Source organism: Netta rufina (assembly GCF_964035555.1).
Source record: "Netta rufina genome assembly, chromosome: 3".
Classification (NCBI taxonomy): domain Eukaryota; kingdom Metazoa; phylum Chordata; class Aves; order Anseriformes; family Anatidae; genus Netta; species Netta rufina.
In genome coordinates this window covers 40,704,020-40,982,818 of record NC_140125.1, presented here as the reverse complement: position 1 = coordinate 40,982,818, position 278,799 = coordinate 40,704,020, and the positions used below count along the sequence as shown (strand labels likewise).

The window sequence follows — 278,799 nt, the reverse complement described above, 5'->3', positions numbered from 1 at the left end:
CTGTAAGACAGTGTGCTGTGTACACCAGAGCCAGCAACAGGGAAAGGGAGGGATAGGAACAATTTCTCAAAAATAAGCCACTAGATCCACTCAGTTACACTCCTGAGCCAAAGCACCCAGAAGTTTCTGCCCCTCTGCCACCATACAGACTGCTGGCAGAACAATAACAACAGAGTTTACATTTTCTCACCAGATATTCTATATATTAACTTGATGCCATGCATTTCTGGGGAGACTCTCACAATAAAGCGTATATCCAAGATGAGAGCAAGAGAGATGGAAGAATAGATGGAAGATGCTCTTTGATTAAAGTACTGATTGGTATTTGGGAGATCTGGGCTATTCTCTGTGTTTCTTTCTTGCACCCTGTATGACTGCAGATCACGTGATCTACTTTTTTTTTCCTTTTCTACATAATTGGCTTGTCTAGAGAGAATACAATCTCTTGTACTTTAACATAAGCTTTTCAGGGCAGAGTTTGCTTCTCAGTAGATTTATTTTAGGAGTGGGCTCATCTGTAGTGCATAAAAGTAGTTGGGCTCATCTGTAGTTTGCTCATCTATAGTGCAAAAAATAGCTGGGCTGGGAGGAAATATCAGAATTGGAAGAGGAAAGCATGTTTTAATTCCATTGCTTTATGTGGAGACATACTTCTAAAATAGTTCTCTCATGTTTTACACATGCAATCAAATCGTATTTTAGCAAACACAAAAAAGGCATGCAGTCCAATATACACCTATGTTAAATTGTTCCTATGCATAAAATAAGAACATTGTCCCTCTAAAGCAACAGTCTCCTCTGTTCTTTTGATGTATTTCCCATCCAAAGAAAGAACTAACTTCACAGAACCACAGCACTGACAAAAACCAATATATTGACTTGTAAGATGCAAGCCCAAACAAATTGCACAACACACATATTGGAGTTAAGCAGTGATGACGCACAGACTGTACTACACAAAAGGGAAGGGTCATAGCATGCAAATACACAAAGGGGCTGGAAATTAATTGTCAGACATTTAGATATTTGTTCCTTCTTTACATTCTTGGACCTTGGACCTAAGCACTTTGATGTTTATTAGTTTATTGTTTTTATCAGTTATAAAATTAACTAATCTGTCTGCAACAGTTAGCGTCTGTTATTTTAAGCAATCCTCATGAGAAGTGCAGAACAGAAAATTCAGACTCCATGGTCGAAGTATAATGCATTGCATATAAATAAACACAGACTCATCCATGCCACAAAACACAATGTTCATACCAAAGAATGCCAGTAGGCCAAGTTGTCCATCCTTACAGCACGTAACAACAGAGGACTACCAAGATTCCTCCCAACTTCATAATTCTCCAGCAGCGTGACTGAGTGAACACATCTGAAGGAGGAGGGATCCTGATGGAGAGATAGGCACGTGTAAGTTGATCAATGGTGAATGACCAACATGGTTGATTCACTCCAGACTCTCTGGCCTTTTGATGTTGATTGTAAGAATGAAGGCATCTATTTGTGTGTTTAAAATTGCAATAAAAGCCCTAATTTAGAGTTGCTTCTTTCAACACTTTTAATAGCAGGAGGCTGAAAGGTTCAAAGTAACGAGCTTCTCTCTCAGAGATCCAAGGTTAAGCAAATAAAGTTCCTGAAGTCTCAATAAGCTATTATCAGCAATAAAAAAACCAACCATATAATGATAGATATGGCCACATAAAAGCAACTAGACTGAAGAAACTGGAAAAGCTTATCAAAGTGAGGGGAGGAAAGCAATTCCTGGTCAATATCAGCCCTGATCCAGGACAGAAACCTTCATCTGTTGCTTTTATTTGTTGTTCTTCAGCCTATAAAAGGCACAAATAACCGGTAGATCACTGGTTTACATAGAGCCCCAATGATAATATTAGAAGTGATTCCACTTCTGAGGTGCAGAAAACTTAAAAAGCTTGTGTTTAGATGATGGAAGATTCACGCATGATTATAATATCACACTACCACCAACAACAGCATTTTACTTTCCAACGACACTCTCCTCAAGTACCTCAAAAGCTGTTGTGAACACCAGCGCACAAACCAGTGGGGCAGCTAAATGTTATCATTCCTCTTTATACCTTACTTCAGTGCAGAAGTAAGCCTAGAAAATAAATAAATAAATAAATATTTAGGTCTTCTGAATCCCAAAGCCTTTGCTGTCCTTCCCCAGTAACATAGATCTGAATCCAAGAGGAAAAGTGTTGAGACCTACCCATAATAGGCTGTGCTGAGGGAAGCAGCTGAAGCAGAATGGGAAAACTGCCCAGGAGATGCCAGCGTAAACAGAGCTGGCAAGGCCCCTGCCTTACGTGATGGAGAGGAAGAGCTGCATGATGCTTCAGACCCACGACTCTCCTGGCAGAGCCACGCCAGCCGGGCAGCTCAACAGACCTGCACCACTTCTGCAGGGATGCACACTGCCCCAAATGCTGACGTGATGCACACTCTGCCCAAAACGTCATCTGTGTAAGCGTGGGTAGTGACTGCCTCAGATGACCCTGCTGCAGCCAAGGAAAGGAAAGAGGCAAACAAACAAACAAACAAACTTAACTAGTCTTTCTTGTGTAGACAGGACTTTGCAAGTAATGCAGGGCTTCAACAAAGTGAGGTTCATACTCAGGCCTAATCTCACCATATTTTGGAGGCCACTCACATAGATGGTTTTATCCTTTTAAGTTATTACTTAATTTGGAGAATAATCATTTTTAGGTATCTCTAAAACCATATCTGTAATCTACTTAGTCTTGCAGACATTTCCTGTGGGGACTTGCATACAGACCTCTATCCACTGAGGATTTTAGGATTCTCTAATTGCCAAGGGGTTGCAAACAGCAAAGAGGAGTCTAAAAACCTTAATATTGACTGAAACATGAAAAACAAATCATATTATCCAGTTACAAAACATGTCATTCTACAACCTTCTAGAGGCTTCTTTCTTTCAGGAGCTGGCAGAATTCAGTATATTGGGGTGATGGCATACACTCGCTTCCCCATTGCTCCAAGAGTTAATCATTAGACTATTACCAGTAATGGTCAAAATACCGAGAAGAGAGCTAGTATTTTCTGTCAAAGGTCTGGGAAAATAACACAGTTGCAAAGTCCAAGCCCCATTAACTCAGGGAGATGAAAAATGCAGTTTGTTCCCACTGAGATGGCCTCCAAACATACAAAGCAGTTTCTAATTTGTTTGAGAATGCACTTTAGGTTTCATTTTAATAGGTGCTAAGTACATGCAAACAGACATACCATAATTAAGGTGATCAATCTGTAAGAAGGAAAGCACATAAAAAGAACATCATACTTAAAAGAGTTAAGTAATCATAACAGCAATTATTAATTGCATTATAATTAATAATTATAATGTAATAGATCCTTGGCTGTTCTTTTGCAAGGAGCTTAAAATCATTTCCAGGTACTACATTAAGTTGTGCAACTGAAAGGCATTCTTGAAACAGCTTTTCAGCAGCAAATCCCATTTCAGCAAAACTTTTTTTTTTTTTTCACAGAATAGCAAAACCCCAAATGAAGCATTTTACATAATACATAAGATGTTTTATGACTGAGCATTAACAGATCTCTAGAAGAGGAAATATTCTGTAATGAAATTTTTAATTATTTGTTTTTTCATTATGATTAAATTGGAGGCTAAGATTACATATTTACATACATCTATAAAGTTACGTTCTCTATTAAATAATTATATTCACATATGTATAACATTTTAATCTCCACAGGTTTTCTGGGACAAAAATCATTTTTCCCACCAGTTCTATTCTCAGACACTCCCAGAGACAAGCACTGCAGTTGTTAGTTTACAGATGAGTAAACTGAGACCCAGATTTAAGAACTTGTCCGAGAGTCAGTGGCAGCACAGAGAGCAAAGCCTGACTGGCTCTCCAGCTTGCTTTGCTGCAACAGGGCTGGAACTCATAAGGAGGTCTCCTGCGAAGTGTCAGAGGTGGTGCATTCATGTCATGCTGACCTGGCATTGTGCAGAGCCGCCTGCGTGCACAGGCTGTTTGAGCAAACACTGCTGCTTCGTCTCCCATGGCTGGCGGACGTGGGTTTGTGCAAGGGAGTAAGAAGGGGGGCGACGTGGGGACTGGCTCTCACAGACAGCACCCTAACATGGATTTTATATGATGAATGCAAGTATAAGATGAAAGCAAGTACCTTATCGTGCTTATTTGTCCAAATTAAAATCTATCATGCCAGGAAGTTGTGCACCTATTCTTTTTAAATGACCAAACAAAATATGATTTTGGAAAGTATAAAAGAAAAAAAGTAACTTTACTAGCATAGGCCTCATATTATGCATGTATCCAGTTCCAAACAGTGAAACCACTCAGTACATTTTGTTTAATTAGCATTTGAGTCTGCTCATGTTTGAATCCACTGTAAAATTGCATCAGTAGCTCAAGGACACGGCCAGCTTCTTTGCTGGAACCCTGGAGCGGTCCCCTGAGAATACACCAGCTACAGCCAGGAGAAGCAGCATCATAACTATCTTCTCCACCTCATGTATTAGAGAAATAAAAAGGAAAATGACACTTTTACATATTCATCTGCAACTCCTTTTTTTCTTCCCTCTCATGAAGTCATACAACCACATAACACACTTACATCACTGCCAAAATTCAAAACCTATAAATAGGGCTATATCCTTTGGTTCAAATTGAAATATGGGATTCTTTTGAAAAGACAGAGAGGAAAATGGAAAATTTATTACTCAGAAAAATAAACAATGTCCCTTCTATACAGGCATTGTAGCACATATGTTCAACAGTAACCAAATGTGATGTCAAAAACAAAACAAAACAAAAGAAATAAGAATTATGATTTTTGGGTGAGGATATAAACAGCAGGAACAGACGAGCAGTTAAAAATAAAGAGCCTATTATATTCAAATGAAACAAAGAATGAGGAGAGAAAATAATAGGCTATAAAAATATATCTGTCAGCGAAGCTGTTTTGGGACTGAACGTTTCCCCCGTGAGATTCTCAGGAAGCACCAGGCACCCTCCAGGTTTAAAGCTTTCATCCCTGGGCTCCCAGCTATATTGGTTTCCTGTATAAAAGGAATTGAGACGAGAAGAAAACATTTGAGCGACTGCCCCAGCAATCATACAATGTTTTATACTTTGTGGAGCCCTGCCTAACATAACAAAACTGAGTATTGTTACAGAGGACTCAAAGAGTCCAACCAATTATGTCCCTTCATGGGTTCGGCTATACTAGCCTTTGATCACCAGCTCTAACTACCAGCAGTAAAGCAAACACAAATCTGCAGACAGCATCAATAAACGTTGCAGTGGGAGGGAACAGAGATACTCTGTGCCCTGTTGGCTTTTTTTTTTTTTTTCTAAATCCCCAACAAAAATATCTACCATTTGTCTTTTCTAATTCACAGGCAGAGTCAAAGTGAGGGAAGGATAACTTTGCTCACTTTTTAAAGTCAATCACATGGCAACAAGCAGAAAATTTAGCACACATCTTCATAAGAATTCTCTAACCCAGGCAAAATCTGGTCTGCTAATTACCTAGAATTCATCTTTGCCCTTATTAAACTCTGGTTTTACACACACATACACACACAAATACATATATATATATATATTCATATGTAATATGTACATGTATTAATGATGAAACAGTTTGTAGAAACACTTCTGTCTTTACTTCAGTATTTAATGTGTCAGTCCTTTCCTGAAGATCTTCCTGCAAAACATCGCCTGAAAATGCCACATTTGCTGGCTATTTGTGCTATTTACACTGCAATCCCACAGCACAGTATTTAGGCAGTGAAGTGGTTTGGGGTGGCTGTGTGCTGAATATTGCTCACCTAGCACTGTAACTCGGGCTTCATGTTCCCACAAGGCTTAGGTTCAACAAGGCAGATCTCCCGTACCCAAGGAGCACTGAATCTTTTGAGGCTTGGAGGCACTGCTTCAGCATAAAACCACAGTGGTTTTCATCCTGCAGAACAGACAGGTTGGAAGCAGAGATCTGAACAAAAGATTAGGAAAGGCAGCCTGGTCCAGCGGTTAAGCCATCAGCCAGGGACCAGCAATCCCTGCACTGCCTGTGACAGTCTACGCAGCCAGTGTCAATGCACAGATGCACCTCGGCCTCGAGCCACAGAAATATGCTGGGCCTGCATGACCCTGAAACCATTTAGAGTCAGGCATCAAAGTACCTTGGAGGCTCTGGCGCTTGTTTACTCTGTGCTGCAATAACTGTCTATAAAATGCAAGATAATAACATTTGCCTATCTCATCAAGTGCACCAAACACCCACTGTGACAAGGACACCCCGCACACCTGCTAAAGCTAGGTGCTGTACTGCTCTGGAGAGGCATGAAAACAGCTGAGGCTTCACATCAGCCTCGTGCCACACATCTAGCCTGAGAGGGGCATGGTCCAAGTAAGAGCAGGAGGCTGCAACCTCACGGACTGGGAAGAATGAAACAAAAACCAACTCTGCCCCCCCTCATATCTGTGGGCAGATATTTCTTAATAACCGGTGGGTGCTAACTGCGCTCTGTGCCTGCTGTCTGCTTTGCCTGGCCCATGATTCAAGTCCTGCCATGGCACAAAGCACTCGGTTTATTCAGCTGCCTCTCCCTACTGGCAGAGCCAGTCCTCCCTGCCTTCTCTCCCAGCTCTGCTGCTTTACACACCTGACCGGGCACTGCGCTTGCGAGAGGCGCTGCTCCCATGGCTGGCTGGCAGGAGCCCTGTCTCTCATGTGTAAATAAAGGAGAGACAATGCTTTTCTAACCACATTGCCCAGAAAATAAGGATCTATTTAAAATTTTCCATGATCTCTTCAGGTAAAAATTTACATGCTGTTATTTAAAGTAGTCTGCAGCAACCCTGCCAATACAAAATGGAGGGTGGGGAAACCTGAAGGAATATACCTGCCATGGCAATGGGAGGTAATCCTGACTTGTAATGTGCTGAAACGGGAACGAGGTGACTTGGGTTCAATTTCCAACTCACTATAAACTTTGCACATGTTATCACCTCATCTTCCCAATACCCATGCTCCCCTTGTGCACGATCCGGATCATCTTTACTCTCATCATTTGTCTTATCTACTCTGAATATAATCGGGAAAGTAATAGTTTCTTTTTGCTGAGAGGATCTACAGCCCCTACCGCAAGAATTCAGAGAGTGAACACCTGAAGCATTACTATTAACACACAGCCACAGCCTTTTCACTTCAGTAGTGCTGCTTACATCTGAATGAAAAAGTAGTGCATGCCAAACAGGTAGTAAAAGCCAAAACACATGGGCAATAGCCAAAAAGGCAACTCAAGCTTTGTAATTTACAATCTGTTAAATTCATGTCTTTACATTGTTTAAGAGTCTGAATAACTTCTAAGCAAACCCCCATGAGAAAAGAAGAAACAAAGCACTAAGGAGAGAAAAGTCAAAGAAAAATCAGGCATAGAATGAAGACGGAGCAGAAATGAAAACCAAACCAAACCCTTATGTAGAAATGGGATAGGTAATACAGTATCTATAGCAAGCAAAGATGCATTTAAATAATTACAGCCCTATAATAAATTGGAAACGCAGTAGATTCATGAGTGAGACACATGGTGAAATTACATCTAATCTGCTGATTCATACTTACTCAGAAAACCTGGTTGTTACTATACAAGTTGATGCCAGGCTGCATTTTATTCAAACCAATAAAATCTTTTGTGTGGTCTCTTGACCTCACTAATTATCTAATTTACATTTAAGACAATAATGCTGCTTAGTAATTTAAAAAGGAAGTGTTCCCACCCCGGTGTGTTATCCCTGCATCTGCTCTGAAGAAACTTTAGGCTGCAGAATGCTGCAAGTGAATAGGAGTTCACTACAACCCAGTTCGTAATTATTGTTCTTAATTGGTTGAGCTCCAGAGTGTTTAAGGTTTTACATATCAATTCTAACCGGCATGCTCAGAAGAGACAAAATCTGGAGTTATCCTGAGTTACGTGATCCTGTGGAGTTTAGAGGAAAAGTAAAAGTCTCTCCCAAGCAGGCCCAGGGTACTAGGATGCAATCCATCAATGTGCAGACACTTATCACCTTTTCATGGCCTTGCATTTAAAGCCCCAAACCCACCTCAATAGTCTGATGGCCAAATGTCAGTACAGAATTCAAAGTATCAGAGGCTGGGACCAGCGTGCAGTGTTCCAGCTTCTCATCTTCAGCCAAACCTTACTGTACTAGAGACAGGAACTACACAGCCTGGGAGAAAAACATTATGCCTTTAAGATCATTCCATATTTCCTATACTAATAAGCAAAGGGCAGGAAAATGCTTCAGAAGTAGCTGCCTCTATCTTATAATAGCATTCCATATGATGTGGTGTCTTTTACCTGCAGAGGCTATAGTCCTTTCCAAAATCTAAGTTAGCATTGCTGCTGTGGCACACATGGAGAACTCAGTCAACTAAATACAAAGAAATGGAGCTGAAGTCAGTAGCCTGGTTTTTCAACTTCACATTTCCCTTCCAGTTGCTGTAAAGAACTGCAATGCATTATATATATATAATCATATATTATATATCATTATATATATATAATCATATATTATATATATGATTATATATATATAACACAGTTGGTTCCACTTAAAAAGTCTGTGAGAGACCACAAATGCTTTCTCACTAAACATAAAACAGGTATAAAAACATCTCAAAATGAAGTTGATCTCCTAAATGTGATGTTTGGTGAATGTTACCATGCTGACAGGTAGTCGTTCGACAGCTAGGGCCACTTCCACCTGGAGTCACTGCGTGTATATGAACTGAAAGCAGAAGCTGGTTCAGGCCACAGAGTGCATCAGGAATTACCAGTATCACTGGTTAACATGCTTCTGTTCAGTCTCCTGTTCTGCCACTCGGTTTCCCCAGGTGCAAGGCCACCCACCTCTACTCCATGCCACGTTCCAGTGCTGCCTCACTTGTATCAGTGCGTCTTCATGGGTTATCAATAAAACAGATTGGATTTGCAGATCTCAGCTGATAAGAAAGCAAAGTTTTTGCTGCTGGATTTTCTGTGCTTGATGTTTAACCTGGATCATTTCAGCACAGCCCTGTAAATGACTGCATCAGCACAACCAGAGTAGTGCAGGAACAGCAACAAGCATCACGGGTGGAAAGTGGGAACTTCTTAGAATTTGTCTCATGTCAAATCCAGTTTATTTAATGTCTCATTACGTCCTCAAAGTTGCCAAAGAAGGAGGGAAGGAAATAATAATTAGTCTTCAAGAAAAGATCTATATTGCTCATACTTACCCAGGAAACATGACATGGACATATATAAACTTTCAAATTCTGCTCTGTACAGAAATCAAGGAATTGCTCCTTAAATGATTCCTGGTAGCCAACTGATCATAACAGATTTAACCTTCTCAAACTTGCCAGTTCCTGATACGCTTCCTGTTTTTTTCCCCATGTGATGCTGCATTCCTCCAGAGTCATAGAGCTAAACCTGCAGCACCATGCAGAGGAACGCTTCCTTCAGCTTGCAGTGTAAAACTGCAAACATATCTCAACTCTCAGAGGTGCCAAAAGCAGCTCATACCACAGGGGTGAAGAGGACTCAGCCCTCTTATAAAGGAGTGTACACAGTTCCCACCCCTACAGCTGCAGTTTTCCCCTTCTAACAGCCCAGTCTGGGTCCTCTCTCACTTGAAAAATTTAATATGGCTCAGCACTGGTTCACAAATTTATAAAGGCTACAGAGAAGATGAATGAGAAGCAACCATTCACTTTATCTTGGATACAAGAAATAAGGTACACCTAATTAATTTTTAAAAGAGCACATTTGAAATAACACCGGATAAGACCAAAAGCCTCTGTAATGGGTTATTGCAGAGACATTCAAGATGGGACTTCGTCAATCCCCTTGTAGGATAAGTCCCCTGGTAACCACTACCATTTGGATGCAACCCACAGCACCAAAGTCCTGTTTTCCTGCAGCTATGAGAGCGTACCGCATAAGAGCAGCACTGTGCACACCACTTCTGCACCCTCACAAAGCTGTTGCCCCCGTAAGACAAAGTACAGGGTAAGAGGAGTGAGATGGACTTTTGGTCAGGAATAGCATGGCTTTTCTGACTGAAGTACATTTGTATTGTCATTGCTTGTGTTTGGCTGTCACATCTATGGAGACTGCAAACACTGGGCAATTTTCCTCTGGTGCGTACACAGAGCTAGGCACAGCAGTGCTCCTATCATGATTGCAGCCTCCTGATATTACTGCAGGGCAAACATGGTAATATTAACAATTAGTCAGTGACTCAGATAAGGCTCTCACAGATATAAATTCCCCATCCAAATCACTGAGGTTGCATGGTAGTATAAACTCTTCTGACAAAAAAAACTATAGCACTCTTCCTCACCATGTGTGTTCTCACCCTCTCCCACAATCACTTACATGATCCTACAGGGCAGGTTCACAGAGCTCAGCTCTTCCTTTTTCATGTTACTTTTTGGCTGGATCATCTCCCAGAAAAGTGCAATAGTCACATGAGCATTGGGGCTGGTGCAAAAGAAGTGATAATCGTGAATTACTGCAGAGGGGAAGTAAAGAAAGGATGAGACCTGACATGGAGTGTGTCCTAAAGCTTGATTAAAAGAGAAGGCTGTGGGCATTGTGAACCAAAGGGGGTTTTATAAACCACAGAATTGCATAGTCCCAGCCTCAGAGACTCCCATACTGAATTTCTCTGAAAAAAAAAAAAAAAAAAAAAAAAAAACATAGAAAAAAAATGTAGAACCAGGCTGTGGGGAGACAAGCAGATCAGAGACCTCCAGTGGGCATATACTTGGCAGACTGTGACAACCCCAGGCAATTACAAAGCAACAAAACTGCCAGAAATTAACTGCTATGCACAAGAGGAGTCCTTCCAAACACCTGTGTTTGGCCCCTAAAAACAAATTATAGTTGAGAGGTCTCTGATAACCCCCTCATCTTCAGAGGTTCCCATTGCATACAAAACTGATCAGCAAGAAACCAAGGGAAACAGATTTATCTCAGACATTTTCAGCAACTCATTTTGCTGCTACTCCAGCCTCCAAGTACAACTCTTGTCTGCAGAGCCTTCACACGGCCCAAGCACACCAGCTGCCCAAAAAGAAAATTGCTTATAATTTTACTGATAGACTTCTCTGCTCAGAGAAGCTTTTCATTTTTCAGATATACATAAACCCTTTCATTCTCAAAATGTACCTCTCAACAGAAATGGCCATCAAGAGTAGACAGTAATGAAAAGCTGTAAGTAATACTGGGCTACAATTTATATTAACCAAAACACTTGGAGCTATTTAAGGAAAAACTCAGGTACAAGTAATTCCTCCTCTGCAGAGAGCTGGGCCTAACCAACACTTCAAGAGGTTAGAAAATCTGCCCAAAACATATCTAAAGTCCCACAACCAGAACAAGAGTCTCTACAGACAAGTGGCTGGTCTCCTTGCTCCCGGTAGTCTGAGCACTTTCCATCAGTGGAAGGTGGAAAGCCCAAGGTTCAGCAGGAATGCTCTGGAGATAGGGAACCAACTCTGGTCAGTGCCAAAGGACTGTGATGCCTTTCTCCTGGGTGCCTCTGGAACTACCTTAAACCTTAACCTAGCTTTCTATTTAAACTGATTTACATTTGTTCTACTTGATAATGAACTTAGCCAAAGCTGTTTATAAACCCTGGGAGGATTCCCCAGCTGGCTTTGGCTCACATCCTTTTCTGATCACAGGGACAAAAGGCCCAGAGTTTGGCCGCCAGTCATATTTCAACAGCTATCGATCATGTGATTTTTGTACTACAGAGACTATTCCAAATAGTTAAAAAATTCCCCCTCTAACCCCTCAAGTTTAATTTCTCCCATAGGAAAAAAAAAAAAAAAAAAAAAAAAAACAGAATCAAAGAAACACTGACATGTTTCTTCAAATCAAAACATTGTCAGATCAGACACTGGCACAAGTTCAGACCTCACATTTGTGGGGCTGGATCAAAGCGGAGCCCCAGACCTAAAACCCAAGGAATGAACAAGTCTGGATCTCTGTGCTGGTTTTTTGTTTGTTTGTTTGTTTTTGGAAACTAACATCTTTCCTACCATGTACATTTCTTGAAGGTAAGGGCTTAGGTGTTTCCTAGCGCAGCAGGATGATACAGCTGTGCAGCATGGATACAGAACAACAACCAGCAGGACTTGGGGGAACTGGGAAGGAAAAGAAAGAAGCAGCCCAGAGAACCAGTGAGGGCAGATAGCTGGAGGAAAAACTGCCTGTATGGGGATTGCAATGCATCAAAGAGGTGTTGGGAGCCTTTGGCAGGCGGCTACTGCATCGGCCAGTAAGCAACAAACACCCTCTTTAACCACTTAAAATGATGATCTGAAGGGAGCTCCTGCGGCCCTGAGGCCCAGCTCAATACCTGCTCTGAAAGTCGCCCTTCTCCCCACCCTGCCTCCTGTGTAAAACACCAGTAAAGCACTGAGAAATGCAGCACAGGGACAGCACTTGTGGAGACCTGCCCAGGCATTTTTAATCACAGTGCTGTCTGAAGCTGCTGTGAGCAGATTACATATGCAGATGCAAAAGTGCCTGGGGTGAAATCCCAGCCCTGTCACATTAACGGCACCCATGCTCAAAGGCCTGCCAGGGCTTTTCACAAAAACAGGACTGTGCACACAATTTTGGCTGTATGCAGAGAAGCAAGGAAAACTATTTAAGCCTGGCCTAGACTAACATAAATAATACACAGTAAAATGCCACGAGGCTGAGACATTTAGGTCTATAGGCTCTGCAAGGGCCTGCACCTCATGCAAAGCCATCATAGGACTCTGCAAAAGGCTGACAACTGATGATATTGTTGGCACTTAGCTCTTTTCAAGATTTTATTTCTTGTATCAAGAAAAGCAGTGAAAGTTCTCTTATTCTTTGTGGACTGTTAAACACACACACACGTATATATTTATATGGTTTTCTTTCTTGTACTTCAGTCAGCCACAATTTGCTCTCCTCCTACAGAAACCCAAGGGTGACAACCTAGATAGTGTCACTGAAAGCATGCAGGACCAGGGGAAGGTAACTACAATGCTCTCTATTTAGTTTCCCTTAGCTCAAGTGAAACAACAACAAAAAAAAATGGGGGGGGGGAGGGAGGGAAGAAACATGTAAAACAGAAAAGGAGAACAGATCATTTTTGCATCTGCAAAGAGGGAAATGCTAAAGGGTCCCCATATAGACTGTCACTCTGAAGTCCACTCTAGCAAAGCTGAGGAAGAACATCATCAGGGGATTTGGGAAAGAGTATCAGCATACATCACATATTTCATAGCAATTCTTGGTTAAAACTGATGAGCTAGACTTAGTCCCATTGGGCTCCAAGTTCAGATTTTGTGGATACTCCCAATTTAATACAGATTTACCCAATTTCCAGCTTTAGAGCACACCCATCTTTTGGGAGGGCTTAATTGCGGAGACCAGGTGGCCTATGCCTGTGTATTTTAGCTAGGCTAGTCATCAATCCCTTTGCAAAGATGCAAACATACCACAATTCTGTAGCACATTTGCCTTACCCTGTAACGTTAGCAAACAAGGATGACCACAGAAAGCATGCCAGGCATTTCCATTCAGCTGCTAAATCTGAAACATTTTGCTTATAGAAAGTCTGCCAGTTATAAAAATAACTTCATTCCAGGTTGTTAGCGGTGGGTTGGGGGCAGTCAATGGGACATTGGTAATGCTGTCCACACACAAACATCATGTTTTTGCCAAGAACATTAAAAAAAAAATCTGGATGACATATGAGGAACACCTACAATTTTCTGTGCATGACCCACCAAATGTATTGCTCCAGCTGATCTGAATTATATCCTACATTTGCAGATTTATTTCAAAGGGCATTTATAACTAAAAGAGGAAAAACCTGAAATGAGAGTCTTATAATTTCCATAGAGTCCTCCTTTCTGTGAGTAAAAGCTATTGCTTCTTTTGAAGACAGGAGAGATCAAAATGCTAATACCAACACCATGTGAAAACTAACTTCCAGCTCAGGTCAGAGCAGAATACTTTCTGAGGCTTGATGAACTTTTCAAATGTTTGGCAAAGCCTTTCAACTTTGGCAAAGACAAAGGTTTCCTAAAGCCACAGCAGTATCTGATGAGACTTAAATCCTGAAGTTGCCACAAATGACTATATCAGGACAACTGTATGGTATCTGGCTCTTTCTGCTGTCTTTACCCTAATTGCTCCAGTTATTCAGTCTAATACAAGTTACAATCAAATTGAAAGAGTAATGAAGATGGGCTAGTGTATTACAATGAACAAAAGTGCATGCTTAATTTTTGAAGTGTAAGGGCTATCCCTTGACGTGTGACCAATGCAAAGATGTGGGGTTCATACCTTCCCTGATCCATCCCAGGCTGAGTGACCTTTGTGTGATGTCCCTTTCATCTGCCTGAAGTATGGAGCTGCGACTTGTATCTTCTTCAGCTGCCATTTCAGTCCTAGATTGCAAGTTCATGCAAACAGGTGCAGTTTCTCCAGACAGAGCTTTCCCTAGCCCACAGACTATCCCATCATATTCATGTCATGTGGTACCAGAACCTTTTCAAGGCAGGGTAGCATGAGTACTGCGCTTCTCTATGCAGCAAGCCCAGCATTGAAGCACTCGTATCTGGTCGGCCAAAGACCAGAGTTGTAAATGAAGCATCTGAATTCCCACAATTCACAATCTACAGAGTTTACTACTTGGAAGATGCTTTACTACTTTACGCTGCAAGCAAAGAAAACTTTCTAACGTTCATTCTCTGTTAGTTTTACCTATATCTTTTGAATAAAAGGGGATGTCAAGAAAAAAGCATGCAAGATGGGGATGAAAAGACAAGAGAAAGACACAGAAAGGTCAGAAAAATTAATGGAGAAAACCTCCGACCCTTTTTCCGTTCCTTTACTGCTGATATTAATTAAAGATTGTTTGTACTCACTGAAGCTGTGAACACACCATGAAATGCAAGCTTTCCCCTTCACATTTTAAAGAAATTAGAACTGAATTCTCTGCCCAGATTCCTGAGACACACCAAGACAAAGGTCTCAGTCCTGACCTCCAGCACAACACAACTAAATTGAACTTGGCTAGCTGATGTGAAACAGAGCTTCCAAAATGCTTGTCACATGAGCTTTAATAAAGCCACGATAAATGCTTCTCAGAACTGAAATAAATGAGAATCCCGGAGTACCCTGAATGTCCAGCCTAAGGAAATTAATCTATCATTAACACTTTTTCATCATGCTCTATAGGCACAACATTTCTTCTTTGGGGGGATTGTGCCTTCATAATGGTTTTTGGGAGACTGGGAATGAATCTCCCTTCATCTTGATTACTTATTGCCCCCTCCCCCAGTAAGTTCCAATATGCCCTTCACCATTACAATGCCAGAGTGACTTGCAGCAGTGCATTGTGGTGTGGTCAACCTCTACCATGTGTGCTTTGCTCTTCCTGTGAATGAATTTGTTTTACATATGACTGGTTATTTATGATAATGGCAGGCACCGGTGCAGCTTGTGCTAAAAGCAGTTCCTGTTTCATGGTGCAGCATTAAGACCCTCCTGGGGAAGTTGCATGTCAGGGTTGAATCACTCTCGCAGTTCATCACCACCAAAAGGAGCATGTCCTGCACTCCAGCCCTGCCCTTTCCTCTCTGTCCCAGTCATGCTAACGCACCCTTTCTCTTACATCAGACTCTAATGTTCATCTGAGCCTTCACTGAGCTGATTCAGTTCATTAACTCAGGAGCAAACAATTCACTTTTTTTGTCATGTTAGTTTTCTTCCAGGCCAGTGAATTGAATCTGTCTTGCTCAGGGCCTGACAGGCACTAGACTTGCTGCAGGCCAGGGGGAGCTGGCAGCCAGGAGCAGAGAAGAGGAGCAATGAGGATGGGGTGCAGGATGTCCCCAGTGCAGAGATATGACCAGCTGTTACACGCTGCTTTACCTTCAGCAATCTGACCCTGACTGAAGAAGGTTTCATGGCAGCTGAGGAGTGAAACCACCAGCTGCAGCTCTCCTCCTCAAGCTCTCAGCAGCCTTTCACAAACCCTTACTCCAGGCCATTACGGACCCTGACAACCAACAGGGAGACTTCAAACCTAATCTAATACCCTACGGAAAGCCAGGGCAAAGTAAAGTTGATGCACCCACAACAGATGCTGTTGCTCAAGAAATGCACATCACGGCTTTTTGACTGTTTTCTAATGGCTAACAATTTCAAGCCATATCATCACCTGCAACCAACTGGGAAAAAAAATAATAATAAAAAAAAATGGTCTGTTCAGAGTGATGGACAAAGGAGCTAATAGGAGGGTACAAAGTTTGCCATATTCTTCATCCTAAAGGTCTTCCTCTTTTTATGCCTATTGCAGATTGCCTGCTCTTCCTTGACTACTCCTGCTCCTTGCCAGCCTTCTACACAACTTCCTCCTATTTGCCTACCTCCTCATGCACAGAGACCTCCCTAAATATCTCTACAGCTGCTTCAGCCTATTCCTTTTATAAAGCCTCCAAAAGCATTCTTCTGCCATGTGTTTACAAGAAATCAACTATTAATTAAGGGCTGAGTAGCAAAAAGCTAACACTTACATAATTATGTTTGTATTTGTACATGAACATGTATCAAATGCATACTTACCTAAATATGCATAGTATATACTTAATACCATGTTTTCTTCCTCCCCCATTCATTGCATGCCAGGGCATCAATCTAAACTGCACTGGAGCTTAATTCCTTTGAATTGTTTGGAAATCTCATTTTAAGGTGCAATGCTTTAATACACTGGAGGTTTGCCTAACTCCATCCAGTTTATTCACATAAAAAATAACACACATCACTTAACCTGACTTTGTGTGAGCCAGCACTCCCTTCCAACAATGAAAGCGATTTGTTACTTTTTCTCCAACAATAGCTACGAGGGAAAGGTTCCGTTTCCACAGCTGTTTCTTGAAAACCTACCGGTATACTACAATGACTGACAGAGCTTTCAATAGAGTAGGTTGGACACTTATTCATCATGAATTGATCCAAGCCCTTGATAACCTGATAAAAGATGCAGTTGACTGCTTTGTAAAACAGCCAGGATTTCAAAGACTGTGTAAAACAGTGGATAGCATAGCATTTAACCAATTTTCTCAAAGGCAGAGTTAATCTGCATAACTCATTTGTTCAGTGATACTCATCTACATATTAGCCTTACACACAAAATCTGACCTCTGTTACATGTAAGGTTTCAGTTTAATTTTTGGCTTCTCTTCTTACTGTGTTTTGCCTCCCAATCACATTGCTTTAACTTCCTAGCTGAAGTAAATGGGTTCAATTCAGACATAGCATCTAGAGCTTGTGCAAGCGGCTCCCTTGAAACCTTTCTCTGCCACCACCACAGCATCCGTGATACCATCAGGCCTGGGTAGAGTTACCATCCATAGCAGAAAGGTTTCCAAAAGCCACTCTTGCCGCCTTTTAACTCCTCAGTGCATTGAAGCACTGCTACTATGCGGGGAAAACCCCTGCTGGAAAAGCATCTCTGAAGTTACAGAGGAGGAAAGCAGACAGGTCCCTTTAGGTGGTAAAAGAGGTTACGGTTTCCTTCCAATAACAGTGACCGTAGCCTTTGATATTCTATATACTTTATCATTTTCCCCCGCTTTTGTGGAATAGCAGCTGTGATAACACAGAGCTCATCTTCAGCACTGCCCATTGCTGCATGGAGGGAAACCAGTGAGGACGGAGAAAACACTTGTTGGGAGCTCTCAGCTTGCTTCAGCCAGGAGGCACGAGATGAGTCGCCATCCGACCTAGGAGTCAGAGGTCACCCCGCCGGGGAGCCACCGAGTTGTTCAGTCCACTCACAGCTAATCCCCGGTGAGTGCCTCTCGCTAAAGGATTTCTTTATTCCGCTGGCTGAAAAAAAAAAATAACAACAGAGTTAACAAGCCCAGTAAAAATCCATGACTCAGGCAAATCCTTAAGGATCAAGTGGGGAGGGGGAGGGAACATCTAACTAATCCGAGAGTCCAAAATGTCTTTTGCCAAAGCCTTTTAAAACACAAAAACTTCACTGGGGTCTCCTCGTTAGTGGCGATTACAGAGGAGGCATTTCTTTCTTTCTGAACTAAGAATCTCTCCTCAAGAACACAAACAAGGGTGCCCATTGACGTGGTGCAGTGCTTTCTAATCCATCTGACCAGCTGGCTTTGTATATCCTTTATGCATACTGTGGGAGGAGAAAGAAAGGCTTCTCAGGGAGGAGAGCCTCCGTCTCCACGGCGGAAATACTGGTTTTGCTGCTAGATGGCCTGCAGTGCTCCTGGGGAACAGATATAAACTTTTCTTAAATAGAAACACTTACAGGACATGGTTTAGAATATCATCAGTGACTCACCTAAGTTATAAATGATCTTTTCCTTTTTTCCCGCCCTAGAGAAAATTACAAATGTCTCAGACATTAGTTCTGCCGCTAGTTTCCGAATCTCAAAACACCAGCCATTAGCTGGCATGATGGACTCACTGTAACACTGAGCCTTCTGGGGGTTAAAGGAAAAGCATTAGAAGTCACTAAATTCTGGCAGATGCCTCACAAACGAGCATGAGGACAAGCCAGGCCAGCACGTACCCTGCAGAGAGAAGCAGAGGTACATGGCGAAGGCCTGGGCGACCTGTCACCACCAGTTCCCAGTGCTTGTCTTCCAGATCCATTTCTGGAGCTGGATGTGGGAGAGGTGCACCCTCAGCTGCTGTCACCCCTTCTGGTGGTTTCTAGCTTGGGGCAGCACCACTGTAAGAGCTCAGTGCTGCAGAAAACACGCACTGACCTCCATCCCGTCCCAGCCATGGGCCACGGCCCCTTCCCCAGGGCACCGTCTCCAGCATTCACTCCTCCTTTCACAGAGCCAATTTCATTTATTGCAGTAGCAATATCGCACCAGGTTTATGTCACTTTAGTGAGCTGAACCTTGGCACAGAGCTATCCAACACGTGCAGAAACCAGTACAAGGTGGCTGCCAGTACCACAACAGCTGGGAGTGAACACGGGCGTGGGGGCAGGATCTTCCCCTTTTCATAGCACTATTGGCTTTGGCTGATTCTGCCTTATGACACCATGCCCCAGGACATATCTTTACCTTCCCACTTCAAGTCCCTAGTCCACTTTTTTTCAAAGCAGCGTCTTTAGAAAGCACTTTGGCTGTTGACTTTCCTGTCCTACCACCCACGCACCTTCTTTCTCTTTTTTTTTTTTTCAAATACCAACAACAAACTATAGCAAGTGTTGCACCCAGCACAGCTCTTTTCACTGAAAATTAATTCTTGCAGAAAGAAAATTCAAATTTCTTTTCCAAAGTTTATTTATGGTCATGAATTTGCATGCAACATATTTCAGGAACATCCACTGGTACAGAACCCTGAACACACCTGAGGCAAATTAATCTGAAATCTTACAGGGGGACACAGCTTTTCCCCAAACACCTTCTCCCCACACAGCCTCTACTCAGTTAGCTCCAATTGCCCGATTTTTTCTGGACTTCAGAACTTTTGTTGTTATGTATCATTCACATAAAATAACACGGGTGTTGTCTCCCTTGCTGTCTCACACCTCATTCTGTTTCACAGATCATGTCTTTAACCAAAGAAATCATCTCCATTTTGCTTCACATCTGGGAGCAGAAAATTGGCAAAACCATTGTTTCCCTAGCAAAACTCTGACCCCTAAGCCTAATTTGAGGGGCACAGGTGTAAGCGCTGTCGGGGGCAGCACCAGTAGGTGCTGCAGCAGCGCTGAGCTGGGTTAGAGCAGGTGCAGGATGAGGCTTGGAGTCAACAGTTCACTGTTTTTTCGAAAGCAGTTAGAACTCACAGCTGTGTTTTGACCAGCTTCCATAACGTGATGCCTACGTGGGAGCCCTTCGCAGGCACCACTGCCACTGAGCCCCCAGCAGAACCAGAAGCATGGCAAAGCCTTTGACAGTACACACTTGGCAAGGCTAATGCAAACACAGCCTTTACGAGCTCTGGAGATATGAGTCAGAGCTCACCTCTTTCTGCAAACTCTTTCCCCTCCCTTCACATCAGAATTATTTCCATCTGCCTGCTGGTGAAAGGTGTCTTCTTAAGCAATATACATTCAGACACTTGTGTTACATCTGGAAGGACTATCCTGCCCTAACATTAAAAACAGTGCAGAAGGGTTCTTTTGAATGGTGCTAGCAAAGGAAATTCTAAGTTCATGAGCAATTCACAACTCATGTGGTTACTTCATTCTGTGTTTTCATGGAACAATGTGCCTAATCTATAATAAATCAGAAGGCATGACTGAGAACTTGTATTTAATTCTAGAAATGCTGAAGAACAATTTAATCATTGCTCTGATGGTCCCAATCCAGAGTTGACAGCTCTGAGGATAAAGTCATTTAGCATTGTGCAACGCAGGAGTGAAACAACACAGGGAAGTACTGCATGAGACAGCCTGGGTAGATACACATCTACCAAGAGCAGTCTGGCTATTCTTTTCCTCTTAAGCCAGTTTCCCCTCAAAGCTGTGAGTAAAAGAAACAAAAGGCTGGATACTTAAGACTTTTTAAACATAACTAGTCTGCTTCATTTTTCATGTCTTTCATTTTCTGAGGCTTTGCAATTTGCCTCCAACCTCCCCACTGTGAAGTCCTCAGTCAAGTCAAACCTGTTTGCCATTTGTGTGTGAGTGCCCTTAGACCCAAACCCAGCCAAGAGTTTAGAGTAAACAGATCTACCCAGGGAGGAGCTGGAATTTGAACAGCAAATCATGTATGTCCCAAACAATTACTCCCTCTCCAGGTGAGGGAACGCAGCAACATTTCTGGTGTCTAAGCAAATTTCTCTGCAGCAGTTGGAAAGATGGGAGATTGGTCTTTTTTCATCACGGGTAGGGCAGTGCCTTAGAGAGACTCATCAACAACAACAAAAAAAATTGCTTAGCTAACTAGTCTGCTCCTTTTGCTTGCCTACTGCTGATTTGTTGAGCAAATATTTTAAGAACAGTGGTTATGTAGGTACATCCTGGAACCACCCTCTTACCTCAACGATCGTGTCCAAATTGTTCTGCTGAGTATCTTACACAAGATGTGCATAAGTAATGCATTCTACTTCTGGTGAGTTTGGTTGTTCTAGCTAACGAGAAGCACCACACGGTGAGCTTCCCATACTGCAGAATGCCTCAAACTGCACTGCTTGACATAGGGCTCATCCTTCTTTTGCACAAAGCTGACCTTTCAAAGAAGATTAAACCTAGGCAAGCAATTGAAAAGCCTGAGCAAGCTGAGACCTGGCAACAAAGCCAAACACTAGCACAAAGGAACCACAAAGGGGAAAAAAAAAAAAAAGGTAGGAATAAATAGAGAAGAGCAGAGCAGAGACCAGAGAGAGCCTTCAGCATGGGAAGGTGACAATATGAAGCACTAAAATCACCCCTCTCCATTTCCCTTTCCCACCACCACCACCAGTTTAGGGATGCTCAGATTCAGACCTGTGAACCGTCCTGCTACACATGCACAATGTAATTACATTGGTTAGTCCACTCACCCCTTGATCATTTGAAATGTAAATGACAACTCTACCTCTGTGGGTAGAGTACATCCCATGCAAGACCTGCACATCCCATTCCCCACAGGAAAACATCTCCTTTCTAGGTTGTCACAGAAGATTTCTCTGAAGACAGGTCAGGGTGCTAGAGGCCAAGGCAGGTGAGCTACAGAATCAGTATGGAGGGGTATCAATGCCAGGCTGTAAACCAGAAGAGTAACTTCAAAGAGATCTACTGAAACACTGAGCATTGCTCATGATATCATCTTTTCTGCCTCTTTTCCCAAAGCCCAAGGATTCAGGATTTGTATGCACAGAAATGGAAGAAGATACCAAGATAATGTGCATAAACTACATGGCCCACATTTGTCACACACATCCTGTTATTCATAAACAAGAACCCATCACGAATTAAGACAGATAAAAGATTGATACTAGCCAACAATACCTTGATAATCATATAGATAATATGCATGGTTTTCTGTTTTAGAGAGTATGTAAAGTATTAGCTGAAACTTACATGAAAGATGTAAGGAAAGATGGCCAATGGGCCAATGGGACTACAAGTTAAAAAAAAAAAAAAAAAAACACTCAACACCTAACATAAAACTCAGAGATGTTGGGAAATACACTAATGAAGGTGGATGGTGCAACCATCATTTGCCTCCCTTGTCATTATGAGGTAGTCCTTATTACATGATCACACATTGTTTTTGCCTGGGCTCCTGCCTCATTCAGTGCATAATTGTAATGAAAATGAAGGTAAATGTTTTAATGCTAAATGTCTTGGAAGCTTAATGTAGGTGTCACTGCAGCTTTGCTTATGAGACATGTAGCATATGTTTCTGCCTACACTGAAACACAGTTAAAGCTGAGAAGCATATGTTAAGCACGAAGAATTTTATTCGGTGTGATCGGTCTGGTTATATAATCTCAATCTAGCCCGAGTGACGAGCAAACTTTGGATCTCTGATTAGCTTTGTTGTCAGCAGGTGTTACGCTCTGTTGTGACCTGTTTTAACCACACCTATAATCACATAGTGAGCTAAAGGTAACTCCTGAGATTGTCTTTTATCTTTAATCACTTCCTGTTCACACTTCATTCTGCCAACACCTCCTGTCAGGATTATTGCTGTTTATTTCCCATGAATATCTAAGAATATCATTCATCCTGGCAATAAAGGTTTCCATGCAGTGAGGTATGCTACAGAAGTGACCTGTAGTATTTCCTAAAAGGTTACTTGACTGACTTGTTAGTTGGGAAAATAAACAGGAAGACCTACATTGTCTGTCATAAAAAGCAATAGTATTAGGCGGTTGGAGATCATTGAGGCAGTTATTCCAGCGTAGTTCTCTAGAAATGAGAAAGTCTCATACACAGATTTAATCATCTACTGGTAGCACCAGTATTATGGGTCTGATCTTGAAAGTTCTTACTCATGTTGAGTTGCTTCCTCTTACAAATACTCAGATGAGCCCCAGTTGCAGATTTTAGATAAACTGTGTTGGTCATTTACTACTCAGATCCAAGATTTCTAAGAGGTGCTGGTTTTATCTAGTCTACGGGTCATAACTGCACATACAACAACTGAGTCATACCACCGCAGCCTCTTGGAAGTCCACGTCTTCCTCCCTCAGGTACACATAATGATACCTAACCTAAAAATACTTAAGTGGTCAGCCTAACCGCTTTAAAGACAGACCTGAAGAGCCTACTAAGTAAATTTTCTATCATGAGGACCTGCAGATGTCAGCAGTGGTAAGTCCCATCCTCCATGCTACGCTACATCTCACAACAAAACCAACAAAACTGATGGAAATCTCTTTCTAGAATCTCTTTGGGAGGCCACATGGCAATCCCACATTAGGTTATTTATCTGAAAACAAACTGTTTCTTATTGCCGTGAGAAATAATACAAAAATGAGTGCACACTATAAAAAATTATCGGAAGGTTGATCTGAAAGAGAGAAAAAGAGCATTTCTTGCACTATTTATTATTGAGCACAGAGCACATTGTCAAAGGACCCTGCAAACATCAGGACTGAAACAATCCAAAAGCAATTGCACAAAGTCACGTAACAGTGATCCACAAAGGGCTACTAACCTTGAGGATACCACCTCTAGCTCAGGGGTGCAACAGACTACTGACAACTGGGAAAAGATACTAAAACAGCATCACTATAAGTCTGTCCTGATCTTTTAGATCATTACTATCCACTGTCAGAGGCAGGACAACAGGAGCTATTTTTGTATTGGTATTATCAGGCACAGATTTCCATGCAAAGCTCAGCTTTCCACCCTTCTTCGTATGCCTTCTGTCTCTGTTGGGGCAGGTATAGCTGTGACAACCCCAATTCAGACGTGCTGTCCCTGTGAAGGACTGTCAACAAGCAGCAGCAAAATAATGGCCGCTGAATGCACTAGTTTTCAAGTCTCCACATTCAGCTCCTGCTCAACATCTCTGTTGGTCCCACCCAGTCTGACTACTGAGAATTATTCTGCACCTTCCACTTCATGCACTGTTTCTCTCTCATTTTCTCTCTCATGTCACAGTCTTGCCTTTGACCAGACTCATCTGCTCGCCAGGGTGCCAAAAGTAACACTTCAGCCTTACAGCAGTCTTCAGCACTTCCCAGCGTTGTTCTCTCTCTCTCTCTTTTTTTTTCCTTATGTTTAAAAACATCCTGCATTATGTCCATTGTTAGCTGGAGTGTTATTCACTGCTGTATGGAGCTTCCCATGCTGCCGTTACACACTTTCATAATGAAAGACTTCTCTGCCTGAGTCAACCAAAAACTACTGAAAATGACAAGTATTTCAAAACTACTGCCAGAAATAGTCACACTGCTTTCAGACAATCTTACCTCTGGCAGGCACCTCTTGAATGCAGAAAGTAAAGCATGTTTGAAATCTCCATCTATCTTGCCTGCTCCTTAGTATTTGACAACTCTGTTTTCTGCATAGCTCCATAATCAGTTGCAATTATACTTTTCAGAGGCTCATAAAGGGCCAGCCCTCTCTCCCTATGACATTTGTGTATATACTACAATCTGCCTTATCCCTTGCAAAAATGTGCTCGGCATTTACTTTCTCAATGACTCTCTTGCACCCTTACTTTACGCACACTAACCCATGCATTTGTCTAAGAGGTTCCCACACTGGCCTTACAAACCAGAAAAAAAAATCTCATCAACAAGGAGAAGGAGCTTGCCTCTTGCTTGAGCAGAGAGTTGGACCCTCCAGAGGTCCATTCTGTGATTCTGTGAAGTTTCTTGGGGGCTTGTAGGGAATGACAGATAGTGAAGGACAGATACACTAGCAGGTCAGAGCCTCTCTAATTCTGTGGGTACAATCTCTTGCACAGATAGCACTTCAGTCTTCACAGAAATGCAGCCACTCATGGACAGAAAACAATGTTTGGAAGGACCAACGTGATACGACGCCATAGTTCAAAGGAAAAAGTTTCCAGTTTTAGCAAGCTGGGAGATCTACTGGGCTAGGATCTGAGACTCTTCAACCCATCCAGTTCACCCTACACTGACAAGACAGAAAAGCAAACCCCACCAAATCAAAAACCCTGAATCTGTTAAGCATAGCAGAAAACATTTGACAATTATTATCCATATACTTTTTGATCAACAGCTACGGGTGGAATTACAGATATTATGGGTATGTGTTTATTAAGTTCATGTGAAAAACGAAAACCAGAACCCCTTATGTTCCTTCCACTTTGACATTCCATGTATGCAAGAAATAAGAAGAGCCACATGAAAGGATGAAACGAAAGTCCTGTTCTGTTAGTCGAATGGATTCACCACAGGCTTCAGAGATCTTCAGGCTCCACTCTACCCAATTTAATATGTTTTCTGCGCTTAGCACTATTGATCCTTCTACCTCTGCACCTAAAAATTATGACGACTTTCCTTGCAGATAAACAATCAAGCAATCAAGTGTGCTCAGCTTTTCCTTCTTAAGAGAAATCTTAGACAACAGTTAATGGCTGAAAGTAAAAAAAAAAATAAAAAAAAAAATCTTTTTTTTCATAGCAAGTTAAACCACAGTCTAAAGATAGCACATTCCTTATTTACCCTTATTTCACTCATGTCACATGAGTGACATGTTGGCGTTTTCATTATCACTACACCATGAGCCAAAGACACAAAGTTTTCAGTATCCTGTAAATTATGAAACCTTGTTCTGCACTCAAACCATTTATCTAGTTGAGGAGGTCCTTCCTAGAGCTGCTTTGCTTTGTATATAAGACAGAGATATCAGACCTTGCTAGTACTTGGAGAAGCAGCAGAAAAAAAGAAGACCAACTACTTTAGAAAAGCAACACTGGTTAATCAGTGAGTGTTTCTTCCTCTGCACTGCTACTGAAGAAAGCAGTTATCTGCAGACCAAATACGGAGAACCTGGACGATTCACAGGAAAACGATCAGTTATTCTCAGTCAGCCAGCCAACAGGACTCTGAAATTAAATTTTTTTCCCCCTTAAACTACCCTCAAAGGAAGATCTTATAAAATGGTGGGAACTCAATAAGGCTTGTACATTTCTCTAACATCTCATGGTGCAAGACACCTACAGAATTTTTAAAGATCACAAGTATTTGGACCTGCACAGGAAAAAAAAATACCATCAGCAATGATACTGTCAGCTTTTACCAGGATGGTTGGTCCAATATTTCAATAGACTTCCAGAGTGTATTCCCTACCTTGCCTCTTGCAATGGGAGTATGAAAACCCAAATGGTTTAATGGTTTCTTTTATCTTATCACCGAGGTACACAAATACCTCTTTTAAACAGTGCCCTGGGAACAGAACAAAATTAATCCTTTCCTTTGGGACACTTGATTCTTTAGGTCTTCCTTTCAAGCAGTGCAGTTCTGGTATCTGCTCCTACAAGACACAGAAGGAAACAACCCAAACCAGAGGCAATGTTGCCAAGCATGTTTCCTCTAGCTTTGGGTGAATCCTTCTGGCAGGCTTTGATATGCTCTGGAAAATATATGCTGTTATAACTTTGCAGCTACTGTTGTCTGCAGCAGTCCTGCCTGAATCTGGTCCAGTGTAGTTCACCAAGAGTCAGTGTTAGAGCAAGCATGCCTTAGCTGTTAGCTATTGTATCATCACATCATTTCCCAGCATAGTATCTTATCACTGATCATCTGGGGAAGCAGGACAGAGCTTTTTGTTAATTTGCCAGAAGGAGCCTCGTAGGGCAAGTTCCATCTGAAATACGTGCAGAAGAGAAAAGCTGTGTGGCCTTCATTCTCATTTTTATTTTTACTGAAAAGTAAAGCAATCAGTGCTAGCTTTGCAAGAAGATCCTCAGGGTTATCCACAAAACCAGAGAACCCCAAGTAAGTAAATGCCTAAAATAAAACGAAAACCAGTAACAAATGTATTGTTTTCCCTTGCTTCTAACACAATACATCCCACTACGCCCCTAAAACCAATACTGAATGTATTTAATTGTGATCATGCTGAACACAAGATTACCAGAGCCAGAAAATGTCTTGGATTTGAATCAACAATTGTTTTCCATTTTGAAAACTTCACAATGAACATGGCTGGAGACTTGGCTTCCACTCCCTGAATGAAAACCAACATCAGCTTTGGGTCCCCTGAGTCCCAAAACTGAAGTGACCCAGAGGCTGCAAAGGTCAGTGCAACCAAGCACCACCACTGAATTTACTATTTTTGCTATCATAATGCCCAAAGCCTTCAGTCCTGAGCCAGGGTCCCCACTGAATTAGGCAATGTGCACACAAACTTGAAAAAGCAGTCCCTGCACCAAAGACCTTACGGTACAAGTTTCAGCAGGCTCCATCAGCTACATAAAACAAGCAAGGGGGGCTGGAAGGGGACCTGGTAACCCAAAGGCAAGCACATAGTGGCACAATGAGCATTAGTCATGGCTTACCACCAACTAATCTCAAAACAACATTTTCCAGTAACAGTTCTCACTTTTACCAACAAACGACATAACAGAGCTTTTTTTCTCTCTGGGCTCTCAGTACTGAACCACCTACAGACAGAAAATCCCTCTTCTTTTTCACTAGCACTACACCATTTTGATGCATTTTGTGCACTGTGGGGAAAAAAAAAAAAAAAAAGAGCATCAGCAAAAAAAAATAAAACATATCAAGCCAATCATTTAGATGCAGGCTGGCCTTTCTTTTTACAGTGAAAGGTTCCCCCCCCCCAAGAGTAAGAGACTCCAAAACTTGGTCTTATAAGGAGGTGTCAATGAGGTCCTTTATGTAAAAGTTGCATTTAAGAGGGAAAACTCATGGTTCTCAAAAGTACATTGCTTTTTCCTCTTGCATGCTTTGTTCTGAGCCTGCTGCTAAATGTGTATTCACTAGACCAGCTTTTATTAATAAGACTTGTGGTACTCTGCATGGTAGCTCTGAGTCAGTGGGTGATCTTCTATGCAGTGTTTATTATTTTACTAAATTTGAAGGGCCCTAAGCTCACATGCTTATGCTCTCAAGTGTCCTGCTCAGTTGGAAAGGCAAACCACTGACGGCAGTACGAGGTGCAGCTTGGCTCCAGAGCTGGGGGCTGCGAATTCGCCATGAACGCTTTCTTCTGGTGGGATGTGAGCTTGGGAACTGAGCTATGTCTGCCAGGGATTATCCCATGTTGCCAGGAGGCTCTACCACTACATGCTTCAGTCCATCATTTCTTATTTTCACTTTGTGCCGTGAACTGTAGAAGGGGGCTGCCCTTTAGCTCCAGCAGCACAGGGATAGGTTCAGACCCCTGGAGTCCTTGGATCCTGAAGGAGATTTCAAAAATGCAGAAGGGGAGGCTGGACTCACCTTGCAAAGTAGCTCTACCACAGTGCACATGACCTTATATGCTATATTAAATTAGGAAGTGCTCCATTTCTCCCTAAGCTGAGCAATGCTAGGCGAGCCAAGCAAAGTAAGTGGATTCATGTGCTCTGAAAGCACACTGTCTAAGCAGATATGAATCCTTTTTCCACTCAGAGTAAGGCATTATTTATGAGTTAACCATATATTCCCCTGTGATCACAGTGCAAGAAAAACAGTCATTCACTCCTTGACATGATACGATAGTTCTCCAAGCTTCCTCAATATAGTGGGTTCAGGCTAAATTCCCCATTTGTCCTGCCTTTACAATTCCCAGCAAATGAGTCCTAGAATGACAGAACACCATTTTATTGAACTAACTAGCTGCTTTTGGCTTTCTTCTTATTTCTCCCCTATAACACTGAGGCTTTTATCTTGGGGCTGTCTCCTCCTGGGCATGCTTCCAGCTAGCTTTAGTGCCTGCTGCACATTAGCACTGTCTACGCAATATCATCATTGCTTTAAAAACGTACCAAATGCAGGAAAACAGTTTGTCTCTCTCTCTCTCTCTCTCTCCCCCCCTCCCTTCCCACCCCCCTCTTTTTAATAAGAATTTTTTCCATGTGGTTAGAGAAATAACATCTGGAATTACTGAAGGCTGCCAAAAAGAGAGAATGAAAACAATGAGTTGAGTCACACTTAAACCTGCCAACTTCATTTAATTTAGACCTTCTTGGGGTGCTTTGAAAAGAAAAAAAATATGGAAAATGTTTTAGTTTGCTTTTTATAATGCAACTTTTTTTTTTTTTAATCTGCTGATGTAAGTTGCAAAGTCAGCCTAGACACAGCACCATAGCATAGGCATTCATCCTTGCAGCACACTGGTATTAAAATCTCTGTAATTCATCTGCACGTATGCAGCATCATATCCAGGTATCACTTTCTGAGCGGAGTCCCACCGAACTAATGAAATTGCTCCCAGGAGTAGACATGGAGCTGCACTAGACCTTTTAATTCCATCTCACAATGCAGTGCAGAATAACATGGAAACTTCCTAAACTTCCCTTTTCCTTACCAATGAACAACACTGCTGGGTAAGTGCTGAAGAAGCACAAAACACCCTAATGTGGTAAAATTTAAGATTGCAAGCTGTAGCAATGCGATCCTCTTTCCTCAGTAAAAGATCAGTTCCTGCATGATTGCCCCAGCCCCATTTAAGGACACTATGCTTCTCTGCATAGTGTGGCAAAGGCCTGTAAGTGTTTCCATGTTCTGAATTTTTTATGTCTTTTTGCCTTCAACAGTTAAGTTATGCTAGGGCACGGTTGGTATGTCCACTGAAGCTGGTGATTACAATGCCATACAGATACACAGAGCAGGTTAACTTTTAATGAAATAGGGTACTCAGACAATAGGAACTGCCAGCAAAATATTCCATGGAGAAGTCACAAATAGGAACCACGCCAAGCAGTCTGAGCAGTTTTCCATGGGATTTATATGCAAACATATGTGCATCAGGTGGAGGAAGAAAAGAGCAAAGCTGGAGGCTGCCTGCTGCCTGCTGGAGCCTTGCACATGTGAGGGAAGACCAGCAAAGCACAGTAATCAATAGGCAACAGAGCGGGAAGCAATTGTGGCAACACTTCGGGAAACATCTGACAGAGACCTCTGCACAACAGGCTCAGCTAGAAAGAACGATGAGCCAGGAAACTTCCTCCTTCTGGTGGGTATGCAATATATTCAGGGATTTGTAGGTGCCGTTTGTAAACTGCCTGAACCCGAGATATACCCAACTACATCCTCCATCATTCCTCCTTAAAGAAACCACTCAGAAGGCTTTTAGCTCTCTCAAACTGCTAGGTCAAGCAGGCTTGCATGGTTTGTATCCCTAAAAAACATGTGCAATTATGATCACTCCATTACAGTATATCTGTATCATCTGACACTGGGGGAAAGGTGATGGTGAGTCAAAGCTGTATGACCACAGGAGATGCTACACTCTCCTCATAAGGGTAGCTGTAGTAGAAACTCCTTAACGCTTTTACAAGGGTACTTTTACAGGCATTTCAAAAGGCCCTTAGGAACGAACAGCCATACTAGCATTCATCCTGACATCACCCCTTTCTGACATTACCTTACCACTACTCCCGCAGGAGGAGCGCACAATGAAATAGCTTTCATAGCAGTGTCCCAGCAAGATAATTCCACCGTGGCTTCAGCAGCCCATTACTAGCTCAGGCAGAAGGTGTCTGCTCTCCTCCCTTCACTTCACCAAAGTTGCTATTTCATCAGGCTATGACAAACCGCCTTCCACACGGCTATCAGAGCTCCTTTCCCCCAGTGCCAAGCTCCTGGAAATTCTTATCGAGCTTGCCCACTTCATTGTTCCACGCTATCATGGGTTATCAGAGGAGTCACTTCACATTTAGCACACGTGGACTTTTTTCTTTTCACTAAGTCACTTGGCAGCGGTTCCAGCCACTCTCCTTGCCTCAAAGGCTTTGAACAATCCTACCAAGATGGCTGGGCAGCGAGAGATGTATTAACGAGACTACCTCACGTGGGCTGTATCCTTTGTTCCAGGATAAGGCTCACAGTTTAGTTAAAAAGCCTTCATAAATAGTAAGCTAAAATAACCCCAGCTTCATACCAAAACAGGAGTGTCTACAAGATGTGGCTACACTGATTTAATTTCACTTCTTATCTTATACCAAGAGCTTTCCCATTTAGACAAAATGTTGGCCTGCTAAATGGTAGTTAACCACCCACTATTTTGTACTTATTAACTTGCTGTCATTTAACATAAAATGTTTAGGCAAACCATGAGAGAGATCAGAATTCTGATCCTCATATTAAAAAGAAAAGGGCTCCGGGCATTAGATTGTGAAATATGATTTCCCAGGATAGATTAAATTCTGGTTTAATGCTCTTTTTGATATCACAGAAAGTCAAACCTCATTTCATAAGGGGGCACTTCAACATGCTTCGCATTCAGCGTGCTTTCCCTTGATAAAGACTCTGAGCTGCAGCAAACTTGGAATTTGATCAGAACCTCTGGAGCAGCAGCCAGCGGTGGGAGTGGAGGAGAGCAAAATCCACACCACGAACCTCATCTCACAGAAGTTCCTTGCATAGTTTTTCAGCAAACACAAACAAGAGGAATGAGCCAAGGGGCTCGGCAGAAAGCATCACAGACTTGAATTGTGCTGCAGGACAAACAGACTGCAGATGCGGAGTCTGGCTCATGCAGCAATGCCAAGTACAGCATACCCCACGTTTGTATCCGCATGTTGACTATGTTTCTGCAAGAGCCGTGGCAGAACGACAGAGAGAAGCATGCATTTAGGACCATCTGTAACCAAGAGGGTACTGAGGCCTGAACTTCTTCACATGGTAACTGTGTCTAATTATGGAAGAACTAAAGAGTCTAACTATAGAAGAACAGTTGAGAAACTTATGACCTAACCCAGGCTGCCATGTATCTGCCATGCCTCAGAGCTTCTCACAGCAGTGCAGTTTCAGGGGGGAAGTTCTCCTCTTTCCTCATGAGCTTGCATAATTTCTTCATACGTTCCCTTACCTTTTGCATACTTTAATAAGAACCAGTGAGTTGAAACATGAAAGCACCATTGTTTACAAGAAAACCTACCATGACTGATGGCATTACAGGAAATCAGCAGGAGACTGCAGAGTAGGAAAGTTTGGAATGAAATGGAAGGAGTACCCTGGAAATCTGGGAATGGACCATTTACCACAAGACATCACCTACCACTCCCAAGTTCTCTTCCTTCTCTGCTTGGGTACACAATTCCCTGGAAGCAGAAGATCTCTGCAACTGACAGGTGATATTCTGGATCTGGCAAAGTAGGTTTTGACCCTGCAACTTTATAGTGAAGGTCCACCACTGCCTTTTAAATTTATTACTTCCATTGTACCTCATTCTGGACCTACTCCCTTTTATTGGGAGTAGGTTGCCAAATGTGCAGGCTGACGCAGCCATGTGTAGCACATTATACCCCCTTGGGGCCACCCTTATCTGACTGCAATTGGTGAATAACATCATTTCTAAGCCCTGTGGGCAGCCAAGCAAAGGGTAAGATAGCAAAAAGCATTTAGCCATTCTCCAACTTGCCTCAAGTCCCACCATCCTCTTCGGTACACAATGCCACACTTCACATGTGCAGATTAGTGAGATGATGCTGGCAAAACACAGTATGCTGCAGTTCTGCCAATATCTGCTATTCTTTTGTGGAAAACTTTACCATTAAGCAACTAGGTCTTGATCTAATGTGATGAGTGTGGCTGAATATTTTTTGTGCTGCTTCCAGACAGTATACTCTCAGCAGACAAAAGTGAATTTTCAGGACAATCTTAATAGCGGATCATGACTCATACAGTAAAGGAAGGTTTCCATAGCACAGCATATGAACAAATAACCGATAATGCCAGGGCATGGCTTGGCCAGAGGCAAGTAATAGTAATAGTTTACTGCACAGGACTCCAGAAGTTGTCCATGTGTCATTTGGAGCCACAAGCAGTGGCTTTGAGTAATTAATTAGCCAAAGATCCCTGTATCTCATAGATCAGTTTATATACTGGCAAAAAAAAAAAAAAAAAAAAAAAAAGTTCTCACAGGCAATATAGATAAAAAGCAATAGTAAGTGATTAATTATAGTAGATTCATGTCAATTGTTATTTAATGAATTTCATTATGTTTTATAACTAATTAAGACTCTTCCATATTAATTCTTGCAAAATAAATTGCAAGTAACTCCAACATTTTTTTTTCTCATTCCTTCACCCTCCCACACAGTAGGTGCTTTTAAAATTTTGATTACCTTTTATCACACTTGTTTAATTTGTTATAACTCATTTTGACACGTCTTGTTGATGTGTTATGCAATACTTCTTTTAAAAAAAATACAAAAAAGAGAAGACAAACAAATGCAGTGTTGGAAAGTCACTTACAAGCAGGCACTGTTCACTTGCTTCTTCTCATATTCCGTGCTTCTCCATTGCCCTTCCCCAAGACAATTTACCCTCTCTAATTAGGGGCAGAGGAGTGAGGGAAAGTAGGGATAATATTTATGAATATCTGTCAGATTCACTATTCTCTGCAAGCTTATGTTTAGTCTGAAGAAATACATTAGACAGTTCAAAAATCTGTCTCCCTTTCTTCCTTTTAGCAGTCCCCACCATTGAAAAATGAGAGCATTTTCCAGGGAAAAATCATCATCACCAATTAGAAAAGGACTGCAGCTTTGTCAACTGGGCAAACTACTCTGTTATTATACTGATCTAGGAAATCACAACCTACGTGAAGGTCTTCCTTAGTGGAGCTACAAAAGCAGCCCATGTTCCCATGTAAAGAAGAAGGGTAAATTATCTATAGTAATCATTCCTGGGTTTAAGAATATATATATATATATACATTATATATATACATATATATATATGTATACAGTCAATATATCTGCCAAGTCTTTCAATCCATAAACCACTTATATTATGGGAAAAAAAATTAAAAATCTTTATGTAACATTTGGTAGTGGGTAGCAATACTTACTATTTTGTTGAAAAGTCTTCAATCTTTTAAAAAAAAAAAAAAAAAAAAGGAAAAAATGACTTTTTCTGTATAGACAGGTATGGCTTTGGCATAATCCTCCTATGTTCCTTTCTTAAATAATAATGCAATAGAATAGAGAGATCTAAAACTGATAGTATATCTTTATAATTTCCTTTAGCACAATGTACTGATATTTGAATATCTAACTCAGTTCTTTCTGTGGCAAATGAGTGGATTTTATTATGGAATGCAATGCTCTTATATGTTAGGAGCTAAAAAAAAAAAAAAAAAAAAAAAAAGTGGCTTATTTCATAAAATATCTGATGTCACATTGCAATACATTCCAAAGACACAGGTGCTGAAGATGATGAAATGGAGCTATAAAATGGAAAAACTTTAGGGAATGCAGAGCTCCAATCCACTGACATTTAATTTATTCATTTGAATAATTGATTTACTATACACATTGCCCAAACACACAAGCTATTAAGAAAAGTTAGAAAGCCATTAAGAAAAGTTAGAACTTAAACGTATCTTTGGGTTTATGACTACAGCTGAAGAGTTAGAGGAACGATATCCCAATTTTTACTTTTACATGTTCTTGAGGGTATTTTTTTTCTTTTATGCACAATTACACTGTTGAGCACAGTAATTCTTACTCAGAAAATAAACATGAGGAAAAAATTAGGCCTCTTTAGAAATAAACAATGAATAGGCATATAATGCACTTGCTCTGTTTATACACGTCCTCCTGAGTGCATTAGTGAAGGACACCAAATTACAAGATGACCTAAAAAAAAAAAAAAAGACTATTTAACAAAGAGTTAAGTGAGACATTGACATTGGAACAAACCACAAAGCTTTTAGTTCAGTTTTTGTGCACAATAGCTATTCAGAGACAGTAATAATGCAATTCAAGATAAAAAAAAAAAGTTTGAAAAATATTCCTGCTTCTACTTAATTTCACGTAAAAACACTTTTAAAACAGCTTGCAGGTTTTACAAGCCACTGACATTATTGCTTGTCAAGACCTTCACACTAAAGAAGAGGTGTTCTGTCATGAGCTTGAGCATAAATCTTATTTGGTTACCCTGCTTTAGTGATTTTCCTGTCATTGCAGGAGTTTCTTAAAATCTTCCATGCAGACGATGAGGGGAGCCACCCAGCTTTCACTTGGGGGGTGTGGGGGATTGTTTCGAAACAAATACATGTCTAGCCTTTGAGGTTTCGGCAAATAACTGAAAAACATGAGCAAAAGTGCACCCCCATGAACCTTAAATATATTTAAAAAAAAAAAGGAAAGAAAAAGGACTTTTTTTTTCCTCCTATTTAATTATTTGTGTGGGCTTGACAATACAAGGACATAGGGAGAAGAAATATGAGAAATATGAGTAATGTGAGAGAATTTTCCGTGTGTATAACACAGCTATAAAACAGAACCCTTCAAGCCCCATGAAGTGAAGCAAACTGAAGCTTACCTCACCCTCAGCCTGATGCTGCCTGGAGATACAACAGACAGTGGCATCCTACATCAGCCTGGCGCTGCTTCATGATTAAGCAATCCAGCCTTTTTTCATTCTTTTGCCTAAATTCTTTTCACTCTCTCCAGCAGGCAGCCCAGCTACAAGACACTAAAACAAAAGAACAAGGATTATAGTATTAATCCTCAGCAAATAGCCTCTAAAGCTACACGTGAACTCACGTTGAAGACATACTACAACCTGCAATAGTTTTTTCTCCATTAGCCAGTATGTCACTTCCATTTACATGCAGGACAGAAGATGCTGTAATTTAAATAAATAAATAAGGTTGGGGGGATCTCTTTGTATAAGGTCCTTTCTTGTTTTCGATAAACAAATCTCTTGACTCTTGGACAATTATGGAGCTTTTCCCAAGATATTCAAAATGTTTCAGCAATTACCTGTATTTCAGATAGTGTTGTATAATTATTACTAACAGGTAACTCCACATCACCAGGGGTGACAACATACAACAGTTTCTGCTTGTGAACTGTCAGATGTATAAAGTGCAGTGTCAGGAGCTGCTTTCATAACAAGAGAAATAAGAATTGCTGTCACTATTCACTGAAATTGAAGCTCACAAACAACTTAAATGCACACCAGTTTAAGATTCTGATCAGATGTTCCTGGACCCCAGCTTCCTCCCATATTCAGTGGGCAACACAGCCGGCCTGGCTGACAAGAACTTGGAAATATTTTGTAAAACTGATGAAAAAAGTGTCTGTGAGGGTTGAAACAGATTAGCAAGGAACTTCTAGGTGATGAATGGAGCCTGTCCCTGCAAGCATTCAAAGTTATCTTCATCTTCATGCCCACTGGGAATTGACTCACAGGTGTTTTAGGAAGAAGCAGCTGCCTACTTTGTGACATTTCAGCTTTTGCCTCCAGGTTGAGAAGGGATAAGATACACAACAGAGAGGAGACAGTCTGCTAGAGATATCAAACTGCATTTGCTACATCCAAGGTAGAGCCCGTCTGGCAAGTGAGCAGGAAGGTTTCCACATTTCAAATTCAAAAGGAGGCAGGTCCTGTCCCACTGACAAAGGGCTGAGAGTCTGAAAAGGCAAAAAGTATTTAAAGCAAATTAACGCCATTAGTTAACTTAGAGCTGCTGAAAGCTGCTTGACGTGGGCTGACATTTCTAGAGACTGGCGTCCTCTGGTTGCAGAGCAGACAAAGCAGAGAGAGGCACGGCTGGAGCCCTGGAAGGGGCAAAGGGTGGGAATGTGCACCCTCCAAATTCCTGCCCTGCATCACGTCCTGCCTGCCTCGCTCCGCACCAAGCTCCTCAGCCCTTCCTCCCGCAGTGGAGGCGCTCGAGGAAATTGCTCACCAATTGATAACACTTATCTTCTCAGTGCAATTTGAATCAATGAATTTAAATTTACATGTAATTACAGCAATGGATCAAGGAATCAATGCAATGTAAACCCATCTTTAGAGTTTGTGAGGGTTTCTAATAAACAACAGTCTGTCACCAGCAGAGTCGTAGCAGCATGTATGTAAGCAATATCACACTTCTGGTTGGAGTTTTCCTTTTTGTGAGCATAAAACAAACAAACAGGCTCACAGAGTATTTGTTAGTTAGAAGATAAGCACCAAAGATAACAATCTCTGACGCTTTATCTCACCTTGCCCTGATTTTTGCCCCCAAACAAATTAATATAGTGTCACTCCCTCTTCTAAGAATCACTGATGATTTATAAAGTAAGAATTGTCATTATTCCTATCTGACACACAGTGAAACTGAGGTATGTGGAGGTTAACTGGGAAGAAAGAAAACCAGAAAATGAGCTTTTAAGACAGCGCTGAGCTATTGACATCCACACCTGTAGTCTATTTACTGAATCCAGAGTTTGCTAGTTACATGTTTTTGCAGTTTTACTGTCACCTTTATCCTAGGAACATTAGTTATCTGCAAGTCAATAACAACTCAAATCTCACATTTTTATGAAGCGGGAGGCAAAATCCATGCAAACATTTTCTCCCTTCTTTCTTTTTTTTGCATACAACTTCAAACTCCAAACTCACTTTGTGGTCCAGAACCACAATAACACCCCCTGAGGAGCACACAAGTGGAGAAGAACAAGCCAAATGAGTGGCAGAGGGGCATGGCCCGGCTCAAAGAGTGACCGCATCCATTTATGAAGGCAGCTGAGGTCGGAGCAGGCTCCTTGCCGACGTCCAGAACTACCCCCGCTAGAAACAGAGGCTGCATCGCTTCACAGCATGCAGACCTTGTTCTATCAGTGAAACTATAGTAACTACATGACCACTGGGGATTAGCCTGACCCTGGGTCATAAAACTTGATCACAGCAGATTAGCAAACGACCAGGCCAGTAAGGAATAGGAGACCTTTTTTTCTTTCTTTCAAAGAGCGAGCATCACATACAAAACACTAATTCTGTTTCAAGTCAGACGTAAAACACACGCATGACAAAACAAATGTGTGCTTACAAATATTTTGTCATATTAGATTAAATTATAGCGCACAGACTAAACAGAGAAATCTGAAATCCAGGGCCTTGTGTTTGGGATAGCCTCGGAGCTTTTATACAAAGAGAGAGAGAAGTTTATACTTCGGCATTGCATGGCGCACAGTCATCTCATACCTGCCTCATAACACAAACACAGTTTGCTGTACAGCAGCGATGTATCTACCAGTGCAAGAACATGCTGGTTAAACTGTCAAAATCCTGCTCCTTTCCTACGGAGTTGCCTCCGCCACCCTTCTGTGGTGTTTCTTGCCATTTCCTGATAAATGACAGCCCAGCCTCTCTTCCTCGAGGCTTACTGTTGCATTCAACTACGCCTCCATCATTGTTCTCTCTATTTGCACTCTGGTTTTCTATTCCTTTCCTTTTTTTAATTTGTTTTATGTTTTTGTCGCTCCCTGCACATCCTGTCCAGGCCCTGTCTAATAGGTAAAGCCGCCTCCCATTCCCATGTTCCAGTACCTCAGTCTCCTGCGAACACCACTCCTTTTGTGAAGCTCTCTTCTGCCAACCTCCTTACCAAAAACATTTCCACACCTTCCTACGTGCCTATTGTTACCCTGCGCACTGAGCTGCTCTGAGTCAAGTGGCAGCCTGTTGGGGCAGACAGCCGGCGCACGCAGAGGTAGCAGAGCGAGCTGTAAATTAATTAGGTCAGGGAGGGAGCCAGCTCAGCCTGGCGGCAGGCACGGGGTGCAGGGGACAAGGGGCGCTCGGGCACTGGGTTCAGCTGGGTATGGCTGAGGAGCTCCTAGTGAAGGCTGAAAGGCAGCGGGGCTACCTCTGCCAGGCAGAAAGCACAGACAATGCTGATGTTTGAGGTCAGCTGGATGGGCTTTTTAGGCTACAAGTTATATGGAGGGTGGTAGTCACTAGATGTAGGGATCTGGCTCCAAAAAAACAACATATTGGGCTCTTAGAAGGGGCTTGATAAATTTGAGAAGGGGATCATGTAACATGCTTGCCAAGGCAGGAGTGCCTAGATTCATTAACCCACAGCTCCTTCCCAGTTCGGTGTCTTTATTTTCCAGGAAGTAAAGGGTGAGTGGTGAAGGAGCTTGTTGGACTGGTATAATTTTCACAAGGTGGAAGGAGGAGGAGAGAGCAAAACAGCTCCTGAGCTTCAGGGCTTTTTGGAGAAGGAAGTTCCAATCTTTTCTTCTCCTTTTTTGAAATCGTAATGGCCTGGGGCTTTCTGTCGCCTAACATCCTGGAAAGCAGTACGCACCAAACTCTGAACGAGTCCTCGGCTAACAGATCTCTTCTGATTCTAGGACTGATGACTGATGATGAGGAGCATGGAGGAGGTCCATGGGGCAGTGTATCCAAGGAGCTATACTGGGCAGCCGCCCAGGCTGACAGAACTGGAGGGGCAGCATTTCTGGGATGCTTTCTGCAGAGCTGCTGACTGGTCAGTACGGCTTACTATGCAAATGTGGGGGGAATAGCAACAAAATTGATTTTGCCAGAACCGCAAAATAATTAGGACAATTCCTGCCCTGCAGAAAAGGTATATAGAAGAAGTTAATTGCATCAGCGGAGGGCTGAAAACCTGCACACTAACTGTACTCAGAGCAGCGTGAGCAAGAAGAGGAGAGCTACGCCAGCCACGGGTGTCCTGAAAGAGCTCCTCTTATTTCTGCCGCCCACCACCCAGAGCACCCATTTCTACCTCACCTCCACCCACCGAGAGCCCCAGGATGCTTTCTTGGGAAGAGGATCCTCTCTCGGGGACATCCATAGGCAGCTGTGAGGCCTCTCAGACTGCAGCACTGAAGAGGCTCCCGACCAGAAGAAATAGCCCAGAACACATGGGTTTAACAGAGTCTCATGGAAGGCCTTGGTGGAGTCTCAACATCCCTCAGCAGGACCCAGCAAGAACAGGTGACTCCAGCGTATGTTTCTGCCCTTAACAAAAAATTCCCACAGAGCAGTTATATCAAAAAATTGTGTCACAACACCATACAACATCTTCCACCTTGCCCACCCTGGCGGCCCCTCCTTCAGTCCTAACATCTTCTCTGGTCCCATGCTGCTGCCACCCATGCCCAGCCAGGTGCCTCAGTGGCAGCAGCAGTCTCAGGGGACAAGGCCCCAAGCAAGTCGGGGTGACAACAGCATCGAGTTCAGGCTCGGACACATCTTGTAGCTTTGCCCTCATGGCCCAAAGCACAGTGCTCTGGCTGGAGGAGGCGGTTACTTTGTCACAAGTGATTTCAATCCTCACCCTGTCAGTAGCACCCAACACTGCTACCACAACCACGTCTGGGTCCTAAGGATGCTGCTACAATGCCCTTCGCTCCTGTTCACAGCAACGTACGCCCAAACCATCATTAACCTGCTGCTCTCCTGCCTTGCCCTAAGCTGCCTGGGTGGCTTTGAATCTCAGAGTGGCAAGGACCAAGCTGCAGGGGCGGTCACCCCCCAACACCAAGATCCTCCCCAGCAGAGCCAGCAGGAAACACCTTTGCACTTTCATGTGCAAATTCATGAAAGTGACTTCATGAACTGATCCCTGAAATACTGCAAGAGTTAATGAGCTAATATACAGGCTTTTTTTCTTTTTTTTTTTTTTTTTTTTTTTTTTTTTTTTTTTTGCTTTAAGGGAAAACTCCTGGAATTCTTCTAAAGTCCATTAATTACCTGAAATGCTGCTGATGTAGGAGCTGCACTCATGAAAACGGGAGAGAAAAACTGATGTCACGTCATGCCTTGGGCAGGTTGGATAGCTCAATGTGGAGCGGGGGATAAAGGGAAAGGCTTTTCCGGCAATGAGATCTGTGCTGCCGGCTACATCGCAACACCCCACTGGGGTCCCCATTCCCCACTGGCAGCACCCAGCCCAAATGTCCTCCAACAACCTGCCTCCACCAGTAGAGCTGCACCCCTGTGAGCATCTGCAAGCAGCTCCTCTTCTTTTCCTAGCCTCTGCTATAGGCCCTGAATAACCATTTCCCATGTGGGGTGTCAGTCCTGCTGGGCTCTCACCTCTGGGGTCCCATACCCACATACACACCCCTTGAGAAATGGTTAGTTTTCAGCTGACTATGCAGTCTTTGGTGCCTGATAACAATTTAAGATAAATAAATACATGACAGATTCTCTTCCTGATGTCTGTGGTTGAGAAATGTTTCTGACAAGTGCCATTCGTCTGGTAGTTATAGCTACAAATATATTTATATTTGACTTGCACTTGACTTAATACCACATGAACTGGTGAGAGTAAAAGGACATTGATCTTTGCTTTACTGCTTTGCTTCACAACAAAGGAGTAGGCTCAAGAGGTGGGTTCACCACAGAATATTCGTGGATTGCAGTTTGGGCAGGAACAGTTTGTAAACATCAGAAGAAACAGCAAAAAAAAAAAATATTTGTGTTGCGAAACAGTAACACATGTCATTAAAAGAGAGTTTACTTTTCAGACACATACAGTGCTCAACATTGTTCCCAAGCTTTTCAAAAGGAAATGATTAGTGTTATTAGCACAGCAGTCCTCTTTTTCAAAAGCAGCCCTAGCCAAGGTTAATGTTTAAGAAGGAATTAAATATTAACTCAAGGGAAAGCACAGAAGTCGTAATGGTTTCAGACCATACATCAGACGCGCAAAGAAATTTTGCTGTGAAAGCAAAAAAGGGCAAGTATGGTTCCCAAAGCTAAAAATTGTGGTCCTCCTGCCTCATCGCCATCATGGAAGGACAGCGCTGCCTCTCTGCCTTTCACCCCGGGACAGGTAATCTTTCTCCTGCCTTTGGTTTAGCAATGACTCCTTAACAATAGAAGGTGGATCACAGTGACTTACCCTGCTGAGGAGGGCTGCAATTTGATTCCCAGCCTGAGATTTGCAGGTAAGATAAAGTGCAAAGGTGACTAAACACCACAACAAGCAAGGTCTAGCCCTGTGGCTTTGCCTGGAAGGGAAAACGGATTATTATTATAGCAGCAGATCTAGCAAGATCTGTTCCTTTTCTCCTGTTCCAGCTCCAGTACATGAAAATCTTTGCAGCTGTCTGAAGATGGTTTTATGGTGGCAAAATGACTTGTTGGATTAGTCCACAACATGTATTCTGCCCTGTTCTACAATCATCCCTTACTCTCTCTCCCATCTTCATGTTCTTGCTGCAAACTTATGAGCAGAGAACAAAGCCATGAATATTAACTAAATGCACCACTATAAATACACTTTTTTTTTTTTTTTTTTACTGCATGTCGTGCTGAACTTCCAAAATCATACTCTCATTAATATGAATGCTTGGTCCTAGATTCTCAGCAGGGCTATATCAACACTATACTTTTCATCTTCAAAGCATTTTAAAGATATTAACTAATTAATTCACTCAACCCCTTTGGGGGAAGCCAATTATCATCATCACACTGTTCTTACATTTTTACAGATAGAGAAACTGAGGCAGAAAAGCAACTTATTCAGTGCCCCAGAGGAAAGGAGTGTGAGAAAGTTGTCAGGACTTGCAGACCCTCTGTCCTAAACCCAAGTTACTACTGGAGCTCATCTGCACTTCATCACTTGTCACTGCAGTGAGTGTACCCTCCTTCCATGCTCATGTAATCTTAAGGCAACTCTTCAATTCTCTAGTCATGGTAAGAAAGAAAAAAAGGGGGAAGAAAGGGGGGAAAAACAGGGGGAAAAGGGGGAAACAATGGAAAGAAAAAGAGAGAGAGAAAGGGAAAGAAAGAGAAACACCAAAATAAATTAATGAGGAAAGTGACAACTCGCTGAGGCCAACTCAGCCTGAAAAAAGACTTGCACTTACTGGCTGTTATGTGAGCAAGCGAAGGAAAACTCCTCTTCTCCAGGAGAGCAAAGCAGTACAAAATGAAATCTAAATTCTGGAAGTATTTATTCCTGGGAATGGTGATGTATGTGGGCTGTCTGTGGTACTCCAAATGACTAGGAACGCGTACAAATAGAAATCCTACACATTCCGGTTTGGAGGATGAAACTTGCATGGTTTTTGGTTGCCTGCTAAATAAATGCCTCTGTGAAACCCAGGATTCTTGAAAATCTCCTCTCAAGGGCCTGTCCCTCTTTCACCAGTGGATCCACATTTTCAAGTCTCTTTTATCCCTCCTAAGTGAAATCAGCAGAATTCTATGGAACAGTTTCTGGCCTGCACTTTGTCTTCTGGAAACCAGTACAAACTGCGTCCTGAGAGATGTAAAACTAACCTGGGCCTTAAAAAGCTAATTTTTAAGAGTGAAAGGCTAAATAAGAGATGTTCATAAGGAACAACCCATACATAGCTTGGAAAGATGAGTCTATGGACACCAGGTTACCTGGAAGTATCATTGCTCTGTCCATGACAATCACAATAATAACATCTAACAATTCAACTGAATTCTCAAAATCCAAACAGTAATTTACAACAATGAGGTATTGGTGAAAAGGTCTCCAAGGTCTTACAGAAATGATGTATATTTCATAGTCTTTTTCCCTTGGCTTCATTTTGTCATGTTTTACAGCTGTTCATCACTATTGGTTAACCTGTGTTATTATGACAAGAATATGAAATTGCTAGCATTTTAATCCATTGTATCACTGTATCTTTTTAAAATACTTTCTGCTCTCTGTAAACTGATCCATCTGCCTTCCGATGATGTTATTGTGGACTTTTTGCTCATTCGATAACTTTGAGCCATAAGCACAACTCCTCCCCTGTGCCCATCCCTTCTCACACGTCTGTCCGTGCTGAGCAGCTCAGTTCCCCAGCTCCTTCCAACCCCTGCCCACAAAGTGGCCGTATCTGGCTTGGCTTATCCTCTCTATCATGTGGAGGATCTCATCTTCTTGTTCAGTTGCACAATTTCTTGCTGCAAGCTCTTTTTTACAGAAGGTGTCAGACATGCACACATCAGCCTCTTTTTCAGTACTGTACATTTTATTTGAAACACTTTGTGGTTTACTATCAGAAGTTTCCACGATACCTTCTCTTGTGGCTGATGGCTACTTTCTGCACAAATGGCTTCACTCCTTTGCTGCATCCGGCCAGATCTGCAGCAAGACTGGCCGAGATAGGAGACCACAGATCTCTACAGCAGTACCAAGGGCAGCAGGGCCATCCCGACTGCTGCAGCCAAGCCTGCAGACAGGCACCCCAGGCTGCTGCTCCAGCCCCTGCCCTCTTCCGAGGGAAGAGCTGGGTTGAGGCAGGAGCAGGTACTTCCCCACCAACACTCTTCAGCAGCTCTTTGCAGAAAGTACAAAGTTGTCCAGTTCAGAGGCAGCATTTCCATTACAAATGTTCATAGGGCTTAACTTTAAAATTTCCTTGGGTGCTTACATCTCTGGTAGTCACTATGTTTGTGTTGCTCTCTCCACATAGGCCAGCGTAACAGTATAGTGGGCAGAGACAGCTGTCAAAAGAGAAACATACAAATATTTAATAGTCTCAGGAGTCGAATGGTTCAACATACCTATACCCGAAATTTAGATTTCTCACAAAATATCTTTACTGCTAAATATCCCTTTTCACTGTGAGCACTGGCTGAAGAACTCACGCTGCTGGGGTCAGGACATTTTAAGGTGGAAACAGCATCCCACACGTGGCACTGCAAACAGCCACTGCTTTATCTCTGGTTCTGCTAAGGAGGTACTTCCCTGGCCTTCCCAACAGGTTGATAAGCCTGAGATCTTAATTTGAGACAGCTTCCACTCTTGTCTGTGTGAGAATACCATCAGTACCAGACCCCATACGTTACTAGATGTTATTGGCAGCACTTTGACTTTGATCTCAAATGCCATCCTCAACCATCTCTGTTTACTTGCTGATGCCCAGAATGTGGCAAGGTAGGTGTTTTCCTCACCCACTTGCCAGTACCCTCAGCATTCAGTGCCAAAGATAACTGCTTTTCATTTTTGCCACTGAAGAGACTGGTTCCTCAATTGCAGACACTTCGTAGCGAGCTCCGAGGTGCTCAGCTTTGCACATCACAGCTTGGCTGGCTTCTCCATGATGACCACATGCCGATTCCCTTCATAGTCCTTTCAACTGGCAGCAGTATCTTTTCTTCTCTCTATTTCTCTTTAGCTCACGTTTTTTTCCCCCTCTTTAAGCAGCAATTACTCAGTGGGGCAAGTGCTATAGCAGCCAAATTCTTTAATCTTTTTCCAGGTGTAGGGTGCCTGGAAGAAATCTCAGACCTTCAAAAACATTTTGATAATCTTTCAGCAGTTTTGCTGTAGGGATACCACAATATATGTCTGTTCAGACTGGATTTCTGGAGTACCTAGTGTCTCTATAACATGAAACACTCGTCTGTCCCATTCTGAGTATCACTAGGTTTCTGCATGTACTCGTATTGACTGCAAGCAGTGACTTTGTCAGTACGAATTTTGTCAGTGACTAATTTTTGTCAGTGACTTAGTCAGTACTAATTCCACTTTCATCTGGTAAAAGCTCCTCTTGGTGCTTTCCCTGTGTTTTATGCTGGCATAGTGGAATGAGGACAATCCATTATAAATATTTTAATATTTGCAGTGCTTGATTACATTTTCACATTCTTCCCTTTAATAATGATTGCAATGACTTTACTGATAACTCACCATCTATGTGGCATAGTTTCCTGTTTGCATGCAGCTGTCCTGGGCTGGTGTTGGACTGAGGTTTACAACCGCTTCACGCTATTATTCCAGAGTTAGAGCACTGTTTTGTACGTACATTAACATGTTTCCTTTTTTGTTTGCTTGCATATGCTAACAAACTTTCCAGTAACGATACTGTCTGCCACAATCGATGTAGGCCGCGGTGTACTCAGAGCATTATTCAACACTTGCAGCATTGGTCCAAGTGGTCGTGTAGGCAACAGAAAGCTACCTTAGCAGTTCTCCAAGCACCAAACTACCTAACCTGGTACACTTCAGAGACAGTCTGATGGAGAAATAATTCTAATGCTGAGACTGCTAAATGCTTTTTTTCCCCAAAAAAATCTGCTTTGACAAGGCTCTCTGTATAATCTCTTACTGTACCAAACCATATTGGAGCACCAGAAAGCGATGGAAGACAAAAAGATATAACCCACTGGAAAAAAATATTAATAGGCCCTTTCGGTGGTAATACAGAATGTCTTCTCTGCCTTGGCAGTTCTATATGTAAAGGCCATAATCTTGCTGTGAAATACTATTTTACTTCCTGCATGCATGCACAAGACCATGTGAGAGAGGCAGCTGTGCATGTCTATCCTGAGCCTGGTCTGGAAAACCAATAGCATCTTCACGGAGCCATCCTCAGAACCGCAGCATTTCTATATTCCTGTTTCAATTAATCTAACGGCAGATCTGTTTATCTGCCTTGAGTAGATAAGGAAGTGAAACCATTTGAGTAGAAAATGACCATAAACCACAAGAGAACATATTGTAAGAGTTATTGATAGCAACCCCAAAACTCCTTTCAGAGTGTGTTACAAAAGCTATATACATACATACACAGCCACACATTGGAGTTCAATGGGACTTCTACCTGTGCTAGTAGAAGTAACAGACAAAAAGGAAGAGACATGCAAAGTTCAAAGTCTACGCTATCTGATAAGGCCTGTCAGAACTAAAACCAGGAGGCACTGCCAGAATTAAATTATTTCCTCAGGACAAGTCATGCATTCAGAATCAAGCAACATGGGTTGAACAGATAAAGCCCATTTGTGTAGCATAATAGTGGATGGGCATACAGTTCACCAAAATAGTAAATATATACACTCTCTACAAACACGGGGCAAAACCACAGACACGGCAGACAACATAACATCCTCTCTGCTGAGACTTGAACAGCAACAAAGAAAAAAGCCAAAAAGCAACTGGCTGATAGATATGCATATATCCTCCGAAAACTCTACACCTCTAAAAGAAAGGAGTTAAAACTATCTACCCCTCTTGCAAAGAGGGATTACGCTTGCTCCAACATGAAATCACCTTCAAAGACTACCCAAGAATTTCTGTAATACCAAGGCATGAAAAAATAACATATAGCCCTCCCTAACTAGAAAAATTTTTTTTTTTTACAGGTAAATGAGAGTTAGTCAAAACAAACAAACAGTTCAAGCAGAGACAGAGTAAGTGTCATACGTGTGAAGAGACAAATTTTAAGGGACTATCATATTTTATATGCAAACAGACTTCACTAATTACGCTGAATTTTCCTATCTTGATTGAGACGAAAGGGGTGTTGTAATAGACATCCCTGCAGGAGGGCTTTATGAACAAACAGGGCTGCATGTAGGAACTTGGAGCTCTCACATTTCAGAAAATCCCTGATAAGAACAGGAGCCTTCCTGGGTGAACTGTCTCAGTTCTTGCCCCCTTATTCACAAGCATGGAGCAGTTACAAAGAGAGTGCTACCAACCCTACAATCCGACCAAACAGCTCTCACAGACAGTTGCAATTATTAACTTAATCAGACTAACATATATTTTCCTGTGATAGGTGCTGGATCTCTTATTTTCTTCAAACATATAGCTACTGCCTTTCCCAGCTACATGCATATTGGAGAAACAGTACAACAAGGGGAAAGGAGAAGGATTTACAGGTATTTGTCCAAAAAAACCCTGCAAATTCATGGTGTTGAAGGTTCCTTTTCATGAGCTTACTGCAAACATTCACAGCAATTTAGTTCCATCTTCAAGAAGGTTCCGCAAACACAGATAAAACTGCAGGTTCTTGTGCAAACATATATCCATTAATGAAGATATGCTAAAAGACTGGCACAAGTATTTGCATTGAGAGCATTTGCAGAGCTAATGTAAAAGCTTCTTGTGGTTTGGGAATTCCCAAGGCAAGCACCAAAAAATGAAAAATATATAACAAAAAAAAGTACAGCACAGTGTGAGCAACCAATGGAGCTAAAGCAAACAGCAAATATTCAAACCATGTGCAAGTATACTCCAGACTCAGCTATGCTCCCTTTAACCGTTCACGGAACAAGATGAAAAGTAGGTTAGAAAAAAAATAAATAATAGTAAATCAAAGAATGTCTGCATGGTATTTGTAAACAGAAAGGATACATCTGCCAAATGCATTTTTGCTGCAGTTAGCTCACTATTCCTCACAGATTCCTCACACTTCTACCTACAAGAGCCTCTGCTTGCTCTTTGCTTGGTTCCGTGGAGGAAAGGAGCGCCAGGTTCAGGGAGTGAGGCTGGTACGCAGAGACAAACCTGTGCAGAAGGGCGCTGCAGAGATGGCCTTTAGCACCTCACAGTACACAAACACCGGAGAGCTTTTGTTGACTTTTCTCAAAATGCCCCTGTAAAATATGCAACCAACAGGAAAAAAAAAAAAAAAAAAAGAGTGAAGGACAGGCAGCACAGATCATTGCTGCCCGCAGAGACCTTGACAAGCATACTGCGAGACCAGGCACCCCTTTGTCCTCAGCACTGGGGAGCCACACACACTGTCGGCAGAGCAGTCAGCTTTGCAAACGCTCACCCCAGGTCCGCCGTGGTGGCCAGTTCCCCTCCTGACAGCAGCTCTAGTCTTGCTCTCTTCTTCCTCCCTCCTCCTCCCAAACCAGGGGACCAGCGATGATTTAATGCAGGGCATTCCTGGTCAGCCGGAGAGGAGAGGAGAGGAGAGGAGAGGAGAGGAGAGGAGAGGAGAGGAGAGGAGAGGAGAGGAGAGAATAGTTTCCAGCCAGGCCTACCGCTGAAGCCAACACATTGTGCAACCTCATCCTGAAAGGTTAGGGCAGCTCAGGATTCCTGGAGAAGTCATCTTTCGCTGCCAAGACATGCTTGTAGGAGAGACAGGGAATGAACTTTTGTCCTGCGTCTTGTGGACACATGAGGCTTGCTAAAACTGTCACCCGCTTATGACCTGCTGTCAGTAGTAGTTTCTGTAACAGAAGCAGCCACTTTTACTAACTGTTCAAAAGTAAAGTCAGGGCCAAAACAATCATAATATAACTTGAAATATTTTTCTGTTTAAAGTTATTAAAAAAAAAAAAAAAAAAAAAAAAAAAAGAACCAACCAACGACTCTGTGTTTTTATTTGCCTTGAGATTAAACCAAAAGCTGGCCACATTTGTTTAACCTCAGGCTTTGGTGGACTGACATGCCTGAACAGCCCTTCACAGTGTCATGGCTGCAGATGCTGAGGTAACAGGAGAAGAGCAGAAAGTTGTAGCCCGTTGCTAAGAAAAGGCAGTCTCCGAGTCCCAGCCATGACCACTGCAGATATCCAATGTGGAGGAGAAGCTCCAGTGAAGGAGAGGAGAGCTGGGCTTGTGCTGCGATCTTCAACAGCATTTGCAAATGCAAGGAGAAAAAGGGGGTTGGGGAGAGACGGAGACAAAGGGGTTACCACAGGGAAAGAACTAGGGGAAATTTCAGGGTATGCTTTAGCTGGCAAAGAAAGAAACGTATACACACACTGCTATTCACATACAGTGACCTACCCAATCACATACGCAGAGTGAGTGAGTTACAGATTGCAAGAATATAAAACAGTGGTCAAAAAACCACAATTTGCTCATAATCCTTAGTGACAATTAACGTCCCCTTCCCCAAATGTCCAATAGTGGAAGTATTTGCAATAACCAAGCCCAACACTGATACCCAGCACAGAGCCATGACACAAGAATAACGGGCTTAGGATGGAGCTGTGTGTCCTGCAGCAGTTACCACCCCTGGTCCCTCCCTGTTCTTCAAAACTTCTGGCTTGTGCCCAGCCAGCAAGGTCAGTCCAGAGGCAGTCAAGCAGGACAAGGTTAATGACACCGATTGCTGGTGTTGAAACAGCACCAGGAGAAACTATTTTAGAAGAAAATGCAGGTGGGAGAGAAAAGGAGTTCATCTGAAGGAGCCCCTCGTCCCATGGAAATGAATACACACACCCTTCCTGGTTGGGTCAGCTGAACTCAAATATCCTGCTCCTACTGAACTAAAACTTGTAAATATTTAAGCCAGATGGGACACCATACATATATATGCGTGTTGTTTTTTCCTCCCCAGCCCTCTGACCATGTGTGTTGATGCACCCCTGCCCCAGTTGCACAGATAGCAGGTAACACTCTCCTAGATATCTGCCAAAAAAAGGAACCAGCTCTGTTTACTGTTACCTGAGCTTGGGATTTCTCAGCTAAACAGACAACTGGCTTCCCTGCTTCCCTTCATGCTTTAACCGTATTTGATTTCACCACTTACAAAAATGTTTACATTCTGGAGGGGCAGGGGGAGAGAAGAAAATCAAAACTCATTAGACACATTTAAGTAGCAACATCTGTCCCCAGCAAGCGCAGCCCATCCACTTGGAAGCTCACGGGAGGGCAGCCCGGCTGTAGTGGAGCAGGAGGCTGAAGGATTGCACCCAAAGAGCTGTACACAAACTACAAACGACTCCAGTGTGCCGGGCTCCTGGGGCTGCAGCTGCATTCGCTGCCTTGGCTTGCGCATGCCCCGCGCCCTGCCAGCAGCTCCCCCACGCTCAGCAGTCATCGCCAGCACCCAGGGATGCGCGCTGACGATGATTCACTTATAAAGCCAAAAGCATCGCACAATTAAACAAACAAGCCCATTTAACTAGTCATTAAAATGCATGCTTGTGAAACAGGACTCGGGCAGAATTAGCACCAACCTGAACGCTCAGCCCAGCCATGCTGCGCCGTCCTGATTCCTCTCGCACGCCGCCTCCTTGCCCCGGGTTTTGGCTCTCTGGAAGATGCCCATGCTGGTTACGAGCAAGCTCACCAAGCCAGCCACGTCCTGTCTGCATCACAAAACCAAACCAGACCTGAAAAGGGTTAAGGGGACAAGTAAATTCTTCTGCCACTATTAAAATACCAGCAATCTTTATACAGCTTCAGGCCACAGCTACGATGGGAAAAGAGCTTTATTCTTACCAGTCTGTGTTTTATAAGCAGCACAGTTTTGAATACATATTACACCTTTTTATCAGAGGGGACAAATCACATTCAAAGAAGCTTTTTAAAACGCGTATGTATACCCACATTGTTTTAAATACTGTTTTAGATAGGCTGAACTTTTTTAACCCACATTAATTAAAGCATGCCAGCTGACATACGTAAAAAATGCTCTGTTTTCATGGTCTAAACATAACCTGAAGCAGAACATGTCTTTAATATGCTTTCTGATGGTGGTTAAGCCTTGGCTGAGATAAAATCTGTAGGAGACAAAAGATTGTTCCAGGAACTTGGGGAAACTTCTGTCCTACAACCAAAGCTGTTCATTGAAGCAGAGTAGGTGGGTCGCCCGTTTGGGGTTTGCTCTTTCTTTCTCTTATAACAATGCTGCAGTTACAAAGGTGGCTCAGCAGGTTCTCCTAATATCACAACCCATTCCCACTACCCACCCACTTTTTTAGCAAGCTTTTCATATGCAGAGTGACAGCAAATCAGATACAATCATCCTATCGGTGTTTCTCAGCATCTCCCTATATGACAGGCAGCCTCATAAAATATTGTCCTTGTGAGTGGCACGAATGCTTGGCTCAGCAGACTGTGCTACCAGACTCTTATTATTTTTTTATTATTATTTCTAAAATACTTTTGCCTCCCTTCCAGAGACCTCAATCTGTGACGGACCGATGCGCATTTTTCGCGCTTATTTTTCATGCTAATTTGCAGACAGGTCAGCAGGAGCTGCTCATACAAAGGTCACTTCCCCACCTGTGGCCCAGTCTCCTGGGCAATGAAGACGTGTGTTTGTGTCTCCAGGTAGCTGCTAAACCTGCGTCTCTTCATGTGCTCTGATTCATGCAGGGAAAGGGCTTACCCTGCAACTTCTGCAGTAGCTCCCCAGGTTTCCCTCCCACACCTAGACCGGAGATTTTCACCCTTCCTGCCAGGACAGCCCAGCTGCTCACCAAGAGCAGCTCATCTGCCACAGCTGACAGCCCAGCACATGACAGCAAACCAGTGCGTGCAAGGGCGCAGCGTCAGTCCTCACCCTGAGCTAACCTGTCCCCATTTCTGCACCAAACATCTCCAATGGGTGCTGCTTCTTCCGGGAGGGTGCCTACAAAGGGTTACTGCAGCTAAGAGCTCTGACTTGGACGATAGAAATACCACACTTGCAAAACACCATACCTACATTATTTTGAGTAAGGAGTCAGGACAGAAATCTCCCTTGAATCAGGTCACCTGGACATTTAGACCTCTGTAGGCAGAAGGTTTTATGTGCCATGGAAGCGATACAACAGCATATGAATACTCAGTCTTTGCTGACCCCAGGCAGTTAGCCAAAATTGTTTCCATTAAGTGGAAAAATTGATGACAGCCTGTTCTCTCATTGATGCAATGTTTCTGTACAAAAAAAAAAAAAAAAAAAAAAAAAAGATCATAATTCAAAGTCCTACTTTTTTCAAACAGAGAAAGACTCAACGAGAGATTGTTGCTTCGCCAAGCTTCAAGCCCTGTGCAGTGAGAACTTAACCCCAAAACCTCTCTCATTCTCTGCTGCTCTGTTGAAACAGGCTTTGGTAGCTATGTCTGGCTGGCGTTTATTGTTTCCCTCTGGCTCAGTTTCCCCAAGCAAAGCCCCATACAGCATCTCCCCCTTTCTGCTCAGTGAATGGTGGCTGTTACTCCTGTTAGCTTCAACTGGGCAAGAGCCCTGCCTGCAAAAGCAGGGTGCTTTTCATGCTGCTTTCCCATTCTGGCCTGCAGGATTTGCCTGTCCCCTTCATCCCTGCTGTAAGGAAGCACAGCATTTTCAAGCAATGCTCTGGGATGGTCACCGCTGTCCAGAAGTCACACTGTGATGTTAAAATATACAAATGCAAGCAATGTGGGTGGATCATCCCTGTGAGCTCCCTTCAAGCTTTGAAGAACCCAAGCATGGAGCAGAAAGAAGAGCTTGCTGTCCTACACCATGGGAAGGGGCTGTGGCCAGTGGGTACCATCCTCCTCTCCATTTTCAAAGGGCATCCTGAGATCAAGAAAGTTACAGGAAAAGAGCAGCTCATGTTTTTCCTTCTGTAACCAGTGACAGACCTAGCTGGCCGCCACACTGGGCTGAGCTCTCACCGACACAGCCCGACGACGGGGTTACGTCCTCCCAGTGCAGGGCTCGCGGCAGATCCTGCCCAAGCGCTCAGCATGCTGTGGGTACGGCGCTGCAGGATTTTCTTGCCTTTCTTCCTAGGCCTTTCCCGTCAGGTTACTCTTGCTCAACTACCTTCTCCTTGTAGCTGACTTGCACAACCTAACTATATTTTTTCCCTGTGGGGGAAAAGGCAACATTTTGATTTAAAAAAGAAGTCAAACTACACAGACTAACACAGGCATTCTGAAAAAGAGCAAAAGCGAAGCAAAATTTGAAATTCCCAGCCAATCAAAATTTCAAAATAGAGTGAATAATATCAAAGACAGAACTGAAGTAATTTCAAACCTTCAAAGGCTGACTGTAATGGTATGGAAATGGTTTTCAATCTCTCGTTCCAAATAAGGCTTATTTGAAATTAACACCTTTTTGTGAAGCGCTCGATGAATCAGCATTTTCCAGTGGAAAACCTTCCATCCAAAGATTTCCAACTCGTCCTACGGCTTTACTGAGCTTGACTTTCTTGCCTTTCCTGTACTATGTTTATTTTACCGTCCTTACATCATGTTTTGTCTCATTCTCGCAGTCATCCTTTCTGTTTCTTCCCAGCTTGACAGGCCCAATATTTAAATAATGCTAATAAAACTCAATATAAAAGCAAGAGGCTACTAGAAGAAACGAACGGCTAGGCACAGGGCTCAGCACATTCCCCAGTCACATGGGTGTAAATGCCGTAAGAGAGGAATGGCTACAACTGTCCCAATGAAGCCATTCGCACTCTGCTGCTGAGTGAAGATGCATCTTGATCATTTTTACAAAAGAGCCCTTCCACTCATGTAGTTTTATATATTGATCACAGGAACTGAAGAGTACTTTTATTTATATTAGAATGAGAACCAGCTAGAATACTGGTTGGTAGTGTACAGCTGTTGTACAAATCACACTGTAGACAGACTGAGGCACTACTGTATGCTCAGGGAAGGAAGAGAAAGGGGAAAAGTAAAGCAGGAAGGGCTGAAAGAGGAGTGATGGCCATCTAGAGAAAGAACTAAGTCTCGCGTATGGCAGGCCTGCACCTTCTTCACATAACTATGAATGTTCTGGTTCATCCGCCTGCATACAGATGAGCTTCTGCTTCTTTCCAAGATCCTGCTGAGACCTTGAGGTGCCTGACTCCTTGTGGCAGTAAGATCCCCAGCATCATTACCTGTTGTAACTTACAATTAATGGTAGCCAGCCCTGAGCAAGCTCAGGTCAAATTCGGCTCTGCCACATGTTAATAAGTGAGTAGTATTAGGCACAAGCAAGGGAGAACGACAACCCTGGAGACTGCTTTCTTCAAAAGCACTGCCACCAAGGCTGTAAAAGGAATTTCTGTGGCAGACAGAATGGAGCAATTGCCCGTATAACAATCACGCTGCAAGATTTTTGGCCTGATACGTAAAATGAGACAATGGCAATCTGATCTCTGTCTTACAGAAGTTCTGATCTAGATGCGTGATTTCACAAGCTGCTTTACGGAGGTGGTTCCCTGAGCTTTACGGAGTCCCACTAAAGACAACAGATCTTCGTAATTCACCTGGAGCCCACAGAGGGAAGCACAGCCCAGCGGCATGGTGGCCTTCGGCCAAAGGATGCATTTCTAGTAAAAGCCTGCAGCCATCCATCTTCCGCCCAGTCTGATACCCGGATTAGCCATCCAAAGGAATACGTGCATACCAAATAACTGCAGGGAACAACTGAAAGTGGCAAAAACCTGGTAAGTAGTAACCAAGACTCTTCTGGCTTGTTCTCTAATGTTAAATTAATGTTAAATTAATTTGAGTAACATGCTGCTAAAGTAGTCTTTCCTTTAGGAATGCTGTAAAAAGTGAGTTCCCTTGTGTATCCAGACCTAATGGGACCATTATTGGCCAAGTCTGGAGATCTGGAGAGGCTTGACATTGATAGATGTAAGAGGATCAGCACAGTACATCAACATAAAAGCTAAATATGTTTTACAGCTTTTTGTTTTCTAACCAGCAGGGAATGTGAATTCTCACAGAGATCATATAGATCTGTAACTCATCAGCAAAAGACAGCCTCTGGAAGCTGAAAGAAGAATACGCAGACCAGAAGAGATCAGCAAGCTCTTGAGCAGAGGGGTAAAAAAGTATCACTAGAATAACAGCTTGGATTGGCATAGCACTCCATCACCTGAGCTTCCTTACCACAGCTGATGTCTTTATAATCACCAAAAGCATCACCCTTCTCTCACAGAAACAGCCAAGTTCCTCCAGCCCGCGTAACGGAGCAGCTCACAGCAGGACGTGGCTATGGCCCATCATATCCCTCTTATGACACAAGTGACAAATGTTCCAAGCAGGAATCCATCAGGATATCCATGCTGGCATTTCTAGTGGTCTGGTCCTTGCCAGAGGCTCTTTAATGAATGCTAGTTTTCACTATTTAAATCTGATGTTTCAGTCAAAAAGTAAAAGGAAAAAAAAAAAAGGCAAAAAAATGGCATTTTTCAAAAGCAAGAAGTGAAAAACGCCAGCTGATGAGTATTAAATATGGTCAGAACAGCTTTCCAAAAGTCTGTTTTGATAAAACCACAATTTCTTCTTAAAATTCAATTAATGCTAGGGAAAGTCCCACAGGAAAAAGTATTTAAAATTTAATTGAGGAAACTTAAGAAATGTCATTTAAAATCCCATTATATGACCTTTCATGTTTCTCACCATTATAACATTGCCTACAATATGAGCACAGAATAGCTGCATTACTCTTTTTTTTTTTTTTCTGCCCCAGAAATCCAGTTATGGTTTCAATTCATCTATTGATTGAAACAACATTCCTTTCCTAATTCAAGATACCACACACGTTTGCAGCTGAAACACCTCGACGATATTTTGAACATCTAACAGACAAAATCTTAGAAATTAAAGCTTTGGGAAAATGAAGGTGAATGAGGAAGTCACAAAAGCAGTAATTTTAATCTCGACTTCAGACCAGCAGCAAATTTCAAAGCAGCAAGATTCTTCACAAAACATCTCATACATTTGACTGGTTCCACAAGACAGTACTTTTATTGTTTTTAGGGAAAAGCTGCCTGTTGCCGAGCAAAACAACCTTATTTCCTACGTGAGTTGTCTTGAAGAAAGATTTGCTTCAGTGATGGCCATTCCACACCCACTTAGCCTCAGGAAGACTGGTCAGACTATACCACCTATGGAAAAGTTACCTGCATCTGTGTGCATCCTCTTAGCTCCTACCTCTGTGAATCAGCAGATGAAACAGTGCCTGGCTAAAGGACTCCTTTCTTATCTTTCATCCTGTGACCTGAACAAAGACTTTTTATTGAAATCATGTTGAGCCAACTGGGGGAGTCAGAAAATTGAGACACATCTCTGTGTATGCCCAGGAATGCAAAGCTGGTTACAGTACAACCATAACCACAACCATATAAACACAACTTGCCATTTGAGGGTACACTTGTGCTCAACTCTCCCTTTGCATGTTGGTAGGATGCTGGGGAGACATGATTGCTGACAGAAGCAGCAGCCTCACTATTAAAAAGGGCATCGGTGCAAGGAAACATTGCTGGTTTCCTAGCGGTGGGAAGTGAGCGAAGACTGTTCCTGAGAGATGAAAAAGTCCAGCTGTAGGTTAGCAAGGAAAGAACAGAAAGAAAGGGGTGGGTCACCCTCATAATTTAACTTCATGTTCTGCACCCCCAAACTTATTGAAAGTCATAAAGTAAGTACAGTTTCTCTATTCTACACTATCCCACAGAACACTCTTCCCAGCATGTGGATTTCCATGGAGATGGTAAGAAGCTATATTACATATATATTGTGTCTAATTACACACAAAAGTGGGGTGGGCTAACAAGGAAAACACTTTTTTTTTTTCTTTTTTGTGTAACGTCCTGGACTATTAAAACATAGACATTTTGTTAATTATGGCTGTGTAAGGGGACTTTTTCTGTGTGTGTGTGTGCACGCACGCCTTGCCCTAAATCTCCTACAGACATGTTTATAGAAGGAAGGATAAATATTTTTCCATAGCTTCATGGAAAATTACTATGAGAAACCTTGGAGGAACACAGCTGTGGGGTCCTTCATTACCTCAGCACGAGCAGGGCCTTCTTACTCACTGACATTTCATTGTGCTTTGCTGGGTACGTGCTCCCAGGTGTATGCTCAACCCTTCTGAAACACCACACCAAAAGGATCAATATTTTTCCTTCCAGTTAGTATTTTTGAGAGAGCCATCAAGGAGAGCATTACTTTCTCACCCAACAGACCACATACTGATTCCCAGACTTATGCCCAATTTTATAACAAGAGACAAGGGGTCAAGGGAGATGCCCTAAGCCAGTACCCAGACACACAGCCCTTCTACATCCTCATTTAACTCCAGAAACCTAACAGCATCCTAGTATTTCACCTCCCTGTGCTCCACGCTCTGAGTTCAGGCAGATATTTTTGTCTTACACCTTGTCCCAAACTGCAAAAATAACACCTTACTCCTCAGAGGTGGCTGCATTTTTGCAGCATGTTAAAAACCGCTCTGGTGCTTCTCAGTAAATCTGCTAAAGATGCTGGGGATTCTCTGCAATGAAAGGCTCTTTATAGATGTAAAATACAGTGTAAACAAAAACCATGCAGTAAAAAAAAAATAAAAAAAAAAATGGGCAACCAAAAACACACACACAGAAACTGGGCATTTCTCACTGCCCCCCAGTTCATTGCCTCTGATCCCTCAGATGAGACTGACCAAGACTGGCATGAAGCTGATGGCCAAGCTGTAGAAATAAGGAAACAGGAAAAAATAAAACAAAATCAGGATAAGAAAACATTTATTATTAAGGGCTCACTGCCTACTAAACAGTTGCTAACAGATAAAAACACCCTTCACACCAAAAGACACTCAATCCACTGTTTCTTCATACCAGCTTTGTCAGTGCACATGTCAAAACAGCTGGCTGAATAATTAGAAGGATAGTGGGGTTTATATATTAAATTTTTATAGTGTGAATATTTTCATTCTGTATAAATATTGGTTTAAAGAAAAAAACGGAAGCTTCAGTATACCAGACAGGCCAGCAATTCTAGGAGTGAATAAGACTTTGATACCCAGGTCTTAATACCAGTAGCCTTCTTTAGCATCTTTGTATGTGTTTGCTGATACATCAGCCCACCTCACGAAAATTCTACATATTAATCATATTTCCTCAGTAATCTTCCAGTTCTGAGTTATCCTGTTGACGGTGACGTGCTGAATTTGAGAGACTGATGCTAATAAATAGAAAACTTTTTTCACAAATTTCATACTAAGCGGAGAACTGGCCTCTTTCTCTTCAAGATGATTTCATAAAATTCCTATGAACTCCATCCAAGTTAAAGGTGCTAAAGGTCAGAGGGAAGAAGTTGGTGACACGCTATACAAAGTGATAATTTTTTTCTTTGGGACTTTGAGGATGCTCAGTTTCAAATGGCTCCTCTTGAAAAAGAAATTTAGAATCACTCCTGTCATTCCTTCCCTTTTTAGCATCTAAAATAAATCAGGAATGTAAAACCAAGAAAAACTGGTTTGTATTGTTTTTCAATGCAATTATTAAAAGTTTTCTGAAAAAGCAAGCATTCTTTTGCTCTCTCTCTCACCCCTTGAAAAAAGAAAAAACTTTTAGTTTTAAAAAATATAATTTCTGGAAAGAACAAAACTTCCACTGACCCAAGTCAATTGCAAGGAAAGGAAGTAGGGCTGGCCAATTGCCTTCCCACCCACTGCCCAAATTCTAAGGTATTTGTAGAGGAAATAACTTGGCCCTAGAAGGCACAATCCGTTAAGTCAATAAGGTTGCACTGACTTTACTGGAGTTTAGACTAGCTCCTGCATAAGAAAAGGACAGCAATTAAGCACCCAGATGGTCAGACGTGTCCCTGCAAACGTAGCCAAAGTTCAGGGATTTGGTTTACCCACTCGAAAACAACACACTTGATCTATCTGCTGAAATGTAGTTCTGTGCAAATCGCTGCCATTCCATGGCCTCCTGAGATCCCTCCACCTCAGGGTTCCGCCAGGGCACTCATAGGGGCCAGGCCTCCACCTCCCCGCACCACCCGTCCTGTTCCCCAACATGTCCCACGCCACAGGCACCCCGTGCTCTCCCCTACTGCCCAGTGGGAGCCGGGCAAACCTTCCTTCTCCTCCTCCTCCCCCTAGCCACACAGAGAACAACTCCCTCACTGTGCTTCATGCTGGAAAGGCAACGTGTGAAGGGGGCTGGAGAAGCCCCAGGCACCCGTCTGAGAGAAACCACGGCCTGACCTAGCGAAGGCAGCAGAGGCACTCAGGGCTGGGCATCCCGCCTGGCCCCGGGTTTTCCCCTCGTTGACAGCTCTTCTGACTCTGCCCCAGATCAGCAGTGCACCAGAGGCTATTGAAACTTCAGTGCTGGTCAGAAACCACCGACAGATGTAACCACCAAGCACACGTGCGTGGGCACACCACCAGCAACGGAGGCCCTGGCTTGCGCCGAGCCAGCAGACGTAGCTAGGAGCTTCTGCTTCCTCCTCCTCTTCCTCACCTGCCCGCAGCAGCCGGTGACTGCAGCCTGCTGCTGAGTTTCCTCAGCTGGGCCGCAGCGCTTCACGCTATCACTCCTGCTTCTCTCATCCTATATAAATAGCAGGCAGCATTAAAATGATAAGATTGTCAGGGAGAAGGAAAAAAATGTTTTCTCTAGAGCCTCCCATTTCAGGCCTGTAATTGAGAAAAGCAAACACATATTACATTACTGTGATTAGTATTGAGTGAAACAAGCTCCCGTCTTCTGTTTCATCTAAGTCTCTTCACGGAAGGCTGAAGATAAGCTGGTTTCTGCCTATAGAATAGGCTTGGGTGGCTTTTTTCTACAAGCAGCTAGTCAGTCCACACCCTCACTAGAGGTCAAATTAATACATTAAAAGAAAAGAAAAAAAGGGGGAGGAAAAAAAAGCTTTCTACATGTGCTGTCAGTACTTATCTTTGCAGCAGAGCTGTGCTGAGTGCTGCGAAGCCCTTCTGCTAATAGCGCCGTGAGGCACAGATCGAGAGCCTGCCCCTTCCCTCACCGAGCTCTCCCGACGCCGGCAGCTCGTAGCCTCTAGCGCTTTGATGGTCTGGAGCTCCAGCTACGGGAGGGAAGCGAGCATTTAAGGCCTGAACTCTGCTAACGAGCTCACTGCTGTAATTTATTACCAGCACAGTCCTATTATAGCCATCAATGGCGAGCGCTGTTGCTTTATTTGAGGCCCTTCATGAAATGGCGCAGTTGCAATACCCCCTCAGATGATCCCAGGGCCTTCCCTTTTCCACAGGCTTTGGTCCACCTTCACGCTCTGAGTGCTGCCCACATCCCACCCCTGCCTTCCTTGCCCTGTGGGTGCCAGCGCTGCTCGTAAGACAGGTGGCTTGCCACCGAACTTCGATGTCTTCATGGGGAGCTTGCTGACCGTCTGGCCAGCCATTTTATGGCCTGGGGTGCGCACCAAGGCCAGCCCAGCCCCTGCCAAAACCACCCGAAGCCCCTGCAAGTAGATCCCCTGCTTCTCCTCGTGAGACAGGGAACTGTTTCCATGAGCATCTTGCAGTTCAAGGGATGGCTTTCCATCTCCCCAGCAGCCTGTGGCATCTCAAGTGGCTCAGAATTACCTACATGAATTTATTTATTTACTGGCAAAAATAGCCTTCTGAACTGGAAATGTCTGCCAACTTTTTTTTTTTTTTTAATCTTTGAAAGCCTTGTTTTCCTAACCAAACAAAGAAATGCCCAAAGAATTCAGTTGCATTAGTCACTACACATAACAGTTCTGTCTGTTAGGAACTTTCTTTTTTTAATATTTTCTTCTTCTTCTTCTCCACGGCTAAGAAAAAAATGAGGAAAAAAAAAAAAAAAAAGGAAAAATAGCGAGGAGAACATAAAAGGTATTCATTAAATTAGTTTTAATTTGTGCACAGCAGATTTCTTCCTGGCATTGCACATGTGCAGCTCCGTCTACGCTCTGTGGCATTCAGAGGAGGGGAAGACGCTGAGCACGCTGCAGCCCAGGCTGTTTAATGAGGCTGTGGTTGCAGCCACAGCTGAGCTTGGTCTAACAGCTACTGATGACTAAAGGGGTAATCCTCCCTGCTTGCCACTCCTCCTGCCTCTCTGCACCGGCTCCCCTGCTTGCAAGCAAACTTCCCGGAGTCAGCTCAGCTCATTAAACCAGGGGAAAAGAATAAATTCAGCCTGCCAAACATATATATATATATATTTTTTTTTTCTTCATAAGTGAACTGAACCACCTGATCAGCCAGGTGCTGCTGCCTGTGCCAGCAAGGGGCAGGACCAGAGCTGTGGGGTGAGAGGGAAGAGGGAACACGTCCCTTGCAGTGGCAAGAAGCTGCTCCATTGACACACCTGCAGCACGGCTGAGAAACCCTTGACAGTCTGCTGATGAAGGCTGGCTGAGCCACCACTGCTTGCCCAGAAGCAGCTGAGATGCACGCATCCCGTTCCACCTCCAGCTTTACCAGCCTGCAGTCTCCAGTGGAAAAGAAGTGAGAAACAGCTGTGAGAGCAATGTCTTCAAATCTCCCACTCCATTTCTTAGCCTACTCCGTGTCCCAGCACTGCCGGGGCGCTCAAAGCTTGCTAAATCCTGCACGTCAACAGAGAGATCCCAGGCTGCAGACATGCACTGTGATTTATTGTTTCTGTGCAATTTAATTAGAGGTATTTGGAGAAAGTCTTCAGAGGAAAGAAAAAAAGACCACAGTTGGCTCTTTGCAATATTTTTAACACTGTTTGCCAGAGGAAGAGGTTACGGTTGTGTGGTGTACCCGCCGCACAGGGCCAAGCGGCAGCGCAGAGCAGCGAGCAGCACTCCCAGCTCAGGGCGGGCTAGGCAAGGGGAAGCCCTCAGATGGGATGTCCCTCGGACCGGGACAAATGGCTGCAAGAATCCCCAAGTCAGAAGCAAAGCCATTGCCAGCACCTTCACTGGGCAGAGCTTCTCCTGCTTTCTGTGGGGAAAAAAATAATCAGCCTTGGTGCCAGGAGAAATTAAAGTTGCCAGCAACACAACCACCAGTGAAAGTGGTCCTACTCGAGTAGGACCCACAGAAGGCAGGTGGGCATTTTCAATGTGCCATTTCACTCGGGGTGCAACCAAAGTATCTCCCAGAGATGCCTTGCCTACTCCCCTTTCTTCATCTTTTCTGGCAATACATAACCAACGATACCTTCCCTGATCCATAAAACAAACGAGCACTTGAAGCACTGTCCAGCACAATGGGAATGGCAAGGTTGAAGGTCTCTGTCCTCTGTCTCCTACCTGCAGGGACGTGCCCCAGTAACCAGGCTGGAGGCTCTCCGAAGGCAGAGGGGAGGTTTCTGCACTTCCTTCCTAATTAAGCCACTTTACCTTACGTAGAACAACATTCATTGGGCTGGGGAAAGAGCAACACTGAGCCACACCGTCTGCCCTCGTGGCTGAGGTATGCAGGAGAAGGGTTTCTGTTCCCCGCCTAAGCACTCCTGCCAAAGCATCCTCTGGACTGGAAGCAGGAACCCAAATCCTCCCCTTTATAAATCACAATGGATGAGAAACTGGGGCAAGAGCCCCGGCCATTAAGCAGCCTCATAAAGGGGACACTGCCGCTTTTTCCTCTGCCTGCGTTTCCAGAGCAGCAGCCACCAAAGCGCCAGGAGCAGAGCGCAGCGCTGGCAGCACGCTGCAAGCAGGGCCACGGGGCCAGGCCGGGCTGGTTCACCCTGCTGAGACCAAGAAATATCTGGGCAGAAATGCACGTGCAGAAAAGAGCTCCTGGTGCCCGGGGAGGCGTGGAATCAAGGCTCCGGGGGAGCAGAAATATTCATAATTACAATTTTAGACTGCTACCCAGAGCTGCTCCTAGCTTCTGGCCCTGTCTCCCTAGGGCTGCCTAGACAGTGACTTTTTTTCCCCACGTATCTTTTGCACATCCAGGAAAGAGACTGTGTTATCTACGAACAAAACATAATATATTCTAATATCCTAGCAGCTGGCCTTGGGACATAATCTGTAGGGCTCTTGTCTCTTATGGCCTAGTTTACGGTCAGCTTCCCAGAAACATTTGCATGCTTGGGTAAAGTTGAGTACGACAATTAATTTCCAATTTAAACTAATCAGAAACATTTAGTCCGAGGCAAATTTAATGAAAGACAAAACAGGCTCCAGGACAGTCAGCAAAAACAGCATGAACTTCTGAAATATCATGTAGTTAATACTGTCCGCAACAATTTATTTAAAGACGTAAAACAAGAAATAGCGTATTCATTATCAGCAAAAAAAAACTTCTCATTTAACTGTAGCCAATACTTCAGAGCACAGAAGCGCCTTCAGGATTGTCGTTATCTGGTTAGAAAATATTTTCCTAACTATAGCTTATTTCCCATTTCACTGAAGTCCTTAGCTTTCTAAATAACCTTTCTGGATTTCAGAAGGGAAAAGGAGGGAGGACTGACCAAGATTAAAGGTCTCAATCTTTTTGCTCCTCAAAATATTCCTCTCATTTTCCTAGGAATAAGTGAACTCAGAGTTAAATTTCCAAAGACCGGCCCTTTCTGCCAGCAAAAAGAAGTTGTTTGCCAGGCTGTCTTTGGAACATCATCAACACCACCATGATCAAACATTCGGGAAGGAAATTGGCCCATCTATAAAGGATTTGGCCAGGACACAGAGAGCTCAGCTCTGCAAGCGGCTGTTCTCCTCTTCTTTACGATAGCAGCAAGGTGTGAAGCAGATACAGGGGAGTTCACAGCTCCCTGAAGTGTGATGGTTCTCACATCTACCAGGCCCGATGCTGACGCTGCAGACATCTGTTACCAGATTTTAGACCACATAACAGTGTCATGGAAGGCATAACAGTAACAACGAGGAAAAACTGTCCTTAAATTTTCTGAAGCTGTTTGGAATATAAGCCCTGTCATGCTGTTACAGTAAAATACCATAGTGAATAACTTCACCGCACTGTGGTGAAAATTGCATTCCCTAGTGCAGTATTAAGCCAAATGCCTTTTATCAGAGTAGCAATTAGGAAACTTTTATACTGGTTTAACAGTAGTAGTAAGCCTGGGGCTCCCATGATGCAAAAGACGTGACTTTTTGAATTATGGTTGTTGAAATTTTTTCCTGAAAGACATAAAAAGACAGATTTTCATCTGCTGTAAGAGTATAGCTCCTGTACAAAGCTAGGCAAAGTTTATACTAAGAATATATCCCAATGTCTCCAATTTGTCCAAATTAGCGCAATGCACCATTTTCATTAAATGATTTTACCGTAAAAGTGATTAAATTGTCTAATAATGCAACAAACTGCCCTAGCAATTAAAACAGTGCAAGATTTCTCCTTTGTTCCCTTCTGAACTAAAAATATCACGTGATGTTTCTGCTGTGACCAACATCTTCCTTTAGATGTGTTTTACTGTCTATTTACTGCCTTTCTCTTTGAAGGGGTGAGCCCTGTTCCTGCTGAAGCCCACGGTCAGATTGCTATTGACTGCAGTGGAATTTAGACCAGATCCTTCTCAGCCTACATTACCTGCTAGCTCATTAGGAGACCTCAGATTGTGTACCAAATTTACATAAGTTGCAAGAAATTGCAGATGCTTTATGTCATATGAGCGTAGGTTATGTAGAGAATAAACACGTGTGAATTTAAGCAGTGGTAATAATTAAAAGTAGAATGCATAAAAACTTTAAGACGAGACTATAGTGATGCTAGCACATATCCAACATACCATGAATTTGGCTGCTTAATGTCACCATAGTTTAGCCATCCCTGTCTGCTGGATTTACACAGCAGACCTTTAGCGAAGCAGTCACTGGCTGCATCTGTGAAGCTGGTGGGTGTAATAACTGTCTCCCATTCAGAACCAGCATAAAAAAAAAAAAAAAAAAAAAAAAGCACCGAGCCTACTTTATGAGATAGATAACCAAAACTGCAGAAGCCGCCACCCAAAACACGCGCCATGTGCAGGGCTGGAGCGGGAGCTGGGCTGCGCTGTGGTGGCCCCGGGGGTTTCTGGAGGGTTTGAGAATTACTGCTTGGAACTGTGTGCGTGTAGGAGATAAGCAGCAGAAAGTACCACACAGGAGCAGAAAGAAGGCGGCAAGAGCACGTCAGATACAGCCAAAGAGGCACTTGCCCGGGAATACTGAGAGGGAAATGACATTTCCACAAGAAAGCAGGCAGGAACCGTGAGAAAAGTCACTTTCCATGAGCACAGTGGGGCTCACACAGCAGGAGTAACTGGATTTTATGTACATCCTCTACAAAAATAATCAGTACTCAAACATATTTGACTATATCATCAACAAAGAGGCAACCCATGAAAGCCTCAACACTGGCTAGCCAGGAAGTAAAATAGCTTTAATAATAGTAATAAATAAATAAATAAACAGCTCTGTTGCTCCAATAACCCCAAACCTTTACTGAGAAAGAGCAGAGTCCAGGCCAGCAAGGACAGTTGGGTTGGATCTTGGTTGGCAGCCTCACAGCTATCTTTGTTCTCCAGACCCTTGAAAAGCACTTGCAAAAGTCTCCGTGGGCTACATTTGTCGGTCACCACAGCCACAGACCAGCCTGGCAGACACAGGGCTGGGCACCAGTGCCCAGTTCTTCTATAGATCAAGTTTAGAAGAAACCTTCCACATGGAAGGATTTTTAATGAGGTTCCCTAGTCTAAGTCAGCGCCTACAGGGGAGCAGGAGCCAAAGCACAACAAATAGGACCATCATCCAGAAAGAGATTTCACTAAGAGTCTTTGTCTAGGCACTGGGGTGAAGACGACAGGCCAGAAAGAGTTGCCAGAATTAGGGCAAAGTTGTTCTTGCCAGGAACTGAGGTTTCTGTGAGTAGCACTTCCTTTCAGCAACACCCAGAATAGCAATCTGCACGTTCAGGGCAGCTCCTTTGTCAGGAGGACCCAGAGAAAATACAAAGCCGCAGGAAGGAGACAGGTTTACCCAGCTCTGTACATGGACTCTGGTGTGTCCCGGGCACTCCTGCATCCCCAGGAGCTGCCTTTCAGCTCCTTTCCCCCTTCTCCTCCTCATGTCCTGCTGCTTCAGTTCCCATTTTATGAAACTGAAAACTTGGCTTTGCTGTTTGGGCTCCCCAGGACCAACCATAACCACAGCCTAACTTTGTTCCAGGGCTTGTTCTCCCCTTGCTGTCAAAGGGACACTACCTGAAGCAACGAGACAAGTTACTTAGGAGACAGAAAAGCGATTGTCCTGCTGCTGTGCAACACCAGGAGTGAACTCCAGTAACTCCAGTCAGCCTTTGCTAGAGTCAAAGTTGGTAACAAAGCAAAGCTTAGATCAGCAGACTCCCTCAGCACATTTATTAAGCATGTGTTTAAGCATTCAGCTAAAACGGGGACAAAGGTGCCATAGTATCAGCTAAGGAAGAGGCTTTTTTTCCTCATTTTGTCCATTTGGAAAAAAAGCACGATTGGAGCTAGATTTCCTATGTTGCACAATAATTGAAATTTTCATGGAGAATTCCAGAGCAAATTGTTAGCAGACTCTACTGCCACAAGCTTGTCAGCGTTTTTTGGTCGTTTAAATTCAGTTCAAAATTGTGTTCCATCTTTGTGCTGTTTTGTAATTTTTGCGTCATATAGTCTGGTCATCTGGGGAGCCTCTCATCTGAGATTTTTTATTTTTTATTTTTGGAAGTAAATAGGATTTTCCCCCTTCACTATTCCAGGAAACAGAAAAATTTCCCAAACCCATAATTAAGGAAAAGTCAGAAAGAGTTCAGATTTTATGAGGGAAGCAAATAAGCTGTTAAGTATTAAAAACACTGTGAAATTCAGCTTATGAAGCTCTAGATCTTTTTCTAGAAGAAAAACCACAGCCTGATAGTATTTCTTTTTCATGAAAATATATTTCACTCAAAGAACTTCAGGTAGCTTTTAAGTAGACTTACAATTAAAGATATGGAATATAAAAGTTTTGTGCTTGATTTTACTCCTCCTCCCTTCTATCTGCGATCATCTTATCTGAGGGTAGAGACTTCTCCTTGAAGCTTTGGGTTCTCGTCCATTTGAAGTGGAGATGTAGCCTCCCCCCTCTGGGCTGTGCCGACCCTTCACATTATCATGCCTCGTTTGTTTGTTTTCCTGTTTGTGCATCAATGCCCAAGCGAGGTCTTCTAAGGAAAATGGGGAGGCAGACTGAGAGCCAGCAGAAGGAGCATCACAATAGCTCCCATGTGGGATCATTTCTCGCAGAAGAATCCCGAGACTTCAGTTAGTCTCAGGACCCTATTGTGTTAAGCAACATACATGCCTACAGTAAGCACGCTTACATTGTTTCAGTACATTTTCCATGTTAGCAATGGATTTCTGTAAAGGTCATTGGATCCAAGCCAGTCACCACTGGGAATATAAATTGCGTGTTCTTAATATTGAATCATAAAGACCAGAGGGGGAAAAAAGAAAAAAAAAGTGAGAGAGATTTGCAACTTTCTTCTCTTTCCAACCAATCTTGCTATTTCTCTTTATAACATCAATATTCCGGCCTCTTCTGTAACGCCTACCATGCAGCAATCTCAGAATATTAGACGTGTTCTTCAACTACTGTCCTTTTTTTAGACTGAAGAAATCAAAGACCAGAAAAGCTAAATGATGTGCATAAACCCATTTACATATACCAGGAGGCAGAAAAGTAATTCAAGAATAAGTGCTCGATATGCCCCCAAAACATATGAAAACAGCTTTTGCCCTCTGATACAACTCAAGAGGTGCCAGGAGATATCCTGGCCTCCACCACTGGTAACAGGACTTCAGTTAAGTTGCCATTTCATAACCAGTAGGGTCTTCTACTGTTTCTGTATATCCCTGACTGCCTCCGTTGCAAGCATTTTCTTGGTGGTTCCATCTATTTCTTGAGCATCACCAACATCACAGAGGTTTGCAGGCACCCCCTTTCAGTTTTCCTCCTATTGGTGAAAATCAGCATTTAGGCAAAGGCTAAAGACCTTTAAGTCTTTTCAAGGCTAAGACCAAGTCTGCCACTGGGAGGAACGTGTCCCCAGCAAGCACTGCCGTGGAGGAGCCTGCAGGGGGACGCAGCACGGCGATTCCACCGCCCTTTCTAAAAGCTGAAAGTCCGGCTCTTATACATCCATCAAAGTCCATTTTAATTGGGAGCCTAAAGCTATTTTACTCATCAGCAATAAAGGAGCAATTAAGCTTGCAGCTGAAAATGAATTAATGAGATACTGCAAACAAGCTAATTAACTCCTTCATGGGTATTCAGATAGAAACCACACAAAAAACCCACAGGGTGTGCTAATTACTTCAGGGGTCTGGCTAAAATGAATCAAAAAAACAGAAAACCACAACATTTGGAGCAAAGGCTAGAAGTCTGTCATTAAGCTGTCTTCTCACATGTACAGCGAGTATAGGAAGCCATGTATGACACTGCGCATGGAAATGCCCACAGTCCTTGTGTACAACGATCAGGAACCACGTCAAGTTTGGTAAGGCTAAAACGGGACCTATTTGCTCTGCTTCCCTTGGCAGGTGCTCTGGGTGGCACTCTGCTCGCCATAAGCAGAAGGGTTTGGCAAAAGAGCTGGTCTCTGTAAACACGTTGCTGTTCTTGGGGCAACTGCACGGGAAAGCAGAGGCTTTGCACCCGTGGGCAGATAACCAGCAAAAGGCAGCGTGAGGTATGCGATGCTGCGCAGCGCCTGGCCTAGGCTGCCTGACACAGCACAGTCTGAGGAAAAACAAGAGGATTTCTGCGTATATGCTAAGGAGTTGAAGTACATGTTAAGTCATCCTTGGCAGTTCACATGAACTATTGGATATTTCATTGCCACCAGCTCAGGAGTTTGTAAAATCGTTGGCCCTGGTTTGCTTGTCCTCTTGCTCTGCCTTTGGTCATTTATGGCCATGCAACACACCAGCAAAATCCTGCTGTTCTGGCAGAGGAGAGTTTCACTGAGCCCTTTTTGCTCTAGTACAAACATTATGACTGAAATACAGAGAAGCAGAAAAACAAGCCCTTTCCACTAAGCCCGTGTGGTGGCAAAAGACAGCTGCTTTTCAAATCTCAAAACCTTGGCTATTTTTAAGGAAAAAGCCAGAAGTTCCCAATGCTCAGAGCAGAGTCTGAGCCTGCAGGATTCAATAACCAATCCAGGAAACCAATTTCAACATCAAGTTTCAAAGAGGTTATTGTAAACAAAGAGCAAGCCCACAGAACAATATGATTCTTGATCCCCATTTAAGTAGTAGGAGCACAGAAAAGCCTCAGAAGTGGAGACATCTGTATTTATGTAGAGTGTTTTCCCTGTCTCTTTGTACTCAATTAAATTGCAAATGGTCAAATGGAATTTCTTTTTTGTGTAGATTAGCCCTTGCATCTTAAACCACCCGGGCTACAACAATACTGCCACTAAAATATGAGAATGACACTTTCAGAATGCTGTGGAAGCATTACAGTATTTGTTTATAATTAGTATTATGGTAATTAAGCCTGACCCGAGCCTTATGGCAGTTCACAGCAGCCACTACCAGTGTTAGTGGAGTTCCTCTGAAGTTACAGAGGAACGAGATCAGAATCGGGCCCCAGGGACAGCATTTATATACAACAGCTTGTCCAGGGCCCAACCTCTTGAGTCCTTCTCTTCACTGGGATTTAGTTTGCAGCCAGGCTTTTGCTTCTCATCCACATACGCACACAATTTTTACTCTTCCCTGTTAAGGCAAGCCAGGGCTAGAAATCCATCACACAAAGCCAGGTGTAATATGCAACTGGACAATGAGTTCTTATTGACAGGATTAGAAAAACATCTTCGCCTTTTTTCTCTCTATGCTAGCTTAGATAAACAAAGTTCACCAAGCCCATAAAAGATTATTTTGCAAGAAAAAGAGCTCAGGACTTCCTTCACCTTGTCAAGATGACAGGTAGGTCTTCTCTTTGCCTGTCAGCACAAGTATTACCCATAGACTGACAGAAAGTTTGTCAACTAACCTGTTTCAGAATAGACAAACTATTGCATGCAACATGCTCTTCTACAGGAAATACGTTAATGCGTATTGTGGTCACTTAACCAATCTATCTAATGCTAAGTAGGTTGCACTTAGGAACACAGATACATGGTTTGTAATGCTGTAAATCACCTTCATTCCTAGCTCAAAATTATTCTGCTCACATGTATTTATTTTTCTTTCTAGTTTATTTTGGCTGATTTAAGAGGGAGGCTTATGAAGTCACCAGCACACCCAAAGCTCATATATGTTTTGAATACCGGACTGTGACCCCACTGTTTGCACGTGTGCGTTAGAGCTATAACTCTGCACCGTCCCAGTGAGGAGCGAGCTGCAGTTTGCCCTGGGGAAGATAAGCCAGAGCATAATCTATGCATCCCGCGGCTCCTGAGGCTGTTAAAATGCATATGCTATCTCTTGAAAAAAAACAGGGCTCCACACTGATCCTCAGCTATACTGAAGTGCGAAGTAAGCAAGTGAGGCAAAATAACTACTGGGTTCTGGTTTTATTTTTCTCATAAAGCTTCTTACTCACTGTTACAAGGAGAGGAACTAAAAAAAAAAAAAAAGAAAGAAAAACACAACCAGAGAGTTTTTGTGGCTCATGTGAAAAGAATGTGTGGTTATTGTTTGTTTAGTTATCAAGTCTCTAGCCCATCTAATGGCAGTGTCAAACTTGCGACTACTCTCTCTGGAAGTCTAAGAGAGGAGAAGGACTTCTTCCCTTGTGCAGAGAGAAACATCCCTGTGGCTGCCACCTCTGCTACTCAAGAAGGTGCAGTTATAAAAATATAACATCATAGTCATGCTAAATACAGCTTCGTGGAAAAACTGGAAGTGGAAGAACTAGGTTCAGGGGCACCTGGATTTTATTCCGGTTTGGTCACTGACTTTAAGAGGATGAAGTGACTGCCTCTTTGTCTGCTCCCCTCCTCCTCCCTCCAGTAAATAAATTATAGTCACAGCTTATTATAAATAACATTCACACTGCAGGAATATTACACTAACCTGCAAACATACTGTCAGGTCTGACTAACATTTAAAGAGCACACTGAGCAGGGCAAAGTACTGTTAACAGTCATAAAGTGCTGGGTTTTGAGCTGTACTGATAGGGCAGTGCTTTGGTCTCAATTTTATATTTTACAGCCACGCTCTTCTGCTCTTATCAAAGCGCGGTGTGTAACCGCCAGCCTTGCTGAGTTCCTGCGTGCAAGCTCCGGCCGAGCTCATGCCACATTCCCTGCACACTGGTTGTTCCTAGGCTTCTGCTCTGCACGCCTTTGCTTGTCAAAGCCAATGCCAGCTAAGTGTGAGGATTATTAAAAGCCTGAAGAAAGTCTTGCTTTCCTTGCAGCTCCTTCAGTTGGAATATTATTTACTTTCCTTGAAAGTGGAAAAGATGTGCTTAGGAAATTAGTTCCTCCTACTTCTCCAGTTTTTATATATATTTTTTCAGGTTAGATTGGTTTCTTGTTTTGTTTTTTAAGAAAAAATCTACACAAACTACAGAGTATGCTTATGAGCATCTGGGGAGAACAGGCCTGCTTTTCTCTTGAAGATCTATTTCAGTATTAATTCAACATAGCTAATAGAAAAAATCAAATCCTAGCCTAACAGCTGTAAGAGACCTTCCCAGCATACATGGGGGGAAAAAAAAAAAAAAAAAAAGAATAAAAATTAGTAACAAAGACCAAAACCCAAGAATGTTAAAATGTTTATATTTTCTAAAGAAAGCTTAAAGAAAATGCTATACAATTTGACATTTTGCCTTGCTGTGGGAGAAAAGTTTTAAATTAAATGATTATTCGAAATAGGTCAACATTATATATTCTCTCAATTTTTGTCACCGTGGTGCTGACTGTAGGCCACACCAGCATGCATTCCAGTTGTCTATAGGGGCAAGCCTGTGAAGAGGGGGAACTCCACATTTGCAACCAGTTATCACGTCAAAAATTTGTTAGTCTTACTTAGTCAGCATTTTCTCTTCCTGCATTCTCTCATTTTATCTTCCATCAAAAAAAAAATAAAATCAGCGCCATCAGAGAGAGATCTGCGACTTGTCACAAAGCGGGGCTTTCGGCCCTGCCCACTCCTCGCAGCGCAGGACTGCAAACCAGCGGGCCTGCTCTGCGCCCCCTCAGCTGTCTCCTGCTTACAGCAGCCGAGGCAAGGAAAATCTCTCCCCCTCTCCCCTACAGTAAAGGTTTATTTACACTGACTGACATGATTTAGACTGGGTTAAACTGCTGTGGAACCACATCTCAAGTTGACTTAAATCACTATGCGTTCCCCCTCCCTCCGTTGCTGGCAGAGTCGCCTCAAGCAGCCTCGGGGGCCCAAAGGTCCTTCTCCAAAAGAAAGCGGGCAGCTTTCGGCCAAGGCCAGGGCCACAGGCAGTGCTGGACAAGAGGGAAGGAACGGCTGGGGAAGAGCAGCCGCATTGAGGTAGCGATCTACCTGCTGCTCTGGCCCTTTGCTGAGGCGACCTGCCTGGGCCCTTAGCTCACCAGACCCCCAGTGTAGCCCTGAGGTCAAGGCAGCACGGGTCTAACCCTCTCGCCCTTGTAACTCAACTGCAGCTGCCTCATGTTTGCTAATGGTGTGCAGACAGACCAGCTGGCCTGGTGGCCTGCCACACAACCACATAGTCCACCTCAGATTTGAGGAATGCTTGCTCTGTTGTCAAGTCTCAAAGGGCTCTGAGAGACTGAGACCCATCCCCTGGAGCCTTTCGAAGGGGTCTGCAGAGCAGAGACTGCACTGCTCTAACAGGAGCAGGTCTTCAAAGGATAAACTTCTTTTATTTATTTATTTAAAGTTGAACTTTAAACGTTCCGAAATTTACTGAGAATTCTTCCCTTAAAAAAAAAAAAAAATAATAATAATAATAATTAAATTGAGCCATTCCAAGCAGTGTCCTATAGAAAATACATAAATAGACCATTATAAGCAAGAGCTGAACTATTTTAATCATTGTAAGCAGCAGTAGAAAAAGTAGCAGAGGAATAACAGGTTTCACTTGTCATTCCAGAATGAGCTTCTCTGCAGTTTATTAAAATATAACTTAAATACATTTTTCAAAACTATCTTGTGATCTCACTGAAGAAACAGACAGTTGCAGTTCAACATGACACTATAAAAACAGACATGCCATCCATGTGATCTATTGGGGTATCATATTAAATTCCCTTATATCCTCCAGAGAAGAAAAGGCCTGTTAGGATTATACAAACTAGTACCTTGCACCACCCCGTAATTTTAAAGACTTTAAAGAAACCCATCCATACTTAAGCTCAAGGTGTCAGAGCTGCCCTTTGCAACCGTTCCCTCACTGTGCTTCACAGCATTAAAAAAAAAAAAGAAAGAAAAAAAAAAAACACAAAACAAGCAACAAAAAAATCCCTATAGCAGCCAACAGAGCAGGGGGGAGAAAGAAAGGGAGACATGGAAAAAAAAGAAAAAAGAAAAACATATCCCAGAGAGCATTACATCAGTTCTCCTCCCAGTTTTATTTAAAATACACGTGCCATCACTCACAGTTCTGTGGTTAGTGGAAAATATGACTGCAACTTCGATGGTGTGTGGGTTGCATATAAAAAAAAACTTTCTTTGGCACAGCAGAATTTGGCTACTGATGGAAGGAAAAAGGGTGGCATATTTGTACAAAACCCTTGTGTTTTGGCATGGAGAATAGTCCTGGGTGAGCCACCTAGCTATTTATTTTTTGTTCTTTGGCAGGAGACACGCCATTTCAATTCAGTAAAAAGGATGATACAGAAAGAGCATAGCATAATGCATAACATAGTATGCTTCTACCCCGTGCAAACAATTATGTTAGGTTATTAATCAAAAAGCACTCCTTATAAAATAAATTATTTAGGTCAAAAAAAAAATTCAGCTTTGACTACCAGAGCAAGGATAGGTAGCATAAAACATTCATCACGAAACAAAAATACTGCTTGGGTTTATGCTCTAAAGATGAGTCAGCAAACATCCCTCACGTTTTTTATATATATAGAAATAGTTCATCAAAATCAGAACAAAAAAAAAAAAGCAGCATTCAAAATTGCAGAAAAGCCCACATTTTACCAGTTCAGAAACAATTGGGTTTTAGAGTATGTGAGATAGAAAGATAGAGGATGAAAAGCATCTTGATGATTTTCTGCACCGCAGAAAACCAGAATGGCTCTGTACCATCTGACAGTCTGCTTTTAGTCCCCGTGTCACCTGCACTTTGACTTCTGAGCATCTTCAGAAAGTCTCAAAGCTACCATTCAGAAGCCTTTAGCCAGCTATTTGGAGAGGAGCTTGGAAAATGGTAGGCTTTAAACAGTAAGACAGTGATTTTCTTCTGTTTGTCTTGTAGAGGTTTAGGTCTCCACATTTCCAACTTCTTCTCCAAAGCTGTTGTTTCTAAGCAAAAGGTGAAACATCCCTGGTTTCTGGGAGATCTTTTTTAAAAAAAGCACCAAAAGGCAAGAGAGAGCAGCAGTCCTGGCACCTGTGGGACTCCCCCAGTTGCAGCACTGTGCACTTTACCTAGATACCAGTTGGATAACAAAAGGAACCTGTACGTTAAATCTGCAAGCATCATGTTAAACACCAGCAAAACATAAACAATAAAATGCTGCAGCTGTGTGCAAAGTATCCCTCTACACTGGTGGTAGTAAAGATATTTAAAGTTATTGGATGTATGACTGATGTTTTCCCAGTGATGAGTTCTGGATCCAAAAGAAGAAAAACAGTGATGCAAAAAAAAAGAAGAAAAAGAGGAGAAAAAAAAAAAAAAAAAAGACTTTTTTCTTTAAGCTTCATGTAAATCTATTTTATAATCTTTGATCTATTTCACACAGCTCTGTTGATGTCTCTCGTATTATCATCCCAGTATATCATACAACAGCAGGAAAGAGAGAAATGCACATTTTTAAAAAATAAAAACCACACAACTTGAAAAAATGCAGTTGTAAACTCCCCCAAAATCACCAAATGTCAAAACATATGCCAGATCACACACTGCTTTTCTGTTGTATATTAGTATCTGCAAATATGATCAGAGTCTGAGGTTTACAATAACAAATTAACCAATGAAAGATATAAAGTTCTAACACAAGAATGTTTTTCTTTTTTTTTTTTTTTTTTTTTAACTTGAAAAAAAAAAAAAAGGCCTGTTCACTTGAGGCATTCACCATTGGACACTGAACCTTTGATGAGCGTCAAGAGGGCAATTATCTCTGAAATAAAGACTTTTGTATATTATGGGTCCCACATTCTAAATTCAGTCTGAGAAGCAGGAGGAAAAAACGATTCAGATGTCAACAGTGAATTGGCCAAAGGTCTCTGCATTACAGATATACCACTGTTACATTTTACATGGCATTAGGAAGCGTGGCAGTCATTTGACCTACCAAACATCAAGTACTTTTGATGCAAAGCCTAATTGTCACTTATACTTTGTCACGCCATTTAGTTTCAATGATTTCCTGAAGTCTTCAAGGAACTATGCTAATGTTCCGATTTTACTTTTGTCAGTATCAATGTGATCCTCATTAAAACGAAGCTGTCAAAAATTGTTTTGGTGCCATTTTCCTTGACAACATCTGCTCAGTTTCCCTGTTGTCACCTTGACTGCGGGAAATAAGATTAAAAAATCCTCCAAAATCTCATGACTACATTTTATCTGTAAGAGACATTATGCAGCGATGGGAATGGAGGCTTAAAGCCTGTTCCTCAAGAGTACAATACTTAAGTGAGGATGAATAGCATGTTATTCCATAAAGAGTCCTACTAGCTCTCATCCAGATTTTGTCTTCCTTAATGATGACTGCAAGAATGGATATCAGCGGTTAAACTTTATAAATCATATCCTTATCCACCTAGTTTTAGGGACACAGGGTGTTTTAGTTTACATTCTTCTTTTCACTGTTCCCCAATCAACTTTGGGAAGTGGAAAATTGACCTCACAAGACTACTGTCAAATTCAGTAGAGGTTAACCTCTAGCGTACACAGATGCAAATTGTCGAGGAGCAAAAGCACTCTTCATTCAGCTAGCGTTCTGGGAGCACAGCAATCTCAATGATAAGCACGCAGTCCATTGGGAGGGACAGCAGCTCCAGCTGCTCCAAAGCCACTAGCAAACACGAGTTGGGCTCCTAAGGATGGGCAACTGGCAGAATAAGGCTTCAGGGATGGTTTGCTTTTCTAGTGATGACATCCACTGCCATTTATAAAATCCTATGATCTCTTAACATGCCTTGAATCCTTTGAATTGTGTAAAATGAAGAATGATAATAGAATTCTCTAGAGCTCTTAAGCAAACTCAGATTGTTTTTGTTTGTTTTTCACAATACATGATTAATATAATCAAAAACATAGTCCATAGAACTCATAACATCTGTGAACTCCAGCCCGTAGATGGAGAGATTAAGAAATTTAGGATCCTATATGCTCAGTCCTTAGTCTTTGCATTAACCATCAAACATGGAAGTCTGTACTAAATAAATAATAACAACAATAAAAGCCAAGTGAACATTTACTGCTCAGCTAGCAGAATTGTAAGCATGGTTCAGTTGCTCATGGTTTCAATTTGAAGTCCCTTGTTGTGAAGTCACTGTTGTCTAACTGTGAAACAATACCTGCTTTGAAACAACACCCTGTTCTGTAAGCATTTGGCAGATGTTAAGTTTACAGTGAAAGGGAGTCTAAATAGTGCTGGTCTACTGAATTCAGCAGAAAGTTGGGATTAAATGGTTGTCACCTAAAAAAGTGTCAAGTAAATCAATAAACATTCGTTTTCAAAGGAAACTAATTGCAATTGCCTTTTGTTAAAGTCTAGTTGAGTCAGTGTTGCCTGACAGATTTTCTGTTTTTCAATGGTCTTCTCCAAAGCCAAGTATACCAGTATCCAGCCCGATACATTAGCCAATTTGTACTTTTCAAATTTTTAAAGAGGCCTGAAGGTGGTACGTCTTTTCTGTTCAAGTCCTGGATTCTGTATTTTTGTTACTGAGAATTTCAGCTTTTATTTAATATACAGGCAACATTAATGTTTTCATTTATTTAATATTTCCAAATGAAAATAGAAAATTCCAAAGGTGTGAACAGGAAAGGCTCAAAAGCCAGACAAAAACATCCACATTTCAAACTACCAAGTTCTCTAACACAATTTTATGACTCCTGAATGGATAAAATTGGTAATAATTACTAACACCAGCTAGTCCAATCAGAAGTCAACCCTAATCCCCAACCTTGCGTTCATGCAGCACCATGCATTTGTGAGTCGTAACCCAGCACTCAGCAGAAATACTGTCTCCACATTTTACAGCTCCTCTTAAGACTTCATTTAAAACATACAGGATTGCAATACGGCTCTGATTTTACTGCTTTCTACAATACTTCTTTCCAAGCAAAATATTTATGCAAGATGAACAAAATACCTTAAACATTGTTTTTGAATAAAACTATTGAGGATTCTCATAATACCTACATGTGGATATGTTCTGTTATGTACTGGAGTACACCTTCAGTGATCCCACCAGTGCCAAGATGTAGCACAGGTGTGGTCCAGGGAGAGGAGTGCCCTGCTCACAGGAGATGGAAGAGGTCAGCTGTAAAATATGGTAGCTTCTGACTTGGGCTCACCCAGTAACATGGAACAGCCCCAAGACTCAGAGCAATGCATGTGGTGAGAATACCAGTTCAGACAAGTCCTACAGGGAGCAACACAGGGCTACTAGTGACAGTGCCAGTACAACACTTACGCTGTGAAAACCTACCTGGTTGTGGGGTTTTTATGGTCCCAGCATGCTGTTGCATTGGTACATGGATTGCACCAGATTTCATCCTACTGAATGCGAGCAAGCTATCATTACAACTAAAACCTTAGTGTTTTGCTAACTACCTATGCAGAGTCCCAAGTGAAATCATTCTGCCTTCAGGTGGCCTCAAGGGTAAATTCTTTTAGAAGAACAGACTACTATTAAAATAAAAAGGGAGATGACTATGTAGCTACATGTCACCCAGTCACACAAACATTTCACACACATTACAGATAGCACTGGCCTACAACTAAGGTCACTCAGGCTTGGCATTGTAAAATTCTACCAGTTAACAACTTTGCTAAATACTTGTTGATGGTGCAGAAATGTTCCATACTAGCCATCTGCTTCTGGCTGATATTTCTGTTTTTAAGAGAAAACTTCAACTGTAACAGCTTTGCATTTTCTGAAAATGTGATTAACAAAACAGTCATAATCTCTTTCCTCCTCTCCTCCCACTATCATAATTTTTGTGATCTTTTCCTTCAAATAGTCCTAGGTATCTACCAGCTCCAAAGTAAAGAAATGAAACCTCTTCTCTGGTAGGTCAATCACCGAACAAAACAGAACAAAAGTTGAAAGAAACCAAACAGAGCTGCACAGTCATTAAAAGCATACTCTGATCTCCCGGGTGAACCATTTGACGCTATGATGCACTTTGCAAAACTGCTGAACATTCACATTAACTAACATCAACATATAATGTGCTTGGACAATATCCTAGATTTACAAAACACCACCAGCACAACTTTGGTCCATACTTTGGATCTACACAACAAGGACAAAGCATCTTTCTCTTCACTTATCATCTTACGTGAGGGAAAGAGCAAGTAGGCAAGAATTTAAAGATATCCACCTATTCACTCTTCCTTCTGCTAGAGATTATTGCCCCTGTTGCAGAAGCAAACATGACCTTGCTTCCACCTTTCCAAGTCAGAGCTGACTTTACTTGCCCTGGGAGGACGCTGCCTCCAGCTACCTACACCACCCTGCCACCCAGCCTAGCTACGTAGCAGACACAGCAGAAAGGGGAGCATATGCACCTTCCACCGTTGCAAGTCACAGATTAGCATACTTATTTAAACTGCTGGGAGCAGCTAACATTTGGCCATGTGCCTCCTTGCCACCTCTACTGGAGAGCAGCAAACCACAGCAGAGGAGCAGTTCAGACAGCCAGCAGCAATCCTGGCGGTGCCCCCTTCTTATCTAGGCAGCAATTTTGTACCTGCCTGGGGCAGTGGAAAAACCTTGCTCTGGCCCTGCAGATATGCTGTGTAACAAGGTGATATATTGTAGTGGTGACATGAATTATTTTAGCTGCTCTGAGCAAAAGCATAAGCTCCTGCAATGGCCTGTGGTGACATGGTGACTGTTTTGCTACAAAAGCAATGGCAGCAAGAAGGAACTCTACTAAAATGAACCATGCTACTCCCCAAGAAAGGAAATGTGCCACAGAAAGTGTATGTATAATGCATATATATATATATATATACACACACATGTTCCTTTACATCTGATCTAAACTACTCCAGCTCTGCACAAACATGATTAACATAAAGCACTGGAAGATGAATGCTTTAGACTCTGATAGCAACATCTGGGGACACCCTCCACCCCCCTATGCTGCCTGCAAAACTTCCCTCTGGTACTGTTAAAACGCCATCCTGTCACATCTTACCCAATTGTCCACTTTGGCTAACATCCATGTTTTTGAGTACGTGGCTCAGCCTTTCAGCTTAATTAACAGACAAGAGGGGAGTACTAAACAAGACTTCTCACTGTTCATTTTCACGAATTCTCTCACACCCCTTTCCCTAGTCACTGTCTGCATTTACTCTACTTCGACCGTTTCTGACACACAGAAGTAAATGAGCCCTAGATCTGCACAGCAACACATCTATCACCCGTTCCACATACACACACCGTCCTTTCACTGAGCCTACAAAATTCTCCTTCTTGACAGTGAGCAGCAACCACCCGCAGACCACACTGCTCCGTTCACACATCAGCACCCAAAGGTAGGAGTGTGACACCCAGCAGGAATGCAGCCAAGGAGCATTTGTGTTCAAGTCATGCTTATGGCAGGATTTCAAGTATTACTGGACCAGCTGTGCTGGGGCAAGATGAAGTCACCACATGTAACTACCTACAGACTCAGAATACAGGTGGCAGAAGAGCTGCACAGAAGTATGTTTGCTTTGCAGATTTCACTGGTGATGAGACATTTGTGATGGAAGAGACACACAAGTCTCCTTTCTGGTCTGCAGTATGAGACAGAGAAGGAAGCCTTTCGGAGGAAAAAATCGGTATCCAGATAAAATCTATTCTACCTGACACAGTCAATATCTTTGATACAAATTGCTTTGTGATGGATGAGATGTAACAATTCAGTAGATAAGGAAACAGTTGGAGAAACTTAGACACCTAAAACACAAAGGTCTTGTCCGTGAAATAGGTGCAGAAAGCCTTGCCTTCTGTTTTCTCACGCACTTTGGGATTTACAGTGAAGGATGCTATATATGGGTAGTATTTTACATACTTGAGCTGTTAGTGACTTAACTCCAATCTTCCCTCCCACGTGAGATGCAACTATGTTCCCCTCCTAGGGGACTTAGGCTTTTCAAACATGTCTCATTGGATAGTCCAGGTAGGAATAGTTGAGCAGGCTTAGCTGTGGTCAGAAGAGGTTGCCCGGGGTTTTATTTAGTCTGGTCTCTACAGCCTCCAAGGTCAGACTGCACAACCTCCCTCAGCACCTGCTGCACTGCCAGACTCACAACCCCAGGGCCTTTGCTGCCCCCAGCCCCTCTGTCCTTCTCACAAGCAGGACTTGGCATTTGTCCTTGCTGAGCTTCATGAGGTTCCTGCAGGCCCAGCCCACCAGCCTGCCCAGGTCCCTCTGGATGGCAGCCCAGCCCCCAGGTGTGTTGTCTGTCCACCCAGCCTGGTGCCACACAAACTGGATGAGGCGCACTCGTCACCTGCTCCGGCTCGCTGATGGAGGTGTCCAAGAGGGCAGGTCCCAGAGCAGACTCTCGCTGTGTCGCATTTCTCACTGGCATCCTGTGGAGTATAACCCATTAACCACCACCCCCTGAGCCTGATCATCCAACCAGACAATTGCCCATCTAGATGCCCACCCTAGTTTATGTACAGGAACACTTCAAGACAGTGTCATAAGGTGTGCTGAAGCAGACAGTAAATGACAACTCTCCCCTCATCCACAGGCACAGTCATTTCGTCAGAGAAAACAGTGAGGCTAATCATGATTTTCCACTGGTATATCCAGCCTGGCTGTCTCCAGTCACCTTCTTCTTCACATGCCCAGAAGTTTGCTCCAAGAGCTGGAAGGCCACATCCCCTGCTGCAGCCCCATCTGAGCCAAGGCCTCGGTGTCACCTGCTGGGGACAGCACCACCACCCACACCAGGCCCTGCTGTCCCCAGGGCAGAGGACATGAACCAAGGGGAACAGCTTTATGCCACACCAGCTGAGCGGGTGGGGACATGCCAGGCATTGCTGCAACCTCCAGCTGCCCAAAGCAAGCCCGAACCTTCCCCTCCCAGCCTCCAGTCCCCTGCTGGAAGTGTTACAGGACCTGACTGAAAGCAAGACCCTGAGGGGAGGGCCTGCTGGTTTTCTTTGTACGATGCCTCCGGCAGCACGCTGCTCCAGGACAGGGTGCCAACACCCCGCAGGACCACGGGCAGCCGGGATTTAGCGAGGAGAAGCGCGTCAGATGCGGCCCATTCAAGCAGCGAGACAGGAATATGCAGTGAAAAGGGAGAGGGGAAAAGGGTTCATCACCTGGCTGCGCTGAATAAAAACAATAAAAGGGAAAACAAAATGCTTTAATTGCCTTGGGACTTAGCAAACAAACAGTTGATTTTGAGTCTGGGAGTTAATGCCAACACAACAGCTGGCCTTCAGAAGGGATTTACTAATATAGCAACTTGTAATTAACACAAGGTCATCACTAAAAATTACCAGGCCAATTTGCTGTTAAATAGCTTCCTCCAGGGGATGTGGCCCTGCTGCGGTGCCCGTGAAGACAGACAGCCTGGGCAAGAGCCATGTTCCCCTGAGGAGACACCACGTGGGGCTCCACGTCCCCCCGCACCTCCTCACGCCAGGTCCCTCTCTCCCCTCGCTGCCCCACAGATCCAAGCAGCCTTCTGCTCCCTTGCAGACGGATGTGCTACGATACACACACACAGAAGAAAGCTGTGTGACAGCCTTGGGGCTTGTTCCACCTGAATTCCCTTCACCTTCACTTGCCCAGGCATCGCAGCTGCATAAGGAAATGGCGATCATAGCAGCAACATCCCTCACACAGCTCCCTGCGAGGCACTGCCACCGCAGGTTGGGGCTTTCCAAAGTAACCTGGTCCATAAATCACTTCAGCATGGAAACCTTCTGCTGGGGTGAAGTCCCTGTAAGTGCAAGTTTCAAGTAACCAATGGACAGGAATATTTAATTTCTTTGGCTGCAGAGTTTCTCCATTTCCCTCAGCTACACAAGTTTCTGTAGTTAATTTTAGGCAGAGGGCTGGATGGCACATCCACATCAGTGCTACCGCTTCCACACGTCCTTCCGCTCCTCTTGTGTTGGTTGACAAGAAGCTCAACACAAGCCAGCAATGTGCACTCACACCCCAGAAAGCCAACCATATCCTGGGCGGCATCAAAAGTAGCGTGGCCAGCAGGGTGAGGGAGGGGATTCTGCCCCTCTGCTCTTCTTTTGTGAGACCCCACCTGGAGTCCTGCATTCAGCTCTGGGGCCCCCAGCACTAGAAAGATGGGGACCTGTTGGAGCAAGGCCAGAGGAAGGCCACAAGAATGCTGGAACACCCCTCCTATGAAGACGGGCTGAGGGAGTTGTTCAGCCTGGAGAAGAGAAGGCTCCAGGGAGACTTTACAGCAGCTTTCCAGTGCCTAAAGGGAACCTGCAGGAAAGCATTGTCAGGGGGTGGAGTGATAGGACAACCAGTAACATTAGGAAGAAACTCTTCACTCAGAGTCTGGTGAGGCCCTGGCACAGGCTGCCCAGAGAAGCTGTGGATGCCCCATCCCTGGAGGTGTTCAAGGCCAGGCTGGATGGGGCTTTGGGCAGCCTGGTCTGGTGGGAGGTGTCCCTGCCCATAGCAGGGGGTTGGAAGTAGATGGGCTTTATGGTCCCTTCCAACCCAAACCGTTGTGTGATTCTTTTGCTCAGGAGAACAAACCTAGCTCTCCACATCCCAGCTGTTTGCCTAAACTTCCCTGCTGTCACTCACAGTTTTAGTGCACAGACCTTGATGTTGGAAAATTTCTTTCCCACAAGGGTGGTTAAACACTGGAACAGGCTTCCTGTAAGAGGTGGTTGATGCCCCCATGCCTGTCAGTGTTCAAGAGGCATTTGGATGCCTTCAATAATATGATTTAACTTCTGGGTAGCCCTGAAGCGGTCAGGCAGTTGGGCTAGATGGTCTTTGAAGGTCCTTCCAACTGAACTATTCTAAAACACCCAAATTATCTCTTATTTCCCAGAATTCAGAGAAATCTTCCTGTGAAGCCAGCAAAAAGTCCCTTTTATCTGCCCCAAGGCTGGAGGCAGCCTGTGTTGATAAGTGCCTTTTGTCTTTCAGCATCATGCTTCAATGTTTGATGAGGTTTCCAGCTCTCTGCAGTCGTAGGAAGCCTTCACAAGAGGGCAATTGCAGAGGCCATTCCTACTACCAGGAGGCAGATGAATGCTGAGCTATTCAATCACCATCCCCATGTGCTCCAATCAGTACAGAGGCAGGATAAAAGCTTCCACAGGTGGTTGCTAGATGACTTCTGCTCCTGATGGATGATGTTGCAGGACTGGTACCTGCTGCTCAGCTCTACCCACACAGTCTGCCGATGGCAGGCTGGGAGCAGAGGGAACACAGACAGACCAGCACTCTGGAGGCAACTGGAGGAGTTGGGGATAACTCCTACCCTCCAGGCTCCTACCAGGACTTTTGCAACTGGAAGGATCAAGTTGGTACAGTTGTAAAGCAGGGAGGCTAAGCAAAAAACAGAGGGCAAGTAACAGATGAGAAAAAAATAATCCGAGTCCATCCATTACTGCCATATGCCAGCAGGAATTGGCCCAGTAATTTCATCAGCTTTGCCCCAGCATCTAGCAGTACCCCAGCATATCAAGGTACAGGCTCATTACCTCTGTACACCCTTATGCAGAACAGAAAAAACATCAGATAACTTCAGAACACTTGAATATCAATTTCAGATGTGTTTCCTTTGACTGCCTCCCCTGTGCTTCATTTAAAAGTATTCAAAAAGGAATAGCACTAGCAGTTCAGAAGATATTAAAAAAAAAAAGTCTTTCTAGTAAAATAATTACTGTTCAAGTTGGTTTAGGCATGAGGAACTGGGTTGCTCAAGACCAAACCCTACTCTGTGCGTTTCCTCAAGTCAGTGGACTTGCTAAGGCCCTTGACTCTAGGGCAGCATTTCAAGTTGTATGTTTTCCAGTTCTGCAACAGACTTGACTTTAGGGGTAAATAAGCTCCTTTTCAGTCTTCATTCAACATGCAAAACACCTCCCAGTGATCTTGCTAAACCATTCCTCACAGGGCAAGCAAATAAGTGATTCTTTTTATCCTTTCTGAAAATTTCATATTCTTGAATCTCTTACAAGTCTGGGAAGGTGAAACTTGTTCGTAAATAAGGTCCTGGGAAACACACATTGCCACAGCTTGGCAGGACCACAGCCCTGAATGGGTTCTTTCATTTTCAGGGTGTTTGGTAAGGTGGGTCGAAGTGCAAATGGGGGTTTTGATAGAATATTTCAAACACAGAGCAACTAGACTGCTACAGTTACCTTTACCTAAAAGGGACTTGTATAATAACAATAGTGATTTTTCAAAGCATTCCTCCTCATACCTTCTAAAGTAAGCAAAAGTGCTTCAAAAACTCTAGCTGCAGTGGTATAATTTAGTCTGGTTAAGTACAAAGTTGGGAACAAAAAAAAAAATTAAAAAAAGAGGACTTGAAAAGGATTTGTAGCAGATTAAGCACAACAGAACCCACACGTGAAGTTGCAATTAGAAAGGTGTATTCATTTTCCAATTTCTTTCTGTAAATTGCCCTGTAGCACCGTTGGTTTGCCAAAACTGATGCACCTACTCCTGATCTCCACGAAACCTACGTAAATTTGTAGGTTTATGACCTTTATGAAGAATCTTTGTACCCTCACAGAGATCACCAAGCTGTTCTTGGTGGTTTGGCCACAAGAATTCAGTTGTAGCACTGGTGTCTGTATTTGGAAAAAACTTGTAAGACTTATAAGCAAGAACCAAAGTGATAAAATAGTTCAGACTGTTAATAAAGCTGTCTGATCTCCTCATGTGAGCATGCTGACAGTAAAACCACAGAAGGAAGTGACAGATTCAAGAGGATTAGGAGCATAACATACAGCAACAACCACTTGTCTCTCCACGGTGCCAAACACCCACTAAAAGACAACATAACCCGTAGCGATTCTTGCCCTTCAAGGAAGATCTTGGAGCATCCCAGGGAAAACACAGCCTCGTTAATGTGACACTGGTCTACATGCAACCTGACCTGAAAGAACCTGGAAATGAAGCTCACAGAGCTACAAGTCAACCCCCCGCCCCACAATGAACAGAGAAGAAACTGTTTCCCAAAAATGAATGAAACAGCCCAGTGCCTGAAGTTGCTGAAATATCAGCATCGAGTTAACGGTAGGTTGAGTCTGTTCCTCACAGACTCAGGTTATACAGTCCTCTTCAGGGAATATTTTTATCCTACCATGAACTGTATTTCTGCAGTTGTTTTTTTTTTTTTTTTTTTTTTTGAAAGGATTATTATTGCATGGCATATTCCAGGTCAGCTGTTTAAACTGTCAGATATCTAACTGAAGCTTAAACAGGAAGGAAAAATACATTTTTTTTTTTTTTTTGAACTTCTCCTGCCTATCTCAGGTAATTTTTCCCAGAATGTCAAAGCTAGAGAAGACATTAATAAATATAGCACCGATATCCTGTTGTAACTGTTTATTCTGGCCAGATAAAACCACATTTGGTGGAAAAACATTGATTTCCTTTCAGCATCATAGCCTGGAACAGCAAAAGCTTTGTTTATAAAAATCCAAATAGTTTTTGTTTTTTTTCTCCAACCTGTCCAGGTGGCTTAGACATAGCTCTTGCTGTAGGAGGACAGAATGACCATTTACACTCTGAATTGCAGACCACCTAATTCCTGCAACTGAACTATGCCCCACAACACTGGACTTATTCTGGCTATAGATTAGCAAGGGTTCAGCATCCTGCTTACCTGAACGTGGTAGATCACTAACTTTTAAAAATTATTTACTGTATTTATAGGAAGATGCTTTCACGAGATAGCTCAAGAAAGTCGCTGCTGTTGTTCAAAAGGCAATCTATGTGCAAGAGAGCCACTGGAGTTGGGGCAAGACCAGCTGCCAGGCATCTGGCAGGTTTGTTGGTATTGGCACACGTGCTGGATATCTGGCAGTTAGCTTTTGCATCTGTTAGTTTCAGCGAGAGCCATAGCTACATCAAAAGCCACAAAGGCATGTCCTGGTTATTTTTCATGGTGTCTGCATTGATCTAACACATTCTAGGTTCGTTGCCCAGGTTTGGCATTTGTTTTGTTTTTCTCCTGAAAAAGAAAGCGTGAAATAAGAATGCAAGTGCCCCAGCTTGCCTGGGATGTCTGGGTGATAACTGGAAGAGACCCACCACTTACACACCAGGACTTTGCATTTTGATGCAAATGTGTTTGTCAAGGTCCTCCTCTGCGGCAGGAATGGCCGTCTCAGAGACAAGGCTGCACATCACCTTCTCATACTGCAGTGTCCATGAACAATGAGTAATCCAGATTAAAAGATAAAAGGAAGTTTCTTTTAACGTAACTCCATGTGTTTTTAATTGATTTGGGGCAACATTATTCTCTATTGGTGTTTAATTATCCTGTAGGCTCAGTGCCGTGGTGAACATTGCTGGCCAGGCTACAGCTACTCATGCTCTTCCCTGGATGCCAGAGAAGAAAAGCGAACACTTCACTAAAAAACAGGAAACCACATTTTAGCAAATCTAGAGCCTAGTTTCACAAGCATCTCGAGGGCAGCAATAAGGCCACATTGATCCTGAGCACACAGCCTGGTCCCATCCAGCTGCTCACCCCACATCAAGACCAGCACAAACAACCGAGAGGCCACACAGCAAACTGGAGCAGGGGAGCCAGCCTCAGCAAAAGCCCAGTATTCGGGCCATATTTGCTGAGCTGGTTTCCTTTGGATCTGTTTCCTAAGGCATCTTCCAGGCACATCAGTGTGGGCACAGGCTGCTGATGCGCATGGGGCAGGGAGATGTTGGGACTGCTTTTGGCAGAGGGTGCAGACCCGGGGCTTGAAGGGACACCCAGCAGGAGCGCCACAAGCCAATACCATGGGGGACATTTAGCTCTGCAGAGGTGCCAGGGACCCCAGCCCCGCCGGTGCTCTGAATCACCTACTGTTGGCTTTAAACTTTGCAGTTCCAACAGGAAAGCATCGCATGGCTCAAGTCACACCAGTCACAACTCTGAGCATCTGATGGCTGAGCATTTTCAATGCTGAGGATCCCAAGTCTGTGCTCCTCACAAGCCCTGTGTGAACAGAAGTTGTCCTTGTGCCTGCTCCAGGGGTTTCAAGCACACACACGTTTTACCTTTCCAGTTAGAGGCTGCTCTCAGAAGTATAAGCCCTGTTAGCAATACCACCTCAGCATCTCCCCTCTGTAGCAGTGGGGTGCCTGAGATTTTCACACCATTATCAAAATATCCCTGCCACCCATCCTAACAACTCTACAATGTTTTACATTGACCCACTAGTGAAATGCAGCTCTATCAGGTGTCTAAAGTGATTTTGCTTAATACTCCATTGCTTGCCATCGCTACACAGCAGGTAACAATTTGTGATCACATCTATGCTAAGAGAAGTGAAGGAGATTTTCTTCGGAGTTGGACCATGAGGAAAAAGATAAGTTCTCATATTTGGAAAATATCTGGTAGAAGAAAGCAGAAGAACACCATCCCTGGTAACTTTATAGGACAAATATAGTTAAAACAAACAAACAAAAAAAAACATAAAGCTTTGTAGCTCAAACTCACTGCAAAGTAAGCCAAGACATCCAGATGTACAGCAGATACTCTGTACACTTCTGATCTGTTGTGTCTTCTTTGCAGCACACTCCATATTGCTCCCTGTTCAGTCACCTCAGTGCCACTTAATTTCTGATGCCCTTGATGGGACAGCAGGAAACCTTTTTCTCTTAGTTTTCTCAACTGGGCACCTGAGGTTCTTCAGAAAATGGGTACATCTCCTATATAGCCTCCTTGCACCCCAAAAGCAAGAGTTGTGGCAATTCCCCCTCCAGCGACCTCTTTCACTTGCATGCCTGAGCAAGAAGGGACGTTTTGGCCTTGCTCTGGTGGTTCCACCATCCACCTTCCACAGCCTTCTTGCCAGCCTGGGAACCAGGGAAACGAAGCTCAAACCTTAAGACAAACAACAGGCACCATTCAGGGATAGCTGTTTACACTAGCTAAAGCCTTACAGCTGCAAGCGAATGAATCTTGGGCAAGCAAAACAAGGCTTTTAACACTAAGCCACAGTAAGACCACACTCAGCAGCTCAGGTTTCAGTAACGGCTCCTGCGAAGCTGTGCACGCAGGCATCCACTGCAGGTGCCCCACAACCGACCGCCTAAAGGGGCACCCCTGGTATCACCCCAAAAACAGCCACCATGCTCACTTCATGCCCGAGCCTGGAGGGGATTTCTGCGTTGCTAAAGGTGCATCTCCAAAATCATAGGTATGCCCTCGGAGTTCACTGATAACAGCTTACACAATACGAGTTTGCAAGGAACTGTTTTTGGTGTCACGGGCCATTAGCCGCAAGGGATGGCGAACAATCAGACTCACTGGGAGAGAGTTCATTTACATTCTGCCACTTTTCATCTGTCTTTTCAGAGGCCTACAGTTAATCAAACCAACACCCCTGCTTTCTGTGTCACAAATGCAAGAGAGTAGCCACTGTACATCCTCCCCGCTATTCTCTTGCAAATGGAGCCACAGCAGAATTCAAAAGTGGTGCACAGAGGCTGAGTGAATTATGCATTTGGCTCCTCTCAAAAGCCAAGGAACAGCTCAAATGCCAGATTTTCTTAAAAGCAAAGCATCCCATCAGCAAAATGACACTGACTGTCTGTATCAGGGGTAGTGGGCTTTTTTTCCTTTCAGAAACAGCATCCATTCATCTCTTGTTGTTGTTTTTTAATTAGAAAAACTGATAAATACAAAACCAATGCGTGAAAACAAAAAAATAACAAAGACACATTTATCTGCTAAAGGGAAGTGGCAAAGAGCAGCTGTCCTTTAACGATCACCAGGCACGTGAAATTAATCCACATCTTCACTACAAATTTAAACCAACAAAATAAATTAAAACTCGAGTCAGAGCAGGAGCCCAGGTGGGGAAGGAAGAAGCAGAGCTCCCTTCACCCTCAGCCTGGCCCATCATCTCTGCAAAAATAAGTACCTTTGTGTGGTGCTGTTGCAATTACTCTCTCATCGCCATTTCTGAAGATGAGATAGGAAAGCCACTGCCCCGTCCTGAACAACGGGCGCTTTGCACCACTGCAGTAAATTAATAGCCCCAATTATTCATACAGGGTATGGAGACATGTGGTCTACAAGTTTAATTTTTAAATTTCCATGAAATACATGCGTTTAAATATAGCATAGGGAACAATAGCACATTGATCTGCTCCTTCCCCCCATGTAAGCCTTTTCCATCACTGGGATCCAGTCTTGCACTGGCAAAGTTCCCACCGAGTCCAGGGAGCTGTGCCCAAGGGAGCATTGCTGCGTTCAGCTGCTCATCTCGCCACCGGGTCCCACAGAGACGAACGAGGGATGAGGCATCGCACAAGGTTCAAAGCAGAGGAGCTACTGCTGAGGTGGAGTGAAGGATGGGATGAGCCTCCACTCACTCCCAGTAGCCCCATCCCACAGACAGAGATCCCCTAGAAGTGCTGTGGGGCGGATTAAGGGGCTCTGAGGCCAGAGCTGCCCCCACATCACATGCTCTGGGCTGCCCCTATGATCCAGCCTCCCCACCTTGATGTGCAAGCACTCAGACAGCACATTTTCCCCTCTGACTGACTGAACGAATTTGTTTCCAGCTTCACAAAAGCATATGGGGCCCTCTGAACACCATCCAGCCAAGGCTCCCACAACTTCAGCATTTACAAGTTATTCAGTTTTCAAACACTGGCAGAAGCAGCTTACCTAAGTTTTAAATCACAGATTACATGGGTGCAAGAAAGGTAGTTGAACACTTTAAAGAGCACTGTACACCTCATTTCAAGAGCAGCTACAGTGAGGAAAGGAATATGATTAGCCTTATTTATTTTGTGAAAAAAGTATCTCTGAAGATCCCTGCACCCAGATGTTTTCTTTCTTTGAAAAAAATAGGGTCTTTTTTTTTCCTGTGAAAATATCTCTTAAAATACAGACGATACCACACACAAGGACCAGTTGTTGCGTAGATCAGTAATTTTAACATGCTTATCTCAAAAAACAAACAGCAGAAAACTCCTGAAGGTTTTTTGTTTTTTTTTTTTTTTGTTTTGTTTTTAAGTTTCCTAAAATTTAAGAATTAGACCTAGGAATTTGTATTCCTTTACACAAAGCCTTGGATTCTATTATAGTATGAATGGCATTTGTAACCCTCATCTCACATTTTTTACATAATCAGAGTTCAAGGCAGAAGGACAAGTTTGTGTATGTAGACCAAGTGATGCAAGGAGAGGTAACAATTAGTGTCACATGGATCATATGCCTGTTTCCCACAGTTTTCCTTGAGCTGAAAAATATCCGCCACCACCCCCTCCACACACGCTGTCTGTGCAGTGGTACCCCCAGCTCCTCACCATAATCCGGGCATTTTACACTCAGCATGGCAGAAGCACACAAGTGCAAAACAACAACATCGAGAAGCTAATCCCTGTTCTGGTGGAATTGCAGCCTAAACAGGGAGGAGAAGATAACACTGTTAGCCCATTTCACAGAAGTGGAGCTGAAGAGCAGGCAGATTAAGGATTTGTATATACTACGGCATTTCACAGTTTTGCTTTCTTCCATGCTTTGTGTAGTTTGTTTATTTAGATTGCAACTCATCAAAACAGGATTATCTCTCATTTGTGTTTATAGGCTGCCTAACACAAAGAAGCCATGAATAAGTCCACAAGAATTGCTTTTCAGACAGCAATAGCTACAGGTGATTAATAATGATGCAACTACAAGCATGTAGCTGGCAATACTGTGTTTTCTTTTCTGGGTTACAGAGATTAATACTTACAGGCATGATCCAGAGATACTTATATAAACAACCTGCACAGAGAGGGAATACAAACAGTAAGTGCCTGCTCCTGGGAGCAGTGCAAGGACCAAATACCTGATGTCTCTTTTTGAGAAGAGAAAGTAAGCTAGGACAAAATGCCTCTCCAGAAGTGCAGGTCCACCAAGCCCTGTCTTGAGAATGGGAAATGGGAGGAGTGGAAAGGAAACTAGTATTAACCAGCACAGACCTGCTGAGAAGCAAAGATGACTGTTGCTACCCCTTGCTTACAAGGCATAATTATTATTATTGTAGTCCAGCCTCCTACCACTATCCATATTACCTACATGAAAATGCCAGTATGTTGGCATTTAGGGTCATCTGAGTGGCCCTGATGCACTTGAGATGTTTATGTAGGGTTTTTAGATATGCCAGATTTAGCTGCCCATACGCTAAGATGGATAAATGGCATTAAACACCTATGCTTAGGAAGCCAAACCACCCCCCATGCAGCACCTAGACATCAGCTGCATGCACATGTTGTGAGATGGGGCCCAGGCAGCGAGCTCACTGAAGAACAAAGCTGCCCAGCTTCCCACAGCGGGGTCCTGGGAAGGAGGGCAGCACAAGCAGGCAGCAGCACATAAACTCTGTGACAATTCAGAAGCCTTTGCCCGATTTGAAGCACAGAAAACTAACTCTTAGAATAGCAGAGATCCCTTCTGTAAAGCTTCTGGAGTATAAGGAAAGTAGAGTTTAATGGGGAAAGTTGTATGAAATGCAAATAATTAATCAGATTTAAATACAGTGACTACTCAGGGCATGAAAACACCCACTGTACTATTATATAACTGGACTTGAAAATACTATAGCATCATTTTTGTTAGAAATCATGGCTCAAACTCCCAGTCTTCCCACACAGAAGGTTTTGAAAGGAGTGACCTATGACAACTGAGATTATAAACAAAGGCAATACATTAAAAAATAAAAGCCAACAACAAAAACAACACAAAAAAATATTTCTTACTTATGACCCGGAGATCATTTACTTTGAAATCAGAACCTCGGGCAGATACTCCACCATGAGCACAGCCCTGAGGAATGCTGAGATCAGCCATCAATAACTCTTTTCACAAGACAAGTTCCCTGAGGGCAGAAGGATAATACCAAGCTGGGTGGTAGTTTTTGAGCAGCTGGACACAAATTGGGACTTGTCGGTTGTTGTTCCCAGGCGCTGCATGTCAAATTGGAATAACCTGTTGTGCTCTCCCTTATTTTTTTCATGACTGGCTGCAGAATCCACAAGAGGCACCTGTTGACTCCTGGATTAGTCTCCCTGTGATGAACAGCTCTTATCAATCATCACCCAAAGAAAGGTTTCAAAATAATAGTTCTCCTCCCTTTCCCCACAGTGAGAGACATTCAGCACAAATGGCAACTTAACTGCAACCTGCTTCTCTGACATCTGAGCTCTGCTGAGAAAATTTCTTTGCCAAGTGGATTTGGAGGCATCTTGCTGTTTCCAGTACAAGCTACAAAAGCCATTCCAGGAATCCAGTTCAAGAAGCTGCCCAGATGGAGCCGAGCAGCGCAGGGCACATCAATGCTGGAAGTGCCCGTGGCACATCTAGTCTCCCAGATGCACCAGGCCTGCACTGGGGTTTTCTGCAATTCCCATCGTGAAACACGTACAGCTGTCCCCGTCATGATCAACAAGCAAGTCAAACCCATCTATTCACATAGCCTTGAGAAATGCCCCATTTCATCTGGCTGCCCGCAGCACAGAAGGGGCAGCTGCCTGGAAGTGCTCTGTGGAAAGCACCGTGCCCCACATGGCATGACAGGCCACAGGACATCACAGCCAACAGCTCGCCTCCTCATCAACACCAGCTCGGTGACACCTTTGATTTAGGCCTTTCCATAGCTAAAGGCTCCCTAGGACAGATGAAGGCCGCAGGACACCTCAAGCACCAGTGCTGGTGAGGAGAGCTAACCCCAAGCTACCTCATGCACATGGCAGTGGTCACGTTGCTATTTGTTCCACACACAGACACCACCACTGAAACACGGTGGAAACCAAGCCCAGCATCTTCCACACCACCTGCTTGAGGAACGCTTATATAGCAATGAAGAATGGCCTTTCCCTTCTCCCTTTGCAAGGCAGGCCCACCTTGGAGTCAGTCCTTCTCTCATGAGAGCCTCTGAGACCCCCTCAGTGAGGAGCAGGCTCAGCATCCTCATCTGCTGTTTCTCTACATCTGCCCCTGTGGAGATCTAAGAGGGCTTTATAGGCAACTTGTTGCTGCTAAGCTGATGTTTTCATGTCCACGCAATTCCTCATCAGCATGTCATGTGTTTGACAGAGAGAAACACATTAAGAAATCCTACAGAGCACCATGAATTTCCCCAATAACTTGCTAGGCTGCTCTTAACAACAGCCTTACAAGCGACGGGGCTGCCGCAGGGGACAGCCCTTCTCAGGCCTCAAGTCTTAAGCCATGGAGAACACTGGCAGTAGGGCTTTCACCTTTGAAAAAAAACTTATTTTTTTCAGCTCCAGTTGTTGACTGCAAAATAATATCAATTGTAGACAAGTTCCATAGTGGGTAAGTCAAATTAGCACTTGGTCTTCTGAATTTATGAGACAGCTAAACTACTGTCAACAGAGCCCCATGGCAGGGGGCTGGAACTGGGTGGGCTTTAAGGTCCCTTCCAGCCCAAATCAGTCTGTGGCAAAACAGGGAGCAGGCATCAGTCCCTTAGCATGGACAAATCCATCTATTACTCCCTAGATGCAGCCTGTACCTGCTCAGCATCAGTGAGCTCTGTCAGACAAACATGAGCTCAAAGGAGCTCAGGCTAAATACCCCCTGTGGGTTTAGTAAATACAAGGAGGAGAGCAGCCACTCCCTTTCCTAATCCCCTAAGATCTCACATATAAAATAAAAGCTTTAATTAAAATATATATTTTTTTTCCTGATTCTTAGTAAATAAATAAATAAATGCTCATTCACTCGATGTGGCCTGCAGCTCAAGTACAGTTGTTCTGGGTGGTCTGCAAAGCACTCAGCTTGCTGTGCAAAAAGGAGTATTTTAAGAACAAACCAGTGGGGTACTGGAGTGTTAAAAAAGATGAATTAATGTTAAAAAAGTCCACTTTATGAAGCCATACACAGAATGCAAGTGTTGAAAAAATAAATAATAGCTTCCCCTACCTATTTATTTTCACTTGTTATGTCAAAGTCATAATTCCTTTTTATGTATTTTGAGGATAAATACTAATCTTAATATATCATCAACATTAGAAGGCTTATTCTCTGGGACACAGGGTCACTGGAAAGCAAAGACCTAGAGTCACAAAACACAGTGGTAATAAAAACCAAGAACTCAACAAGTCTCTTTTGTTTCAGACAATCAAAATGTTTTTGCATCCCAAATGTGCAAAACAGAGCTTAATCTCCACCTTAAGTCCTGAGAGAATTGCAAGATTCTTACCAAGGCTTTGGAGACTGCGCTTGCTTTCTGTATTTGTGGGTGCATATGCACACCAATTTAACAATGCTGAATCGGGAAATAAAATAATTAATTTTTCTACCTCCTTCCCATCAGAGTGTAGTAGCTCCTGCTCTAGGTATAAGGCTTCCTCTCCTAAAACTATGCTACACAGCTTCTCTCTTATTCACCAGAATTGTGACACTGTCTGCAGTAACAGCAGTTGGCTATTCTCATGTAGATGTGCAGTTCACATAATTTAGCCCCAAAAGGTGCGCACCTCCAGTATCTTAACAGCTGTAGAAGTGAATATGCCCGTAAGAGAAGAAACACAAACATTCATTTTTTCCTGTAGCTTTCAAAATGCTTTGAAGAAGCAGGTATGCAGTGGGCTGTCTATACTAAATAGAAATAAACAAAGGGAAAGGCAAGTCTGGACAAGATGACAAAAAATAATAATCCAGCAGCCTAAAGCCCATGTCCCAATACTCACACCACTATCTTCTACACTAGACACTGGGTATAAGTTTTGAACAAGTGCAGATTCCCCCAGAACTAGCATTAGAAATATTGAGGCAGCAAGTGAAAGAGTGAGCCGCTGTCTTCCCACTCTCACATTTAATGACATCCATTGCTTTTTCAAAGGGTGCCTGCTTATAACAGGTCACATCTCAGGTGGTCTCCCTTGCAGCCATGCACTGAGGATCACTCCAGGTGCAATTCCAATGCGGGGATGCACCTTCTCCGCGTTAAGGCCCAATTTGTACCTACAAGAGCTCAAAACACCCTGCATATGCTAACTGCAGTCAAAAACTTCCAGAGAGATACAAGTGCCAGGAATAAAATAGGATTTTTCTTCAGGTCACTGGAATAGATAAAATCCTGCAGCCCAGCTACAAAGACTGCAGACGCACTTGAATCAAAAAGTTAGGCTTCCCCTTACAAGCAAAATCTCAAGAGTTTCCAATAGTAGAAGCAGTTTCCAGAAGTAGAAGCAGGCACGATGACCTCTTGTTGGTTTCCAGCATCTTTAAATCCTTCAAAAGAACTACTCTCCCAAAATCTATGACAACTGAATAACCCCTTCTTAGAGGTGGCACCAGTAATAACATGTAAGTGCTGCAAGTCCACAGCCAAGCTGATAACCAGTGACAAACCACGCACCAATTATAACCACCAAATCTATGTACAGGAGACACCAACCTTTCCCATGTCCCATGGATGAGTCACTTGATGGAAGGAAGGAGAAGGAGTGAGGGGAAACGGCATACTCTTCTTAAACTAACCTGGTTTCCAGTATAGTACTGCAGATTGACAGGTGAATATTGTAATCCTGCCAGCAGATGCAAATCTATCACATCTACCTAGGAACTGGCTTATGATGAGGTCACCTCATCTCAATACTGACACAACAATGATCAAGTATTCATCATGGCAACCACCACAGTTTGTCCAAAAGCAAGCGCATCTAGATCTAAGTCAACACCCAATCTCTCCACTTATTTCAATATCAGACAGTGAAAATATAGGGATACAGCCTACCTGGTGTCTAATAGGAAGAAGAAACCTACTGTGAAGATTGTTCCAACATAGACTGACACGTGAAGCAGCCTTGTTACTGGTACAGGAGTAGTTCTCAGTTTCCTGCGCTGACAGGGGAACAAAAGTCACAATGAAATCTTCCTGAGTGTGCAGAGACGAGCCAGAACAGCAATTGCTTGAGAGCTGGGCAATGCCAAGCAAAATCCAGCACTCCAGGTTAAGTAATTAGGAGATTGGCAAGTTAATCATTTTGGGGCATGGCATGTACAAAGCTGAACTAGACTAGAAATAAATTGCATCAAGAATGGTAAAGCTGCCACTCCAAGGAAATGCCATGGAGCAGAATCAGATGCCTGGCAATTACCAAGTGATTAATAGATGTTCATGTATAAAAACCCTGGAAATACAAGTCAGATACACACTAACATTTTTCAGATGCAGGAAATTTGCCTCAGAACCATAGATGTTTCTTCTACCCCTTTACAAGTGATACAAAAGCTCACCTTGAACAGCACATCAGCATCTGCTGGGAATTCTACTGGCAGAAAATAATGCATTAGTCAAGTGCTGAACATCACTTGTTATATTGACAATGACTTTAAAGAGGATGCAGTCATAACTGTCTCATTCATGGGCCTGCAATAAGTGGTACGCGTTACCTGTCAGCAAAATACACAGCATGATGAGAGAACATCACGTAGCACAAGGGAAATAGTATCAGAAAAACGATGATTTTACATAGGACTCTTCAGGAAACAGAGCTGATGACTGAGATAATGAAACAGCCTTCCACAAGTCACTGGCTTGTGCAGTTAAGTGATTGGTCACTCATAACACCATCTATCTGTCCTGACACAAGAAGCATTACCTCTATGAGCATCTTGTGTCTCATAATGTGCCAGGCTGTTTGCCCAGATTGGAGCCAAACAGACAGCAGGATTCTCATGTTGCTATTATTAAGTACTTGTCTATTTATTTCATGTGTATTTATAATATATAATCTATATTTAAATATATAAACACATAAAATAAATATGTATGTGAATGTATACAGCCACATATAAACCAGCCCAGCTAAACAGAGGCAACTCTTTCATTTCTACAATCATGAGATCAATAAACTGCTCTGCATAACTTGGAGCAGGGTACAGCTTGCCCGCTACCAAAATCCAGAGTTCCTGTGAATAACACTGGGCCACATATTTTCCATAAGGGAATAAACAGAAAGATGAGGTTAATGCTCAGAATAACACGTTGCAAAGAAATACAGCAAATAGGTCTTGATGCACTTATGCATATCTTAGGTCAAATAAAGCAGAATGGAGTTTCACTTTAACACAACAGGTCTTAAAATGCCCATTGATGACTACACATTTGGAAACATGTCGATGACAGTTTAGTATATTCAATGATGGAAGGAAACGACCACTAAAGCTGCTGAACATCCACTTGAAGATGCAATTATTCCCAACTGCTTTTCCCATAAGTATGCCTGAATCAGAGTTGGCAAGACCACAGTAAGACACCAAAGCCAGGCATAGTGGCTGACACAAACAAAGGAAACCTGCCAGCATGGGACACCCTTAGGGTGTGGGGTCCAAGGACAGTGGCAGGCTGTGCACTTGGTTGGAGGAAAACCATGTAGCAGCGGTGATGGTGGCTGGGCACAAGAGTCAGCAGCCGGAGGCTTTAGTACTTATTGGGAAACAGACATTTCTCCATATTACCTTCTGTGCCAGCCCTGCTCAGTACACCCCCTGCAGAATGAGGGCAGAAAGAAATGTGCAAAATAGCTTCATCCGCAGCTAAATCCCTGTTGCACCTGAAAGAAGAGAGCACTTCTTCCCTGGCCTAGCCAAAGTTACAACTTTCGGAGTGAGCACCAGCAGGGACTGGGATGATTCAAGGGAATATATCCTGTTTAATTAAGAATTATCCCTTTCTCCTCCCTCGTTTATGTTCAGAAAGAAAATTCTCTAAAAAGTCCACAAATGCTAAAGAAATAAGAGCTCCAGTAGATGTTGATAAGAAGGTACCTCTAGCAACAGGGCAGTATCTGATGTAAGGGATATACACAAACAGTATCACCAGTAAGATGGACAGCACAGAAAGCATCACAGCCCTAAACATGCAGAAAGATGATAAACCATAAATAATCTGAGGTTCATCCCAGTCAAATGCCCCAAAGTTTAATCTTTATCCAGACTTGACCATTTTCTTCAGTATGGTTAAAAAACAAAAGACAAAACAAACACAACACACCACCGCACCTCAGGCAGATCGGATTTCTCCAAGACTTCCAGAATCTTCTAATTCCAGAAATACCACAGCCCACGCAGGCCGCTCCAACCCAGGCACAGAGCAAACTAGAAAGTCGTTTCATTTCAGAAAAATTAAGCAGATTTGGGGAAAGAATAAAAAAATAAAAAATAAAATAAAATAAAATAAAAATATAGATATATATTTAAAAAGCAACAAGTGTGGTAAGAGAGCTGAACTTGAGCCCAGGCTTGCCCTGGGCTCTGTCCAGTCTGGGTGCAGGTCCCCATCAGCCCTCTGAGGGAAAAGCTGGGAGCAGGCTTGGAGCCTCAACTCAGCTCTGCCCTGCAGGGCTCCTTGTTTGAAAGCAGCTCCTCCTCACCTCACAAAAGCAGTTTTATTTATCAGATGTCACCACATTTACCAAACAAGCTGGGACCTCTCTTTCTTACTTTTCTAAACCATCTCCCAACACCAGCTGCGTAGCTGTCGCACTGAGTACAGTCCAGTGCCATTTGCAGGAGTGGCCAAGGCTGAAGGCCTTCCCTCCTTCGCTCTTTCTCCTTCTCCCACACTAGAATCCAAACACACACCCGAGGCCAGATACGCTGCTGATGTTATGAAATGCCAGCAGCAGCAGGAGAGAGCTCCATCACCACAGATACCAGCGCTCCCCTAGCTTCTCCACCCTTCCTAACTGCTACAAAGAATTGCTCAGAAATCATAATTTCCATTCTCCAGAAAGCATAAAATTCCTTAGAAGTGAGCTATTAAGAAATCACGTACTTACGCATTTTAAGGAGAGGAAGCTGGAGGGTAGTAAATCCAACATTTCCAACCAAGTGCCTCCAGAAGTTTCCCCTGGGGAAGGTGGGGCAGCCAAAAGGCTGCAGGAGCTGCAGCAAGGCACGATGTGGTGGATGGGCACCTGCCTGGAGCCAAAGCCCAGGCTCCTGGCTTCCCAGCCCGCCGCCACAAAGCTGAAAGCCACAGCATGGCAGCACCCAGGCCTTACAGACACATGGCTCTGTGCAACCCTGAGATCCAGGCAGCACGCCCTGCAGCAGACAGCAAGGCAGGTTTCAGGAAAACCTTTACCTTCACTTTCCCCACCGCTCACCTGGACTGCTATGTCTCTGCATACTGTTTTGAAGAACAAGCATTTTCACCTGGGCTTGATTGAGCTCTATTTAACAAGATGGGGATCTGCTGGAACACTCCCATCCCTGAGCACTGTCCAGTTTGTAGAGTGATGGGCTGCTTGCCTAAAAAGCTGAATATACCAAGAAGCTGTGTGATACTAAATGCTGTTATGGATTACTTCTTTTATGTTGGATGTGGCAAAAGGGGAAGGGAAACTTGTATACAATAGTATTTACAGTTTCTTCCACTTTTCTCTGTGCAGTCAAGGCAACACGGCCATCCTGTGGTTTCTAACTTACAAGATGCTGTCCTTTGCTTGCATAATGCTGGCACAATCATGAAATATTAAGTTCTGTCTTTTTTTTTTTTCTTCTTTTTTTTTTTTTTTTTTTTAATTCTAACTGGCTGATTTCTCCCTACATCTTTTTTCTTTTCTACTACTAGTTCTGGAGTTACATAAAGTACACTTCCTGTAATTTCAAGGAAACTTTTTTGAGATGCTCAGTACTTGCTTTTCCACCTGGATAATACTATCTGCTCGACCTCCATGAATTCCCCACTGTCTGAACAATTGTTCTTTCCAATCAGTTTTTGGAGTTGTAAGGTGAAAACATTCCATACTACAAAGTACAATTCATTCAATACTACAAAAAAAAAAGTACAAAACATTCAATACTACAAAGTACAAAAAAGAAAGAAAAAAAAAAAAAAAAAGAGGGGAGAGGGAGCAATCAAAACCCAAACAGGTCTTTTTCCCCCTCATATCTCCTACATTATCAAAGGACTAAGAATTTAACTACACCAATGTTTTTTCTTGGTTTTTTCTGTATGCCTGTCCCTGCTTAAGTACCAAATTCCAGGCACTGTGTCAATAGCTTGAGGTGAGGGAGCATCCCACCTGGAACCAATGTTCCCTCATTTTAAACCAAATGAATAAACAGAATAGCAACCTGCACCTGGCAGGTTACTGCCTTCTCGAGACTTTGAGGTGCTCATTTGAGCCTCCTGCTATACATCTTGGTAAAAAACATAGCCAGCTGAGCTTGTAGAGGCCCTATGAGACCTCCTAGGCAACTTGTAGTAGAACTTTAAGTATTGGATTAAGATCCCCATGTTAAAGACTGCAGGAGCAGTCTCTGCAAAGGTAAATGGTATTTCTGAATAAGACAATTAAAATCAGTGAAACTGGGAGCAGGTATGTCTCTGATATGGTAGAGTAACAGTCACAAGTGTCCTGCAAGGATCTGAGCAGGATCCTGCCCCCCTTGGCCTTACTGTCTCAAAAGGGTCTCCTCCAGATTAAATCCTAACTCTACTCTGACTCGCACTCTTCCAAGTTCAGGTGATAGAAGCAAGCTGGGAGAACAGACCCATCCTGCTGCCTACTACCACCTTTCTGCAAGGGTTACAGTCCCTCTGACAACAGGCTGTACCTCTTTGAGAGCAAGATCTTCTGAAGGAAACACCTCAATACTGTTTTCCAGGATGTTGAACATGTGCAGATAATTCAGTGTTCTAAGATGTTTCAATAGCATGCATTTTAAGAAGTAAATCTACAGATCTCATTTAAACTGACTGTCTTTATACCTTTTATTTACACTGTTTCCCTTTTAAAAAGTAAATAAATAAATAAATTGTATTTTATTTGTTCACACCAAAGTAACAGCACCTATTCTGTATTAAACCACAAGCAACTGCTCCCTGGAGCAGCAGTTTAGTACTGCCTCATTGTATTTTGGTATACCTGCTGCCTCTTCAAAAGCTGGTATTTACCAGTGGTTTGAAAGAATCCCTTTCTAAAGAATTCACCATTGGTCTTGCAACAGTAGCTCTAGCTCAACAGCCAGGCTGCATTCCTGTAATTACTTAAAGAATAAGAAAAAATTAAGAATTTACTTAAGAATTCCCACCAAATCCTACTAACTCTGCAAGTCAGTATTTCGGGACGTACTTCTTTTAGTCATACTGCTCCCCAGGTGTCCCTCATCATGTACCCATACCCACTGTTGGATGGGAAAATGGAGAGAAACTCTATAATGAGCTACTGTCATCTTCCTCAGTAGAGCTGGAGGTTTCAAGTGTATCAGCCCTTCAGCTTTGGATTGTGCATTTGTGAAGACTGAAGGGTTGTATTATGGGAAATATTCACCAGCCCTACGCTTTGTTCACCATCACCAAAAAATATCCATTGCAAGCATGACAGCCATGAAATTCCTACCTTATATTTTGGCTTGCATTGTATTTGCAGATGGAAACGTTCCCCATAAACTGAGATGCTTATTTCTTGCTTTGTAATGCTCTTGCAGCAGTTTTAGTTGCAAATCATGTGCTATGAATTCTAAAACCCGTGTTGAATTCCAGTTTAAGATGTGGGTTACCATAGGAGACATTTTGAGTAGCCAGGACAGGCCATGCCTTTGTGTGCATGTTGACGCTAGCCAAGAGCTGCATGCCACTTCCAGGGGAGGTGGCTTTTCCAAGCGTCCAGACTAACCCTTCTTCAGCACCATTTCCACAGTCTTCCAAGCCACACTTCCCCAAATGCAAAATGGCCAAACTGAGGCAAAATGTTCAGGCTTAGCTCTAGAAAGCTCAGCATGGTTTGATGGATTGCTGCACAAGACTTTGCCTCTGCCTGTCTGTTGGGCATTATTTGGTACATCCTGGGATTTCAATTGCATATGCAGGGAAAAAAAAAAAAAAAAAAAAAAAAAAAAAAAAAAAAAAAAGAGAGAGAAAGAAAGAAAGAAAACTCAGAACATAACTTAGGATGTGGTTTCACAGGCAGTTCAAATCAATATAAAATTGCACTGATGCTGAAAGTGGAGGTCCTAGCCTCGCATTGCTCACATATTCCTGCCCTCTCTCACGCTTTTGTTCTGAAACCACGAGGCCATGGGATGAGTCCAGATCAGAGCACTAATCTAGCAGAAAACAAATTCTTGTCTTTTTAGAGTTGGCGTTCGTTTGGATTGGCAAATCGCTGCATTCCTCATCTAATCTGACCTTTTAAAAAAGTATTTGTTAACACTGAACTCATCTAAGATTTACAGGATGCTCTCCATCCCTATTAACACAACAGCACACGTTCTGTGTCAAACCCTCTCTGTTTATGTGCCACATCTCCACGCTGCAGCCAACATGAAGAAACAACTTGCCCTCATACAGGTACAGGTGCCTGATAGGCACACGCTGACCCAAGGCTCTGCTGCCCCAGAAAGAGGTGTCGTGGCCTTCCCTTTGATGCACTCCTACCATCCCGAGGAAGTGTTTTGGGCATACCTAAAAGGACAGAGACACTGCTCTTTTGTAACACAGCATGAGCTTTTATAAGTAGAAGTTGTATTAAAGGTTTCCATTTTGCCATCAGGTTGGTTTGTCAGCCACGTGGAAATTGCTAGCGTTAGCCATACTCCAAGGAAACAACATAATGCCAAACTGGGACAGGAGAAACCATCACTGGGGTGTGCTCATTAAATTACAAAATCTGTTTTCAGGTTCTGGTGATCTGAGGAGAGTTTCCAGAGCCTGCTGGGGCTATTGCTTCCCTTTTCTGGTGGCTGAACAGGGACAGGCAGAGCCCCACAGACATGTTTGGCGCACACATCTCCCTTTGATGGTTTCCATGTGCAGCAAAATCTGTTATTCTGCAAGAGTATCCAAAGGTGGTATAAAGCTTTCTGGTTGAAGCACAGGCTGTGAGTAAATACAGACAGAAATAGCCTGTCAAATCCTTTCAGAGCCAACGTAACGCATGACTGCATGCAGGTTCCTCTCCTCCCTTATTCCTTCTCCCTTCTCATTTACCCATGGGAAGAGCAAACCACCATCCAGTGTCATCAGCTGGATTACAGCCTTTACTGAAGCACACAAGTCTACTTTCAGGGTTGACAATATTTAGGAGATCCAGAGCTCCACATGCACCACCCCAGCCAGCAAGAGCTCTGAGACCACTGCAGGGGCCAGAGCTACTTGCCATCCACAGGCCAGCAAGGATTTATTTTTAAAGCAAATAAAAATGAAGGTGAAAAATGGTCATTGATGGAAGAGTCAGAAACCTCACGTATACATGGCTTAAGAAAGCCTTAATAACCACAAAACCCAGTGCTTCTCCGCAATGAGGGAACAGTTTCCATACTGCCGCTCAGCTTCCTTTGCATACAGTATAGTGAACCCTATCCCAACATTTATGTGCATTGAAGGCTAATCAAGATCCTGTAAGTTACCAGGCCTCTTACTGTTATTGAATTTCCCTCCATTCCTTATCTGGAGTAGCTATTACAATTCCAGGTATTCAAGTGAACGTCATTCAGAAAAGATAAGGTAATAAGGCATTGATATAGGACCCTTATATTTAGATTTCAGCATATCTGGCTCCCTGTGTATGTTATTAACCATGGTAGAAAAAGGGGTTTTAAATTACCCAGCGTTTCCTTCTGAAATGGGGTACAGAATAGAAATTGCTCAGCAGATGTCATCTATCCCTCTTCATCAACAGAGAAGAGAGTTATCAGGATAATTTTGCCTGGTTTTCTACAGGAATGCCAATTTTGGGGGTTCACTCCCACATGCCTCCATTAACACATCCATTATATTTCTTTGAAAGGAGAGATGAAATTACTTTCATCTGTTTGATGAAGCTTTGGGGAAAAAAATCCTTTTAGACACATGGTCCTCTAAACAATACTATCTTCTTAATATTAATTAAGGCATTAGACATAAAAATCAATGCTCTACAGTACATTCAGCAAAAATTACACAACCTGTTAAATCTATGCTAGCTGATAACGAGCGCTTCCTTTCACATTCAGAACTTCTCAGAAGATGCTGAGTTTTGCCACACAACCTGTATTTAATTTCAGGTAAATAAGACAAAATAACTGCTATGGGATGCACTCACATTAATTAGGACTACTTTTGAGGTGAGTTTTCCTTTAAACATTTAAATCTTTTCACATGGCACAAGAAATATTCAAGGTCCATGTGAGTCATTACATCACCAATACAGAAAAGAAGCCTTAAAATGCGCAAACCAAGAATTTCCCAAAGAATTTTGGATGAAATGGTGCTTCTCCAGACTTAGCAAAACCCACGGTGGATGGATAAGCCAATGCAGCAGCTTGCTGCAGAGGTGCCATGCCCTCCATCTCAACACTCCTGCCTCATCTCCTGGACGCAGAGCACCCTCCCTTGCACCAGCTCTGAAACTCATCAGACTCTTTGCTGACCTGATGCAACTCTAACCCAGCAGGAAGTACCTTTTTTTTTTTTTTTTTTTCCATTTCTGTCTGGTTGCTAAAACGCACTGACCTGCAGGCAGGTGTGGCACGTGCCAGGGCCGGCTGGGGTGGGTGGACCTGTTGGTGGCAGCGGACTGAGCGCCCAGCCCTGGTCACCTCGTGCAAGCTGTGAGCAGGCTGCCGGGCTCGGCTGGATCAGTGACCTGAACCGGCTCGGTGAGCAGCTCAGAAAGGGACAGGGAGGAGCAGAGCGGAGGAACTACTCTCTCTCAGTGAAGGCAGCCTGCTACATCATGCTTTTAAGAAGCATTTGGACTGTGCACTTAGTCACATGGTCTAAAATTTTGGGTAGACCTGTGCGGTGCCAGGAGTTGGACTCGATGATCCTTGTGGGTCCCTTCCAACTCGGGATATTCTATGATTCTATGATTACCTCGAGTCTACCAGTTTCATCCCAACTTTCTGCTTGCTTCTTTAGCAGATGAGCACTTACGGGTCTAGCTGTGGCCACATGGGACAGTCCTGCCTCCAGCTGCCAGCTCTGCCCTTGCTGGGCCACCACCACCCGGCTGCAGGGTCAGCAGAAGGGAAGCGGTGTCTTTATTGCAGAGGCCTTAAAGCACTGAGGAATGTGAGCTTAAGGTGAGGTGTCAGAAAGTGGAGGTTCAGCTTCCAGAGCTGATGTGTTGCCGTGCTCTGGGAGCTCAGCAGGCAAAACCTGAAACATCCCACCTTACCCGTGACAGAGCACTGCCACTAGAAGCTCTGTCAAGCAAGGTTCACTCTCAAGGGCAGCCAAACAAGACAGACCACACAATTACAATTACATAGTACAAGTCCCTTAGCTTTAATACCTTTCTAGCAAAATGACAGAATTAAACCAAGTACATCTTGATCACAAACAAAAATGAAATTTCAGGCCTTCTTTGAAAACGGGATTGTCAGATGCACACAGTATCTTCTTTAAAAGTAAGCCGCACATTCCAAAATGTGTTGAAAGACCTACGGGGTGGGATGAGATGGGATGGGATGGGGTAGGGCATGAGAGCAGAAAATGGCCAGGAGGCAACAATAACTTCTTTTCCAGAGTAATGGAAGTGTTGCATAGGTCACTTAAATGATATTTGGAAAGGGGTTCATACCCTACCTATCTTTAACCAACAAAGCATGAGTTTGTGACATTTCGTATTAGAAATATACTGAAGAGCTGACAGCCTACTGGCTCCTCCTGTGCTGGCGCAATGTCTTCCACAGGTTACACAGAGCATGCTGTAAATTTGACTTCCTACTCTTGAACAGGGAATAAATCATTACCAAAAAAAAAAAAAAAGAAAAAAAAAGCTTAAGTTAGAGCCACGACATGCTAAGTGAAAAGCAGCATTCCTGTGCTCTGTGGCACACTGCTGGGAACATTTTCCGTGTTGTGCAATCCATTCAGATGTGTGCTGAATCAGGTTTAGTTTTTCTATGAACTTGTGTCAGGCAGCAAGACCCAAAGCCAAGAGAAAGTAAAAGCACTGGAGTTTCAGCAATCCTGCTCTACCTGAAGAGGACAAAATGAAACAAACAAAGAGCCCCCCTAGAAATAGAGAGGACTCGGGATCAAAATCAAAACTGCTGAGTTGACATAGTTGAAAACCCCATAATTATCATACCGAGCCATCTTGAAACAGGTCCTTTTTCAAGGTCTGTGCCATTACACCTATTTCTATGAATGTGCAAGTCTTTGCTGCAATTTCTTTCAGATTATCAGCTGAAGCAAGCATTCAAGACTCAGCCCTAGCCAACAGGACTTTAAGCGTCCCAGCTACTGATGTGCAATAGCAGAGACCATGGAGCTCCTTCCCAGCCCATGGCTCTTGCAGAAAGAGTTTGTTTTCATGCAGAGCATATTGATTTATTGCAAGGTATCAGGAATTTCTGAATGGTCTGGTCAGCTTTACATGCTTCGCTGACTTTTGAAATGAAAGCAACAGAGCTTCTGCTTAAATCAACACTGTAAGTCACCAGTTTAAAGGTTAACACTTGATTGTGCAGCGCAAGAAAGAGACACTTATCTTCCCAGTCCAAGGACTTCTGGTTTTCTGACCAGTGGCACATAACATTGTAACGGGTTGTTTTGAAATACACTTTTGCAGAGATATAAACAAAGCAGGGTGCAAGAGAACTGGCCTCTGAGCCCTGGGGCAGGCTACAGGGCAGCCCGGGCCCTGCTTTCCCACATGCTGCAACTTCGGGGACTGGTCACCCAGGCTGTCCTGTCCCACTTTGGGCAGCTTCCAAATCCCAAAGGCGAGTTAAGACATTGGCTCGGCCACCCGCTGAGCTGAGAGCTGAAGCCACGGGCGCCCAGCTCCTGCTGGCGGGCACAGGGGCTGCCGCAGGACGAAGGAGGGACCCGGCCGTGCCAGGTGCCCCGCAGGCAGCGCGTGAAGCAGCTCCTCCAGGAGTCGTTTTGGGAAGCCACGGGAGCGATTCCAAGCACAAAGTGTCAGGCCGACCCACGAAAAAAAGGCGGACCGCTGCCACTGGCCTGTGTTGTCATACATTGCTTACGTTTGTTTTAATTTTAAACCCAGAGTCAGTCCAAGGTTTGTTACACAAACATATGGCACCCGTATTACATTCTGCCTCGTATTTATAGAAAGTACCGTGGCAGTCCAGACAGCGCAGAGATGCCACGATGTTAACAACATTTATTATTAGTCTGACAAAAGAACAAAAATATGCCTGTAGAAACCATGACTGAAAGTTTAAGGGATCAATTGGAGTAAGGAACCAAAGTGGGGAGTCTGGAGTGAAGAAAATCCCTCCAGCAATAACAAACGCGCAGTCCCCAGGCCACTGAGTTATTATTTTGTTATATAAATACACCCCCAGAAATGTAGTTTGTTGAAAAACCCAAGCCTTGAAAACCCTATTACCACGTTTAACACAGGCCCGATTAACACCAATATGCCCCAAGCCCCGGGAGCACCCAGGCAGGAACCCTCGCTCCTCCCGCTGAGGAAGGCAGCTTTTGGGACAAAGGGTAAGCCTTAATTACGCCTTTTTATGGCCCAAACTGCCATTTCCTCCTTATCCCAAGCAAGCAGGGAAGGCTAATGGCACGTTACTAGCCATGCTGGCGATAAATGCCATTACTAGATTTTTCCATTCCAGCTGCTAAGACAGAGGCAACAGGGGCCCGATCCTCCAGGCCTCTTCCTAAAGGAAGAGAAAAAAAAAAAAAAAAAAAAAAAAACCACAGGGAAAAAAAAAAAAAAAAGGGAAGCAGGACAGAGCACACCGGCGGCACCCGCAGGGCCGAACCTTCTGGAAGCATTTATTAGCTTTGGCCGCCGACCAGGGCTGGCTGCAGGAGTGGGCCGGGGCTGCAGGGCCTGGTTAATCTGCAGCCAGGCCCGGGCGTGAGGGGGGCGAGCGGGAAGCACGGCCTAGGCAGGGCTCCAAGAGTTGGGGTTGTGCTGGTTTTTTGTTCTTTTTTTTTTTTTTTTTCAAAAAAACTTTATTGGGAGAACTACAAAACATTTACAGTACAAAGTTTACAGTCTCACACAATTTGTAGTGAACTGACTCCCGAAAAATATATTACAACTCAAGTTGACTTATCCTTTAGTTACATTCAAAACATACTTCTGTTAAAGTAGTCCAAAAGAGTACATAGTGCTCAATCTGTACCTATGTACAAACAAAACTAAGCTACTGCTCATTCATCCACCGTCCAGGAAAGTTTCGGAAAACTCCCGACTTTCTACATAAGAAAAAAAAAATTACAAGTTTTGGAATTCAATTAAACAAGATATGCTCGTGTACTGTATAAAGTTTCAGATCCAAAGATGGCCTCCATTCTTATAAAATAAAGAGTGGTGAAATTTTGCTGTAGTTAAAACCCATCCCTACATTCAAATTATCATCTCAAGCATTAATAAAAATACTTATTTGGTTGAGAAATATTTAAGGCAAGCATGGACCCTCAAGAAGGCACTGTGAGACATAATACTGGGACCCCCAATTATTGCTACATACTTTGAGACTACATCACAGTGTGATTGGTGGAGTTAGGCAACAAGAAATACTTTTTGGTTACTTTCAACAACTCTGAAATTAGATTTGCCACTTTGAAGTCTGATTGCAAAGTAAGTCTTTTTTTTGTTTTGTTTTGTTGGTTTGTTCCCCCCCCCCTTTCTTCTACTTGTTTGTTTTTCAACTCGGACGGGCTACAACCATTTACATTCTAAAAAACCCATAGAAATTGCTCAAACTACTTCCACAGCATCGAGACCGATTTCTATAAAGAAACCATGCAATCTTTCAGATTTACGTAAACAAGGAAAGAAATTAATGAAATAAATATTACATACAATCTCTTAAATTAAGAATTTTACTCATTTACAATAAAATAACCAAGTGAAGTTACAAAAAGGCATATATTACTGTGAAAAGAACACACTCCACATTTCGCCGATTAATAATGGCAATCATAATTTAAACATAATAAAAGAATATATATCTATTGCTTTTCATCATACCCGATAAATACAGTATGAACAAATTACCAATGTATACTTTTCACAAGATAATAAATAAGTTAAATAGTTTCATATTGAGTTGTGTGCAGTGACTCATTCATGCAATCAACTCAAACAGCTAAAAAAAATTAAAAAAATCAGCAGTTATTCTCCAACAATTACAAACTAAACTCAGTTGAGTGCTTCCAAATAAAGCAACAACAAAAAAAATTGTTCTAAGCCAAACATCCACTAAGTGGTGGCAATGGAACCAATATTAAACTTTGGAATGAAGGTTTTAGCATTTGTTATAATAATAATATATAGATATATAAAAAAAGAAGGTTGTTATCAAGGCATATTCTTGGCAGGATGTTGGATTTCTCTTTTCTTAAAAAAAGCTTATAGGTTTTAGTTATGTTCTGTGTTTTTATTTGAACTGGATTGAAAGACAAGAACTGCTCGGTGGCTTTTCTGCGTGTGCCTGCAGATGTGGAGGAGCTGGAAAGGCAGAACCCGCGCTCCCCGGATTGTTTGTTGCTTTCTGGTGGTGTCTTTGCTAACGCTTTTTTGTTTTCTTTCTTTTTTTTGTTTTCTCTGAACACAGATGGAATGGCTGCTGCTGGTGCGTATCATAACTTGTCTCCAAAGAACAACAACGAAAAAAAAAAAAAAAAAAAAAAACAACCCCAAAACAAAAATCCCCTTCTTCCAAGGTCTCTCTATAAAAATAGGTTTGTTCAGTTCACGTCACTCGCCCTTTCGCAAAACGCTTTTTTTTTTTTGTTCAGCTCTCGGTGGATATATAGATAGATATACGTATAAAAAAACAAAAAACAACAAGAAGAAGAGCAGGGTTCTCTCTCTTCGCCCTGTGACTTACTTGCGCTCGCGGCTGCGGGGGGGGCGCGGGGCCGACCCGGGGGCGGCGGCGGGGGGCGCAGCGGGAGCAGCAGCAGCAGCAGCGGCAGGGGCAGGGGCAGCCGCCGGCCTAGTCGTCGGAGATGGAGAGGCGGCTGAAGATGGGCAGGCGGCGGCCCGAGTCCAGGCTGGGCGACTCGGAGCCGCTGAGCGAGCCGGAGCTGAGGGAGCCGCTCAGGTAGCTCTCGCGGTCCGACAGCGAGTCCGGCGGGCTGGGCGGCGCGTCGAAGACGGGCGACTCGGAGAGGCGGCGCAGGGGCTGGAAGCTGAAGGGCGGCGAGGCGGGGGGCGGCGGGCAGCCCCCCCCGGGGGGCGGCGGCGGCGGGGGCTGCTGCTGCTGCTGCTGCTGGCAGCGGTAATAGGCGGCGGCGGCGGCTGCCGCGGCGGCGGCGGCGGCGAAGCTGGGGGTGTGCAGGGCGAGGGGCGCGATGAGGCTGCCCAGCTCCTGGCCCGAGAAGGCGAAGGCGTTGTTGGCGCAGGGCGGCGAGAGCAGCTCCTCGCAGTACGACGAGGCCGAGGCGGGCGGCGGCGGCGTGCGCGACCCGCCGGGGCTCTCCAGCAGCGCGGCGTCCAGGCGGCCGCCGGGGGGCGGCGGGGGCGGCGGGGCGGCGGCGTGCGGGTGGTGGTGGTGGTGGTGGTGGGCGGAGAAGCCGGAGAAGCTCAGGCTGTGGTGCAGCTTGGGCCGCTCGCTGCCCCCCCCGCCGCCGCCGCCGCGGGGGTGCCCGAAGCCGCCGCCGCCTCCTCCTCCTCCTCCTCCCAGGGGGTGGTCGCGGGGGGCGAAGGCGCGGAGGTCGCCGGTGCTGCCGGCGGGGTGCGGGGCGTGCTGGTGGTGGTGGTGGTGGTGGTGCGGGGGGGCGGCCGAGGCGGGGGGAGCGGCGGCCGTGCCCCCGCCGGGCGCCGGGCGGCGCTCGTCGGCGTTGTGGATGAAGTGGCAGCGGGGGCCGTAGGGGCAGAAGCCGATGGTGTGGAAGGTGCGGCACAGCTCGGTCTTGTACTTGGGGTGGCGGGTGAGGCTGCGCAGCTCGTGGAAGCCGTGGGCGAACTGGCACTTCTCGCCGTACTTGCAGGCGCCGCTCTCCTCGAAGGGGCGGCACAGCTCCGTCTTGTAGCGCGTCGAGTTGATGGGCGCCCCCCCGCCGCCGCCCGAGCCGCCCCCCTTCTGCTGCTGCTGCTGCTGCTGGAGCTGCTGCATGAGGTGCTGGCTGCGCTCGCCGTTCTCGCTGAAGGAGCGGTCCCGGAACTTGTTCTCCTTGTTGAGCAGGGCCGTGGGGCTGCTGCTGCCGCCGCCTCCGCCGCCGGAGCCCGTCTCCTTCAGGCTGCCGAACGAGGAGGAGGAAGAGGAGGAGGAGGAGGAGGAGGAGGACGAGCTGGAGCCGGTGGGGCTGGGGAACTTGGAGCCGCCGGCCAGGGCCGGCAGGTTGCTGGTCGAGTGCCGCCGCAGGAAGCCCGGCGCGAAGCTGGAGCTGGGGGGGGTGACCGGGGTCCCCACGGCCTTCTTGTCCAGCATGCTGCTCAGGTTGGTCAGGGACTTCTCCGTCTGCGAGCGGGGCGGGAGAAGGGGGGGACGGGGAGCGGGAGAAGAGGAGGAGGAGAGAGCGGAGAGAGGCGGGTTGGCTCGCAGCGCGACCGCCGGCCCGCGCCGCCCCGGGCACGGCCCCGCAGCCGCAGCCGCGGCGGGGCAGGGACGGGGACGGGGACGGGGCTGGGGGCGCGGAGCAGCCCCGCGCCCCCCGGGAAGCCGCCCCCCTTGCCCCGGCCCGGCCCTTACCTTGCACAAGAAGTCGATGTCGTAGAAGGCCGATAACAGCGTCGTCGACATCGCTAGATCCTGTAATGGTCGGACACGCAGCAAGGACCGAAAGAGCCCGCTCCCCTCGGAGGGTTTGCAAAAGCCACGACTGGGCGGGAGGCGGCGGCGGCCGGGCCGGGGCGGGGTGGGTGTGGGTGCGGGGGGGGTGCCGGCCGCTCACGGGTCCGAATCGCTCCCGACTCCTTCCCGGCGGGGCGGCGGGAGCCGGGCCGGGGCGGCGGCGGCGGCTGCAGGGCAGCGGGCGACCGGCGGGAGCTCGGCGGGGCCCCGCGCCGCCCCCATATAAACGCCGCCGCCGAGGCACGGGGGGGAGGCGCCGGGGCACAGCGCCCCGCCCGCCGCCCGCCCCGCCCCGCCCCGCCGCTGGCCGCCATTTCGGGTCGGCGCGGAGCCGCCTCCTCCTCCTCCTCCTCCTCCTCCTCCTCCTCCTCCTCCTCCTCAGCCTCAGCCGCTTGTGCCACGTAATGGGCCCGAGACAAAAGCCCGGGGCCGCCCCGGGGCCGGGCCTGCTGGCTCCCGGCTGCCCGCAGCGCGCTGCTGCTCGCCCCCCCCCCCCCTTCCTCCTCCTCCTCCCGGCCGTGCCCGGCGCTGTGCCGCCCCCTGCCGCCCCCGCCCCGCCGCTGAGGGAAGTTGGCCCTGGAGGAGCCGCACTCCCCGAGTTACTCGGTTTCATGGGCACCGTGGACCTGTTGCTACGCTGCTCTGTCCGCATCTGCCCAGCGCTCAGTATAAACGTCCACACGCACTTCCCCTTCTTTCCAGCAAAGCACAAAAAAGCCAGGGCTAGCAGGCAGCCGTACACTCGCTGCTGAAGCAGCCGAGGGCACAGAGCCCAGCCGGCCTTTCGATACGCGACAGAGTTCCCCCTTCTGCCAGGCTTGCTGCTGCACCAGTCCCACAAGCTGGGAGCTGCGCTAGCGGGCAGCTGTCAAGCAGCCGTGCGGCTCCTGACTACCCTTAAAAGCGGCTTCCAGACCTAACCTGGGCTACTCTTTGCCCAGGAGCTGAAGGCAGATGCCAACGAATTAATTTCCAGGCCAGCTCCCAGCGTGGCTTTACTGCGTTAGGTAACACACACCCTGTGCAACACGCTGCCATCTCCGATTCTAACGTTCTCCTGCTGCTGCGTGAAGCCTCACGTTGCACTGTGCATTACTTACATAAGTAATCTCAAATCCTGGAAGCCTGCAGCGAGTACTTCCACTTCAGACGTGAGATTTTGCCTAGAGTGAGTTAGCCCGGTGCAGTTTGCACATGTTCATTAGGCTTAATTCGACAGTTTATCTTGTTTTACAGCAGATTCCTCCCCAAACTCACTCTGTCGCAAGGAGTGGGCGACACGAGTTAGGTGCCACAGGCAGGCCAGGACGGTCGCTCTTGGTGAAGAGCCCGGCCAGGAGCTGACACAGGGTCTCGGGCTGCAGCCCAGTGAGCGCTGCTCGCTGCAGGGCTGCGTTGCGTTGCGCTGTGTTGCATTGCCACCTCCCGGAGACCGGCAGCACGGCAGAGCCTGCAGCCCTCCCGACCGCTGCACGCTCACCGCATCGTCACCCGGACGCGCAGCTAGGCTGTGCTAACGTACAGCTACGAGCCGCGAGGCCGAAAGTGAGCAATGGTGTATTGCACATCACTCTAACTTCCAAGGAGACTGCAGTATCTATATATATCGACTTGCAGCTTTGTTTTGGCTATGTCCAGCTATGGCCGGACCAAATATAAAACCATAGCCCTCGACTGAAAGAACATAACAAATCCTTTTTAAAATAAGTATTTATTTTTGACGTCTCATTTTCACATCGCAGCCAAATCCAAATTCCCAGAAAAATAAATCCACAAAGTGCAACAAACGTTTTTGTACCTCGGACAATTAAACTGTTGAGCACTGGACACATTATTCCACGCGGCTCTTACCAAGGGCTCGCTGCAAAACCTCGGGAGGGAGAGCGCCATAGCACGAGGACACTTCCTACACATCTCCAGTGGCCTCATTCTACCGAACAGGACCTTCTTTTTCAAGACTGCTTGGAGAGCAAGGTGTTTTGAAGTAAAGACAAAACTATTCTGCTCTAAGTGGAATAGCTGCTTTGTTTTCAATGCTGCCAATTTCATTTGAGAGCAATTTTACCAAAGTAGTTATTTGATTTACAGGAAACACAGGCATGCGAAGCGTAACTAATGCTGTTTCCATCTACAAAACAAGGCTACTAGCAAAGTAAGGATCCTTGCCTTCCTCCAGAGAAGAATGCAGTAAAATTTAAACTGTAGTCTAGAATTTGTCACGGACAAAAAAGAAGGATACAAGGTTTAACTTAAAATAAAAACTTCCCTTATCAATTCAATAATTAACATTTTACCTGTCGAAATGAGCCTCCCTCCAAAAAACATATTTTTTTTCCTGGTATTAAAATACAGGAGGTAAAAATCCAGGATAAAACGACAGGTGGCCTGCACCTGGATGAATGGAAAATATTAGGCTTAGCTGCTTTACTTCCTACAGTAGCTACAATAAACCATACTCAGCTGAATGAAATTAGCAAATGCATTTAAAAGGAATGGTCTCCCACAGCACACCTGACCAAAAAAATAAATCAATGGACTCATATATGGAAAATGCGTTTTTAGCATGAATAGTGAATAGTTTGTTACAGGTTTACTGGGGTCGCCATAGCAATACCTTAACTCCTTGAATATCCATTGAATTCAGTCCCCTGCTAATCCACTATAAGGTCTGTAGTTCCCTGAGAATTAACTTCTAGTGGTTTTTGTTGGTTTGTTTTCTTTTTTCCTTTTTTTTTTTCTTTAGTTCAGTGTTTTTGGACTTTCGTTTTTGCAAATCTCATCAGACTTGAGCAAATTTATTATTTTAAGGCAGAGTGATATTCTTTCATTCTGAATAGCTAATTTTGTGAATTCTGAAGTTTTTGAAAATTCTGGAGTCGGAGGAAGCGCTCTAAGAAGGTGTGCAACAAGCTGGGCTTGGTCCTGTGCCCTTCTGGACAGTCGATTAAGTTCTTGATCTGGTAAGGTTAGATGAGTCACTTGTATAAGCTGTAAAAGGTGCTTACTAAGTTGTCTGACGTTAGTTAACTTCTCTTCCCAAAAATTAACTTCCCCTTTATCAAACAGGTTATCATCTTCTTCCTTAATGAAAAGAAAAACAACAGCAATTAGGAAACGACTTGTGGGCTGGATAACAATGAAAGCATTTTAAAGTATAAGAAAGATACAAAGAGAAGTAGAAAGTGGAGCCTGTTATAGAACAGCTTATTTCTGCTAAAAAATAAATAAATAAATAAATAAATAAAAGGAAGAAAAATTCATATGCATCATTTTCCACAGGTTTTCAATGCAATATGAAATTTCTTCCTTTGCCAAAGAAATTCTACCTTCAAAAATGAGGCAGTTGTGGTAGAACTCTTGGGGAATAGTGGAAATAAGTAGTAGTCCTAATCCTTAACATGTGCTTGCCTTCCACTCTAACTGTCTTGTATTTCACAGAGACTCCTGTAACCAGCATGGTAATTTGCTATCTCATGGAGCTTTTTGAGTGGATTAAATGAAAGAGAAAAATGGTATCAGCCAGTGAAATATCAGAAAGGCGTACGTAAACCACAGACTTAAGAGGTTTCGTAATACATTTTATGGTGTGTATTAATTGCCAACAAATGTCCCAAAGACGTGGCTGTTCCTGCTACTTCCGCGTTACCGTCTAGCCTGATTTTCATTTTTACAGCCTCGTCAAGGCAAAGGTAGCGCAGTGCTATGGCAGTAACCTCTACAGGACCAACATGGCAAAGCTTTGCTTTGCGTAAAGAATCCTTCTGAAGGCACTGGCTTAGGTAAGAGAGGCTAAGTGCTGTACAGAACCAGTCCTATGGAGATGGCACCAGGGTACCAAATCCGTAGCTGCAATCTCTGGACAAGCAGCTGGGGGAACACGGCTCTTGAATGCCAGATGTGCCTGGCACCCACAACAGCACTTCAGATTCAAGGCGGGCGGTCATCTGCAATGCCACTGAATGCAATTAGTTACAGCTGCAGTCAACAACAATTTGTTAAGTAACTCTTGATTTATTTCAATGTCTGTTTGTTGGTCTTTTTAATTTTATACTGATATTGCCAGGCCACTGACATCAACTCTATTTATTTATTCTAAATCTGTCCACGTGATTTTTATTATTACATGTAATTGTAAATACAATTAATACTGGAGTAATGACCGTCAGGGAATGGCTCCATCAGATTAGCCATTTCATTCTATGCCTACTGCAAGAAGCAGCCATCCCAGCGTGAGGGGGCAGCTGCATGTTACAATTACCAGAGCTGAAGCCTCCGAGCCTTGTTGTGGATCACTGTCTCCCAGCAGCCACTCCAGCAAGACCGGCACGCCGGCACGGGCTTCCCCCCACAGCTGAAGCAGCTCACACAGTGTGCCCAACGCTAAGTCCAAGGCCATCGGGGCATTCACTATCCTAAGTGCAAACTCTGTTGAGAGAAAATACGTGCAATGAGGTACAGCAAGACAGAAACATTTTCAAGTAAGATCAGCACAAAAATGATTTCTTGAAAGCAGATGCTGAATTTACACAAACACATCTAGAAGGATGAATCAGACTGCAAGTATGCCAGATGAGTATTTGTTTCTCTAACACCTGGAGCCTTTTTTCCAGTCCCAAAATCATACATGAAGCAAGTGAAACACTGATGCCTGGTATTTTTCCTGCTCATGTAGTGGCTTTCCATAACACAGGTTCAAGTATACCAAGATGTCTGTTAAAAATCTGTTCAGAGACAGTCCTGACACTATTACATGGTGACTATGCAAAATAGCAGCTATACCATAAATGTGACCTGGTGATTCACTGGATCTCAAAGCCTACAGCACATCATATGTTTTAAAGGGCTGAGATACAGAAGGAATCATTATTTGGTGTGCAATCTCTCTCTATGTAGTAGGTTATACATTTATATACGTGCACACATATGTAAGAGAGATCAAGCATGCAAGACAGGCTTAGAGAAGATGTTCAGGGAGGCAAAGACAGACACTGCTTACAGTATCATCACAGAGCTATATTTATACAGTTTTTGCTATCGCTGCTACAGTTTTTTCCCTTGGGACTAAGGAAATGGACAAATCATGCCAGAACTGTACACAAAGCCATCATCCACACCAGATTTCTTCCCTAAACTTCCCCACTGCTCTCATTTGTGCAGATGATGTTTTAACTATGTGGTTCCTAGGCCTGCTCTCAATAATGGAATACATAAAAATGCCAGCAGCCTTGTTTGCATTCAGATCCAACAACTGCCTTCACTGATACAAGTTTCTCCAGTGGTAATGTTAATTTAGTTTTTTTTTTTTTCTTTTTCTTTTTTTTTTTTTTTAAGGGGGAATGAAGCAAGAGGACTGGAGGAGGAGCACTAATGAACAAGTCCCTGTAAAATTCCTGATAGTGTAAAATGGATTTGGGCAAAATTTACCCTTGTGTCCACAGTCACCAGCATAAAACAGCTGTTCACAGAAGGGTCTTATTTCTAAGTAGGAAGGACACCTCATCCAGACACATCATCCTTGAAGACTGTCTTTTTTTGGGCAGGAAACGCAGCAGAGCCAGAATTACTCAGAAAAATCGATACAGACATGGAAGGCTGACCTTCCTTTTTGTGTCAGAGGGTCCTTAAACATTTCTCATGAAGGAAAACCGCCACTGGCATGCAGGAGGTACAGCAGTGCAGCCCAGCACCAACCACCCTTCACACCTCTGTTGTACAACACTCCCTGCTCCCTGTGCCAGCTGCAGATCTTCTTGGAGTACTGGCACAGAAGAGCAACGTACAGTAAAACACGGCCTGCATACCAGAGGTAGGGAAATAGGCATGCCAACAAATAAGGAAGAGCAAGAAACAACTGAAGGCCGAATAGGCCTAGAAAAAGATGGGTGCATGGTGTTTGACAGACCTGGCAAATACGGAGGACATCAGGGAGGAGGAATTAGGATTTGAGAGCACGAGAACAAAGGACTGTAATAAAGGAGGGAGTGAAGGAAAAAGAACAGATGGTCCCTTCTTTATCTTAGAGTTAGATGAGGGTAAATGGAAATCTCCTTCAACAAGCAACAGGAAGGTAGGCAGTCAATCTCTCGGTGACACTAATAACGTTACATATGCAGTTTGTCTCTGGTAGACAGTAAAATTAAATATTCAGGTCTGTTTTCTTCATGTCGAGAGTTAGCACTGTATCAGGACACCCCTCAGTTTTGTCAGGGAGGAAGATTTTGCAGGGGAGCACAGCGCGATGTCCCCACACCATTTATTTTAGGTGTTTTTGCTGGTGGTTCTTTACAAGATCCCCCCCCCCCCCCCCCCAAGCTTGCTTTCTCTGTTGCTGTGCCCTACTTTGAACACGTTTGCTACTCTGAAGGACAGGTGCTGTGAGCACCTGCACCCCCCAGAAATGCTGGCAGTCCCCAAGCTGCAAGGATACAAGTGGAGACAGCGCGGGGTGCTGAACTGGAAACGAGCACCCCGGTTACAAACACAAAGCACAGCATTTTCAGGACAGTTCTGAATCCTGATGATCCGTCAGAGTTTTACGGATGATTACTGAATGCCTGCGGTTGCCAATATTTATGTAATGTCCCTTGCTTGTGCCATTCGATCTGCCTGTGAGTATTCAGCAAATTAAGCAATGCTGGGAGCTAAAACCCAAACACGTCATATCCCACTGCTGTCTTCCTCAAGTTAGCTGTTGCTTTGGAGGACTTATTAGAGATACAACTGTACGTATCTAAAGTATCTGCCATTTCTGGGGCATTTTTTATTTATTTATTTATTTATTAAGATTTAGACTCCTGAATCGCAAACAAAATCATGTGGTCTTTGTGGATAGGAACACTGGGGTCCTGAGTAATGCACCAGAACATACACTGGGACTGAAAACTGACAAGGCAGCAAAACAAGTGATTGAACTTGCTTGCTAATAGTTTTTCAACAGAGCAATGCAGAAGAAAAGGCTGCTTTGTGGTCACAAACCATGGCAAGCTTGTAGGGAATCCTTGCATCCCAACACAATAAATTGTAAAGTTTTCCTTTTTTTTTTTTTTTTCCTCCTCCAAAGAGGAGGAGAGTAAAAATTGCACAGGTAACACATAAAGGAGGTCTAACACAGGAAAAGCATGAAAAGCCTCAACATGGCACTGGCCCAAAAGGTAGTGACCAACCTCCAGTGAACTGCTCTGCCAACCAACACATCAAATTCTGATGTGGAGACAAAGAAAAACCAAAGCAGTGCTCCTTTGATAAGGCTGAGACTTCAGCGATTTGGATAACAGACTGCCTACCTTGGGCCTCCAGTGGCCTCCTGGCACTTGAGGTGTGGGCACAGATTCAATGACAGATCAGGCTCTGGCAGCTGAGGAACTGAGGAATTTGTGCTTCCCCCTGCCCATCCCACCCCTGCTGCAGGGCTCCAGGGAGGGCTGTAAGGCTTTCCATCGCTGTCATTTCCAGCTGCTGTCGTTTACACAGTGCACTGACACCAACTGACTTTGATAGCAGTTCACACAAATATTTAATGCTAGAATAGTGCAGGAACTGGTGTGGAGACTCCCATTGCCACAAGGGCAACAAAAGGATGGTGTAAGTATCCAGAGAAGGTGCCGCAACCCCATAAGATTTTGACTGCTGAAGTTATCTAGATGAAGAACAGCAAGCACAGTTATGTGCATACCCCTGACTTAATAGGTATACAGTGCTTTCAGAGGGGAGAACGTGCTATTGCTCTCAAAGTAACAGCAATGGATGCCGTAAGCACGTACATGATCTTTAAAGATACCCACAGAAGGTGTTGTGTCTTCTGAAAACGAATGTACGTGTCTTCAGTGACGTATTAACTGGTGACAAGAGCTGCGCCTCACATCGCAGCTTGCCTGTAAAACTTGACTGATTTTCAAGAAGCCACGGATTAGAGATTATTTGATACTGTGCTCATGACTCATGCTAGGACTTCAGAAAGTGGTCTGAGCACGCTGAAGTTCACCGGGGGCAAAAAGGGCAGGTGGTTCTCCCACACACACCCCAGCCTCTGGTCACGGCCTCCCGATGCTTCCCGCGAGCCAGCTCAGGTACCCTGCTGAGCACGTGGTAAGCGAACGCTCAAAATAACAAAATAGGAATTTGGCACGCACCTCACTGCGTAGGTGCTGCTCGGCGAGCAAGCGGAGCTGGTGACCCTGCAGCCAGATCTGGTAGGGCTGGGAGCTGGGGAAGGGAAGGTCCCGTGTCCCCTTCGGAGCACAGGAGGGAGAGCAAGACCTCCCCCTCAGCAAGCTGCTAGGGCTGGCCAGCCATAACCCGAAACTCCACCATCAGTCATGTGAACAAAATACTAGCAGAGATGACTCAAGTGGCTATTAATAGCCTTTCATAATATATAAGTAACTATTTATTTTAAGAAACTGAAAAACAAACAAACAAAAAACCAAACAACTTCAAATGACAGATTTCTGGAAGCCGCTTACAGCTGATAGCCACAGGAACTAGAACAGCAGAAACCGAACCTGAAGATGTAGCGATTGCCAAGCGCTGGAAGTGTCGTAGTGCTCCCACCACAACAGTTCAACAGGCTATCAGACTGTGTCAGAATGATCACTTATCTGTTTTAAAAATTTTTAAACATATTTAAGTTCCAACACACAAAAACATCACAGGCAAGATAAGCATCTTGTTAAATAAGCCATCATAGGGGCTGAAATAGAAAAATTTCTCTGCACCTCCAACAAGTAACTACAAGCAGAATTAATACTACTCCTTGAAATGAAAAACAAGAGATAACCATCAGGTACTACATGTTTTTTTCATTTTCAGGAAGTGAATTTTCATAAAGGGAAAGGGGTTAAGTACTGCACTGTTTTAGTCTTCTTTGTTAATCCACCCACATAAAAATTAGACCTCCCACACGCACATTCATATACTCCAAAAGCTTTGATCATGCCAGATGTAAATATTTCTTCTAGTAGCCTATTACGTGTCCTCAAACTATACAATTGTTCTCTGTTAAACCCTCAGCGATATTATGGAGAGCTGAAAGGATATATTAAGAGCACACACACACAAGATTTCAGCAACAACCGTGATAAAATATAGGCAAAATAAAAAAGCAGAACAGATTCCTTGCTTAAGAAGCCATTTTGTAATTGTTTTTATATTGGAAACTGTTAACTGAAGTTAATTTTAGAACAAAGGGTAATGCAATTTGGAGAAGTGTATGCACTGTGTTCGGAGCAAACGCAAAGAGAAGCACTACGGGGGAGCTCAGTGCAGTAGTCTTGAGAGGAGGCCACACGACGAATAGTGTACCAACAGCAAGGATGTCTTCAAGGAAAACATAAAGGATAAATTGACATCAAAATTACAGAAAGCATTTTAGGTAGACCAGGCGTATTCTAATGTGGTAAAATCTTTTTTTTTTTTTTTTTTTTTTTTTTTTAACCTCTTTCCACAGAGTGTTGCCTACCTACCTAGGAATAGCCACTACTGCGTCACTATCAATACAGTACCTTGTAGCACCCCCGTAAAGTAAGGTGACAATACTCTTGCTTCAGAGACAAGCATGTACATTTACACCCACAAAAGCTCCAAGTTTTGCTTGGCAAAAATGGGGATTAATCTCAGGCTGATACATCACCTGAACAAGGTGATGAATATCAGCAAGAGATCTGTTTGCCATCCAAAAGATGGGAGGTCGAGCACCACAGTCATTAAAACCTGCAAGGTTAGATTTGCAAACTGAAAATTTCAGCTATTGAATCAATACTCACTTTTGATAGCATTGAAGGTTTTCTTTCTGGTGTTAAGTAATAATCAAGTTTACCCCTAATTCTTAACATATCAAGTAGAAGAGAGCCCAAGTGACACATAGCTGCAGATATATACACGTTTCCCCAAACTTAAAAAGTCTTAAGATTAAAATAAATAAACAAATCCCACTGGTCCATCCTAAAAGTTTCATAAACTGGTAAATAAAGTGAGGTTGGAAACCACATTTCTTATGCTGAGACCACCTGTTTGTGTGTTCTCATTGGAGTTAGACAGGAATCACGCAGCTCTGCAGCAGTGCAGCACACAAGTGTCTGACCACCAGGAAAACAACTGGAAAAAAGAAAGGCAGTGGCAGGGATGGAAAGTAAAGGGGTGTTCATTCCCACTCGGCCTCTACAGATTGAAAAAGGACAACTGAGAGGTAGAACAACACACACACACACACACAAAAAAAAAAAAAAAAAAAAAAAAAAAAAAAAAAAAAAGAACATAAAAACACTAACTGGGGCCTCCAGATAGTTCACAGATGACTGTTTGAAAGGGTGCTTGCTCATTGCACTGTGTCAGTTTAAGTTACAAACATCAAAATTTCCAGTTCTTAAAATGACCATTTATGTAAAATCTAATATATAAGCAGATTTCTTTTTATAGTGTTTCATAAAATCAAAGGCAATTAGATCACTTCTATCCTCTCGAGAAATACCATTCCCTAGATGACGTACAACTACCTCATCTGTTTTCCATTTTCTTGCCTGAATCTATTTTACAGCCACACTTTTTCAGGATGACTTTAAGAAGAGGCCCTTCCTGACATCATGCAACAGGATGTCAAAACACAACACTATTACAAAACAAACTAATCAAAACTAATTTCTTAATAGTTGCAGTCTCGGAGTATAGCGGCTGTAACGTTGCTCTCAGCTTTGCCTTTGATTATAAACAGATCTCAGTTAATAACATCTCTGATTATGATGGAAACTCACAGCTCAGGACCAAGCAGAAAATTAAGGTCCCTTCTTGAACAGAAAAGCATAAACATCTTATTCGTCTTTTCAAGCCCATGTTTGGAATGTGAACAGAACAGTATTTTCCATCTCCGAATTATTTTTTAAATGTATGTGCGTGTGTGTATAGACAAGCTCTTCCCATACATGCCATGCCTCCTTTGCACAAAGGGTTTTATTACAAAACAACCACAGCTAACAGATCTTTCACAGGAAATGAGCATTTGGACTTTACCACTTGCATTACCGTTTTTTCTGAAACATGCCTCCTGCCCCCCAAAGGCACGCTCCAATTTAAAGAGCAAAAAAAAACAATACCCCCTGCATAAACCCACAGAAACCCCCATTACTTTTGGGAAGGTAAAAAAAAAAATAAAATTATATATATATATATATGTGTATATATATATATATATATATATATATATATATATATTATTTTTCAGCTAATTGTTTAGAACATTGCCAATGAGAATATGTTTAACTCAAATTAGGTATGTGTTGGATAAACGAAGATGCATACTCTCAGTTTCTAAATTAGTTTCGCTAGAACTAAATGTATGACCAAAGTCGCTTATTATTGACATGTTCCAATTAAGGAACTTTTTGCTTAGCACCGAGGAAGATTACCAGATGTGACTGAGATGTGTGTTACAGCTGTGCTGCAGGAACATAGGGGGCCAGTTTGCAACCTAGCTGGGACTTTAGTGTCTGGAGATTGGTGGTAAAAGGTTCATTATAGAAGGGATAAAGGGATGAGGAATGTGTGGGTAATCAATGCAGGAGAATGTAGATAAAATTCTTCTCTCCATAGTGCCTGAAACCCAATATAATTCAGGGTTACATTAAAATAAATAAAAAGATTTTTAAAGCAGTAATGACAAGGCAGGCTTTCCTTCATTACTACGTGTCACAGCCACTGCCATCACAGCTTGCATAAGGAGCCTGTCGAGATCTGTAAGCTGCTGCCCTGTTTACTCAATTGCAATTAAAATGCTGATAAGAAAAAAAAACAAAACACTTAATAGATTATTCACATGAACACTCCATTTAACACTTACCACTTTTGGACTCCAGGACTGAGCACATACACTTATCTTTTGTGTGTTTTTTCTTAAGTTTCAGGACCATAACAACTCGTAATCTTTACGTAACGGTGTCACCGTGTAATTAATAGAGCTAAATGAAGCGCTGTCAGTAAATAATCAGTAGCCAGTCCTTGATGGATGAGCTGATTCTAATTCAGTCCATTCACTTTCAACTTTAATTAGTGGCATTGTATTCTACAAAGCAAACAGTTCCTTCACCCCTGTGATGATCTAGCATTGTATAAGAGGGCTGAGAATAACTTGCAAGGTGTGGAAATAAATTTGGGAATACAAAATAAGAAGCCGCAGTGATTACACATTTTTATATAACGTGATTTTAAAAATAATATTACTTTCCCGATGCAAAGCCAGTGATTTTAACAAGTACCATACAACCCAATAAATCTTCCTAAGGAACATGAGTTTTAATGATGTAGTTCTCCCTCCTTTTTCTTTAATTAAACTAAGTGATATGAAATACTAAAGTTATGTTAGTGGTTTTTGTTTGTTTGTTTTTGTTTGTTTGTTTTGTTTTTTTGCTAGATGCAAATACAGGCCTAAACATGCTCTGTATTTCTACATTTAAGTACCAATGCAACAACATACTGAGGTTTGTTTTTTTGTTACAATAGCCCGTGTTCAAACTCCATGCTTGCTGCAGCTGCTGACAACTGCTAAGCAAACTGTTCACTTTTGAGTTACTTGAATTTGGAGTAATTTTAGATTATTGGACATTTTTCAAATAAACATAGAAAAAAAATGAACTACTCAAGACCACTTCGGTTACGGTGTGCTTTGACCTTGTTCTACGTTTTCTCTGAATGTTAACTTACATCGGTATGCCTTGTCTTTCTTCCAGCAGTTCTGTGTAAAGGGTGGGACAATGCAGAGTAACGTATATTGCTGTAAGCAAGCTGGGGCTATTAAGCATGTCTGAGTAGAGAAGACCCTTGCCAACTGACTACAAATCATCTGAGGAGTATGAGGAGTACGTGCCATTTACTGAATGTACGTGTTCATGAGCAGAGGAGCAAAAAGTAAGTTGGGAACCTCAGCAATTCAGTCTTCCTGTCTGTACTGATATAATATATATCAGTATACCTTATAATTAAATAGTATAGGGAGAGGCTGTTTTTAGGTAAAGATGATTTGTATTTCATTTTATTTTTGTTTCATTTTACTTATTAAAAAGGATGACATTTGAAACGAACTAAGATTGTTCTTATGGAAAGGACCATAAATCTTACATAAAATATTTTTTGTCAAAAGGGTCATGATATATTTTCATCTTCTTTTGGTCAGTTCTCTAATCCCACGTATCTTCTCAGCATCTAAGAGTATAGACTTAAAAGTGCAAAACCCCACAGATGGTGTTCACTACACAAAGACCTGATGAAAAGAACCCTTGCATCAAACCCTTCCAACATACACAGTCCAGAGAGACAACAGATGAATACGACAAAGGGATGAAACTTGTGTTGAAAGAACAGCTCACAGGCAGTGTTATTTTTATCTTGTTGCTGGCATCTTCACACACATACACAATGCCATAGTACTATCATTAAGTTTGTGAACACACCCTTACTGTAGGAACTACCGTAACAACGAATTCATTCACACTGCAAGTGCGTGAGTAACAGGTGAGTGAGAGGACATTCTTCCTTTCCCTGTCAAGATCTTAATGCCCACTTGCAAGTAGCTCTCCATGCAGTCTATCGGATCTGCTGTTACATAGTTTGCTGGCATCTTGTTGAAGAAAGTCTACCTGACTGCACAGCTGTGGTCTACAGACAGGCTGATGTGCCAGGGTTCTTCCTTTCAACAGCTCCCCTCCAGTTCCTAGGCTAGTACAGACCCACAACTTCAAAAGGCTTAAAGGCTCCTCTATGATCATGGGGCATCTTTCAGTCCACCCCAAGGAAGAGATTCCACCTTTTACCAAGCTCAGGAGCCTCAGGAGGTGTCCCGATTCAGCACACCTCCGTAAGCAGCACTAGCAGAGAAGAGAGGCAGAAATGCTGCTGCTAGGGCACATGCACCACATGCCCGTCAACTCTACCAGGAGCTGATCTGCCCAAAGCAACCAGCTCTGAGAGCTTACGTGTCACTTAGCAGAAGTTCTCCTGCAGGTGTCTGATAGACAAATTACAAGCCCAGCTGCACGTCTCAATCCTGAATGAAAAATACCCAACTCAGAAAACATTTTCAACAGCATCCAGCCCATCAGAGATCTACCTGCCCTTCACAAAGGTAGGATGACACACCAGTGATTTCATCTGAGAGTTGGTTTCTAGGCTTCCTTTCAGATATACCACAGTGAAATGAAGCATTTCATGTACTCCTCACTCCTCTGCATCAACACAAAGGCTTCTTGATCCTAATCACACCAGTGTGGCTCAGGACATTCTGATATCAGGACTAAGACGATGAATTACCAAGATGATATTCAAATTTCACCCGAAAGCAAGAATCCCATTTTTCTTTCACACAACTCTTGCCTCCTAGGCAATTTCTGGATTTTGCAGCTTCCGCAACCCAGGACATTTCCCTTTCTTTATATGGGCATGTCCGCACCTCTCTGGAAATCTTTCAGCCTATTTATACCTCCAATTTAAGCTCCAACAACTGCAGTCAAATAAGTAACAGCTAGCTCAAGCCTTGCTAGCAAACTGCTGGCTGTCACGTCCCTATCCCAGACATCAGAGGGGTGGCTACCTGCAACTTCACCTGCATCTCCATCAGCCACACCACCACTTCAGGGCCTTCACACACTGAGGTGATCATTGAATCATAACATGGCTTGCATGAATCACTGTGAGATCTTCTCTCAAGTGAATTTACAGGAGAAGCAGGAACTGCTTGGTCCTGCATACAGTGTGAATATATACATGGACTCCTTGACTGATGAATACTATTCCATCAGTAATCAGAGTTCTTCAGTGGAAAGTCTAACACATATACAAATAGACTTGTATAGAACAGAATTTACGTTTGCCTTTTCCATTTCCTTCAAAGTCCTTTGAGGAATTGCATTGTGTCTCTTCAGCTGAGAGGGAACTGAGATAATGCTGAGTGCTCTCCCCAATATACTGATATACCCTGAAAATAAGTGGTCCTTGCACAAGATAACAAGAAAAAAATGTCTTGCATATGAACACAGATATCAACTGTGCAACACCAGGGAATTCCCAGTCACTGGAAAGAAACCTCTCTTTCTATTCTTTCCTCATTTAACACATAGCTTTGAACCTCTCATCCCACATATTTCTCAATAGTCCAAGCAGGTGAGGAAGACAGAATGGCTAGCTAGCATGTGACTCTCATTCATTCATCATTATGTGGAGTACTTACTTCCCAAGTCACTTGCTTTTGTACGATGTCCACAGAACGAAGAAATGGCACTACCTGTGTTCTGCCGACAGAGAGGAGAGACCTGAAGATTAAGATTAAAAAATCTTGACTGATTTTAGATGTCCAACCTTAGACATCATGACCTGTTTTCTGAGTATTCAGCATCCCGTGTTTTAATACTTGAAATGCATTTGCCTCTGGCTTCTGCTGTATGTGCTCTTAACTCCTGCAAATCATGCCTCCAAGGAATCTTGCTGAGCACTCAGCAAACAAGTGACCTCCTTTCCAAACTCTGGTTGAAGTGACTTGCTTACCTGCACAAAACAGCTCTCTGGGAGAGGCAGGGATACGATGCAAATCACAAGAGGAAAACTAAATGGCTTTGGCATGTTCCTTCTTGTGATCCTGTATTACTTTGTCACTTTCAGTTTTGCAAGTGAGGTAATAACTGTTGGAGATATTTCCTATGCTGTATGTTCCTGATTCATCATTAGAGCAAACCTGTCTTGCTTATTGAATTGTACAAGAACTTATTGAAAAAAAAAAAGAAAAAAAGAAAAAAACACACCAAAACAAAAACAACAAAACAATCAAATGAAAAAACGCCCTGTGATAAGGTAGCTAGTCCCTAGTACATGCAGCACACAATAATTAAGGTTGCATTTCCTTTTTCTTTTTTTTTTTTAAATACCTGGCTTTACAATCTCACATCTTACTAATATCCGTAGCGTAAGGAAAGGGGGAAGATGGCAATATATGTGTGTAATTTTTCAAATTTAAAAACAGAAAAAGAAATCTGTACCTTATCCAAGTAATATGACATTATATTGAAGCTCATGAGTCAGAGAAACAGTGGTACCACAAGCCTGGCCACTCAGACATCTGCAGCTGGAAACTAGTGGAGTAAGAGGGAATGGTAACATCGCAGAAGATGTGGGGTGTATGGACAGCACTGCTCCCGGGTCTATCTAATCCCTGTCAGCAGACCCCCCAGTATCATAACACATGTCTAATTATCTTGGCCAGGTAAGTTCTTCTTTTCCTTTGAAAACTCAGGGTTTGACACTCAGCCTCTTAACCACCTCCAGTCACACTATATCCCAAAATGCAGGAAAGTTCCCCTTTTATCCTCTACATTCTTCTTCTGCTGGACCCAGTCCAGCCTCCTCTCACCACGATTTTCATTAAAGATCTTTCTCCTCCTTTATTTCCTCCTCTCACACTGGCAAGAAGGCGGCTCCTCACCTAACCAGACCGGGGATCCAGCTCCAGCTCCCTTACTCTCACCAGTTCAGCTCGACTGTTTCAACAGCCCACAGAAATTTTTCTGATTAACCATTTTCCCTTCCCTAACCAGAAACGACAGCACATTTCTCGTATTTGCTGACCACCCACAGGTATTATTGAAAGTGCAGGAGCTTTCATTTCAAGCACGTAAAGGCAGCCTGGCCCACGGCTGCCCCCAGCAACAACTGCAGAGTCCTTTTGGGGCTCCTTCTGGGAGCACAGGTACGTGCTGCAGGAGCACAGAAATTTAAGCTGCTTAGTGAACACAAAAGTCTTTGCAGGTTTTAGCTTCTAGGCTCCTTAAAGTCTCTACCAAGACATTTTATAGTCCTACTTCTCAGTGAAATTTGTACATATTTTACCAGCGTAGCTTGCTTCAATGCATAAATGTTAGAGAATTCAAAAGAAAAGGCCTGAAATTCTTTTTGTGGCCTGCATAAAGAAAGCATACTTCCCTAACTTCACATATAGATTCATGTCTACCGTAATAAATAATAAAATAAAATAAAATAAAATTCTTCACAGTATGGCAAATGTCAGTACCAACTATTAAGAATTAACACGAGTAGTCGAAAAATAAGATTTTATGAGAAGTGTCAGGGAACGCTACCAATAGACCATCAACCCTGCTTATAAAAATACACAATTCATGCACAATCTGATTTACAAGACAAATTATAAAGAGAAGATGGAGACAAAAAAAAAAAAAAAAAGCAATAGGCTGTGAGCTAACAGAAGTCAAGGAAAGTTCTGCTGAGAAGGTGCTAGAAATTGGGAGGGTGAAGTCGGAGGAGGTGGAGATGTAGGTGGCACTTATTGCACAGAAAACAGTCACAGTGCTGGTCACGCTGCTGGTGTATTTTTTTTTCCAATCACATTGGCAGTCTGTAAGAGTAAACAACATCAAAGGGATTTCTGTCTGTCCCCCCCCTCCCCCTTTTAAAATAAAATAAAATAAAATAAAAAAATAAGGAAATCAGCAGGCATGCTCCTGCGTACGTGGTTTCCCACCACAACCTCTAAACCAGCTGCACAATTTCAACCCTGACGGACAAAAGGGATAAAGGAATCCAAAACATGAAGTCTTGCTTCTACGTAACCAGCCAGCTAGGTAGGGAAAAGAGACCCACTTACCATCCCACCTAGTGAAAAACTGAAACTTCAGTGATTAAACATGAGAAAATCCACTTATCCGCAAAACAAATCCATGAAAAAAAAAAAAAATCTCCTTTCATTCCACTGCTCAAGGAACTTTTAAAGATGCCACACGCAGTTACACCCCATATTGGCACAGGTCTCTAACACAGACATGTACATCTTTACCACAAAGACTCTTTCTGTCTGTAATATCTTATTTTTCAGTCCACCTGTTCCAAAGGAGCTTGCTCCAGGGAAGGCCATAACCTACCTCCCTAACTCCAGGATCTCCTTACATCCTGCTGAATTTCTATTCCAGGGTTTGTACCAACCTCACATTATGGGAGCTCGAAGTCATCAGCTCCATACTATCAAGTCCTCAGTACTTTGGGACATAACCCGAGAGACCATTTCTCATCTCACTATGATTTTCCCTGATTAAACTAGTCTGTGCATCACACATCGCTTTAGAAAAAGGAAAATAATATTGGAAACATCTTTTCTGAAGGACCGTTGATTTGTTCATTAATACCATTTATTTAACTCTACCCGTTAGACTTCAGAAATCACAGGACATACCTTGTTTTCTGGACATTTCTGAGATGTGGTGGTAAGAGAATATGGCGTGTTTGTATATACTATATTGCAATATGGTGATTTACTTGGATAACTTACGTTTGGGGAATATGAATTAAAGATATCATGGAATTTAAACTTTGTTGTGCATCTTTATGTCTGTACACTAGATAGGCCTTTCAGTAAGTAGGAGGAAATGAGAAAAAATCCATCTTTTAATGTTTACAGCAAATGTAGGTTAAGTTGAGCACCCTGTAGTCTAAACAGCTACATGCTAAGTTTTGTTTGGGAATGAATTTGTAAAAATGAGTATGGTGAGAAAAAATCTACTAAGTGTAACTGTGGTCTTCAACACAAACATGCAATAAGCTTTTGTGTGTGTCTGCACATGAGGGAAAGTAAAAGGGTAATTAACATAGAGCATGAAAAAATGAATGGGTTTTATTAGTCCTGGTAATAAGATATTGTAAGTCTAACCTCTGCTGTGATCAAGCCAAGTGTATAAGTTAATCAAGACCTTCACTGAAATATTTCTGTTAACACTTTCATCTTACCAGTGGGAATTATTTATACAAACGTTTTCCACTGCTAGCATGACAAGGTGATCATTAACACAGCACAGACCGTGCAAAAGACCAAAATTAAAAACATGCGAAAGTGGCATTACACTGGTACTGTAAGCAACTACCATAAATAATTCTGCTCCTCAAAATGATTTCAACAGTCTTGTTCTACATCTAACAATCAAAAGCCCTGTATGAAAAAAATCTAATTCTTGAAATTTAAATTTCTAGGCTTCCCAAGGATGTTTAACTTGACTTTCACATGCGTGAGAAATCAATTTGTTCAGCCAAGCCAGTTCCAAGTTCCCCTTGTAAGAGCTCATTTGGAACTGATTATAGGAAAAAAGAAGTTGACTTTTACACATCTTAGGTTTTGAAGTAAGGGCCCATTGTGTCCCATGACTGCTTTCACCCCCACCCCCGCCACACCACTAATTAAAGCAACCAAATGAGTGGAAAGGCTATGGCTTGGGGAATTGGTAATACACTAAAAGCATCTTTCATTCTACAGTGCTGCTTTGGCTCTGGCACTGGTAGGTTCTATCTCGGTCATTAAAAATGCTGAATGCTGACTTACGTGAAAACAAGGAGGTGGTTTAGGTTGGTCTGCAAAGATATTTACGTTCCCTGCCTCGCTCCCACCCACACATACCCAAATGAAATGGCGTGCAGAAATCTGCTCGCAGAAGTGCATTGTCTCCTCCTCCTTGGTGAAACACCTCTCGGTGCACAATGACATTGCAAATAAATATAAGTATGCTACGGGCCTGCCTTGGGCCTTGCAGGGGACAAATACTTTGTGCAGGCTATCAGTGTCATGTTTTCAGAGCTGGTGTTTTATGATGAAGTTTGATGCATAGGGCAGAACAAGAGGAAACATGCCCTGTTGACATCTCTGTTATACCTCTGTTGCTGAAAGACCTTCATTCTTCCGCAGCTGTCAATTAGGGTTTTCCATGAGCAATATATTTCCAAAAAATAATGGACCCATAGCATTAGACACGTATTTCTCAGCATACATCTTCCTAGTCTATGTATAATACAGATGAATATTTAAATTATAATCTACTTAACCTAAATATGAGCAGTGTGCAAACTAGATGCCTACAGTACTGAGATAAGACTTTAAAAGTTTTGCACACTTAGGGCTATGAGGTAACAAGGATATGAAATTAAGTAATTACAAACTTGTAAAATTTCGCAAGCTCTCCAGTGCATCACATGCTTTCAGTTGTTATCCCATCTGAGCATTTCCACAGCACACCACGTGTGCCCGCATGCACGTAGCCAAGCCTCTCGCTCATCTTTCACATCAGACCTTCCAGAATGCTGCTCTCCACTGCCCTGTGAGGGAGATGGTCAAGATACCAAAAATATCAGAGATGTTGGGCCACATCCATCTTGACTTTTTTCCTTCATGTGACCTTCTCTGTCTTAAGCAATCCGAGGAGGACGGGGACAGTTGCAGGTTATGAGTAACTCAAGACTTTGCGCACAGTCCTGCTTACACCAGCGCCAGCTTTCACCCATGCCAAATAATGAATGATTGACAAGTTACCACCAGCTTCCCTATCCCAGTTTTCAATCATGGCTAATGCCTGGTTGTATGCTACGAGACAGTGAGCTCCCTGTAAAAATAAGTTATTTTCTTTTGAATTGTATATAACTACCTTTCATAATTCTAGTGGTTTTCTTTCGCCTATTCCCCTTCCCTACTTGTTAATCATTGAACAATTCTTCTTAATGTAACAGGGTTTCTTTTCCATTGTTGTTTTTGTCTGACCGTTTTGCTACAATCTGCCTTAAAAAATATATTGTTTTTGAATAACTGTCCTGTATCAAATTGCTCAAGTTTGTAGCAACTGGTCTTTCAAAAATAAATATATTGGGATAGTTTCACCCTTTCCTAGCAAGAGTGAAAGGGAAAGAGCAGTATGAATAAAATTATGATTCTGTGAATTATAGAACTGTAGCAACTGGCCTCCAAACAGTGCAGTGTGTGCTCAGACTTCGCTTTTACAGATAAAGGACAACAGTATTTCAAATTTTCATTTCAGCTTTTCCAAACCAGTAAAGCTGGAGTCCATTTATTCAAGTAATACATTTGAATCTTGGTATGAATACTGAATACCACAGCAAAATGTCACACAGCTTTATGCTAGGGCTTGCAGTCTTCATATATCATGGAACTTCCATCACCTCTGTTGAGATCTCATCTCAAAATTCTAGATATGACGATGAAGCTGAACATTGTTGATTCTCAGCATGCTCCAAATTATGAATGTAGAATGCCAGCTACAGAAAGCAAAACAGAATAAAACCAACTGACTAAACAAACTAAAAATCCACCACAGCTCTTCATGACTTACCTTTAAGAACAAGTCGGTGTAGGGCAGATACTACAATTTCTTTTCCCCTAGCATCCCTTGACATTCTTCCACTCACTTATAAAGAGAATGCTTTTTTTCCATAGGCTTACAAAGCATCAGATTTTCTGCACTGTCAGCTCATTTAGAGAAAGCATGATTTAACTCTGTTCAGAAGAACATGATCAGTTCTTCAGTTTTTGTTTACTACTGGAGAGGCAGATTTTGCCTAGTTTAGTGGCCTGACCTGCAAACCTTTTTTCGATAAATACAATTATCACTGCTACTTGTTTTTTCTATAATTGGTCACAGTAAAGAGCAAGCCAATAAAACACACATGATTTTTTTTTTTTTTTTTTGAAGACTAAGATAGCATAGATCTCTCTCAGAAATAAAGTGCAGTGTTTTAAAGGCAGAAGATCAATAATGGTGCTAGTTTCCTTCTATCAAGAGGGCCCATGGCTGTTAACGGGGACAACACTTTTACAGAATACGTCAGAAAACCTGGTTTCATATGTCTATGAAGTGTCATAAATAGCTGTGGAAGGATGTGAATTCTCTCTGGCTTCAAGTAAATGGCTCTCCATTAATATTTCACTCAGGCAAAGACTCCAAGTTTAGCAGGTAAGGTGGGGATCATAAACAGCCTTCTTCTATTCTGGTTTTGTAAGTAAAGAAAGAAATGGCATCAGGAAAAAAAAAAAAAAAAAAAGCAGAGGGAAACAACACATTCAGTTATGGGTTCCTAAGCCCAAAGTTGACTTCCAAAGAGTTTTCTGAACAAAATATTGAAGCCCATTTTCTATCTTTTTCAGCCTATTTTTCCTCTGTATCTCGGGAAAATATCTAAAATTTGAATTCAAGAGTCACCACTGAAACAGGAAACAATCATGTTGTAAATACAATCTGATAGACCGCAATTACTTCCCTATCAGATTTTCCAAAAGTTTTCATTAAAATATGAGATTTTTGGGGTATAAAATTAGAACTTCAGCTGTAAAAGAAATGTTAAAGACCTTGAATACACATATTAGCATAAAAAGATGGTACAATTAGACTACAAGTCAAATCTGCTCCTGGAACAGCACCAAATTTGTTGTAGCAGAGAAACCAGATTCATTTACACTTCTAGACCTCAATTCTTTCATCCTTGCAACTGACCTGTAATTGTGCCCATCCTAGAACTATTACAGGAGATGTGAAAAACACCAAATTATAGCTTCTAGCCACAGTAAGTATTTCATAATCTCTACCACGTGTCATTTTGCTTTCTGGAACACGTTTCTTAAATGTAAGGTCATCATAGTCATGTCATCAGGTAGTCACTGACGAGCACTACTGTCTACTCAGTTTGCCAGGATTTAAACAGTCCTGCATAAATCCTACACTGTACAGTACTCACCTCTAAAAGTATGGAAGAGGAAAAAAATAGAAACGGCTAGAGGTATTGTCCCTTAAGTAGAAGGCCGACCATGCACCATTTTAAGCACCACGTTGTCCTCTGTGAACCCTACTCTACTTATGATCCTACAATTACCGACAGCATAAGGACGTTATCTGCAATGTTGCCTTACACAGCCTATGGTACTTTTTGGTAACATCCAGTGCACTTCAGAGCGCAGAGCCTTGCCGTCATTCCCAGCAGCGCCCCGCCCCCCCCCCCCCCCCATCAGTGCATCCCAGGAACACGCACACAGCTGCGTGACCTTTCCTCCCGTCCTCAACGCGCTTTATCTAACATAACTGAAGAGCTTTCACCTCCTTACAGTGTCTCTGAATACAGTCCTACACCGTGTTTGATTATAATACTGCAAACTGTCGCTGCTATTTCACACTTCGCCACTGAGGTTGCAAGAAGAACACAGCAACATCCTTTTAATATAGGATATTACACTGTCTCCACGCACAACATTTTTAAAATAAATGTCATTTGTGGAAAATCATCTTGTTCTGCAACAGGAGCAGCTCTGCTTTGCTGTGAGGTTTTTCTGCTTTTGGTTGTTTCTAGTTTTTATCGTGACCTCTTCTGCTTCTGCCTGGGTGGGTCTTGTCTATGTCCCTTCTCTGCTCTCCACTACTCTAGGGCCAGTTGGATAAACGCCTCCTCCCCTTTAATCCCAACATTTGGCTCAAACAACTCTTTTATAGCAGGTTTAGAAATCCAGCTCTTTCTGTTGAGTTGTGCATCTGGTTACCAGAATGCAGGTATGGAGACTGACAAAGCAAAATAAATACCGGAGCAGATCCCAGAAAAAAATTCCATTAACCTTCTTTCCACTTGTCTCCAATACCAGGAACGTGCCATCTTCTGGCTACCATGATGAGCAGCTTTCTTTCAATAACCCACACAGTGCTCTGAGAACTTGTGGACAGTTCCCAAGAGCCCTGCTACACATCACAGGATCTGAGGAGATTTTCCTAGCCAACAGACTCCAAAATTATAAAATACTCTCAAGGTAGCTTAAGAAGCACAGGTGCACAGGTGTTAGTAAGAACTCTGTAGATGAGCTTTCCAATTTGCTGTTTTTTTTTTTTTTTTTTTTTTTCCTACCCAGGGCAGTTGGAAGGTCTTGAAATTGATTCAGTTGCGGGAAGCTCTTAGCTTTTCACACAGCAGCGTTCAGTGTCATGTACCTAGAATGAAAATGTTCAATCTTCTGCATGCAGCACTAAAAGTCTCCATTTTGGGGTTAGGTAGTGAAAGAGCTCCAGGCAGTTTCAGCACAGCACACTCTACAGCCAAGTTCTGACCCTGTGTTTTTTTTTAACCCTTACATCAATCTCGAAAGAATCTAAACAGAGAATAAAATGCACAAGTCTTACTTAAACCAAGAAGAGGAAACCTAACGCCTGTGATCCTGCCACAGACTCTTGCTAATACATCCTCAAAACAGTGCATGCATGCAGTTCCCTAGTTTACGTTCAGGTAATTACCATGTATTTCTTAAAGCCAGGCAGCTGCCAGAACTGGTTTTAAGAGATGCAATTAAAGGAGTTGTTTGAGGCCTCAGCTTACAAAGAGGTCTATTAGCCTAACCTGAACATCAGGGCAAGTCATCCAGTGCATGAGAAAAGTTGAACCCTATACATTAATCTTTGTCCAGGATGAGAGTAACCCAACTTGTTTTATTCACCACACTCCTCCCGTTTGCCTCTCTAGAAAGCCACGCCAGCACCAAAGTAGAGCAAGAGCAGTGGATCTGTCCCCAGGTTTGGCAGGAGGATGAACGTGTTGGTTATACAGAACAGAGAGTTCTGCACATCTCGTCAGTCCTTCTCCTTTAGCTTCTTCACCAGGAGAGCGCGAGGTAGGGACTTAGAGCTAGCGTAGTGTACGCGGTGGTGCGCAGCTTCCAACGCCCAGCTCCTCGCCAACTCCATTCCCCCCGCAAGGACTCGGCACTGTGTAAGTAACAGTTAAGTCCGGGGAAGAGGAAAGGGTTAACTCGATGTTGTGATGAATTCAAGCTTTAAGAAATCTGTTTAACATGGTCACCGAAAGGTAAACATGTGGAAGAACAGCTCCTTTTGCTAGGGCCACGGTTTCTAGGTACTTTAAGGAGTAGCCTGAAAACACTCCGTTTCAAATGCCAACAAGGACTCGAGGCAATAATCAAAGTAAAATGCATTTCTTTACTGTTTCCTGTGTCGTATGTGGGATGCTCTTATCACGCATCTGAACACCACCACCAACACTGGTATTTTTAGCATTGACTTTTGCCCAGCATTTACGCTTAGCTGTTTCACTAGCAGATTTCATCTGAGTCCAATGTTCTGGAATACTTCATGGATTGGTCATAAAGGACCTTTGGGGTACACGTTTTGAGATCATGCCACTCCTCCATGATTTGCTGATATCACCTGTGGTGTTGAAGATGAATGCCAGACCATTGTGCTACGTTAATATCACACAGCCTGAGTTATCTCCTATCTTCTGAGTGATTTATGAGATCTTGTTAGGGCACATATGTATGAGAACTCCTGTACACTTTTTTTTTTTTTTTTTTTTAGGAAATAGTATCAAAGAACATAAATCTAAGCAAGATTTCTTCTCTTTCACATGTTAATATGGTCTGATCTTAATTTCTCCTTTCCTACCTCTGCTAAAGGCTTATTGACACACCCCACCTCCAAAAAGATAATTAAATAGGCCTTTCTGCACACACCTGCATGACAGAGACCCCTACTCTACAATAAAAAAGTTTATATTTGAATTTACCGTCTATATTCACGTGAGGGGAAAAAGGCATAAGAATCAAACTGCTTTGCTTTTCTTCCTGTCACTGAGACAGCGTGATGCACAAACAGACAGGTTTTATTCAGCCAAATGCTGAAGCCTCGCAAAGAATTCAAAGTTACCCTCCAAAGGTTTCCTTCTTTAATCTGATTAAATGATTCCCCTCCTGCCCACAGCAGCACATTTTAACTTCTCCCTTTGTACGCATTTACACTCTTTAGTCAATAAGCAAAATAAAAGTTACAGAAAGGCAAGTCCGAATGCATTTAGTCTGACACAGTAGGGGATGCCTGAGACACTGGAGGCCACTAAACCGGTGGTCAATACCCAATATCCACAAAACCTCAACCAAATCTGCTACACAGACCTGTGCCGCCCCTTCCCCAACAGCACGTTTGTCATCTTCACTATTTTACTGAAGGTTAAGAGTCAAATATATCAGGAAGGGAACAACATGCTGGAAAATAAAAGAGAGATTTGCATTGCCTTTTTTGAAGAAACTCCTGACCCAAGAGTACAAGTACCCTCTACTGCATGTGGAATGGCAACAGAAGGATCAGGATCAATGTACCTGAACTTCTGTTCAGTGAGTTTATCAGCAATGTGTTCAGAAGTGACTACATCATCTGTAGCCACAAACCTATCCTCAGAGTTGTGCTGGAAGCAAGGGAAATATTAACAACACTGGACTGACTATCTAAGATGCTTGTGTGTCCAGTGACTGTGCTGCTCGGGGCATGCCCAGTTACCCCCCGCATGCTGTGTGAAGCTCTGCTGCAGCTACGCAGCCGCCAGCGAGCTAACTTGTCCTCTGTCCTGTACTGCTCTGCCACACTATCACAGAATCATCTAGGTTGGAAGAGACCTCCCAGATCACCCAGTCCAACCTCTGAACAACTAAATACTGGAAGAGGTTCCCCAAGGCCTCAATCACATTCAAAAGGACTTTTAGGCTCCTATGTCATTCAGGCACATTTAAAGATTTATTCAGCTCTGTGAGTCTAATTGTTCACCTTCACTTTTAAAATTGTCAGAGCTGAATCAAGCCAGTTAAATTGGTGCAAATGCTGACAACACTAAAAATGCTCTTAAACCAATTTCAGGTTAATTTGGTAATTTAGCAACATAAAGATTAATCTAAACATATTTGGTTTTTAGAATTGTATTGGCTTAGCTATAATGGTAAATGGTTTATCTAAATGTTTCTAATACCAACAAGCTTTCTAATACCGACAATTTTACTTTAGGAAGCACTTCTCTAGATAAAAAAAAACACAGAGGAAAATGACAACAATGAATACAACTTTCCTTCTTGCAACTGAATTGGTCAGGATATTCAGCAAAGCACTCATCAGTAGAGAAAGTAAACCCCTTCCATGTGACTTAAATAATCTGCTTTCTTGTAAGGAGTAACCCTCTTGGATAAGCAACGCTGCTGTGAATAGGTCTAGACTTTACACAGCCATGGGTCACTAATTTAATTAGATTTCAAAGCAGCTATTCTACATTTACACTGAATACAATACTTCCTGCACCCTCCCTCATACTAAAGGAATAAAACAATCCCCCAGAAGTTTACACCTCAGCGCATGAGGAAACAACAACAAAGTGTACATGCAATACCTCTAGTTACAGATCAGGTTTATATTGTCCAAGTTATCGGTAAAACCTTAACTACCTATTAAGCTGTTATTTTTAGCAAGCAAAACAAAAGATTTTCTCCTTTCTAGTGAGATAGGATTCTGTTTGACCTGCTCTGTTCTGAAAATGACTGCAGCCAGCCAACCTCAGTACCCCCTGCCCCCCCATAATTACAAGTTTTTACTTGTATTACAAATTTGAATCAAGTTCTTCTGTATGAATAACATAAATAAAAATGAACTTTACCAGTATCAGGGGAAGTCATTGTCTTCGATAAAAAAACATGTTTTGTAGGAGGTTTTGAGGGAGAGGAGGGCAGAGCATAGGAGCCCTGCTGTGTGTCAGTGTTTGGTCTTCTGAGCTTTTCTCCTTTCAGCTAAAAATGGGGGCTGTAATTTTGACAGAGTTTTTTTTATCACATTTGTTACCCTGGGTTTCAGACTCTGCAAGGTTACTGCTCTCTTCATTTGAGTGATCCAAAGCTGCATGGACCAGTTACTCGAGGATACATGTATTGTTTTTTTTCCCCTCTCACTAAAAGCCATGAGGGAATAACAAGAAACGAAGTTCATATTCCCTTCCAGGAGCTCACGTAACACTTCAAAGAATTACACAAGATAGGAGCAGTTACAGGAAGTGAAACCACTCTAATAGAAAGGACCAATTGCCTCCAGTTTCACCACCTATAAATGACCTGAGAATACTTATTACATGACACAGTCACATTGCTACACGTGTGCTGTAATTCAGGAACATGCATGCAAGGGAAAAATATCCTGTAACAGTTGTGTTTACAATCTATGCAAATAATCTGGAAGTTTATTACAATTTAACAGAAGTCCAGCTTCAAACATCTTACCCTCCTGAAGCAGAATAAAAATTCAGACTCACTCCAGCTGTTGCATACAAGTATGTGCTCTCTCATGCTGCGTTTTGCCACAGGAAAAGCAGATGCCAGCTTGTATCAGTTATCAATTACGTAGGCATAATCAGAGTTATCAGGCCATAATCAGAGATTTCTTTGGATCTCAGACATAAATCCGAAACTTAAGGTGTTCATTCCCTAACTTGACAATTCAGTCTTTCTACAGTTACAGCTTACTGCTTTACACGCTGTACACACAGGTGAGAGTTTTGTCAAGAGCAGATATAACGAAGCTAGTGCCAACGTTTCTGGCAAATCCAACGCTTGGATTTTGTGAGCAGCATTCCCACTTTGTATGCAGCAAATTAACAACAGTAAAAGGTGACACTCGCAACAACCACTTTGTGCAATGCAGTGTTTCTGGAAATATAAAGTCTACTAGGGCATAAAAACATCTGATGAACTTAAAAACTTGAAATTATAATAGACCGCTTACTCTCTCATGTTAACTAGTGCTAATGGCGATAAAACAATTACAGAGTGTATGGAAAAGGCATTCTGGTCATCCACTTCTTGTCTTGGTCTCCTGAGTCATCTTGTATTCTGATCGCATGATAATACTGCTGGGCCACAATATGGATTTATCATCGCATAATGGAAATGAAAAGTCAGTCAGAGTAAAATATCCAACAATTTTTTATCAAATCAAGGGTATAAAGACCTGTTTTATGGCTTCTAGTGAATTTTGGTGTATTAGCTTAGAAATTTTAAAATCAGTGCTGTGATAAAGGAACAGATTTCCATAGAATGAAAACTGAGAAAAACATACAGAGAGATTTGAATGTCATTTAAAAATGTCCAGGACAGAGAGCACTAATGACTCATGAAATGTCTGCAGAAAACCCCAGACCCAAACATACTGCGTTATCTCACATGAACACGACACAAAGAGTGTAAATGAAAGCAACTAACAATGTTAGAAGGTAATCCTCATTTTTATCTGGTTGTAAACGAAAGCCACAGTGGCGAGAAGCCTTGCCCTCCTAACCTGAAAGCTAGAAAGCAAAGCACAGAGAAATAAAAGGAGTTTAACGAGGAAAAAATGTGACAGGAAGGAACAATAATAGAAATGCTAAATGAAAGAGGAAAGAAACTATTATTTCTTTTCAAAAGTGGCGTACTTTGCTATTCACAACAGGTAAAAGATGTTGATTTCATTAGAAGCAGTTTAAGTGAAAGTACAGGAAGGCAAAACTAAGTATAACTAAGGGGTTAACCCAAGTTTGGGGAGGGGGTCTCTATCCTAATTAGGAACATTGAGAATAAAAAACAATTATATTACTTCCTCAGTTACGGCCACTTATGCTCTAACAAATTGGCAGTATTGGTATCACCTTGGTATTAATTAGGAAGACAGAGCCCTTAACATCTCATCCAGCTATAGGGGAGTATCCCATGGTATGCAGACACAACAAGGAAAAAGGGACGAAACACAGGAGCCAGGGAACAGCATTGCAGTATTTCCAGAGAAAGTACTATCTTGAGGTATTTGAGGATAGCCCCAAAATGCCGCTGTCAGGGACCTGAGACACATACGCAGAGACTCTTGATACTCAGCAGAGCTGTAGCAGGGACCAGATAAATCACCAGAGCTGTGATGAGTGTGCTGGAATCAGAGCTGTGGGAACTCAGAGGATGATGAAAGCCATCTTTAACACATCCCTCCTTTTTCCTTCTCCTACCCCACAGCACCGTGCCTGAACAGCGCCAGCTCAAAATTACATCTGCCACATGAGCACATTCATAGCTACTTCTGTCTACAGCAGCAGAAAACACACATTTTTACTGCCGTGGTTGTTTTAAACCGCAGAGCTGCTTTATCAACAGTCTAGCAGAAGTTCACGTGGAGAGGACCGACCACATTGTACTGACTGCAGCCAAGCTGGTACAGGCATTAGTGAATGGCACAGACCAGGAGGGTCCACCAGAGACAGAGCAGCTTGGAAGCAATTTTCGTATTTATTCACAGCACACAGAAGAATGCTTCAGCAAAGACTCTTGAAGCAAAGTACATTAATTAGTTAAGCCTACTCAAGTTTGTGGCTATTTTAAAACTACCAGGGTTGAGTAAACTAGGGCATGCAGACAGAAGGGCCCTCGTCCCTGAAAGCACATTGTGGGTGTTCTGAGAATTGTATTTGTTGATCTGGAACTAAATGGATTTCAAGGTCTAATAACGAATCAATGAGTTGAATACTGTTTTTCCGGATTCCTCACTGTGACCAGGCTATATAATGACCAGAGACCCAAACAGTGTCTTCCATTGTGCTGTATTTGAGCAATGCTGGCATTAAATAATTTCCAGCATTACTCCTTATGTGATAGTTGACTCATCACAGCAAGAACCATAAAGCTGAACACTGCTGTTGTCCTTTTTACATACCCATATAACCATTTGCAAATTATACCAAGAACAGTAAAAACAAAATAATAAGGCATGGTGGGTGTAAAATCTCAACTTACTGTTATCTTCCATGGTAGGCGTTTGTGAGATATGTGGATCATTTTACAGTTAGCAAGAATTTTGTGATGAGAACTGAAATACTTTTGTCTCTCAAGTATCTCATATTACTGAAAACTGAAGAAAAGTTAACATACCTGTTCCTTTACTGCTCTTTTTCTGAGACTGTGCCACTTGTATAACCTCAGAAGCAGCATCCCTTACTACCAAATCTTCATTCTGCAGCAGAAGAATCACACATTTCCACATTGCAAGGGTATCAGAGAGACCTATATGTATTTATGGAGAAAAAATAGAATTCCATTTCTTACAAACATTCAAATAAATTACATAATTATGTTTCCACCCTTAAACATGACAAATTCAGCTAAACACTGAATTAAGGGCAGGAGAAATGTACTGGCAATCCACTAGGAAGACAACTGGGAATATAATAAAAATCTTTCCTGCTTGTGTGTGAACTTTATCTAGGTGGTTGTCTCAGCTTGGCTTAAACAGTAGATTGCTCCATTCCAGTTGCATTCTAAGGGATTGCTCTAACTAAGTTTTGGGTGTTCTGAATTTTCTATAGTTTCTAGAGTGCATAATTCCTATTATTTCCTGTAATTCCTAGAACTCAGACAGACTCCAGCTATCACCCTGGAGGCAATGCACATCACAAGCTGTACACAGCTTACAGAACCCTTGTGCCATTTAGGGGTGCCCCATGAAGGCTGACCAGCTGAAATGCAGAAGTCACTGCATTCATAGGTTTGCTGGGGTATGATTAAAGTGGACTGACTTCAGCTCTTGTTGAGCATCCTGGTTAAAGGAATCCATTGGAACATCCCTCTTAGAGGCAGTCAGTTGTGAGATACTATCACTTTCTGGTGATTGCAGAGAACAACAGAGTGGCTGCTTCACTGCTGCGCTGGTTTGCTTCAAGCATGTTATCAACAGGTCTATCAGAGATTTATGTTAGAAGGCTGGCCAGACAATTAAGTCTATTGCACTGCTTGGCCAAAATGAACTGCTTGAGGCTTTACTTCACAGGCAGAAGAAGCGTTCCTGTATTTCATATGAATTGCCTATTTGGGAATAGCATGGAGTATAATAATTTCAGAAAGTAGTTGCTTTTTTATAGCACAATATGCCCAGTAATGTTACACTGGCACAGCTGGAGCAGAATAATTATCCTATTCTACATTCAATCACCAGCTTTCTGACCTAGACAAGTTGGTATCGTACCTGCCAGAGGTGGAAGACCGCAAATGCATTTTCCAGAAAGACTCTTCTGAACACTCGAGCAACATGATGGAGAAATGGGGGAATCCAGTACATGCTGACCTGCACTGGCCCTCCTCTTATGAATGCACTTCAGGAAGCCTTGAATGTACTTCAAGGAAGCCTATCAGAAAGACTACAGCTGCAATTCATACAACTGCATTTTTCTTTAGCTTCTGCTTTCAGGAATATGTGGTCAAACGAGCTGATGCAGAACGAGGCATAAAAATCAAAACTGTTTGTGTGTGCATGACCCCCTTAACAGAATGATTCTGGGTTTATATCACTGCAGCTCAAGAGGAGCTCATGCCTTTGATTCTCACTGCAGCACTTGACAGTTTCAGAGCTGTGAAGAACCCCAGACTGGCAATTCTAGGCTGTTTGGAGGATTAGTTCTGCATCTTTCTTACCCAGGTCCGATTTTCAGGGCAAAGAGCCAATTTAAATGTCTGTCCACTGATGCTCTGTGGGCTTTTATTTACAGGTTGGTTGGTTTGTTTCGCTTTACTAAGATTTCAAGCATAATAAATTGCTCTCCTTAATATTATAAATATCTCTTAAAAGACATCTTAAAATAAACTACTCACTTTTGAAAAACACCATTATCTGCAGCATAACAAATACTATCATTCTTCTTGCCTAACAAAAATTTGTATCCCATCTATATGAGTGGACTCAAGCTACTCAAACTAGAAAGCTATAAATAGCTATCTTCAAATTATTACAGAAACCAAAAACATTTAAAGCCTACTGCCTTGCTCAAGATGCAAAACAATTTCTTTATCATTCTGGATAAACCCTAGCCTTTTAGTCACAAAATCCCCTTACTCTGTACTTTCAAAAGACAGGGAAAAAAGGGGAGGGTTGGGGGGAAAGGGGATAGTTCTTTAAATAAATAAAAAAACCAAAACCAATAAACTCTTCTGTTTAGTAGACCACAGAATTTCACATAGCTTTCTCTCTCAGTCAGTAATATGTTGTTGAATAAGGCTGTGAAGGGTTTTTGTTTGTTTGTTGGGTGATTTTCTAAGTAGATTGCTTAATATTAACTTAAAAAAAAAAAATTCATCGTACCTCTGTAGTATGATGTGATAGAATTACTAACCATTCTCACAGTAGAATGTGTTGTTCCACAGTAGAACGTTTTTCTTAGACTGAAGCTTTTAATTTCAACATTCAGCCAACAGAGTTTTGCTGGGCAACTAAAAGCATGTCCACATCACCAACAGAATATGTCAGAAAGACCTGGGTCAGAGTAACTGCAAGCCAGTAAATCTGTACAGAGATGTAGAGCGGCCTGCAGACATTACAGCACCTCACACTCCCCTTCTGAAGAGTTACTGCAAAAAGCTCTACACATGTGCTCTTTCTACCAGAATTTAAATAACTTCATAGCTTAAGTAAGTAATGTTTAGTACACTGTCCTATAAAAAAAATGCAGAATACCATTTGATTATGTGTTCTGACTATGTGTGCATATACACGTACCATAATACAGTCATGTGATAACCGGGTTTCATCTAAAAAGATCCAGAAAATTAAGTGTGTTCAAACTACTCACCAAGAACGAGCTTCTCATTGATCAGAAGGAATGGTGTTATACTTTTAAGTACCTCAGCAGCTGCTAACAGCATTTCTGTCTGTTGCTCATCTCCACAAAAAGAAATTATCTGTTGAACCCATTTCTTTAAAACCTCCTCTGAAATCTGAAAGCAGAAAACACGTGGGAGAAATATACTGTACCATTCAGTGGTATTGGTGACTATCATATTAAACTGCCAAAGAGATACAATGCATTAGTAAAACCTATTTTTTTTTTCCAACATGGTCAATCTTATGTCCATTCAAAAGTTGGTTTGCTATGTCACAAACAGTTAAGATAGAAGGTTTTCCTTTAGTTGTACCCATATTCATAGTCAATTCTCTTACTCTGTCCCTTTACACTAGACTCACCAATGACCACACAAGTCAAAACATGTCCTTTCATCCTCTATTCTAAACATGAAAGCTAAAGACAGATACACTGGACTGTAACAGAAAAAAAAAAAAAAAAAAAAAGGAATTCACGGGAGCATCCTACATGTAGACTAGTACATGCATCTGGAAAAACAGCTAAGAGCATGTGAACTGTAGCAATCAATCATGGTAGGAATTCTGGTAACAACACAGTGCTTGGTGAACAGGAGAAAGCAGCTGCATCTGTCTCCTCTGCAGATACAGGGGATGGACAATTGGTTTTACTGATACTGCTGAGCTAACCTGGGCTCTGACAGCACGTGCATTCAAAACAATGAAGGAATCTTGGTTGATTGGTGGCTGATATGCAGCAAAGCTTGCTATCCTGAAAGCCAGAGAGTTACAAAAAAAAGAACAGGAAAGAAAAAAAACCTTCAGTTGCCACCTTGTGGAAAGTATTTAGTCCTCAGTCATACACTAGGAAAACGACAACTTGGGAATAACGGACCAAAGCTTTGACTCTTTTTGACGTGTAGCGATGGCTCAGATTTTTTTTTAGAAAGAAATAACATGCATTTTACTTGCAAATTGAACCGTGCTCCCAAGGCTTGTCAACTCTGATGTCCATTCGGACAGCTGGGCTGTAACAGGGAAGTAGTAGTCCTCGTGTATGAAAAGAAAAGGAGCACAAGCTCAGCTTGGAAACATTTAGGCTGTGTGCAACTATACTTTTTTTCCCTTTTCTGTTAATTTTGTTTTTACTAAAGAAAGTGAAAAAATTAAGCAAGTAAGGTACAGAAGAGAACCGATGTTAAGGTGAGCCAAGTTAAAGGGCACAGAAGTGCAGGAGGACTCATCGAGGGGCAAATGAAACCTCGCTCGTGCTCTGCCTCACTGGGAGTGGTTCGTGCCTGTGTACCAGCGCTGCACGCAGGGACGGAGCCTGTGCATTTCCTACAGAGTTTGTAATGGGCTAAACAAAATAAAAATCTTCTCAAAGATTGCAATTACTCAAATTTTGAACGGACACATGCACAAGCAACCCCTCCTACAGATGCACAAACTGAACGCAAGCCCAAAGAAATTTAGATGTAAAACTCCTGGTGTACCTGATCTTTTATAAAGCAGAAGGCACTCTCCATACAGATGTCTTAGGTCTCCCATGATTTACAAGCTTATTAGGAGGAGTTGTGTTAGCGTCACTACAGCTCAGATCGTGCCAGCATTTTTCACTAATTCCTCTTCATAAATTATCAGAAAACTGCACAGCAACATTATGTTCCAAGTCTATTTGTGAACCCAAGTTTACCATGGGTGTTTTATTGTTTATGACTTGAAGTCCGTGCATTTTGCCTTTCTTAAACAAAAAGAATTAACAACATAAGTCATTTTAATTTTCCCACTTCTCGTGTGCAATTCTGTGGCTTTTTTTTTAAATGAGACAGAAGTTTATGTAACATACAATGTGAATCAATTCTGCTGTGTATTTTATAAAACACAACAGCTGTAAGGAAAAAATTAAGTATCCATAAAGTGTGTTTTGTATCTTCGAAAACGTAAAAAAATAAAAATTGCCTGGTATTAAAAGCTGCATCAGCACTGCTCTATGCATATATATGTGATATCACAGACTGACAACTTAAAATCTAAAGAAACGTGAGGCAGTAATTTGTGTTGCTATCAGTCTCAATCAAATAGTCCATAAAAACAGCAACAGAGAACAGAGCGTCTTGAATTTTACAAGGGTTCTGATATTTATTCGAGTGTTCAAAAAACAATTTTTAAGAGGAAATTCAGTGAGAAACTCCACGCAAACAGCAGGCTGCAGTGCTCGGAAAGCAGTGACTCCAGGCTGAGACTTGGCAAGGCTGGATCAGCCTTGACACCGCCGCACGTTGTGGCCTCCCCTCAGAAAGGCCGTCCTGCTGCCCCCCTGCAACCGGGAACCACAACTTCAGGATACGGATGGTTCATTCCAGGGTGTTAATTAGTTGGCCTTTTTCTTTCCACGTCATAGTGACTACTTCGGATGGTCTCAGAAGTTGAAATTAATCCATCTAAAAATTATTTACGTATTTTAGCTTGGAATAACTTTCAAAGGGATGTACTGAGGTGCTGCTGGTGGAGGTTTTGCTTCCAAATGCAGTGCTTAGTTCAGAAGGGAAGGCGTAATGGCAGAAAAACACATGCTTGGGGCATGACACAGGAAAACACAAGCTTGGGGCTTCTATCCAAAAGGAGCCACATTACTTCTACCATCGAAAACTCCAGAATTAAGCTGCTCGTTTTCTCTTACCTGCTGATGATTCTGTAGAAGATGCATAACCAACTTCGAGGCAAATTTGAGAGCTACGCTTTGAATTTCAGCACTGAGAAAAAAAACGGTAAAGAACATATCAAAACAAAGCAGTAACTTCTGTCATCATTTCATCTCTAGAAGAAAAACAGCCAGCTCTTAATCATTCCTGACTATCACCAATGGGTGTTTTTCAAGCTGAGCACTCAGAGCTTTATGTTACAGATCATGATGTTAGTTAATTTTTCAGTTAATATGCAAATAAAATACGCTCGCTCTTCACCTCTTTACCTTCCTGTAGAAAAATACATTTGAAATTGGAACCTGAGTCAAACAAACCAGACATTATTTGCAATGATAAACAAGAGCATTTCTTCAAGCTGGCATTACTTTCCAGAAATCTCTCTTCTGCAACTGCTAGGAAAGTCAGTAGTGCACAATGCACCAACTGCTGGCTCCTGAGCCTCGGTACTGCTCAGAGGGTCTCAAGAGAGGGTGCTTGGCACCATGGCTCCTGAAGGGGTGGGTCTCTCGGCAGGGAATGGCAACACCTGAGCAATACGGTCTGCTATTTCAATGACATCCCTTTTCAATAGCACCAGCCAGTGTTATTTTACCAAGTGTATCTTATTTCATTCCAGAAATAAACACACCACATCATTATTTAAACTTGACAAATTTTGTGCAAATCAACCACAAATGTGCACAGCTATCTCATGCTGTCCTACACTCTAAATCCTAAATATTATAGATTGGTAATATGGTGGCATGATGTTTGTATGATTTCCAGAAGAGACAACCACCACTACTAGAAACAGGACAGTCTTGCCCTCAGAGTCTGGACGCTTTTCACCCTGTTTGTCCATTCTTTTATGAACAGACTGACACAGCCGTCTAATTCAGTGTGAACTACAAACTGGCACTTACTGCTGACTTTGCAGACCCAGTCTCATTAAGGATTGCTCTTTCAATAACTATATACTGATGGAGGGGAGCACACAGTAGACAGACAGTTTGGTTTCTCTGGAGGCACATTCAAAGATGTGCTATACACTTGAATCTAAGCTTAGACTATTAATTTCTCCCAATATATACTGCAGGTTAGGAAACCCGAGCAGAAGCAGCCAGCCCTGTCCAGTTAGACTTCAGGACAGTGTGTGCACCAGATCTGAAGGTACAGCTAAGTCTCAGTTTTCTTCTCTTGTGCATTCAGAACTTTATACTTGCATCCAAATAATGTGAAAAAATGAGTAACATCAGTACTGGGGATATGCATCCAGTCTACAGGATGGAATATACAACACACATAAATTTAAGCATGGCTGAACAGGCCACAATGCACAAGAAACAAAGCCTAAATTCAAATAATCTTGTAAAGACCAGTTAGGCCTAGGTTTTTATTTTTAAGGCTAACTGCTTTTGCTAATCCAATAAGTGAAATCAGGTCTGTCACTTTCTACAGATCGTCCATAGAAAACCAGAATAGAATGGATAGCAGATGCAGAGTGATTTAGTGTGTGTTTGGATCCTCACCTCTATGCATAAATGGTGTTTCCTGATTGCCATTTGGAAGAGCTATAGTCACTGGCTATCATCTGATAGATGTAGTAACTTATTATTCGTGAACCGTATTGCTGGACATTTATAGGGTGCTTGCCAGTATGACTTGAGGGCCATTTTTAACAATTCAGATCCACGTCTAACTTCTCCAAAAAATCTCATCAGAAGGTATATTTTTTCAAAATAGGCCATGCTTACATGATTTTTTTAATCAACATATAGCCCCAAAACCCAATAAATTGACACTTGAATATTCAAGGTTTTTCAAAAACAACTATCTAATATTCGTGGCAGACCATACCTGTTGTAGATATCTACAATGTTTAAACTCCAGGTTAAGAGCTCATTTGAATTCATTTTTATAGAGCTGTCAGTCTTCGGAAGCACTTTTCTGAGATCCATCATGTACAGAATTTCCAGCACCTGCACACACCATTCACAAAAAAAGAATTTACAAACAATCTCAATGTGAATGTGTACATGCGAGACTAATAAAAATCTGACTTAATCCCCACTCTAAGAAGGTTCTCTCCTGATAGTGTTAGAAAAGCAAAAAGGAAAGTTCTTGCCTTTACTAAAGAACATGTTATAGAATTATAACAAAGATCTATTCAATGGTACAAAAAAACTACTCACACAGTATTTTAAAACATCATGTATGTTTGAAATATACTTACAAAAATTAAGAATATCATTTAGTTAAAACATACCAAACATCCATAAAGTAGCACACTCCTACCTTGTAAAAACAGTCGAGATTCTTTTCCTTCAGAGCCATTTTGAGAAGAATGCCTTCCAAGTCAACAAGCAAACACAACACACCTTCTTCTGCAATCTGTTTGGCATTCGCTAGTTTCAGCCACAGTAATACTGCTTCCAATGCAAGCAGACGTACTTCATGAAACTCGCTATGAAGGAGATGATGTATTGACAATGGTGGCTTGGCTATTTTCTTTGCAACAGGTGAACTGCTGCTCTGGATGTCAGCACCTGTTGTCACTGATAGCACGGATATCACAAGTTTGGTGATGCTCTGGAGATACTGTGTCAGTCCAGGTACTGCAGATGAGTAGGAAACTCCTGTCATCAGTTCAGAATCTGAGATAACTCTGTTCATCTCTTCCCAGAACTCAAGCAGCTGCATTCCTGAAACAAGAATAAAATTAAGTCAAGTGACAAATCCAAGATATTACAATCTGTTGCAGGCAACAAAATCATTCTGAAGTTGAAAAACTTCAGGTATGCAAAAGGCCTCCCCAGGATAAATTCAGGAATAAAATGAAAACATAGATTCTCCTTTTATACTAATTTAAATTATTAAAAAGCTCTCCTAGATATCACGTCTATTCATATTTAAATACAAATAAATAGGACACAGACTTTTCTGAGAACTATAAATTGTCCATCATGTGGCAAGAGCTTCAGACAACTTAAGACTACTACAAGACTTCGTAGATTCTAAAGAATTTATAGATTTAAAGCAACAACAAGAACAAAAAGTTATGTTTTTCCTATGCCTAAAAATAAATAAATAAATAAAAAGAGGTGCACAGTAATAATGCACCTCATACATGGAGGCAGGAACTGCAACACCTTGCACTGCTGTGACTGCCCCCCAGTTGCACAGCGCAGCCCAAGAACCTGCTTTAGGGCACCACCACCTCCTGGAGTTATCAAAAAGGTCACTTCTGTCTGCGGTGCCACAGGCTTTCCGGCTCCATCGAAGCTGTCGATGTTGACACAAAATGTAAGAAACAATCAGCAGTCCTCTCCCTCCTACGGACGCAGACCGAAATCCTCACATTCCTTGAGTTCAACCATCTCCATCACCAGCAGGAACGAAGACTTTTGTGATACTGAACCCGAGGTATTTGCCCAGTTTGGAGATGTTTGTGTTGCTTGTGCCGCAAGGAAATTAATATGCTATATCCCACAAAATTCAAATATAAACATGAAATAAGGGAAAGTCCTAAAGAGAAATTCATCCAGAGAAAATGCTGCAACTCATGCTGCAGGATGTTAGAAGGTTGTTTGTTGTATCAAATTGCATTAAAAGTAAATACAAAGATTACAAAGATTAAAGCAAACTTAGCTAGTTTTCTTCAGTATCTACAAGGGAATAACTCACTGCCACATATTTTGCTACTTACAATTCAGTAAACAGGGAGTACTACCAAAAAGCCTACCCAAATTTTACCATTAAATTGCTGAACTTGACATGAAGCTGTGATGCAAATATGGAATCCTGTTTTTTTTTTAATTTATTTATTTTATTTTATTTTATTTTATTTTATTTTATTGTCCTTGAAGACATTTCCCTAATCCTTCTATTTACAGTGAAATTTCCTGCTCTTTCATACTCAAATCCGAATGCCTGCAAAGCCATCTCAACATGTTTGACATTTACATGGAAACTTGACATGGTTGTGATTGTCCAGCATAGAAGGCAGAAGCATTTTCTGAGTAATTCTGAACCAGCTTCAAAGAAATTTGGTGTTTGAAAGAGATTTGCAGACATATTAGCTCTGTCATACATGTTTTCACCAAAGTGTGTTTTCTGAGCGGATCTGATGTAGCCAAAGAAACTGCAGCATCACCGTGAACCCATGTCACAGCATAATCTTCAAGATGGCTTCCATCTCCTAACATGCAAATCGGTACATTTTACTCCCCACATTTTCCAAAACCCCTCCAAACAGACTGGCATTAAATACCAGAATTATAGCATAAACTAGTATTAATGCCTATGTCACACGACAAGTATCCAGCTGCCAGAACTCCTTAATTTCTGAACCGTCTGGTTGCCTTGGAGAGGGATTAGGCTGTGGTCCCAGTTATTTATTACACAGCCAGACTCCACAGACACCGGTTTTACAACAGAAGCAATCCCAGGCAGCTGAAATAGAAAGGTTTGAGCTCAAGTGCCTCGGTTCCAGAAGAGAAATGGCTTCAGTTTCAGAGCTTTCTACCTGCTGCCCTCAGCCGCATTTTGGCGACAGGCTTTTCCCCTAGCTGTTTGTACCAGCTGGGTATTCCTAAAACTTGCAAGAAGTGCCTCGTGTCCTGTCAGCATTGCTCTACAGTGAGGGACAGCTATGACAGCGAGCAGTGGCCATCCTGTGAAAGCCAGGAGCTGGCCATGCTCCATGTTTCAGATCCGATGTTTCACTTGAATTTTGCAAGGCCAACATAGCCTCACCCTGTGTCATCTTCTTTGGAAGAGAAAATTATTTCCATACAGAAACCTGGCAGAGCTACTAGCTCCTAGAGCTCCTAAGCTTGCAGAGACTGCAATGCAATAGCTTTATGGCACAGATGCTCTCCTTTGGTGCCTATCAGACGCTTGTTCTCTTCTGGAAGCCTTTTGGATGACTTCTGTTTTTCCCATCTCGTTGTGAAGGACTGGGCAGCCTGGCTCATCTATTTTACAGAAGGTCTCTTCAAAATTGGATGTCTCAACAGGAAGACTGACAGCAAAATATGATTGTCTACATTTTTGCTTAGCCTCAGAGCACCACAGAGCAGATCCTTCTACATTCATCTTGTGGTCTACACATTCCAACACTCTCTTTCACACAAATACGTACAGAAGGAAAGACACCCCCCCCCCCCCCCCCCCCCCGTCTTACTACAATGCAGTGGAAATATTCCTGCCTTCAACTTCATCTCTATGAAATCTTTCCTGGCTTTCATGTAAATGTTTTCTCTTCTGCTTAACTTTAAGTAAACTCTTTTCTTTGGCTTAAAACAAAGTATCTGACTAAACCAAAAAAGCACACTGGTTCCCAGAGTGAATGTCTGGTGCTGTTAAGACGCAGTAGAGGCACACTTTTATTTACAAACAAAAAATACTGTACAATTTTGACGACCAGCTGCTGCAAGAAAGAACAAATTTTGGCTGACGTAACATGGACCATAGCAAAGGGCAGTCTATTCCAGGACGCCGAGAGATGCAGAAAAGCCCCCAAGAATTAAGTGGATTAATTTTTTTTCCCCCTTTAAGGATTGCCTCATTTGTGTGGGACAGGAAGGCTCTCTTCTAGGACGTGACACATCTTACACAACCACTTGGTTCTACTCACCACAGCGCACGAACATCTCGCAGTCTTCCTCAATCCCTTTATGTCTGCAACACTGGGATACGCACACAACATCCGTATCATCAACAGAGACAACTAATACTTAGGAAAGTAGATCTCTAACTCAAAACATGCATTCCCTGTACTATTTCAGAAGAGTGTTTGGAAAAAATTAGTATTATTTTTGACAGTTAGGGATATAGAATTTTGACAGGGTTGTCATTTTGGGAGGGGGCAGGTTTGAAAGTTTGCTTTTTTATCCTATTTGTGATCAAACCATACTTACAGTGAGTTATATGCTCATCCACAAATGACAGAAATCATTTGAATTCCTTCTATATTTAAAACCTGAAGTTTCATCACCTTGTCAGCTGATGTACAGCATTGGTTATGTATTTCTGTTAGACCAGGTAACTTTACGGAGGCTATTTAGGCTACTGCCAATTTGACACCTCTCTGTGAGGAGCTTTTTTACTGAATCTGTGATTATGATACATTTAAGTATCTTCACACTTTGGATAAATACTGAGATCAATTCCTGCATGCAGCCCCTCAAGCATCCATGCCATCTACCATCCTCCTACTAGAGGCTCCAGAAGACAAGAACAAAGTAGGGGGAAAGGGAAGAAATTATTACAGACACCAGAAATCATACTGACACACTGTGAAGTCAGACAATAAAAATTACAATGGCAACAACAACATGTTGCTGCATCTGCAGCACAATGTTATGGGAAGGGAACAGGGTCCAAACACCAAAAATCTGGATATTCAGCATCATTCACCAAGATCTGCAGGAAGCTGGAATCTCTTATGGACTAAGGAGAGGTTAAAATCCTTTGCACCCAAAAACTACCATCTATCCAAGGCTATCTAAAGAGGCTGCAGGAATATATGGAAGGCTGAAATGTAATCAGAGCTAAGAAAAGATTTTCCTAGATGAGTATCAAGGAAAAGTATTTTATTTCATATTTTCCCTTTTTATTAGAAGTGGATTAGGAGAAGTCACTGGTAAATGAGAAGAAGAAACAAAGAACAGAAAAGCCTCTTTTATTGCAATGAAGAACTAAGATAACTGTTTATGATCAGGGGAAGGCCATATTTTAAGTAGGATGTTTTCTTTTAAAGACTCCTGCAATATCTTCAACATCAGAGACTAAGCATCAGTACTCACAACGCAATCCAAAACTACAAACAGGAGGGACCACCAGAATCTACTGATAATCTACTACTGCAGACAGAAGCATCCCATTGCATTTGCTAAAGTATAAAGGGAAAGTTCTGAAAAGGGAAAAAAAAAAAAAAAAAAAATGCACACCTGGTACTCGACCTGCCCCTACCATTTTACTGTCTGTGCAATCCCAAATAACTCCCTCTATCTTGGCCCTCCAACGATCTGATCCTCAGCTCTTTCATTCTCCTGTCTGCCAGTGATGTGGATATTCTAGTTTCAGCTTTATTTGGCACAGTCACGGAAATGCAGTGACCATGTTTGTGCCGGGCAATTCTGCCATCAACAGTGCTGACAGATACGGGGGTTATTGGCTGTTTCAGATGAGGTGAAAGCTTCATAACCCCAGAATCAGAGACTCATTTGAGTGTTTAAAAAAGGGAATTCAAACACCATGCTAAATCATCAAGAGCTGGCAATACCAACGATCTCTATAATCCCAGCACCAGACAGTTTTCCATATGTAAAATGTGAAGCTACTTTGTCATCTTGAAGTTCATAAGTTATGAGCTACAATGGAAAGGGAGGGTTCGTGTTTAAGATCTTAGTTTGAATGCATGCTGGTAAAACGAAGCAACAAAAATGCAAGCCATCTCGATGCATCTTTAGCCCATAATGCTAAGATACTTCAGGACAAGCAGATCTGTATGGATTGAATTAGAGTATTGGTTACCTGTCTACACTTCCTTTCGACTTGTCTACTACAACGTCAGCAGGCACAGACCATTCAGATGATGCTGTAAATGTTTTAAATCTTTACTTTTCTCGAATCAAAACAGTAACGCTGACCAAGTGCCACAGACAATACGTTGGCACACTGAGTTTATATAATTTGTGACATAATGAACAAAAATTGCTTTCAATTTGTTCAGATGGATTTTTTTTTCTAAGCTAATTAGACCAAATAATCAAAACATGCATTAGCAAACTGCCAATGTTTTTGTTCACAATAATTGTTTGGCTACACTTCTTACGAATTTAGGTAAAGGAAGTTACAGTATGATTAAAATAACTAACCTATTTATTCCTGCCAATTTTTTTTTTACCATGTAGACATTATCAGATTCTAAGTTAGCCTGCAGGAAAACTCACCTTACTTACCATTTAGCTTCCTTTCAAAACAAGAAAAAGAAAGAAGTACAATATATAGCAGAAAATAAACTGGTGGGCACAACCTTCAAATGCTATTTGAAAGCCCTTTAACTACAATTTCATTCAGGCAAAATGTTTGAGAGATTGCTACTTAAAAATAAATAAATAATTGTGCTTTCATTGCAAAGCATCTAAACATTTACACACTATTTCTACCAATACGTAACTTCAAATCAAAAAGACCAAGTGTATCTAAGAGAATGGTATTTCAATATGTTACTTAAAACACAGTATTTTGTCACATAAGAAAACACCAAGAAAAGGGGATAAGGATAAAAACAGTTGTACATAATTGCCCGTATTTCCAATCTCATACATAAATATGCAATGCTTTTTTTAAAAAACCAAAACCAAAACCAAAAACCACAGAATTATTCCAGCTGATCAAAAGGAGAATTTAAGAGTCTTAACTAAGCTGTACCTACAAAAGGTTAAGCTGTTTGGAAGACAGCAAGAAAATGGAAATGCTTGTTTCCAAAACTCAAGGAAAAATGTATTAGTGAGAGCAGAATACTGGCTGCTGCATTTTGATACCAAAACTGGATATTTATGAACAGGATTAATTATATAAACACTGAGTAACTTCGTTACCACTGACGACAACAACACTGGAGTTTGTTTAATCACAAGAACTTTTATAAATCTTTCCCCTACAAACGCAGAAGGGAAAAATGCCTGGCTAGACTTCAAGTGGCTTCTTCTCCTAAATTACTGATTCACAACTTTGGTTTCCTATTGAAATGTCTTCTCATTCTCGTTGAACTCAAAATTTTAATACACTATACTCCTGGTTAAACCAACCAGGAGACTGACAGTATGCATATAAGATAAAAGAATGACCAGACAGGATTATCTTTAGTAGATTTTCCCTTTCATTTTTTCCCTGACTTGTGTTTTGCACCCCATTACATTTATATTGACTTGCTTTATCGACACAATGGAATATTGTTTATGGAGAAATGTTTTGTTTTGTTTTTTAAACACAACACAGGGTAAAATGTGCTTTTATTAGTGAAGCATATTTTTGTGAGTTGTATCCTTCACAATTGGTACACAATACTATCAGAAAAGTGTTCTGAAATGCTAGCAAGAAAGAAAATTTGACCACTTTGCCTTTTGGCATTTGTCATCTGTTACAGACAGAAAGAGCATCCTAGATCTGAGCTTACACCACAGTGTACTGCCCTGGCTCCTGTGTTAGCAACATGGCAGGATCACAGCAATGCTCTCATCTTACTGTTTAGCTTCACACATAAATTTCCAGAAGAAGAATTAAAAGCAGGAATGTCTGTGACGCCTGTCAAAAGTTCAAATATTCAGAGAGGAATCTTGTCCTCTGAAGCACTGTAACACAGCATAGCCTCTCTGCAGTCTGGAGTTCTGCCCCTTGCAAAGCCCATTTCTGAGAGCATCGGAGGATAGTGCACAACCTCAGTCGGACACTATATATCCTCACCCGGATCTGTAGCATAACAGCTTGAGAGACCTCCTCCTGACTCCCACAGATCAAGACTTGCAAGTTTACAAACACAGCTAAGGCTGGACACGCCTGGTAAACCTCACCTGGACTTGGAGGCATTTTTCCCCTCCAAAAATTCCTGTGTTATTTGCTTCCTCCAGTGCTGTTTGAAGTGTGAAGTTTTGAAACTTTCCCCTGTTCCTGAACAACCCACTTTGGTGCTATTTCACCTGTGGAGGAGTAACTTAACTGCTCTTTAGCAGGGTACAAGCAGCAGAAAATCCTCTGGGAGAAGACAGCATTGTTCCACCACTGTTCCAGTCCATTGTTAGACTGGAAAGGCTTCAGACCTGTGATTCTGTAAAAACAGTTACTGTGGAAACAATACATCAAAGAGGTGTGCAAGAACAAATTGACTGCATGTTATTATCTATCACTATTAATACTGAAACATTCGATGAGCATTAGCTCATCCTAGCTAATCGCAGATCTTGTAAGAATTTTTGTTTGCTTCCAATGAAGGAAAAATAGTGTTTTTATCTATATATTTTAACATTTCTGTTTTTAAAAATGGCTTGATTCAGTCTCTTCTGCATTCTAACTGCAAATGGTAACTGAAAAAAGCAAAAAAATAAATAAATAAATTACATAATCTTGGCATTATGTATTGTTTCTGTACATCAGAAGACCCTCATCAGGAGATGGAACAAAGGCTCCAGATTTCACATATCAACTCAGGAAAAGAAAGCTCTGTTTTCCAACAGACATGAACCAGGTAACATTTCTGTCCAAATCCACAAATCAGACTAACTATAGTTTTTTTTTGTTGTTGTTTGGTTGTTGTTGTCGTTGTTTTTGTTGTTGTTTTGGTTTAAGATAAATAATCATCATTTGGCTAGCAATAAAATTTTAGCTGGAAAAATATGCTTTTTGGTATCCATTACTCCCTGCCCTCCTTATCTGACATTTTAAAGTGTTTTGAATTTGTGAAGTAAATTCCCTAAGGGCTGTCCTGCACTTTAAGAGACAGATTTTATTAATTGAAGACAACAAATCACTTACAGAAAATAATCGTAACGTAGGAAAGGCCCAGACAGGGTTGTACACTGAAAATCTCTTTGTAATTGTAGCCCCTTTAGACAGGCATAATCAATTAGAAGTGGTCTGATTTTAACCAGTTGCAGACTCATTACATTGCATTCCCGTTTATGTTGATGAAAATCAGTTTCAGCCTGTGGCCTGGAACTCATATACAGCACTTCCTGGGGCCCCTTAGATAAACACATCAAGAAACAGTTTTATTTGGATTTGTCCTTCACCCTTTATTCATTGAAACAACTTTACAAATCAAGATTAAAACAGAAAAATTGGCTCACAACCAGAGATACACATGTATGAGTAAGATATTCGATCTCAGAGAAGTATAAAGCTTCAGTTAATAATTATTCCTTACAGAACATTTTAATGTGAGACTCAAAACATTCATTTTTAACTGCTGAGTTCAGTCTTTCTTTCACTATGTCATGGGACACTCAGGTTCTAGTTAATATAAACATATTACTTCTTCACTTCAGAAGTGCTTCTGCATTTGATATATAAAACTGCCCCTAATGTATCTTCAAGTTTTCAAAAACATATTTCCATTCTAAGTTCTTACTCTCTGTAGATACTGCCTGAAATGCATCATTTTAAGTTTGTATAGGAATGAAATTTTTAAGTAAGACAATATCACTGATTCTGTGATTCTAATGAACTGTCCCTCAACAGAGAGCGTCTGCAAAAATAATTGCTTCCCTTCTAGAGAAACTCTTCTACCATACAGCACCCACATTCAGAACACTCTGCATGAGCTCTGGAAAACAAATGAATCCAGTACAGCCCGTAATCCAGCCACAGCATGCTGCAGTCCCTCAGGCTCAAAGGGCTATTCTTAACTGGTCAGGGGCATTGAAAAAAGAGAGGAGTTTCCTGGCATGGAGAGGTCAATAGAGACCTTTGCAAATGTGCAGCAATTATTTAAAAAACAAAACAGACCAAAATCTAAAGAAAATAGAAATAGGAAACGAGTGATAAAGGATATAGGAAGCCCACTAAGTAAACAAAGGAAGAGCACTCACCTGGAAAAGGAAATACAGAAATAGAGTTGAGGGGTGAGTGATGAGAATCATCAGAAGCAGAGGAAAAAAATTTAACATGAAGAGAACACAAAAAGACTGGGATGATTCACATCGCAAGAGATGAAAAGGTAGAGGATAAGGATTAAAAGAAAAGTGTGAAAACTGATTCCAAAGAGGAGTTACTGTTAACAAAGTAGTTGTGAAAATTAAGAAAGATGAGCACGAATATGTCAAAAGGGACTTTTTGGGCTGTTTTTTTTTTTTTTTCAGATGTGACACAGAGCTAGATTTTTTGTTTGTTTGTTTTTTAATTTATTACAAAGGATAATCACCAAGGCCAGTGGCATATCAGGATTGACGAAAACTTAAGTAAACATACATTATAAGAAGGCAATTACTGATTATAGGTATAATCCACCCAAAATAAACATTAAGGAATCAGGAGAAAAACTCCTCCCTGCAGGCAGGCCATGTCGAAACTCCTTTCTAGTGTGTTCCTCCCTATACAGCATGTAGCCCATATCTAAGTCACACATGGTGGTCAGTACGCGATGGAATGAGAACTATGGCTGTAACATCATCTGGAAATTCCCTTTACTGATCAGTAGACCTTGGCATCTGGGACCCATGTGAGACGCTGACTCTTCACAGGACATGAAAGATCTGATCCCCAAGAGTCCCATATCGCCCTGTCTTCCTCTGGTACAGTGGAACCCACGTGAGAGTTGTTTTCTCTATACGTTAAGTTTATTAAGGGCTAGATTCTTACATCAGCCTACCTGAACAAGCTCTTTCCAGACACAATCATCACCAACTCATCTTCCAGACAGCTATCACTCTTTATGGGCATGTGGTAGTGCCAGTGCTACCCAACACTGAGCAACTGCTTGAGTTGCATGTTCACAAGAAAGCATATGAACAGCAAATATGGAATTAAAAGCAATACTTCTACCAAAGATCTGAGTAAAATAGCACCTGCCATACACCACAAACAAAAAGGATTAGTTTGAAAATGACCAGCCCTCAAAAGAAGACTATCCGAAATGAAGAACTCTTCCAATGCATTAAATGCAGTACTATAGTTAGTCACTAATAATTTTAATGAAAAAAAGGAACTATTCTTTAACTGCCTTCCTAGACTGATGAGGTAATTCATTATTCTGTTGTTTTTAAGAACTGAACAGAACAGGCATGCAAGGAACCTAGTTACACCTGGCCTAAAGTTACCTATACACAGTCACACTTGGAAGGGTATCTCTTCCTTTTTTTTCCCCTATAGCTTACAGTACATTTTGTGTTGTTGCAAACAACACCCTGCAATCATTAAAACAGCTGATAATTCTGATTGGTCCTTCAAAAACTTGACAGTGATAACAAATCAATGTAAAAGAGAAATTCAGAGAAGTTCTCCTAGTTCTTTCTTATAAAATTTCTAAATATGAAAAAATGCTATTTGTCTGAAAGAATTCCAGGTGTCTCAGAAGGTCTCCATGGTTTTGGAGAAAGATTAAAGCAGGAATGTTCTGTGGTTTGTTTGTTTTTACAGCCTTGGTTCAGCAAAACATTTTGGGAAACTGGAGGGCATGTTTTCTGTGGTTACACAGTTCTAGAATTAGGAATACTGCAAAATCATCGCTTCAGGCTTTGACCCAGAGCAGTATCCCATTCTTCTCATCGCCGGTCTCCAGGACTCTACAGAAGACACAGTAACTGGCCCTTTTATATGAAGCAGCTAGATCACCTGAGGGACTCCAACACTCAGTGGATACCGCACGTACAAGTAATATATTACTGTCTCTCTAGATTCAACACAGCTTAGAAGTTTCCACATAGATATTCAATCTGATTTCTAGAGCAGCACATCTGACTTACCTTGCTTCTGGAACTTTCTCAGGTGAGTACTCAGCATCACAAGGACATCGAGATAAGCAGCTCTGGTCACCAAACAAGGATTTGGCCTATAAAATCAAATTAATTATGATGAAATACATATATCATCCATGCTCAGAAACAACCAGTGAACCAACAAATTAGAAAAATGCATTACTGCAAGTGTCACTTGCTAGATGGACTGCCTTAAGTCAGTTTTACTTAATTAATGGAGATCAACTATTCATCAAATTAGATTGCATGTGCAGAATGATTAGGCCAAGTTATCTAAGCTTCACATCCTGGTCCACTACAAATGACAGTTTCCCTAACAGAATCCCAACACCTTTCCCCATCCAAATCTCAGTTTATATATTTCATCATTATTGGATACTTGATACTTCAGCTTGCCTTGGAAAGCCTTTATTTTGTGCATGGTTAACTTGTGTAATTAAATGCATTAACAAAAATAAATCTTCAGCTACTAATGTTTTCATTGTTTTTATGATGACTAGCGAGACATGCATGTTCTTAAAATTAGATTTATTTTTTTTCTGGACAAGAATATAGGGGATTTTGTGCATATAATACAGATTGGTAAGAGACTACTTCCTGTTCCATCTCCTCACACAACAAGTGATAAATGTTTTCTCTCCAATTAGAAATGTAAAATGAGGTTAATATCTTTATTTTTCTTTATATTATTATCACTGTACGTTTCAGCCAGGAAAACCTTTCCTGAAGTATTACTTCATATGTGAACAGGAAATCCAGTTCAAAACAGAGAAATTATTCTGATGAGTCCAATGGGACTTGCTCTAAAACAAAACTTTCAGAATCAAGAGGCACAATCTTAAAGTATGACTAATTCTGTTCAATATTTCATTTTTATTTTATCTGGCACTTACTGTGTGTGTTTATCTTGACATTTGAAGCTCTTTCAAAAAATTGTTAATTAGTTACGTTCCAGCAAACATTCTGAACTTTGTAACATCTTTAAAATTCAGGGAAAAAAAAAAAAAGTTTTTCAAGAAAAATATGTGATCATGACATGAAAATGAAAGGTCTGAGGATCTTGCGTAGAAGTTTGGCAGCTGTATTTGCCTGGGGAGAATTAGCCTATGTTCATTTTTAAAAAGACAACTTCTGCCAGAAACACTACTCTCACCTTCAGTCATCAACTCAGTAACAACCATGAACTACCTATGCTTAATTCCATGGTCTACACTATTAGGTATAACACACAGTCAACTACAAGCTACTACTCTCTTTTTTAACAGATTTTTTTCTTTTGCATAAACAGTGATTTTTTATTTTTTTTTTTAAACTTCCTTACTAATGAAGGACTCATCCAAACTCCCCAACTCTTCCACGCTTGCCTCTTATCACTTGCCTTAAAGCACGAGAGCCAAAAGCCTGCCTGCAGAGAAGATGCAGATCAGTAAGAACTGAAACCATGAGAAGCCAAGGCAATTTCAATATGGCCTATTTTTGAAAAGCTGTATTAGGAAGATTTAATTTCTGTCCACATTGACTAAACAGAACTCTTTTCTGTATCTTGGGTATCCAGCTGTTGGCAGATCTACATTGAAAAAAATAAAAAAAAAAAAAAAGAAGCAAAAACTACCAACAACAAAACAACCAAGAAATACTCTCAGGTCTCGGAAGCCAAACCCATGAAAAAAGGGAGAGACAGATGAGTCAAAGCCTTAGAAGAAACTGGGACGTCTCTGATACCTGTAAAATGGATGAAAGCAGCCATGACAGATTTAAATTAAGATGAGGTTCATAATGGACCTACTGCACTTCAGCTCCTTTGAAAAGCTTGTTATTCACTCACTTCACTGGGAAGAAAAATTCCAGCTCACAAACCTTGTCTTGGGAAAAACATGGCTGATGCAACCTTTACTGAAGAAGTGACAGCAGTAATACTGACACGTTTTTCATTCTGATCCAGCTTTTAAGCATTTACTACATTCTGAGTACACGCATATGCATGTTTTGATTTTGAAATGAGGCTTTTTCAGCTTGGAACATGCCAAATGTTTGTTCTTGGCTTGCTCCATCGCTCTGGTGATGCTAGTGAATTCTCGGCCGTATGCGCCAGACGGACACAACAGGAAATTCGGTTTTCCAAAACCAAGAAATTTCAGCGTTGTTCAGACTGTAGCAGAAAGCTCAGTCTTCAGGACAATCAGATTTTGATTTGCATAACAGATCTAGGAGCCAAAAATCACATGCTGGACATTTCAAATGATACAGTGTGCAGTATTTAAGATGACCTGTTCATGCAGAACTTAAACAATGAGAACGGAAAGAGTACAAGATGTTTCTGGTTTAACGCAGATACCCAAATAAACTGGTGTTCTCGTAAACAAGCTTTGAGGAAATCTGTCTCCAAACAAGAAAGTCACAGTGGTAGCAAGGGTGGGAGCTCTAGCCATCTGGAAAAGCGTTCCTTCAGTTGTCCAAACCCCCAAAATTAGTTCACTTTCCTTCCAACCTGAATATTAATGGAAATAAATACATCATACACTCACTCCAGATGATAAGCTGCACCTGAGCTAGAGACTGGTAGGACTCTCATATCTCGGGGTATGTCCACACAGAAATTTAGTGTGGATCTCAAGACACTATATTGTACTTAGCAGTAGTGTATAATTAGTAGTACTGTACTGGCACCACCACGTGTATGTACTACTAGCAGGCTAGGGATGTTAGCAGAGAGATCCACACTGTCCTTGTTAAGGTAATGTTTTGTCTAGCTTAGGAGGTAGGCTGGTGGAAGAACAGCACATTTGTGAAGTCAAACAGCTGTAGTAATAAACAGTACTAACATTACTAAAGACCTCGTGCTCATTGTGTAACACGTCCAGAAGCCTCAAAACACAATTTTCAGAAGTTCATCACATCATTTTTTGTTTTTCTTAGGATTCACTTCATAGCCAGCCTACCGCAGGGATCTCACTGAGCTCTGAAGAGTGCTCTACAGTTTCCAGCACTGCTTCAGGATGCTGTACTTGGCTGTTGACTTCCCAGGTGGCAATATAAATCAGCTCACAGAGGACCACTGAGTTTCATTTCACCAACAGCCAGTATGAATATTTCAACATAGATGACTGAAGAGAGGCCAAAGGCTGTCCTGAGGACTGAAGTCAGTTTGGGCTGCACTGAGTAACAGGTAAAAAAGGTAAGCACCGTCACAGGCTTTCCCTGCCAGGTAGAATGGGAGAAGACATCTGCAACCTTCAGAAGCACATGCAGAAACTGAAAGGATCATTGCTTAGAAAGGATCAGGCCCAGAGGTAATGAGTTTCTAACTTCATAAAGAAGAACAAAACAATGACAGGAGAAGAAGCTGTATTCCCAACTAAATCATCATGAAACTCAACAGAAGATACAAGGTGACTGAAACAAATGAAGTCAAAAATGCTGAAGTTATTAAAGATTTTAAAGGACCTACAGATTTTTTTTTTTTTTAATTCCCCCAAGGTCCACTGTAACAGTATTTTCAAATTGGAAAAAAAAAAAAATATATATATATATATATAAGTTATTCTATTATTTTCTTTTATTTTTAAAGGTGTGGCTGAACTGCAGATACTAATTTGAAAGTACAGTCATTGCTTTCCGAACTATTAATTTTGACACATTCCAGCAGGTTTCTGGATTAGACCCTGAAAACACCATGTTCCAAAACTGGCCAATTTCTTATCACTAAGGCTGAGCAAGTAATTGGCAATGAGGTTGTCAGACTTTGCAATATCATTTTAAGTTGTGGTATGTGAATATAAAATTAGAAAACACTTGGAAGTTGCTTGCAGAAAGAAACCTTTTCTTAACTGTTTGAGTCCAGGGATTTATTTTATTATTTTTTTAAGATAAAAGGGTTAACAAAATTAAATACTCTTTTTAAATTCATGAGCTCGCGTTCAAACACCTACAAAGAGGACCAGTTAAAGCAGTCACAGAATACTGTGTCACTGGAGTAACAGTAAGCTATGTGTATTAAACAAGAAGCAGACTGGTAGGTGAATCAGGAAGCATACCCCTCACAAGATATTCCCTCTCTGTAAATGTAAATTTAAATCACCATGTCCAGAAGTTTCCCGTGCAGTATTGCATTTTGGTCCAGCTGGCTTTGGAGCCTTACAATAAGGCTGGGTCTGGTTTGATTTCTGTGCCACTTTTACCACCGGCTGCACCTTAGGCTAGTGCAGCATGCAATTGATCCTAGACTCTCAAGAGGGGGAGCTCCACAAATATTATCTTTAAAGGTTTGATTCACCTTCTACAACTGAGTCATGCTCAATTCAAGGTAGTCACTGGTTTGCTGACTCTGGACAGTAAATCTGACACAAAGCAAACTGGCATTTATTGAAGCAATCAGCAGTATTTGGTTACAGACTTCCTGCTCATACACAGTTCCAACTGCATCAGGAACATATGGCTTAACTTCTCATACTCATTGTCTTTTCTATTACTGCTCATTTTAAAGAAGATCAGCATTAATGAATTACAGAGCCAATTACCTTCTCTTCCAAGGGAAACGAGGAAGAAAGAACATGGAGAGCTCACCACGTTGGCCTCGATTCTGTCAGAACACTGGGAAAACAAACTAAATTTATAGCCTCTTGCTCCTCTACTCACAAAGGTCTGAAGACCATCAAAATTTCTACATATAAATGAGGAAGGCCCAGGCACATTTATGTAGAGCAAGTACTAATGAATTTTTATGCACAGCTTCTGAAGATTCCCATTCTCTTCTCAAAAGCCCGAACTTCCAACAAGGCTCAGTCAGATGACTAAAAAAGACAAATATTTGTCTCCTGGAACGTTCCTCTTTTTCCGAAAGAGCATCACCTCACTTAGGTATAAACAACAACAGTAACAATAATAATATCACATTTGTTACATAAGCAAGACAGATACAAGTCACTGATTATAAAAACGAAGTTGGTGGTGTTAATAAACTAATACCAGTTTTCAGTTATTCTATACTCAGTGGAAATTCAGTATTTTCCAAAGAGGCAGAGCTCTTTGCTCATAGTTTTTCCTCATACGGAAACAGATGTTGCATAACTACTAGCAGAACAAGAACTATAAACATACAGCAACTTATATTTACTAAACATCTAATGACATAAAAATCAAAGCATATTTGCTCAAACTCAAGCGAACAAACACTTGTAATGAATTTCAAACGCTACCTGCCAGATGATGCCTGTTAAGCAAAAGCCCCGAACATCTCTCCTGTGAGTTAGTTACACATACCTTAGTGTACTTATCTAGTTATCCTAGGGACACCCAAAAAACATTTGTGGAAAAGCTCTGAGAAAAGCTCTGCATTTTGCAGCTTCCAAGCTTTTCAGAGTCAGAGTGATTTCAATTCTTCCAACCCGTGCTGATTTACGAATACAAGCTAATCTCGTTTGTTAAACTTGAATTTAATATTAAATAACTTTAAGGTAATATTAAGAACAAAAATTCAAATACATCTCCTCCTAATAACATGCAATAGGTGCATCACCTTTAGTCACAGTAAAACAATATTAAGTGCACAGGGTATCAGCATTATTTTTTTTTTCCAGAGTAAAGTACAGTGTTTATGTTTATTAGACTTCAGCTATGTCTAATCTACGCACTCACATTTGTTACCTGCAGCCCCAATCTTTAAAAATTGATGATGCGATTTTGCTCATGAATCAAGCTAATGTAGAACTCCGGTCAAAATTACACAACTTACAAAGCTGCCTACAAATCCCTGTATTTCGTCCAAAACGTTCACAAGACGCTCTTAAGTGTCTGGGTAAAGAAACCAGTGCCAGCAAGACTACAAGGGCAGCTCTTCTGAAGGCCGATTCACTGCTGCCTTGAGTACAAGACAACACCCATCCTTATGACTTGGGTGACTGTTTTCACATTGGTTTTCAAAGCGAACATGACCTGCCTACTCCTTATCTGGTCTTTAATGAAAAAGTCACTGTTGCTGGAATGCCGTATGTTTCTAGAGCATTTGGAAAGGCTGAAAAAAAAACTAAAATTCCTGAGAACACTCCTTTGTGGCATTAAGCTTTTCAATAGTGTTTTAGGAAAAGCCTCGTGTTTAAAGAAAAAAAAAAAAAAGAAAACCTGCAACAGCTAAACACCATGCTGTTCTTCTGCTTAAGTAATGTATTACTGTCTAAAAAAAATACTCCAACATCTATTAAGTTTAATATTTCAGCTGGCAAAAAAAAATCAAGTTGTTGCAGTTGAATTTAAGCCCCAAATTCTACTTTCTTGCCACCAGTATTAGGTAGAGTTTTTGCTTCCAACAGACAAATCAAATTGGTTTCATAAGGACCATATTCTATCAAATACGCAGGATACTTCAAAAGCCTTTGCACAAGTTCTTGTATTTCTGAACCTCAGAAACTTCTCTGGCGAGTCGACATTTTGCATACGATGGAGACTGGAATTCCATCTTTAGCCGTGGTACCTGAGGGAAGAATTCTGACTGAGGTCCAGCATGTCCTCACATCAGCTGGTATGTATGGACAGCATCTATGCAACTTCCTCTTTTGTGATGCATCTTCCTATTTTGTGCTTCGCAGCCTTCGTCTTCCATAAACTCACCTTTTCAGCCTGGCCAACTGGTAAGTAAATTTGAGGTTTACAGTATATCTTTTCTCCCTATTAATTTCCAGCTCACTTCTTCCCGAAGAATGGCAAATCTCTGCCAAGTATTCTCTTTTTTTCCATGGCCTGATTCTTCTTCTGTGGAGCCTGCAATTTGCTCCACAAAAATACAATTCCATTTGAAGCGATTTACTCTGCTACATTTTTTCACTAGTAGACACTTACGCACTCTACAATACAGTGCATGACATTCAGTTACATTGTTGGGAATATTTTTGTAGGACTTAAATTAGGAAGGGGTACTTGACCATTTAAGACAGACACAAAACAAACAAAAAAAAAAATCCCAGCCATCTCCCTCACCAATTTGGGAAGACCTGGATTAGAATCATCAGCTAAAAATCTTCTAAATGCACCACGAAGTGCATCTCCTGTGATGTTTGAATCTTGACGAAGTCAACTCAACCTAACCCTTAGGGGGTAGCCCACAGGGAGTTTTATCCTTACAGTGTTGCTGATGAAGCAGGCCAAGCTGGCCTTGTACTGACCACACAGAGAGATGTGGAAAATAAGCATTTGTCACTCGTGGAGACCACAAAGCTTATGGAAATCACACCTACACATATAACAAGTAGCTGATTAAAAGATAAATCTCCTAACGTTTTGGTTAGTAGCTTTTCAACTCTGCACTAGTCTAAAGACCGTTTTTTTTTTGGGGGGTATATTTCCTTAGAAGGCAACCTTCACATTTTAATCTATTTACTCTTGGAGCCCATGCCACATAGCACTGAAACAACAATATCAAAAGATGCAGGGCCTTCCTCTGTTCTTCTTGAGGAGACATTAATAATAGATTTAATTATTAAACTTTGGCCAGAACATTTTTAACCATGTAATACAAAACCAGCACATCAGTGAACATCACGGCCAATAGACCTAAATGTTAATGGAAAGCATTTTTAAAAAGTACAGCAAAAAAACGAAGCCTACACTACCAAGTAATCCTTGCTGAGTTCCTGGAAGTGCAGGAACACCCGCACAGAAATACAAACATCGAGTAACAGGGCATCTGATTGCCTATTTGTGCTGCTGATATCTTCTTGAAGTAATTACCATGCGAAAAGCCCCCTTGACTTGCTATAAGACCTTCCAAGTCACTATAAGAGTGACTTGCTATAAGATCAGCTCATCCTGCATTATAGCAGACATTTTTTTCTCCCAAGGGAGAAAAAAATGCTGGTCTGGTGGTTTAGGTGGGAGGATAACTCCCAAGCCAGATGAGTACGTTGCTGTAATGTCAGTTTACCTGGTAGGTGCATTGTGATATCACCAAGAACCGCCTGAGCTTCAGCTATTAAAAAGAATAAATAAAAAAACTGTGCTCTGGTTGTCCTTGGTGAACGATGCTGGAAGGGTGTGGGGTTTTTGTTGTTGTTGTTTTTAAAGCATACCAGATTGATAAAATAATCCTGTTTTCTTTTTTGTTCCCTTAATGAGAACCACCTGTGATCCGTCAGCAGCCTCCTAAAAATATGAGAGGTCAAACAAATCCCATGTGCAAATTTAATGAATTTTACCTAATTAAAACTCTGGTTTACTTATTGGAAATCATTTTCAGACCTAAGCAAGGATTTATGCCCTAAACCTGTAACTGTAATGTTTTGTGCCTACTCTGGACATTGCAGTGGTGGAGAGAACACATCTTCAGTAACGTTCTTCAGTTCTTAATACTCCCTGACTTTGCATATTTAAGCTAGGAGCATACCTGGGAACAGGAGTCAAAGAACATTTTAACTTATGCAAAGTACATCTTCAACTCCAGTCTGAAGTTAAAACATGTCTATACTGATATCCAAAGCAAATGTTCCAAACCAAGTAATCATCAACTGAATAAATAAGCAATTTGTAGCTGTCTTAAGGACACTAGTGAAAGAGTGGATTTGGAGCAGTGCAGAAACTTGCCTTAGTCTGCTAAAAGCACGTAAGGTCTAAATGGAAGCCTCCCAGAATACATTTATAAAGAACGACGTAACTGTTATGACTGCGCTCTCAAAAGAAGTAATATAAAAGACAAACTACACTAAATTAGGCTCATGGCTCAGTAAGTGCAGATTAATAAATTACCACTGCACACCTGATGTGCAGCAACTGCTCACACTGGTATGCTTAGCTTCCAGCTGGAACAGGACAAAAATCATTCTCCCTCCATGTTTCGCTTGTGTAAGAGTGTACACAAGAATTACTGCTCCAGCCCAGCTGACAGAAAGCAACCTCTTGATTTAAAACCTTGTAAAAAGATTTCCACAGAGGCAGGCTCAGTCTTTAGAACTATTTTCAGATTTGAACGCAGCTGTGTAATGCATATAGACCACAGATCAAAGATAACTTACTTCTGAAAGTATAGATTTTAAAGACAGATATGGAGGAGGGGAAAAGTTAGAAAACAGGAAGGTGACAGAGATGGCTTTTGAAGGACAAGAAGGTTTGTCCTTCAAAAAAGGACAGAGGGCTTCCTAGGCAATGGGGTCTATCTGAAGAATTGGTCAACTCTGCTAAGGAGTTCTTCTTGCTTGTTGCCTTTTTGCTGTTCTGAAAAGCTGATACATCCCCTCCCAGCTCCCAAATAACATCCTCCTTTCAAAGGGGCTATTGCAAACCTGCAGAAAGTCCATGGTCACTTTGTGTCTACACCTAAATGTGCCTGCATACGCCCCTGGAAACTCTTTGTGCTGCTACTGTTAGAGCACAAAACACTGTCTGCTCATTAGAAATGACCTGCTGTCTGGCCAAAGAGACAGCAAGAAGAATAAAGACATATTTGGGTTACACTTCTGGAGTCACTAAGTCCTGAAACCATAGTGAAGCCACAAGCCCAAACACCCTTAGCAGGAAATCCCTCCTAAGACCGATTCCCTGCCTGCTGTTGTTCACACAACCCTGCCAAAAGCGGGTGGGAAAGGGGACAGAAGAGGCTTGGTGGAACGCCACAGCCATCAGCTTGGTAAGTTAATGTGTTCTGTAGCATTATAAAATGCACGTGGGATTTCCCTCATTCAAAGCACGTCTAGCTGGACCATCCTGCAGCCAGCATGGCTGAGCAGCAAGTACCTCAGCTGGCAGTGAACCCGGGTTTGAGCTCAAGCCTTGAATCGCTCTTGCATGTGCCTGTTAAGTGAGCTTGAACCTTGCGCCCCTCTGTCAGAGGTATTTCAGAGGCCCACTGGTATTTCTGACAGCCCCATCCAGGACGCAGAGGGCTCAGAGCAGCTCAGCAGAGCAGGGGGCACTGGGGTCACAAAGCTGGGTGGGTGCACAGCTGGCAGGCAAGCCGTGCCAGACCAACCAGTGACTCTCTGCAAAATGCAAAGCCTGGTGGGTTTAGACAGGGCTACTCCACACTAGTTTCAGGAAAGCAGCCCTAAAAGTAAACTTTCCCAGCGCAGACAAGCTCTCAGCTAGGAAACGGCACATGACTAGAGGTTAGCAGCATAGATTATTTGACGTCTGGCAGAGCCTCAAAGTCTTTTTCTCCCTCCTGTGGTCTCCATTAAGAATGTGGGGAGGTGGGGAGGGGGGAAGCAGACTGAGAGCACTGTGGAAGACAGCATCCTACAGCAAAGCTGTGCAACGCCATTTCACAATTTTTCCAATACCAATATTTTGCCATGCCAAAGGCTACAAGTGAAACAAGACAGGTATTTCCGGGACTTCTGTGCAGCAAATCACCAGTTCCAAAGGCTGCTCTTTCAGCTCTCTGTATTTATGAAACAGAAGGCACCTCGAGTTCGCCTTGGAGCTCCTTGGTATGCAGTTGAGCTTTTTTTTTAAATAAAAAAAAAATTCAAGTTTTTATTTTTAAGTCACATGAAAGAGCTTTGAAATCTTTCAAGGGCTGATTATTTTTTGAAGCTTTCAGTCTGCTTTCCGCCACTTCATTCCATCACCTCGGTCCTCAAACAAGACGTACTTCATGCACTTCGGAACATTTGTTCTTCTCAAACACCCCGCATCTCTCATCTCTGCAGAAAAATGCAATCAATACCCGAGGTGGGGGGGAGCAATAACATTACTGAACCACTTTAAACTCTTTAGACCAACAAACAAACCCATTTCCAAAGCAAAATAAAAAATACCAAGTGAAGGTAAACCTGTAAGCGAAATTTCAAGTTTCTCCTCAAGAAGCGGATGGAAGACAGGGCTCTCTCATCCAAACATCAAAAACAGAAATACTGCTTTTCAATACTCAGAGAAGTTCGTATTTAAAAGACATGCACAAAACAACAAAAGGTGGAAAAAAGATGCTTGCTCTTCTGACATTCTAATATATGATACAAAAGGAGAAAAAACAGCCATGTCCCATTCACATCGTAAGTCTCCCTTAACAGACAGAAAATACCAGTGGAAGAAAAATTACTATTTTTTCAAAATTCTGTGTGGGGAAACTGAGCCTTTTTTTAATTCTCTAAAGCAAAATCTGATGGGGGCAAAGGGAAGGGAGGAGACAAGTATGTTAACAGGGAATAATGCAATAGCTTCTCAAGCTATTTTACACAATGTGAATTAAGTTTTTGTCCTGTAAAGGTAGAACAACCCAATAAACCAAAACCCACCAACCCCCAAGTTCAGCAGACAGACGGAAGATCATTGCTTTCCAAGTGTCATAGTCCTAGTGTATTCCAACACTTCTTACATGGAGTAGCATCCAAACCTGGATTATTCTTGCCATGCTCCCCCCCAGTTCTCCAGCACTGTTTTGAGGTGAAAAGACCAGAAGTGGCACATTCCCGCTGCAGCTGCACACTGGTGGATAACATGCTTTGCTTTGTTCTCCTTCTTTTTTCTACCATCAATTTTCAGTTTCCTGTTTCAGTCTGCCTCTGAGCACTGCACTAGTATTTTTATGGAACAAAACACATTTATCACTCCGAAGTCATCTCAGACCACCATCACACCACATGCAAACTTAGACAGATATCATCACTTTTTCCATGCAACTTTCATCCGTCTTGCTATCATCATGATACTCAATCTCCTAAGACTACAACTGGCTTTTACTTTTGCTACATTAAATAATCACCAAACAGAAGACATTTTGGCACTTCACTATTCACTGCTTCTTCCAGGTCACTGATGAGTTAAGCGTGACAGATCCTAACAAACCCCTATTGATCCCACCATGCAAATTCAACATTTTACTCCTACCTTTCGTTTCCTCTTGTAACCAATAATCTGACGATTCAAAGATCTGCGCCTTTATCTCTCAACTGCTTAATCTCTTTAACAGCCTTTGGTAAAGGATCTTGTCTGGTGCATTTTGGAAATCAAAGCAGATCAATCAGATCATCTTTATTTATGTGTTTGTTAACTCCCCCAAGCAACTCTAACAAGTTAGCAGGGACTACCTTTATAGAAAACACACTGGCACTGTGCAATACGCACAGTTGTATGCAAAGCGACCTCCCAAAGCTCCTTCAAAACAAAACAACAACAAAACAAGCCCACCGCCCTTTATCACAGAGCCGTTCTGTTCAGCTCCACAGAGCCAAGTACCAGTGGTAAAGCTGCACACTGAAATGGACACGGAGGGATAGAGCACGTACTAATGGAGCCCCTCACCTCCAATCCTTCTCCCCCCAAGCTAGCACAAAATCCTGTATGGAATATTGCTAGGAAGAGTCCAAAAAACAGAAAACTTTCACTTTTCATATGTATTTTTAATTTATAGCAAACCCAATCCCCCACCCCCCTTAATTCCTTGAAATCTTACAGAAGGTCGATGTTGGCCTCTTCCTATTTCCAGTCTGTGGGATCCATCACACTCAAATACATCAGCACTGAGAAGCACACAAGGCTGAGACACAAGTCAAACAGTACTAGGATACTCGCTTGACAGTCCAAGAAAAATAAGCAATTATTATCGTTATTGCTATTCTTAATGTTCCTCTTGTTGTAAATAAAAGTTATTAACATTACTGAGTTTGATTGCATAACATTACCAAATGTCCTTCTGAATGTTATGATGTCACGTCTATTGCCCTCCTTCAAAATGACTTTGACACAGCTAGAATGCTGCCATGACAACTACCAAGCAAAGCAACAGAAAGGTGAAAACACCAGCCTCAACTCTCACTTGGTGTGAATCAACTTCCCTTCAGTGCAGCTATAATTACATTCTACCTGAATTCTCAGACAGATCTATGGCATTTTCTGAAATTTCCCTGGATATTCCTCTTGGGACAATCATCCTTGAAGTATAATTCTCAAATTTTCGTTAAGTTATTATTTGCATCTTGCAATAGTCATAGTAGCCATGACTAATCTGAGGAAAGCTGCCAGGTTCTCTAACCAAAACTACCAGGAAATACCCCACATTCAATATCTTTTTTTTTTTTTTTTTTAATCATACCACAGTGAACATGTTTATCTTGAGTACAAACTTAACAGGCAAGTAATTTTTTTCAGCTTTATTATTTATTGTAGTCTTAAGGTGAAAACACATTTGGAAGCAAATTTGGCTACCAAATATTTCATGGATATTTGCTATATTTGCTTCCCTTTTTCACATAAAGGAAGGGAGAAAAGGGGAGAAGGAGAAACCAGAAAACACATCCTTGCCTCAGTGCGTCTAAGGACATACGACTGTATGGGCTTAGAGAGAACGATCAAGTACATTAGAAATTTGCAAAAAGTGCTTCTGTCTAAAAAAAACACCACCACCACCACCACCTTAATGTAGTGTTGCAAATCTATATGCTTTTAACATATAATTTGGGAATTCTGGCAGAAAGACATTAAATGTATATAAATATATATATGTGTGTGTGTGTGTGTATAGCATTAATTGTATAATTAAGAATGTATGAATATGAAAATGATTTTTTTTCATAGAAAACAGATAGAGAAACTATATCTATTTAGGCAAATACTGATTCCATGTACCACAACCTCAGAGAGAGACAGAAAGCATTTCCATTCAGGATACTACAAAAAAAGTTAGTACTAATATGACAAATACCTTAAAAAGGTGAGTTATGAAAAACTACTTTGAAAACATAGAACTTTTAAAAATAACAGTATCTTGCAGCATGGGGTTCCACAGCTGAACTAAAATTACATGAAAATCTTCATTATTTTGCTTATTTCAGATCTGCCACCTTGCACTGGAAGGCATGCTAACCATCTGTTTCCCTTTCCATGTGACTCGCAGCACGAAAAATGTTTTCCATGTCATCCCCCAGTTGTCCTTTTTCCAGGCTAAAAAACGTATCTCAGCACATTTAGTCATTCTCCATCTAGAAACCATTCTGTAGTCGTCACCAGTCTTTCTACTGCTCCTCATTTCTACTGTACCTTCTTTGGGAGTTACACAATATTCAAATAAACACCGGCTACTAGATAAACTAAGTAAGGACGTCTCTTCTTGGGCTCTACTGAGAATCAAGGCAACTTTTTTTTTCCACAGTGCAAGGTCAAGATCTTTCTCTGAAGTGGTAAAAATCTGCTCAGAGTTGACCACATTTGCCCAAATAAAGTTCAGACTGCTTTATTCATGAGCATCATTTCACAATTACTTACACCAAGTTTTACCTGCTATTTCGTCATTCTCACTCCCACTCACTCAGAAGACATTTCTATCTCTTGAAGATCAACTAACTCAATTCCCCCAATTCACTTAACACTGGCAGTGAAATGCTAATCACCTCCCTCCTCCAAATCACTTGGACTTTGCTTTTGATGATCACAAAGCAACCTGTGCTTCTATCAGAGATTTTCACTGGACTTTACTGGTGACTTCCTTCCACTGTGCAAACTGTACTGGAGAATATTTTACCCACTTACCGATGCAAGCAACTTGTGCTCCCCTTCCATAACAATTGCTTTCTTTAAAGTTTTTGGTGAGGAACATTCAAAAGCAATTGCTAAGATCAAGTACATTTCCAACAGAGGGAAAAAAGAAAAAAAAAGCATGTTTCTTGAGTGCAGTGTGGAGCCCATCTGAAGATGGCCTTCTTTTACAGAAACCTAAGGATAATGTTCCCAGAGCTGTCTTGGATTGTTTGTGGCCAGCTAAGTACTTTTGACAGTTTCAGCAAGTGCTATAACATTTATCTACATCTCTTTTTGTAAAGGCCAAGTCAGAGAACATACCATTAAAATATGCATAGTGCATTTTTCTTAGCCCAGAAGCAACATTCATCCTTTCCTCAAAAGGGTTGCAACTGTAGACATTCTCATCCACAATGTTTTTGTTTGTTTTTGTTTTAAATGACTGGACTACAATATTTAGCTGAAAATGAACTAAAAGAAGACTGAAAAATAAGAAAGCATTTGTAAAGAACACAGATGTTTTTCATCCCTTAATATTTGGAAAAAAAAAATCTGAATTAAAAAAAGAGAACCTAAATTTTACGCAATTCTTAGAGAAATAAATACACCCACCTTTCCAAAATAAAATAAATGAGCCCAGCCCTTAAAACATTAGCAACCTATATATACAAATATACATACATATATCTTGTATCTTGTGTTTCGTCTTACCTTTTAGCCAACCACAGTTTGGTTCCTATACAGGTAATGACGTCACCCAGTCCCCGCTGAAAGTCTGAATTAACAAACTGTTTTGATTCCAAGTACGACTGCAGCAAGTGAAAAACCTGAATCAAAAAAATCAAATCAGTTTCTAGGCACTGCTTTTCCTTCAAACAGTTCAAATGAAAACCACCTGCAAAATGAACAACTGTTATTCAGGCAAAAACATGCATTCATCTGGCATAAGAACAGATGGAATCCCTAAATTGCAGATTCTTTAAAATTCCCTTTTCACAGCTAGTAAGCAACACTACACAGAAGTGCAGGAAGATGCTAACTAACATCCATGGAGCAAACAGAGCACAGCCTGCTGAACGCCACTACTACTGGCCCTCGCCAACCTGAGCATCCTTCACCTTTCCACCTTCCTGGTGCCATCTGCTCGCCAGTGCCAGCAGAAGCAGCCATGGAGCACGTTGGCAGCCTGGCCTGCTGGAGGGGACGGGGCTGTTTGCACTGCACGAGTACAACCAAGGAGACAGGTGAGGGTGGAGAGCTGCAGCAAAGGTAAATGCCACATAAGTCAACAACGCTGCTGAGAGGAGCTTCTGCTGAATTACAGCATAGGTGCATGAGTATGCGTTAGCCATAGGAGTCTGCTAGAATTAGTCAGGGAAACTGTGCAAGAAGCCTGTTTGGTTTGCTGAAGTAATTGGTGCCGTGAGTCCTGACTACTCTGTTCATGGCATGAGAACTTCTCCTGCGGTACAAAACCAAAAGACAGATTCCAACAGCAAAATGAATACAGCTGAATCTTTAGTCAGCGCATATCAAATACCTACGGCTGCCAAACCCAATCCAAACTTAAAATTTAGGCATTCAGGGACCCGAAGCCCAGAGACTTTACTTAGGCTCTTAAAAGCGTGCAGCACCTCGTACTCTAAACCCTGAGCAAAGAGCTTTTCGGGGGCAGAAGAATTAGCATATATAACTGCTCCAAAGCCTTGACAGCAAAGTTTCTTCATTCCTGTCCTTGAGATCCTTCATTCAGGGCTCTGGGCAAGCACAGCAGGCAAATGGGTTCACAGGAGAGGAGGCGGCTCACACTATTTTCTTCCCAAGGACAGAGCTGGCTGAACTCCCTGCACAGGGCTGTGGAAGTCACTGTGCTACCTCCTCCAGAGCTTCTTGTAAAAGCCTGCTAGGCAAATCCTACCCTCATGAAGGAAAATATTCACGATACCAAAATAGCAAGCATGACCTGTAGCCTGGTCAACAAAGCAAGTAATTCCTGTTCTTTGAGATCTTTCTGTGCTATTTAAAAACAAGTTCCCCAAGCTATGTAAAATATGGGTAAAATAGAGTTAAAAAAAAAAAAAAAAAAAAAAAGCATATGTTCATCTGGATGTATAGTCATCTAGGTTGCAAGGATGAAGAGGAAATACCAGATAGCAGCTGAAAGCTGATACCAGGTGCAGAATGGAGACGAGCTCTTGAGGCCAGCCCCAGCAGGTCTCACCCTCTTCATGGGAAGGAGAGCGTGTGACACACTCCTCAGGCACAAGCCACAATGTCCACATCATCCTACTCTGCTTTTACCTTTCCTGTTCATTTGTGAGTGAACGGTCAACATCCACCTCCATGGAAAAACATGGAGATAGATGGGGTGCAACTGCAGCCTTGTGGGAATGACCTTGTTTGACTTGAGGAGTCTGGTGCCCAGGTAGCTTGGAAGCCGGAATTGGAGGAGCAGGGTGCTACCTCTCCCTCTTCCTTTACTTCATCTTACAGCCTCCAAATCTGAAGTTCTGTTTACCTGCCTGGGTTAAACACATAGATAGACATGACAGTTTCTACATAAGCTGAAGAATTATGTCCTCCATTGATTACTTACTGCAACCAGTGACATTAAGAATTTATGACGCTTTAGAGATGTTACAGATTACTTCTAAAAATGCATACACGAGCATTTTATATGGAAACCCTTAACTTGTGAGAGTACGAGCACTTCATACTTACAAAGTAGTGATTTTATGGCTAACTGATCAAGTGGGGGCCTGTGCTTCGCTCTGGGAAGAAGAAAGCCTTTATATCCAGATTTTTACATCTTAGATCTTGGTCTCCCACATTCCAGCTGTCACTTGCTCCCAGGGTTATTTTTTGTTGTTTGTTTGCTTGTTTTGGAAACACAAGAACTGCCGCATAGCATTAACTTGACACATTTCATCTGCGCTATTTTTTGTGAAATTATTCAAGTGGAAGAACAGCTGCAGTAATTTCAAACAAGCACAGGAACAGCAGAGATGTCAAGAGACTATCTAATCCACACAAACATTGAGGTAGGGTCTAAGCATTCTTAGATGAAACAAATGCTTGCCTGTCCTAATATCTTGAAACCAGCCAATAAAGCAGACTCCAAAACATTTGTATGGAAACTCTTCAAGTGTTTCGCACACAAAATCCAATCTCTTGAAGTAAGGTGTTCCACTCCCACCCTTGACTTTTGCCCTCATGGTAAACAACTGCTCTCTGGACGCCGTTCAGTTGGTCCAGATTTTTTCCTAGTGAGGCACTTGCTGAACAGAGAGATCCAACTGGGGCCCCTCATGACAGGAACAATGAAACAAACTCTTCTCCATGTGTTAACAGGTGTTCTGCATGCAAGAGACATGCTGGAATGACAGCGGTTTGGTTTCTGTTCATTTTGTTCTCAAATCTTCTGAACTCCTCTGTACTGAGCACCATTTTGCTGAAAGATTACCTTTCAGATTTTCCCAAACCCATTTTAGATTTTGATCTTTCTCTACAAAGCACTCTGCAAAAGTATAAACCTGCAAATATTTGAGAGTTTCACAGGAGATCTCCACTTTGAATCCTACTCATGAGCCTGCTCTTGCCTGTGCCGCTGTCTGCTTACTGTGCACTATTATCTATTTGACATTAACCTTTTTTCATGAAAAACAACGTACAGAGTTACCATGACTGCTAGTTTTTCTGTGCATTTTGTGGCTTGCCCTTGGTCCCCGTTCAGTAATTAACGCTACAGAAGACTAGGGATGGAAGAGGGAAATGCCGTGTATGTAGAGGCTCTTCTTACTGCCTTTTATATCCTAATTGAAGACCATTTGGTGCCTTAACCTTTCTGATTTTATTCTTCTGTGCTTGTGTTCATTTCCAGGAACAGGAAGGGATTTACCTCTAAGCAATAATATAAAATCTGTTTCATAATTATGAAGGGGCTATCATATTTTTCCTAGAAGCTCAAATTAATTTTATCTCTTCAGCTTTGAAAACAGTTCCCAAAGTGCCTCCCTCCTCAACACACCAGAAATCGAAGTAGTTGACGAAGTAATTGATAGCTCAAGCAAAAGGTCTTGAAAGAGGGGGAATCGTGTATATTAAACAGATCAAATGTGTGGATTTAAATTAGTCCACGCAGAAAATTCAGTACTGAAAATGCAACCAAAACTGCACTGCAATTCACTTTCCAGACAGACCGTACCCTTTCAGTATGTTATTATTCTAATGCTAAAAATCAGAGGATGTCATGAGCCATACTTAAGCAGCAGAATTAGAAGGTACAACTCACGTAAGAGTTTGATTCACTCCAAAAAAATGTTGGCATTCATCAAAGACAATGCGTAACTCTTGTGGCTTACCAGGTCTGACATCTGATATATGCAAAATACTGATTTTCTCATTGTTTCGATGTAAGCCCTCTATCATTTGTTCACCAGACTTTAGAGACCTAGTAAGTTTTCCTCACAAAAGGATTATATATTTGTTGTCATTTTAGAATATCTCAACGAAATTTGAAATTGAAATCAATGCTGACATGTTTTATTCAGAGCCTCCTGCAGTATTTAATGCAAACTAAAACTGGAGGTATCCAAACAAGCAATCTGTTAAAGGTAACTGCAGCAGTGCTCTACTTCCAACATGTGTGAAATGTTATTGTTTGGCTTTCAGTAATATTGCTGTAGTTTTGATGATCTGAGACTGCAAGATAGTCAGTGTCTGCATGTGGAGGTAGTAAGTTTTGTGAGACTGTTTGATACAGATGATAAAACAGACAAGCTTTCGAACACAGAGCTTTCTTTGGGCCCCAAATTCTCAATTTAAAACGGTCTGCTAAATTCCTCACTTACACATAAATGCAATGAGGTCATGGTGTTTCTTTTGTACTTGGGTGTTGGGTATTTTTTCTTTTATTACACTAAGACAATGCATTCATATTTTTAAAATGTAGCTTTACAACAGATCTGCATCATATCTAGAGAAAGGTTTATGAAGTCTTGTGGGATGACAAATTTATCTTTATATCCGATGTGATGTAAACACCAAGAAAGCAGCCTTAACACGCTGGGAGTCTTGCTAACAGGACCAAAGACAACACCCAAGGTATTGCCTGTACTTCTCTGGAGCTGTGCACTGAAGATGGCCAAGTCACTGGATGCTCACAATCCTTTTCTCTTCCCCTGTTGGGATGTCCAGGTTGTCAGCCTAATGCACTGGAAGGGCTCTGCCTTCCAGTAACGAGGAACAGGATCCAGCCACCGGCCATCCTGGCACTCGCTGGTCCGTGTTCTACCAGCACTGATCCAGCAGGTCTTAACCTGCCTCAGGTAAAACCATTTCAGGGAACTGTGCTCCTTCGCAGCTCCAGTCTGGGAGGACTTAACAGCGTGACCAGCAGGGCGAGGGAGGTGATCGTCCCCCTGTACTCAGCTCTGGTGAGGCCGCACCTCGAGTACTGTGTTCAGTTTTGGGCCCCTCGCTACAAGAAGGACATGGAGGTGCTTGAGCGGGTGCAGAGAAGGGCGACGAAGCTGGTGAGGGGCCTGGGGAACAAGTCCTACGAGGAGCGGCTGAGGGAGCTGGGCTTGTTCAGCCTGGAGAAGAGGAGGCTCAGGGGCGACCTTATCGCTCTCTATAGGTACCTCAAGGGAGGCTGTAGCGAGGTGGGGGCTGGCCTGTTCTCCCACGTGCCTGGTGACAGGACGAGGGGGAATGGGCTTAAGTTGAGCCAGGGGAGTTTTAGGTTAGATGTTAGGAAGAATTTCTTCACTGAAAGGGTTGTGAGGCATTGGAACAGGCTGCCCAGGGAAGTGGTGGAGTCACCATCCCTGGAAGTCTTCAAAAGACGTTTAGATGTAGAGCTTAGGGATATGGTTTAGTGGGGACTGTTAGCGTTAGGTCAGAGGTTGGACTCGATGATCTTGAGGTCTCTTCCAACCTAGAAATTCTGTGATTCTGTGATTCTGTGACTTAGTGCAGACTAACATGGCAGAAGTACCAGGTGAGCTCAGGTGCAGTGCTACATCCTAACTGGCAAAACCCAAGGGCCCGGCAAGCCAATGGAGGCAAGTGGTGTGCTGTTTTCCAGCCATTTATTTCCATTCACTCTTCAACAGCTGCCAGTACCCTGTCTGCCTTCACAGAATGGCTTGGGTTGGAAGGGACCTTAAAGATCACCTAGTTCCAAGCCCCTTGCCATGGGCAGGGATGCCACCCACTAGATCAGGTTGACCATGGCCTCATCCAATTTGGTCTTGAACACCTTCAGGGATGGGGCATCCACAACCTAAATGGGACATCCACAACTGGAATGGGGTTAATTTGTCAATGGGACAAAGAGATCTGAGATTGGCAATGCTTCATCCCCGTTCTTCAGCTTCAGAAGCATCAAGAAAAGGGAAGGAGTGGAGGAGGTTGGGGAAGAGGGAGAAATGGAAGTGTGAAGCTTTGTTTCCCTGATGGTCAATTGGCACACACATCCCTTCCTCTTATTCGCATCCATCCCCCACCAAACAGCATGCTTCCAGAAGCAGCACTGAGCCTTCTGTGTCACTGCCTTGACATCAGAAAGCTGAGTTTTCTTTGTGCCCAAGCAGACCTTAGACATGACATCTGCTATTTTCCAAATATTCATGTTGGACCTTCAGGAAAAAAAAGCTGACTACTTAAAAAAATAAAAATAAAAATACTTAAATGATTAGACATCAGTTAAGTCAAATCATGAGAAGCAGGAAGAAACATTTTTCTCCCCTATACCAACTCTGATATGATATGATGTTGATCATATCTCTAGAAGCTGTCATATCAGCTCAAATTGCAGTATTCAAGCTGTGAAATACGCTATCGTAATAACAAAGCAATGCAATGGTAGATGAAAGCTTGTACAAAGCAAACAAAAAAATTAATGCCTTTAAATTTGTTTGATGCCACAAGTTCTCTTGAATATCTACAGAGACACTGCAAAAATAACACAACTTTTTAATAGCCATAAAGTTATTCTACTGTGACAAACTTTCTGCCTAAAAGAGATTTCTTTTTTAAAGGAGAAACTAAGATTTCTGATGTTTACAATAAACTTTTAACTTCAGATGTGAAATAGTGATTAGCGATACTTTGTGTGCAAGCACACACGTTCATACTCAAAAGAAAACACAGCCTCCAACATGTAGCTGCACAAAGTACCCTTTTTATATAATCAGATTTTCCAAAAACACTTTGAAGATTATATAATTGCACACTTCTCAGTGAAGTAGCAGAGTTAAACGTTTCTCCCCTTAAGCTGACCTGAAGCAATAAAAACTTCTGCATGCATGCCCTCAGCTATGTTAGTATGAAATTAAGTACACAGTACAAATACTCACATTCCTAACTGCAAGACTGAAACAATGCTCTCAGTGTTCATCTCAGGGCTTCTTGAAAAAAAGCAAACTGACATCACCTTATACATTCTCTGCATAGATCATTTACCTCCCTATTTTTTTTTTTAAATACATAAAAAATACAGATGTTTCACCAGCTGAAATAAAACACCGTGCAAACATGAAGCTCGCAAGCATATTCCACTCACCAAGCTGTGGAGGTTGAAGCAACATAGAAAGAGGGAAAAAAACAAAAGTGTTTGCAAAATGGCAGCAGTAAAGAGATTATTGCACTAAGCCAAATGTGGTATTTTGGAATTGCTCCATCAAAAGTCTGAGTATTAACAGGCTAGTGAGAAAACCTCAAACAAGCTCTTTTATCCCCCCGTTTTTTTTGTTATTTAAAGGTGGATAAAATTTTATTCTCATTGTATGATAAATACAACTGCCAAGTTATCTCGGTATTCTGAAAACAAGACCCATTCTTTCATTTTTAATAAGACCACGCAGATAAAATCTGGCAAGCTGCTGTGACAGGTGAAGGCATTTTTGTTAGGATGATAAGAAGTTCAAAGTTACAATAATCATGTCTCCAGTGAAAAACAACCCCTACATCCTTTTATTTATTATTTTTTAAAGATAAGAAGTGCAAAAAAACAGTGTGATAATTATAACGGGACTATAAACCTCAACTACCTCTGCAGTTTTCCAACAAGATACTTCTATAAATACAGATTTGAAAGTTTATAGCTATCTGGTTACCTTCTGGTGTATTCCTACTCCGAAAAAAAATAATAAAATAAAATAAATTATACAAAATAAATGTAATATTTTATCAGCAGCAAGTATGGCATGAACACAGTCCTTGAATTGTACCCTACTCTCAGGAACAAAAGCAGCTACACAAGTTGCAGGATAATAGCATAAAAGTAGGGCCAGATCAATGATTTTTAGGAATGCCTAGGTAACAGTGGTGAGGCTAAATGAACCGATTTTTCTGCATTCCTGAGGAATGGACTCAAATCTGAACAGTAGCTGTGTGGTAACGACCATCCTTGAGCCATCAGAACACAGAATCACAGAATTTCTAGGTTGGAAGAGACCTCAAGATCATCGAGTCCAACCTCTGACCTAACAGTCCCCACCAAACCATATCCCTAAGATACACGCTGCTGCTGCTGCCAAAAAATCAGTCTGAGAAGCGGCAGAAAAATACGGCACGTACACCAAGCAATCACACATGCCCTGGATATACGCATGAGAAGCAAGTCTTGTGTCATGTGTGCACAGATCACCGACAGGTCAGCCTAAATGTACGGCTGGATCCTGCACGTGAGGTGGCCGGGGCTTTGGGGAGCCCACCCACATGAACGCGCTGCACCAGACAGCGCTGGTGGCACCCCCTACGCCTCGTGCTCCAATAGCAGATGATTAAACCTGTCACACCAGCTGTAAATATTCTCAACTTCTTTCCACATTTAAATGACAATTTATTTAAAAGGAGTTTCAAACATTTATCAGTTCTCTTGCAATATTCACATAAATGTAGTGTTTCAAAAGCTACTACTAACTTACCTTGCTCTCAGTCCTGCATCATTTACATATACCAATTATAAGCATTATCCCTTTGTTCCTACCACCTCTTTTCTTTGAAGTCTTTAATTTCATTCTGCTAATTTCATAACTGACAAATCAGATTATTATTTCTGCAAAATATAAGTTACGTGATTGTCACATATCATTACTACACATGAATATGACTTGCTTCCTCAAATTTGTCTTTGTACAAATTAATAAACTCAATCTGAAATTGCAGTATTTCCCCTTGCAAATATTTTTTCTGAAAACTATCCTTTTTTTGCCACATTAAAGCAACAGCTGGTTCACAGTTCGATTTTTCCATAATTTCAGCTTTGTTTTGTCAGCATGTTTCATCATCTAATTACAGTTTGGGTTTATTATTCATGAGAAAGTAGGGCTTGTAAATCCTTCCTCCACATATGTCCATCAAAATTCATCAAGCAGGTTTAAAAAAGAATCACATTGTTTTAATTAAAACGTAGGAAAGCATGTTTAGATTGAATTAAGAAGTTGTAAAGTAAGGTATGAAAGGGTGTGAAGAAATGAATAAAAATACAATACTAGTTAACTCCATGTAACTGAGCAAGCATAACACACCTGTTTAATAAACTGAAAATTATGAATGTGCCATAACTAATGAAATAACTAGCGTGCCATAACTCAAGTCTTCTGACTAAAACAAGCCAACAAATATGAAATTTCACAATCAAAGTTCTTACAATACCATTATATTTGGAAGAAAAACCCAAACAAAAACTTATTTTAGTCAAAGGAGGATGAAACTGAGTCCTAGCTTAAAATCCACGTGTTTAACTTAAACACTGTATTAGGACAAAACAGAACAATAACGAGATTGTAGCCAGCTTATGTCCTATTTACTAACATTTTTAACTTGAACATCCTAGCTGCATTTCCTCTGAGAAGCACCCAGTTAGCCTGTTCGCACAGAAACCTGGTAACAGGTGTCAGGTCTCTCTTTACAATTCTTAGTACTTTTGACTTACCTATTTATTACTATTGGATGTAAGATACTTCAGAATCATTTAGGCTGGAAAAGACCCTTAAGATCATCAAGTCCAACCATCACCTAACACTGCTGAGTCCACCTCTAAACCTGCCCCTGTGCACCACATCCCCGCATCTCCTCAGCACTCCCAGGGATGGCGAGTCCCCCGGGCAGCCCCTTCCAATGCCAACCACCCCTTCTGAGAAGACTTTCTTCCTGATACCTAACCTAAAACACCACCCCAGGTCCCCTTCTGCCAGGCAGATTTCCTGCCAGTCTTCTCCCACCCTGTACATTGTATGGTGTTCCCCAGGAGTGGCACCTGGCACTCAGTCTTGTTGAACGCCATACAATTGGACACGGCCCATCCAGATCCCTCTTCAGAGTTTTCCTGCCCTCAAGCAGATCAATCCGTCCTCCCAAATCATTCAACTTATAACTAAAGGTACATGCAGTGGGCAGAGAGGCCTAAGCAAAAGACCTACAGATTGGCTGATGAATGAGAAAACAGAAAATCCCAATTGGTAGGCAGCATTATGAAAAATCAAACCTGACTGATGAGTAAGAGTGTCACACACACATCCTCCTAACCAGCCAGCTTGAGCAGGGATGAAAGAAGGTACCGTGTGGTATTCCCACTCTCTACAAACATACCTATTATCTTCCCAAAAGCATGTAACCAAAACCTAGAAGTCTAAAGAAATTAACACACAAGATTATATGTTGGAAGTAGTTAAAGATTGTGCCAAGCCTGGATTTTTGATCCAAAAACTAAAACAAAAAACCACAATAGGAAGGATATAATAAACTCCCCTCTTACAAGTCTATATAGCTTGCCATCATCAAAACCCACCCATCATGGCCCTAATTCAGCTACTTGCAAGGATATCAAGCTTTCCCCCTCCTTCATAATTTTTGTGAGTTGTTTTTTTTGGAGGCATGGGAGGGTAAAAGTCTGAAACAACTTCTAACAATTCTTTTCCATAGGATGTCCTCATGACAAGCTATCCTGCAAATGTCCACATGAAGGAGACAAAATGCAAATAAAAAAAACAAGGTACACACCTTTGTTTACCAAGAGATACTTACAATTTGGAAGAATATTTAAGGATATACTGACACTGAAAAGCCGACGCATAATAGACACGGTCAGTAAGAACTGTTTATAATGAGTGCACAAAAGCACACTGCTACTTGACCCTGTAGCCATGCAGCTTTCAGGAGAGTTGATCTTATGTCTCAGGAATGCCTGCATTAGCACACAAGCTGAGAAAATAATTAGAACTAAGCCATATAGATTTGATGCTTTTATTTCTGACTTTACATTACAACTTACTCACAGCTTCAGAAAACAATTTTCTTCTCCCAGCTAGTGATTTTAAACTTAGAGAAAAGAGTCTTTTGCTTTCAAACAAAAGAAAAACATTCAATATTTTTAAAACCTGATGAATAATCTGTGACATTAAATGTCCAAGCACAGGTAGCTATAGCCATGAAAAAGGTGGTGCTTTTCTAAGCCATATTAACAACTTCCCAAAGCTTTTCGCCATTAATACACCGAGTCAGTCATAACCTGTTGTTCTATGTACCTCCATGTATGAGGGATCAACCTGTATTTCCATTTCTGCATATTTATAGGCATACTGTCACTGCTAATGGCTCCATTTACATTTGAGGAACTCTATCACCAATTGTACTCTTTGCTTATTCTCTAAAGCAGTAGTTAAAAGCCTGCTGACCATAGTGTAAGATTATTCTGCCATTGCAGGAATTGCTGTACCTCTCCAAGTGTCAGTAATAGGGAAAGGCGTCCCTCCTGTAAAGAAAATTCTCACATGGTTAGTTGCAGGTGGCCATTACACCACTAGAGCTGACATCTGTGCAGGTACATCAAACAGCAGCATCAGTGCCCAGACCTTGAACTCAAATGCCAACTCTCCGGATGCCACAGAGGAGCCTGGCACTCTCCTGAAACACCTCCCAGCCATGCAGAGGGAGTGACAGCAGGCCAGGGATCATTCCCAGCAGGCTGCATTGTTGAGGTGCCCACTCCAGAAAGCCAGAAGTCTAATAATATGTGCCATAGGTGATGCCACATCATCTCAGATTCAATAGTAAATGACAGCCCTGGGCACTTTTAAATTAGTACATGGGTATAGCCAAGGAGTCTCTTCCTGAACCAATGGTCTATGTATTCATGATCACTTCTTACAAGACTGCTGAAGAAAATAAAATAAAATAAAATAAATCACATAGTGCATTACCTCTAGCAAACTGTATTCATAGTATCAGGAAAAATATTCTGAAAATACCTGTAACAGCTCCACAGCAGAGTAACATAGCTAAATGCACGTAGAACCCGTAAGAATTTTCCTCTGCCAAAATGATCCCTACAAAAAAGCACATGCAACTGAAACATGGAATAAAAAGTAGCTTTCTATCGAGACAACATAGACAATGTGTGTGCTTAACTTGTGCGTAAGTCAAAAGGAATTCAAACTGTAAACAGCAATAATGAGTCGTTCGGCTTTACAAAGCCAGTATCTGTAGGACAACAGCATGCAACACTGACAAGGGAAATGTCATGCAAACTTTTTTTTTTTTTTTTTTAATTATTTAATACAGTAACATCCAGAAAGTAATTCCTGTAAGAAGATCCCACTAAGCTGTAGCATAAGAGTGGGGAAGGACAATCCTCAGTCCAAAAGCCCTCCTATTTTTTTAATCTCAGTGTAGTACAAGGCAGTAGTCGATACAGGCACCTCCAAGGGGGTACATCACCTGAGAGGTGAGAGGACTGGCCTCCTCAAGACATTGCCCTTGTACTTCTTTTGGATGAATAGAGAAGAAATAAAGATTTCATTTCCGTAATAGTACACTGTGTCTCAATTTCAGTAATTGTCCCCAAAAATTCATATTCCAAAAGGATGAATATAGAAGAGAGCCTTGCAGACAAGGAAAGAGATCAAGTGGTTTATTTAAAATCTAGAAGGGATGCATCCCAGAGGCAGATTTAACTCAGATCTTTTAAGTTCAAATTCACAGACAGTAGGCATGTGTATGAGAATTGACCTAGGGAACAAAGTGACTAGGAAATCCTTTAAGTATATTTTTTTTATAAAAGCATTTTGCTCTCCAGGGAGAAGAGTGGGAAGGTTACATATGTGCCAATTTGAATATTTGTAGAATGCACCACCAAAAGCACACAGAGAATGTAAAGACAGTATTTCCTCACTGTCCCTAAGTTCTGGACCACTGATCTTCCGTAAGATTTACATGGGTATGATGTGATGAACCTTTTGAAACTATAAAACCAAGTCCACAGGAACACAGATAACTTACGATGAAACTTCAACTCCAGCAAATACATGAATCATGGTACTGCTGAAACTCAGCAGATTTTTGCCTTACACATATGGACAAGCTATTTATAAATTCTACTTCCCATCAGGCTCAGCATGATGTCAGCTTACAATAACAAGTTAATGTTAATGTTTTCCAGTAATTTTCACAGTGCCATTTAACTGCAAGTGCCCTAGCCAAGGTAAACTTACGGGCAAGGAAAGGGCTAACTGCATAATCACAAAACGGCCTTAATGAATTTTGCATTTATGCTTTGAACAATTAAAATTCTACCTGCAATATATTTCTCTTTTGTTCCCGAACTTTAATCTAGCTAGCCAGCTGATTATATCTCCCCCAAACAGCTCAAATATTCCTCCTGATTTTAATTATCCATAAAGCCTTGTCGTGGTTTTTTTTTTTTTTTTTTTTTTTCTTTCCCCTGACGAACAAGCATCCTACTCTATCACAGCAAGTGCCAAACTCAAAGCTATCTAACATTTTTTTTAAATGTGGTAAGCTGGTGCACTTTGCTTTACTATCAGGAGCACCACAGCACACAAACACAGTCTCTGCAAATGCAGCAGCACATACAAGTTCTGGAGCAAGACGATGGAATTTGCTGGGGCTTTGCTCTTTAGAGATGCTAGAAGCTGTTCAGGAAGATCTATCTGTTCCTTATCTTTCCCCTTGCCTCTTCAGCTCTCGTGCAATTGGTAAGACACCTTTTTTGACAAAAGAGAACAGGAACAGTATTTATGACAAAATTATTTTTTTGAAAAGCGAGTTCTTCCAGCGCATTTCCTCATTCAAGACTGCTTTCTCCAACACTTGCACATGCTTTGACTTCACCATCCCAGAGGAGTACAGCTGTCTGACTCTAATAATAGATCTACGAACAGTTTTTGAAGTTGTACTTCTCATGTTGAACTGCGTAGAGGTTATTTTCTGAGCACGATGGTGTCAACAGCAAACGTTACCATGCCTGCCATTTCTTCATCAACTACATCCTGCCACAGTTTGACAAATTCAGACCTAGCCAGGCTTCACATGAAAGCACGCTTTCAACTCCATCCAGTTGTAAGAGTTAGGTTAGCAGAGGCCTGCTATTGAAATGGAGCCAATCTTGCTCCTTTTCACTGAAATGGCCTAGAGAAGATCGCGTCTGGCTGATCTGTGGCAGCTGCAACGCCCACCAGAGGGTTAGCGATGAGCAGCTGGATGTGGGCTGCTGTGCACAAGCTGTTTACAGATGACAAGCTTGCTGAAATCTTCCAACATACAGCCTCAAAACTGGCACTGAGAGCAACACCTGGACAACGCGCCCATTTCACTACAAGCCAGATTTGCTCAAGGCAGCTGAAAGCCATTCTGCATCAGTGATGCAAGGAATGACCACGATACTCACTCCTTTTACTTACAGCTAAGGAACACACACAAGCCAAACAGAAGGCACTCAGAGTATCTCCAGCAGCTCTTCAGCATTTTTCCTTTTTGCAGTCAGTATCAATTTGGTCTTGCCTGTGTTGGTCTCCACCTACCACTCCACAGACAGTATCCCGTCACTTTCATATTTTACCAGTGGCTGCAACTGCAACAGAAGCAACTGAAATAAATCTTTTTAGTTGGCAGATGAAATATTTTCTGTTTTCCACCTCTATTTCAGTGAGAGCTTGCAGCTTGAAGTCACTTTGCAGTTTAAATTTGGCAGAAAAGAAAATAGCAAATGAGTGAAAGCTGAAGCCACCACTACCCTCCCTGGCATGGTCCTGGTACTTTGTTCATAACCTATGACAAACCATAATTAAAGCTGCAAAAAGGTGCAAAATAGAATGGCTTTTCATCACATGAATCTTATGTGTAAATACATCCATTACCACTGCCTTGTAACCTTTCAGAACCCTAGAGGTGTCTGTGCTGTGCCCTGTCCTGCCCTAAATCCTGACCACAACATGTCCAAGATCTTGCTCATCATCAGATGTTGCTGGGGATTGATGGTTTATACTGAATTACTCTAAGGATCACCACGTAACAGAGCGGGTTTTTTTTAGAAGCAGTAAAATCTACAAACTAAAGAAAAAGTAGAGAAAAGCACATACAGCTATATGAAGTGTGAGTGCTTCAAATATACTCGAGCCGCAAAATTATTTCAGCTTGGAGAAGAGAACAACAAAATGAAGCAACGAGACGACTGTCAGAAGTTACTGAATCCACAAAAGTAGCCTAGGAGTTTACTGAAATTCCACACAATTCAACAAGTTAAGAGCACTTGGAAAAATAAGGGAAAATTATTTGAAACCAAGCTCCATTCTCCCCTGCCTCCTACAATTATTATGCTTCTATGCACTTCATTAGTATTTTTGGCCTTACAATACACTAAAAAAATGATAAACCAGCTACAAAAAGGAGCTCAGGTTTTTATTTATGTACTTAATGTTAAAGAGAAGTGCTCTCTTCTAAGTTAAAGATAACAATAGAGTAAGAACTTTTTGTTAAACGCGTTAAAAGGTCAAATAAAAGCACTAATTGATGACACAGTTCTCATTACAAAGACGTGTGAAGAGAATCCCTACAGCTAACATTGTGTGCAGTAACAATAGTGCACATGAATGTTTTGTGTTACAAAGTAATAGAAAAGAACTTAAAATTCCTCAAATTTACCACCTACTTCTCAGTCACTGTACAAAACATACTACTAGCATTTACAGCTCAAAATAGCCCATTTTTTCCTTTTGTCCCTGCAAAATCACACTAACTTAAGAAAATTACCCCAAACTAAGAATTTATAGCCATGAACTTTTTTCCTGCCCATGACACTTCATTGAATGTTATCATCCATCATTTGGGGACACCATCAAAGTGTTTTATGTTGTACAACTGCAATACCACAATTGTTTCAAGGGTTCTCTTGGCTGACAGTGGTACTGTAATTCTGTACAGCAAAGTTGTTTCTTAAAAACCACGAGGATCACCCATGTAGATAAAGCCATTATAAACCTCACTCATATACTGACTGTTGCCCTATGCAATCCTTACAAATACTGCTGAACTAAAAGATAATACTTAGATGGAAAACACATTCCTCTAAAAGGAAAAGGCCGATGGAAAAACATCAGCAAAACTGCACTCGTCAGTTAATGGAAAAAAAAGTGTCAGAGGCTGAGGTGGTTATAAACACCTCTTCTTCTTCTGAGATCTGTTAATATCACAGCCTATTACACTCTGAGACAACAACAAAGCTAAGAATTTACTGCTTTGACAATTTGTGAGCTGAACATAACTTTAACAGCATCCACAACTTCAGTTTGGAAATACTTAGGATAAAAAAATTTGTTTAGACCATGTGATCATCGAAGTTCACAAATTAAAGTTAACATAAAATGAACTTCTTGTTAAATTGTTCACAAGCACTACAGTGTAAAATACTGAAAACAGCTGTATATGTCATTAGGACTATTAAATCTTCTGTCAGAGGGCACTCCACATTCACTGTAGTCGTCTGAAAGGTCAACTTTATTTATTTATTCATTTATTTATTTTTTACCTACCTGAGAACGCATTATGGCTTTTAAGAAAACAAAAAAGGAAGAACGTGAAACAACTCTCTATGGTTACATTATTTGCAGTTGCATTTCCATCCTTAATACTTCTGCTACCAACAGTTCCTCTGCTTTCAGGAAAAACAGTATTATGCTTTTAGCGCTGTATGAATTTACTAAGACTACGTTTTTCCTCCCCAGTAATCAGCAAGTGCCAAGATTCCATATTTTATTTTAAAACTAGTTAAACATAAAGTGATCATTTTGGTTTTTATAATCTCTTTCTTTCATTTTTGACAGCACAATCCACCTGATGCTGTGACTAGAATGCTCCAGGAGAAATACCTACGGCTGTAAGAGCATTATATCATCATTTCTTAAGACCTCCAGAATCTACATTAATTTGATTAATTTTCAAATAATTGCACATCATATGATAATTCAGAGGTGTAAATGATTGACTCAAAACACCAACGAAAAATCATTTCTATCGCTGGAGGCACTTGGGGCTTCTCACTCCCTTCTTCTCAAGGTCTCTATTTTAATAGAACTCTAACTATTACCATCACTGAAGTTTGAAATTCTGCCTCATCAACCATTCTCCTGTGAAGTCTACCCAAAGGTAATTACACAAAGTCCTGTCCTTCTGAAACTATCTATGGGCTGTGGTTTTATGCTGCAACACAGGATACGCAAACACTGCATATGTTCATTAGATGGTACATCTGGAAATAACAACAACTATTTGGCAACGACATATACATGTGAAGTCTTTCAGATGTGCATCTCTACATCTTTCTGAGGCTTTTTGAGGGGAGTGGGTGGTATTCATGAGATGTGACAATAGCAGCATCACCATGGCACACACACGTTCCCCTGATCTTATTAATTACTCTTGCATTAACAGGAACTAAAAACATGAAGAATGCAGAGTGTTTCACTTAAGATGCAGACAGTACGATTTACATTTTCTTATTTGTATCTTGAGTCAATTAGGGTTCAAATGCCTCTGCTTCAAAGAGTGAAGGTTCTAGCTGGAACTTCTTATGGCACTGAATGACACATTTTACTTCAAAAAAATAGAAGGAAAAGAAACAAGTCAAACACACTCAAGAATACTTACATTTATATTTTCTTTGAAAGAAGTAATTATTAGTCTCTTTACAGTTTCTGGCTGTAATTGCCAATTGTGTCTGATTTACCACTGCGACAAGACAGAAAACCAGAGAAGAATAAGGGAATGATTTCTTGGAACTTACAAACATGAGCACATAACAGGCGTTTTGTTTGCTTGAAGAGTGTTTTGTAGGGAATGGAATAAGTTGTGAGTTGACTTTTCCTACCTTAAACTATTTTTTTTTTCCCTGAAGAATAGCAACTTAATACTATAAAGCTAAACAAATGCATGCATTTACACTGTGGAAAGGAAAGGAAGGTGCTAATTAGTTTTAAATGTATTGAAGTTAAACTCAACATGATCTGTAAACACTCACTATCTTTAATTTAGGTCATAAATATTTAAGAGCTGGATTCTTAATTGATCCCTAGTAATAAAATAAACATTCTAATCTTACTGTTGGTGCATTTCCATCAAAAAAGGACAATGGTGATTTCCAAGTAGAAACAGCTTTCCCAACACCCACTTTTGACAAAGACTTTTCTGCATCTATGGAAATAACTGTGTGTATTTAGGACTAAATTTAATAACCATTGCTTATTTTCCCACAAAAACAAACAAACAAAAACCCAAACACAATAACAACCAAAAATTCACCACAGGCCTGAATGAACTACAACAACTAGAAGGACCTCCTGCCAAAAACACTTCAGACATTCATCACAGACATGAGGATGCACTGAATCTAAATTACACACTTTTGAATACAACTGAGTATACAGACAGACAGACATCTCTGCCAGCAGAATAATAACCCTGCCGAAATAAGCAACAATTTATCAGGCCAGCAGCTACTCTTTAAGAGGACGTGGTACAGAACAGAGACAGGGAAAAGTAAGCACCTGAAACAAGAGCTGGCAGGAGGGAGGAGGAGGGAGATGGGAGTGCCAGGGGAAACAGGGCAAGATAAGGTAGGTGCAAGGCTGCGAAGGAATGAGGGAGGACAGAAGAGAAGCACCTGTTTATCGGGCCTTCAGAGGCTTCAGTCATTCTTTGCCTGCTTGAAGCCCTGTGGGAGGTTTCCACACTCCCAAACACAAGGCAGCTCCGATGATCCAGAGATGACTGGAATGCTCTGTGAGGGAAGGAGCAGGCCAAAGGAGGGTCCTTGACAGGTAATAAATTTAGAAGCATCCCTATCACCCTCTTGGCACTCCCCGTGCCCTTTTCTGCTGTCAGACCACACCTAGGCTGTTTCAAGGGCCTAAAAAACGCTTTGCAGGGGACTTCAAGTCTAAGTGCTGCCCGCAGTCCCTCTGGAAGCTGTGTTTCTGATGATCCAACTCAGAATCCACAGTACTTTTGGGTGGGTTTGGCAGCAACGTCCCCAAACTGGGAGCATGTTGTACTAGAGAGTGGAAAACAAATTTTCTTTCAATAGAGCATTGTTCCCCGAACAGCCCCTGACCTAAACCCAAAACACACAGATAGACCCTTACAATAAGAACTGCCTCCCCTCAAACCCCACCAGATACAAGTATAACACAGCTTCTTGTTCATCCTGCCCCACACAAACTTTGTCCCATGCTGTTTCTTTATGCCAGGGAGATTTCTGCACAATCCTTTCTCAGCCTGGATATCCATTTCCCATTCTTCTCTTCAGCCCATGGATAAACAACATCAGCAAAATAAAGCCAACATCCAGAGTACGTTGTCAGTTCAGATTCAGCGTCTAAGTGAATAAACCACTTTTAAGTGAAACAGCCATGTGAAAACTGTTCCTAGTAAAGTCTAGCGCCATAACAACTACTTCCAAAAGGAGTTATTCTACAATACTTCATACAAACAAGAGAAACAATGGTAAAAAAACACTACCACAAGAAGTGCCTGGGACACAAACAGAAATAAAAAGTACGAGCAGCATGCTTTAAACTTGAAGAAAGACAAAGTGGCCTTTCTCAACTGAAAAGCTTGTAATTAGACTCACAAACACCATGAAATAGATTTTCAGATCTTTGAAAGTCTGTTAATCTGGTTTTGTGTTTACTTTGTTACATTTTTTTAAGATTTCCAAGTTTCTCCTCTTCTTTCTCTCCAACTTTTTTGTTCCATAATTTGAGGTTCTGCATCCTGGCCTTCAGTCCAGGTGATTCTCTACCGAGTAACTGCCCACTTAAAAGCCCTTGTACCTCCTCACTCACTTCTCCCATCCAGCCATCTTTTAAAATGTCATTTTCTCAACTTTATTCTTCCTCGGAGGGCATCTTCTGCTTTGAAACAGCCTATGAAGGCTTCCAGAAACCAAGCGAGGCCCTTTCCCACAATTTCTTACTGTAGCCTGATCTTCTGGAAACACAGCACATAGTATATAAAAAAGCCCTTGCTGTTCATAAATATTTTTTATACGTCCTCAAGCAGTCAGAACTTATCATGGATGGGTATTTGTAAAAGTATATCCAGGAAGCATATCCAGGATTATCTTTCTTTTGGCTCTGAAAGTTTTAAAGACATGGTTTCTAGATCAAAAGGAGGAGAAAAATATCCTACGCGGGTGGGACTAAAAACATGTTTTAGGAGATGAAAAATGAACTCCGTGTAGTACTAAATTAATCCACTGCACCACCTAGGAGAATATTATATCTTCAGTACACTTTACAAGTTTCAACTTTTCCCTTCCCAACTGTAAAAACATCCTCTGTCTGTGGAAGAGTGATAGTATTGCTTTCCTGACTAATCATGAGGGATACTTAAAGATTCGTAATACAAAACAGGTGTGAGAAATATGTACTTCAGCACAGAATTGAACACTTATAAGAAAAATTAGATTTCACAAGAGTTCAACTGCTGTTCTGGGAGGTCTAAATCAAGTTAACCATCCCGTGCCTGAAGCAGTAGTAAGGAGGAAACCGTGCCAACAGTATTCTTTTCTAACATCTCTCAGGAGAAACCTAAAGAGAAAATAATCTATCCACTGTAAAACTGCACCTATAGGAGGATTTCTCTTTCCTTAAATTTAATCCTAACACCTAATAAAAGCGATTCTACGGAGCCACATCAGTACTTCACATTTCAGCCCCTGCTCTTACCCAAGACCTAACCCGAAGGCTCGTGATGCTCTGTGGCTGTAACTGAAGGGCCCGCTGTGTGTACATCAAGCAGCCGCACAGACATCCACCCCACAGCCTCTGCACTGCGCCTGCGAGCAACACGAGGAGCACGCCTCGGGGGAGCTTTCCTTCAGTAAGGAGTGGGAGCAGTGCACTGGGCAAGGGTGGCCACACCACTGCCACAGCAACTGCCCAGGGTAGCAGGCATCAAACCGGAGGCTGTGGGAGAGAGGGAGTCAAGTCTGACTTTGCAGAGGGGGCAGCTTTCATACTATGGCCAGCACAACCCGAAGGAGCCCTTACTATGTTTACTTCTCAATAAGAAACAGCAGTAGCCACCTTGTTTTTCCTATCTGATGCATACTACTTACTCTATACTAAAAGCACAATTTTTTATTTTTATTTTTTAAAGTTCTGTTGAAGTTTTCAACATTTTTGCATCTCCGCAAATAGTTGCTGTGGGAAGGAAATCAAAAGCCATACAGAAACAGAATAAAAACAACTAACAGAGAGTTGTAAGAATTGCATGAATCCATGTTCTTTTAAAAACTAATGATATCTCTTAGGAGTCAGAGACACAGCACTTGGGAGCATTACTAATTACAGCTAAAGCACCTTCAAAGTCACGTCCAACGAGCAGATCTGTCTAGCCACTTAGTGGTACCACAAAAGTTCATTAAAAAGCAGCTGTAAGAAAACTTCTGACAAAATCTCATCAGTGATCTCCTCGAAGAAGCTGTCTGCTCCCATTCTTGAAACCTAGACGTGTTTCCGTTGCATTCATGTAATATCAGATAGAAACACAAATCTTGTTCTCAAACGCTCACAGCCGTGTACCCCTCTGGATAAGAGTTAATACAAATCTACAACACGAAGAAATGAGACAACTGCTCTATTGCTGCCAGCTATGTAAGTGAATGTGTTTTCAACTTGACATCAGTATTTCTTTTTCTCTTTGTACTAATCTTGAAAGTAAGGCTTATCTTGAACACTAAAAACTGAGCTCCGAAAAGAAACAGCTGGAAGGAAGTTTCACTGGACAACATTTAATTATAGCAGGTTTATTTCTTTGATCTGTAGATAATGTACCATTTGTTTACTACACTGAGTTTTTATAAGCTAATGTTGAACTGCTATACTTCAAACGTTGCTGCCAAGACAAATAAAAAGTAATTCACCATAGTCGATGTTTCTGCGCTACTGAATAAAGCCAAATAAACAATATGCTACTTCCCCATTCATTCCCTCAGACCCTGGCGATCCTTTGTCTTCAAAACAAAACACAAAAGAATACGGTCACTGACACCCCTGCTGGTAATTCACATCAAGGATTTTGGGCCAAGGTAACCAGTGGTATACCTCTCTCTTTCACTCAGCCACAAAAACCAACATCCAAGAATGACTTTCAAAATATGTTTGCCTAATTTGTCTCCTGTTATCATAATCACACACCCTAGCCACTGGAGTCTGTAGGGTTTTATTACCTATTCAGTCCTGCAATAAAGCTCCTGCGATTGCTTGCTAGATCTTCTCCAGGCATCATTCCTCTCTGCTTTATTTTCAAATGCTCGTATTTATTTAAAAGGCCTTTATTCCCGAGTAAGTGTCCAAGTATTAAACTCATAAAATACAGGACTGATAGTAATCTCAGATACCTGCAGCTTGACCTTCCTTTGTAGCAGCTTAAGCTAAAAATCCTCCTTCTCTCACAGGAGGTAAAAAGGCATTCACATTCATTAGGTCGGCTTTACTTTCATCGACAATAATCTGTCTTGATACAAGTATTCTGGATAATGAAACTACCTAATATATTGATGTTTTCATCATAAATTGCTTCTTTTCATCAGCACAATGATGTACTTCCTTTTGATGTTCAAAATCACATCCCTACACCTCTGGCTCAAGAGTGCTTTAAGCTAGGGCAGCACACGTTTCTCTTACTCTTTTTCCTAGGCGTGTGCTATCAGCCCTTGGTGGAAGCACCACACTGACTCTGACAAGTATCTGCGTGACCCAGGATGAGTATTCTCAACTTGGATTCTTGTTCCGCTTTTCTTGCTGCTTTAGTGAAGTCATCGACCACCCTTTCAATCACTTCTTCCATCTTCCAGTCACCTCTTCCATCTCTCCATTATTATTTAAACATCATACCCACGACGCTGATTTTTAAATTTTTGAATTTAAAGTTCCACCATCATACATAATAATCATCAATAACTCCGCAAAAACTAAACCAGAAGATCGGATTTATGAAAGCCCTGCATAGCTGGCAGAAAAATCTGTCATGCAATCGTGGTTTTTCATTTTTATAAGAAGTTTCTAGATTCTTTTACTGTATGATACTTTCAGAAAGATGAATCTAATTCCATGGGATGTTGACATTCCCTGAAGAACTATTCAACTATTAATTTCTTGTCCCACTTAAAGTCGGTGGAAAATTTAATCTTCGATTAACATTAATGGTAAAGAGTTATTAAGCCCTTCATATCTTACTAGGTTTATCTTTCGTCCCATGCAGCTAAGGTGATGTGACTCAGTGTTCTTTAAATGCGTGAAAGATGCAGCAGTGCTACTGGCTTCAAAAGCAAAACAAACAAAAGAACATTCAAAAAACTCAAACCAACATTCTTTGCACAGGACTTCGCATTCACATGCCGAAGAGAACTGTCTGAGCTAGTAAAAATAAAAACAAAACAACAAACAAAACATTCTTCTTTGAACCGGCCTCATCTCATGCTGTAATATTGATTTAGCCAACTGAAACAGAGTTTCAGTTTTAACAGAGTTTTGTGGGTGTGTGGAGAAAATTTTAACATTAAGAGTAACAATTTGTGAAGAGTAACTGACTACTGGCTGATGACACTGGAACCATCATCGAGTGATATTCCACTTCTGTCTTTTTAAAGTTCTAACCCTGCATCAAAACAAATCATTTTTCATCTTTCACTTAGCAGATCTCTATTTTTTTATATATATATATTTTTAAGAGCAGGTCGTGAGCACCGCCAAATAGGAGGGGAGACTGTTCTTCTTTAGTGATGTAAACAGTGGCATATGCTCAGAGAACAAATTTCGGGATAAATCAGTCGAAGTGATAACAGCAAGTGGGAAGACTGCAAAGACCAGAAAGAACAGAAGCTACCAGCTAGACCTCAGATGAGAAGATAGGGGAAATGGAGAGAAACCTTCCCAGGGACCAGGCAGAATTTCTGTGACTAAGCTGCAGTCACAACAAGAAGGATCCATCTGCAAAGACAAGATCGGCCAGAGAATTTTTATTATATGCAGTTGTTTGATTGTGCATGCAAAGTACCAACAAAAATGTAAATAATCTTCAAAACCAAAGGAGCTTCCAGACAGAAATTGTTCCTCATATGTGCAACCGCACAACCCACAGTGAACTTCTATGAGAAGCTGTATCTTGGACAGTTCAATCCATCTCCTGACAGCAAATGGAGGCAGCATGCACATTTCTACAAACTCATGTAGTTCTCTCTCTTCCTATACAAGCAGCAAATGATGAGATAGAAGTCACTGAATCCACCTTTCTCCTAATCTGTGCCCAACGATGCCAAAGGGAATGCAAAATGCACTCCAAAAGGCAGGGATCGCATAGTGAATTGGACAGTGATGGAGGAAGCAAAAATTGTGGTACCGTTCTGGAGAGCAGCCTGAAGCCAGGCACTGCCAATGTTTAGGTATAAATCAACACAAGCCCGCTAGGAAGCAGGTTAGCACGTTTCAGAAATGGGCAAAACAATGCACAGGGAACTTAAAAGAAGAGGCACTGCTTCTTTTAATAACCTTCATTTATCTGATCTGTGTTCAAAAAATGCATCACTGTAGGCTTGCCAAAGTGAATGTGAGGAAGATCAAACTACCAACACACAAGATGACAACCCAGCTGATGTGCAGATTCTTTCATGTGAGAAAGACAGAAACCTTAACAGTAATTACATCTGCTCCGTGATTAATTGCAGCAGACCAATGAATTATTCTTGATATGAAGATAGTGTAAGGGTAGGTACAGATTTTTGAACACACAAATGTGAGCTGATTTCTGAAAACTAGTGACTGCAGAACTGTGACCGAAAGCCTCAGTCTCCCTGCTGCTTTCTCCTGTACTTGTAACAATTAGATTCTAGGTCTACATACATAGCAGAGCCTTTGAAACCCAGCATCAATCATGTTACCTGATTCTTACAAGATAAAAACAAAAGCAAAAGTCTAACATCTGCTTTCTTTGGCAAACCAATCTGACAGCTCATGCACTTGGGAGTTTTTTAATCATTATAAATAAACTGCAATTGGATGAATTAAAGGTGCTGCATTGTTTTCCTGACAAACCATGCTCAGGCATCCTGTAACTTTTTTCTGCTTTAAAGCACCGAAGGGGTAGGTTAACGAATCCCAGGCATTGAGATGTCTGCATGCAATTTGCAGGACTGTGGTCTTGCTGGGATCACAGAGACATGGTGGGATGGCTTAAGGGTAAGGGTTCAAGAACAGATGGCAGCACAGGTGACACTGCAATGTGTGCCTGCTCTAGGCCACCTGAGCAGGACCAAACACAGGGATGAGGCCTTCTACAGACAGCTACAAGTAGCCTCAAGTTTGCAGGCCCCAGTCCTCAGAGGGGGCTTCACCAACCTTGGTATCTGCTGGATGACCAACACAGCACAGCATAAGCAACCCAGAAGATTCCTGGAGAGCACCAATGAACCTTCTGACAAAAAAAAAAAAAAAAAAAAAAAAAAAAAAAAAAAAAGGAGCTGGACTTCCTGCTCACAAACAAGGCATAGCTCACTGGGGACATGAAGGTTGAAAGCAGCTTGGCTGCAGTGAGGAGATGATCGAGTTCGGGATCCTAAGAGAAGGCAGCAAGGCAAAAAACAAGTAAACAATTATCCTCATGCACATTTATATTCATACATAAATTGAGTCAAGATTATCACACTAGGGACCAAAAGCCATGTTTTCACTTGATGTAGCAGGCTGAAGTGAAACACAGCACATTTGTACTTACTGTCCCAAATAGTCCCTGTCAATCTCAGCGTTTTGAAAACCAGCCCGTGTTTGGACAAGCACTGCAGTCTGAACTTTTTTTGAATGATCTGTCTATAAATGAACATTTGGCTTGCAACAGATGAAGCAATTACATTACCCTGAAACATAACTGTAATTTACCTTCAAAATTTATTACATTTGGCACTGCCATCTAAGTTTTAAGTCTGAACAATTCCAATTTTCCTGCTCAAGATTTGACAGCATATGACCACTGAAATAAAAATCAGGCAGTGAACACAGTCAGCTTCTGACTAATGTGACTGAAGAAATGAAATTAAATTAACTGAATTCTATTTTCATAAGACATTGGCCTTGTATTGCTGGAAAAAAAAAATCTAAATTTTATCGAGCATTGTACTCTTTTTCATAGGGATTTTCATTTCAAAGAGGAATATAAATTCTCTACTGTGCCTTGGAAATGCAGTGCAGTCTTGAACACTGTCAGATCCCTGTCTTAATGCTTTAATAAATAGTCTGGTAACAACCTTCCATTCAATAAGCCTTGTGAGTCCCTTCTTACAATGATAAAAAGGAAACTGAAACCACCCATCCAAAACCCCTGAAAGTCACAGCACTTTGCTCTTTGCCCTCCTATTTACAGTAGGTGCGCACTATGGGGGGAACTACGTGGCACTAGTATTTTACAGGTACAACATCAAAGAACGGTGCCTCCCTTTTTGTAAATCCATCACCCTTCAGTATTTCTTCTGAATATTTGTTATTTTTAACTATCAACAGTTATTTTAGCATTTCAGTCATACACTACATCTGATTAAGTATTAAATGAACACTTTGCACAACCTTGATAACATGAATCATAAAAGCAAAGCCCAAGACACACAAGAGACCAAACATCGCTGGATTTCTATGGCACCGACATTTTTTTTGAAGAATGTGGTACTCTGACAGCACCAGTCTTCCCCCAGCACAGTAGCAATTCAGTACTAGATCCTAGTGACTGCCCAAACTGACCCAGAGATCACAGTAAAAGACCTGAGAATAAAAACACCTCTTGGTTCACACAGATGGAAATGAAAACCTCCTAGACTTATGCATAAGATCTTGTCAGCAACACTGACTTAAAAAGCACACCATCCTTTGGGCAGTTTCAGAACCAACCCCCCACTATTACTTTTCTACAAGGTCACTAAAAAGGCAGCAGTGGCTTTATACGTTACAGCCAGTGCATACCCTTGTTATGAAGGTTATAATCCTTTTGAAGATTGACAAAATGTTTCCACCTCCTAACACTTCATGAAGGACTCCAGTTTTGTGGCACACTGGTAGGGATACAGGTAGTTTGATGATGGTAATCCCCTCTGTCCTACACAGCTGCCGGACCGACATCTGCAGCAGGGCAGACTCAACCACAAACTGGGACGACCTTCTCTCTTACCCATCATCTGCCAAAACCCAGTTAAATTGGATGAACTCCTCTGATCCCAATCCAGCTAGTTGGCATCTTTCAGAAGATGCCAATTTTCCAAAATTACCAACATTCCTTTTTGGACAAGCAAAGTGACACCAACTTCTAAAAACACTGAAGGAATTATCAGATTTCCAAATAATTATTGTCAGTTAATATATATTAGAAACAAGCTGATAATCAGTGTGGAGAGGTACAGGTAAAGTTGGCAATAACAGCTCTAGAGAGACTTTACTCATTTCCTTATCGTGGGTTTCCCGTAAGGTCATGATTTGAAAGGGAAATAATAAGCTGGAAGAGATACATAAAAAATAATATCCCGCAAACACATACACAGACACACAACACCACACACTTTACAATGGGAATGTGTTCCAAGACAGATTGCCAACTAACAGAGGCAGACTAACAGAGCCGAACATATACAATATGCCTTTGTTGGAGGGTTGCTTGTGAAAAACAGGCAATAAAAATTGGTAACTTATTACCATGATAGCTTAAAAATCAAACACGCTGAACCGACTGCCATAAACCAAAGGAATGATGTATGAGGAATGAAGAAATTTCTGATTCCCAACTGATAGCGAGCTGTTCTCCAGAATGTTTTCAGAAGAATACAATATAAAACTTATCATGTCTTGCACAGCAAACTGACGTGAAGCCCGTGATGTAGCAGGAATGGCAAATCAAGAAGAACATAAATATGTAGGTAAGCAGCAAGTCTCTACATCTACAATATTACTGGTGCTCAGAGTTCTACTCTGCCGCAGATTTGCTCTGTGATTCTGGGTGAGTCACACGGATCTCTCTAGATATGTTTAGATAAAGATATTTGCTCTCAAAGCACTTTAATCTCCGGAGATGAAACATTATATGAAATGTAAATGTTGATATTTACAACTTGCAGTCTTCTAATGACTGTTGAAATTTGCATCCCATATTTATCATCTGAGAGAATCGACTCAAAAGCAGTCTTTATATGTAGTTTAACAACATGTCAACACTCAGCACAGCTCACTGCATTTTATCTGACTGTAAAGTACAACCAAGAAAACCAACAAAAGACACCATAAAAACATACTTGCAGAAGCGTTCCATGAATATTATTCTGTCGTATGCAAGGACTGGTAGAGTCTGGAAGCCCCCTCAGCAGTGACGTTACTGTGTGCGGCACTTCATTGACCATAACAAATGGAACAAGGGCCCGACCTGACATCTCACGGGAACGGTACACAGGAGAATGCCCACACCTAGAAAAAGAAATACATAGTTTTTGTCATCCAGATGCAATCCAATGCTGTGGCTAAAAACTTGAATGTTTGGATTAGGTTTGATTTTTTACAGGATAAAACAAAGGACAACCTAATGACACACTCATCACAAATCAAATGTAGTCCTTCTTCTCAGGAGTGAAAGACTATTTGCCCAGAAACAGAAGCCATACTAGAGCCGTGTTGAAAGCTTTTTGCCTTCATAAGTTTGTGTTTAGATAAATTCATAAATAAATAGACAGACAGACAGATACACTTATGCCACGAAGCAGGTATGAGCATGGTGCCATTACATTTTATTTGTTTATTTTACTTATTAAACAACAGTTCTAACATATCCTGAGTTTGATTTCAATGAAGTACACTCCGCGTTCTGAATCAGATGTTCCCCTCAGAACAACACAGTGTCTACAGGAATTTTAGGCCCTATCTCCCACTGACTCTTAAAATACATTTAAAGACAGGAAACAGGTTTACAAGTAACAGACACATAAGAAAACCTTTTTTATTACGTGTAATGACTATCTCAAAAATAAATAATTTTTATTTATTCAGAATGAACTGATAAGACTCAAAACTGCACATAAGACACAGACCGAAAAGGACTTTTTATCTTACGCTATTAACTTTTTTACTAGCTGTAGAGGTAGTAAATATACATATCATTAACTATTCAGCTATGCAGTTACAGTAATATTTTATCAGCTGTACACTACTTCAGTAGCATGTACACTGAGTTGAAGTGAAATCTTTTACAAACTGGAAGTCAGTTAGGGTTAGGCTTTCAAAGCTGGTAATTGGTGCACGTGTCAGCTTTTGTAACACAGCTACAGCTCAGCACAGCTCAGCCACTCACTCCCAGAACTCCCAGACAACCAAGAAAGTTATCACAGGGCTTGAAATCAATGTCCAAATAGCTTATATGATGTACAATGCACTGTGGCAGAAGTTGCGTTTTGATACTGCGTATGATGAGCCAGAGAGATGTCCTTCCTTCCTCCGACCCTCCCCATTTTTTCCTGAATTGCTTCTTACGTATTTTCAGCTGACAAAATCATGCCCTCTGCCAGGATAGGAAAACCACTTTTCAGGGCTCTCAAACAATGCCTGCAGGGTCACGCTTACTTATTTAAAAGTATTTACTTATTTAAAAAATTAAATTAGATTAAAAGACATTCTAAAGTTTCAAATACCTCTAGCAAATTTAAGTCAATACCCCAAGTAGCTGCTTGCTTTAGCTCACTTCAAAGAAATACAGAAAACAGTTTCCATCTTGAGCCAGCAACTGAATTAATAAGGGTTTTGAACAGAAGACACTAAATAGACCTAGTGTAATAGCCTAACAGTTCTGACAATTTAGTTCTGGTAGGCCACAATGCGCCTGAAACACACAAATATTGCGGTAAGGAAGTATGGAGCTATATGCTACCCTAAACTACACTCTGTGTCGGAAATTTTACCCTCATGGTATGGCAGCGTATTCTATCCTCTACCTCCCCATCTTTTCCCTTAGGGAAGATTTTTAGGAAGATCATCTTTGAAAAGGAAAAGCAAGGAGTAGGCTCTTCACAACAGGATGTGGAAGCGGAGCAGTCACAACCGGAGGCTCTTCCATATGGAAAAGCTTTAATCCTGTATTGACATGATGCAAGAAGCCAGCTTAGCCCTCAGCAAAAACAAATTCAGTCTTTTTAAACAAAAACATTTTAATTCTACTGTATGTTGAAAGTAAACCTGAGAAGTGATTTGTCTCCAACCATTCCTTTATTTGTGCCACACCACGGTTCCTCAACCCAGCCCTCCCCGCATACAGATGCTCTTTCCAAACACGAGCGACGTTGTTGTTGCACTGTGTGTCCAGCTCTCAATTAGCTGTAACTGTATACTCAAGAATGTTCTTTATTTTGTTTGTGACCTTTCACAAATTATTTTTTCCCAAGGAATCTGACATCCCTTCAGAATGAACAGTGGAAAATGGGGAAAATGCCAGGCTTTCCTCTAACTTGTGCAAGGGTGCTTTCCAAAACAGCGTGATTCAGAGGGAGGTTTGTCCTTGAACACAATGCAACAAATTAGAATGGAGCTGTGTGGTATTTTTTTCTTACTGGTAAAAAATGAGAGTTGAGAACAACTTCTAAATAACCTGATTTAAACTTGGCTTTCTTGAAAAAAAAAATAAAAATATTTACCACAGACATTATACATGTACGGACATACACTATTTTACATATTAAATTTTACTCCAGATTGTTATTTTATCAAACTTAGTACAGACATAGAAGTGACTGCTATATATTCACTATAAAGGAAATAATTTCCCATTAAGGGTAAAACTGAAGGTTAAAATTAAGAGTAAAGCTCCCCAAATTCCAGCTTCACAAGAGGGAATGGTTGGAGACTGCCACCTCAGCATTCATACTGAATGTATGTCAGGCAAAAGCTTAAGGCAAAACTACAGACAAGTCTAATATTCACTTTTCTTCATGCCCCAAACTGCTGTTCTCTAAAAAATAACTTCAGCAGGTGAGTGCTCCCCCACCTCGACCCCACAAAGAAGCCAAACTGGGGCCCTCAGATCAGGTTCTGCTTTGCACTTTGAGGATCCTCAGTCAGGAGGCAGTGTCCTCCTCCTCTTCCTCCTCCTCCTCCTCCTCCCTCCCCTGGGCAAACCCCCGGTGCCCAGCAGGTGGAGAGCTGGCCCAGGACGCAGCAGTCCCGGTTCTGCAACTTTCTGAGCCTGAGGAAAATGCAAACCCGCAGCTTCTGCTTGCCTGAAGGGCTGCCCAGCCACCAGCCTGCCGTCGTGCTCTGCACCTGCTGCACCCCAACGCAAACCCCAACTTCTCACGCCGTTCCTGGCTACACTGGTTGCAGTACAGACACTTAACTTAAAAAATTCATGGAAAGCCTCCAAGAGCACTCCTAGGAAGGAACAAGAGCGTCACAAAGCTTAAGAACAACAAAGTATATGCTTCACATGAACACCTATGGGCACACAAGGAAGACATTTCATACTGACAAACAGCTTCTCAAACCTGAGCAAGGTTCCTACTTCTGCTGTTTCTTTTCCCATTTCCCTTCTAATACTCAAAGAAAGCTGTTTTGTTTCATACCCCAACAAACACCACAGATAACCAACAAACACCACAGATAAGATTTAAGAACACGCCTTTTCACACGCACATGCCAGATATCATGGCAGGCCACCATTGGTCACCTATCCCTGAACTTCTGGATACCCTGAAGGCACTCGATGTGTGTGTGCTTCTCCCATGTTCTGGAGGCACTTGGCTTCATTCCTCAATCATGTAAGAAGTTTGACAGAAGAATGTCAAAACAAACACTGTTTTTTCCACATAGCCTGTAACAGCACCCTAAGTTAAGAGTAGGCAGGTCTGCTGTTTGCCAGATGCCATGTGGATATCATCTCTTACCTGTAATTACAACTAATCTGGACCAATTCTGAAAAAGTGAGAGGAAGAATGAGTAAATAAAACAGCTGGGTAACACAAGACAAATCCAGCCCAACGCAGCCACGTTTTGCTGCTGGCTACAGCAGCCTGCAAGGCAGCCACACACCGTAACACAGAGCGGTGTCACCACCGTGGCAGCTGCCCGGCCCGGTGCTGGCAGAGGGGAACAGCAGCCCCAGCCCAGGCTACAACCCCGCAACCAAACCTGTGCCTGGACACCTGCCCTTAGCGTCCCTGCAGGCCAAGCAGCAGCAGCAGAGCCTTGCACCCCTCTGGGCAACGTGTGTGTGCATGCGTACCTCTGTTTGAATCTTACTTGCTTTGATTTGAGGAACAAGTGGGGAAAACAAGAAGTGTTTTCTGTAGGCGACCTTCTTTACATGCAGCTCATGTGTAAGTAAACTCTCAAATCTAAGTAACGCCTAAAACGTTGTCTTTGTTAGAACACACAACACATCAGCACAACACATTTTATTATATCTCAAAGTAGCAAGAAGCAAAGAAAACTTGCAAAATCCTTATGGGATACACTTGTATTGAATGCTCAGGGCTATTAACCACCGCTGAAGTAGCAGGCCATGTTAAATTCGGCACCGTTTATCTAGGTGCACGAGGTATTGGATGTAAACATGTTTACTTCAAACAGTTCATGATCAAGAACAAAAAGTCAATAAATCTGAACAGCTTTCACTTTGTGTAACTGTAGATTCAGTGTATTTCCACTGCTCCGCTCCAGCGTTAACACTTAGATCTTGAACAAAGCTGCTGACTGACATAATTTATATGAGCAATTCTCATAAGGCACACAAGGATTCTGCACTCCTCTGCACACATCAAAGTATCTAATTTATTACTCCAGCTATGAACAACACAACACTAGTGGTAAATAAAAATATCTTCACGTTGCTTTTTTAAAAAAGAACTGCAGGTGTTTCCTATGTGATTCTTTTTCTCCCTTCCTTATTACTCCCTCTCAACAGACCTTGTGTTACCCAAACCAACACACTAAGGATTACCTTTTATATGAATGTCACAGAAACAAATGAATTGAAAACATTTTAAAAATTGTAACTGTAGCTGAAAGTGATACATCAATTACAGTAAGTAATACCTACAGTTGTTAGAACAAGGCTTAGCCAGGAGAAAAACAACTATTAACAGGTTTACTGGATAACACCACACAGTGATCTATGTACCACTCATTACTTCACAAGTTATTAGTACTATAGATAATTATTCCTACAGACAATATCACAGCATTGTATGCTCATTCTCAGTTGAAATACATTCACGTACACCGCCTTCACAGTATGTTGGACGAGGCAATCAGGAACAGCAGCCATGAAAACAGGATGGGAACAAAAGGAGAGCAGACTGGACACATTCCAGTGGAAGGGAACATCCTGCAGAAGGGGTCTGCGACCTTGCCAATCAAACCAGGTACCCTACCAGTTTCACTGAAAGGGTCCCAAAATATTAAATTTAGCAACTTCTAAATGCGGTATAACAAGTCCCCGAGCAAAGACAGGTGCAAAGATAGCATTTAAAAAAAAAAAAAAAAAAAAAGACAACACCATGCTTCCATGCAATTAATGTATCTTGGACTTCTGTTTTCAGGACAAATCGGTATGACTGTCCCCATTCATTAATGGGAGAGCAATCTTTCCTGGAATATAAACAGTAACCTGCTATACACGTACCTGAAGTTTCTTTTATTTATGGATTTGCTTGTTTTGTGATTCTGTTTTAAGGAAACACGCTTATTTTCTATTTTGTCACACTTCTGTTGTTCCCTTGCAATTAAAATATGAAAAGCACTTAATTTTTAAAGCTTATTTCCCTGTGGAAACCTGTATCTTAGTTGGCCTAAAGACAAGTTTTTGTTCTTTATTCTGAAATTAAGAAAAACACAACAAAACAAAACATACAAAAAAACACCTCAATAGAATAACTGGAGTTTTGACACAGTATGTCAATATATACCTGACAAGCAGAAAAACATCATAAAAAGTATTAAGAGTTTGTTGTAGATTATAGATCTACAATCAACACATGTATGTAGTCCAGAAAATGTTTGAACCCAACCATAGACAGACACAGATCAAGTTTAATTTCAGGTTATTTATATAGTACTAAATCTCTACGCTCTTATCAATTCCCTTTAAAGTGAAGTTAATGGTTGCCCAAATTTCTGTTCTCCTTATACACTGTGTTAAGTATTTTATTCTTCCAACTTGGGCAATCAAGATAACACCTTATAGTTTTGTACAGGCAATGCTTCCCAGCAAGTACTTAATGAATCAGAGTAGCTGTAGATACTGCAGAAACTATGTAGGCAAAACACACAGACTTATTTGTGAAGGCTCCCCACAAGTTATGCCAGGAGTTGTTTTTCCACATGCTTCCAAAAGCCTTCTGGGAAGAAACCGTGCACATTTCTCTCCTTGTCACCAAGACCTAGGTTATTGTAAAAAATGGCCAACTGATAACAAGCTGAATCAACAACAGAAACCTAAATTGCTGTCATTCAGCCAGCCAATAAACTGGGATCTCTAACATGGATGGGTAGGAACCCTGTTACTTATACTGCATGCAAACTTTGGAGCAACAGAAACATGCTCACTTCAAATTGAGATTTGCTATAAAACATGCTGAAACTATTCAAATGGCACTTCTTTCTTGCATTCCCATCAAGGAATCTCAAATAATATCATCAGGTAGCTAACTTCAGTCTAGGTTTAACTATTTGTTGAAATGAAACCACGTGAGGTTACAGCCTCCTCCATTCAAAATTCTATTCCAAATTTGTTAGTTTGAGAAAAGCTACTATGATGTTTAAGAAAAGCAGATTAATGGAAAGAAACACACAACACTTAATACCAAAATAGCTGGGGGTAGTGGGGAAAAAAACAACGACAAAAAAAAAATATGACCGTATCATTATTTGAACTATGAAAGGCAAGTTGAATGCATAAAGCAAATTTCAGCACCTTGTGATTATTTTTAAAGTTTCAACTGACTGCAAACAAGAATTTAATGAGCAATTTTGAAAACTTTTTATCAGACCTATGAAAGTAACAAAAGGATCTGGGTTCTGAAAGACTTTTTCCTTCCAGCCGTACCACCGAAAGTCACTAACCGACTTCCATAAAGCTTTCCCAATATTGAACTCAAACTTCTCAAACTCAGGACTGGTCTTTTTAAATAATACTGACCTTTTTCCCCTTATTACCATCACATTGTTTTCCTTCCATGACATACCTACTTTCCTCTGCATAGTTGCATAGTGTGCGTTAATTCTCTCCATTTACTGTTCCTTCCTGCAAATACTTTTGCAAATCAGGCTAAATGTTACTATTTGGCTACATATCTTGACCATACAGTTTTGACCATATCATTTTTTGGCCTAATTTTCACCAGCAAAGTACTTAATCACTGACTATTTTTAACTATATAAATGAATAACACAATTACTTAACCTGACCAATTTTGTTTTGACAGCTGAGAGCCCCATTGTATTTTTCACTGGCTCATGTTTTAAGTAGCACATATGAAGTTCTAACCCTTGCTCACTGACATTGGACCTTTTCAGGAGTCTGCAATACTGGAGAAAGATATTTTCACTACCAGTGCTCACGACCACACGCCACCATTTATTTCCCCCCAAAAAATGACAGCTTCCTACATTTTGTGAATACTTCTTAAATTGCTTCAGACGATAATCTGCCAATGAGCAGCAGACGGATGAAAACTAAAAACTGGAATAAGGAATCAGCAATGAATACCTAGAAGCAGCAGTATTTCCTGTTGGCACCATTTGAATGGGAAAAGAACATCTGCCCACAATTTAAAAGAAAAGGCTGCGAATTACAGCAAAAAAACATGCAAGTTCTACGTTGACTTTTGGTTGATGAGAAGGTCTCGAGCAGCATACTGCTGATCAAGTATTTCATCGTCTTCCCTATCACTGCAGTCTGAAGTGAACAAATGCCAAGCTATTTACCATTTGTTATTTAAAGATTCTAAAACAAAAATAAACAGTCTGAAAACCTGCTCATTAATAAATACTCAAGGCAAACCATAAGTAGAGATCAGTAGCAAACAATATGCGACTAGGATTACACAGAGAGAAAGCTCTAACCAGAACCTGAAGAATTCCAAGTGCAGTCCCAACTCCCAAGACAGGAAATACACTAAGAAGGGAAATGCATTTCTCTCATAATCCACTACTACGCCCAAGTTCCATCACAGATGTCAGATATTTCTCTCTTACACTTCTGTCCAAAGTAGCTGGATAGGGTCAGAGAGAAGAGGAGAAGAAAAAAAAATAAAATGAAGTGTATGTGCACATATGCGTGCATGACAGGGGACTTGACCAAGTCAGCTTTCTCTAACAGAAGACATTTCATTTCCACATTCCTAATAAGTGCCTCCACTTTAGGCCTGAAGGAACTTCTGTGACTTCAAAAAAAAAAAAAAAAAAAAAAAAGCTTTTCACAAAAAAAATCAAGATTAGTTTCACTATATAGGTTTAGTTCCAGAAAACACTACAAAACAATGAGAATGTAAAAAAACAATGCATGTTTTAGAGGTGTGTTTTGTCCAATTTTCTGTATGCCTATGTCAGCAGATGTATTTTAGGAACCTTACCTATATTCAAAAGAGCATCTGCCCCTGTCATACACTGGGCAGGGCATCTCCACAAGGACAGGGCATTCCAAGGGGTCAACACCCTTGCTCTGACTATCACAGGTATTCCAAGTCAGAAATTATTTTAGACAATTACAATGCTAAGCAGTTACACTGACCAGACAACACATTGAAAAGAAAAAAAAAAAAAAAAAAAAGATGAAAAAAGCAAAGACCAAGAAGATGTGCATTTGATATGGAAACCCAAGAAGATGCTTTTACAAACAATTGTAATTAAGAGCAGCTATTTCAATACAACAAAGCTGCAACAAACACATGTAGCTCTTTTCATCTGATACGAAAAGGCATTCCCACAGAAGTACTTTGCTTATCAGACCACTGATAATATTCCCAGTTGTACAGTAAAGATAGTTGAAAACCAGCAAGTTTTAACATTAATTCTCCTATTGGTGCCACACCATATATACTAAAATAAAAGAAAGTGAGGAGAAAGGCAGAAGGAGCACACTAACATAACCATTCAGCTATCTTGCCTGACCACTTAGCCAACGGATCCTAGTGTTCAGCCTAGAGAGAGTCAGGTAACTGCTTTCAAGTCAGACAGAAGATGATGTACTACTTTCGCATGCACAATTGTACATGTGTGAAACAAATGAAAACTGGGGACCCTGCAGTTAGCCAGATATATAACCAGTATTTTTAACAAAAAGTAAGTGAATGATTTCAATCAGTCATAGAATCGTAGAATACCTCACAAGGATCATCAAGTCCAACTCCTGATCAATCAAGCTCTTCCCAAACAAACTGAGGACGCTTTATTATTAGATCTCCCTAACTCCCTCACTCCCCCTTTTTTGTGATTTTTATTCAGTGTTAAGTCTTACAATTAATTCCAAGTCTCATACACACTTTTGGTTTTACATTTGAAGTTTGTTGCCTTTTTACTCCGTCAAGTCCCAGGCACAATTCCCATACAGCCTATACAGGTTTTGTCACAGGGCTTTACCAAAACAACCAGATGCCTGACAGACCAGATAAAATTCAACAGAAATTACTTAAACACAACACAGAGCAATAAAAGTAACCAGCATAAATCAATGACAGTTAACTTTTTCAAAGGAGCAAACCACATGCCCAAATGCAAGTAACATCATTGACCAGTAAATATTTATAATCACAACACCTCCTAGAATAGTAATAGTTCTATACTTGGGTCTTTTTCTTTAAGATATTTCCTTAAGAATTGAGTTCTCACAAATTTATAAATTAAGACAACTCTGATTCCTAGGGAGCGTCTGAATTCATGTTTTGACACTCTACTTTCTAAGAAGCTATAATAAAAGGGGATTAATCTCAATTAACTGTTTTTCAAAGTGCCTAAAATGCACAAATAGATGATTTACCATATTACTACACAAAGGTTAAAACAGCAAGATCATAATTTTATGTATGCATCTTTACACAATTGAATTTATTTTTCAAAAGCAAAAGGCAAACTACTGCAACAGTATTTCTTCCTTATCTGTGGTGAAGTAAATGAAGCAATGAAAACTGAAAGGAATATGCAAAGAATTTATGAACAGAAGTAGAAAAAGAATTGACACAGAAAAGAACAAGCAAAGCTGCATCAGAATGACCTCTTTTATCTTAGGAAAAAAAAAAATAAAAATCGAAGAACCAGAGATACATCAGTCAATGGTAAAAGACAGTGTAATAATGTAAGTATATAAAATCCTCTTAGCATTTGAAAGCCATATTTGGGCAGTTTAATATAGTATTATTTAACATCTTTAGGTTGCTTCATTACATGGGAAAGATCTTAAACACTTCACTAATCAGAAAACTGCTGAAAACGGCCCTTTGTACTGCATTCAAGCAGAGCATAACTGAAAGGCTATTCTTATATTTCAAGCAAATATTTGCCAAGATAAACTGATTCCCTTTGGCCAATAAGAACTGAAAAAGAAAATTAGTGATAAAAGATCAAAATTCAAGTTCTTATTTCTATTAGAGAATAGTATTTTGAATAACAGCATTTTTTAAATACTGGTATCTGACAACACTTAATCTCTGAACAGCATTTTGTACAGGACAAATATATAACCTGTACTTTGCTCACTGAACCACTCAGACTTCACTGAATGAGTACAATCTTTTATAAAAGAAACTCCCATTTTGCATTGAAATTGTAAGAAAAATCTTCTATATCCTGCTTATTAGCCTGGATTGGCATCTGTTAAGAAATCATTTAACCAGAAGTCAACACAACTTCAGGCATTTATCCACTGAATAAAACCTAGAGTACTACATGGTATGTATGGACTGAAGACTTATGTGGAATCGTGACCCCTAAGATTTTTTTAATCATTATTATTGTATTTTGCTTTTCCTTCCAAGTTTGAAAAATTTGAGCCAGCACTGTGTTCACAGCTGATGCACTCATCTCCTGTCCTTCTCAAACTTATCTTTTAGGAGAGACTTATGGAAACAGGGCGAAAAGCTTTTTCTTCTTTATATGCAATTTTGCTTTCTGTGCATCCTAGTATCATTTTAACTCTAAGTGTGACAGTAATTATCCTTGCCTATTAATGACAAGCTCACAGGAGTAGTACAAAGTTAAAAAATAAAAATAAATAAATACCAATTAGGTCTGGTGGATGGAGGGGGTAAGAGAACAATAAACGGCTTTCCACTATCATCTATCCCTGGTCCCTGATTAAAGACAGTATGAAGGGATTTTTGAAAGCAATTCCTCTGTTTTACAGAAAGATGCAAATTATAGATTTTTCCACAAGAAAGATGTGTCTGTTTCATAACTACTTTAATTTCATGGAAAGATGTTCACACTTCTATTTAAATTTTTCTCAGAGTTTCTTCAATGACTTGCAACAACATATACCTAGAAGTAATACTGCCTTGAAATTTATTTGACAAAATTTTACAGGCCAAATTCCACCAAAATAAATAAATAAATAAATAAATAAATAAATAAATAAATAAATAAATATGATTTTGTTCGAGGGAACAACAGACAAACCCAAGGAGGCTGTGTTTTGTTTTTAACACAAAACAAACCAAACAACCACCTTATACTGAGTTTAAGATTTTAAAGCTAGTGGGTTTTTTAACTGCTTAAATGATTTCGAAGTCATGCTCCTAAAAAGGACTAGACTTCAATTACTGAAAGTATCCAAGTCAATATAGCAATATCCATTTACTCCTTCAGATGATTCAGTCCAGAACATTTAACACTAAACAAACACATTGGCAATGCTACGGTACAAGAGGGCATAAGGTAACTCAAATTTGGATCATTCAGAAGAGATTACAGGTTTTTGAAAGGGGCTAGGGGAGGAGAAAGGGAGGTTATGTTTCTTTTTCATACTTAAAACATTACCTCCCGATTACCTCCCCTGTTAATCAAAAACATTCTGTACATTCCTTCATCTTAGAAAGTAATCAGTAAAGCAGACCTATCTAGCTCTTAAAAAAGAAAAAAAAAAAAAAAAAGCTGGAGGTAATAAGTTGTGAATCATAGTGGTTGTTCCCTTCCAAATAAAACATCTGCATGGGGGAAGGGAAAAACATAGATTTTAATAAAACTGCAGAAAGGCAATCAAATGCCCTAGTTCAACAGGGAGTAGCAAGCATGTGCATGGAGATTGAGATTTGTCCTTGTAGCATTTAATCCTACTCATATTGTGCAATTCACCTCAGCACGGTCAGAGCAACCACAACTCCACTCCCACTGGATGGAAAATTCCACTCAGGCTTAAGAGAGACTGTTCAAAAGCCTAATTACCAATCTTCCTCCTAAGCCCCATTTTGCTTGGCGAACTGCTCACTTGCTTGCAAACTAAGTATTCTGCTCATCCTCTCAGAGCAACAAATGAATGCCATTTGAGGGTTGAGCCCTGGAAAGAGTCTGAAAATCAGTGATGAGTTAAAGCCACCCTTCCTCTCTCCCTACCACGTAAGCAGGATCTATCCTTGACAGTGTCACAGCAAGAAAAAACTAAAAAACTCACAATAAATTGTAGCAATTAGATGTTATAATTGCAATAGGCTACCGTGTAATTATATGTATACATAGATGTTATATAATACAATTCCGTATTGAGCAATTCGAAGCACATGTTAATACATACAATTTAATGTCTCAATGAACGTGGCCTTTGGCATCAGGCCGTCTCTTTGATCCCAAGTGACTACTTCACAGCCATCTTCATTACTGCCTTCCAAAGAACAGCCAAGTGACTAGGAAAAAATATTTTAGTTCATCTGCTCCTGTAGAAAGGAAATTCACAAGCAGAATAGAAGGGAAAACATCAAGGTATTTATCTTTCCCAGGTAAATCCCTGGTATTCACTCCAGCTAATGCAGAGTGAACTGAAGATAATCATGGTATTCACAGAAGAAAGGCAGAAGAGCTGTACATGGAAATGCAGTCACTAATATCGCATCGAGCTATCTCCTAAACGCATTCTACTGCCATGCAAATCCCAAAGTATTGTCCCCTGGCAACCATAAAAAATGCCAACGTTTTGCTACATAACCCAAGAGAAACCCATGTGTGTACACTCAAATACAATTTGCTGTCTGTAATATATATGTATTTTATTTTGGGCTTATACCAGAATCCAGAGTGCTTACTGCCACATTCAGAGGAAAGCAAACGGAAAAAAACATCCTTTTGTACCACACCACTCCTCTTTAGGAACACAGTCACTAATAGTAGTTAAAGGAGGGTAAGCGCAATGTCTTAAATGTTTCAGGTTCTTCTTGCAAAGGTTTTCTTAGGTTTTTCTCCCCACATCTTCTGGAAGGATTTAAATAACCACAAAAAGTAATTGTGACTACTGTCAAAGACTTTCTTTGCTGGTGGTGTACAGACCTTGCTAAAAGTAGTAGGTAATACAAAAAACAAAACCCCAAAGATGTAACCAGAAGATTATCAAAGGTAAATCTATTACTGACGTGGGAAACTATGCCTAAACATTCTACTGGAAAATAAACATAAGCTTTCTCTGGTGTAGTAACAAAGGCAAAAAGACAACGTTAGTTAATGAACATAACCAACAAATACAGCTTTAAATGTTTGTCCAAGAAGCATTTCAGATTTTAATGTGGCAAGAAAAAAAAAGAAAAAAAAAACTTTTAAATGGCTAAACAGTGCATTTAAAAACGCTTAAGGAGTTTTTACTTAAAAAAAAAAATTAAAAAAAAATTATTCTTGAGAATTCCAGATAAACATCATAAGAAGCAAGAGATACATCACATTTACAGTGAAGAATAAGCAGGCTGTTATTTTTTTTTTTAAACTTAAATCTATCAGAAGATCTTAGGGTAGAAATGACTTTATCTCCAAAGGAACAAGATCCGGCACAGAACTTTCTCAGCCTACTGCTCTGAAGCTTTCACAAATATAGCAAGACTTCCTCTCAAATAGCAATTATGCTTATTTTCCCTCACCCACCACAGCCCTGTCCCCTTATCAGGCATCCCATCCCACACCAGCATCATACAGAAAAGCAAAAATATCTGTTGAGTCTTTCAATATGACCACCATATAAATGAAAGTTACACTGTATAAAGCTGGTGAAGTCATCTTAGAAATATATTAGATATAGGATAAGTCCACCTCTATGCAGCTATGTAAGTACATACAAATAGGTGGATATGGAGCTAGGTATGCACATGCACGCACCTACAAAAAATATTAGTGAGTTTATAAACTACTGACTATTTATGAGTTACCAACAACCATTTTGCGGGACTGAAAAATACCATCAAGAGTTTAGCAATGCAAGATTTGTTTTACAAAGCCAGTCAAGCTCATCAGTTTACATCTACCCCCTCTCTGGCAGTAATCAAGTTTTTGCAGATGAAAATTTATGAACAAGTCACACAATGGCTTGCATGAGCTGAAATTCTTTCCATTCCCCTCAAACGAGACTTAATAAGAAATGAAAATACAACCAATCAATACCAGTGTTTTTCCTTTAAGAACGCTTAAAGCTGAAGAGAAGCTTTAAAAAGGCATTTCATTAAAAAAGCAAACACACCCGGAGATTCTACAAAGAACTCCCATTATATGAAAAACTACCAGAGAACTACCTTACCTGATAATAAATGGTACAAATGGTGCCATGCTGAGTGCTGAGTAAGTGCCATCCATTGGAGATGGATACAGCTTTCCCAGGATTAAAAGCAAAAGGAACAAACTTGGATGGATTTTCAGCTCTTCAGCTTCACTAAAGAAAAAAGTAGGAAGAAGCATTTGGTGAAGTAAGTATCATCCTTCATGCTGGTCTTGAGACTCTTCCACACGCACAGTACTCTTCAACACTTCTGGTTCAAGAAGATGCACTAGGCAGACCATGGCAAGATGCGCAAACTTTGCTAGGATCAAACATGGCATCAGATCTAGGGCACCATTGAGGACTCAACTATGAAAGCAACTTAAGGCTGTGCTGCCTTTCCTATCCCACATTGTCCCAAGCCTCCTTTATCTGTAACAATGGCGAGCTGCCCTTGCTTTGAATTAGCATTAAACACCAGAACAGGTATTGTTTCTCCAAGAGCTGAGCAACTGAGAAAGCTGAGTTACAAAAAGATGGTTTGGAACAACAACAAAAAAAGAGTCTCTCTCATTTGAGAAAGAAACGTGCATTTGGCAAATGGCTGGCTGGATTAAAGAACAGCTCTTGTCATCAAGAGCAAGTGGCTACTATTCATGCTGTAAAAACAACCAGAAATCCAAATAAAAAAATCAACAACTCCTTATGTAGTTAATGAAGAAAAAAAAAAAAGCAAGCTTTAATTTGCACTGAAAAAAGCATTTAAGGACAGTATCTCAGGCAACAGCTTTCTATCTTTTTCAGTGTAAAGACTTCCAAAATTTTCTAGCAATGACACTGTCAACCTTCAAGCTGTCAGGTAAAGCAGACTGCTGCACAGGATACATGCACTAGAGCAGGGACTGCACAACATGCAATGACTGTCAAAACAACTTCTTCCCAACTATTCACCACAGGCCCATTAAACAGACAGCTGAAGCTCTCCTCTAAATCAGCCGCTGAACTTCCACAGTTTATACCATAACATTTTAAGAAAAAACAAAGGCAGTACTGGTTTACTTTAAAAGTTCATGAACCTGGGAGTATTAACATCAGCATCATCCCTTAACTGTGTCATCTGCATTGATCAAACTGGAGCTCTCAGCCACCATTTGTGGACTCAGTAAAAAAAAGATCAAGGACCTTCCACAAAGTCAGTGTGTCACAGTCTAGAAAGCGGTCATTTTGGGTCACACTAGGCCTATGACCTTCTATCATTTAAACATATTAGAAAGTCTCATTAAAAGTGAGACAGTTGAACAAACAGTTTCTGTCCTGCCCTGAAAAATATGCCTTCTTTAATACCTGATCCTAGGAATGCAGCAACTATAGGGAGGAATAAAAGCTGCTACTAATGACTCAATAGTACTTCTTATTCCAGAGCCTCACTGTAACGTGCAAGTTGTAGGAAAATGGCTTAGAAAAGCACTAAAAGAACTACATAACTTCAAGAACACTGATGAAAATAGCAGCATTATGGTATATGTGACAACTCAGTTTAAACTTTACATTGCACTTTATTATTGTAAAGCTTTCAGAGATATCATCTTACCTGTTTGAAGTGTTGGCTACAACCTCCAACTGCTTGAGAAGGAAAGGATAAAGACTTGGAAATCGAGAGAAAAACTCCCTTCCTGTCATTCTGCAGAAGGGAATGAAGAAGAGTTACAGTTAGCATTCTGCAGTAATTAGTTACACTCAAAATACCGGTTTACTTAGTAGATTTCTGATGCTACGGTGAACTCAGAACCAGAAGAACCATGCACTCACAATGAACTGCTTTCAAACAAGACACAATGTTTTCATAAAAATAAGAGACAATACATCATCGTTTATCCAATTCCAGTAACTCTGCCTGTATGTGTGCATGCTAGCACTTCGTCTGCTGAGCTGTTCAGGCCTTTCAGGAAAAAAATAAATAAATAAATAAATAAATAAAAGGAGTTTAGCCCGTTTAGCCCCTTAATCATGCTAAAAAGAAAAGACACAGCATCTTACATTCTGGCACCATTTTCACAACATACTGGTTGATCAAGAGAAGACTGCATTTGCTTTAGTATACAACTCACGTACCAAACAGCTAACAAAGTGTATGCAATACATTCACTAATAGTCGGTCGTATTTTACTGATACTGAGAAGTATTTCAGAATAATAATTCCACGTGTAAAACACAGCAGCAGCCGTGGCTGACCTTCCATTAGCTCCCTTCACAGTGCTGCCTCCAGCACGTGGCAAGGGTGATGCTTCCAGGCCACAGGCTGCCTCGCACAGCCATAACCACCACATTCAAAACAGAACAAAGCACCGATACCTATCAGCTCACTACTAGCCAGAACTAGTAAGTCAGCAGAGTTCAAGCCACAACTGCAAGTCAACCCAAGATAAAAAGAGTGAGGAGAAGTCTTCTGCTTTTGTTTGCTTTATAGCCTTCTGACCAGACAGAGGACAACATCATGGTTTGTAGGAAGACATCTAGCATCTTCTAAGCAGGAACGACTGATAGGTTAGGGAAGTTCTAATTAGATGGATGTGCTATGCAGATGAAACAGAGTTCCTTCAAAAACAAATAAATAAAAGGCCAACAAAATTTACAACAAAAAAGCCAGCTACAGAGTTTACTTGCCGCGCGATCAGCTAGGATAATTAAGTGCGTTTTAGCATGACACCAATGCAAGGCTTTAAACTAGCAAACAGATCCAGGTCTACAAAACAACATGGTAAGATGGCAAGACTAAATGTTTGTAAAAATAAGCACAAAAAAACAAAAGTAAATCAGCACGTGACAATTATCAGCAAAGCTTCTTCCGGCACTCAGGCTTACCCACAGGCCACAAAATAAATACAGTGAAAAAATTGCCAGATGGAAACAAATGCTCAAACAAAGAGGTACATACAGGAAGCTTCCTCTAGGCACGTACGAGCAGTACACTGAAATGCTGCAACTAAAAGCATGACCAAGGAGTCTGCAATAGCTATTGGGACTACAAAAAAAAAATAATAAATCAGTTAAAAATGTGGATGAAAACATTCTGACTGTGAATGAACTTAGACTGAAGTACTAATGAGGATGGTTTAACACACCAGTACTGGTAATCGGTGGTTATTTAAACAGAAAACACACATGCACTTTCTTCTCACACACAATGTCTGCCAGCCACCAAATTCTCCTAATGTCCCACAGGCAGATTTCAAAACTTTACTTCTCCAGCTCATCTTCAAAACACCTTCAAGTTTTCCATACATACATGTATGTTACGTAGCAAGCTGAAGACAAAAAAAGAGCCAAACAGCACAAAGCAAGAGCTACATAAAAATATGAAATCAAAAAGCTCATGGCATTACATGTAAAAGCTCAGTAAGATGTAAAATGTTAAAAACTCTGCATTAAAAAAAAAAAAAAGTCAATAAAAAGATGCTTTAACATCTCCACCTCTTGTGCTATTCAGTGCATCAGGCAAAAGCAGAAAGTAGGCTAAGTTTCCTATGGAAAGTAGGGCCCCTGGTCAGAGGCTTAAGAGAAGACTGCATGCAAGGAACATCTCATGCAGCAACTATTTTTGAACAGCCTCGTTTTCTGTATGTTAACAATTCAGTAACCAAATTTGAATCAATACTACATATGGAACTGAATATTCTTACAAAGGCAGCCCTAAAATTCTTTGTCATTAGTGTAGTTTCATGAACCTTTTTGACAGGGAAAGCAAACAGATACTGCATTGGGTAACTTACATAACCTCTCCCTGTTCCACAAGTTACATGAGGGGAGAAGATAGTCTAATCAAAACCATTAATCAGTAGGTATCTGCAGAAAAGATGCCCAAAGGCATTTTCAGGAAAAAAAAAAAAGAAAAAAAGAGAGAGACAACTGCCTATGAGCAGCCTGAATGTCCAGCAATCGTTTCAAGATCATCTTGTTTCAGAGAGGAAACAAGAAAGACTCCGGGTTAGCAGAAATGCTACAGAATGACAAGGCTTTGTGAAAAACACAGTGCTGACTGGAGTGTGAATCCAGTGCCTGGGAATGTCAAGGCGGGGAGGTTTGTAATGAAGAATCAACAGAAAGCAAACCACCTAGAGTGAGTAAAACACAGAGGTATTTAGTTGTCTCATTTTTGATTGCTGACCGTGCTTGCTGTTCCTGGAAACGTGCACGCGTTATTAGGCACGCACAAGTGACTGTATACAGTAACTGAGAGTGAACAACAACAGAAAATGCAATGGCTCAGATGGTCAAAAATGTCCGTGACACCGAGCCACCTATTTTCTGTTTCGTCAAAAGCATGTTGCTTTGAAAAGTGAACACCAGCACTTTAAGGTTTGGCTCATGCATGTTGGTGATATAAACAGACCCGTGCATGTGTACACACGCACAGATACGAGCTAGATTTCGCAAGTAATAACTTATCTCCTTTTAAAGATACAGATAAGTACTTGATACACCCATTTGTAAAGGAGTATACCAACCAAATCTCGACTGAAACAAATCACAAAATCAGTTAGTGGTTCTCATGGAACAAACGTTGTCCTCCTTTTCTAAATTATATCTGACAGAATGATAGATTTAAGTTGTAAGTACAGAAAACTATTCATTCTTTCCGTTAGTCACAAACACAGTTCAAAAATATTTTTGATGTTATAACCACCCATAGTTAAATCCTTAAGATCAATAGCTTGCAGATTACAAGACTTTAAAGCTACCCTCCCTAAAACATGTTTATAAGAGAATTATGAACAGCCTTAAGACACTAATATGTCTCTCAAGTCCAGCTGAAATCATTTTACATGGCATCAGAGCTCATCTTTGATGGTATCATAAACTCTCTAATAGTATTTTCATTTTTCCTAATAGTAACCCAAAAGTAGCACAATTTCACAATTTCAAATGGGATTACTGAGATCTAAACAATGGATTGGTGGAAGGTTATTTACTGAAATAGGAAGCAGTGTAATGAAACAGGAAGATTATCAGTGTGCTGACAATGCTTACAATAAATCCCCGCTCCCCAGAGTAAAATGTCATCCAAGCACACAGTTAAAACAGTGGTTAAAATCAAAAATCCCAGAGATAAATAATGGAAGGACTCTTATCTTCCTAAAATAACTTGTAAAAAATCATTTGTAAAACCACGTAAATACAAAATACTTTTGTATGTAAGTAGGAAGGAATATGCAACACCTATGCCTCAGATTCTTCACTTTAATAAGGTGAATACTTGGTCACGTGCAAGCAATTCAGCAGAAAGGGCAGGTAAGAATTTAGAGCACCATCCCAAAGAATCAAGTTGCACTTACCATTCCTAACTATGAGCCAAACTAACTCTTTCTCACCTTCGTCTGATCCAGAGTCTACTCAGGAGGGAAAGATGATGAGGATGACAGCAATAAAGGAGTTTCAGAGTACATAGTGTTCACATAAATTGGCAAAAAGTTACTTTGAAGGCATGGGATGCAACAAAGGACAGAATCTGATTCCTAGCAGAAGCATTTGGATCATAACAGTGAGTCACAGCTAAATTAACCAAAATCAACTACTAGCTCTAGTAGTAAAATTTAAAACAGAAGATATAACTGAAAACAGATTGCAAATCTATAAAAACTTTAGGGAAAAGTCCATTTTAAACCATAAACAAGAGTATAATTTACAGCTTTGCTACTGCTTCATAGGAAAATTTTTTAAAAATATGTTTTTTTCCTAGACTAGAAGCCTTTATTATATTCTTGATTGTCATTAGCTGTTCTATTCAATTGCCCCTGGACTTTTATGTGTATATACACTTTTCTTTTTTTTTTTTTTTTTTTTTTTTTCCCTTTTATGACTTTTCAGAGTAGAATCTTGGGTGGCTTGCAGTAAGATAAAAATAATGTATGTGCAAGTTTCCATCTCATCTCCTTTGCTTATGAAGACAATCATAAGCATATCATCAGACTTCCAGAACCCAATTCGTAAACGCCATGAAAAACCACACAGTGACCAGAGATGTCACGTTATTTGTCTGAGTAGCGACTTAACGCTGTATAGTGCAAAGGTTGGTATCTGCATGTATATACGTAGTGTCTTTCTAATTAAGTGTTCTATCTTTATCCACAATAAGCGTGTGAATTATTAAACTGCATTTCAAAACCATTTGAGAATAAAAATGTGGATGGTGCAATGTTCTTTTTCTAAGCTGTGCTGTACACTTAAGGGAATACTCTAGATTAAAGTTCTGCTGTGACACTGGGGCATACATATCATTTTACTGTGACATGTGTCAGAGATTACCTGCTTCTGTTCTTTCAGTGATTTTTCTGAAGAACTAAAGGCTCTATAACCTTGTGTCCTGCTTTTAGTAAGTGACATGTTAAAGAACATTTGCAGTAAATCTGTTCATATTCATTTTAGCAGTGCTGAGATTTAGAGACTACAAATCTTCTTAGGGCAGCAAGGGTCTTTGGTGTTCATTTTGAATTAAAATGTTGCTAATGTCTTGTTCTTTATCATTTATCAAGAAAGTAGATCCACTGGAATATATAAAAAAAATTATTCCCTATTGACAGACATTTAGTTCAGAATAAACAAAATAAAGAAATAGAAAGCATTTTCTTCAACTATATAGGAACACCAAGAAAGAATGGATGACATTATTTTATAACAGGGTTATGGCAAAGAACAACGCCTGTTCAGCTATACATGCTCTAAGAGTTAAATGAAGTGTTTGCTCCCTAAGTATCACTGAAGAACCTGACAGCTTCATTTCATGACAGGACAACTGAAGGTTATAATGCACGGAAAACAGAAGTTATCCTAAATGAAGGAGAAGCAAAATTCAAGAATTTACCACAACCAACTTAAAGGATAACCTCTATGGTGAATTTTAAAACAAGACAGAATAGTATTACACAACAGGGAAAGCAAATATATAACATTTTAAGTTATTTCCAAGTGCTGGTGGGAAGAATGATTCAGGAAGCTACATACCTTTATTCTGGCCTCAAGAATATACAGGAATTTATGGAAAATATAAACTTGAACAGATAAGGAAATAAGATAAAGGAGAATGAAATGCAACATGCAGAAATGTTCATAACTAAATTGTGTCAACTTGACCCATACCTTACCAGATAATCATTTTCCTAGACAACGGAAATGAAGAGATTCTGTAATACATGTCTCCTGAATGTTATACCAACAAATGAAATGCTTGAAATCTGCAAACATGTTATTCAAAATTTGCTTAAAAGGAGAAAGTGTGAAAGCTCCAGCAGCTCTGAGCAGAGATTCAGTTCTCACATCCTTCCTTCACAGTTAAAAAAACAAACAAAACAAAACAAAAAGGAAACAGCAAGAAGTAGCCTGAGGAAAAATTTACATAACATTGACATAATATTTCCATGAGGTCCACAGTGGAGTTACAGCTTTGGTTTAACAGATTAAACTCTAGGTATCACCTATACAAGTGACAGTAAAATATATGACACACTGCAGCTAGGGTAAGCTATTAGATAAAAAAGTTAGAGAAGGAACAGGGATTAAAAGAGACCCAGAAGAACATGTTTGAAGCTGGACCTAATCTATTGTAGGGACCCATAGTGTTAATTGAAGACCACAGTAAGAGAAATAAGGCAGTGCCAATGAAAATCCATCAATGAAACAAAATTCTGTCCGTAGAGAGGGAAAATTAAAACACTACAAAACAAAAAAACTTAGGTATCTTTGAGGACTGGAACCATAAAAACACAGGAAATTAATGGAAGACAGAAAGATTGCATGTATGAGGTGTATGAGGACTAATTAAAAATGTGTTTCAACTTGGACCTCATCAGCTGGAAACAGCAAAAGGATCCAAGCTTGTACCACTTGGTATCTCAGATCCCTCATCAAGAAGAGGAAAAAAACGGGAAAGAGTGATTCTGTAACATATCAGTTGTGATCCAGTCAGCATGGACATGGAAATACTAATGCCACACTGCAACAGTCAAGTGGGATGTACTTGAATGCATCACAACTAATTTCCAGCTAGGCGAGATTCTTTAAAAAGCTGCTCGCATGACCAAGGGAATAGAAAACAAATTTTTGAGAGGAGATTTAAAGACCTCAGCTTGTTTTGTCTGGCAAAATTAACATAGAAGGAATATATGACTGACATCCACAAATACCTCAAGGGAAGCATCAGGAGAGAAAATAATTATTTAAAATAAAGGACAATGCTGGCATAAGAACAAATGAGTATTAAATGGCCATGAATAAATATAGGCTGCAAGTTAAGTTTCCAATGATCAAAGCAGCAGGATTCTTGAGAAGTCTTGCTTGAGAAGAGGGCATTCCCGGAGTCTTCCCGCAGGAATAGTGGGAAAAAGCAAATTGTTTCTCAGGTGAGAGCTGATCAGTTCATTAAAGAAACAGTATAGCAAGCCTGGTTATTAGAAGAATTCAGTCAATGCTCCCACAAGACCCTTACTGCCACGTGTTCCTATGATTTTGTGCCATGCTGATCCACATGGAAATTCCAATCCCTGCTTAAACATGCAGTTCAAACGGTGCCCAGTCGTTTTCTCATATCCTACCCTTCCTGTCATCAGTCAGACTAAGACAATATGCAAGCAGATTCCAAAACGCACACATGCACACTGGAAGAGCACGGAAACATTTCTCAAACTTCTTTAGAGAAGTTTCAGGTACACAGTATTTTAACTTGCTTGTATTTTACTCCTTCCTTTTTTAAAGGAAATTGAAGTCTGCAGTGTGTTTCTCAACAGTCAAACAGGTGGCTCACACCTCCTTAAAACATCAAAACCAAAAAAGCCTCCAAAAGAATTGCACTAGCATGTTTCACTCGAGGAAAGGAGAGAGCAGAACCTTAAATTTATCCCAACATGACTGCATTATGATCAGCCAAGGAGGTAGTCCACAAATTCCAGGCCAAGCACTAGAAATGGAGTTTGGGAAGGGAGTGTACGTGCCATTGAAAAGAATCCAAAGCTGCCAGGTTTCAGAGTCTCACGTCCATTAAAAAAAAAATAAAAAATAAAACAACAGAGAAACCCACCTAAAGAAACTCATCTGTAAATGCAGAGAGCATCCAAGAGTCGGATGAGTACTCAAGTAGATGAAACTGAAGCAGATTTGTTACAATTGATAAAACAATTCTTTTAATTTTAAAACCACTTCTGGAATCTGTTTCTTTGTATTTCATAGGGCAAGCAGTTAAACTTCTTATTTACTATGGCAGCAAATTTTAAAATGGAGTGGAAAACACTAAACAGGTTCAGTTTATCCCAGCTTTCTCATTTCGAAGCTGAGGACATGGAACATGATCGGCAGTTACCGGTGGCTGCGTGCTTGCTCACTGGCCGGTAACCAGTAACATACTTCATGGGTCAATACTGGGGCCTCTACTTGCTTCAACATTTTTATCAACAACTTGGTTAATGACATAGAAAACAACTTCTGCAAATCTGTGGACAACATTGAATTATGGGGAATGGATCGAACACCAAACAGTAGAAGTTCAGTCTAGACAGACCCTGAGAAACTTGAGGTTTGGGCCAACAGAAACCTCATGCAGTTCAGCAAGGAGAAAGACAAAGTTTTGCACCTGGGCTGAATAACCCCGAGCATCAGCACAGGCTGAAAACCAGCTGGCAGAGTAACAGCCCCGCAGCAAAGAACCCGGGGGTTACAGTGGATGCCAAGCTCCGTGTGAGCCAATGGCACGTTCTCATGGCAAACAGGCAAACCACAGACTGGCCTGCGTTCATTAGGATGAACATGGCAGCAGATCAAGGGAAGTAAGTTACTGTCCTCCTCTACTTGGCACGCCGAGGCTGCACATGGAATCCTCCATCCAATTTTGGGTTGCCACACTCAGAAGAGATTAGAAGAAACAGGAGGGGGTCCAGCAAACAGCTGCTCTGATGGACAGGGTCTAGAGTACTTGCCCTGTGAGAAGCTGAAGGAGCCAGATTTGCTCCATCTGACAGAGAGAAGGTCGTTGCAGACTGTACAGAAAGAACTCATGGTCACAAATCACAGCTTGGGAGTTTTAAATTGGGCAACAAGAAAAAAAAATGCACTTAGGTAAAGCAGAGCTGCAGCACGTCACACAGAGTAACTGTGAAATTTCCACATTGGAGATCTTTAACTCATCCAAAGCCACTGCTGACCTGATCTGTTGTTGCTTAGAGTCAGACTTGGAATGGGAATCAAGCACCCCCCTTCCAGTCAATGTTTCCACGATTCCACCAAATACATTCCACTCCAGCACCACGGCTTTAAGCATGTCTTTTTATCAGATCAGTCTCCTCATCTTCCTGTATTTCTATCCCCCATCACTAGCTACTGCAATTTCAGCAAACATTAGCTCCTGTTAAGAAAAAGATTCGTGAGATTTACCCATTTTTCGAGAAGTGCTAGTAATTTGGTCTTAGGTTCAGCACAACGTACACTGTAATACGTTAAATACCAGCTTGATATGAGATAAAAATCACCATTTAAAATAGTTTAATTCATAAGTAGTATATACTTATGAAAGCTCTTGATTAGCAGTTCCTCTGAATGACATCGAGAGACTCATCACCACTTCTACTAAGAGCCAAATATAACAGCAACATGAAAGATCCTTTAGAAATAAAGATTTTATGTAGATGTCCAGAGTTGCACTTGGGATAAAGTTTTTTAAGGAACTTATCAAAGACTTAAATTTCTGAAATTACATCTTTTCTCAGGAAAAAGTACTTTAAAACAAACTTTCCACATGCATTTACAGAGAATTTTAGGGCTTACATAGAAGAAAAAATAGCCACATAGTTTTGGACAGAAGTCCGGAGAGACGGAATGAAGCTGGAAAAAAAAGAATTCTAAAAAAGGTGCAATATATCAGCTAATAAACCCAAGAATAAGGATATAAAATATTATTGCATACTTGTTTTTCTAGACCTACCATGATACAGGATGCCTGTTCAGTGACACTAAGTGCCAACAACTCTGTAACCTTATCAAATTAGTTACAAATAACGATTCAGGTTTAGTTTTTACCCCACATGAAATGAAAAATACTATGAAGGGAATAGAAGAATCATCATAAAGATTTTGGTTTTGCACCTTCAATAAAGATGCAGTGACTCTAACTACAATAAATTTAACATTTGTTTTACAAAGAATTAAAAATACCTAAATCCCAGAATGGTGAGCAAAATAGTTTAAGTTCACTGACTTGAAAAAAACATTCTTTTATGCTGCACAGCCCTAAAAAGGAACTTAAGAATACTTAAAAGGAACTAAGAATATGCCACTATATCTTGGTTTTCATTTTCCTTCAGATAGAAGTGCTAGAACAAACATTCTTACTAGTTTGCGTTGCTGTGTTTTTGTGAGGTTAATAACTGAACTGTCAATCAAAACCTATATAAATACAGTAGTTAAATACCTTCTGCTTTAGAAGCACTTTTATTTACAAGAGAGCTAGCCAAGATTTCCAAAGGACTGCATGGCCTGGTTTGCTTTGATCTCTTAAGTACAAGTTTCTTTATACCTCTTGTTTTGCTATTTATTATACCCTTTGTGTAATCAGGTACGGAAGGAGCACCTGTGTAGAACAAATACTTCAGGAAAAGTGTGACTGAGAGGAGTAATTATGCAACACACAGTTTACTAAAATAACTAGCAAGTCTTTCCAAAAGCACTATTGTTGTTGTACCAGCAAGAAAAACAAATGCACAATGGGCTCACAATAAAAATAGGGAACATCAACTAAATCCAACATCACATATACAACCTGGTACCTGTATCAGGATATTAATCAACAGCAAATATATATTTATATATATATATATATATTTAATATATAAATATATATATATATATACACACATATGACATAAATATATGTAAAACCATATAAACAGTTACAAATAAAACACCTATAATAAATAATTTAAGAATTATTTTTCTGAAGCTTGAATGGTATTTGCATGAGTGTGTACAGGTGTATGTGTGTATACACACACACACAGAAGTATTATCTATGTATCTCTAGAAAGCCTCTAATGTTTCTGAACAATCACTGCCTGTGTAGCTATTATCTTTAATCTCCTGCCACAAATTTAGCATTGTAAATTTTACCTCCAAACAACCCACACTATTCATCTCTATATGGGAATATTCTGGGAAGAATAGCTGCTTATCACTTAGTATGGTGAAGGTCATGAATAAGTGATGCATACGTTATGCATGGAACAAAACAGAATAATTGTATCAATTCATATTAATCTTTTTTTTTTTTTTTTTTTTTTTTTTTTTATCACTACAACAGAAACTGCATTATCTACTCATGCAGTTAGGCTTACAGTAATTTTTGTTCCATTGAAAACATTTTACTCACTTGGTAGAGGCATTATGCCCCTAATTCATTTATTTAAGATGAACGGATTAGGTTACCTCAGGCCAGCATTAACTTTGGAGAAACTTTCATGCAGGTTGCTTTATCATATTCAGCTTTTCTCTGGCTCTAACTTAAGACAGCATATTATGAAGTTCCTCCCTGTTGAGGAGAGCACGGACACACAGTTGCACACGCACAATACTGTAAGTGTGTGTTTAGGTCCTAAAGATTTGGCTGGGATTTGGGTGTTTTTATGACTCTGTGTATACAAAATAGAACTTTGAAGTAAAAATGGTTCTGCAGGTTTTCCATATTTCACACAAATACATGCCTTGCTCTCCTAAAGTCAGCAGAAATCCTATAGGAACATCCTCAGCCTCAAGGAAAACAGTCATTTTTTTCAGCTGCAAGGGATTTTAGAGTAGAGTAGGGAAACAAATAGAATAACTGAAGTAGTAACAAGCAGGGGGGAAGAGGGGGGCAAAGAGGGGGACACATTTCTTTAGGAGCTTGTTCTCAATTTGCATCTGTTTCTACATAAAACTTTCACAAATTTTATCCTAAATTTACAAGTTAATAGCACCTTATCATCATTCCTATTACAAAGGCACTTCAGAATAGGAAGCTTGTTCAAAATTGTGTTTAAACAAGCATATTGTTATTGAATTGTTAATCAGTGAAAGCCAGCATGGTTATCTGATTCAGCCTGAACTTTTGCATGTTTTCTCGAGACAGCTCTGAGATTAAGTCTTCTAAATCTGTCAAAGTCAATAAAAAAGAGCCTGAGCATTAAAAACAAAAAAGCTGAGCAAAATATATGTGGCCTATTTTTGGCAGACAAAAAAGGGAAGGTTGCTTTTTTTTTTTTTTTTTTTCTTTCTCCTTTAAACAAAACAACCCCCTCACAAGACAATTCTATGTCCCAAATCCCAAATGACTACTTTGCAAGCAATCACGGTTCACTGGAACTGCCAAGGTGGCAAGGAGGGGACAGGCTGCAAAGTGTGGTGCAGAAGGAGCTAGAAGCAAAGTACAGAGCAGGGGCATTTAATCGGCTCAGACAACTCCTGAAAAATCCCAGTCATGGACCCAACACTTCAGCTGCTGTGGAAGCAGCACTGAGGAGATCCAAGATAAAGCAATCCCAACCCTTCCTTCTGCAGCACACAGTCCAAGAGACACAGAGCTCAGAGGCAAGCCGTGCTTTCACCCCAACTGAAACTCTCCTCAGGGCTGCCCCATTTTCCAACACCAGTGCGCCATCGCAGCTTGACCAGATTAGTGCCACCAACATTTGTGAAGCTGCAATTCTAAAGTGGTTTGGTGAAAAGGAAAATAATACCAGATAAATTTAACTCAGGGATAATAATTTGGAAAAGAAAGGTTTGCATTGGGGTGTTCCATTTGCAGTCTTTTCCTCTAAACCTTCACAGTGTAAACTGCAGTATCTTAAAATCTCAGTGTTCACACAAAGCCTTAATGTTAAGGAACAAGCACATGTCAATATGCAAGAAAAAAAAAAATCAGTGCTTTTAAAAGTTAATTTAGTCCTATTTAGTGACCTTCAAGCGTGCAAGCAGCCACTTACTGGAAGTGCTGAACACTCAACTTGCAATAAAAACAAAGAAAGTAGAGGGCAGTCATGCATGTTGGCTGCCTCACAGCCTGGAGTGCATCTTCAAAGCCTGTTCATATCTACATAGTTTTCATCTACCTTATTATAATTACATAAGTTTCTCCTTTTCAAGTGCTTAAAGTTATCGATAGTCATCAACGTTTACTGATTGCTATCATGAAAATAAAGACTTAAAGAAGTACTATGTAGATGGCAATAAATGCTCATTTCTTTCTAAACATATTTAAACCAATACTGACAACATGGCTGCATTCATACTCATTTTCCTAAAGGAATGAATATTTACTCAACGTAAAATGTGTGTTGACAGCTTTCTAAGTGTTTTTCTGCATATGCATTTTCCCTTCACTAAAATCAAAATACCTAAGACCTTTTTTCCCCTCAAAAATGTAAACTGTATTATGCACCAGTTAAGTTACTTCAGGTAAAAATCATGAGGTTGCACTGTACCATTTCAGCCTTGCTTACAACACAGCTTTTTAATCAAATGAGTTAAAGCTTTTCCTTACTCAAACCTCCTCCATCAAGGTCAGAAGCCAAGTGAAATCCTCCCCCTGCTCTTTCTTTTAACCCCAGCCTCTGAAGCCATTGGTTCTTCTTTCCGAGGGTTTTGCAACATTCATATGCCAACCCAAAAAACTTCAGTTTTCAGATAAGCCAGGACAATCCCTTTTTATTGCTCCAAAGACTGAAGCATGCCTTAGTTCAAATGGCAAACTGCCTCCAAGACAATTTCTGATTATGCCCATCCTTGAAAAAAGATAAAAGCCAGAAATAGCAGATATTTGATAAGAACAGTCTTGTCTAGTAACAGGCAATAGCGTATTTAATTAGCACTGGACTACAGACCAAGAAGGCCTGATATACAAATATACACACAGACACCTGCGTGTGTATAAAGGTATGCATGTAAGTGTATATACATATAGCCCCTGTGGAAGCATGTAACAATGTAGGTGAAAGTATCACTACTACTACTGTAATGTATTTGGCTAGAAAAGAATTCCTCTATGATGAGAAATTTAATTACATTTCAGAATTAATTTCAGTTAACTTTATATGTAAATTATTTTGACTTTCATGTACAGATGTGCATTAACTATCACAATATATATTCCTTTTTATTTTTAGAATCTCTTCATCTCTTCATATGACGAAAACGAGCCTACATCAACTAGAGCAAACATTTACTTTAGATGAATTGTGATCTGTACCAATGCTAAATAATACCCATGGGGAAAAAAATACAGAATAGAAAGTACACGCTATACCCCAGCTTCTTTAGAAGTGAACGGGATCAGCAAATCTACATTGTGAATTGACTACACAAGAAGACTGGAAACAGCAATTTAATCAAAACACGAGAGGCAAAGCTCATCTGCCACAGGTGGCTCTCCAGTCTACCACACTCAGTGCTGTTCAAAGACCTACTTCAACAAATTTGTACTAAGCCATGTGCAGTACTTGGGTTTTTGACATGTTCCTCAGAGTGGTGCTTCTGGAGGACCAGCATGGCTAGGGAACGCAGTGAGACGATGCACTTGGAGCGCTGGGGCCACAGCAACTGGAGAACAGGACTAAAAGCTGAATGGCAGTGGGGCCAGAGAACGGGTAGAAGTTGATGGTATGGTAGCTACTTCAGTATTTTGCATTTGTGTGGCTAAAAATTCACTTAAGGTCTCACAGATCTGAAATGATCACAATGTTTAAGAAATTATACTTCCAAATCAAGTAAACAGAAACTAAACCAAACCACCTTACAGGTGTTAACAAAACCATTTATAAAATGCAAATTATCTGCAATTCAAAGCATCATTTAGCCAACTATGTATGCATGCATCCACACACAAAGCAGTGTTAAAATTTTTGATACAGTCTTTCTCAGAAAGAGAAAGAAACAGAACTAGAAAATTTCTTTGGTTCTAACTTCTTCAGTAGGAAAAAATGCTCGACCTGTAGAGTTGTACAGAGCACTGTAACGAGTCTTCACATGCTTTCTTTTACTTGTAAGAGCTGCATGCAGTTCTTATTTTTCAAGTATTAGTTTTCCAACTCTTTATTTCTTTACTCATGCTGAAATTAAAAAGACACAGAATTTAATGAAAACGGGATATGACTGCATCTGCTATACTGCGTGATGTGGAGTAGTCCCTTCAAATTTCCAGTGAACCATTAAGAGTGAAGCTTGGCATCAGCACAGAATTCTGCTCAAGAAATCCCTTTCCCTCACTGCCCCAGTTCTCCACTCCCCAGCTGTGCCAACACAGCTGCTGCTGCGAACACGTGCAGGGGACCCTCAGCAGAGCCAAGAAGCAGGAGCCACGATGTGTAGGTAATCATTTCTTCAACCAGCGTCTCCTCAAAGCACACACCAAGCTTCCAGAGAAGGGACCTTCTTTAGCATAGTTTAGTATTGCCTTGTCCTCAGAAAGACAGTTCTGGTTGACCTTCCTTGTACCTGCTCCAAGACCAAAAAGCCCACTCAACGTGCCCCTTCTGCGTCTGCTCAACAGTGCGAACAGACACCGCAGATGCAACTTAAAACTTCTGCCAGCAGACTTAAGAATCCCCCCTCAATCTCTCCCTGAGATGGGGGACCTCTTTGCACAGATTTTTTTCTATCGCAAATGGACAACATGACACCAGAATTTGGGGAAAGGGGAACAAAAGGCATCAGCAAACAAAAAGCAGCACAAGACTTGATAGGCCTGTGAGTTTTGTATAAAAGGATACTATGTGTGAAACTTTAGTGGAGATAAAATAAAAAGCATAAAACAAACAAAAAATAGTAAAGTAACACAGAATTAGAGTTAAGCTGCCAGTACTTTTCCAAAAAATCTTTCTTGCTGGAAGTCTGCACAAATGTCATCCCCTCCCCCCCAACTGTATCAACTTCATAAGAACTCTTCTTGAGAAAATGACCACAAAGTCAATCTTTTTCTGACAGAGAAGCCCAGCAACAACGCAGCTCCCTGCTGACACGGGACAGATTTAAAACCCTAAAATCAGAAGGGCAAACTGGAAACCTATGCATGGTCCTGATGGCTGCCTCAGCGTTTTAGTCTGTGTCTACAGACAGACTTCCCCTTAATGCAAACAGAATATCCTGCAGACAGCAGAACAAGCATCTCAAAACCGGCTGACTTTCACACAAGCTCCTGTAGATGCGAGTTGCCGAAATGCTAGTTCTTTTGAAGTTAAACTGCCACATCTAAAAGCAGAAAAAAAAGATCACTTTGGTTTAATATATGAATTCTGTTCTGGCAAAACACTAAACAAAACAAGATTAGCGCTCCCCAAGAGAAGTGCCCAAGTGCAGTTGCACCCCAGGGACGTGGCTGCACACAGCCGTGCAGCAACGGTGACACCTACCGGTACCGCAGCACCGACAGACCAACCTCCCTACCTGCACGCCTCAGGCGAGCTTCAGTCCATGGCTGCTGGTGTAAGAGGGAGAAGCACTGCAAGCAGAAGAGCCAAACCACCTCTGCATCGCTTTCCTTCTACTGGAGGTATTAGTTTAGAGATAGGAGTCAAGCTTGAAACCAAATCACCTAAACTATACTGTATGACCTGCAATTGCCTCCGTTTCACACACACACAGAATCACACACAGAATTTCTAGGTTGGAAGAGACCTCAAGATCATCGAGTCCAACCTCTGACCTAACGCTAACAGTCCCCACTAAACCATATCCCTAAGCTATTTCCATACCTGCTGCCTCACACTGGCCCTGTTTTGCAGCACTGACCACTACACAAGGGAAACAACAGAACTAACAACATACAATGTTTAATGAAAAAGTGCAAAATGAAAAAAGAGAAAGAAGCCAAGCCAGCTTTGATATCTTTTTTATCTTTTTGATATCTTTTGGTCAAAGTGACTACAAATTACCATAAGCAAAAAGCTTCAGAGAAACAACTTGACAAAGCCAGTCATATAAAAAATTAACATAGTTTGTAAGGAGTTCAGATGTATAGGAGTTAGCTTTCCTTTTTTCTGCTGTTTCCCCAACAGATGCATTACTTTCTGCAACTCCACAAACAGCAACTGCAGATTACACATCTCACCACACTGCTTGTATTTGAGAAGTCAAGTCTACCCTCACACAGCAGAGGCTAGTGGTGAGTTTTTCACTGGGATACAGGTTTATAAAAGTTGAGGCTCATATCACTTTCAGTAAGGGCTCAATAGAGAAATTAAAAAAATAAAAAAGGTTTTGTTACAAAAACAAAGCAAAAAGACAAGAAATGAGAAACGTTTGTTATTGCTCTATTTGGCTTTCAGGGGTTGTGGAACTGAATTCCAGGTTTAGGTGAAAAGCCATTTAGGCGTAAGACAAAGCAGAGTTTATTTCAAGCAGTAAGAGAAATGACATTTCAAATCACTTCCGGGGCGAAGTTATCTTCTAAGGGAAATCTCCCTCTAATGTTTCACTTATATTTCTTCTTCCCACTCACATATGCATAGTAACTAATTTATTTATTTTTTTAATTACACCTGAAATTAATTAAGTAGTTTGAAGAGCTGAAACAGTGCCACCACAGACCATCATCATCCCAGGACATTTGGTTTCTTATCATGGGCAGGAGAATTACATTAGCTACACAGAAAAGGAATCACTGTATAATGAATAGAAATGAGCGGAAATTTTCAAAGGTAAATCGTAACATTTGCCTTCTCTCAGAAATCTCACACCTTGCCCGTTATTTGAAAATCCACTAGGAATTTCTGAAATGGTTACCATAATATCCATCGTGTGACCTCTCTGTGGCCCCGCAGACTCATCAAGGAGTATTTTTAATAATAAGTTTATTCTGTGTCTGGGGTTATTTTTGCATCCCTCCCAGTGCAGGAGCCTCAGCTACAGAGCACAGGGCATGGACATGCCTCATTTGCCGCGGAAGCTAAAGGAAGGGCCTAAAGGCCAAAGAAAACAAGAGGGTGGGAGAATGCCTACTTCCAACAGCCAGCTTCTGCTTTTCTGCTTGTGCACGAACAGGAGAGCTAAGAGAAATGGAAATGCACATGACTGGGAAGGGCGTTAGAGTCAGAGAAAAATTGTCTTACATAAGAAAGAGAGACAGTAGAAGACCTGCAGCACAACTACAGAGGTCAAAGGTAGAATACCCTGGAAAAGAAGCAGCTTTTTAAGCTGGTATTTTTGGAGCTTAGAGGAAAGAGATGTGAAGGAGGAATAGGATGTTCTAGGGTGAAGTGACTAAAGGCAAAAATCTCAAATTATTATGGGTAAGATTACCTCCAGGCCTGCTCTAGAGATAGGGGACCACACAAGTGACTGCTGCTTCCGCTCTTCTTCAACCCCCTCTCTCTCAGAAGGGCCATAGGCCTAGTCTATGGCCACAAAGGACATCTGTGAGAGACACAGATACCCACACCTCTGAGCAACATTTCCTTTTTGTGAAGTCACACGTGAGTACAAACTAACTCTTGGTGTTTAATAGCACATATTTTTAGCCCTCGAGCTTATTTCTTGGCAGTACAGTTTAAGCAAACCTAGATGTTTTCATAACATCATGATTCAAATATATCCATAGAGCAAGCAACATTTTCAAATTGTTTTTGGCTAAGGTCATGTTTTGCAAACTTAAAATTGGTACCAAGTGAAGCTTACCTATTTTTTTTGGAATTTTCGTCTTTTTCTCTTTTAACCCCAAAAATTCTTGTAATCAGAGCACTAAAAAGAAGGGTAGATGAATTTCTTACCTAAAGGAAAAAAGAAAAGAACATGTGGTTTTAAAAATTCCTTTGATTTTTTTTTTAATTTTATTTTTTTTTTTAAATACAGACACTAATGTAGAAAAGAAAAACAGCTGAGTGAAGGACAGTGCATGCCTACTGTTCAGGGATTAAAAAAGAGAAACAAGGATTTCATAACATCTTTCCTCTCAGTCAAGATGGCACTAATAGAAAATCAGATTTTGGAGATGTCTATCTTTAACATAGGGGATGTATCTAGATTCTACTGGTTAAAAGGATTCCACCTTATGCATGGCAGATCATAAAATGTTCTACCTTCACATTCCATATGGAATGCTCTCTTATTAAAAAGTAAAGTAACAGTGAGAATCAATGAAAATATACTTACAAGTTAGGAATACTGACTCAAAATGTAATAGCCAGATGTGTTCTTATCTAGAAGGCAATCTTTGTCTCTACTTTTTGTCAGCATCAGCACTTCACATTACAGAGGAAAATCCGAACAAAACCAAAAACTGAACAAAACCATGACTTTTTTTTTTCAAGTCTACAGTATTCTTTATTGTATCTTAAAGTACTGCATCATGTGACATTCCAGTAACTGCAGTACTATCATTTCCAAATGTAACCATAGCTTCACAGAAAAGCACCACTATAAATACTGTTACATCAGAAAAGCAAAATTAAGAATAAACTTACTGCCCAAACAGGTGACATAAACCCTAGAATTGCAGCTTGTATTCCATCTGCAACATAAGGCATGATGTTTTCACCTAAACGTGTATCCCTAAACAGTGCCCGCAGGATATTTAAAGCATGAACCTGTGGAGGTAAGAGAAATACAGGAAAAAATATAAATTCAACCAAAAATCTTAAACCTAATGAATGTTAATTACCATAACAACATGTGTTTAGTATGGAAAGGTGTAAATGTGCACATGGATTATTTTTGTTTCACAAGAATACTAAATACAGAACACTGTTAAAACTAATAAATTAAAATGCTACAGCAGAACACACTGATAAAAAACAATTATGGTTTAAAAATATATTTGTCTAATAAATACAGCGCAGGCATTACAAGAGAAGGCCAGCATTCTTTTTTCCTTAGCTTATCATGGCTTTAAAAATAACTTTCAAAGTTTAGAATCATCTTTTCCAACATTCTTGACATGCAATAGATACTGTGAGAAAAAATAAACTACAGCTCACAGGAGGACAGTATTAAGCTAAAACTGACAGCCAGGGCTGCTTTACCATATGGAGAATTTTCTGATATTTCTCTACTCTCTGCAGGGGAAGGTGGTAATCTGTGTAGCTTCACAGACTTTGACAAGGCTACATAAATTTCTACCAGCAGAAGATCTGGCAGAGTCATTAGAACACTGTTAATCTTTGTGTTTGGAAGTCCAAGCCACGTTTTGTTGACAATACATTTAAATATTTGATAACTGCATTTGAAAATAAAGATCTTGAATTTACAATTATTATGCATTCCAAAAATATCTATTTAAGTTACAGAAGTTACTAATTGTGCTTTAAAATTACTTTTCATATAGTATTTCTGCTGCATAAAATATGGTTTATGCAACTCATTTGTTTAGTCTAAAAGTAAAAATAATGCTTGCTTGTTAATTTCCTTGTAAAAGTTTGCTCATCTGCTTGTTTAGCAATACACTACAAGCAGTAAACTGATCACATAAATTCAAAATGGATATTACTATATCTGTTATACTAGAAAAAACTATGAAGTTATGTCCAACCCCCTTTAATATTTTATGCATTTGCCAATTCCAGCGATTCTATAACCTCTGCTTGTCAAAAGGTTTTAAAATCCAGCCATAGACAATAAAAACAAATTATTATTAAAAGCACTCATAATCTCCTTAATTGTTCGAAATAACGCAAACAATTTTTTTGACATTTGCCTTTTGATGAGATGCTGTATTTTACCTGTGGAATGACACTTGATGACTCATTCAAAGGTGCAGCCAAAGACAGCAATTCTTTCATGGTCATTTTCAGCAAATCTGCTTTGCTCTTCTTTGGTTCTGAAGCTAACAAAGCCTACAGAAAAGTTAACAGAAAAACCCTGTCATTTCTAGCTAGTTTTGTTTACTTCTAGTTCTGCTCCAGGTTTCTGTATTCACCATAGTGCTGCCTAGCTTCTGACCATGACTGAAAAAAAGTTGCAAAAGCAAGTTTCAGTTTTAACTCTTAGTTTTGTTGAAGGCATTCTTAGCACTCAATGTTTAAGTAAGAAAACCACTTCCGCACTATACCTCTGCCTACAGAGATTTCTTTGTATATAACAGAAAATAATATAATGTGATAATTTATATGTAATGTAAATAAAAAAATAGGAATAGTACAATAATTTAATAGTAATATATTAATATTAATGGTAATAAATAGTAAAATTTTGTAATGTGATAATGTAAGTTATCACACATATAATCAGAGTATTTATTACAACAAAAATATCTGCCATGTTATACATGCTTATATTTCCTACTATGGACAATTTTTTAGCCTAATAATATTCGTATTTAAGATGACATGGCCTGGCTGAAGAATAAAACCTGTTTTTCAAAACAGAATAAAATAAGCAGCACATTTTTGAAAGGAGAAAAGAGATGCATCGACCTCCAAATAGCAACAGTTTAATGGGTGCCAACATATCCAGCTGAGACAAAAATACTCTAATTTAATCCTTCAGTTCAGGACTGGAGTTAAAACAGTCTCTCGCTCTGTCCTAGCAGCTTCTGTCGAATTTGTCTGACTTAGCACAAATGGATAATCATAAATCACTTATTTCTAATAAAAATGATAATCCATTTGTGTTTTGGGACCCAGAGTCTGTTCAGCATCAGTTCAAACAAGTTATTTAATAGTACATTACATTGCTTAAAAACAACCAAACGGAAAAACTTCAAGCCAAATGAAGTATAGAGGTTAGGCAGATACCCAGATGGAGTCAATGTCATTTTATCAGCGTCTTTAAGAATGGGAGAAACAGAGAGGGAAGAAAAAATAGTATTTATGAAGTATAAAGCAGACAAAGATTCCATAACCTAAGAACACCGAAGCTGTAAGTAGCATTTTCCCACCATTTCCTCACCCCTTGATTGGAGCTGTACCTCTGTACAGCTCGGTAGTCATATTTCTATTTTAAATAGGTCATTTAATATGTTCATAACCTTAAAATTACATATTATCATTAAAACAGATGTGTTCTACTAAAACAAGAATAAATGTCACAGGAAGCAGATGGCAAACAGACCACAATGAGTCTTGATTTTATGCATTAATAAAATAACCTTATTACAGTACTGTTAGCATATGCATTACAATTTATATTTTTATTATCTAAATGCAACATGCTATTTAAGGCTTAATTTGTTTTACTGAGTACTACAGACACATTCAGAACTACTGGCAAAGAGCTCCACCAACTTTCCTTACAATAAAATTATAGTTCAGAAATAAACGACTTCAGACTAACCCCAATGTTCACTTCAAACCTTCTCATTAATTGCCTAGATTAACTTCATACTCTTCCAGAGCTGTCAGAACCGAGGCATGTGACCTATTTATCCTAACAGCTATGGCACAGTGGAAGCTTTGCCATATGGACTCAGCAGTGTAGGCCAAGTGCAGACTACACAAATGCTTTCTGCAGTGGGATACTGTCGGGTCCACCTAGTTCTTACATTGAACAGCGTTAGGTTTTACATGAAAAATTGATTCAAAGATGTTTGTTCTTTCACATTCTAAGGATTAAAGCTGGCTACTGCCCACTGGATTCAAACTTTGTGGTGTGAATGGGGAAACCAGCAGACATGAAGTCACCAAATCTATTTTGCAGACATAAAAGTGAAAATCTTTAACCACTGAAGTTTAAAAGGAAAAACCATCCCTAAAACCAATGCTCTGTTTGTGATCTCTGCTATGTAGTGTGCACACATCTAGCAAAGCCAGGACTAGGCTGTGACTGACAGAAGAGAGGTCAGACAGAAGCAGGCTGCCTCAACTTTCTCAGGGCAAACGCGAAGTGGAAAACAAGCAAGACGGATTACTCTGGCAGTGAGAGCTTGCTCCCAGCAGTCCCTCACATTCTTGGAACATGCCTGAGAATATGCTTCAGCAAGTGGAGAAAGTTACAAATCACGTAGTTATCTTGGATTTCTGTCTTAGAAAACTGGCTGAAAACTAAGATCATGAAGGTTAATTTAGAGGAGAACAATCGTGTCTACTTTAATGAAACAAAGGAATGGAAAGAGGTAAGTGTTGAGATTTCCATGTCATACCAACCAGTAGTGACTGACATCACTTGATCCTGCTTCACAACAGTTGAGAGGACTTCCCTCGTTTTTTGTAGTATTTTCTAGGCCACCATTTTACAATTCGATAGTTTTCTCTTCGTATTTTAGCACCCTCCCACTTCACATGCAAGATGCACAGAGCTACATGGTAACAAAGCTTTACTTAATCTTTGAATTAATTTATTAATTTGCAGGGTTTATTACAGTAGCCACACTGAGCCTGCAGCTCTGTCTTTAGAAATGCTTCTGAATCAACAACAAGCTGAAAATCTGTGCAGTCTTACAAGTCCATAGGATTGCTAAACAGCATCAAACATGACTTAATTACATTTGGCTTCCTGGTTGCACAAAGACTACCAAAATCTGCAGATAAAACAAAGTAATTGCCCCAAAGGGGGGTGAAGTAGAAAATATATACATACTAACCAGAGAGGGCATTAAAAAAAAAAGTATAAAATCAGGCATTTGGTACCTGTATGTAGAATGGAATTCCCGCACTACGTCTGGTTGCGCATAACGTCGATGAAGGATCACAGGATTTGATTTCTTCCAACACACAGCTTAGCCACTGCTCTGGCATCTTGCGCAGACTCCTACTGTTGCATCTACATGAAACAAACAAGAAATGTGAAACAAATAAATAAGAAACTAGGACAGAGTCAATGCTGTTAATGACCTTAAGAAACAGTTCCCTCTAAATGTAAACATCTCCAAGCACACACACAGAATTTTTAAGATATATGATAAACTTCAAAAGGAATTTTACTTTTTTTTTCAATGTTAATACAAATTATGTTAACCCTTCTTGTTAAGTGACACTGGGGAAAAGTATTTCACTAGACGAAAAGCAGGACTCTGTCATTCAGCAGTGCAACGCTTCTCTTCAACCAAAACCTATTATCCTACTCTGGAGAAGAAAACAAAGACATACACATCAGTTACTGTGTAGGAAAAGACACTTCAAAAAGTCCTGTCCTTTTTGTCACATGGTAGCTCATGTATGACCCTTACATTATCTAGTACATACAACTGTTATTAATAACCATACACAACAAAATCAAAGCCTTGCAGAGTAAGAATGGCTTGTGGAAATACCCCTGCAAACCTCAGAGCAGTGAACGGAATAAAAAACAAGACATAATATTCTATTTACAATATTGAGTCAGTCAAACTTTTCTTAAAGCACCTAAATTGCTCTCCTGTCATGAAATACTTCTCTGCAGTTACAGAACTGGATGCTGCCTGAAAACAAAGGACTTTCAAGGACAAGGAAAACTCTCAAGTCTACTTCAATTCCTTGCTCTGCCCAGTTCAATGAAATGCAGCATATTCAGTGTGAAAGAGCAGCTCATTAATCTTCCATCAATGTTCCAAAAGGATCATTCATAGGTACAAAAATTTCTATTAACAGGACACATCACTCAGAACAGCTAAAAAAAAAATTAATCACTGTGGGCAATATAACTGCAATTAACTGCATAGGGCTTGCCAAAAAATGTAAGCTGTAATTAAATTCATTATCAAGCAGTGAGACCTCACAGTATGGCCACAGTCTAGTCTTCTGCCTATGTGTTGGTAATAGAGAATGAAAAGCTTAAATACAGCAGGTAAGGATGTGAATACCAAAACTGAACATGAGGTCTAGTTCTTCTACCTCCTTCCTTACTCTCCTCTTATTACACTTCTTTGCTTCCCACAAAGCAAGAATTTAGGACAGCTAAAACCCTGATATGGGACCATAAATGAAGCTTTCATCCGTAGTGTGAACCTCCTTTGCTTCCTTTACACAAAAAAGGGAAAAATTAATAATGCTCAAAACACAGGTCACAGAAGCACCAGATAGATAAGCAGAAGCCACAGCAGATTTTTTGCTCTCCAGTAATTTCCTTAGGATTTCCATCATAGGTTTCTCACCCAGCTGACAGGCCTTCTCCCCATTTTCTAGGGGCAGCACCTCTCTATTAAAACTGTTGCCAGGATGTGAACCATCAGTACAGAAAGCAAGAGAAACCTGGCTTTGCAATAGGTATGCCACCTAGTACAAGAGCATAAAAGGCCACTTCCTTCCCCAAGCCTGTGACAGAAGCAATTAAATTAACACCTTCCTCTGAAAACTAAGGGTCAGTTTTTGTTCCTTTTCCTTCCTCTGTTATTTTCCTCGTTATTTTAACCTTGTGTTCCTTTGCTAGCTTTGGATTCAAAAGCAGGATTCAACTCTAGGGCTGAGAACAAACCAATCTTCTAGAGAGCTTCTCCATGGGCCTCTCCAGCTAGGCTGTGCTTTACAGCTCTTCACCCAAGCCAACACACCCCACAAAACCTGCTGCTTCTGCTTACGCCTGCGGCTGGTCCTGCCTCCCGAGCTGGGCAGAAGTTGAATGTCTTTGTTCAGTCATGCCAAGATCAGTGCTAATCTCTGCAGCATGTTATCGCAGCATTAAAACAAACATTCCAGGACGCGTGTTCACATCTGCTGTGGTGCAGAAGAGCACAAAATAAAGCACAAAGGAAATATTTGAAAGTTGCTACACGGCATACTGAATATTTTATACTTCAGTAAACCGAGGGGTTTTTCCCCCTTCGGTAGTAGCATAAAGAAGAAAAATATACTGAAATCCATTAAACTCTGGACTCCCTTAGATCTGTATTGCTTTGATCTTGCCACAAGTAATTCTACCTTGTTCAGTAACCCACCAAAGCCCAATTCCATAAAGTATTTTTTTTTATTTTAATGTGGAAGTATTATTATTTTAAAGTTAAAAAATAAAAAATAAAAATTGGAGACTATTGACTTTGCAACGGAGGAGACTACTCCCTTCAACTTGGCAGCTACATCTCCTTATGGTCTGGCAAGAAGAGTATCGCCTGAAGAAGCAGGTGGCCCTACATTTTAAGGATAATGAAGCTTTACAATGTAAAAATCGTGATCAAAAGCTGAAATGTCGTTTTTCAGAAGAAAATAGTGACTTTTTATTTCTAGATCAAGCAAGTGATGTTGATAATTAAAATATTACACAGTAACTTGATATGTAAATTACTTAAGATGCAGCACGGGAAGTATTTTTCCACAAATTTCTGTCTGTCTGTCTTCCGGTTATAAAAATTTCATACATGCCCAAAACAGTTTCTGTGGTCAGTTTCAATGACTGCAAAAAGCCTGGCAATTCAAGGTTAAAGCTAAACCCCTTTCCCTAGCTCCTATGGCTGTACTTTCTCTTATCCAAAATTAATGGTGTGTTAAGAACAAAGGGTCAAGCTTGGATCTGGCTTTCCTGGATGTTGGCGGTTTGTGGCATAAACTTCACATAAGCAGAAGCATTTTCTACACGGGTACATCCAGATTTCACCGTTTCCAATCACTGTAATCTATGCCTCTCTGGGGAAAAGGGGGGTTTCTTTCATCATTTTTCTCTCTTAGCAGAGCTGTACTATTATTTTTCCATATATGTAAGGTGATTTCTATTCTTCATAGACCTAGTCTCCATACTGCCCTTCTCAGACAAACAAGGAGGCAAGAATCTAGAGCATCAGAAACAGGAGTGTTCAAGGTGTAAACCAGCCTAGAGAAAGTCTGCTTTTCGGAACAGCTCCTCTCAAGCTATGGAGTCCTTCCATTTGCATCCTCCCTTTCATAGCACCTGCTCTAAAGGAAGCAAAAGTTTCTAAGTGATACAGCTGCACTCACAAAGCTGCTGTTTCAGGGCTTCTCTAGCACTAATGCTGAGCAGAGAGAACCTTGCATAACCTCCAAAATCTCAGAAAGACAGTATCATTAGCCCAGGCTCGCTCTTTCACCAAGCACAGAGGAAAAGAAACAGTGAAAAATATGAACAGAGAGTTAAAAAATAATACGCCTTTGAACTGAGCAGTGCCTTACTATTATATATTGCATTTCATGATATACTGGACGTTCACTGAGTTCAATTTAAGCTCTGTTTCTTTACAAATGATCAAAATCCATTACTCCTGAATAAGCATATCGTGCTGCATGGTGTAATTCTTCCCATACCTTCCTCTGGTAACTTCAGTGAAGCAAAGCAGCACAGGCAGTTATGCAACACCATACTTTTGAGATTTCCATGAATTCTTTGTTCTACTTGATCTCCCAGAAAAGCTCCCCCAAATAAAATAAAGTGGAAACAGACAAAACAACATTTACAACAAAGAAGTGCTGAGGGAATTCACGTGGGTTCTTAGAGACCCAAACAGATGTCAGATGTCTTCCAGGATAGTTTGCCTCCCTAACAGGTTACTGGGCCAAATGAGCACCTGTAATTTCTCAGGGCCTATGACAGGCTCTCCGAAAGAAAACAAATCAAGGAAAGATCCTTGATATGAATGCTGCTGGTCTTGTAATTGTACAGCCTTCAGAAGGTGGACAGACAATATTAAGCAGGCTAAACAGAAGGAGCATCACACCAGTAGAAGGAATGTGAACAGGGAAAGTGAAGAATGGGAACTGACATATTTTGAACAGCCTCAGCAATTTATATCCAAATGAATGTCAGCACAGAGGTCAGATTTCATCAGGTTCCGAAGAAATCTCTGTGCAGGAATGACTTTCCTTTGACCACTAACTCAGACAAGCCTGAATACCACTGCTCTGTCTAGAGACTCTACTCTTGGTTGTTCTAACAACTGATATTTAGGGACTATAGAGTTAAAGATGGCAAATATTCCAGAAAATAGTTTTAAGCAAATGTTTGGCTATTGAAATGAAGCACCATGTTTATCTCCAGTTGTTCCTAGAGGCATGGGAAGGGCGTCTACCAATCCTCATGCTAGATTTTTTCGCTGGGTCTTAACTAAAGAAAAATTACAAAGTGTCAACGATGCTTCTGCAGGTCTTCAGTTCAACTCTGTTCAGCAGGACATCATATTTAAGCTGTGTACAACTAGCAGCTGCCTCCGACAAAGGTTTCCTCCTCCAGTATTTGCGGATGCAACAGTAAATTAGCAGAGATTCTAGTACCTAAGCTTCAAGACTGTCAGCTACATAGAGATGTAGGCCAGCTCATATTTATCTGCAGAACGGAGCCTCCCAGCTCCAAAAGGATAAATGGAAGGACTCCAGGACACTCAACAGACCTACAGCACAACTGCATTCGCTGCACGACTCAGCTCACCCACTTCAGAGAAGAGGCTTTGACCCGAATCCCTTGTGTCCCAGGAGTACCAAGCCAAAGAATTACTGGCTATTCTGAAATTAGCCTTTTCTTCTTCTTTATTTTAAACACAAATACTTAAGACCACTATTTCCCGGCAAATACCTTATTTTATTAAAAGAAATACATTTCCACAGAGCTACTCTCTCATTCTTACAAAATTGATTTTTCCAAAGGAATATTTACTTGCTCCACTTGAAATATCGTAACTTTTAAAATACTAAGCAGTACGCATCATCAAAAGACTGTTTTGGAAAACTGATAATTCCGAAGAGGAAAATTACTTAAATCATAACCTTTCACTGATGATACATGCACACTGCTTAATGTTTCAGTAACTCACAATGAAGCAGAGTTATCTTGAGCTTGGCACTTCATCTTACAGCATCATATAAAGCTGCCCTTAAGTCGACTGTGCTTCATTAAATACAATAGCACAAAAGGGGAGAGGGAGCTAACATCATCTCTAGCTTGTCACTGTAAACCTACAATTTGTCAGTGAGAAAATATCAGGAACTTGACTGAAGTTCAGTTGCCTCAGCTTTTACAGAAATTAAAAAAAAAATAAGAGCAAAGAAAAGCAACTTTCTGCCATGTGCAGGGTCTGCTATAAGCTCAGAGCACATTTCATAATGTTTTCCAGCATTTCCTTTTTAGTTTGCCTTTCCTACAGAGTCTGTTCTAGGTCCTGCACATTGACTGTGATTAGACTAGTGGGACTGTACCTGTTTGGCTCACTGCCTTCTTCCCCTCAAAACTGCTCTGGTAGTAAAGGGGGAGAGGGAAGAGTTTTTTTTTTTTTTTTCCCCAGTATTACTCTAATGGCCAGCCTCTTCAATCTGATAGGAGGAATAAATCCATTGAAACAAAAGTAGACTTTAAAACTTAATCATGTAATTTTCACATCAATGCATGCTTATATTCACACACAACATACCTAGGGATAACATCCTTCAATATTCAGCAACTATTTCTATGCATTCCATACTGTTAAGAGCTTACTTTATTTGGAATGCTGTATTCATTTAATAAGCATTCAAGGAAATGCTACCTGACATGAAAATACCAACTCATTGCACAACAGATTTCAATTTGTCACTATGTATGTACAGAGAAGGCCAGTGTCTTAACTTGATAATGTTTTGTTACCTGAACTTCTCTCTGCCTTGGGGAAAAAAGCAAGTTTCACACATGACACCAAGTTTAGCTAACAATACTGCACGTCTTCAATTGAATTATGTCATAAGTCCGCATGAGGAACACTGAAAAGAAGGAATGTTTTTTGCTGCTGGAATGAGCGTTGTTTTTTTTCCCCTCTCCTGAATCAACATCAGATTCAGACTGAACAAAATAGTGCGTAACGTTCTGTTTCATCTAGAACCAGCAGTCAGAAATACACACCAGACAGCAAACAATGCTTTATAATTTTCCAGGTTGATTACAAGTATAAAGTATCTGTTCCATATTCCGTTCAAATTAGGTTCACTAATTGATGTGAAAATCCAATCATTTCTCTAGAAAGGTGCCTAGATAAATGGAAGTACCTCAACTGTTGGCCATATTTCCAGTAACTACCTCAGCATGTCTTGCGTCGCTCCCTGCAGGAGCTGCTCTCTCAATACTCACAGTACAGAACATAGGAAATCTCTAGACCAGCAGCAAAGTTAACTGGGAGTCAGCCACAAAGTGTGCCACTGGGCAATCACCTGGTGCATTACCTTGAAGCTTCCTCAAAGACGTCTTCACAGTATAGAAAAAAACACATCTACACAAACATAACGTATATTGATATAAGAAGCTAAGCAAAACCAGTATTATATCTCAGTAATTTTTTCCTTCTTAAGTAAATAAGCAAACGTCAACCAAGATTGTGTGGGCTCTCAACAAACTAACTACACAGACCAATTTAAAACGAGAGATTGCTCCTCAGAGATCACTAGCACATGAAAGGAAATGACATACCTTCTACAGATAACATCACCCAGAACCATGGGTTATCTCATTGGTATAACAAAATGAAGGCCATAACATGTAAAACACTTCTTCCTGTAGCAGTGCTACTAGCTAAGCAGTTACCCCATTGGCATGCTCCTGCTAGAGCCCATACCCTAATTTCTCTTTGGGAAACTGTCTCAGGCACACAGTGAAGCTGGGCAGGCTGCTGTTCTGTTGGTGTTAAAACCACCAAAACTGTTTCCATCACCAGATTTTGACAAAATTTGACTGGTCTTTCCAAAAACTACATTAAAAAATAACCAAACCCACAAAGTCATTAGAGAATTTGATTCGTCTTATTAAATAGATAGATATAAATAAAATATGCTGCAAAGTAACATTGCCAATACTTGTATTTATTCTGGAAAATAGGTAACTAAGCACCTAGTGGAAATTCACATGCACCCTTGCCTAGATCTCAGGACAGTTCTGCTTATTTTGTTCTTCTAGGAAAGCATAAAATTACAAGGGGAAGGAAAAAAATTGAAAGATTGCATATCGCATCTTGTGATGCACTGCCAGGTAGTCTTCCAAATGTCAATATACATAACTCATCCAATGACAAGTAATAAAAGTTTCCAGGAAAACTTCCTGGCTGAAAACAAAACGTCTGGCATTCATTTTCAAGAAGAGCAGAGGAAGGAGGAGCCTGAGGGGGGGACAATTCTACACTCCTACTTTCCCCGAGAGCTTTTGAGAGTTGTTCTGTAAATTGACACTCCAGAAATGGAGAAAAATGCTACAGGCATAAAATGTCTGTGTGTTCTTTCAATGCCTAAGCACCATCTCTGGCCATAAGTAACTCTGTCCAAAGACACAGACATCATGTAAATAATGTCTCAATTGTGCCTATACCAAACTCAAACAAAATCCATGTGAAATCAAGGACCTGTTTGCACAGCAAATTTCAAGACTGATGACACAGTTTTGTAAATTATATTGAAAGCATAATGATAAGTTAATACATAATAAATTGCCCATCTTTTACCTGGAAAGCATTTCTGTAAGTTGCACAAATCCAGCGTACGCCAATTCAAATGCACCCCTGTGCCTTGACTGCAGTAGGTGATGTTTAAAGTAGTCCCCAATATTTTTAACCTTAAAAAAAAAAAGTTACTTAGAATTAGAAATAGACAAATTATTTACACATGCAAGATACTTCTACAACTAAGACCAGAAATTCTTCCTGACTAAAAAAGCCAATGGCAAAAGCAAAAAGCAATCAAAAGACCTCTTGTAAAAAACAAGATTACAAAGAGTACATTCAGTTCTTCAGGTTAAAGGCAAGCGTTATGTCCTTTGAAGACCAAAAAAATGAAGGGACATAAAATTATCTGTGTCCATGAGGAGCACATTCAGATTTTTAAAAAAAGAATGGGACAACCCTGATTTTCAGAGGAAGCAGTCTGAATCCTTGTTTGCCTTCACTCTTAACCTAAAATCCCAAAGAAAATCAGCATTACATTCTAACAGCAGAAACAAGTATCTATGAAAAATCATCAGAAAAGAAATTCAAACTTCAAAAGAATTGTACCAAACGAAAACAAATCTACCTTCATAAGCTATTCCTAAGGTTCCAGGATTCTGCATAATTGCCTTTGACTACTAGAAACAGCTTTAAAATAAAACAGACGTATGTATGGAGTAATGAGAGCTAAATTTAGAAATCTGAAAAAAATAAATGTTATAACTGAACTTGCATTGATAATTACTTCCTCCTACTCCATTAAGACACCAAGTTCTTAAAGCTGGTTGGAAGTTTACAATGCCACAATCTCATTCTACAAAAAATATTCTGATTTGCATCAACTTCCAAGTTCTAAATCAAACTTCCAATTTCATTTGTTTAAAATACAAAACGCATCTCATTACTTTATGCTAAATTTTCTTCAGGAGCATTTCCTGTAAGTTCTTCAGCAAGAAGTCCTTCAACACTTTTATATAAAAACCAAGTATAAAACAATTTCAAGCTTCTTATAAAATTCTTCTTACTCTCTTAGTTATACTTTAATAGTCTGACAAGTAATTAAGGCACCAGAGGAGTTAATGTAATACCTAGATGTATATGGTTTTCGACCCTACTGTTAGTTCATATTATCCAAACAATGAGAGTGCAATAGTTAGAAAAAAATGGGAGAAAGGAAAATATACTACTTCCTGCAGCTAAAGCTGACCTAATATAAACCAAACAGTAATTGGAAATATTTGAGCTTGAACAGTTATTTATCTGAGCGGACTTTAAGCTATTTAATGTATCTGTGGGGTTTCAGCTTTCTAGCCCAAAAGCAGGAGTGCCTTTTTTCAGCAGCAACTGACCCACAGACAGACCAACTCTCCAGCTGTATAAACAAAACCTAACCAAGAAAGCCATACACATGCAAATCAAATCACTGCCCTGCTTCACCACCACCCTTTCTTTTTTTAGAAGAGTATGGGATTCTTTTGTCACATAACTTTCAACTTTGCTATTTACATTTCTGAGCTTTTTGCAACAGCTACAATGACTAGAAGCTTACATTAAATTGAACTCTGTGGTATTCACTTTCATTCATATGCTAGAGGTTGAAGAAAAAACTGCCCTAACTCCGTTTTCACAAATGACATAGGAACTTGCCTCAGGATCAGTGCTAAGTACGTGTTCTTATCTAACTGCATCTGTAAGCGTGGCATTTCTACTTCTCCAGGACCGAACACATAGCTGGAGTAGCTGGAAGCTGGAGTAGCTTCCCTGCATCATAAAACCCGTTCTCCAAATACCAGGATGGAGAACAAATCAAGGAATTCACGTTCTCCTCATCAGCATGAAGATACAGCAACTGTAAGAAAGAGTGACCGCAACAATGACCACTCCAGTTTAATATAAAATACACAAGTATGGAGTGGGGAGCAAATATCTTAAATATCTTTGATCACCTTGGCCAAATAGTGGGAGTATGACAGGCTAGTCTTAGTAACATAAGAACTGAAATTTACAGGGCCATGCTTGCTGTTGAAACCAGAAGTCTCCGTATTCAAGACAAGTATTTGGTACAACAGATTCTCAAAGTGCTTTGGGAAATGGTTGGTACATTTGTGCCTCTGTATCTTATTTTCCTGGTGAATAAATACCACTAAGTGGTACTACATTCTAAGGAATATTTTTCCAAAATATTAGAAGAAGATGGCTTTAAACCCACAATGGAGTGTGAAGGCACCTCACAGAAACAAGCTGGTTCTATGGCTGGTGAACTACTGCCAGCCATACTCAACTCTGCTTGAGACAGATTACATTAACAACTGGAGAGAAGCTGGCTTTTGGTGTGGGTTTTTTGTTTTGGTTCGTTGTTGGCTCGGTGATTTGTTGTTGTTGTTGCTTTAAACAAAAACAAACAAACAAACTTGTTCCTTGTAGAACAAACTCTGAAGCAACAATGGGAGCCACACGTGCACTGGCTGCACACATACATAACAAGTGCAGAGCTCTGCCAATACTGAAAGTCTTCTGCATGTGTCAGGGCTCCAGCACAAGGCTCACATCAGCCATCTCTGATGGCCAGGGCTAACACAAGCAGAACCCCTGGCACTGGGACAGTACTAAGCCTTTACTTCTGTCATCTGCTTCCTTTCACTTTGGTACACAGTTCTGGAAAGTTTATCTCCCAGAATTATCTTCAAACTTTTCTTGGAAATAAATAGGAGTTTGAGGAAGAGCTCAAAGTTCCTCCAGGCTTTGAGCACTGTCTCATGATGTGCACATCACGTGTTGTCATGGGACAACATCAGAGTCTTTGTTGGGTATCGCTCGGTTAATTACTTGGTTGCTACTTGGACTTGTTGTCTATGGAAGACTGTTTGTATTAATTATCTTGAATGGCCAAGCTTTAAGTTTGACATTACCCATTTCTGGGCAAGATGGAGAATAAAAGACAGAGCACGTATTTGAATGGAGAGATTCTTCCAGATATACTATGCATGTCCAGTGTCTGTTTGTAAAGGCAAAGCAGTCATGCCAACAGGAGCTAGGCTTTGACAACTGCCAGGTTATATGCAGAATTTCTAGGCTCCTTCATACACACACCTCCACAACGAGAGGCTGAAAACGTTGTGCAGAGTCTGCGCAGTGTGGCACTGAAATACCATGCAAACCCAATCGGTTCCCCTAAAGACAAGGAAGGTGCAGATTTGATATCGTCCCACCTCCTAGTAGCAAAGCATCAAACAAGTGCTGCCTCCTACAACATGGGTACATGTTATAAGAGACGACATTTAACTGCTAGAAAGAGGACTGCAGAATTAGAGCCGCAATCAGTTGGCTAACACCACTACCACAAAGAAGCAAGGTTGCGTTGTGCCATTTCTTAACATGGACCAGCAATGAAAAGCATTCTTTTCATTTGCTTGCTCAATTAGAAAGGGAAAGAGTATGCACAAATTCAACATGTAATGTGATCTTCTTTGTGAATAAATTGTGACAGTAACAGCGAATCCCATAAGGTACAATTTAACGCAATTACTGACCTAGACAAGAAGAAAGGTACAAGACTAGGAAGGGAAGTTTTGCAGCAGGTTTTTCTCAGCACCCACTTTGCCCTCACTAAACACAGAGGCTTTTGCTCCAGTTGCTTGGAGCAATAGGATCCAGGATTTCTCCTGAGTTTGACCACTTGGTGTTTTTAAATCTCTAGACACTTACAGAACAAAGAAAAAGATGGGCAACTGTAAAGGAAAGCTGAATGTGGATTAGATATCAAAATCCAACTCGTTTAATCTCTCAGCACTGAAAAAATAAGCGCTTCATGGAAGTCTCAAGCCACAGCAGTTCTGGTACCGGCGTTTCTACTCATTTATGATGAAATCCTGTTTTTTGTCCAATAATGTAACGCTACTTACAAAAAGTACAGTGAAAATGGCCATACCTTTTACTCTAATACTTGTTTTACATACAGCCAAACAATTATTTCCTTTCTAGCCTGAGGAAAATCAGAATTTCAAACTGATTTCTTATCAAGTAACATTATTCAAATTAGAGCGCAGATGATGTTTTTACAGGAAGATGTCAGAAGCACAAAGAATCCAATGAGGTAGCTATATGAAAAGAGGATATATTGCTTAATACCACAGCATTTCTGAAAAGGCAACTGCTCATGTCTGTTTTCTACATAAAGATGAAGATGCTACAAGTTAGAGCTGACTCATGCTAAAATAGCAATTCCTGTTTGACTTGGAGCAGATTAAGGAACACAGTGGTGCAAACACTGCTCTCATCTACCCTCCATATCTCTGCAACAATACAAGCACAGCTGTTAACCAGATGAAAACACAGGGGCTAGAGACAATGCAAGGATAAAGATACTGATGTTATTTCCATGGCACTACAACATGAGATAACATAAGAAATAAGACCTGCTGTACACTATTATTTTATGATAGAAAGTAGTAACACCTAGAGGAAAACTATTTACTTTGTCTTGGAAAAAAAAAAAAAAAGAAGTTAAAACGTAGCATATTTCCATATTCCGTGTAGATGGACTGATTTTGTCAAAACCATGTGGAAATGAAAAGATCATCAATTAAAAACAGAAATTTAATAAACAGAAAATATTTCCCAAATAAATGCCTGTGGTAATCTAATTTCTTGTAAACACTGCACTCAACATTCTGCAAGAGACCCAGATGGCATATTAACATTTCTGATCTCTGAAATCAAAAACATTGGAGGAAAAAGAGAGTCACATTACACACAAATTATCCATAATTCAATCTCCTATGTAAGACAAGACTAGGACTACTCAGCGTATTTCTCGTTCAGAATTATTGATTATAAAGTTCAATTAATGAAGAGCTTTAAGCAAATTACCAACATCTACAGTTCAAAATGAAATAGATGACTGTTTAAAAATCAAGTCTGTTTAGAAGATTTTTATCAATTCCATAAAAACATATGTATAATTCATATCTGTATCTATATAAAATAAAATTATTTTCCTGAATATAATATACAACCCGTAAATAACCCTGAACAATTAGAATGTTTCTTGAGGAGTTTGTTAGCTATATATAATAACTTCTTCACTTATTTGTTGCTACGGTATGATGCCTTCTGAATACCATTTTATCCCCCAAAAAACAAATCGTTAACCATGCACATGACAATTAGAATGCTTTTTTTTCCCCCCATATTGAAAGTAGGTTTATTTAAACAAATAGTTTTTTTGAAAACTCTTTTTTCCCAACCAACAATATGAAGATTTTTTTATTTAATGAGAAGTACTTCCCTACCTGGTCTACAGTAATCAACCCGTCTGAAGGTTCAGATGCAGCCTGTGTAGGCAAAAGCTTACACAGTGTCCCTAACAGCAGAGAGACTTCCTTCATGCTTCTCCAGCAACATACAAGAACCATTTGAGCTGTGACGTCACACATTTGCCTTTCTTTACCTTAAAAATATAAATGAACAAATGCAATAGTGTAACTTAAGGTTCTCAGGCACAACAAACAGTTGACTATGAAACAATTCTAAACTTGGTAGACCAAAAGATCAGTCAGTTCTGTTAACCCTAATTACTTCCCTTCTTGGAATGATGACTGTACTTAATTCTGCTTGGAAAGCACAGCAGTATACACCTTTACTGCTGTTTTAAAGAGTACAGGTCTTTTGGTCAACATCAACATTCAACTGCACATTGAACTCCACAAACATCAACAGCTTTGTAGCCAGGCTCCAACAAATTTCTGCATCAATCATCAGTCCATCACTCACTATATGTTATTTGTGTTCGGGTTTTTGTTTTTTTAAAAAACTCTGATGTCCCCATACTCATAGACCACACAAATTCATTTTTCTTTAATGCAACACCACCATCTAGTGGCCATTATGTGATTTTAACATATTTACAGACACTCATGAAACAAAACAGATGGCCCAACCAAAACTATTTTGTACACAGGAAAAAAGATGTGAGGAAAGAAAGATCAAATACTTGTTTTTAAAACTTAAAAAGCTCATATAAATTATTACATTTTAAATGAACAGATATTCCCTAAGTTTATGCAGGCATACAAGGAATATACTGCAGTCTGAAATTCAACAGCAGAAACAGAGGAATTGTACAGCTGCTATTTATTACTGTTTGTCTGCTTTATCGAACATTTTACCACTGGAATATTTCAAACAGAAGCTTCTGTTTATATGATCCCACGCAACAAGTTTTATTGCATGAATATATTCCCCGCTAGTCTTGTGTACACTGGAGACCAAAATCACACTAACACCTTTCAACAAGAAATGTGTTAAAGCGTTGCTTGATAGAAAAGGTGTTGAAGATTACCTGGCCAGTGCAGTTCGGGCAATAGAGTCTAGGCCAGTATCAAAACAACTCATTTTCACTTGTACTCTAAGAGAGATTAACCACAATCTTCCAGAAACGTAGTGAATTAGTCTTTAAAACCATGCCCATGAATAACTACCTTCTGACAGATTTATTGAAGAAGTGAAACGTTATACGGAGCAAATAACTTCCAACTTTGATCACCCACATAAAATGCCTGCTCTGTATCTTGATTTAATTACTAATACAGCGTTTGATTTACCTCTCATTTCTGTGCAAATATTTTCCATTGGCTTGCGGACAGCCAGCTTTTCGGACTCTATTTTGCAGTGTTCCTTCAAAATTTTTGCTTGCATAAAATAATCATTTGTGTCCTGTGGCTGTATCTCACGCAGAATCATCTGCAGTCGATCTGCCATTTCTATACATTAAACAAGAAGAATATTTAAGCTACTTTTTTGACTTCCAGTTCCTTATACAAATGTAATTAACTTTAGGTATGTAAGGAAAAAAGAAAGCTTTTAGCAGTTCAAAAAATAAAAATATATGGAAAACTATGGTGACCACAAGGATTAAGAAAGAAAGAAAACTAGGCTGCACAGTCACCTGTTTTGAAACAGATGCAACCACGCAATCTGCAAATGCTTATTCCTTTTAGTGCAGGAGCCAAGACAACCTCTATTAGAAGTTAAATAAGAAACTGAAAAGGTTTCTGGTGCTAGGTGTAGTTCTGAACTGCTGTAAAGAACAAAGAGAACTTCATGAGCTTCAGATTTTACACCTTCTTTTTGTTTGTTTACCTGAATTGTTATCCATTGGAATAAGACCCTCTGGTGATGAGCTCTGCACTACTGGTGATACTACAGCAGAGAGTTCGTATGACATCAGAATAAGCCTAGCCACCATTTGCTTCCATTCAGTCACCAACGTCAAGTTACTTTTATAAAGAAAAACAGAAAACATGGATTAAAATATTTTTACCTTAAAAAAAAAAGAAACATTTGCAGCTAACTGTATTTAAGAAAACCATTAATAAGGTCCAGTTTAACAACTCCTGAGTTTAATACTTACAAAGGAAGTATCCAACAGCTAGCTCAACAGCGGAAAAAACAGTAAGAGTGCTATAAGCCACCGGTACTGGACTTCTTCACAAATAACATCTTATGCTTTTATGTTCCAGTGAGCAGCTCTCTGCTGTGCACTTAACTATGGAGTTAAAACTTACTGTTTTGTAGAATGCTTTACTTACTTAAAAGGTAATTGCTGCAAAGCTCCTGTTATACAATGCACTCTCCCATACATCGGGAACAATGCTGCTGCTCGAAGCAGAGACTTTTTAGCTTGAAATATTTCTTCTTCAACATTCACTAATAAAAGCTTGATAACTGAAATTAAAAACAAAGAAGTACAGTTTTAAATTATACACACAAATACATAGTATACTTTCCAAGAAACAAACCTGCTTTGAAGAAATAGGAATGAAGCATGTTTATACAAGAGTTAATGGAAAATGCACAGAAAATACTTTGTTTACACTCTTCACTCTTCTGTCCATTTAAATAGGGCATGATTGCAGGAATTTAGGTAACTGAAACCCAACAACATTTATTACATTCAATCTAGCTTGTCTGAACCAAACAACAGCAGTCAAAAACACAGCCCAGATGCTGAACTCAAGAGACAATCCCACAGCTCACGGTGAAATCAAGAGAGGTGACCTGACACATACTGGAAGTCAGACTTTGCCTTTAAAGGCAGCTTAATACAACAAACAGTTCAACAGATTATTAAATATCAGAAGCTTCCAGTTAAGTATTTGCATCTTTCATTAGCCGCTGAAGAAGCTGCTCAATTTTGAAGGGTGTATGTGCCAGGTTCATTTGCATTTGTATTTGCAGCACCTTGATGTCAGAATCAGAATGAACTGCAGATCACTAACAACAGGACACACTCTGTAAGACATTAGATCACACGTACGTTTCCTTCATCTATGGTGATCATAAACATTTCTCAAAAGCATGATTTCACTGCATATGAAGAAAATACTAATAAGCCATTAGAGAAAGCTTATTAGTAAAGAAACCAATAAGGGCACAAAAAAGCATACAATCCCGAGTTTACTAAAGATTACATTATTACAAATGATGAACTTACAGATGTTAGTTTTATTGCAAATTACAAAATCTGGAGGAAGTCTGTTTAATGAATTTACCAGATCTTCTGGATCAAGAGCTACTCAGCTTTCATCCAGAGGCACCAAGAATATTCCACATGTGAACTAAGCCTGATCACTGCACAACGTACGCACAGGACTGCAAACTCAGAGCTCCAAGTGCCAGCACTGCAAATACCAAGTTCTTAAGCATGATACAGACAAACTACAGCTGCCTTCACTCTGGGTGAGTGAGCTCCCAGAGGAAACAGAGGCTCATGTCCAGCCTGCCACATGTCCAGATGTGAAGATGTATACATCTTCAACAAACTAACTATTGGGGCCTCAATGTCACTTTCTCTTTAACCAAAATGGTAATGAAATCCAACCTCTGAGGACGTGTAATAGCCTCAACATGAACAGGTCTTGATTCTTAAACAGCAAAATCAAATAAAAATAAAACAGCAAAATCAAAATCTTTTAGGAATAAACACCTCTAACTCACTAAGCCTCCTACCAAACACCTTGAGGAAAAGCAGTCAGGTTTCAAATAAATGTAAAAACCAGGTGTGTTAATTTCCCTGAAAACTTACCTGCTAAAGTGTTCTTTTCCATGGTACTTGCTGATGTGTTTTCATCCATCTGGGGACTATGCTCAATCCATTTTCCTAAACAAATACGATGCAGTTCCTTATGATATACTAAGAAGTTCAACAAATATGATGCAGTGGCACAATCATACGGCTTGGTACTCGTGCTAAGATCCATTGCTGCTTGGAACAGCAGATCTATGTTTTCAGAATCCTGAAAAATACAGAACAGAACAGTATCACTCATTTAATTGGACTGCCATATTGCTTTAACTAAACTAGGTAGCACCCTGAAACCCAAGAATGTGCTTTTCGGCAAGTTTGCTGGTACGTATTTGTTAAGAAACACTTACTTTGTACACTGATCACTTTTAAAACAGAATATGAATATGTATGTATTTAGCAAATAAACAATTACATACACAGTAAAGATGGAAACACCCATTGATAAAGCAGTTTTCAAACACACTGCATGTCACGGAAGGAAGTCTGTTTTCAAAATACTGTGTTTTAGCTGCTAACGGTCATCATAGAGAAGCACATTTTATTAGGAAGCAGTGTTTGTTCACCTGTAACTTTGAATTTAAAAGTAGTACTTCATAAAATAATCATAAAAATCAGTATCAAGACAGTGAAAATTTGAGAGAAATAAAAAAGAATCAGAAATTAAATCCTGAGACCAAATCAGAGAGGAAAATAAACACAGAACTAAATTTCTTAAAATTAAAGAGTAACCAAGTCAAAATACCTCAATAATTTACAAAGGGATATCACAGCTAAGGAGCTTGTATTACACATTTCTTTGATACCAGATTATCAAAATGTGTACTCTTTCTCAGTATTAAAGTGTGCCTAGCAAAAAAGTTTATAGCCGTACCCAACGAACTTCCTGAACTCTCTCATCCATTAGTGAAACAAGTCTCCTTAGGTAAGGGTCAAAGCTGTGCAAAAAAAATATATAGAAAAACTAGAGATAAACACTACTGTGGTCAGTTTGGATCAACTTCTCATTTTCAGGAGTTAGGTTTTGTACCCAATTCAAGTACGTAGTTCAATACAGAACATTCCTGTTTCACGAAATGATTCTCTTTAAACTATTTTTAGTTACATACCTGTAAACTAAACACAACATCACGCAGTTTCATCACCAGCTCAAATGCTAGGACTTTTACTTCTTCAAAAGTACTGGCAAAACACTGAATCAAAGTTCGCACACGAGCAGAATCAATCTCCTGATCCAATTTAAAAACGTGCACCTGTCCTGTTCAAATAAAGCAATTTTAATGTTATACTGTATTTTTTTTTTCCAGACTCAGGACTGCATTCACATTTTATTTAACTCTTCTAACAGAAACACTAAAATGGAAGTTTAGCTAAAGCATTATTTCAATACTAACAAGTATTTCTTTAATGACATGTTTATTTTTGAAGTTTACCATATAAAAAATATTACTCTCAGTTATATAGAAAATAACTTATTGTCAAAAACAATTTCACCTATTCAGCTTTGAAAATAATCTTTATTTTAGCTTTGCTTAAAAATTCTCTAGAATTAGAAAATAATCCCTTTCAAAAAGGGTTTAAGACTTCAGCACGTTGCTGGTGGTTTTTTTTGTTTTTGTTTTGTTTTGTTCTCCCCCCCCTCCCCAGTGATAAGAATAACCCTCTGAAAGTTATTAAGCTTTTTCACTTCTAATTTAGTCAGATTAGGAGTCATGATTTCCGAAGACTGATCTAATGCCAGAAAGAAGCTAGAAATTTTAAGATGTAAACAAGTGCACCATAGTCCTGCATGGAACACAACTGCAGCTGAATCTCCCTTTTTAAAGGAACGTCAGGCTTCTGAAATGTTAAGGCTCCTATAAACTATTCCCAATACAAATTTCTGCTAAACAACTAAATGCAGCAACAACATACCACAAGCTCATAATAAAAAAAGCAAACTTATTAATGATTTATTACAGGTTTTAAGAAATTAGCATCTACCAAGAAGGTCTTTTCTTCTCCCTCTCAAAATCAAGTTTTATCTTACATGCCTAATTTCTTTAAACAATAATAATTCAAATTTAACAAAATTTTGCTTTAAGTTGGCCATATGATACAGAGACAGGATTTAGCAAAACCACCAATATGCTAAGACTAACTCTTGAATTTGGGTTGTCATAATGGGGTAGAAACTAAAGTAACAGCAGCAGTGGATTATCACCAGTTGTCCAAGTAAAGTATTCCTTATTTAGTGTAAAATACTTTAAGGATATGCAAGTCTTTTCAATTAAGTTTTTATTGTCTCAAAAATTTAAATAACTTAAGATATTAAAACAGGTGAAGAAGTTATTAAACAGACTGAATCTTGTCCAAAATCTTCATTTATGACAACAAAAATTCAGTGAGAAAATCTTGCTGAAAAAAACACTATGAATGAAAATCCCAATTTAAGAGAGATATTCAACGGACCATAAATAGTTGTATTTACTTCAAAATTCGATTAGCTATTAAAATATACTATCCTTGCTTGGAAGTACTTCATTTCTATTATATTTCCTAAGGGAACAATTTCACTTTGACAGAAATTAACCAGAGAGCATGAAACAAACAATCTTTTTTCTGTAACTCCCATTCCTACACCCTGTAAGTGAGGTCTCTCACCTTTTGGAACAGAAAATATTTCAGCTACTGATCCTAAAATAGTTAGAGCAGAAAATCTGGTTGGGTGCGATGAACCAGGAAACAGCGCCTCAAAAAGTCTGTCACATACAGATGACATGAAGTCCTAAAGATCAAAGGAGAGATTTTAAGACAGTTTGTTTGCTGTCCCACAAACAGGAGTTTAAGTAATTAATTTTCAGACATTCTGCTTTAAGTATTACCCAGCAAAATTAGGAACTTCCAGTTCAACTTGGAGGAATGGGAGGCCTACACATTTGTAGTATTGACCATCTTCTTGTTTCCGAGAGCACAGATTTTTTTTTTTTTTTTAAAAAGTTTACCTTACCTACTCCCACAAAGAGATCAGGATTTTATCAAAGCCTTAAAAAGCAGTTGAGCCAGCAAAGCAGAAGTCAAGGCAAGAAGGAGTTTAACACAAAGAAACTAATTTTGTGGGCCTTTAAAGAGGAGAAAAAGGACAAATACAAAAGAAGTGTTCATACTGAAATCTTTGTGCAGCAGCTAAGTCATCCATTCCCTTACTGATCATCCTGGAGAATTAGCAGAAGGCTAACTCTGCTAATTAGCAGAAGCTCAGGAGATTTCTATTTCAAACCAAAGTAATGCACATCATTTAAAACTTCTGACTCAACTGCCAGCAGCTCACAAGATGGTTTGTGAGCTCACAAGAAGGTTTCAGATTGAATTGGAGATACCTCTCCAGTCAGTCCCCGCTTGCTGCTGTTTCAGTTCACTGAGCAATCCCCTCAGGAAGTAACCTGGATTGCTGTTGGACAAAACTAAGCTTAAAGATACTCTCCAAATACTACCAGGCATGCAGCTCATATGACAACACCACATTTAGCAGAAATTAATTTGCACAGCAAGATAGTGTGGACGAGGTCCTCAGCACTGTTTCACTTTGCAGGTTTATTCCTTCTGCACCACAGTGTTTCCCAATACAGACAGGACCTAGCTTACCCAGAGGTGCTTTCAAGAAAAATTAACCACCTTTCAGGAACACCTTCCCACCTCTTATTGTTATCATCTATACCTCTAGTAATCTAACTTAATTTTTATCTACTTACTTTATATTGCTGCAAAATCCCTGAAGGATGCCTTCTAGTTGAGTCTTCAAGTAATTCCTGCTTAGTTTTATTTTGCTCCAGTTTATAAAGCACCTGGGAACTTTCTTGTATTCTACAAAATAACTTATAAAACAAAAATCAAAACATAGCTAAGGCAAGAGTCACTGAAAGTTAAATAAGGGCAAGGGGGACTTTCAGCTGAATTTCCAGATCATGTTGCTTATAATATTTAAGCAGTCTGTATACAGTGTAACACAGAACCGATCCTTTTCTCTCCCTCCAAAAACACGGGTTTTTTTTGCTCCCCATCTCTTGTGACCACGCTCTTTCCCATACCTCTACACCTCAATATCTGTTTCCATCCTCCTCCTTAAATTTACGCCTACTCTTCTTCTCCCACCTCCCCATTTTCCATGGAACATAAGTTCTATATAAGACAAGTTCAATTAACGCACATCATTTTTATAGCTTCAGTGTCTCTTACAAAGCTTAACGCACCTCTATAGTGCTTCCCCCAGCTTTTATTACCCACTAGTATTATTTCCTATCACACTTCCTCCAACACAGGTTTTCTATCTCAGATTCCTCAGCTTGTATAAGGCAAGAATGAAATAGAAGGGTTTCTACTCTTTTGTTTCTGCCAAGCCTATTTCCCCCTCCTCTTTCTCCAACTAATTATTTTCTCTTTTCATGTTGCTTTTTTTGCAACCAGTATCTTTCAAAAACATTCTTTGCAAATACATGGTTTCCTCATCCTTGTCACATTCTCCCACCATGCTTTCCCACATGTGACCCCGACAATGTCAACGCACTCAGTCTCTGCAGACTATAACATTACAGCCACACACCAAGCCAACCGCAGCTTTTCCTCCATATTCCTTTACCTCGCCTTCCCAGTCAGGCTGCTGAGGTTGACCAAGTGACTGTGACTGTTGCCTGAGCTCTAGTAAGTCTTAGTGCAAAACAAGAGCAATGCAAGCTTCAAGGCTTACTCTACGGCACAAAGTTGCTTTGTACTTGCCGTTGGTCAAGTATGCGTACACTGACAAGGTAACCAACACTCACTACTATTCTTGATGGAGTTACTATTGGTGATTTTTTGTTTAAGCCACTCTTGCACACAATAATCTTTCACCATTCTGTTGCAAAACACATACACCACACACCTGATCTTAGAGTTTCTACTCTTTCAGATGTGCAACTTGTAACAGTAGGAAAATTTGTGAAATATGCAATTTAATTAAAATGTAAGCACAGTCAACATTTTGTTTACAGTTTTAAATTACCTTTCGTAGTGAAGAACATATCTGTTGCCTTACTGACGGAGACTGACTGTTCAAGTTGTACTCCAGGAAAAATAGAATTAGTTGCATTTCTTCCTTAGACACAATTTCCGTGCTACGATGGGTTTCACAAAGCAAACCTAAAGCATCAATGCAAACCTGAAAGATATTTAGATGTTAAACACAGAAGAGTTACAGACACCTATGATGACATCTTTAAAACAACACTGACACACAATTTCGGATTTAAGTATTTCTTCTAATTTGAAGATGCACAAAAAAAATGCCCCTCTACCTGATTGTGCTGATGCACTAAACCCTGCTTTATACATTCAGCCGATACAAGACCGTTGCTCATGATACTTGAAAGTTCCAGGTGTCCGTGAGCCCTGGCTGTTCTTAGGCATGCCATCAGGGCTCCAAGAGCTCCTCTGGTAGTGCAAGAGCCTGAAAAAAAACAAAATACAGCAATAATTACAGCCTGATTAACACAATAAACAAAATACTAACTGCAGGGCTCGTCAGAAACTCCACATACCACCTCGTTTTCTCTCTAAGCCAATAAACCCCAAAAGACAGAGTCTGTCACAGATTCAGCTCATTCTAAAGAGCCTGGTTCCCAAAAGCTTCTTCCCAAACAGGGCACACAGAGAAAGAACCCTGTGATGTCTCAAAAGCCATTATTTAAGAATTACATTCAATTACATCAAAAACTACAAAGAAACTCATAAATCTAACGTGCACGTATTTGGAACAAAAAGCCATCTGTAAAGCCCTGCTATTGGACATGCCTATATAGGAAATCATAATGGAACAGAAGAATAGAGAAAAAAATACTGCTGCTTAACAAAGTCTGACATGTAAAGAGAGCAGCAAGACACCCACAGTTAGAACACTTATTTTTTCTGCTCGTGGCATGAAGATACTCGTGATTATGAATCCCACCCTGAAGCATTGACACAAATCAACAACCATCTGTATTTTTTTTTCTCCCCAGCTTATTCTAACAGGAATAATAAATCAGAAATTGCATTTCCAAGACTGATTGTTGTGTTTGTTTTTGTTTTTTTTTAAACTCATTATAATTACAAATATCATTTTATTTATTTTCTTACCAAGATTAGCATCTGCAGAAGCCTGAAGAATTCTCATCATGTAGCTCAAACTGTCAGGGCTGCATCTGAGCAATTTTGGTAAATAGTAATCTATTATATAAGTAGTTTGGTCATGGTTCCCTTCACACAGTATTAGAAGAAGAGGAGAAACCCAGATGTCGTGCCACTGGTCAATCCAGGAACTTTCCTTACAACTCGAAGTAAACTGCACTTTGTGATTTGTAAACATGGTTTCCAAAAGATCACTCGCATAGGGTGCAAGAGACTGATCATTCATCATATCCAAGATTTGTCCTGGAATAGTTCTGTCCAACTGTAGTATACTTTCAGTGCCCACACACTCCACAAGACAGCCAAGAGAAGCGTATTTTCCTTTCACATGCCATTCCAAACTCAGCAAATGCTTGGTCAGCCTTGCAAAGAATGGGTCTGATTTTAAGTTGTATCCGGAAACGATGGTTTGATGTATCTGAAGAAGATTCCTGAATATCGATTTGGTTTGGTGTCTAACAACATCTAGAGGGTGTTCCCAGTGCGTGTAAACATACTGCAGCAGCTTCCCAATTACCTCTGAGTTCCCATTAAGTTTGATTTTTAGATTTGGGGAGTCTGAAACGAGGGCAGCTAGTGCTGAGTTAGTCCAAATAGCAACAGTTCTCGATAAACATATTATCATATTGGATTCTTTTAACCTTTTTAAAAGAACAAACAACAAAAAAAGTTCATTATCCTCATTTGTCACTTCTATTTAAAAAAATATCAATTATATGTTTCAAAGTAACTATTCATCACCTTAGCTTACTTCACACTAGAACAGATGCAGAAACACTTACCCATTCATTGAAGAAAAAGAAAAAACTAAGGCAAAAAGGTTTTGGATGCTTCAAATTGTATGCTCTGTCACCTGACACACTGTTAACCGGTCACAACTAAAACCACCTCAATATGGTGACAAGCCTCTACAGCAGCAATTTTGAAAACAAAAATAAAAATGAATACCCACATGGCAGTATTTGAGCAACATTATGTTGCATGCTTCTTGAAAATCTAAAGAAAAGTTTTCCTTATCATATAAATAAATAAATAAAAAGAATTGTATGTCTAAAACACAAATCACAAAACTGACCTCCAAGACAGAAACCATGGTTGAACAGAATACTGATCTCCTATCCAATAGGCTACAATTTATGCCGGATAAAAGAGCATTTCATTTCAGCATGCCAGAGGAAAATGCAGCTTAAGACATTTTGAAACTTAGAGTTCTTCTGAATATATTAAAAAGGTGATATGATTATCACAGGAAAACAAAATAATTATATTATAATTATATAGGACCATGACCCATGCAAAGTAAAAAATCAAGCATGACAATGAAAAAATGAAAGCACAGGCTTACACGGAACTCAAAGACAATAAGACTGATGCAATATCTAGTAACAGTTTCTCTCCACTTTCACCCATGCTGCTATTCTTCCAATCCAGCATAGCCAATGCTCCATGGCAAAGAAAGAGAAGGACTGAGTCGGAGAGTTCCTCTGTACACTGAGTTCCACAATTACTCACAAACCATGCTGGCATGCCTGCATGCTTCTTCAATCCAAGAAGCAAGTCACTGACCTGTAATAGCAAAATACAACTCATTACACCACCTTAGCACATTAGAAAAGGTATTTTGTACACAAGCACAAACCTTAGAAGATGTAAAGAGATTTCTCCGTGTTGTTTTTCTTATAAGTTCAAAAACCCTGTATCATTATTTCATACAGAGAATAAAGGATTTACATTCCAACAAAAGACAGATGCAGAGGTTGGCAGGCCCTGCTACCTCTATCAGCAAAGCCTCTAAATAACCCTGGGAACACTGATTAATGACACTACCACATTTCACAGCCTTTAGAGAACATACACACTTACCAGGGAAGGTAATTCTTCAGCTGGTTCATACATAACTTTAGTAAACAGAATAAAGGCCAGTCCCGAGGTAGTCTGCACAGTCTGCAGTAGAGTTTCTACATGGCAGAGAAAGGTTTTTACTCAGAAGTGCAGCAAACATTACGTGTCAGAACTGCGTATCAAAATTATAATGTTGGCATTGAATTTTCCTCTACTACTTATACTTGTGTATTCACAAGCCTGTAGTATCTGCCTGGAGAGTAAGTATTAACAAATTTATATTTCAGTGTTAGAGGTAACTATAAATACCTTTCAACAAACAGAAAATACAGAACTGCCTGGTAAGAACAGGACAAGTAGGTTCTGCCATGGTCTTCAAGTTCAACTACAAAAAAGTAACACCTGTACAGGAAGTAACCATGATTAGTTACCGTGCATCAATAAGCAGTTCTGACTGCGTAATTCATGCAGATATACATTATGATCTACAAATCATAGCTCTCAGAAAGACCTACTGCTAGTCCCCACTCCCATTAGTCTCAGCAGTTCAACTTCCATTCAAGCTAAAACAAGACAAGTTTTTCTACATTCAGTTTACTATAAAGAAAACAAGACTGACTTAATTAAAACATTTATTTTTGAATGTTACTAAACTTACCGTCCATTAGGAAGCTGATGGAACTTTTCAGTAAACTACACATACTTTGCCAAATGCAAGACTCATGATTTTTCCAAAGACTTCCCTGAATATTTTCTTGTAATTTCTGTACAAGCATCATTGGAACTTTAATGGCCATCAATAAATCATGCATCAATCGTGTCTGAACTACACGATTTCCACTATTCTTTCTGGGGGAAAAAGAAGAGAAGATATGCTTACAAACAGCAAACAAAACCCATCCTTCACCATCCCTAGAAAACCACATTCTGTCAACTTTAGATAGAAATAGTGGTAGAAATCAAATTATTGTTCAAGTTGACCAAACTAGCAGAAAGATAAAAGTGGACTTGGACAGCGTTTTAAAATGAAGGTAAGAAACACAGTTTCTTAAAAAAAATAATTAATTTTTTCAACAGTTTCTGTAGGTTCCCATGAGAAACTTTTTTTGATTCTTCAAAATTCTTTTGATTTTGATTCTTTTGATTTTGAAACTTCATTTGATTCTGCCTGAACAGGGCAGGATCTAAAGAGTGATAGAACACAATGCTGGTCCCTTCTTATTTTAACAGTTCCTCTGTGCACAAAGCATATTTCTATCATTCAACTCTCTTCTAATACAAAGACAGACAAGCTGTAAGCCTGTAATGTACAAAACATTCCATTAAGTGCTGTTATCCTCCAGGCACATTGTAAGAGACCACAGTGAAGATGCTTCACTTTATGTTATGTTGGAAAATGTCAAGATACAGAATGATGACTGCTGTGACAGTCAAACAGCATATCAATACTGAATTAAATACTTATGAAAAGTGGAAGAGAAATACTCTAACTGAATTTTAATAAGTGTATTTATTAATTACAGTGTTCAGTCACAATTCAGATAGCAAAACCACAACTCAAAGGCCTCCCTTAAAAGTAGTAGCTCTAACACAATATCAGTGCCTTAAATACTACCACCTTTTTGTTCCTTTCCTCTCTATCATCATATTACCACAAAAGAAAAGAAACATTTTTTTTAATTTTATATACATATCACTGTAAACTCACATTCACATCTTTCACCACTGCATGGCTATCGAAGTGATAGTCCATATTAAATTATCTTGCAATAATGAAATGAAAACAGATAAAATACAGCTTATATTGATTTCACTTGCCTGTTTTCTTCCTGTATGTCAAGTAGCGACTTTTGCAGGAACTGAAGAACTAGTGGAAATAATTACGTCAGGAATTTACTTAAAAGAGAAGTGTAACAGAAAATTCCCAGCAATCACCCATACACATCACACCCAGGCACAGCAAAAAGTTATCTGTATAGTGGTGTTTCTTCCACTCCATAAAAAAGGTTTCAAAATTCAGTGTAGATTCAAGAGGCAATGCAGGAACAAAATCTCACACTGTTTTGTAACAACCTGGTACAAAGTAAGAGTTTCCACTTGCTCTAACACTGTGAGGCATCCAGAGTTCTGGCTTCTCGATGAAAAGCTGAAATTACCAAGAGCTCAAAACATTGCAGCAACAAAAGGTCCGTAAAAAGCTGTGAACATTATTTGCACGCTGAGGGCACAACAGGCCACGTTATCCCATAGTTTCCAGACAGATGCAGCGACTCTGAATCGCTGAGGTTCAATAATAAATGGTTTTACCAGCAGATCAAATTTCTGCCAAATTACTGCCACACAGAATGCTTGCCACAGCAGACCAGGGCCTGCTATACGAAGACTGGATGTTAACAGCTCCGTGTTACCATACTCAACTTCATCATGAGGGGCAGAACAGAGATTACTTCATGTGAAGTAGCACTGTCTCTGACAGTCCTTTAAGTACCCTCAGATTGGTATCTGTGGATGCTCAGTAAATCAAGATAGATTCCAGGAAATTAAAGGTACAAGCCAAGGAAAAATCCTTGACAAAAAAAAAAAAAAAAAAGCATCCCATGAAGAAGGTCCTAGTTATTAAAAATGTATCATAATGAAATCAAATCTGACAGATCTTTGTGCCTACCACACATTACTTCTTCACACACAGCCTTCCCCCAATAATCTAAAGTGAATTTTAATATAAGCATAACTTTACCTTCTTCAAACAGGTTCTTAATACTTGCTTTACCTAGAGGAAAGAAAATACATTTTAAATAGTGACTATTGGATAGCGTATACTAGAAAAAAAAAAATAAATAAGTTTTTTCATAAAGAAGAATATATTCGATTTCATCATACCTAAGCTGAAGTCCTCCATACAAGAAGCAAGGTTGTCCAGTACTTTTCTGTACAAATACGTATCTGTGGTTTTCAGTTCTTCCCTAAGGCAGCGTACAAAGCTTTGAACAGCTAACGGCATCAACTGTTCAGGAAGACCATTTAGCGAACTACAACAGTAAGAAACAGCACAAGCAGTTACCTCACACTGAGGTGTGTGAAATAGCACGTGATCAAAGTCAGTGTCGGGTAAAGATCTCGTAATAGACATGTTGCTTCCTATATTAGCCTTCTCCCCACATTTCTGCAAATGCAAGGATGCATTGTATCTATCAGATTATACAACTGCAGCCTGTAACACTTAAAAAAAAAAAAAAATCAAGAACTGACAGCATGTTTATTTCTGTCCGCCTTTTGGTTTCAGAGTCAGAAAACTACATCTCTAGTCTTCAAAGTACACTGGATGAAGTTCTAATAATGTCCCGGCATGACTTTCTGTATCTGTTCTGGAATACAGGAAGGACATTAAACCTTCTTAGCTTTTTCTTACCAACATTTTTCAAGATTTCCTTCTGAAATAATTTCAGTGAGTTAATTCAGCAAAAAGTGAAAGGAGAGTTTGCTCTTGTATCTTTAATGCAACGTCTACACAAGGTTTAGGTTACTCCTGCAAGTGAGATGTAAATCAGCTTCTGTTCTAATACTCTATATTGATTCCCAAACCAAAGTGTCCACAATTTCTGTAGCATCATGACATAAATGTATACACCAGGGATAGAAAATAACAAAGTAGAGTCTAGATCTGTGGAAATTTTACAGCCTCCTAAGAACACTTACATTTCCTCTGCATAACTTCTCTTCTCCATTTTATCTACTTGTATTCCTAGGCACTCCTTAACATTTCAGCCTATCCTTACTTAAAAGTGAAGAAAGCTTTCCTGTAGCCACATACCTGACAACTCATGGGCTTGTTCTCTGCTCAGCCCATTTCAGTCTTTCAAGTAACATTTCTAAAAGGCATGTATAGCTTCGATAAAAAGGGTCACAACAGGCAAAAACAGCGATACAAACAGATGCATGCAGCCACAGTTTACCACTAGCATACAACAGCATCTATCAAACAGTCTTTGTTTTAAAATAAACATGTTCTAACTTTGAAGCAACAAAAACCTGTCAAAGTGGTGTGAAGCCCTGGCTTTATATGAAATACTGGATGGAAGCACTATGAGGTCTCAGTTGAACAATAGATGGTTTTTTTGTGCATAGAAATGAAGGCAGCTAAGCAATCGATCTTAAAATATTAAGCCTGTCATAAATTAGCTAAAGAAATACAATAATAATTTTGCTATAGAAAAGCATAATTACAATAGAAATAGGTATGGGAAAACACTCTTTAGTCATGATTCCACTGTACCACCTTCTCTTTACATTGTCAAAGTTGAGTGTTTTTCTTTTTATACAGATGCATTTTAAATTTCTACTCTCTTGGATTTTAAAATTCAGTGCTAATTATACACAAATTGTCTTTCAAGTAATGAAAGAGATCAAAATAATGCTTCACTTTGAAGCTATTTATCCAATGATACATTGGATTATTTATAGTATTAGTACCACAAATTTTCAGTAATTACAGCAATTTGCAGTGCATGAGAAGTTACCAGCTTCAATGTAAGAAGAGCATTTAAATAAAACAAACCATGCTTACTATCCAATTCTTTACCTTGCTAATACTTTTTTCAAGGGATTCTTCACACCCAGTGAAAAATATGTCTCTCCCAGGATATCCAAACAAGCTTTAACCATGGGATCACATGCAGAGTTTTGATCCATCATCTTCACCAAAGGCATAATCTGTAATCAACAGAACACTTGATCAATAAAACTAACTACATACGTGCCCTTGTAATTAATGGGGGTGTAATTCCCTCTCATTCAAGGATACAGTGCAAAAACTGTCTCCACTTTACCATATCCTGTTGAGATTAAGTTGCTGAATAAGCTCCAGGAAAACCTCTGCTAATAACAATATATAAATATAAAACTCATAATTTGCTATCACTTGCCTTCCATTATTCTCAGTAACCACAGCCTTTGCTAATTTAAGTACTAGAACTATGTTCCCACCTAGCATCTGCAGGAGTAACAACTTCATTTTACCTGCTTCCAGGAACGCTTTATTTTACAGCTGCATTTCGCGTTAACGGCATGTGTAGTACACTGTCAGTTTCAAGACAGCACACTAACACCAGTGAAATCTTACTTGTTTAATACACTGGATTTGCTGGATGCCATTGTTCAGCTGTCCACAGTGCAGAAGCAGAGATGCCAGGTTTTGTTCTTCAGCCTTGGAAAACTCTACATTTGGAAGAAGAGTATTTTTTTTTAAAAAGGAGTTACAATAAACAGCATAAAGAATACGTTGTTTATAATAAGAAATCACTGCTTAATTATTAACTTTTTTGCCATTCCACTAAACCTACTGGTGTCATACCCTTTAAGTCACCTTAACAACAGCTTAGCACCATTTTTTTCAAACACAGTCCCGTGCACCAGCTCTGCCTTCACTGCATCCTCCCTTCAGACATTTATAGGCATTGGTAAGATTTCTCCCTGAGCCTTCTCTTCTCAAGGCTAGGCAGCCCCAGCTCTCTCAGCCTTTCCTCTGAGGAGAGACGCTCCAGTCTCCTCATCATCTTCACGGCTTTTGCACATCTCTCATACTGGGAAGCCCAGAACTAGACACGATACTTCAGGTGTGGCCTCACCAGTACTGAGCAGAGGGGAACAATCACCTCTTTAAACTTTGCCACAGTTAAAAAATCATTGTCATTACATTAAAAAAAGGCAAAAAAAAACAGTAACCAAAAGAAAGAACAAAACCACCCAAAACAAAAAACACCGCAAACAAAACAATTGAAAAAATAATGATCGATTTCAGTAGCTACTCAAATGGGATCTACTAACAGAAACAAAAACAAGATCAGTTCAGGAAAAACAAACAAAAAACTTACTCTTAAGTTTTTCAAGCTGCTGGTGATCAAGAAAGAATGCATCAACCTGAACTTCTTTCTTCTTTTTTAAAACCATTTTAGCTGATGAAGAGACACCTGTTAAAAGGAATACACACTACCTTGTTTTAAAAGCATAACTACAACACTTCCTATAATAGCCTTTTTTGTTGGCCTAAAATATTGTTTATTGTATTATTTGTGCAATTTCTTTTGCAAGATAATAGTTCTCTACTCCTTCATGATTTTCAACCATTCTAAGCACGTCCAAAATCTGCTGAGACTTTGTGGCACAAAGAGGAAATATGAGAAAAGATTTCAATATTTGCTCGATAAGCCTTAAACTGTCACACTGGAGTCCTTACTGCACTTGTTATGTAGTCTGCAACACGTCCCTTGGTCACAGCCTGTAAATACCACGCAGACATGGGAATTACACCACAGAACTCCTGCTGCTGCTTTAGTTTACTGGACCGAGCGTTTAGAACTCGCTTAAGACGTAACGCGAAGCGAGGGCTACCTCGTGAACCACAGTTTTATTCCTGGAGACATCAACCTGCGCTTCCTCTGCCACAGCGGATGTTGCAGAGGGGAAGTTATCCCCTTTAGGGCAGTGGAAATTTCACGTGCGCTGCAGTTTCCCTGCCTCACGAGCCCACTCCCGCACAGCACCTGAGGCTGGCGAGGCCCCCCCGCAGGCTCCCTGCTCCTGCGGGGCCACCCGGTGCGGGGTGCCCCGCGTCCCGGCGGCTCCCACATGGAGCCACCGCAGCCCGTGAGGGCAACCAGCCGCCGCCGCCTCACACCCCCCACCTCCGGGCCGCCCCGCAGCACCGCAGCCCGGCGACGGGCGGGGAAGGGCCGCTGCCCCGCCGCCATGGAGGCCGCGCGGGCGGCGGAGGGGGGGGACGCGGAGGAAGCAAAATGGCGGCCACCGCCGGCCCTTACCCTGAGGGGAGAGGCTCGGCCCGGGGCGCCGCTCCCCGGCCCGGTCCCCGCTGCCCCGCCTGCGCCGGGTAGGGCCGAGCCGAGGCGAGCCGGGCTTTCCCCGCCCCGCAGCCCGGCCCCCGGCGCCGCCTCCAGCCCCGGCGCTGAGGGGCCGGAGCTGTAACCTCGCCGGTCGCGGGGCGCCCAAGCGGGCACCTTCCTCTCGGCGGCGGGGAGAGGGATGGCAGCGGTTCCCCGGAGCCAGGGCACGGCGGCTTTAGGCCTCAGCAGCCGGGTCGTGCCTCCGAGTATCGAGTGGGGACTCTCCTGGGCCTTCTGTAGGAAATCCCACAGTGGGTGAAACGCGTCGCTGTGCAAGCGGCTGTGGTGAAGTGCCAGATCACCTAGTAGTCACAGGGCCATTGGGATTACACAGCAACAACGTTTAGGTGAGGAAAAGCAGGAAAAACGCGAACACTTTTTGCCACCCCACTTTCACCCAACAACAATTTTCTTTCAGCCCAAAGTACCTCAACTCAACAAGTCTCAGTTCGTGACTTTCAACAAACTTCTGCATAACTTAATACTGACATTTTGTACTGCCGACTGACTGGAGACATACATATAGCCAGAGGAACCACGGAAAGGTTTCACCATACCCACACACATGGGAAATGCTTTGAGTTTTTCCCTGCCGGCTGGTTGATTTCCCCTCTGCTCTGTGTGTGGCAGCTTGTAGCAAGCTGACACCACTGCTGGCACCGTGCCTTGCAGGGGCCTGCTGGGCTACCTCCAGCTCCAAGGGAGGCTGAGTGCCGATCTATATGATTTAGCCTCCCAGATAAATCAAACTGATGCATCCTCATTTAGGGTAAGTAACATCTCCAGCCAGATGAAGTAAATCTTCAGCTTCTTATGCTCAGTTCAATACCGGCACATTTTACATTTCATTGAATCTTCTACATACGTGCTCCCTATTTTCAGTGGAACCATTTCGAGGGTTCCAGCTCAGTATATCCTAGCTCACTTTCCAGTAGCCAAAAATCACTTACTTAGAACTAGCTCACGTAATATCACACAAAACCACACCATATAACATGGATGTTCTTATAGCTCCAAACATGCCTTTATCACTGAGCAGCTAGCCCAGCATGGCTTATCAGACTTTGCTACCTTGGAAAGGTGTCACTCTGTGATCATAACTTCTGTTTCTGCTGGTAAGGAGCAACCGACCTTTGAATTACTGGTGTTTGTGCTCTGCTATGCATCATATGAAACAAGCAGACAGCACATCCAAAATGAAACGAAGTATTTAAACCATGGAGTTCATTGTCCTGGGACACTCTGGTTCTTGAAAAATTACATTTCTTCAAAAGCAGCTGGGCTACATCATAGAAGGAAGAAAAAAAATCCAGCAAAAGTTTCAAAACAAAATTTCTGGCTCACAAAATCCCTGAACCACAAGGCAACTAGAGACAAGGACAGTGCGCTGGGAAAATGCCTCTTCGCTTCCTCAGGCAATGGCTGGCGCAACAGCCAAGAGACTGGGCACCAAGCTGGGCAGCCCTCGGCACCAAGCTGGCATGGCTGTTTTTGCTGTGATGGCCGAGCCGGTCTCTGCAATTCATCAGATGTTTTTTCTAAGTGTTGGATTTATGTTTACAAACTTTACAGTTGAGACAAATCAGTGAAAATTCCTCTCAAAGGAAATATTCTAACCCACACTGCTGGAAACCTGAATTTTGAAGTTGAAAGTTTTAATCTTCTGTAGCTAAAGGTCTGCATGCCTGTATCTGGTAAGTAGAATATTTTAAGCCTATAATAATAATAAATAATAATATACAAGTCTACTAAGAATTATTACTATTAATAATGTTTATAATAATAAATATATTGATAATAATATTTGTAATTAGCAGTTATATTAATAATATATAAGCCTATTTCCGAGGGAGATTATGAAGTTACTTTGAAACTTTCACAGAAATCTGCTGTTTAGTGCAATATAGCATTTTACCACTCTGTGGCGCCAAACAATTAAAAAGAGGTTGTGCTTTTAAAGGGAAACCATGGATCTTCCCAAAAGCTGTATTTTTCTTAGTAGAAAAAGCCTTCACTAGTAACTGAAGTAACTACAGATTCTTCCATTCAGAAGTACCCAAGCACAAACACTATAGGCCATTATGTAAGATGACATTTTCCTACCAGTGAAAGACAAGCTGTAGCCTTCAAATAACATTTAAAGATACGTCATGGTGATACCATAAATTGAACAGGAATTATCTTTCTCCCTTCCCCACTTAAACAAAACCTTTTAATCTGCTTTTTGAAAGACCATATGATACCTTTTAATTAATTCTAACAGTAACTGAAGATCATCTATTCCTTCCTTTATATCACAGTTTTGTGTTACAACTAGTATATACGGTGTTATGGGAACTTTCTTTCCATTGAAAAGCCTAAAATACATCATGCTTTTAAAGAATCCAGATAGAAATGACACAGAAGATGGTGTCTGATCTGAGGTTTTGGAATCGCAAGATGTTTTCTGGAATACATTTTCCAATTGTAGATAAAAACACCAGTCTAACCCTAGCCTCAAATGGTTGCAATGCTTATCTATGTGGTACAGAGAACCAGAAGAAGCCCCATTTGTCATGGCAGGTTCATAAGGCTTTGATCCAGTGTGTCAGAACCACGTTCTGTGTAGTCATGGAAATCTAATAAACCCCCAAATTTTACTTCCCATTTGCAGGTTTGGTAACAACTTGATAATCTCTGGCATGGAGCTAATGACGTTCTTTGGGTTAGCTTCTACACTCTGGACCAGATGTTTTGCAATACAGGGTTCACAATACTTCAAATTAAATGTGGTATTCTTGTTCAGTAAGACAAACAAAAACTTTGAAGTTACCTTGTTGCATTAAGGTCAAATTGCAGAGATAAAGGCAGAGCAACATACACTTCTTCAGTCTGCATCCGTTCTTTGAGAGAGGCGTTGTATGTTGTGGTGTTTTGTATTTACTTTGATCTACTTCTGTAGCCAGACAGCTAACAGAGGTGATCATTCCAAGGTGCAAACCTCTGCTGGTGTAGTTTGCTTCTTCAACATACTGTGTAGCAGTGATATATTTTGCATGTTCTGTACATACTTGCAAGACTGTGCCTCTGATTTATTATTGCTTCTATGTAACATCTACTTGTGACAACAGCAATGAGAAACACCTCTCCATGAGACTGCACTTGTGTGCAAAATAGTTTTCTATGTTTATTTCACACCTTTAATATTTATGGCATTCCCACCTTCTAATTACAAAACAAAGTTTTATTCTGTTCTGTGCATCGCAGCTGGTCTACTTGTAATTTCATTCCCTTCAGTAACTGACCTTGGATTCTAGACATATCGGCATTACCTGTCAGGGCAGTTCAAAGAAAATCTTCAGCATCCCTACTCCTTCTTCCAGACTATTTTTCTCATGCCTCTTTACCTGTCAGTACTGAGGGCTGCACAGCTGCGGAGCATCATTAGTACTATTATCTGAGCCAAAG

At 41.0% G+C, this 278,799-nt stretch overlaps 2 protein-coding genes across 3 annotated transcripts; both read right to left on the bottom strand.

The window, feature by feature from the left end:
• Positions 1 to 110,353: 110,353 nt before the first annotated feature.
• On the bottom strand, positions 110,354 to 112,379 carry ZFP36L2 (ZFP36 ring finger protein like 2). Its single transcript, XM_084283614.1, has 2 exons — positions 112,194 to 112,379; positions 110,354 to 111,962 (listed from the first exon to the last, which is right to left on the bottom strand). The coding sequence occupies exons 1-2, from the start codon at positions 112,242 to 112,244 to the stop codon at positions 110,496 to 110,498; spliced, it is 1,518 nt and encodes a 505-aa protein (XP_084139740.1). The 5' UTR covers positions 112,245 to 112,379; the 3' UTR covers positions 110,354 to 110,495.
• Positions 112,380 to 114,028: 1,649 nt separating this feature from the next.
• THADA (THADA armadillo repeat containing) lies at positions 114,029 to 275,332 on the bottom strand. Of its 2 annotated transcripts, XM_084285393.1 has the most exons (38): positions 275,272 to 275,332; positions 274,327 to 274,422; positions 273,576 to 273,670; positions 273,036 to 273,166; positions 271,337 to 271,485; positions 271,194 to 271,226; positions 270,271 to 270,323; positions 269,115 to 269,301; positions 268,478 to 268,572; positions 267,960 to 268,180; positions 266,564 to 267,255; positions 265,744 to 265,895; positions 265,452 to 265,607; positions 264,166 to 264,288; positions 263,078 to 263,201; positions 261,544 to 261,692; positions 260,435 to 260,645; positions 258,939 to 259,074; positions 258,490 to 258,626; positions 257,952 to 258,110; positions 256,641 to 256,798; positions 251,371 to 251,480; positions 243,695 to 243,827; positions 240,851 to 240,964; positions 239,597 to 239,719; positions 238,812 to 238,903; positions 220,732 to 220,821; positions 219,183 to 219,314; positions 204,748 to 204,916; positions 176,835 to 176,950; positions 161,679 to 161,764; positions 150,508 to 150,914; positions 150,070 to 150,191; positions 148,209 to 148,281; positions 145,518 to 145,662; positions 142,831 to 142,962; positions 116,554 to 116,720; positions 114,029 to 115,376 (listed from the first exon to the last, which is right to left on the bottom strand). In XM_084285393.1, the coding sequence occupies exons 2-38, from the start codon at positions 274,400 to 274,402 to the stop codon at positions 115,035 to 115,037; spliced, it is 5,790 nt and encodes a 1,929-aa protein (XP_084141519.1). In that variant the 5' UTR covers positions 274,403 to 274,422; positions 275,272 to 275,332; the 3' UTR covers positions 114,029 to 115,034. The 2 variants fall into 2 exon arrangements, with proteins under 2 accessions (XP_084141519.1, XP_084141520.1); XM_084285394.1 differs by lacking the exons at positions 114,029 to 115,376; positions 116,554 to 116,720 and adding an exon at positions 133,228 to 133,358.
• Positions 275,333 to 278,799: the final 3,467 nt, after the last annotated feature.

Coding starts and splice junctions, on each gene's coding strand:
- ZFP36L2 (XM_084283614.1), bottom strand. CDS start 112,244: ATGTCGACGACGCTGTTATCGGCCTTCTACGACATCGACTTCTTGTGC. Junction 111,963..112,193: donor ACATCGACTTCTTGTGCAAG/GTAAGGGCCGGG, acceptor CCCCGCTCGCAG/ACGGAGAAGTCCCTGACCAA.
- THADA (XM_084285393.1), bottom strand. CDS start 274,402: ATGGTTTTAAAAAAGAAGAAAGAAGTTCAGGTTGATGCATTCTTTCTT. Junction 240,965..243,694: donor GAATTCCATTCTACATACAG/GTACCAAATGCC, acceptor ACTTTTCTGTAG/GCTTTGTTAGCTTCAGAACC. Junction 161,765..176,834: donor AAACTGTGGTTGGCTAAAAG/GTAAGACGAAAC, acceptor TTGATTTTATAG/GCCAAATCCTTGTTTGGTGA.